Below are 288,358 nucleotides of genomic sequence, written 5' to 3'. Positions count from 1 at the left end.
AACACATGTCCTGTTCTTGATTCCAGCAGCTTCTCTATTAATTCCCCCTCCTGGGGATAGTTAATCTACTGTGTGGTGAGCGCCAGTGTGACTGATTGGTTTTTATTCATTGATAAAGATGTTGAACAATACAGGACCCAGGACAGCGCCCTGAGGTACCCCACTTGAGACATTCTTCAACTGGATGTGCAGCCATTTACAACCACTCTTTCACTCATCCTAGGTGTAGATTTTGGGCATAGGAAGCATTGTGGAGCCCATTGATATGACGTCTCACTTTGTGAACCTGTAGGATATCTCTCCCCAACAGCAGGATTATCTGAGCCTGATGGTCGAGTTCTGGTATAAGGTATGCTATGCGTTTTAAGTAAGTGTGATGGATTGCCACATCTGGCATAGGAATTTCAGATCTGTTGACTGGGATCTGGTTACATTCGGTGATTGTAGGTAGTGGTAGGCAGAATTGTCCATCTAAGGACTCGATTTGGTAGTCAGTAGCTTTTTTGCCTGCTATTGTCACAGTACCTGCACACGTCTTTAATGAGTAGGGAGTGCTTGGCCCTTTGATATTGAATAGGCCAAAGATCGATTACTTTGATCATCCAAGATAGCATACAGTCTTACAGCTTGATCTCTATGGCCTTTTGTGTACAATCTGACGGAGCATATTTTGAACAGGACCTACTGTCTATTGTCCCTCTGCAGACTTCAGTACAATGTGAAGTGACCTCTGGCATAGCTGTAGCAGTGTTTTTTTCCTCCCCACCATGCTCACTGTCAGCTGGCATGGTTTGTGTACTCCGTGGAGCTGGGCCAGGGTGTAGAGCAGTGTTATGATCTGTGGTGCCACATTCTGTGCATTTTACACTGACCTTGCAATCCTTGGCGAGATGAGTTGTGGACGAGCAGCACTTGTAGCGGATACCGTTTTCTTTCAGGAAGTTTCTGCGATCTGGCATAGATTTTCCTCTGAAGGTTCTGTATTTCAGGAGGATGAGGCTTCTGATGGAGTGGGTACTGCTTGTCAGGGTCCTGCATCTTTGTCTCTGATTGGGAGCAGCCAGCAGACCTGTAGAACCTGGAGAAGAATCATAAATCTTGTGTACTGCCACAGACGTTTTGCATGGATTTGCAGCTGGTGACGGTGTGGCATATGACATTGCAAAGTCAAAGCTGGGATTGTTTCTAATTCTTGCTTTTTGATGTATAAAGTCTACAAAAACAGAGAAGGGTGGGAATGGAACACTGTGTTTGTATTTGTATTTGGAACCATGTGTTAGCCACCTCTCCTGTAGATTGTAGGGCAACTTTTGGACATAGGGTAAACACCTCTGGCTGTGTCGAGGAATACAAGTCCCTGTAGGTCATCTTCATATTTGGCAACTTGGACTTCTGTTAGCAGGTCACTTACTTCTCTAAGTTTCTGGAGACATTTGTTAGATAGTTTAGGTGTCATCGATTCTTTTGAAAAAGGCTCTATTACCCCTGTTGAGCAGGAACACTCATCCAGCCTCTTCCAGATCTCTTTGAGGCCAGTCTCAGGGCAGTTTATATTAATGTCGCTGATCCTTACTGCGTGTTTGGCTGACTCTTCTCCCAGGTATTTGACTAAGAGGTCTATCTCTTCACTGTGCAGTAGTCTCTAGTGACATTTTGGAAGGAAACTTTCCAAGCTTTGTAACTATTCTGACTCATGGGTATGTAGAACGCAGTGGTGCCTGGATAGACCTATTCTTTTGGGCGCTTCCGTATTGACCTGTACTCACATTCATACCGATTTATCAGATAGCTTAACTCAGCCACGTTCTCATGTAAGAAGACTCCAGGAAAAGAGGATTGCTTTAACTGAAATTCTTGTATTATGATGAAAGTAGCAGGTAAAAAGGAATATTCAACAGAGGACATGTAGTAGGATGCATACAGATGGAGGAATGATGACAAAATGGAGAATAAGGGCGTGAACAAACATACATCACAGGACTACAGTGAGAGAGTTGGGACAAAATACAGGGAAAAGCAAACTTCTGCCTAGAAAGAAGGATAGAACACAAGCAATGCAAACAGTGAATGATTTCCCAAGTCGTGGGACATGACACTCCCCGTCTGAAATCCTTGGATTTCACGATGTCCGTAATTCTTCGAAGTCGTTCGAACCTGAAAAAACAAGAGGAAGAAAACATGCATGCAATAATAAACATAAAAGATTTTTAAGTCCAACTCGTTGTTGTTGACCCGTAGATCACACCGAAAGATAAGTTCAAGTATATAAAACCCATCTTCAGATTGGGGAAGCCGCAAACATGCAAACTCTTCCACCAACCCAGAATCCAATGGGAATGTTAAGGGTTCAATCCAATGGAAAATGTCAACATTCAATAAACTGGGGGATGAGGAGGAATGCTCCCCGCCGTGAACAACGTCCAGGAGCATGTTCAGTTCATGTGATGTCCTCCTTTCGTAGAAGCAACACGAGTTCAGTGACCGGGCGGAAGAAGGTTCGGGTAGAGCCCCCTTTTGTCACCTTAACTTCTACCTTACGAGTCTTTCCGTCCTCACTGGGTAGGACCTTGGTGATAAGTCCCATTGGCCAGTCATTACGATGAGCCTCTGTATCCTTTAAGAGAACAAGGTCTCCTTCTTGGAGATTGGGACTGGGCGTCTGCCATTTGTGACGGTTTTGAAGCAAGTGTAAATATTTGGTCTTCCATCGATGCCAAAACACGTTAGCCAGGTGTTGTACTTGCCTCCACTGACGTCTGTAAATGTCCTTATTATCGAAGTTCCCAGGCGGAACTGTAGCAGCTCCAATCTTCTGTGTGAGAAGTGTGGCTGGAGAAACATCAGAACCCAAGTTGAGGTCCTTTAGGTTTGTGACGTGGTCCTCAGATGGAAACGCGTTCATTACGTCTTGTACAGCTTCAGCAATTTCTACTGCCAATACCGCAGCGCAAAGCTCGAGTCTGGGTACAGAGTGTGCAGGCTTTGGAGTTAACTTGGCTTTACGCAGGATGAAACCACAGTGTACCTTGTTAGCTCCTAAGGTCATCAGATAAGCTACTGCGGCTATGGCTTCTGTAGATGCGTCAGAGAAAATATGAACTTCTCTTCTGATTGCAGTCAAAGGTGATCTTGGAGAATAACAACGTGGGACTTGGAGTTGCTCTAAGAACTTCAGAGACTTCTTCCACGCCTCCCACCTTTGCTGTTTCTGAGTTGGGAGCGGGGTGTCCCAATCCGTGTTCTCGGCCGTAAGCTGTCTTAACAGTATCTTGCCTTGAATAGTGATGGGTGCTACAAACCCGAGAGGATCATAGATGCTATTTATGACAGATAGGACTCCTCGTTTGGTAAAGGGTTTGTCATAGGGTGACACTTGGAAAGTGAAGGTGTCCCGTTTGATATCCCACAGTAGACCAAGGCTGCGCTGTGTTGGAGGAACATCGGAACCCAAGTTGAGGTCCTTTAGGTTTGAGGCATGGTCCTCAGATGGAAACGCGTTCATTACCTTTTGACTGTTAGAGATAATCTTGTGGAGTCTGAGGTTTGATGTGGATAGCATTTCCTGTGTTCTGGAGAGTAGGTCAATTGCATCTTCGCTTGTGGGCAAGGACTTGAGCCCATCGTCCAAGTAGAAGTTCTTCTCTACAAATTGCCGAGCATCGGAACCGTACTCTCTCTCACCTTCCTGGGCTGTCCGTCTCAGTCCATAGATCGCCACAGCAGGTGAGGGACTGTTGCCGAAGACATGGACCTTCATCCGGTAGTCTATGACCTGATTGTTGACATTGTTGTCTTTGTGCCATAGGAACCTAAGATAGTTTCTGTTGTCTTCTTTCACAATGAAGCAATGAAACATCTGCTGAATGTCGGCCATTATGGCAACAGGTTCTTGTCTGAAGCGGATCAATACTCCAAGGAGGCTGTTGTTCAGGTTGGGAACAGTTAGGAGCAGGTTATTGAGAGAGAGGCCTTCAAACTGAGCACTGGAGTCAAACACCACTCTGATCTGGTTAGGCTTGCGAGGGTGATAGACACCAAAGGATGGAAGATACCAACATTCTTCTCCCTCCCTCAGTGGTGGCGCAGGTTCAGCATGATTTCTGTCAAAGATGTTCTGCATAAAGTCAATGAAATGCTTCTCCATCTCTGGTTTCCTCTTTAGGGTACGCTTTAAGGATGAGAACCTTGCAGTTGCTTGCTGCAGGTTGTTCGGCAACCTCACTCTTGGGAAACGAAAGGGTAAAGGAGCTACCCAACTGTTGGAGTCGTCTTGAACAAATTCTTTATCCATAACCTTTATAAATTCTTTATCTTCTCTTGTGGGTGCCAACTTGTTGTCATTACTTGTGGAATCGAACACTGATGACCCGAGGTTTTCTTCCCAGGACTGGAGTGTGTTCATGTTGTTGAAGGATTCCTGTTGCCACTTGGTGTTGCTCACTTTCTCTTTCACCCAGTAGTGATGTGGGCATGGTTGGAAATGAGTGCTGCGACCATTTGACAAGATGTGTGTTTTGTAAGAGGAGATGTTGTTAGGTCTCTTCATCTTATGTATGCAAACATTGCCTATGATTACCCAGCCTAGATCTAAGCGTTGGGCAAATGGTGCATCGTGTGGTCCGTTAATTTGCTGACGCACCTTGTGCAGCCGGAGAATGTCTCTGCCAAGCAGAATCAGGATATCTGCACTGTTGTTGAGGGCTGGTATCTTGTTTGCTATCCCCTTGAGATGTTGGTGATGAAGAGCAGCCTCTGGCGTTGGGATCTCTTCTCGATTGGATGGAATCTGGTTGCACTTGACCAGTGTAGGTAACGGTATCTCGACGGTGTTCTCGAGAGATGTCGCTGTAAGACCACTGGCCCTTCTCCCATAAACCTCTGTAACACCACTGCAGGTACCTAAGGTGTAAGGGTAAGCATTTCCCTTTAAGTTAAACATATCAAAGAGTTCTGACCTTGCAAGTGATCGGTTGCTCTGATCGTCCAGAAGGACGTACACCTTCACGGCTTTCTCTGGGTGACCGTTGGGATATACGTTCACCAGGCAAATCTTCGCACAGGACTTGTCCCAGAGGTCTTCTCCGCAGACTTCTGTGCATGAAGAAGATATTGTGGTATGGCTTGCAGTTTGAGCTGCGTCCTCCCCGCCATGACTCGTGGTGGGGGAAGGAGTAAGTGTAGAGTCAGGATGGAATGGGTGGAGCGCTTGTACGTGGTCCTCACTGTCACACTCCATGCACTTAATTGTAGCTTTACAGTCTTTAGCAAGGTGTTCGGTAGAAGCACAACATCTGTAGCATACCCCGAACTTCTTTAGAAGCTCCTTGCGTTCTTGGAGCGGTTTCTTCCTGAAGCCGATGCACTTTTTTAAGGGATGTGGCTTCTTGTGGATGGGACACTCACGATTTGGGTTCTCTATCTTTTCACCTTTGTTACTCTTGTCTGGGGGTGATGTTGGTAAGGGAAGAATATCCGTCTTCTTCACTGACACTGGACCCCTGCGGTTTCTGTCGTTCGAGCGTGCGCTGACGTATTTAGAAGGAGGTGAAGCTGGGCCACTGGATTCTTGGTAAGAAAAGCTTGGGTCGTTCTTGCGCTCTGCCACATCTTTTATAAACTCACAGAAGTAGGAGAATGGAGGAAATGACACTTGATGGTCTTTCTTGTATTTTGACCCTAGTGTAGTCCACTTTTCTTGCACGTTGTACGGTAGCTTGGAGATAATGGGATTTACTCCACGAGCAGTGTCCAGATAGCTGAGGCCAGGTAGGTGGGTGTCTGCCTTGGCCAGATGGAGCTCTAACAGCAAGTCACTGAGCTCCAGGAACTTTGAACTGTCTTTGCTTGATATCTTTGGAAAACTCTGTAATCGCTTGAACAGTGCGTCCTCTATGGCTTCTGGACTGCCAAAGTTTTTCTCTAGTCTTTCCCATGCAGCCATGAGACCAGCCGTTGGATTACTGATATGTACAGACCTGAGTCTCTTGACACGCTCGGTGGATTGTGGTCCTAGCCATCTGATTAGCAGGTCCAGCTCTTCGGCAGCAGTGATGCCGAGGTCACTAGTTACGGTTCTAAAGGCATTTTTCCAACCTCTGTAATTTTCAGGTTGGTCGTCAAACCTTGTGAGACCGGTTTTAGTAAGTTCGCGGCGAATCATGTACCTTGCGAAGTCGGACATGTCTGTTCTTTCTGACTTAGGATGCACGAATGTAGGTTGAGCAGTGCTGTACATAGGGGTGGAGATGTCTTGGCCTTGAAACGTGGGTAAGTATGGAGTGGCATATGCATTTAGTCCAGCAACCGGTTTGGTGGGTATAGTCTCTGCTACATGCGGAGCTGGCACTATGCGGTTGTTGAAAGTATAATGACCTGCCGGTATATTAGATTGCGTGTAGATAATAGCCTGTGGAGTTTGATGAGATGCAGGGTCTTGGCACATACCGGAATACGAAGGAAATTCAAGTTTGGGAGCATTGTACTGACCTTGAGTGTAGGGTTCTGTAAGTGGATCGGCATCCTGGTGCCCTGGAGAAGCATGAACGCCATCAGGAGTGTTAGTGATGATCTGCGGTTCGCCATTTTGGCTTAGCACGTAGTCTCTTGTGCGTTCAATAGGGTCCTCTGCCTCCACTTCACACAAACTGATGCTGTCTCTTTGACTCCCACTGATAGCTCGCTCCAGGATCCTTAACTCCGCCATGGCTGTTGCGTGCTCACATTCCTTCTCCAGAGCTTCCTTGCGTGCTGCATGCGCAGCTGTGGCTGCATCCATTTCTGCTCTCTTTTGTGCTGTGGCTGCGTCCATATCTGCTCTCCTTTGCGCAAAGGCTGCTTGTATCTTAGACGTTTCTGCCTTAGCACTTGCCCTTATAAGCTGCTGGCTGAGAGTGGAATATTTTGATGAACTTGACCTAGATGAGCGTTTTGAGTGCTTAGACGATTTGGATGAGCGAGATGATGCATCTGGTGTCCGTGCAATTTTAGCCTCTATCTTTGTCTTAATGTCGCGTACGGTGTAGTCTCTTTCAGAATTAAGCTGCTGGAAACTTTGCAATTCGTTTAAAGTCTCTGGCAGATTCAGTTTTTTCAGGAGAATAATGTATTGGTCAGTCTTCTCCATATACATTTGGTATGCTGTGCATAATTGTTCTAGGGCTCCCTCAAGTGGTAACTCATGAGAAGCAGGCTTTGATACAGTGTCTATGTGACTCAGCACTTTCTCCCACAGTGAAGACACATCACGATATACGACACCTTTTGCAGTCTCTAAATTCTCCATGACTTTCCATGTAGGTTTGACTGTACGTTTTCCCCTTTCACTAGCTGGTGGATGGGGATCTAGGTCTCTTTCCTGTGTTTGTAAGTCTGGTAGGGACATTGTATACCTCGCTTCAGACATGATTTGTTTGCAGGCAGGAAGAGTGGATGATGAGGGTTATACTTCTGACTGTTTATCTGCAGTGTGTGCTTCTATGCACGCTGGGGTCTGGCTGGGAACTGGGTTACTGTGTATCTGGGAAATGTCCTTTTCCACTGAGGTTCAGCACAGACCTTGAGTTACTGTCTCTGAAGGCAGGATATTCCTTTTTACTATTCTGACTCATGGGTATGTAGAACGCAGTGGTGCCTGGATAGACCTATTCTTTTGGGCGCTTCCGTATTGACCTGTACTCACGTTCATACCGATTTATCAGATAGCTTAACTCAGCCACGTTCTCATGTAAGAAGACTCCAGGAAAAGAGGATTGCTTTAACCGAAATTCTTGTATTATGATGAAAGTAGCAGGTAAAAAGGAATATTCAACAGAGGACATGTAGTAGGATGCATACAGATGGAGGAATGATGACAAAATGGAGAATAAGGGCGTGAACAAACATACATCACAGGACTACAGTGAGAGAGTTGGGACAAAATACAGGGAAAAGCAAACTTCTGCCTAGAAAGAAGGATAGAACACAAGCAATTCAAACAGTGAATGATTTCCCAAGTCGTGGGACATGACAGTAACCTTCAGCTTGGTCAGTGAATTTCATGAGTCCCTTGGTAACTAGTTCACGTCATGTGAAGAACTTAGCAAATTCTGTTGTGAATCGGTTGTCAGCAGAGTATACTGGTGATGGGTCGTCCTGATAGTGATGTGAGGTGCATTCGTACCTGCTAGTATTCTCTGGGTGGCGCCAGCAGGTGTCGTACTGCTTTGGTCTGACGTATGCTGTGTCAGCAGGGTGATTTACATTTGTTACCTGGTGAGGGGCAAGGTAGTCATTAGCAGAGTTGTTTTGCTCCACATTTTCAAGTTTTCTATCTGTCCTGGAGCTGAGCCTCATGATGACTCTCACTCGCTTCACTGGAGATGTCGTGTTCTCGTTTCGGTACCGGCTCAGGGTCATAGTTTTGATCAGGAAGTTCATTAACGAACTGAGATGTGCGCTGTGGTGAATCTTGTAGTGGAAACTTCAGACTCGGCGTACTGCTTCGCCTATGCAGCTCAGGGTTTTGCTTGGCTTCTAACAATTCTGCTTCGGCGAGGGCTGTGGCAGCTTTTCTTTTTGCTGCTAGGTTTTCTAAGGCAGCATCCACGTGTGCCCTCTCTATCTGCATCCTTTTCTCTTGGTCGGCTCTAAGCGTGACTTTCTCTCTTGGTCATCTAGGCACGCTTTCTCTAATTTAAGTTGCCTCTCTTGGTCAGCAAAGCTCGCTCACATTTTGGCGGCTACAGCATTTGCACAGGCATTGGCGACCGCGCTGCTGATGGATGTTGTCTTTGAGGCGACGGAAGTAACAGATCTTGTCCTGTGTGATTTGTGAGACATGGTGTCTTGGGGTAATGTTTGGGAGTGCAGAGATTGCTATATTTGTATTAAATCTCTGTGTAGCCGGTGACTTGAATCCCACTAGTTGGATGACTGGATGGCTACCGCTTCACTCTTCTGTCCTCACTAAATGAGGCAGGCTCATGTAGCTATACAGGCTGTTAAACCACTATACTAAGGTCTAATAAGGAGACTGTGGTTGAGTCTGTGCTTTTATTGAACGTGATAGTTTATTGGCACGGTGAAACTGGGAAAAATCAGAATACATACAATCAGTGCATGATACAGCAGAAATACATATTACACATTATACATTGTGTATGAACATTTACAAAGCTAGTAACTGACCTAGGGGTACAACTGACTAAGCTAGGCTAACATTAGAGCAGAAATTAACTATTGAACGCATAAATACATGCCAGCAATGCAATCGCAAGGGGGACTAAAAATGGAGATGTCTCTTCTTGAATGCAGGGTGAAGTTTTTTTTGGAGGCTGAGCTACCACAATGCATTGCAAAGGAAAGGAGAATCAGACATAAGAGATAGAAAACAGAAAATAGGACCGCAAACATGACTCTAGCAGCTAGAGGGAGCCAAAACAGTACAGACAAATTAATGAATAACCTGCAGCATTATGCAAACAAATAATCAGATATAACAAATTAGATGTCGGAGACAGAACACATAGGCTGAAATAATCTTTGTTCTTTTGAAGGCAGTTTTGATGATTTTCATGTGCTAGGCAGTATTTGCTAGATGTTTTCACAATAATAGTACTTATACTGACGAGGACAGTTCTAGTAGGACAAGCAATGATGTTCCATAACAGCACATGCATATTACACCCCCAGCTCCACAGTACAACCCATCATACTGCTAATTGTATGGCCGTACGTGTGATTTGATGTACCTGTTAGAAATCAGTTTGGCTGTAATAGTTAAACCCACTTATTAAAGCCAGACACTTTTGGTCATATGTAGTCTGGATTTTACAAACTATTTGTACTGCGTACCTTTTTGCAATCAAAATTAAAAAAAAAGAAAAGATTTTATCTAATTAGCAAAATTTGTTTCTCTTTGTATTGAGGGTCTTTTACTAATCCTGGAGACCTTACACCATTTTAACCAGCTTTATCAAATGCCAAACTAGAGAAGTACTGTGTGTTTACGACAGCTCACCAGCACTTCCACACCCATGATTTTTTCAGTCGACGGTTGAAATAACTTTTATTTCTGATGTCATTTTTTTTTTTCTTTCAGACTATTTAGAAAAGCACAGTTGGAAGACTTGCAATAAACATTTTGTCTCACTGCTGGATTTCTTCTTTGATATTACATTCTGTAATTTAACATTATGTAAACTTTACATGTGGCATATTTCATACCTACATCAGTAAACATAAAAAAAATTGGAAATATCCAAAAGTACTGTAGTTACAACTACATTATTGTGCATCAATGTAATAAGATTATACAGAAAAATATGGAATTATGAAACACTTCAAAATACTACTGCAATATTTTCATAACAAGCAATCTTGACCTTAGTCAATATAATCCTATCTGTATCTACAGTTGTGCTCAAAAGTTTACATACCGCGGCAGAATTTTTGCTTTATTGGTAGTGTTGAGCGATACCGTCCGATACTTGAAAGTATCGGTATCGGAAAGTATCGGCCGATACCGGCAAAATATCGGATCCAATCCGATACCGATACCCGATACCAATACAAGTCAATGGGACTCATGTATCGGACGGTATTCCTGATGGTTCCCAGGGTCTGAAGGAGAGGAAACTCTCCTTCAGGCCCTGGGAACCATATAAATGTGTAAAAGAAAGAATTAAAATAAAAAATATCGCTATACTCACCTGTCCGACGCAGCCGGGACTTCAGCGAGGGAACCGGCAGCGTTGTTTGTTTAAAATTCGCGCTATTACTTGGTTACGTGAATTCCCGGCTTGTGATTGGTCAGGTCGGCCATGTTGCCGGGACGCGGACCAATCACAGCAAGCCGTGACGAAATTACGTCACGGCTTGCTGTGATTGGTCCGCGTCCCGGCAATATGGCCGCCCTGACCAATCACAAGCCGTGACGTCACGGGAGGCTGGACACGCGCTCATTTTAAAATGGGCGCGTGTCCAGCCTCCCGTGACGTCACGGCTTGTGATTGGTTGCGCCGCGGTCAACCAATCACAAGCCGGGAGGCTGGACGCGCTCATTTTAAAATGGGCGCGTGTCCAGCCTCCCGTGACGTCACGGCTTGTGATTGGTTGACCGCGGCGCAACCAATCACAAGCCGGGAGGCTGGACGCGCTCATTTTAAAATGGGCGCGTGTCCAGCCTCCCGTGACGTCACGGCTTGTGATTGGTTGCGCCGCGGTCAAACAATCACAAGCCGGGAGGCTGGACGCGCTTATTTTAAAATGGGCGCGTGTCCAGCCTCCCGTGACGTCACGGCTTGTGATTGGTTGCGCCGCGGTCAACCAATCACAAGCCGGGAGGCTGGACGCGCTCATTTTAAAATGGGCGCGTGTCCAGCCTCCCGTGACGTCACGGCTTGTGATTGGTCAGGGCGGCCATATTGCCGGGACGCGGACCAATCACAGCAAGCCGTGACGTAATTTCGTCACGGCTTGCTGTGATTGGTCCGCGTCCCGGCAACGTGGCCGACCTGACCAATCACAAGCCGGGAATTCACGTAACCAAGTAATAGCGCGAATTTTAAACAAACAACGCTGCCGGTTCCCTCGCTGAAGTCCCGGCTGCGTCGGACAGGTGAGTATAGCGATATTTTTTATTTTAATTCTCTCTTTTACACATTTTAACATTAATGTTGTTGCGATACCCGATACCCGATACCACAAGAGTATCGGAATCCCGGTATCGGAATTCCGATACAGCAAGTATCGGCCGATACCCGATACTTGCAGCATCGGAATGCTCAACACTATTTATTGGCCTTTTTTTAAAGAATATGAATGATTACATGAAATCTTTTTCTCCACTCATGGTTAGTGGTTGGGTGAAGCCAATTATTGCCAAACTACTGTTTTCTCTTTTTAAATCATAATGACAACCCAACATCCAAATGACCCTGATCAAAAATTCACATATCCCATTTCTTAATACTGTGTATTGCCCCCTTTAACATCAATGACAGCCTTGAAGTCTTTTGTGGTAGTTGTAGATGGAGTTCTCTTTGCACCACCACATTATGGGTATCAGGTCCGAGCATTCTTAGGGTACCGTCTCACAGTGGCACTTTTGTCGCTATGACGGTACGATCCGTGACGTTCCAGCGATATCCATGCGATATCGCTGTGTCTGACACGCAGCAGCGATCAGGGACCCTGCTGAGAATTGTACGTCGTAGCAGATCGTTTGGAACTTTATTTCGTCGCTGGATCTCCCGCTGTCATCGCTGGATCGTTGTGTGTGACAGCGATCCAGTGATGCGTTCGCTGGGCCGCGCTTAGTAACCCGATGTTTACCGTGGTTACCAGCGTAAAAGTAAAAAAAACCAAACAGTACATACTCACATTCCGGTGTCTGTCCCCCGGCGTTCTGCTTCTCTGCACTGTGAGCGCCGGCCGGCCGGAAAGCGAGCACAGCGGTGACGTCACCGCTGTGCTTTCCGGCTGGCGCAGACACAGTGCAGAGAAGCAGAAGGCCGGGGGACAGACACCGGAATGTGAGTATGTACTGTTTTTTTTTTTTTACTTTTACGCTGGTAACCACGGTAAACATCGGGTTACTAAGCGCGGCCCTGCGCTTAGTAACCCGATGTTTACCCTGGTTACCCGGGGCCTTCGGCATCGTTGGTCGCTGGAGAGCTGACTGTGTGACAGCTCCCCAGCGACCACACAACCACTTACCAACGATCACGGCCATGTCGTATCGCTGGTCGTGATCGTTGGTAAATCGTTTTGTGAGACGGTACCCTTACATGAACAGTTTCCTGAAAAGTGGATTGGTCGTTGTGGGCCAGTTGAATGGCCACCAAGGTCTCCCGATCTGACCCCCTTAGACTTTTATCTTTGGGGTCATCTGAAGGCAATTGTCTATGCTGTGAAGATACAAGATGTGCAGCATCTGAAACAACGGATACTGGAAGCCTGTGCTAGCATTTCTTCTGCGGTGTTGCTATCAGTGTATCAAGAGTGGGAGAAGAGGGTTGCATTGACAATCCAACACAATGGGCAGCACTTTGAACACAGTTTATAAGTGGTCATAAACTTGTAAATAACTCATGAAAGAATAAAGTTACGTTAAAACCAAGCACCCCATTGTTTTTCTTGTGAAATTATCACTAAGTTTGATGTGTCACATGACCCTCTTCCCATTGAAAAAAAAAAAGTTGGATCCAAAATGCCTGACTTCAAAATGGTCGCCATAGTCACCACACATCTTGAAAAGTTTCCCCCTCCCATATACTAATGTGCTGTAAGGAGTTAAAAGCACAAGAAGAGTCTGGGGGCGGTTACCTTCTTGGCTCTGTGCCCGGAACCATTGAGCTGTGCTGCGGGTTCCCTAGGGAGAGACTGATAGACTGGGACAGAAAGGAAGCAGCCAGAGGGCGGGAAAGGGACGCGCGCAGGAGACAGAGCAGCGTGCAGAGCAGGGTGCAGCTGCGCTTCAGAAGAGAGAGAGAGAGAGCTCCCGGTCTGAGGACAAATAGAGAGAGACTGCCCAGAAAGACTGTATCTCGTGAGTACATAAAGCGGACTCTGCTGTGACTGGAGAGGGGCACTTTGAGACCCGTTTTAGAGACTACGACACCCTGGTCCCCGCGGTATCAGTACAGAGACTTAACAGTACAGAGCCCCTGACTCCTGGTACAGAGACTTAACATTGCAGAGCCCTTGTTTTCCTGGTATAGAGACAACAGTGCGGAGCCCCGATTTCCAGGTTGTGCTGTAAAAGTTAAAGACTCAGAGCCTGTGCATACCACATTAACTCCCGAAACCCCAGGCAGCAGGCTCTCAGAGACTACTCTGCCCACGACAAGTGCCACTGTTTCTCGGTGCCTACGTTGGAGAAGACGACCGTCCAAGCAAGTCATCTTCAGACTGATAAGTGTTCTTTTCTCAAGGAATCCTGCTTAATTCTGTTATATTGTTTAACTCCCGTATTTTTGCATTGCTTCCTCCCTGCGAGGAGAACCATATCCCTGTTATTAAACCCCTCAACTGTTGGTCTGTCTGTTCCGTGGTGACATACTCAGTACCTGCACACTATTACATTTGGCGTAGTCGGCAGGATGTCACACGGTAGCGCGGACAGGGCAGACCAAGCAGCTGGGGAAGTTCCCAGGTCTAGCATTTCCCTGGGAGCCATGTTGAATAATTTGCCAAGGTTCACTGGGAACAATGTAATGTTGTGGAGTTGGACAGAGCGTATCCGGGGAATGATGCGTATGCACCCCATGACACCAGCCCTGGAGGCAGAAATTGCATTGATGGCCCTGGAGGGGGAGGCGCGGGATTCTGTCATGCATAGGTCCCCCCGGGAGAGACACTGGACAAAGTGCTGCGCACACTTGAGGAAACGCATGGGGACCCCACTGACGTAGGGGAACTTCGCATGCGACTGTTTCACCGGGTACAACGGGAGGGGGAGACCGTGACCCAATTCATGAACGCCCTACAAGAGCTTCACACTGCTATCAGACAAAAGGACGGTGTAGGAGTAGGGTCAGTTGATGTGGTGCTCAGAGATCAGCTAGTGACAGGACTGCGTGACGCAATGATGAAACAGGCACTGCGAGAGCGCATGCGAGTAAAGCCAGACATGACTTTCTCTGAGGTTGGCAGTGAGGCGCGTGTGCGAGAACAAGAACAGGGAGTGACGGGGCTGGTAGGAAGGGTGCAGAGCGGGGAGGTAACCACCACCGCAGGCAATATTCCCCAGTGGGTGGAGGACCTGAGAATGGAGATTAGACAGGTCCGTGAAGAAATGGCGGCCACCAGAAGAACTCTGGCAGAGGGGCCTGGCCCTCTGGTGCGAGACAGAGAAGCTGCCCCCCGAAGGGAGGGTGAAACTACCAGGAAGAGAAGCCCTCTTACATGCTACACTTGTGGAGAGTCCGGCCACATTGCTCGATGGTGTCCCCGGCGGAGCCGACCATCCCCACATCCTCCTTTAAACTAGGTGGCTCTGGGCTTGAGGGGCGCCGCTCAGAGCGTGAAGAACAGAGGAGGAGGAGTAAAAGTCCCCACAGCCTTGTTTCCATGTGCCCTCTGGTCTGGGCAGAAATCAATGGAAGAGCAGTGCGATGCTTGATGGACACCGGCTCACAAGTGACCACCATGCCTGAGAGATATTTCCGCCATCACTTCACAGAGGCGCTACGGCCCGAATGGGGCCCTGTGATCAAACTTATGGCGGCCAATCACTTGCCCATTCCGGTCGCAGGGGTGGTATGGATGAACATAGAAGTCTGCGGAAAAGACCTTGGGAGGAGAGGAGTGGTACTCGTGGATGGAGAGGTAGCTAAAGACCATACCGTGACCCTGGGCATGAATGTGTTAAAAGACCTCGGAAGCCTCGTTTTTAACGAGTCCCCGGAACAGTTCCTACAACAATGGAGCGACCAAACCCCCCAGAGAAGTGTCTTCCAACAACTGATACGGACCGCCCAGGTCCGGGAAGCATGCAGCGACGGAAAGGAACTCGGCAAAGTCGTCGTCCCCGCCTCTGTCAATCGAGTGTTGCCCCCTGGGCAGACAGTGCTTCCCCTGCCTGTACGAGCTGGCATCCCGCTGGAGGGGGTCGAAGTCCAAATTGAGCCCAGCAGAGCCGACCAGCTGCCGTCAGGAATATTGGTCGCACGGTCCCTGGCTACCGTGCGGGATGGAACTGTCCTTGTGCGCTGTATCAATTTGGGGGAGACAGATACAACTTTGCCCCCTAGAAGCGAAGTCGCTCAAGTCCTGGGCCTTCCAGACGAGTTGGTCCCCACTGAGGCGGTACAGCTGACAGCAAGGCCAGAAGACCCGTGGCTGGTGACCGTCAAGGCGAAGGCAGCTCTGGACCCCAGATTAATGCAAGAAGGGCGCCAGATACTGGAACGCATGAGGGCGGAGCTCTCGGAACTTACTCCGCAGCAGGTACCTCAGGTAGAAGCTGTATTGGGGAAATTTCAGGATGCGTTCGCCAAAGATGAAGATGACTTTGGACGTACCACGGCCATCACCCACGAGATACCCACCGGGGATGCGGCACCAATCCGGGAACGGTACCACCAAATACCCCCACAGATGTACCAGGAGGTGAAGGGAATGCTGTCACACATGCTGAAGAAGGGAGTTATACGTGAGAGTCAGAGCCCGTGGGCTGCCCCTATCGTCTTGGTGAGAAAGAAAGACGGGTCCCTGCGGTTCTGTGTGGACTATCGGCAGCTCAACGCTTGCACAGTGCGGGACTCGTACCCACTGCCCAGGATAGAGGAGTCCCTGACGGCACTAGGGAATGCCAGATATTTCTCCACGTTAGACTTGGCCAGCGGCTACTGGCAGGTGCCCATGTCTGAGCAAGACCGAGCCAAGACGGCTTTCATCCTTCCGATGGGACTGTATGAGTTTGACCGGATGCCCTTCGGCCTAGCAAACGCCCCAGGAACATTTCAGCAACTCATGGAGAGATGTCTGGGAGACCTGAACTTTGAAGCCACTTTGATCTACTTGGATGATATCATCGTCTTTGCCCCCACCTTTGAGGAGCATCTGCAGAGGCTAGAGCAAGTTCTGAGTCGGCTACAGAAGTATGGCTTGAAAGCAAAACCCCAGAAATGCCACCTCTTCCGTACCGAGATTGAATACTTGGGACATGTTGTCTCTGCTGAGGGAGTGAGGCCTTCCCAGGAGAAGATCGCTGCGGTACAAGAGTGGCCAAATCCAAAAACGGTGAAAGATGTGCGTGCGTTCCTGGGACTCACGGGATATTTCAGACGCTTTGTAAAAGACTTTTCCCGCCTTGCTAATCCACTCCAGGAGTTGTTGAGGGGAGTGCCCTCTTGCGCCAAAAACAGGAACATACAGTGGGGGAAGCATCAGGAGGAGGCATTCTTGGCTTTGAAGAAGGCTTTGACGGAGGCCCCCGTGCTGGCCTACGCTGACGTCACACAACCGTTCATCTTGCACACTGATGGGAGCCTGCAGGGCCTCGGGGCTGTACTTAATAATGCAAGAGAACCAAAAGAGAGAGACATAGTCCCAGATAAAAACCAAATAATTTATTTAATACATACAATTTTACTTGTGACATATATAAATATACACCATCACATGAATACAAAGTGGATAGATGTAACTTCACAGGTGTAACACCCAGGGCCAGTAATTGTACGTGGATGGGAAGGCCAGGCAAAAAAATATATCTCCTTTAACCCAAGCTGTTGTTCACATAGGTAGTAGTAATACCGCTAAATAGATTGATAACCAGTATCAATCTTTAAAGTGCTAAGTACAAAGGAATAAATCCACATATATAAAGTGCCTATTTTATCAGGAGCGGCTATGCCATACCATATATCCTTCAACAAGCCATTAATTTAGAGGGCACAAAAGGCCTCTCAGGGGTTAATGCCAGGCAGACTCACCCATAATTCTCCACTCTGGAACCTAGGTGATGTAGCCCCAACGCGCGTTAGGTTCCAGAGTGGAGAATTATGGGTGAGTCTGCCTGGCATTAACCCCTGAGAGGCCTTTTGTGCCCTCTAAATTAATGGCTTGTTGAAGGATATATGGTATGGCATAGCCGCTCCTGATAAAATAGGCACTTTATATATGTGGATTTATTCCTTTGTACTTAGCACTTTAAAGATTGATACTGGTTATCAATCTATTTAGCGGTATTACTACTACCTATGTGAACAACAGCTTGGGTTAAAGGAGATATATTTTTTTGCCTGGCCTTCCCATCCACGTACAATTACTGGCCCTGGGTGTTACACCTGTGAAGTTACATCTATCCACTTTGTATTCATGTGATGGTGTATATTTATATGTGTCACAAGTAAAATTGTATGTATTAAATAAATTATTTGGTTTTTATCTGGGACTATGTCTCTCTTTTGGTTCTCTTGTATTATTAAGTATTTTGAGAGTGTTCTGAGCCAAATTTGGTACCCCTATGATGATTATGGTGGGGGATTGATAACAAAAGTAATGCTGACTGTTCTGAAGCTAGTGTGGCCTCGGGGCTGTACTGTCGCAGATGCAGGACGGGAAAGAGCGCGTCATCGCATACTCCAGTCGGTCTCTGCATGACTCAGAAAGGAATCCAGAAAACTACAGTTCAAGTTGGAGTTGTTGGCGCTGGTGTGGGCAATGACTGAGAAGTTCGCGGAATATCTGGCTGGCTCAGAAGTTCCTGTACGCACCGATAACAATCCGTTGGCCCATCTCGAGAATGCCAAGTTAGGCTCCCTAGAACAACGTTGGGTAGCCCGAATGGCCAAGTTCCGATACAGAATTTCGTATAAAAGAGGAGCTGAGAATGTACATGCGGATGCCCTCTCCCGAGTAAACTATTGCAAACCAGCACCCAGCCAGGATGAAGAACTGGAGGATGTAGAGGTTCCAGGTTTTGGAGAGACTGCCAGGACGGTGGCAGCGGCGCGGGAAATTGAACAGGAAGAGGCCTGTGTGAACTTGCTGGAGCAGCCTCGCGATGAGTGGGTCCGAGTACAGCAGGAGGATCCGGAGCTAGCTCAGTTGAGAAGGTGGGTCGTGTCTGAACAAATGCCCAATCGACATGAGAGGAGGTCCATGTCACCTGAAGTACTGAAGATGCTACGCCAGTGGGAGAGGCTCGAGTTGCGGGATGGTATCCTGTACCGGAAGGTATTCCTGCAAACAGAACTCAGTCTTGTATGGCAGACAGTGATTCCCTCATCCATGATAGACCAGGTGGCTAAGGAAGCACATGAGAAAGGAGCACACTTTGGGCCAGAAAAGACTATCCAGTGGTTACAGCGCCTATTTTATCACCCCCACTTAAGGAACACTGTGGATAAAGTATGTCGGCAATGCAGAAGTTGTGAGCTGGTCAAACCACCAGAACAACGAGCTCCCACAGAGACGGTGAGGTCTTCTGGCCCCATGGACCTACTGGCAATAGATTACTTGACATTTGGACCAGCACACCAAGGTTATGAGCATTGTTTAGTGATGATAGACCACTTTACTAAATTTGCCGTAGTGACGCCCACGCGGGACCAGACTGCCGAGTCTGCGGCTCACGCAATCTGCAAACACTTCATCCAGGTGTACGGGTGTCCCAAGCACATTCATTCTGATCAAGGGGCCTGCTTCCTCGGAAGAGTGATGGAGGAGCTGCACCAGCTGTACAAAATCGATAAGTCCCGGACCACCCCTTATCATCCACAGGGGAATGGGGCTTGTGAAAGATTTAACCGCACTCTGATTCAAATGCTGAGGACCCTGGAGGAGGACCAGAAGGCGAAGTGGACTGAGTCCGTTCCTGAATTGGTGTGGGCGTATAACAATCGTAAACACAGCACCACCGGATTCACCCCCTACTCTCTGTTCTTTGGCCGACCCGGGAAGGGACTGGCAGAGCTGGCGCTGGAACCCGAGGAGGACTACCCACGGACGGGGGTGTACTCCTGGGTTCAAGAACATCGTCGTCGGCTGCGGACAATTCAACGTCTAGTGCAGGACCGGCTGCAAGAATTGGAGCATCCCCAGGTAGCTCCTCAAAAGAGGACAGCCCTGCGGCCTGGAGACCGAGTCTTAGTGAGGGAAAAGCTCCCACACAACAAACTAGAGAACCGGTGGGAGAAAAGGCCGTATCGAGTGAAGCGGCGGCTCGGCAACGGGGGCTGTTGTGAACTGTGTTTCTGGGCTCCCTCTGGTGGTCACTAACGGTATTGTGTTAGGTATGTCTTGTTGCAGGCCTGAGCTCCAGCTGTGTCGTTAAGCAGCGGGTGTTTCCTATTTGAGTCTCCTCTGGACTCAGTCTCTTGCCTGGCTTCGTTGTACCCAGACCTATTTGGTCTCCTCCGGATTCCTTTCAGTCTGCCTCATGCAAGAAAAGCTAAGTCTGTTTTGTACAATTTGGATCGTTTGCATTATTCAGTGTTTTTGTCCAGCTTGCATTACATTTGATTTTTGACTCGCTGGAAGCTCTAGGGGGCTGATATTCTCCCTCCACACCGTCAGTCGGTGTGGGGGTTCTTGAATGTTCAGCGTGGATGTTTTGTAGGGGTTTCTGCTAACCGCATAGTCCACTATTTATTTTCTGCTATCTAGACTATTGGGCCTCACTTTGCTGAATCTAGTTCATCTCTACGTTTGTGTTTTCCTCTTGCCTCACCGTTATTATTTGTTGGGGGCTTTCTATATCTTTGGGGTTCAATTTCTCTGGATGCAAGCGAGGTCTTATTTTTTCCCTCTAGGGGTAGTCAGTTCTCCGGCTGGCTCGAGACGTTTAGAACCAACGTAGGCACGTTCACCGGCTACTTTTAGTTGTTTGTGTCAGGATCAGGTATGCGGTTAGTCCAGTTTCCACCTCCCTAGAGCAGTATTTATATTTTTGCTATCTTGCCGGAATATCAGAGATCCTCTGCCATTGGGATCATAACAGAATGCCAGGCCAAAAGAAAATGTTTAATGCATCGCAGAAGCGGGATTAAAAAGAAGTTCTGAGTTTTTTTTTTTTGTTTTTTTTTGCTGCAGTTTGCCTAGCTTCTTCCATCCCCTTTTTCTCTGAGTGGCTGAAACTCTGCTGCAGATATGAATGTCCAGACTCTGACTTCTAGTGTGGATCAGCTTGCTGCTAGGGTGCAAAGCATTCAGGATTTTGTTATCCATAGCCCTATGTCTGAACCAAAAATACCTATTCCTGAGCCGTTTTTTGGAGATAGATCTAAATTCCTGAATTTTAGGAATAATTGTAAATTGTTTCTGTCTCTGAAACCTCGTTCCTCTGGTGATTCCGCTCATCAAGTTAAGATTGTTATTTCCTTCTTGCGCGGCGACCCTCAGGATTGGGCCTTCTCTCTGGCGCCAGGAGATCCTGCATTGGTGAATGTTGATGCGTTTTTTCTGGCACTTGGTTTGCTTTATGAGGAGCCTAATCTTGAAAATCAGGCTGAAAAAATGTTGCTGGTTATCTCTCAGGGTCAGGACGAAGCTGGGGTATATTGCCAAAAATTTCGGAAATGGTCCGTGCTTACTCAATGGAATGAGTGTGCACTGGCCGCAAATTTCAGAAATGGTCTTTCTGAAGCCATTAAAGATGTGATGGTGGGGTTTCCTATCCCTACAGGTCTAAATGATTCAATGGCTCTAGCCATTCAAATTGATCGACGTTTGCGGGAGCGCAAATCTGATAATCCTTTGGCGGTGCTGTCTGAACGGTCACCTGATTCTATGCAATGTGACAGAATTCTGACCAGAGCCGAGCGACAAAATCATAGACGTCAAAATGGGTTGTGTTTCTACTGTGGTGATTCAACACATGTTATCTCAGCATGCTCTAAACGTTTAAAGAAAAAAGTTAATCCTGTCGCCATTGGTACTTTTCAGCCTAAGTTTATTTTGTCTGTGACTTTAATTTGTTCATTATCTTCTTACTCAGTTATGGCTTTTGTGCATTCTGGTGCTGCTTTAAGTCTGATGGATTTGTCGTTTGCCAAGCGCTGCGGTTTTGTCCTGGAGCCTTTGGAAAATCCTATTCCTCTTAGAGGAATTGATTCTACGCCATTGGCAGAGAATAAACCTCAGTATTGGACGCAGGTGACCATGTGCATGACTCCTGTACATCAGGAGGTGATTCGTTTTTTGGTACTGCACAAAATGCATGATGTTGTCGTTTCGGGTCTGCCATGGTTACAGGCCCATAATCCAGTTTTAGATTGGAAAGCTATGACTGTGTCTAGTTGGAGATGTCAGGGGATTCATGGCGATTCTCCATTGGTGTCTATTGCTTCTTCTACTCCTTCTGAGATCCCTGAGTTTTTGTCAGACTTTCAGGATGTATTTAATGAGGCCAGGTCCAGTGCCCTTCCTCCTCATAGGGACTGTGATTGTGCTATAGATTTGATTCCTGGTAGTAAGTTTCCTAAGGGACGACTCTTTAATTTATCTACAAAAGAGGGTGAAACTAGGAATTAGGTCACCGCGCTACCTATCTCCTAGATAATAAATATAAGAAGCTGCAAGGTACCCACAAAGAGGTTAAAATAAAGCACTTACCAAATGTCTGAAGTGCCAAAAAAAACTTGGACTGCGGGCGTTTAGTGGAGCGCTGCAAAGGTGAAGGTGATTGCTCCTCTGTGAGTCCAAGATGAGGAAGTCCGGACAGCAGCGTGAGGTGGCAGACCCGGGGGGGAGCGTCCTCCCTATGGGCGCCAAGCTGCTGTGTGCACGCCGAGAGTGTGGACAAACGGCGTCCTGGCCAGGGATGCCGTTACACTGCAACGAGGAATAGGGGGGCGTGGTCTGGGTGACGTCACCCGGAGCTACAAAAAAATGGAGCAGAAGACGGATGCCGAACAGGGTCTCTATTGCCTATGCGTTTCGAAGGTCACCGGACCTTCTTCGTCAGGGCTAGAGGTCCCTGGCTGTCTTCTGCTCTATATAGGATAAAAGGCGCCGCCCACTATTCAAAAGAAAAAAGAAAAAACTGAATATATATATGTGCATAAGAATATTGCTAGGCTGCAGGGAGAGGCTGTAAGTTTGTAAGTCCATAGGTCCAATAGAATGTTTTAAAAATAGATATAGGTAGTCTGTATTACTATGTATTAATATTTAAAATAATTTTTATTTGATAAATACTTTAAAAAGTGCATTAAAAAATCTCTTTGAACAAAACAGAAAAAATGTAAAAATATATATATGAAAAATGGGAAGAAGGGGATTTCTATTTATAATTAATACATATAAAGGGGGAAGGGAAAAGACACAAATACTAATAAAAAATCATACATATATAACTATTTAAAAGCAAAAAGCTCCAATTCATGATTAAGACCCTTAGGGGCCAGGCTATCCAACATAAAAATCCACTTGGATTCTGTGCGTGACATTAATTTTATATAGTCGCCTCCCCTCCAGTTTTTTTGGACTATTTGAATGCTGCAGAATGTTAGTCCCTTGGTGGACCTACCATGGTATTCCCTAAAGTGCCTAGAAAGGGGGTGGCCAGTAAAACCTTTTTCTATATTATTAAAATGTTCTTTCAACCGGTCCTTGAGTTTGCGCTTAGTGCGACCCACATAGATTTTGTCGCAAGGGCATTTAATCAAATAGATCACTCCTGACGACCAACATGAGATTTGGTCTCTAATAGTAAATTCCTGGGTGGCGTTAGAATTGAAAAATTTAAGTTGTTTTATTTTTTTAAAATTTGTACGCACACAGCAGGTACAAGTGCCGCAGGGTATAAAACCTGGATCCTTTGAGGATATACTCTTGACAAGGCCCTTGTTAATGGTTGGAGCTATGATGTTACCTATTGTTTGTGATCTTCTAAAAACAAATTTGGGACGTTTTGGTAGCAGTTCCCCTATTGTTTTGTCCGACTGGAGGATTGACCAGTGTTTATGGATAATTTTGGTGAACTGTGTGTATCCATGGTGGTACTGTGTGATAATGGGTAACTGATAAATTTGGTTGCGGATATCAGTTGGGATAGAGTTGTCTCTAGTTGTTCTCTGTATTAGCGTATCCCTCGATATTTCATAGACCTCCTGTTTAGCCACATCCACTAGATCTTTGGGGTATCCTTTCTCCAAAAATTTTTTGGTAAGTTGTTCTGCTTCTATTATATAATCTTGTTTTTTAGTGCAGTTTCGTCTTACCCGGGTAAATTGACTTTTGGGGATGTTAGTCAACCAAATCGGTAGATGACAGCTATTAATGTCAATAAATCCATTAGAGTCTACTGGTTTATGATGGCATTTAGTTAATATCTGATTATTTTCAATAAAAATATTTAAATCTAGAAACTTTATTTCCGATTTGCTGGTAGTGGCCGTGAATTCCAGCCCAAAGTCATTAGAATTGAGATTGGCAATAAATGCATTCAGTTCTCTTTGGGGGCCGTTCCAGATGAATAGTATATCATCAATAAAACGCCTCCACATGATTAAACCAGTATTAGAGCTTTTGGTGAGTGAAATATGTAGCTCCTCCCACTTGGCTACGTAGATGTTTGCGTAGCTGGGAGCAAAACAAGTGCCCATAGCTGTACCTCGTGTTTGGAGATAGAATTGGCCATCATAAGTAAAATAATTATGTTCCAAAATAAATAAAATACTTTCCACAATGAACTGAATCTGTGGTTTTTTGTGGATGGCCAATTTATTAAGGTAATATTCTGCCGCTTCACATCCTTTTGAGTGGTCTATTACTGTATATAATGATTTTATGTCAAGTGTCCCCAATATAAAGCCACTTTCCCATTGGATTTTTTCCAATAATTGGAGCACTTGACTGGTATCTTTAAGATATGCAGGGATAATGGGCATACATCTCTGGAGATGTGTATCTATGTAGCGTGACAGATTGGCTGTCAGGCAATTAATGCCTGAAATAATAGGCCTCCCAGGTGGGCGCATTGCATCTTTGTGGACTTTAGGGAGATAGTAGAATACGGCCACACTGGGAGTTTTATTCAAAATAAATAAAAATTATTTTTTGTTTATAATGCCCAAGGATTTACCTCGTGATATTAAGATATTCAAATATTTGGTATAGCGTTCAGTAGGGTCGCTATTTAATTTCCTATAGGTAGTTACATCATTTAGGAGTCTATCAGATTCCTCCTGGTATGTGGTTTTGTTAAGAATAACAATCCCCCCCCCTTTATCCGCTGGACGTATAATAATGTCATGGTTCGCTTGGAGGTCCAGTAGTGCCTTTTCTTCAAGGTTATTTAAATTTTGGCGTATATATTTGGGATTCTTTCTCCTCATTCTCCTAATATCCTGTGTTACTGCGGTCTCGAAAGACCGAAAGGCATTTGAGTACTTCCTCATCTTGGACTCACGGAGGAGCAATCACCTTCACCTTTGCAGCGCTCCACTAAACGCCCGCAGTCCAAGTTTTTTTTGGCACTTCAGACATTTGGTAAGTGCTTTATTTTAACCTCTTTGTGGGTACCTTGCAGCTTCTTATATTTATTATCTAGGAGATAGGTAGCGCGGTGACCTAATTCCTAGTTTCACCCTCTTTTGTACATATATGACAGGCTTGACGCAGTAGCCGTCTAGGCACCAGCAGCTTCCCCCACTCCTATATCCAATAACTTTTGGAGCGCCGGTGTATCTACTATTTTATTCTTTAATTTATCTGTGCCAGAGCATGCCGCGATGCGGAGTTATATAAAGGAGTCTTTGGAGAAGGGACATATTCGCCCATCCTCGTCCCCTCTTGGTGCAGGATTCTTTTTTGTGGGCAAGAAAGACGGGTCTCTGAGACCTTGTATTGATTATCGTCTTCTGAATAAGATCACTGTTAAATTTCAGTATCCTTTGCCATTGTTGTCTGATTTGTTTGCTCGGATTAAGGGATCCAGTTGGTTCACCAAGATAGATCTTCGTGGTGCGTATAACCTTGTGCGCATAAAGCAGGGAGATGAATGGAAAACGGCATTTAATACCCCTGAGGGTCATTTTGAGTACCTGGTGATGCCTTTCGGATTATCTAATGCTCCTTCTGTGTTTCAGTCCTTCATGCATGACATCTTCCGGAAATATCTGGATAAATTTATGATTATTTATCTGGATGATATTTTGTTTTTTTCTGATGATTGGGAGTCCCATGTGAACCAGGTCAAGATGGTGTTTCAGGTTTTGCGGGAGAATGCTCTATTTGTGAAGGGTTCAAAATGTATCTTTGGGGTACAGAAGGTTTCTTTTTTGGGTTTTATTTTTTCCCCTTCTACGGTGGAGATGGACCCAGTTAAGGTCCGTGCCATTCATGACTGGACTCAGCCCACGTCTGTTAAGAGCCTGCAGAAGTTCTTGGGCTTTGCTAATTTTTACCGTCGTTTTATCGCTAATTTCTCGAGCGTGGTTAAACCTTTGACGGATATGACCAAGAAGGGTTCTGATGTTGCGAATTGGTCTCCTGCGGCCGTGGAGGCCTTTCGGGAGCTGAAGCGTCGGTTTACTTCAGCGCCAGTCTTGTGCCAGCCGGATGTCTCTCTTCCCTTCCAGGTTGAAGTTGATGCTTCTGAAATTGGTGCAGGGGCTGTTTTGTCGCAAAAAAGTTCTGATGGCTCCGTGATGAAGCCATGCGCCTTCTTTTCAAGGAAATTTTCGCCTGCTGAGCGGAACTACGATGTTGGTAATCGGGAGTTGTTGGCCATGAAGTGGGCATTTGAGGAGTGGCGACATTGGCTCGAGGGAGCTAGACATCGTGTGGTGGTCTTGACTGATCATAAAAATCTGATTTACCTCGAGTCTGCCAAGCGCCTGAATCCTAGACAGGCCCGTTGGTCGTTGTTTTTCTCCCGTTTTGACTTTGTGGTCTCGTACCTGCCTGGTTCGAAGAACGTGAAGGCTGATGCACTTTCTAGGAGTTTTGTGCCTGATTCTCCGGGAGTCTCTGAGCCGGCTGGTATTCTCAGAGAGGGAGTAATTTTGTCTGCCATTTCCCCAGATTTGCGACGAGGGCTGCAAAAATTTCAGGCTGATAGGCCTGATCGTTGTCCACCAGAGAGATTGTTTGTCCCTGATGGATGGACCAACAGAGTTATTTCTGAGGTTCATTCTTCGGTGTTGGCGGGACATCCTGGGATTTTTGGTACCAGAGATTTGGTGGCCAGGTCCTTTTGGTGGCCTTCCTTGTCGCGGGATGTGTGTTCTTTTGTGCAGTCCTGTTGGATTTGTGCTCGGGCTAAGCCTTGCTGTTCTCGTGCCAGCGGGTTGCTTTTGCCCTTGCCTATCCCAAAGAGGCCTTGGACGCACATTTCCATGGATTTCATTTCGGATCTTCCGGTGTCTCGGAAGATGTCTGTCATCTGGGTGGTGTGCGATCGTTTTTCTAAAATGGTCCATTTGGTGCCCTTGCCTAAGTTGCCTTCCTCCTCTGATTTGGTTCCTTTGTTCTTTCAGAATGTGGTTCGTTTGCATGGCATCCCTGAGAATATTGTATCTGACAGAGGATCCCAGTTTGTGTCCAGATTCTGGCGATCCTTTTGTGCTAAGATGGGTATTGATTTGTCTTTTTCGTCGGCTTTTCATCCTCAGACTAATGGCCAGACCGAGCGAACTAATCAGACGTTAGAGACTTATTTGAGATGTTTTGTTTCTGCTGATCAGGACGACTGGGTTACCTTTTTGCCACTGGCCGAGTTTGCCCTTAATAATCGGGCTAGTTCTGCCACCTTGGTTTCACCCTTTTTCTGCAACTCTGGTTTTTATCCTCGTTTCTCCTCGGGTCAGGTTGAATCTTCTGACTGTCCTGGGGTTGATTCTGTGGTGGATAGGTTGCAGCGGATTTGGAACCATGTGGTGGACAATTTGAAATTGTCACAAGACAAGGCCCAGCGGTTTGCCAACCGCCGCCGCGGTGTGGGTCCCCGACTTCGTGTTGGGGATTTGGTTTGGTTGTCTTCTCGGCATGTTCCTTTGAAAGTCTCCTCTCCTAAGTTCAAGCCTCGCTTTATCGGTCCTTATAAGATTTTGGAAATCCTTAACCCGGTGTCTTTTCGCTTGGACCTTCCAGCGTCTTTTGCTATTCATAATGTGTTCCATAGGTCCTTGTTGCGGCGGTACGTGGTGCCTATGGTTCCTGCTGTTGAGCCTCCTGCCCCGGTTTTGGTTGAGGGCGAGTTGGAGTACGTGGTGGAGAAGATTCTGGATTCTCGTATCTCTAGACAGAAACTCCAGTATTTAGTTAAGTGGAAAGGCTATGGTCAGGAGGATAATTCCTGGGTTGTCGCCTCTGATGTTCATGCGGCTGATTTGGTTCATGCCTTTCACGCTGCTCATCCTGATCGCCCTGGGGGTCTTGGTGAGGGTTCGGTGACCCCTCCTCAAGGGGGGGTACTGTTGTGAACTGTGTTTCTGGGCTCCCTCTGGTGGTCACTAACGGTATTGTGTTAGGTATGTCTTGTTGCAGGCCTGAGCTCCAGCTGTGTCGTTAAGCAGCGGGTGTTTCCTATTTGAGTCTCCTCTGGACTCAGTCTCTTGCCTGGCATCGTTGTATCCAGACCTATTTTGGTCTCCTCCGGATTCCTTTCAGTCTGCCTCATGCAAGAAAAGCTAAGTCTGTTTTGTACAATTTGGATCGTTTGCATTATTCAGTGTTTTTGTCCAGCTTGCTTTACATTTGATTTTTGACTCACTGGAAGCTCTAGGGGGCTGATATTCTCCCTCCACACCGTCAGTCGGTGTGGGGGTTCTTGAATGTTCAGCGTGGATGTTTTGTAGGGGTTTCTGCTAACCGCATAGTCCACTATCTATTTTCTGCTATCTAGACTATTGGGCCTCACTTTGCTGAATCTAGTTCATCTCTACGTTTGTGTTTTCCTCTTGCCTCACCGTTATTATTTGTTGGGGCTTTCTATATCTTTGGGGTTCAATTTCTCTGGAGGCAAGCGAGGTCTTATTTTTTCCCTCTAGGGGTAGTCAGTTCTCCGGCTGGCTCGAGACGTCTAGAACCAACGTAGGCACGTTCACCGGCTACTTTTAGTTGTTTGTGTCAGGATCAGGTATGCGGTTAGTCCAGTTTCCACCTCCCTAGAGCAGTATTTATATTTTTGCTATCTTGCCGGAATATCAGAGATCCTCTGCCATTGGGATCATAACAGGGGGCCCCATTTATGAGGTCCAGCCCGAAACGGAAGAAGGGACTCCCACCCGCACGCTGCACAGGAATATGTTGCGCCCATGTTTGTCTCGAGATCCTGAATCAGTCCAATTGACTCCAGCACCCCCACTGGCGGCGCCAGTGATCAATGTAGATGTGGAAGACGAGGAAGACTCCGAATCTCTTCCAGTGAACCCAGGGACAGGGCTGGTGCCAGATTCTACCAACGTATCGGAGGAAGCCTCGACTCCTCTCACAGCAGCTGACACCACCACCCCTGCTGGTTTGAGACGCTCTGAACGTTCAACGGCTGGTGTACCCCCTGTTCGCTACAATCAGGACAAGTTCATCTGGCAGCAGATTGTGCAAGGACTGGAAGATTGCCAACAGGAACTCCTGAAGATCTCGCCCGTGGAATGGCGAGCAGAAAGAGGGGGGGAATGTAAGGAGTTAAAAGCACAAGAAGAGTCTGGGGGCGGCTACCTTCTTGGTTCTGTGCCCGGAACCATTGAGCTGTGCTGCGGGTTCCCTAGGGAGAGACTGATAGACTGGGACAGAAAGGAAGCAGCCAGAGGGCGGGAAAGGGACGTGCGCAGGAGACAGAGCAGCGTTCAGAGCAGGGTGCAGCTGCGCTTCAGAAGAGAGAGAGAGCCACCGGTCTGAGGACAAATAGAGAAAGACTGCCCAGAAAGACTGTATCTCGTGAGTACATAAAGCGGACTCTGCTGTGACTGGAGAGGGGCACTTTGAGACCCGTTTTAGAGACTACAACACCCTGGTCCCCGTGGTATCAGTACAGAGACTTAACAGTACAGAGCCCCTGACTCCTGGTACAGAGACTTAACATTGCAGAGCCCTTGTTTTCCTGGTATAGAGACAACAGTGCGGAGCCCCGATTTCCAGGTTGTGCTGTAAAAGTTAAAGACTCAGAGCCTGTGCATACCATGTTAACTCCCGAAACCCCAGGCAGCAGGCTCTCAGAGACTACTCTGCACACGGACAACAGAGGGACGACAAGTGCCACTGTTTCTCGGCGCCTACGTTGGAGAAGACGACCCTCCAAGCAAGTCATCTTCAGACTGATAAGTGTTCTTTTCTCAAGGAATCCTGCTTAATTCTGTTATATTGTTTAACTCCCGTATTTTTGCATTGCTTCCTCCCTGCGAGGAGAACCATATCCCTGTTATTAAACCCCTCAACTGTTGGTCTGTCTGTTCCGTGGTGACATACTCAGTACCTGCACACTATTACAGTGCCACAAACAGGAAGCTGATATCACCAACCATTCCCATTTTATTAAGGTGTATCCATATAAATGGCCCATCCTGTAGTTATGGTTCTTGGTAGAAATAGGGGGGACTAAAATGAAAAATGGCTCTAGTGGGAATGAGTCAATCTAGTATCCAATGATCTTGAAAGTCTAATAGCCTGGAACTTGTTTGTAGCCTCATAAAGACAGTGCTTGTCCATATATCCTCTATAGGCTAGAATGGTAATGCAAGATAAAATAGGTTGAAATAGGATGGTGGTAAGTAGACAGGGTGAGTTGTAAGTTTGCTTACCTGGTGTGGTTGTGCAGTAGCCACAACCTTACAATGGTGGCTGCAGGCTCACAATCATCAAAAAGGGTGAGTTGCTGATCAGATGAATAGAACCCAATGTGAAAACTATTATAAGGGTGCCTTACTCCACAGTCACCACAGTTCTCCTTCACTTATAATAACAATAATTAGTGATGAGCGAATATACTCGTTACTGGAGATTTCCCGAGCATGATCGGGGGTTCTCCGAGTATTTTTTAGTGCTCGGAGATTTAGTTTTCTGCTCCGCAGCTGAATCATTTACATCTGTTAGCCAGCATAAGTACATGTGGGGGTTGCCTGGTTGCTAGGGAATCCCCACAAGTACTTATGCTGGCAGGGCCGGACTGGCCATCTGGCAATTCTGGCAAATGCCAGAAGGGCCTGTCTGGTTATGGGCTGCCTTGTCTGCTACGTTGTTAGCAGAATCAGTGTTCTCAAGACACCCATACTGTTAAAAGTTGTGATGGAGCACAAAATAGCTGACTCTGTTACTTACCTCAGCAGGTCACAAGTATCATTAGAAATATTGGTCTTGTAGTAAATCTTGCTTTCCTCCATCCAGGGTAATATTAGAAATATATTCCATCTGGATCATGGGGACGGGGACAACATGGGCCTGTGTGATTTCAAATGCCAGGGCTGAATTTTAGCCCCAGTCCGTACTTGTATGCTGGCTAACAGATGTAAATCATTCAGCTGCGGCAAGAAAAACTAAATCTCCGAGCACTAAAAAATACTTGGAGGACACCCGAGCATGCTCGAGAAATCTCGAGTAACGAGTATATTCGCTCATCACTAATAATAATCTTTATTTTTATATAGCGCTAACATATTCCGCAGCGCTTTACAGTTTGCTTCACTTCACTTCATTATACTCTATCCCTCAAGGCTAGAGCAAAGAGTTGCTCTCTGATGTCTGCCAGGGACGTCAGGAACTGAGCATGGGGCATCCATATAAAAGGCGTTGTCTATTATCGAAAAACCTTTTTATCAACTACGTGACGTTTATAATATGACCCATGGATACATTTCAGCAGCATTATAACATGGCACACTAACAAGTGTAAGTTCTTCTGCAGTGCAGTACCCCATTCTGCCTAGTAGAGGGCAGTCTTGTCTTTTATATCCATATCTCCTAATAATCATGAATAATGGTTATCTTAACCCCTTCCCGACATGTGACGGAATAGTACGTCACATGTCGGGACCCCCGCTTTGATGTGCGCTCCGGCGGTGAGCGCACATCAAAGTCGCGACATGTCAGCTGTTTTTTACAGCTGACATGTGCGCGCAATAGCGGCGGGTGAAATTGCGATCACCCGCCGCTATTAACTAGTTAAATGCCGCTGTCAAACGCAGACAGCGGCATTTAACTACCGCATCCGGCCGTGCGGCCGGATATGAGCGCATCGCCGACCCCCGTCACATGATCGGAGGTCGGCGATGCTCCTCCATTGTAACCATAGAGGTCCTTGAGACCTCTATGGTTACTGATTGCCGGTGGCTGTGAGCGCCCCCCTGTGGTCGGCGCTCACAGCACACCTGCAAATCTGCTGTGTAGCAGCGATCTTATGATCACTGCTGCATAGCAGAGCCGATCGGGCTGTGCCTGCTTCTAGCCTCCCATGGAGGCTATAGAAGCATGGCAAAAGTAAAAAAAAAAGTTTTTAAAAATGTGAAAAAAATAACAAAAATATAAAAGTTTAAATCAACCCCCTTTCGCCCCAATCAAAATAAATCAATAAAAAAAACCCCCAACCTACACATATTTGGTATCGCCGCGTTCAGAATCGCCCGATCTATCAATAAAAAAAAAGCATTAACCTGATCGCTAAATGGCGTAATGAGAAAAAAATTCGAAACGCCAGATTTACGTTTTTTTGGTCGCCACGACATTGCATTAAAATGCAATAACGGGCGATCAAAAGAACGTATCTACACCAAAATGCTATCATTAAAAACGCCAGCTCGGCACGCAAAAAATAAGCTCTCACCTGACCCCAGATCACGAAAAATGGAGACGCTACGAGTATCGGAAAATGGCGCAATCTTGTTTTGTTTTGTTTTTTGCAAAGTTTGGAATTTTTTTTCACCACTTAGGTGAAAAATAACCTAGTCATGTTAGGTGTCTATGAACTCGTAGTGACCTGGAGAATCATAATGGCAGCTCAGTTTTAGCATTTAGTGAACCTAGCAAAATAGGCAAGCAAAAAACAAGTGTGGGATTGCACTTTTTTTGCAATTTCACTGCACTTGGAATTTTTTTCCCGTTTTCTAGTACACGACATGCTAAAACCAATGATGTCGTTCAAAAGTACAACTCGTCCCGCAAAAAATAAGCCCTCACATGGCCAAATTGACGGAAAAATAAAAAAGTTATGGCTCTGGGAAGGAGGGTAGCGAAAAACGAAAACGGAAAAACGGAAAAAGCTCCGGGGGTGAAGGGGTTAATGGCACAACCTTTATGTATGACATATTGGCATTCACAAAAATAAATATATTCGTGCATGTATATATGTATATACTGTATATTGGCGAGTATACTTGTTGCTCGGGTGGTCTCCGAGTATTTGTGACTGCTCGGAGATTTAGTTTTTGTTGACACAGCTGCATGATTTACGGCTGCTACTGTAGCCAGGCTGAGTACATGTGGGGGTTGCCTGGTTGCTAGGGAATCCCCACATGTAATCAAGCTGTCTAGTAGCTGCAAATCATGCAGCTGCGGCAAGGAAAACTAAACCTCCGAGCAGTTGCAAATACTCAGAGACCACCCGAGCAACAAGTATTCTCGCTCATCACTAGTATATATATGATATTGGTGAAAAATGTAACAATCAGAGCTCCGCAAGTAATTTTGTAACATGCCGATGCACACATGATAAAATGTTAGGCAAGTGAATAATGACATATTTAATTATGAGGGGTCATTTCATTACAATGGGTAGGCTCCTGCCTGGATCGCTGCTGTGACTGCGTTACCCAAAAATTGCACTTTTGGTTATTATTACATGCTAGGTCAACAATAACTATTTTCCTGAAGAATTCAGAAACTAATACAGAATGCAACAAATAAAGGAAGATCAAATGGAAACTTTAACCAACAGCTCCCCCTGCAGGACAAGTTGTCAGATTTCTCTAGAAACTCACATAGATGCTTTAAAAAAATAAAATTACAGGAACCGAAAATTTGATTAAGATTACTTTACATTTTATATTCGGAGTATTTGTATAGATTATATAACGTTTTATATGATAATCCAGAGATGCAAATAATTTGATATTTCAGTTCAGTACATGGCAGGATTCAGTCTTACTACATATATATGAAAATGTACGAATGTCTGGGCTAGGGACACAGGCGAGCTACTGGATCATACTTTGGTGGGTATATTAAATAAGAACCTTCAGAAAACACAGTGCATAACAGCTTTCTACAGAGACCAGTCAGGGGGCTCAGTCGCAAGTCTACAATGTCAGACAGGCATCAGGGCTGAGAAATCCCACCTTGCCTTACATCATGTGTAGATGGCAGCAGGATGCATTGTGTGAAGAAGGTCAGACGGCGGAGGCAGTGCAATTTCTTTATCGCCTCTCATTGGGGGACACAGGAACCATGGTGTATGCTGCTGCCACTAGGAGGCTGACACTATGCAAATAAAAAAGTTAGCTCCTCCTCTGCAGTGTACACCCCACCGACTGGCATTGAACTCTTCAGTTTTAGCTTAGTGTCAGTAGGAGGTGGACACGGGTCTTTCATTAGACCCTTATCTACCTCAATGTGCGTCGTTTTCTTGCAGGTTTCCTCGGAGGGATACAGGGTGAATAGTCACACCTGTATTCCCACAAGCGGACTATGAGTACGGTGTGTACTGCCACCCCGTATCCTCATTGATCCCTCACCAGGACCAAGATCCTGGCACACCAGCGTGCTCAGAAGTCCGGTCCTGGCTCCGTCCCCCACCCACTCGCCCACCAGAGCCTGTCGGTTGGAGGAGACGAGGACGTCCATCAGCCCTGGACGTTTCACCCTTTTTTTAAGGTTAGTACGGCGTGGGATGTTTTTAGGTGAGTATGTCCCCTATCCCTTCTCAGATCCTTGTTAGGGGGGGATTCTTGTTAAGTGTATCCTATTCTGCAAGGGCCTTCTGCTCCAGCGCGGGGCCCCTTTCTGGCCGCAGCGTTCTCAGCACCTTCTTTCTTGACAGCTCCTGGCTGCCGTTCGCTCCTTTCCGCGGCGCACTATCAGTGCTGCGGTTTTTTCCCTGGGCACAGTCCTCAGCGCAGCAGCCCTGCAGTCTATCGCGCTGCTTATCGCTGCAGCGCATTGCTCCGGCGCCGCAGGAGGTGGACTGTGGCGCCCTTCAGTGGCGCAGCCTAGCAGGCTGCGGCGCCTGTGCCGCCAGCCTCCCGTCGCGGCGCATCGCTCTGGCGCTCTATACCGGCGCCGCGGCTCGTTTCCCGGCCGCCGGTTCCTAATTTAGGCCCCGGCTTCGGCCGGGGCCTACTTCCGGTCTTCGGATCTGTCACTTCCGCTTCTGCGGGCGGGCTTTTTCCCGCCCGACATACTAGGACCTGCCCACCGGCGCCTCTGCGTCTAGCTCCGCCCCCTTCCTCGTGGGACACTCGTCTGGTGTTAGCATCGCTTCACACCACAGCAGCAGCCCTTGCAGTGCCTCCCGCAGCGCGCCACGCTCCTTCGCCCGCATCTTCTGTGAGCTCAGCACAGGGGATTTCTCCACCAAGGACAAGTGGGACATCTTCCAGGACCGGGTCCGTGAGTAGCTGCACTGCAGTCTGACACCCCCCTCTGCACACTGTCCCCTAACCAACTGGCATCTTCAGGGTCCCTCAAAATGTCTTCCTCTAAAGGGGGCCGCTCTCGCCCCCCTACTTCTTCTTCATCTACTGCCTTAGTCACGTACTTTGCATGTTCGTCCTGTATCAGCAAACTTCCCTCAGGCCAGTCCTCCCCGTTGTGTCAGTCCTGCAGCAACCCGATTGTTCCCACCGCCCAGGATCCCCCGGCTGTTCCGCCCGAGAGTGATCCCCCCATCCCAGGCTGGGCCGCTTCTCTGTCACAATCGGTGGCCGATTTAACACGGGTGTCTCAAACCCTGGTGTCCGCGCTGGATCGGTTTCCCCTGCAGACCCCTGCAGTGGCCAGCGGGTCGCAGGAACCGCCGCCCGAGCCCTCCTTGATTAGCCACAAAAGGTCCAGACAGGAACGTCGGTCTGAGTCCTCTTCGCGTTCCATCTCGCCGCACGGCCCTCCCCCGCGGTTGGTGTCGCACCGTTCCTCCTCCCCTGAGTCAGGCGAGGCTTTATCTGATGCGCCCTCAGACGAATTTTCGGAGCTGGATCCTAGGCAAATCGCCACCATGAGTGAGTCGGTCCAGAACCTCATTCGGGCTATAAACCAAACCTGTGGCATCAAGGATCCCTCTACGGAACCCGCAGATCAGGCGGTTTCGTTTAGACGGGCCAAACCACCTTCAAAATTTTTTGCTCCTCATCCTGAATTCGAGGAAATCCTGGCCAGAGAGAGAGAGAATCCGACCAGACGTTTTCAGAGGGGAAAACGTCTGGGGGTGTTATATCCTTTTTCACCAGATCTTACCGCCAATTGGACGGTCTCTCCCTCGGTGGATCCCCCTGTTTCCAGGCTGTCCGCCAACACGGTGCTTCCACTGTCCGGCGGAGCGTCTCTGAAGGATTCTAACGACAGAGTTATAGAATCTTTTGCGAAATCTGCCTTTGAAGCGGCTTCAGCAGCGCTATGCCCAGCCTTTGCTTCCACTTGGGCTTCAAAATCCATCTCAATATGGGCCAAGGATCTACGGCGAGGTATCCTGGACGGGGCTCCTCCCGCGCAATTAGCGGAACTTGCCAACCAGATTTCCCACGCTGGTGAATACCTGGTTTCCGCCTCCCTGGATGTCGCCTCTTGTGCTGCTCAGGCTTCCAGCAATGCCGTTGCCATTCGCCGGACCGTTTGGCTCAAGGCCTGGCAGGCGGACTTGTCCTCCAAAAAGTCCCTCACTAGTCTGCCCTTCCAGGGCTCTCGTCTCTTTGGTTCCCAGCTGGACCAGATCATTAAGGATGCCACTGGGGGCACAAGTTCCCTTCTCCCCCAGGCTAAACCTCGTCGCCCTCCTCCTAGACGGCAGTTTCGCTCGTTTCGGCCTTTTCGTCGCTTCGCTGCATCAAACTCCTTTTCCCAGCAGCAACAGAGGCCACAGGCACGTCAAGAGAAGAAGGCGGTGTCCTTCAGGCCCACTCCGTCCTGGCGTCCTCGCTATTCCCAGGGTAGATCGTCCAGGCCCAGGACTGGAAGATCCACTTCCGCATGACTCTCGGCAAGACTCCAGCCCAACTCCCAGGTTGGGGGGCCGTCTTCTCCGTTTCAGGGACGTCTGGATTTCCGCAGTAGAGGATGCATGGGTCAGGGAAGTTGTATCCTCGGGATACAAGATAGAGTTCGCCTCCCGACCCAGGGATCGTTTCTTCCAATCTCGTCCTCCAAAAGATCCAGCTTTGGTTCCGGGCTTCTTCGCAGCCATCGCTTCTCTGCTAAAATCCGGGGTGATTGTTCCCGTTCCAGAAAGGGAACGGTACACGGGTTTCTACTCGAACCTCTTTGTGGTACCGAAAAAAGACGGCAAGGTTCGTCCCATTCTGGACCTCAGATTGCTGAACAGGAGGGTTCGCCTGAAACACTTCAGGATGGAATCCCTTCGTTCAGTAATTGCTTCCATGGAGGCTCAGGAATTTCTATGCTCTATAGATATCCAGGACGCCTACCTACATGTTCCAATATTTCCCGGTCATCACCGTTTCCTGCGCTTTGCAGTGCAACAAGATCATTTTCAGTTCGTCGCCCTGCCGTTCGGTCTCGCAACCGCGCCAAGGGTGTTCACGAAAATCATGGCGGCGCTGATGGCCGTTTTGAGAGTCAGAGGCTTGGTCCTGTTTCCATACCTCGACGACATCCTCATCAAGGCTCCGTCCTTTGCTCAGGCCCACGAAAGCTTGTCCATTGTTCTCGACACCTTATCCCGTTTCGGATGGCTGGTCAACCGGAAGAAGTCCTGCCTTATTCCTTCTCAGCGCATCATCTTTTTGGGCATGCTTTTCGACACTCGTCAGTCCAGAGTCTTCCTTCCCAAGGAGAAGAGATCCACCCTTTGTCGGGACATACTCTTGCTCCAGGGACCTCGGCCTCCCTCACTCCGATCGGCCATGAAGGTTCTGGGGAGGATGGTAGCTACCTTGGAAGCGATTCCCTTCGCCCAATTCCATTCTCGGCCCCTTCAGCAAGCCATTCTGTCTCAGTGGGACAGGTCGGTCTTCTCCCTGGATCGGCCGATCAGACTCTCCTTTCGGGTCAAGCGGTCTCTCAACTGGTGGCTGACGTCTCCTCTCATCTCCCAGGGCAGGTCCTTCCTTCCGGTTCACTGGCAGGTGGTGACAACGGATGCCAGCCTGATCGGCTGGGGTGCGGTTTTTCGCCACCTGACGGTTCAGGGCCGTTGGTCGCCGCAGGAGTCTGCGCTGCCGATCAACGTCCTCGAAATTCGGGCCATCTTTCTGTCCCTCCGCCATTGGGAAAGGATCCTCAGGGGCCTTCCAGTCCGGATCCAGACGGACAACGCCACGGCTGTGGCATATGTCAACCATCAGGGGGGGACTCGGAGCTCCTTGGCCCTTGCCGAGGTATCCAAGATCCTCCTTTGGGCAGAGGCAACGGTTCCGGTGATATCCGCGGTGCATATCCCCGGCGTAGAAAACTGGGCCGCCGACTTCCTCAGCCGCGAGGGTCTCGCGGCAGGGGAATGGTCCCTGCATCCGGAGGTCTTCCATCAGATTTGCCTTCGATGGGGAACTCCGGATGTGGATCTCACGGCGTCTCGAATCAACAGGAAGGTTCCGCAATTCGTCTCCAGGTCACGCGATCCTCTCGCAGTGGGCGTCGATGCCCTGGCCATTCCTTGGTCACAGTTCAAGCTGCCCTACCTGTTCCCACCCCTTCCATTACTTCCCAAACTGTTGAAGAAGATCAAAGCGGAAGGGGTGCCGGTCATCCTGATCGCCCCGGATTGGCCCAGGAGAGCTTGGTTCGCGGAGCTCGTCAACCTTCTCGCGGACGCTCCCTGGCACCTTCCAGACAGGCCCGATCTGCTGTCCCAGGGTCCGATCTGCCACCCGAATTCTCGGTCGCTCAGTTTAACGGCGTGGCTGTTGAGACCGCGGTTCTAAGAGCGTCCGGCCTTTCGGACCGTGTGATTCACACCATGATTCAGGCTCGGAAGCCTTCGTCTTCCAGGATCTACTACCGCACCTGGAAGGCCTACTTCCGTTGGTGCGAGTCCAACCGCGTGCCGCCTATGGTTTTTTCCCTGCCTTCTCTTTTGGCCTTCCTTCAGGCAGGACTGGATTCGGGCCTGGCTCTTAGTTCCCTGAAGGGTCAGGTCTCTGCGCTTTCCATCCTCTTTCAGAAGACCTTGGCCTCTCAGCCACAGGTTAAGACCTTCTTTCAGGGGGTAGCCCACGCGGTCCCGCCGTTCAGGGCCCCTGTGGAGGCTTGGGACTTAAACCTGGTACTGGACGTTTTGAAGGTTTCTCCCTTTGAACCTCTTAGGGAGATTCCTCTATCAGTTTTATCTTGGAAGGTGGCCTTTCTTGTGGCCATCACGTCCATTCGCCGCGTTTCCGAGCTGGCGGCACTGTCTTGCCGCCCTCCGTTTTTGGTCATTCACCAGGACAAGGTGGTCTTCCGTCCTCCACCTTCTTTTCTTCCTAAGGTGGTTTCCACCTTCCACCTCAACGAGGACATCGTTCTACCTTCCTTTTGTCCAGCTCCGACTCATCCTCTGGAGCGATCGTTGAACAAGCTAGACCTAGTCAGGGCAGTGAGGATTTATCTGGATAGAACATCCTCTTTCCGGAAGACGGATTCTTTTTTCGTCATTCCTAATGGCACGCGCAGAGGCCAGCCGGCTTCTAAAGCGACTATTGCTCGTTGGATCAGAACGGCAATTTTGGAGGCTTACCGGGTCAAGAACAGAGTGCCCCCTCCTGGGATTAAGGCTCACTCTACCCGGGCAGTCGGCGCCTCCTGGGCGGTGCACCACAGGGCTTCCGCCCTACAGCTTTGCAAAGCGGCAACTTGGTCTTCCATCCACACGTTCGCCAAATTTTACAAGGTCCATACCTACGCATCGGCGGACGCCAGCCTAGGCAGAAGGATCCTGCAGGCGGCAGTGGTGAGTCCTCTGACCTGATGGAAGTCTGTTCTCCCGCCCTTGGGACTGCTTTGGGACGTCCCATGGTTCCTGTGTCCCCCAATGAGAGGCGATAAAGAAAACAGGATTTTTGGTTGCTTACCGTAAAATCTGTTTCTTGAAGCCTCCATTGGGGGACACAGCACCCTCCCAATGTTTTCTGTTATCTGTTCTATGACTGTTCTCACGTTACAGTTCTCAAGTTTGTGGTTATGGTTTTTCAACCTTGTTTCATTATCTCCTACTGCTTTCTCACTAACTGAAGAGTTCAATGCCAGTCGGTGGGGTGTACACTGCAGAGGAGGAGCTAACTTTTTTATTTGCATAGTGTCAGCCTCCTAGTGGCAGCAGCATACACCATGGTTCCTGTGTCCCCCAATGGAGGCTTCAAGAAACAGATTTTACGGTAAGCAACCAAAAATCCTGTTGTTCTGCTCATTATGTCAAGGGAGCATGAAAATGAAGATATCCAAAATGGCGCTGACATTCTGAAAGCCGCACCTCAGTTCTGTGGGAAAACTTGGCTCCTGTACTTCACATGGATGTCACTCTGACACATACCACCTACAAAAATATTCCTGCAGACACTCCATCACTGCAGAAGTATTCCCTGAGGTGAAGTGCACACTACGATAATATGCTTAGCATTAAGGCCACGTTCACACATTCAGCATTTGGGGAGACTTTTACCTCAGTATTTGTAAGCAAAAACCAGGAGTGGGTGCTAAATACAGAAGTGGTGACGTGTTTCTATTATTTCCCTGATTGTTCCACTCCTGATTTTGGCTTACAAATACTGAGGTAAAATACTGACCAAATACTGAACGTGTGAACGTGGCCTAACTATACATTCGCAACATATATTTCACCATGCAAATGCCGCCATTTACTAGATGGAGGACAATTGTGTTCTTTAGCACGCACCTTTATTTAACTGAAAAGGAAAGAAGAAGATCCCTCAGTATACATTCTGTAGAGTTTAGAAGATGTAGCCATTGCTATGAGGGCAATAATCATGCAGCTTGTATTTCTATGCTGAAAGGTAAAAATGCTGCACTTTACAGTACCAAGAAAGTAAATGAGATTTCTGAAACCTTCTGCACAAGCTGCTTAATTTTTTCTTCTGGATATTAATCATAAAAGCATGTTCATTCAGTGTTTTTCACTTATGACCTGTTAAGAAAACGCAAGTAAAATCGCAGGTAAAAATGTGCCAAAACTAAGGTAATTAACGCATCGTTTTTCCTGGCAATACCTTGGTTTAGGTACAGAAAAATCTGCAGCAAATACTCAATGTGTGCACATAGTGCACATAGTCTAATTGGCATATATTCAGATGTCACAGAGTGGATGCAGATTTCACAACCATACATTAACATTAACATAACAATTGTCCTTAAAGGCACCACTATAAATTCCCATATACAGTATATATACGAGGGGCATTCATTAAAGATTTCCCCTGACCCACTTCCTTGTACACTGAGAGCAATGAAGCTTTACACATTTATTAGTCCTTCTCTACATAGTTGCCACCTAGGGAAACACACTTCTTCCATCTCTTTAAGCAACTGTAAACACCTCGCTTGTAGAAGTCGACAGGTTGCTCCAAAAGCCACATTGTGATTTTGGAAATCAGACTCTCATCATCTGGAAAATGCTTGCACTTCAAAAGTAACTTCATTATTGGAAAGAGGTGGAAGTCTGATGGTGCTAGGTCGGGTGAATAAGGGGGATGCAGTAGAATTTCAAAGCCACAGGAGCATGCTTACATTTGGGCAACATGTGAGTTGTGAACTGGTGTATTGTCTTGCAGAAGTTGGATAGCTTTGGGGAGCATGCAACGTCTCTTGGTTTTGATGGCCTCCCGCAATTTCCACAGCAGTTAAGCATTGCATGCCCCAGTGATCATGGTACCCTTTGTTAGGAAATCCATCAATACTGCTCCCTGCTGGTCCCAAAATACTGTGAGCATGACTTTGCCTGCCGAGGGTTGGGCACGTGCTTGCTTTGGAAGCAGTGAGTCATGATTCTTCCATTGCATCGACTGGACTTTAGCCTCAGGATCATAGTGATGGACCCAACTTTCATCCTGTGTGATCAGTCTCTTGAAAAAGTCCTCCTGGTTTCCATGGCACATCGTCAATAGAGCATTTGACTTGTTCCTGCTTCTGGACAGGTGTGAACAGCCGGGGAACCCAGCGAGCAGATACTTTATGCTTTTGAAGATGGTCTTGGATGATTTTTTTCCACAGACCCACACTAATCTTGACATTTTGGACTAGGTGGCGAATGGTTAAAATTTTCCAAAATAGCGACCTGCACTTGTTGGATGGTGTGTTCATCATTAGCAGAGTGAGGTCGCCCTGGAATTGGAGCTGTTTGCACCGAAGTCCGATCACATTTGAATTGACGATGCCAGTTTTTGATTACATCATATGCTGGGAAATCATCTCCACAAACCTCTTTTCATCTCATCGAACACCTCCTTTGGTGTGTGGTCTTTCAAGTAAAGGAACTTGATGACTGCTCTGTATTCCACTGGGTCCATTATGAAACCTCACACCACTTCAGCACTTGTAAAATCAAGACCGTTATCAGTTCTGACTTGCAAAATTGGCATGTAGCCCATAGAGACTTGTATCATTACACGTGCAGTTTCAGCATCCTGTGATAAATAGAAGTTAGGGGAAATCTTTAATGAACGCCCCTCGTACTTCATTCATCTATTGCATTTATCCCTTTAAACTTGAGCCTTCATTTCAATCTGTGCAGCATGTATTAAGGGTATTGTTCTGCCCTTCCTAATGAAGGACAGGGGTTCGTTTCAAGCATTAAAAGGTTAACTATTATTATAGTTCTGGTTTTGTTGTGTTATAGCACCACCCAGTGGTGGATAAATTTATAACCTGTGTTTTCCATGAATAATAGAGTGTTGCATTGTGGGTTTCAGCAAAGCATCATGGGATTGGGGAATTCCCCAGCCTTTTCTCTTGTATTTCCTGTTCACTCGTGTTATTCAGCTGTGTTGGAACTACTTCATTTACCTGCCACCCTGGTTAGTTTATCCGGTAAGATTGCGATCCTTGTTCTGGTAATATATTGTTCTATAGAATGTGATTACTGTATAGCAGCCAGTACACAGGAAATGTGGTTACCAGAAATCTGCTGTATGTAGTTATGTAGAGGTTGCACCATACTGTATGTTTCCCTGTTAGTTGCAGTTGTGTTATCGTTTAGCCCAATACTTATACATATCATTTGTATTCTTCTAGTTTTACCACGCTCATGTTTACCAATAAACAAGTTAGACTACAGAGAACAGTCCGCTTATTTGGGAGACAGAAGTGGTTTATGCCGTATGTCGGATCACACACCGTATCAACGTGTATGAAGACAGAACAGTAAAACGGAGGCTAAATACCAGCGGAGGCCAGTAAAACGGAGGCTAAATACCAGCGGAGGCCAGTAAAACGGGTGCTAAATACCAGCGGAGGCCAGTAAAACAGAGGCTAAATACCAGCGGAGGCCAGTAAAACGGAGGCTAAATACCAGCGGAGGCCAGTAAAACGGGTGCTAAATACCAGCGGAGGCCAGTAAAACGGAGGCTAAATACCAGCGGAGGCCAGTAAAACGGAGGCTAAATACCAGCGGAGGCCAGTAAAACGGGAGCTAGGCGCCGGGATTACAGTAAAGGGAGGCTAGACGCCAGCGATAGCAAATACCACCTACGCAGCCGCTTGTACCACACCGCACTGCCTGCAGATACCACAGCGGCCGCCATACAGTCACAAGTACCGAGAGTGCAACCCACCAAGCACCACACGTCTCAGTCCACGCTGAAGTCACCCCTACCCGCTCCGAGACGTCCTACAGCCTGCAAACGGACATAAAATGTCTCCAAGTCAAACATCTTCACTCAGGACGAGGTCCCAAACAAGCCGCTCTAGCTAGTCTTCCTCGAAAAGGTCTGCCACCCTCGCCCGAGCAGAAGCTGAGGCGGCGAAAGTGAGATCCTCCTTCGCTGCACAAGAGATGCAGTTAAAGTTAAGACAAGCAGACCAAGAAGCAGAAAGAGCCCGCCAAGAAGCAGAAAGAGCCCGCCTGCGAGCAGAACAAGAAGCAGAAAGAGCCCGCCTGCAAGCGACCTTAGAAAGGCTTTCCGCTGAAAAAGAAGCAGCAGCCGCAATAGCCAAAGCTGAGTTTTTAGAAGCCGTGGAGTTTCCTGAATCCGAGCGAGGCAGCGACATACGCGGACCAGACCTTGATCATCAGGACCCTGCTCAACGCGTCACAGAATATGTCCGCCAACATTCCAAAGTGGAAGACAACTCTGATCCGTTACACCAACCAGCCTATACAGATTACCAGAGATCCTTCCTCCAAACACCGTACTGGAAGCAGGAAAGTATACTGCGAAACGACATTGATCACCACTACCGTCCTACGGAACAGAAGGTACGGCCTCCACCCAGACTGACAGGGACACCCTTCGCCACTGAACGGGTTTATACAGACTTTCCTATGCCAGAAGCTCCTACCAGGTATGAGGATGCACCACAAACACCGCATAACAACAGCACACCAGCTCACATCGGCACAGACTCAGCCACTATGAACTTTGCAAGGTTCTTTACCCGCCGGGAGCTGGTGACCAAGGGACTTGTAAAGTTCACTGATCGAGCTGAAAGCTACAGAGCATGGCGAGCCTCTTTTCAGAATGCCATCAGAGACTTGCATCTTTCCAGTAGTGAAGAGTTAGATCTTCTGGTTAAGTGGCTTGGGAGCGAGTCAGCTGAACACGCCAAAAGAATCAGGAACATTAACATAAAGTACCCACACACAGGACTTCGTATGGTGTGGGAGAGACTCGAAGAATGTTATGGGTCAATAGAAGCTATAGAAAATGCTTTGTATAAAAGAATTGATGATTTCCCCAAGATAGCAAATAAGGGTTATCAAAAGCTCAGGGAACTGAGCGACTTGTTAATGGAGGTACATGCTGCTCAGGCAGAAGGTGATCTACCAGGGTTGGCATTTCTGGACACTGCCAGAGGTGTCAACCCGATTGTCCAAAAGCTCCCTTACAACTTACAAGAAAAGTGGGTCAGTCACGGGTCCCGTTACAAACAGGCTCATAAGGTACCATTTCCTCCTTTCAGGGTGTTTGTAGACTTTGTTGCTCAGCAGGCTAAAGTTAGAAATGACCCTAGTTTCGATTTCACTATGTCATGTACCGCTGCCTCTGGTGTAAAACCCAGTAAAACACCAGTGGCAGTCCACAAAACTAATGTTACCTCCACAGGTTTTCCTTACAGGGCAAGTAAGTCTTCTCCAGAAGAGGACAAACCGCAGGATCTCAGCAAACACTGCCCCCTACACAAGAAACCTCATCCTCTCCTAAAATGTAGAGCCTTCAGGGAGAAGTCTCTAGAAGACCGTAAGAGTTTCCTAAAGGAAAACAAGATATGCTTCAGATGCTGCGCGACAACCTCACACTTCGCCAAGAACTGTGATACCAGTGTGAAATGCACAGAATGTAGTAGTGTGGAGCACAACACGGCCTTACATCCTGGACCACCCTCAGGGGTATCGTCATGAGTAGAAGAGTCTGCCGAAAAACAGACGGACCCCGACGTGGACACCCCAGTGGTCACTTCTCGGTGCACAGAAATCTGAAAGGAACTTGTAGCAGGAAGATCCTGCTCAAAGATCTGTCTTGTCAGAGTATTCCCAGCGAGCCAACGGGATAAGGCGATCAAGGTATATGCAATCTTGGATGATCAGAGCAACAGGTCTCTAGCTAAATCCTTTCTCTTCGACACCTTCAACATTGCTGGTCCCGGCACTCCGTACTCCTTGAAGACATGTGCAGGTACTGTCGAGACGGCGGGGAGGAGAGCAACTGGATTCAAAGTAGAGTCTATGTTCGGTCAAACCTGCTTATCCTTGCCATCAATACTGGAGTGCAACCAGATTCCAGACAACAGGTCTGAGATACCTACACCAGAGGTAGCAGCTCATCACACCCACTTGAGATGTATAGCTCACCTGATACCAGAGCTCGACCAAGGAGCTCCTATTGTCTTACTTCTCGGAAGAGACATACTACGGGTCCACAAGGCTAGAGGACAGATCAACGGCCCACAAAACGCCCCATATGCTCAGAGACTTGACCTAGGATGGGTCATTGTGGGAGATGTCTGTTTGGGTGGAGCACACAGGCCGACATCAGTCAACAGCATGCTCACCAATACCCTCGAGAATGGACGCCCGTCTCTATTCCAGCCATGCGAGAGCAGTTTCCTGGTTAAAGAATTGCCACACCACACCCCTCCACCTTGTCCGTTAGCTGATCCTTCCTGTGAAGACCATGCATGCGACGGTGAGCAAGATCATATAGGGTGCACAGTTTTCCACAGGAAAAGAGAAGACAACCAGGTAGCAATGTCCATAGAGGACAGACTGTTCTTGGACATCATGGAGCGAGAGATAGTAAGAGATGAATCAAAGAGTTGGGTCGCACCTTTGCCATTCAAACCACAGAGGCAACGCTTACCCAACAACAGAGAACTTGTCTACAGTCGATTTGTCTCCCTTACACGCAAACTGCAGAAAGCACCAGAAACAAAACAACACTTCTTTACCTTCATGGAGAGAATATTCCAGAGTGGCCACGCGGAAATTGCACCTGTACTTCAAGATTCCGAGGAATGTTGGTACTTACCTATTTTCGGCGTGTATCATCCGAAGAAACCAGGTCAGATAAGAGTGGTATTTGACTCAAGTGCCAGATACGAAGGTGTTTCTTTAAACGACGTCTTCCTGTCTTGTCCAGACCTCAACAACAGACTTCTGGGAGTACTTCTTCGTTTCCGCAAAGACGCAGTAGCATTTATGGCCGACATACAACAGATGTTTCACTGCTTCCTTGTTAAAGAAGAACACAGAAACTACTTGAGGTTCTTCTGGTACCGCAATAATGACCCATACAAGGACATCGTGGAATATCGTATGAAGGTTCACATCTTCGGGAACAGCCCTTCCCCTGCTGTCGCTATCTATGGCCTTAGACATTCGGCCAGAGAGGGTGAAGCAAAGTATGGATCGGATGTAAGATCTTTTGTGGAAAAGGATTTCTACGTAGATGACTGCCTGAAATCCACACCCTCAGAGGAGTCGGCAGTCAGTCTCCTGAAAAGGGCACAAGAAATGCTCGCTTCATCCAATTTGAGGTTGCACAAAATTGCTTCCAACAGCCAGAAACTAATGGCAGCCTTTCCCTCTCAAGATTACTCAACCGATTTAAAAGACTTGGATTTAAGCACAGACTCCCTTCCCATGCAGCGGAGCCTGGGTCTACTCTGGGATTTGAAAAAGGATGCATTCACCTTCCAGATCAGCGAAGAAGAGAAACCCTTCACGCGTAGAGGCGTCCTGTCCGTTGTGAACAGCTTGTACGATCCTCTGGGATTTGTAACCCCTGTAACTATCCAAGGTAAAATGATGTTGAGAGACTTCACCCAAGAGACATCCGATTGGGATGATCCGCTTCCCAGCGATAAAAAAGAATTGTGGGAAAGATGGAAAAATTCTTTAGAAACCCTGTCAAGTCTCTACGTGGCACGACCATATGCTTCTGTGCCTTCATCAGAAATCAAGGTGCAAAGGCTTTGTATCTTCTGCGATGCTTCAACCAAGGCAATTGCAGCAGTGGCATATTCGAAAACAACTGACATCAATGAACAATGCCACGTAAGGCTTGTTATGAGCCGGACAAAATTGGCCCCACTCCGTGAACACACAGTACCCAGACTGGAACTCTGTGCAGCTGTGCTGGCAGTAGAGTTAGCTGAGCTTATCTCGACAGAAATGGACCTGGAAATCAAGGAAGTCGAGTTCTACACTGACAGCAAGGTAGTGCTGGGGTACATTTGCAATGAAACTCGTCGCTTCTATGTCTATGTCAGCAATCGGGTGCTAAGGATCAGGAGATCCACCGAACCTAAACAGTGGCACTATGTGTCCACGCACCACAATCCGGCGGACCACGCAACCAGATCCGTTGAAGCAAGACAACTTAAGGACACAACCTGGTTCACCGGCCCTACATTCTTATACCGTTCGACGCCATATGTGGACGAGTCAAACATCTTTGAATTGGTGGATCCAGAGGCAGATGAGGAAATCCGCCCTCAGGTATCCGTTCTACGTACTGTGACTAAAGACAATCACCTCAAATCCCACCGCTTCAACAGGTTCTCAACTTGGGACTCACTTGTTCGTGCCCTCGTTTGTTTAATTCATGTGGCTCGATCCTACAAGTCAACGTCACCCGCCATCCAGAAACCTTGCAAAGGTTGGCACCACTGCAAGCTTGCTTTTACCGTTCCAAGCATGGAAAATGCCAAGAACTTTATAATCCGTACCATACAACGTGAATGCTACGCCAAAGAAATAGATAACCTCGATAAAGGCCAACCTGTTTCTAGAGATAGTGTCTTGAAGAAGCTTGATCCAATCATTGACCAGGATGGGCTGTTAAGAATTGGAGGTCGTCTTCAAGAAGCTGAAGTGGAATTTGGGGAGAAACACCCTATAATAATTCCTGGACATCATCATGTCACGACCCTGCTTGTGCAACACCACCACGTCTTGGTGAAACATCAGGGACGACTGTTTACTGAAGGAAATCTACGAACTGCTGGACTATGGATAGTCGGAGCAAAGCGATGCGTGAGTAAACTCATTTACAATTGTGTGATTTGTCGCAAACTCCGTGGCGGGACTCAAAAGCCGAAGATGGCCAATCTCCCACCAGACAGACTTAGTACAGAACCTCCATTTACCAACGTCGGACTGGACGTATTCGGGCCATGGTCTGTGGTTGCACGGAACACTAGAAGAGTCCAGGCCAATGCCAAATGCTGGGCTGTTATGTTCACCTGTATGTCCATTAGAGCAGTCCACATTGAAGTAATTGAGTCCATGGACACTTCAGGGTTTATAAATGCACTCCGACGTTTCATCGCCATCAGAGGTCCCGTGAAGCACATACGCTCCGATAGAGGTACCAACTTTGTAGGAGCAGTGAAAGAACTTCAAATCCCTTCCAACCTAGACACCACCAGTGTGGAAAGATACCTGAGTGAGCAGGGATGTACCTGGACTTTCAATCTACCACACTCTTCTCACATGGGAGGTGCCTGGGAGAGGATGATAGGAATAGCACGCAGAATCCTCGACTCCATTTTCTTGCAAGCAGGTAGTGCAAGACTCACACATGAAAGTTTGACCACATTCCTAGCAGAAGTTTCAGCCATCATTAATGCCAGACCATTGACTTCACTTTCTAGTGACTCTGAGGATCCGACCATTCTTACTCCTGCCATGTTACTTACTCAGAAAGCCAGCGTTCTCAGCGCTCCACCTGGAGAATTTAGCAACAAGGACCTCTACAGACGACAGTGGAGACAAGTCCAAAGTCTCTCCAATACCTTCTGGGACAGATGGAGGAAGCAGTACCTCTCCACCTTACAACCAAGGAAGAAGTGGCAGACCGACAAACCAAACATCAAAACCGGTGATGTCGTTCTCATGAAAGACAGCCAGTCACACCGTAATGAGTGGCCACTAGGCCTCATCACTAAAGTATTCCCAAGCAAAGATGGGAAGATCCGTAAGGTCGAGGTCAAAGTAGGCAAGTCCGGGGAAAGCAAACTATTCCTCAGACCAGTGGCGGAACTCGTCTTACTGTTTTCGCCAAAAGAACCTGTAGGTGGCATCGGTTGATGCCAAGCGGGGAGTGTTCTGCCCTTCCTAATGAAGGACAGGGGTTCGTTTCAAGCATTAAAAGGTTAACTATTATTATAGTTCTGGTTCTGTTGTGTTATAGCACCACCCAGTGGTGGATAAATTTATAACCTGTGTTTTCCATGAATAATAGAGTGTTGCATTGTGGGTTTCAGCAAAGCATCATGGGATTGGGGAATTCCCCAGCCTTTTCTCTTGTATTTCCTGTTCACTCGTGTTATTCAGCTGTGTTGGAACTACTTCATTTACCTGCCACCCTGGTTAGTTTATCCGGTAAGATTGCGATCCTTGTTCTGGTAATATATTGTTCTATAGAATGTGATTACTGTATAGCAGCCAGTACACAGGAAATGTGGTTACCAGAAATCTGCTGTATGTAGTTATGTAGAGGTTGCACCATACTGTATGTTTCCCTGTTAGTTGCAGTTGTGTTATCGTTTAGCCCAATACTTATACATATCATTTGTATTCTTCTAGTTTTACCATGCTCATGTTTACCAATAAACAAGTTAGACTACAGAGAACAGTCCGCTTATTTGGGAGACAGAAGTGGTTTATGCCGTATGTCGGATCACACACCGTATCAACGTGTATGAAGACAGAACAGGTATACACTTCATTCATCTGTTGTGTTTTATCACTAAGGCTGTAAGGTTGTCTTACTTACTTTAAGAGTTTATGATCCATGTTGATTTGCAAGATTGTTTGTTTGTCTATGTAGTTTATTGTCTCCTGCTGTGCTAAGCTAGCTGATTGATTGTTACCGAGTTAAATTTGTGCTAGATCTAAGCACATACTTCCCTATATATCTGGCCATAGCCAAGGGAATGGCACTTGTGCAGGTTTTTTCGAAGTGCAATTTTTCTAAGTGCCAGGGTAGTTAAATATGGCAGTTGGACAGAAGAAAGGTAAGACACTCAAACAAGCTTCCTTTCAGGTCATCTGATTTGCAATTGGCAGCTGCAATCACTCACATCCACCATTTTTACAAACTCTGTACACGCCATCCATATCAACCCCTCTCACCTCCTATGTACAGCTCTCATCAGAATGTTAAACTGCACAGATCCATTTACTCCCACCACACAACACAAGAGATACTTTCACAAATCACTCAACCATCTGTTCACTTTCTCTATTATCCTTCTTCTAGTAGCAGGTGACATCTCTCCTTATCCTGGCTCTTCTTGTAATAAGACTAATTCATTCCTTGCTACACTCATAAACCATGCTAATCTATTAGTATTTTTTGCGTGCCTTGTCTCTTTTATTGTGACCTTTGGAATGCATGGTCACAATAAAACTCTCCTACATCCATGTCTTTTTCCATTCAAATTCCCTTAAACTTCTGGCTCTTACTGAAACCTGGATATCTCATATGGCGGCCTACATTTTTCTCATACCCAAGACCTGACAACAGATCAGGTGGAGGTCTTGGTCTGCTCCTTTCAACAAAATGTACTTTTCAGGTGATTTGCCCAGTACCCTTCCTTATCTTCCCTTCTTTTGAGGTCCACACTGTCATACTCTACCAGCCATTCTCCCTGGCTGTTCCTGGATCACTTTTCCACCTGGCTTCCAAACTTTCTATCCTGTAACACCCCCACTCTCATAGGTGATCTCCACTCCCCATTTGCCTCCCACCCTTTATCATTAACTTCCTCGTTCACCCTTTCACAGCTTACTAACACTCCTACGCATAAAGAAGGAAATATATGTTGGACTTGGTTTCTCACAGCTCTGCTGTGTATGACTTTACTAACTCCCCTCTTCCACTCTCTGGCCACAACCTTCTTTCACTCTCTATCAGTAACTGTCAACCTGCTCAGGACACCCCCCCTCTTTCCACACCTATAGAAATATACGTGTCATTAACATCCAGAAACTTATGAAGAATTATGAAGAATTTGCAGTCATCAATGGCCCCAATTTCCTCCCTCTCATGTTCTGATTTTGCACTGAAACATTATAATGAAACTGTGCCCTGGATCAAGCTCCACCGCATACATTTAGAATGCCTCAACAAAGATGGCGACAAGCCTGGCACACACTGCAAACACATTCTCTTCAGGTGCGCCAAACGTTTGTGCAGAAAATCCATTCTGGACAAAGATTTAATCCATTATACGTTTATGCTTAAAACATACAACTCTGCCCTTCACCTCTCCAAATAAGCCTACTTCAACACCCCCAATCACCTCACTATCCAATAATCCTAAACAACTATTTGACACTTTTCATTCTCTCCTCAATCCAAGAGTGCAGAACCCAATCACTAACCTCAGTGCTGTGGCCAATAGTGTTGAGCGATACTTTCCGATATCGGAAAGTATCGGTATCGGAAAGTATCGGCCGATACCGTCAAAATATCGGATCTAATCCGATACCGATACCCGATCCCAATGCAAGTCAATGGGACGAAAATATCGGAATTAAAATAAACCCTTTATAAACTTATAGGTTCATTCTACATGAAGGAAAACAACTAAGAATAATGTAGGATGTATTGGGGGACGTGGCGGAGACATTAAAGGCACAGAGGTTTAGCCCAATGTAATAGAATAGCAGGATTTTGTTTTTTTTTATGACGTTCGGCGGTAGAAAGATTTTGACTATGTTAATTTTTTTTTTATTTTGTCAGATATTGATGTTTCACTACTTCCACGCCCTTCACCTTCTTTTTTACTTCTCCCACACTTTCTTCTTCATTATCCTCATCATCAGCTTCTTTGACATCAACTTCTTCACCTTATTCATCTTCTTCTTCATCTTCTACCTATTATTTTTTTGGTTACATTGTTCATATTCTTTTTATTTTACTATTATCTTCATCATATTCTAATTCTTCATCATATTCTTATTTGTGACAGGCATTCCCGTAGTTGTTATCTATAAAAGTTTGAAGATTACACCTTCCGTTCTGCCTGTCACAAAAGAGTTACATTTGTCCGCGTTCAGTTTGGCCTGCAGCATCAGGCTTTATCCAGGGGCACCACGAGGAGGAACGGACTCACCCCCATACACTGCTTAGTCTTCTTCTGCTTATAATTTAGATAATATTTTTTGCTCTGATATTTAGTGTTATGCTTAATGTTCTTCTGCTCTTTGTTCTGCAGCCTCTTGTTCTTCTGCTTCTCGGTCTTCCAGGTCGTCGTCGTCTCCAGGGTCGTCGTCTCCGGGGTCGTCGTCATCGGGGTGGTCTTCAGGGTCATCGTCTCCAGGGTCGTCGTCATCACGGTGGTTGTCGTCTCTGGTGTCGTCGTCATCTTAGGGGTGGTCTTCCGGGTCATCGTGTTTAGTCTCTTGAACTTGGAAATGTAGCAGAAGGTACAAGAAGGCTGAGAAAATGCCGAGAACCAGCTGATGGAACTGGAACTCGGATGGCTACCCGAAGGTCCAAGAGCCAATGGAACTACCGAGGACCAGCTGACGTTACTGGAACCCGGTTACTAAGCAGGAGGTACCTGTGCCTGAAAGCACTACCAAGGACCACCTGACGTTGGTGGAACTCGGATACCAAGAGGGAGGCACCTAAGCCAAAGGCTCTGCCCGGAACCAGCTGACGGTACTGGAACCAGGATGGGGAGCAGAAGGTACAAGAGCAAAAGACACTGCCGAGAACCAGCTGACGGTGCTGGAACCCGGATGGGTAGCCGAAGGTCCAAGAGCCAATGGAACTACCGAGGACCAGCTGACGTTACTGGAACCCGGTTACTAAGCAGGAGGTACCCGTGCCTGAAAGCACTACCAAGGACCACCTGACGTTGGTGGAACTCGGATACCCAGAGGGAGGCACCTAAGCCAAAGGCTCTGCCCAGAACCAGCTGACGGTACTGGAACCAGGATGGGGAGCAGAAGGTACAAGAGCAAGTGTCTGCGTGGCTTTTGCAGGACACGATGCCGGCTGCACAGCAGGGGAACAGCTGGCGGTGCTGAACCCCACTGACACATTGGCTGGTGTTTTTCTCTGTGCAGCTAGCAGTACCGGGCCCCAACTGGCGGTGTTAGAGCCCGGGGTCAGCAGGAGGAGGAGATGGAGCAGAGTGTAGGCCGAAGCCTGCACTGGCGGCAGCTTTGGGTCTGTTGTGCCTGCGTGGCAGTTGCAGGACACGTTGCCGGCTGCACAGCAGGGGAACAGCTGGCGGTGCTGAACCCCACTGACACATTGGCTGGTGTTTGGCTCTGTGCAGCTAGCAGTACCGGGCCCCAACTGGCGGTGTTGGAGCCCGGGCTCTGCAGGGGGAGCAGAGTGTAGGCCGAAGCCTACTTGAACCAATTTCAAAGGTAACCTTTAACCCCCCCTCAGGGGTTACAAAGTAGAAGAGCCACAGCTTATGCAGCAGTACAGTAGTGCTGCACAAGTCAAAGGTTGCTCTTTTAATTTTGCTCCTTGCACACGCTGAATGAAACACGTATAACATTTAGCCCTTTATACAGTCAAACTGTGTTGGAGGCGCGAGTTCCCTTTGTAATGAGACGCAGCACAGATGTCAAGAATCCCACCTTGGTGCTGGGTGCAGCCTCCTGAGCGTTGTTATTTGCTGTACAGGAGTCTGCGCTGTCGTGTTATCCCCCGGCCTAGCGCTGTTAGCGCTGCCCATCTTCTGACCTCATTTAATGTCGGCCGGTGCGGTTCGCGATGACCATGAATCCCAGCCCCGCAGTGTCTTAACATTGTTAAAACACTGCGGGGCTGGGATTCATGGCCTGGCGCAGCACATATGTTCGCCTCTCGCACTCGGGTCCTTACACCCGCTTCAGACTGTGCGGCGTCAGCTGATCCCTTATCGCATGCCGCGGCCATGAAGCCGCACAGTCTGAAGAAGGCGGAAGGAGATGAGGGACAGGCGAAGTGATGCACCGCTCATGCCCATCAATCACACCCTCGCAGTCCCAAGAAATAAGACACCGAGGGGCGTTGTGTGGGTCAGGGCGGCCGCAGAGGCGCAGGCAGCCAAACAATGATGCCAGAAGACGGGCAGCGCTACCAAGGGGGTTGCAGCGTGTCATTACAAAGGAAAGTCACACCACCGGGACGGTTAAATGGTCACACAGAGGACACATTTTAGACGTGTTTTCAGTTCCACATGTGCGAGGAGAATACATTTATGAGCCACCTTGCACACATGCAGCATTACCGCTGTACAAGGTGGCCTTAAAAACGTACAAACGCCTGGGGGAGGGGGGACAGGTTCCCTTCAATTTCAGTTCTTGTGTCTGCGTGGCTTTTGCAGGACACGATGCCGGCTGCACAGCAGGGGAACAGCTGGCGGTGCTGAACCCCACTGACACATTGGCTGGTGTTTTTCTCTGTGCAGCTAGCAGGACCGGGCCCCAACTGGCAGTGTTAGAGCCCGGGGTCAGCAGGAGGAGGAGATGGAGCAGAGTGTAGGCCGAAGCCTGCACTGGCGGCAGCTTTGGGTCTGTTGTGCCTGCGTGGCAGTTGCAGGACACGTTGCCGGCTGCACAGCAGGGGAACAGCTGGCGGTGCTGAACCCCACTGACACATTGGCTGGTGTTTGGCTCTGTGCAGCTAGCAGTACCGGGCCCCAACTGGCGGTGTTGGAGCCCGGGCTCTGCAGGGGGAGCAGAGTGTAGGCCGAAGCCTACTTGAACCAATTTCAAAGGTAACCTTTAACCCCCCCTCAGGGGTTACAAAGTAGAAGAGCCACAGCTTATGCAGCAGTACAGTAGTGCTGCACAAGTCAAAGGTTGCTCTTTTAATTTTGCTCCTTGCACACGCTGAATGAAACACGTATAACATTTAGCCCTTTATACAGTCAAACTGTGTTGGAGGCGCGAGTTCCCTTTGTAATGAGACGCAGCACAGATGTCAAGAATCCCACCTTGGTGCTGGGTGCAGCCTCCTGAGCGTTGTTATTTGCTGTACAGGAGTCTGCGCTGTCGTGTTATCCCCCGGCCTAGCGCTGTTAGCGCTGCCCATCTTCTGACCTCATTTAATGTCGGCCGGTGCGGTTCGCGATGACCATGAATCCCAGCCCCGCAGTGTCTTAACATTGTTAAAACACTGCGGGGCTGGGATTCATGGCCTGGCGCAGCACATATGTTCGCCTCTCGCACTCGGGTCCTTACACCCGCTTCAGACTGTGCGGCGTCAGCTGATCCCTTATCGCATGCCGCGGCCATGAAGCCGCACAGTCTGAAGAAGGCGGAAGGAGATGAGGGACAGGCGAAGTGATGCACCGCTCATGCCCATCAATCACACCCTCGCAGTCCCAAGAAATAAGACACCGAGGGGCGTTGTGTGGGTCAGGGCGGCCGCAGAGGCGCAGGCAGCCAAACAATGATGCCAGAAGACGGGCAGCGCTACCAAGGGGGTTGCAGCGTGTCATTACAAAGGAAAGTCACACCACCGGGACGGTTAAATGGTCACACAGAGGACACATTTTAGACGTGTTTTCAGTTCCACATGTGCGAGGAGAATACGTTTATGAGCCACCTTGCACACATGCAGCATTACCGCTGTACAAGGTGGCCTTAAAAACGTACAAACGCCTGGGGGAGGGGGGACAGGTTCCCTTCAATTTCAGTTCTTGTGTCTGCGTGGCTTTTGCAGGACACGATGCCGGCTGCACAGCAGGGGAACAGCTGGCGGTGCTGAACCCCACTGACACATTGTCTGGTGTTTTTCTCTGTGCAGCTAGCAGGACCGGGCCCCAACTGGCGGTGTTAGAGCCCGGGGTCAGCAGGAGGAGGAGATGGAGCAGAGTGTAGGCCGAAGCCTGCACTGGCGGCAGCTTTGGGTCTGTTGTGCCTGCGTGCCAGTTGCAGGACACGTTGCCGGCTGCACAGCAGGGGAACAGCTGGCGGTGCTGAACCCCACTGACACATTGGCTGGTGTTTTTCTCTGTGCAGCTAGCAGTACCGGGCCCCAACTGGCGGTGTTAGAGCCCAGGGTCAGCAGGAGGAGGAGAGGGAGCAGAGTGTAGGCCGAAGCCTGCACTGGAGCAAGTTGAAAGGGAAACTTTAACCCCCCCCAGGCGTTTGTAGCTGAAAGAGCCATCGTGTACAGCACTAATGCTGGAAAAGGTAAACTTAGCTCTTTTAATTATGGTCCTTGCACATGCTGAACCTAACACTTATAAAAAGTGTCCCCTCCTACCGTGATACCGTCCGGTAGGTGGAACTTTCCTTTGTGATGTGACGCAGCACAGCCGTCATTCTTACCCCCTTGGCGCCGTGCGCCGCCTCCTCAGCGTTGTTTGAATCAGTCCCGGAGCCTGCGCTGTTAGGTTAGCCCTTGGCCATGCACACATTTTGCGCTGCCCGTCTTCTGACATCATTTGGTGTCAGGCTGGCTGCGCCTGTGCGGCCGCGCTGGCCGAGAGCCCGCCTCGTACTGTCTTCTGATTTAATCCCACTGGGGGCCTGAGATCCATGGACATGCGCAGTGCATATCTGAACCTCCACCTCTCACTCATCTCCCTACGGCTTCTTCTGACTGTGCGGTGTCACGGCCGTGGCATGCTATTAGGGACCAGCTGACACCGAACAGTCTGAAGAAGCCATAGGGAGATGAGTGAGAGGTGGAGGTTCAGATATGCACTGCGCATGTCCATGGATCTCAGGCCCCCAGTGGGATTAAATCAGAAGACAGTACGAGGCGGGCTCTCGGCCAGCGCGGCCGCACAGGCGCAGCCAGCCTGACACCAAATGATGCCAGAAGACGGGCAGCGCAAAATGTGTGCATGGCCAAGGGCTAACCTAACAGCGCAGGCTCCGGGACTGATTCAAACAACGCTGAGGAGACGGCGCACGGCGCCAAGGGGGTAAGAATGACGGCTGTGCTGCGTCACATCACAAAGGAAAGTTCCACCAACCGTACGGTATCACGGTAGGAGGGGACACTTTTCATAAGTGTTAGGATCAGCATGTGCAAGGAGCACCACGAAAAGAGGCACTTTTTCCCTTTGCATCATTACTGCTGCACAAGGTGGCTCCTTCAGTAACAAACGCCTGGGGGGGGGGCAGGGTCCCTTAAATTTAACTTGTTGTGCCTGCGTGGCGGTCGCAGTACACGTTGCCGGCTGCACAGCAGGGGAACAGCTGGCGGTGCTGAACCCCACTAACACATTGGCGAGGTGTTTGGCTCTGTGCCTGGACGGCAGCTAGCGGTGTTGGAGCCCAGGGACAGGTGGAGGAGGAGGAGGTGGATGAGGTAGGAGGGATTGCCACACACACAGCAGGGGAACAGCTGACGTTACTGAACCCCAATAACAGAGGAGGGACTGTCGGGACTGTGCGTACAGCACTACCAGGCAACAACTAGCGGTGTTGGAGCCCAGGGACAGGTGGAGGAGGAGGAGGTGGAGGAGGTAGGAGGGATTGCCACACACACAGCAGGGGAACAGCTGACGTTACTGAACCCCAATAACAGAAGAGGGACTGTTGGGACTGTGCGTACAGCACTACCAGGCAACAACTAGCGGTGTTGGAGCCCAGGGACAGGTGGAGGAGGAGGAGGTGGATGAGGTAGGAGGGATTGCCACACACACAGCAGGGGAACAGCTGACGTTACTGAACCCCAATAACAGAGGAGGGACTGTCGGGACTGTGCGTACAGCACTACCAGGCAACAACTAGCGGTGTTGGAGCCCAGGGACAGGTGGAGGAGGAGGAGGTGGAGGAGGTAGGAGGGATTGCCACACACACAGCAGGGGAACAGCTGACGTTACTGAACCCCAATAACAGAGGAGGGACTGTTGGGACTGTGCGTACAGCACCACCAGGCAACAACTAGCGGTGTTGGAGCCCAGGGACAGGTGGAGGAGGAGGAGGTGGATGAGGTAGGAGGGATTGCCACACACACAGCAGGGGAACAGCTGATGTTACTGAACCCCAATAACAGAGGAGGGACTGTCGGGACTGTGCGTACAGCACTACCAGGCAACAACTAGCGGTGTTGGAGCCCAGGGACAGGTGGAGGAGGAGGAGGTGGAGGAGGTAGGAGGGATTGCCACACACACAGCAGGGGAACAGCTGACATTACTGAACCCCAATAACAGAGGAGGGACAGTTGGGACTGTGCGTACAGCACTACCAGGCAACAACTAGCGGTGTTGGAGCCCAGGGACAGGTGGAGGAGGAGGAGGAGATAGGAGGGATTGCCACACACACAGCAGGGGAACAGCTGACGTTACTGAACCCCAATAACAGAGGAGCGACTGTTGGGACTGTGCGGACAGCACTTCTGGACGGCAACTAGCGGTGTTGAAGCCCAGGGACAGGTGGAAAAGCAGAGGAACACAATGTAGGCCGAAGCCTGAGAAAGTCGAAAGGGAACCTTTAACCCCCCCCCCAAGGCGTTTGTAGATGAAAGAGCCAGCTTGTGCAGCACAAAAGATGCAAAAGGAAAAGGTGGCTCTTTTCATCATGCTCCTTGCAAACACAGAACTAAACACTTATAAAATGTGTCCCCTGAAACCGTGAAACCGTCCCGGAGGTGGGACTTTCCTTCGTAATATGACGCAGCACAGCCGTCATTCCTCCCCCCCGGGCGCCGCGCCCCGGCTCCTCAGCGTAGTTTGATTCCGTCCCGGAGCCTGCGCTGTTATTTTATCCCTTGGCCAGGCACACTTAGCGCTGCCCATCTTCTGACATCATTTGGTGTCAGGCTGGCTGCGCCTGTGCGGCCGCGCTGGCCGAGAGCCCGCCTCGCAGTGTCTTCTGATTTTATCCCACTGGGGGCCTGGGATCCATGGCCATGCGCAGTGCATATCCTCGCCTCTCACTCCCCTCCCTACGGCTTCTTAAGACTGTGCGGTGTCACGGCCGTGGCATGCTATTAGGGACCAGCTGACACCGAACAGTCTGAAGAAGCCATAGGGAGATGAGTGAGAGGTGGAGGTTCAGATATGCACTGCGCATGTCCATGGATCCCAGGCCCCCAGTGGGATTAAATCAGAAGACACTGCGAGGCGGGCTCTCGGCACAGGCGCAGCCATCCTGACACCAAATGATGCCAGAAGACGGGCAGCGCTAAGTGTGCCTGGCCACGGGATAACATAACAGCGCAGGCTCCGGGACGGAATCAAACAACGCTGAGGAGCCGGGGCGCGGCGCCGGGGGGGGAGGAATGACGGCTGTGCTGCGTCATATTACGAAGGAAAGTCCCACCTCCGGGACGGTTTTACGGTATCAGTGGACACATTTTATAAGTGTTAAGTTCTGCGTGTGCAAGGAGCTAAACCAAAATAGCTACCTTTTCCTTGTGCAGCATTACTGCTGCACAAGGAGGCTCTTTCAGTAACAAACGCCTTGGGGGGGGACAGATTCCCTTACATTTTAGTTGTTGTGTCAGCGTGGCGGTCGCATGACACATTGCCGGCTACACAGCTGGGGATCAGCTGACGTTACTGAAACCCAATAACACTGGGTCGTATGTTTTGACTGTGCAGACTGCACTTCTGAGCCTCAACTGGTGGTGTTGGAGCCCAGGAATTTAAGTTCAGGTGGTAGAAAGATGAACACAACAGGAGACCTGGATAACGTATACAGTGACCTAATTATTTAATCAGGAGGAGGAGTGGCAAATTCCTGCGAGATCCAGGCCTTGTTCATTTTCAGGAAAGTAAGCCGGTCAACGTTATCGGAGGATAGTCGCATGCGACGGTCAGTTAGTACACCACCTGCAGCACTAAAGACACGTTCCGATAATACACTGGCCGCAGGGCAAGACAGCACCTCCAATGCATACTGGCTTAGCTCTGGCCATGTATCCAGCTTTGAGACCCAAAACTTGAAAGGGGAAGAGCCGTCTGGGAGTACAGCAAGAGGGCAAGACATGTAGTCTGTCACCATCTGACGGAACCGATGCCTCCTGCTGACTGGAGCCGTCTGTGATGGTGTAGACTTTTGTGGGGGGCACAAAAAACTGTGCCACAGTTGGGCCATACTGGTCTTGCCTTGGGCAGAGGCACTGCTTCTGCTCCCTCTTTGTGCAGAGCCTCCACCACTGCCTGGACGCACTGAGCTGCTTTGGAATGCACTAGCAGCACTTCTCTCACTTGGAATGGAGAAGATGATGGAATTGACCAGTGTGTCTTGGTACTCCCGCATTTTTCGCTCCCGGTTCAACGGTGTGATGAGGCTTTCTACGTTGTCCCGGTAGCGAGGATCGAGGAGGGTGAACACCCAATAATCAGACATGTTGAGAATGTGGGCGATGCGGCGGTCGTTTCTCAGGCACTGCAGCATGTAATCCACCATGTGCTGCAGACTGCCAACTGCCCAAGAAACGCTGTCCCCTGCTGGAGGCGTGATATCTGCCCGCTCGTCATCACCCCACCCTCGCTGTACACACTGAGTACTGGACAATTCGGTAACTCCCTCCTCTGGACGGATGTCTTTCTCCTCCATTGACTCCTCCTCATCCTCCACCACGTGGCGCTGACTGTCCAGAAGATGATGGAAATGCTGAATCCTCATCCTCCACCTCTTCCACAACATCATCCCTGAGCGCTTGCAGTGATTTTTCAAGCAGGCAGATAAGGGGGACAGTCATGCTGACTAGTGCATCATCTGCACTCGCCATCCGCGTGGAATAATCAAAGGGACGCAAAACCTGGCAGACGTCATTCATAGTGGCCCACTCTGTGGTTGTGAAGTCTGTACGGCGCTGACTGCGACTTCTTTGCGCCTGAAGCAGCTGGTACTCCATTACAGCTTGCTGCTGCTCACACAACCGCTCCAACATATGTAACGTGGAATTCCACCTGGTAGGTAGGTCACATATGATGCGATGTTCCGGCAGGCGGTGTCGGCGCTGCAGAGCCGCAATGCGCGCTTTTGCCGTGCTGGAACGCCGCAAGTGAGCACACTCTAGGCGGACCTTGTGCAGCAGTGCATCAAGATCCGGATAGTCCCTCAAAAAGCTCTGCACGACCAAATTGAGCACATGTGCCAGACATGGGATGTGAGTGAGGTTGCCGAGGCCCAGAGCTGCCACCAGATTTCGGCCATTATCACACACTACCATGCCTGGCTGGAGATTCGCTGGCACAAACCACACATCGCTCTCCTGCTTGATGGCATTCCAGAGCTCCTGCGCTGTGTGGCTACGATTCCCCCAAAAAATTAATTTCAAGACGGCCTGTTGACGTTTGGCCACGGCTGTGCTCATGTCGGTCGTAACAGGTACACGTTCATCACGGGTCCATGTGGAGGTGGACTGTGACGGCTCCTGCAGCGATGATTCTGAGGAACTGGTGTAGGAGGAGGAGTCAATGCGTACAGAATGGATTCCTGCAATCCTTGGAGTGGGCAGGACACGTCCTGCGCCACTCGCACGGTCTGTACCCGGCTCAACGACATTAACCCAATGGGCAGTGAGGGAAAGGTATCGCCCCTGTCCATGTTGACTGGTCCACGCATCGGTGGTGAGGTGGACCTTGCTACTGACGGCGTTCAGTAGCGCGTGTTTTATGTGTCCCTCCACATGCTTGTGCAGGGCAGGGACGGCTTGCCTGCTGAAGTAAAAGCGGCTGGGCACATTGTACTGTGGGACTGCCAATGACATCAAGTCACGGAAGCTGTCAGTCTCCACCAGCCTGAATGACAGCATTTCCAGTGACAGAAGTTTGGCAATGCCTGCAGTCAGAGCCTGTGCTCGTGGGTGGTTTGACGAGAAAGGCCGCCTTTTCTCCCATGCCTGTACTACCGATGGCTGTAGACTGGGCTGGGAGTGTGTGGATGACTGGGAAAGTGGTGCTGCGGGTGGAATTACAGCGGGTCTCTGGACAACAGGGCCAGAGGTTCTTCCACGGCGATCCTGGGAGGAAGCCGAACCAGCTGCGTGTGAGCTAGAGGAAGAGGCAACACGAGCTGAAGAGGTGGTAGCTGCCGCTGTTGGTTGGCCTAGCTCTTCAGTGTGTTTTTCTAACTCCGCCGGGTGCCTGTTGCGCACATGTTTCCACATGTTGGAGGTATTGAGGTTGCTGACATTTCGACCTCTTTTGACTTTTTGATGACACACCTTGCATCTGACATAGCAAATGTCATCTGCAACTGTGTCAAAAAAGGACCAGGCACTGCAAGTCTTGGGAGCGCCCTTTTTGGCTTTTGGAAGAGACATGCTCCTAACGGGTGCCAAAGCGGAGGCTGCAGGATCCGCAGTCTTCCCCCTCCCTCTCCCTCTTTGGGCCGTACGGGGAATCTCTTCCTCAGAGCTGCTCCCACCACCTTCCTGTCCCTCACGCCAAGATGGGTCAAGGACCTCATCATCTACACTACCCTCTGCCCCCAACTGCTCCTCCTGGGTAGTCTCAGCAGCAGAGCACGCACCAGTAAGTGGCACCTGAGTGTCATCATCAGCTGATGCGGTGTCATGATTCTCAATGGCGAGAGAACATAGCCCAGCATATATGAGAACTAGCTCTTGGAAGATGGAAACTATACTGACCATGAACTAAACCTGCCGCACAACTAGAAGTGGCCGGGTAGCATGCCTACGTTTTTTTATCCCTAGATGCCCAGCGCCAGCCGGAGAACTACCTAATCCTAGCAGAGGAAAAGACAGTCCTGGCTCACCTCTAGAGAAATTTTCCCAAAAGGCAGACAGAGGCCCCCACATATATTGGCGGTGATTTTAGATGAAATGACAAACGTAGTAGGAAAATAGGTTTAGCAAAAATCGAGGTCCGCTTACTAGATAGCAAGAAGACAGAAAGGGCACTTTCATGGTCAGCAGAAAACCCTATCAAAACACCATCCAGAAATTACTTTAAGACTCTAGCATTAACTCATAACACCAGAGTGGCAATTTCCGCTCACAAGAGCTTTCCAGACACAGTAACGAAACAGCAGCTGTGAACAGGAACAAAATGCAAAAACACACAAGGACAAAAGTCCAACTTAGCTGGGAGTTGTCTAGTAGCAGGAACATGCACAGAAAGGCTTCTGATTACATTGTTGACCGGCATGAAACTGACAGAGGAGCAAGGTTATATAGCGACTCCCACATCCTGATAGGAGCAGGTGAACAGAGGGGATGATGCACACAAGTACAATTCCACAAGTGGCCACCGGGGGAGCCCAGAATCCAATTTCACAACAGTACCCCCCCCTCAAGGAGGGGGCACCGAACCCTCACCAGAACCACCAGGGCGATCAGGATGAGCCCTATGAAAGGCACGGACAAGATCGGAGGCATGAACATCAGAGGCAGTGACCCAAGAATTATCCTCCTGACCGTATCCCTTCCATTTGACCAGATACTGGAGTTTCCGTCTGGAAACACGAGAGTCCAAGATCTTTTCCACAACGTACTCCAACTCACCCTCAACCAACACCGGAGCAGGAGGCTCAACGGAAGGCACAGCCGGTACCTCATACCTGCGCAACAATGACCGATGAAAAACATTACGAATCGAAAAGGATGCAGGGAGGTCCAAACGGAAGGACACAGGGTTAAGAATCTCCAATATCTTGTACGGGCCGATGAACCGAGGCTTAAACTTAGGAGAAGAAACCCTCATAGGGACAAAACGAGAAGACAACCACACCAAGTCCCCAACACAAAGCCGAGGACCAACACGACGACGGCGGTTGGCAAAAAGCTGAGTCTTCTCCTGGGACAACTTCAAATTGTCCACCACCTGCCCCCAAATCTGATGCAACCTCTCCACCACAGCATCCACTCCAGGACAATCCGAAGATTCCACTTGACCGGAGGAAAATCGAGGATGAAACCCCGAATTACAGAAAAACGGGGACACCAAGGTGGCAGAGCTGGCCCGATTATTGAGGGCGAACTCCGCCAAAGGCAAAAAAGCAACCCAATCATCCTGATCCGCAGACACAAAACACCTCAAATATGTCTCCAAGGTCTGATTAGTCCGCTCGGTCTGGCCATTAGTCTGAGGATGGAAAGCAGACGAAAAAGACAAATCTATGCCCATCCTAGCACAGAATGCCCGCCAAAATCTAGACACGAATTGGGTCCCTCTGTCAGAAACGATATTCTCCGGAATACCATGCAAACGAACAACATTTTGAAAAAACAGAGGAACCAACTCGGAAGAAGAAGGCAACTTAGGCAAGGGAACCAGATGGACCATCTTAGAGAAACGGTCACACACCACCCAGATGACAGACATCTTATGAGAAACAGGCAGATCCGAAATAAAATCCATCGAGATGTGCGTCCAAGGCCTCTTCGGGATAGGCAAGGGTAACAACAATCCACTAGCCCGAGAACAACAAGGCTTGGCCCGAGCACAAACGTCACAAGACTGCACAAAGCCTCGCACATCTCGTGACAGGGAAGGCCACCAGAAGGACCTTGCCACCAAATCCCTGGTACCAAAGATTCCAGGATGACCTGCCAACGCAGAAGAATGAACCTCAGAGATGACTCTACTGGTCCAATCATCAGGAACAAACAGTCTACCAGGTGGGCAACGATCAGGTCTATCCGCCTGAAACTCCTGCAAGGCCCGCCGCAGGTCTGGAGAAACGGCAGACAATATCACTCCATCTTTAAGGATACCTGTGGGCTCAGAATTACCAGGGGAGTCAGGCTCAAAACTCCTAGAAAGGGCATCCGCCTTAACATTCTTAGAACCCGGTTGGTAAGACACCACAAAATTAAACCGAGAGAAAAACAACGACCAGCGCGCTTGTCTAGGATTCAGGCGCCTGGCAGACTCAAGGTAAATTAAATTTTTGTGGTCAGTCAATACCACCACCTGATGTCTGGCCCCCTCAAGCCAGTGACGCCACTCCTCAAAAGCCCACTTCATGGCCAAAAGCTCCCGATTCCCAATATCATAATTCCGCTCGGCGGGCGAAAATTTACGGGAAAAAAAAGCACAAGGTCTCATCACGGAGCAGTCGGAACTTCTCTGCGACAACACCGCCCCAGCTCCGATTTCAGAAGCGTCGACCTCAACCTGAAAAGGAAGAGCAACATCAGGCTGACGCAACACTGGGGCGGAAGAAAAGCGGCGCTTGAGCTCCCGAAAGGCCTCCACAGCATCAGGGGACCAATCAGCAACATCAGCACCCTTCTTAGTCAAATCAGTCAATGGTTTTACAACATCAGAAAAACCAGCAATAAATCGACGATAAAAGTTAGCAAAGCCCAAAAATTTCTGAAGACTCTTAAGAGAAGAGGGTTGCGTCCAATCACCAATAGCCTGAACCTTGACAGGATCCATCTCGATGGAAGAGGGGGAAAAAATGTATCCCAAGAAGGAAATCTTTTGAACCCCAAAAACACACTTAGAACCCTTCACACACAAGGAATTAGACCGCAAAACCTGAAAAACCCTCCTGACCTGCTGGACATGAGAGTCCCAGTCATCCGAAAAAATCAGAATATCATCCAGATACACAATCATAAATTTGTCCAAATAATCGCGGAAAATGTCATGCATAAAGGACTGGAAGACTGAAGGGGCATTTGAAAGACCAAAAGGCATCACCAAATACTCAAAATGGCCCTCGGGCGTATTAAATGCGGTTTTCCACTCATCCCCCTGCTTGATTCGCACCAAATTATACGCCCCACGGAGATCAATCTTAGAGAACCACTTGGCCCCCTTTATACGAGCAAACAAATCAGTAAGCAGTGGTAACGGATATTGATATTTAACCGTGATTTTATTCAAAAGTCGATAATCAATACACGGCCTCAAAGAGCCGTCTTTCTTAGACACAAAGAAAAAACCGGCTCCTAAGGGAGATGACGAAGGACGAATATGTCCCTTTTCCAAGGACTCCTTTATATATTCTCGCATAGCCGCGTGTTCAGGCACAGACAGATTAAATAAACGACCCTTAGGGTATTTACTACCCGGGATCAAGTCTATGGAACAATCGCACTCCCGGTGCGGAGGTAGTGAACCAACCTTGGGTTCTTCAAAAACGTCACGAAAGTCAGACAAGAATTCAGGAATCTCAGAGGGAATAGATGATGAAATGGAAACCAAAGGTACGTCCCCATGAGTTCCTTTACATCCCCAGCTTAACACAGACATAGCTCTCCAGTCGAGGACTGGGTTATGAGATTGCAGCCATGGCAATCCCAGCACCAAAACATCATGTAGATTATACAGCACCAGAAAGCGAATAACCTCCTGGTGATCCGGATTAACACGCATAGTCACTTGTGTCCAGTATTGTGGTTTATTACTAGCCAATGGGGTGGAGTCAATCCCTTTCAGAGGTATCGGAGCCTCCAATGGCTCCAAATCATACCCACAGCGTTTGGCAAAGGACCAATCCATAAGACTCAAAGCAGCGCCAGAGTCGACATAGGCGTCCGCGGTAATAGATGACAAAGAACAAATCAGGGTCACAGATAGAATAAACTTAGACTGTAAAGTGCTAATTGAAACAGACTTGTCAGGCTTCTTAGTACGCTTAAAGCATGCTGATATAACATGAGTTGAATCACCACAATAGAAGCACAACCCATTTTTTCGTCTAAAATTCTGCCGCTCGCTTCTGGACAGAATTCTATCACATTGCATATTTTCTGGCGTTTTCTCAGTAGACACCGCCAAATGGTGCACAGGTTTGCGCTCCCGCAGACGCCTATCGATCTGAATAGCCATCGTCATGGACTCATTCAGACTCGCAGGCACAGGGAACCCCACCATAACATCCTTAATGGCATCAGAGAGACCTTCTCTGAAAATCGCCGCCAGGGCGCACTCATTCCACTGAGTAAGCACAGACCATTTGCGGAATTTTTGGCAGTATATTTCAGCTTCATCTTGCCCCTGAGACAAGGACATCAAGGCCTTTTCCGCCTGAAGCTCTAAATGAGGTTCCTCATAAAGCAACCCCAAGGCCAGAAAAAACGCATCCACATTGAGCAACGCAGGATCCCCTGGTGCCAATGCAAAAGCCCAGTCTTGAGGGTCGCCCCGGAGCAAGGAAATTACAATCCTGACCTGCTGTGCAGGGTCTCCGGCAGAGCGAGACTTCAGGGACAAAAACAATTTGCAATTATTTTTAAAATTTTGAAAGTGAGATCTATTCCCCGAGAAGAATTCAGGCAAAGGAATTCTAGGCTCAGACATAGGTGCATGAACAACAAAATCTTGCAAATTTTGTACCTTTGTGGCGAGATTATTCAAACCTGTAGCTACACTCTGAAGATCCATTTGAAACAGGTGAACACAGAGCCATTCAAGGACAAGAAGGAGAGAAAGAGAGGAAGGCCGCAGCACAGGCAGACCAGCAAGTGATTCAATCAAGAGCACACTCAGAACTAGAGGAAAAAAAAAAAAAAAAAAATTGTAGCAGACTTCTTTTTTCTCTCCTTTCTCAGCCAGTAATTTAACCCTTTTTTTTGGGCCGGTCAAACTGTCATGATTCTCAATGGCGAGAGAACATAGCCCAGCATATATGAGAACTAGCTCTTGGAAGATGGAAACTATACTGACCATGAACTAAACCTGCCGCACAACTAGAAGTGGCCGGGTAGCATGCCTACGTTTTTTTATCCCTAGATGCCCAGCGCCAGCCGGAGAACTACCTAATCCTAGCAGAGGAAAAGACAGTCCTGGCTCACCTCTAGAGAAATTTTCCCAAAAGGCAGACAGAGGCCCCCACATATATTGGCGGTGATTTTAGATGAAATGACAAACGTAGTAGGAAAATAGGTTTAGCAAAAATCGAGGTCCGCTTACTAGATAGCAAGAAGACAGAAAGGGCACTTTCATGGTCAGCAGAAAACCCTATCAAAACACCATCCAGAAATTACTTTAAGACTCTAGCATTAACTCATAACACCAGAGTGGCAATTTCCGCTCACAAGAGCTTTCCAGACACAGTAACGAAACAGCAGCTGTGAACAGGAACAAAATGCAAAAACACACAAGGACAAAAGTCCAACTTAGCTGGGAGTTGTCTAGTAGCAGGAACATGCACAGAAAGGCTTCTGATTACATTGTTGACCGGCATGAAACTGACAGAGGAGCAAGGTTATATAGCGACTCCCACATCCTGATAGGAGCAGGTGAACAGAGGGGATGATGCACACAAGTACAATTCCACAAGTGGCCACCGGGGGAGCCCAGAATCCAATTTCACAACAATGCGGCCTGCGATGTGGTGACCGGAGCCACTGGCCCACCCGCCTCTTCAGAGGAAGAGAGAAAAAGCTGTTGGGCATCACTGCACCCTGCCTCTTCTTCCATTTCTCCAATGCTGCTTGGCTGGCCCCCTGTTTCCAAGCCAAGAGATTCAGAGAACAGAAGTAGAGACGGCTCCTGTCCTGGGCTCTCTGTCTGCCTGGGCAATTTGGCAGGTGGTGAAGAGACAGATGGCTGCTCTCCAGTGCTCTGTGTCTGAGAGGATGTGGCACTAATTGAAGTTGATGCATTAGCTGCCATCCATCCGACAACGGCTTCAATTTGTTTTTCACGCAGCAGCGGTGTACGGCGCTCTGACACAAAGCTGCGCATGAATGACTGTTGCCTGGTGAAAGTGGGTGCTGATGAGTCACCGGTGCCCGCAGCAGGCACAGAATCCCCACGTCCCCTCCCTGCTCCGCGCCCACGCCCACGTGCCTTACTCACTGCCTTCTTCATCTTGGTTGACTGATAAAGATAAGCAGAAAAGTACTAACGGCTTTGTGTGCTTATTCCTGAGCAACTCCTCCTAACAGGTATAAGAAACACTAATTTTCTAAAGTGTGGACTAGACTTTAATATGAGCTAATGTGGCCTACACAAATGTAAAGTGGTGTAACTGGTGTGTTTGGTGAACTTTATTATTAATTTATTTTTGGGGGGCTGAACTGACAACGGATAGAGCTGCAGTCACACGGAGACCGTGCAGACAGACGTAAACGGCGCTGCAAGGCCCAAATACCCTCCTCTACGTTATCCTATGTAGTGTTTTTCCACAAGTTAGCTGGAGACGGGTGGAAAGACACTAATAGGATTTTTTTGAAAAAATGTGCAGCAGCCTGCACTACTTAAAACAAAATGAAAATTGATTTGGTGGTATGACGCAGTGAAGAACCCTGAGCTGGAGACAACCAGGCTATGGCTGCTCACAGACTACAGGGCGAGCTGCAGTCACACGGAGACCGTGCAGACAGCCGTAAACGGCGCTGCAAGGCCCAAAAACCCTCCTCTACGTTATCCTATGTAGTGTTTTTCCACAAATTAGCTGGAGACGGGTGGAAAGACACTAATAGGAATTTTTGGAAAAAATGTGCAGCAGCCTGCACTACTTAAAACAAAATGAAAATTGATTTGGCGGTATGACGCAGTGAACAACCCTGAGCTGGAGACAACCAGGCTATGGCTGCTCACAGACTACAGGGCGAGCTGCAGTCACACGGAGACCGTGCAGACAGCCGTAAACGGCGCTGCAAGGCCCAAAAACCCTCCTCTACGTTATCCTATGTAGTGTTTTTCCACAAATTAGCTGGAGACGGGTGGAAAGACACTAATAGGATTTTTTTGAATAAATTAGCAGCAGACTACACTACTTGAAAAAAAAAAAAAAAAAAAGAACAGTATGAGGCAATGAACCACCCTCCCTGAACTGAATACAACCAGCTATGGATGGCCTATGTGGCTGCACTCAGACTAGAGAGTGGGCTGCACTCACACACACACACACAGACCTTGCAGATCGCTGTGAAAACAGCGCTACAAGGCAAAAGCAAGGTGAATAGTAGGTGAACACAGCGGTTGCTAAATTAGCCTTTGGAAAGCACAAAGAAGCAAATCGCTATCTCTAAACTGTCCCTCAGTCAGCAAACAGCGTCCTGTCACTAACTGAATTCACAGCAGAGTGATCGCAAAATGGCGCCAGCGACTTTTAAACTGCATCATGACATCATTTCAGCAGCCAATCACAGCCTTGCCAGTAGTTTCATGCCCTCCATGCTAAACAGGATGTGCCCACACTTGAAATCATTCTCATTGGCTGAATTTCTGCATTTTGAATCTTGGAACTTCCGATTCCGGTATCCGATACGCGGCAAGTATCGGAATCCCGGTATCGGAATTCCGATACCGCAAGTATCGGCCGATACCCGATACTTGCGGTATCGGAATGCTCAACACTAGTGGCCAATTATTTAAAATAAAAAATTGATCATATCCGACAGGAAATTTTCTCCCAATCCCCTGTTACGCATTTTCATCCATACTGCACTGCATCTTGCTCACTTTCTGTCTTTTAACCAGTCACGCAAAAAGTGACAAGGCTCCTTGCATCTTCTCACGCTACTATCTATTACAGTGACCTTTTTCCCTCACATCACCTCCAGTAGTTAAATAAACATTACCAGGACGATACCTGTTGAATAGCACCAGCAGAGGCCTAGAGGGTCCACCTGTCTGCCCCTACACGTGTTTCGGATGGCACTTTCATCAGCATTTGACGCTGTGGATCACAAGCTCCTTTTCGCTGTGCTCCACTCTATCAGGCTGTCCTGGTTCTCCTAATACCTCTTTGCCCACTCTTTCACTGCATCTTTTGCTGGCTCTTCTTCCTCTTAACTTCACTTTACTGTCAGGATTCCTGAAGATTCTGTTCTAGGCCCCTTCCTTTTCTCCTTCTACATTGTTTGTCCAATAGAGGCAATCAGTAGATTCGGTTTCCAGTACCATCTCTATGCTTATGACACCCAAATTATACCTATCGTCTACTGATATCAACCCTGCATTACTACAAAATACCAGTGATTGTCTTTCTGTTGTCTCAAACATTATGTCTCCCCTATACCTAAAACTGAATCTGTCAAAAACTTAATTCATTGTGTTTCCTCCCTCCACTAACATACCTATGTCCAATTTTGCCATTTCTGTGTGTGGTCCCACCATTACTCTCCAGCAACATCTCCGCTGTCTTGGTGTCAAATTTGATTCAGATCTTTCCTTCACTCCCCACATCTGATCACCTGCTCATGTCAATTACACCTCACAAACATATCTAGAATTTGACCTTTTCTTACCTTTGACTCAGCAAAAACTCTTACAGTAGCTCTTATTCATTTTCATCTTAATAATTTCGACTCTCTACTAATCGGTCTACCCTCGCCAATCTGTCCTGAATGCAGCAGCCAGGATCATATTCCTTTCCAACAGCTACACAGATGCCTCTACCCTGTGCCAGTCGTCGCACTCATTGCCCATCCGATGCAAAATTTAACATAAAACATAAACTTGTCACTCTCACACACAAAGCGCTTCACGGTTCAGCACAAATCTACATCTCCTCTCTAGTCTCAGTCTACCAACCTACCCGTGCCCTCCGTTCGGCTAATCACTTAAATCTAAAATACTCAATAATCCAAACCTCCCATTCATATCTCTCAGACTTCTCGCGCACTGCACCAATTCTTTGGAATGAATTTTCAAGAAAATTCTATCACTTGCCCACAGTTAAGTATGGCCTAAAAACCCATTTCTTTAGATTGGCCTATTGCCCCACCTCACTTATCTATCTATCCCCATGTTGCCCATGCAAAATTTTCTTCAAAATCATGACCCTTGTAGCATCTGTTCACACATCCTCCATGCACTTAACACCAGAACTGCGGACGGGGTTATGACTCCTTGCCTTTATTTCTTTCTCAAAAATTTCAGTTTTTTACTATTTTCCTCCAAGTACTGTGACTTATTTTTGTTCTCTGTACAATACGTATTGCAAGCTACAAACTATATATATTTTCTCTTCATGAATGTTACTGTATGACGTTTCAGACAGCAGGGCATGTTGACATTTGTTGTGGCAGGTTTAACGTCATCTTAGTTAGCTCTCATTGTGTTTAGCTTATCATTTAGACTTCATAATCTGGCGTTGACATACAATGGGTGCGGAAAGTATTCAGACCCCTTTAAATTTTTCACTCCTTGTTTCATTGCAGCTATTTGGTAAATTCAAAAAAGTTCAATTTTTTCACATTAATGTACACTCTGCACACCATCTTGACTGAAAAAAAAACAGAAATGTAGACATTTTTGCAAATTTATTAGAAAAGAAAAACTGAAATATGACATGGTCATAAGTATTCAGACCCTTTGCTCATACACTCATATTTAAGTCACATGCTGTCCATTTCCTCATGATCCTCCTTGAGATGGTTCTACTCCTTCATTGGAGGCCAGCTGTGTTTAATTAAAGAGAACCTGTCACCTTCTTTTGCCGCTATAAGATGCGGCCGCTGCTTTGCGGGGCTTATCTACAGCATTCTGTAATGCTGTAGATAAGCCCCTGGTCCGACGTGAAAGACAAGACAAGCTTTATTATACTCACCCGGGGGTGGTCCGGTCCGATGGGCGTCGCTGGTCCCGGGTCCGACGCCTCCCATCTTCATGCGATGTCGTCACCCTGCTTGCTTTGTGCCGCGCTCCTGCGCAGGCATACTGATCTGCCCTGTTGAGGGGAGTGCAAAGTACTGCCGTGCACAGGCACTGGGCCTCTCTGACCTTTCCCGACACCTGCACATTGCAGCACTTTGCTCTGCCCTCAACAGGGCAGATCAGTACGCCTGTGCAGGAGTGCGGCACAAAGCAAGCAGGATGATGACATCGCATGAAGATGGGAGGCACCGGACCCAGGACCTGCGATGCCTATCGGACCGGACCGCCCCGCCCCGGGGTGAGTATAATAAAACATGTTTTTCTTTCAGGTCAGATCAGGGGCTTATCTACAGCATTATAGAATGCTGTAGATAAGTCCCGAAAGGCAGTGGCCACATCTTATAGTGGCAAAATGAGGTGACAGGTTCCCTTTAAACTGATAGGACTTGATTTGGAAAGGCACACACCTGTCTATATAAGACCTCACAGCTCACAGTGCATGTCAGACCAAATGAGAATCATGAGGTCAAAGGAACTGGCCAAGGAGCTCAGAGGCAGAATTGTGGCAAGGCACAGATCTGGCCAAGGTTACAAAAGAATTTCTGCATTACTCAACGTTCCTAAGAGCACAGTGACCTCCATAATCCTTAAATGGAAAAAGTTTGGGTCCACCAGAAGACTTCCTAGTCCTGGCCGTCCAGCCAAACAGAGCAATCGTGGGAGAAGAGCCTTGGTGAGAAAGGTAAAGAAGAACCCCAAGATCACTGTGGCTGAGCTCCACAGATGCAGTAGGGAGATGGGAGAAAGTTCCAGAAAGTCAACTATCACTGCAGCCCTCCACCAGTCCGGCCTTTATGGCAGAGGTGCCCAACAGAAGCCTCTCCTCAATGCAAGACATATAAAAGCCCACAGAGTTTGCTAAAAAAAAAAAAAAAAAACACATGAAGGACTCCCACAATATGAGAAATAAGATTCTCTGGTCTGATGAGACAAAGATAGACCTTTTTGGTGATAATTCTAAGCAGTATGTGTGGAGAAAACCAGGCACTGCTCATCACCTGCCCAGTACAATCCCAACAGTAAAACATGGTGGTGGCAGCATCATGCTATGGGGGTGTTTTTCAGCTGAAGGGACAGGACGACTGGTTGTCATTGAAGGTAACGTTAATACAGCCAAAAACAGAGATATCCTGGATGAAAACCTCTTCCAGAGTGCTCTGGACCTCAGACTTGGCTGAAGGTTCACCTTCCAACAAGACAATGGCCCTAAGCACACAACTAAAATAACAAAGGAGTGGCTTCAGAACAACTCTGTGACCATTCTTGACTGGCCCAGCCAGAGCCCTGACCTAAACCCAATTGAGCATCTCTGGAGAGACCTGAAAATAGATGTCTACAACGTTCACCATCCAACCTGACGGAACTGCAGAGGATCTGCATGGAAGAATGGCAGAGGATCTCCAAATCCTGGTGTGAAAAACTTGTTGCATCATTCCCAAGAAGACTCATGGCTGTACTAGCTCAAAAGGGTTCTTCTACTCAATACTGAGTAAAGGGTCTGAATACTTATGACCATGTGATATTTCAGTTTTTCTTTTTTAATAAATTTGCAAAGATTTACTACATTTCTGTTTTTTTCGGTCAAGATGGGGTGCAGAGTGTATATTAATGAGAAAAAAATGAACTTTTTTGAATTTACCAAATGGCTTCAAAGAAACAAAGAGTGTAAAATTTAAAGGGGTTTGAATACTTTCCGGACCCACTTTTGTATGTCTTCAATCATGTCTCATCAACTTCGTATCTCAAGTGAAAATGTTTTGTCTTTTCTAGAAAATTTTGACATTGTATCAGAAAGTGATGTACCCGATTCAGATAGTGATTTTGTGCCAGAAGCAAGTGAGGATTAAGGTGCAAGTGAGGAGTTGATTGCAGAAATTAATGCAAATCCTGATCTGCCAGTCTTTTCCTCAACCCTTTTCAGCAGGCTCAGTCAAATGCATCATCTGTGAAGAATATTCCAAAAGATGGAACTGAATGGGAGATCATACTGTAGATGCAAACTCATCATTGTCTGGAATGCGATCTCCTGTGAATGTTCTAAAGTATCAAGGTCCTACACAAAAACCTGACACCGAGTGGATGATTCCATCATTAGTGCATTACGTCTGCTTTTCGATAAATCGATGCTTCGTCTCATGAAAAGATACAGTGTCAAATGGTCACAAAGAACTAAACAAGAGATGAACAAATTTGCTCGGGTTTTCTCTTATTCGGCAAGCTATAGCGCTTGTTGAATAAGCTGCAGAGGGAACTCGGCTTCCTGGATTGCGCGGATGATCAGCTGTTCGGCGCCGCAGCTGCATGTGTGGCGGCTGTGTCACTCTCACGACACATGCATGGACAGCCCCTGCACCACCGAACATCTCCAAAACTGCCGCGCATCAGACTGGAATGGATGTATGGGGACACCAGGATTTCAGAAAAAGTCGGCGGAGCCTCCACACCACTGAGCATCTGCGAAACTAACGCGCATCAGCCTAGGATGAGATTCCTGGTAAGTACATCCGGACTGTAAGGCGCACCCCCATTTTCCTTCAAACTTTTTTGGGGAAAAAGTGAGTCTTATAGTCCGAAAAATACGGTAATTCATAATGGTATGTGAAGTCATGTCTTACATTCATGCCCAACGGAGCCCTAGTGTGTAGAACATATATCCACCAAGATTCCCTATTGAGGAGTTTTCTATGGTGATCTCCTCTTAGTGGTTTCAAAACTTTTTCTATACCTATAACCCTACAATTTGTAGGATCCCCATTGTGGAATGATGAAAAGTGCTTAGTAGCCGCTGAACATTTAAAACCCATTTTGTTTGTGGCATCTGATAAGTGGTATCTTATTCTCACTTTAAGTTGATTTGTTGTACAACCAACATATTGTAAATGACATGATGTACAAATTATTACATATATAATGTACTTAGTGTTACATTTATTAATTTTGCATGATTTACTTGTAACTGTAGAAAAAAAATTCCTTAGTATTTTCCATATTGCAGCATGCATATACTCTATGTCCACACTTATATGAGCCCACTGTGTGTAGCCAAGTTTTCTCCATATCTATCTGTTTGTTTAAATATAGACTAGGGGATAGATTTCCCAGAGTAGATGCCCTTCTGGTGGAGTATCTGACAGGATTATTAAGTATTTTCTTTAGCTTGTCATTTTGATATAAAATGGGGATGCAATTTTATTATGTAGTTTTATTTTTCCCTTTCAACATATTGTCTGGGTTGCTACGGGTTACTACAGTTCTTGTCCTGTCCATCATCCACTAGGGATATCCTCGTTCTCCAAGTCTATTGTTCACTCATTGAAGGTGACATCCTGAGAAGTCTGTCTCCTAGTGCGGATAAATTCGCCTAGTGGAATATTTTTTATTCTTTGTTTTGAGTAACAAGATATAGCATAAAGTGTGGAATTAGTGGTTGCACTTTTCCTACTGGGTGAGTTTCCTGCTGTATCTGTAGGTAATATTTTTAGTGGTTCTAGTGTTCATAGCCCTCTGTACTGTACACAAACTGGCTGATGACTGGTTCATGAATTATGTGTATACCCTATTTAGTATATTATGTCTGTATCGTACAATATAAGCACATTTTATCATCTACCTTGCGTGTCTCCCCTATTTCCTCATAGGTTGTAGCTTGCGAGCAGCAGGGCCCTCACTCCTTTTGGCATCCGAATTATGTTTACATTGTATTGTCTGTACAAGTCCCCTCAAATTGTAAAGTTCTGCGGAATATGTTGGTTGGTGCTATTAAAATAATTATTATATGCGCATACAGATCTGCTCCTGTTCCTGGCTACAAAAGACATCACCCTGAGCTCTGCTCTTCGTAGCCTTTTGTTACACCTGTTGCTAATGCACCAAGCTGGCAGACAGCCACGAGCCACACGTTGGGGACCCCCTGGTCTAGAGAATGTTATTAAATTCTTAACATCCAGAGGCTACAGTGTGCCCATGTGAGGGAGAGGTTGAAGATTCCCACCCCACACACATTTACCTGTGTAAACATAAAGATGTTATTGGTGTTTTACCACTAGATGGCAACGGTTTGCAGATTCATAGGACTGTCACCTGTATGTCAGTTGGCACACAGGGAGATAACCAGTTTGAGCCGCCCCCAGTGACAGTTGGAAAAACTGAAGGATGACAGAGAGTTGCAGGCGGCCATCTTAGAGTGCAGTTAGAGAGAGACAGATGTGACAGGAGCACAGGAGAGTTAAGAAGAACGGCTGTGTGAAGTGTGCTAGTGTCAAGGTGAAAATATATATCTTTATACCCTTTTTGTACTGCTATACTCTTATACTGTGAAACAATAAGTTTTTCCTATGCTTGCAGATGTAACTGTATTTAAAATGGCTGCCAGTATTCACCTTTGCCCTAGTTTTCGTCTGAGGAAAGAAGTATCATTTCTTCTGAAATTGAAACTTCAGGAATGTGAAGAAAGGAGGATTCGCCAGGAGACATCAGGACAAATCAGAAAGACTGAATACTAGACATATATTGCTTAAACCCCGCCTATTGCATTCCTTTTCCTAAAATGATATAGTATTGCGTATCCGGAAATAAAGTTAGTTGCTGTGATCGTTGCCGACACTTAAACAAGCACGAGCATGCACTGAGATTGAACCAGCTTTTTGTCTGACTCATTCTTACCCGGTACCGCATGCTTATAGTCTAATTTGGGATGACTGGTGAATGAGGGTTATTGTCGTGACGACCCCGACAATTTGGCGCTTCCAACGTGGGGCGTGGCCAGCGATCCGAGACCCCCTGGTAGTAGTGAAGTGGAGTGAAAGATTGTTATGACCCCAGTGGACAGGGTCTCAGAGGAACGTGTAAGTCTGCGAGATTCAAAAATCCAGCTCATAGGGCTGTGGTAACTGGGTTGACCAAATAGCTACTCCTAACGCCAACACTAGAAGTAGCCGGGGATCATGCCTACGGTGATCGCTAGATGACTCGCGCCAGCCGGAGAATCTAACTACCCCTAGGAGAAGAAAACAAAGACCTCTCTTGCCTCCAGAGAAAGGGACCCCAAAGCAAGATACAAGCCCCCCACAAATAATAACGGTGAGGTAAGAGGAAATGACAAACACAGAAATGAACCAGGTTCAGCAAAGAGAGGCCAGCTTACTAATAGCAGAATATAGCAAGATAACTTATCTGGTCAACAAAAACCTTATAAAAATCCACGCTGGAGATTCAAGAACCCCCGAACCGTCTAACGGTCCGGGGGGAGAACACCAGCCCCCTAGAGCTTCCAGCAAAGGTCAGGATACAGATTGGAACAAGCTGGACAAAAATACCAAACTAAACAAAAGCAAAAAGCAAGGAAGCAGACTTAGCTTGAAATACAGGAACCAGGATCATAGGACAAGAGCACAACAGATTAGCTCTGAATTCAACGATGCCAGGCATTGAACTGAAGGTCCAGGGAGCTTATATAGCAACGCCCCTGAACTAACGGCCCAGGTGAGGATATAGGAAAAGACAGAAGCTCCAGAGTCAAATCACTAATGACCACTAGAGGGAGCAAAAAGCAAAATCACAACAAAGATTGAGCAAGTTGTAGATTGCGGGGCGGCTTAGAGAAAGGATTAGGAGACGCAGCCTCTGTGATATTGTACCAACCAGGTAATTAAAGACGTCCCGAGAGGGGACCACCTGTATTTCTGTGGAGGGCTCTCACTAGGAGACCGCCTCCCAACAGTTTAGAATATCGTGACAGGATAGTCTGTTAATCACTGTTGTTCAGGTTAGGGACAGGAAATATTGAGCGCGAGGCTCTTTTCCTAGTACGTTAAACGAGAGGTTCCGTGCTATAGGACACAGTGTTGATATCGCTGTCAGTGGCCTACTGCAGAAGGGCATAGTATTCTGTGAGTCATGCTGCGTCTCTTAAAGCAGAAGAAGTCTGTGCCCCACAAGTTAAATGAGGATGCTGTGGAAGTCAAGACAATAGTAGAGTCACGGGAGGGAAAGAAGGCAGTCAAGAATGTTGAGAGGTTGTATAAGTATGTAGGACTGCCCTCATCAGGGAGATTGCAGCCGTCTACATGGCACAATCTCAGAGAACAAAAGGGGCATGTTGAAGGATAAAGGATTGTTAGAACAAGTGCAAGCTCATCTGCGAGTTGCGCGAGGCTTAAAGAACGAAGGATGGAAAGAGGTTGATGGAGAGGGAGGATCAAAGGAAGGTTTCGTAGAAATTAAGTCTGACAACTGCTGTATTTCGTTTCTGTGTTAAAGTTTTCTAAAATATCCGATGGGAGGGGTCACACAGCTGCGCTATTGCTTTCCTCCTTTCTCTAAGTAGAGGAATTCTGTGATTTTTCTTATCTCTGTGTCCCTGAAAAGGAGGGGGCAGCATGTGGCTGCTCTCTCTCTCTCCCTCTCTGTATTTTCTTGGTGTAGTATGCGCTGGTAGATCTTTGTTTTGTTTAAAGCGACAATATCGTTTTGAAGTACAAAGAAATATTGTGAATTGAAAGATTGGTAAAAGATTTACCTGCTTCAAGTTGAGTGGTTGATATATAGCAAATTGAAGATCAACAGAGGATGTGAATTCTGATTGTTTTTGGGATGTTGAAAAAGGAAAGTTGTCTATTACTATGACAAAAAAAAAAAAAATGGATGTTTTGTGGTACCAGAAGGAATTGAGAAAGTGATTGAGGGTAGTGTTTTATAAAGATAAATAATTAAAAATAATAATCTGAAACAGGGGGGCTCCCTGTTGGATAATATGGTCCCTCCTCAGGAAATTAAGCCTCTACTCCCGACTGTAAGCCCTATTTCCCTTAAAGCCAAGGCACCAATATATCCTGGACTGCCGAGAAGTTCTATGGGCATCTTATGGTAGTATTTAGAGATCTGGGATTCTCATTGTAACAAAAAGCCCATTCTGCATCAGCAGGGAAATTGAAGGTTAAATCAGCAGCTCGCTCTCTAGCCCCCACCGCAGTACAAGGACGAAGCTTCATTCCTTATCAGTGGCACATGTAACAGATTCCAGTTTCTGCCCTCCTCCCACCGTACACAAATTCAGTTCTCCAATACGCTTTTTAACCCTATGTATGGGAATCTCACTCACTTTTTTTATCCTCCATATTCGAGAAAATTGGATCACACTATGACCTGAAATATGATTAGTAGGGTTGAGCGAAACGGATCGGACAAATTCAAAAATCGCAGACTTTCGGCAAAGTCGGGATTCATGAAACCCGACCCTAGTGTGGGATCGGCCATGCGGTCGGCGATCTTCACGCCAAAGTCGCGTTTCGTATGACGCATTCAGCGCCATTTCTCAGCCAATGAAGGACGCAGAGTGTGGGCAGCGTGATGACATAGGTCTCGGTCCCCACCATCTTAGAGAAGGGCATGGCAGTGATTGGCTTGCTTTCTGCGGCATCACAGGGGCTATAAAGGGGCGTGCACGCCGACCGCCATCTTAATTCTGCCGATCTTAGCATAGGGAGAGGTTGCTGAACTTCGTCAGAAGCAGGGACATAGTTAGGGAGGGAAGATTAACCCCCAAACCGCTTGTGCTGTAGCGATTTCCACTGTCCAACACCACCTTTTTTTGCAGGGACAGTGGAGGCTATATCTTTGTGCATCAGCTCTGTAGCTTATTAGGCTGCCTTATAAGGCTCCCTGATAGCTGTATTGCTGTTTGCACCGCTGCTGTGCAAACCAACTGCTTTTTTAAAAGCAAAAATCCTGTTGCTCCTTTCTGCAGTTATCTTGTTTATTTGTCCACACTTTTGTGTGCAGCAGTCCTTTTTATTGCTGCCATACTTGTCCTGAGATCATTGTAGGGAGATTGAAATTGTACTACAGTCTTTGTATTTTTTCATATATCTTCCAGCCACTTGCTGCCACTCGCATTGCGTTGTTTTATACACTGTGCCTGAGTTTGGGTTCAGTCTTCCCCCCAAAAAAGTGAGATTCAAATTCTCGCAAAGTGGATATACCTCAGTCCTCTTAGTTTGTTGTATATCAGCCAGCCACTTGCTGCCACTCACATTGCGTTGTTTTAGACACTGGGCCTGAGTTGTGGTTCAGTCTCCCCAAAATAAAAAGGGAGATTTAAATTCTCAACAAGTTTATATACACCTTCTACCTTGTTTTACAGTACCACATAACGGTTTTTATTTTGGTTAAATTTTCCCAAAAATGAGTAAGTCTGGTGGAAGAGGCCATGGGCGGTCATTGTGAGCTGGTACTGATGGTGGTGGAGCATCTGGTGGTAGTGGGAAAAGCAAAATAGCACCTAAGGCTGGAGGTGCTGAGCCAGCCTCATTGTCTGGCTACATAATGCCTCGAAGGCTCCCTTATCTGGGAGTAGGAAAACAGCTTTTAAAGCCGGAGCAGCAGGAAAAAGTTTTGGCTTTCATTGCTGACTCAGCCTCTAGTTCTTTCGCCTCCTCTTCCGAAAGTTCCAAATATAAAAGCAGCGATTCGTCAGTGGATGCTCCAGGTCAGGAACAAGACGCTTCCTTGTGTCCTTCACTCAAACCAAAAGTGAAGGATGCGGCAGGCGACACTAGTTTACTCCATGGAGCTCTTAACAATTTCCCTTTCTAACCCAGGCACGGTATGTGTAAACAGCCCATTACAAGATGAATCGGACATGGAGTGCACAGATGCACAGCCACAGCTAGATTATTATGCTGTTCCATTGACTCAGATCACTACATTGCCCTCGCAGTGTACTGAGCCAGAATCTGACCCTGATGAGACTATGGTGCCCCGTCCCGAACGCTATAGCACCTTACACGGTGACACAGAGGAAGGTGCACATGACATTGAAGAGGTGATAGATGACCCAGTTGTTGACCCAGATTGGCAGCCATTGGGGGAAGAGGGTACCGCTGCCAGTTGCTCAGAAGTGTAGGATGATCCACAGCAGCCATCTACATCGCAACAGCTGTCATCTGGCAGGCCCATATCAGGCCAAACACGTTTGTCAAAAACAAAAACAGTCTTAGGACAGTGAAAGTAGCACAGCGTGCAATGCCTGAAAATGTTATTCATAGTAGGAAGAGTGCAGTGTGGCAATTTTTTAACCAAGATCCGAATGATCAGTCAAAAGTTATCTGTAAGAAATGCTCAAAGACCTTTAGAAGAGGGAAGAATCTCCAAAATTTAAATACAACGTGCATGCGTAGACATTTAACCAGCATGCACTTGCAAGCCTGGACTAACTACCAAACGTCCCGTACCATTGGTGCAGCCGCTCAGAATGAAGGTAGTCAGCAACGCTACATTGCTTCCCTCACTGTAAGCCCACCGGTTAGGACACCACCAGCAGCAAATGTGGAGGTATCGTCGCAAGGCCAAAGCAGTCAGGGAATCACAAGGTTCTTGGTAGGAAACTGTATGTAGGCCAACATCAAGAATACCATCACCAACCCTCTCTCAATCTGCCATGTCCACCACCCCCGCTAGTTCCACTATATGCAGCTCTCCAGTCCAGCTCACCCTACAAGAGACTCTCGTTAGGAAAAGGAAGTACTCATCCTCTCATCCGCGTACAGAGGGTTTGAACGCCCACATTGGTAGACTAATCTCGTTAGAGATGATGCCCTACCTGTTGGTTGAAAGCGAAGCTTTCAAAGCCCTGATTGCCTACGCAGTACCACGCTATGACCTACCCAGTCGACACTTCTTTGCGAGAAAAGCCATCCCAGCCCTCCACCAGCATGTGAAAGACCGCATTGTCCATGCACTGAGGTAATCAGTCAGTAGAAAGGTGCACCTCACAACAGATGCATGGACCAGTAGGCATGGCCAGGGACGTTACGTGTCCATCACGGCGCACTGGGTTAATGTGGTGGATGCAGGGTCCACAGGGAACAGCCAATAGTGGGACAGTTCTGCCTAGCCCACGGTCTACAAAACAGTTGGCTGTAGGCGTTCGCCACCCCTCCTCCTCCAGAAGCGAAAGCTTGTCCACAGAGCGCAGTCGCATGACCACTCCATCTGCCAGTGTTGCACACGAGGTGTCCCATTATGGAACAGCTAGTGGTAAGAGTCAGCAGGCTGTGTTGGAAATGAAGTGTTTGGGTGACAACAGACACACCGCGGAAGTACTGGCCGAGTACTTGCAGCAAGAAACTCAGTCACGGCTGGGCAGTGTACATCTTGTGGCAGGCAAGGTGGTCATTGACAACGGAAGGAATTTTATGGCTGCCATAGCCCCTTCAGAACTGAAACACATACCTTGAACCTGGTGGTGCAGTGCTTCCTGAAAAATTATCCGGGGTTACCAGCCCTGCTCCTGAAGGTGGGAAGACTTTGCTCACACATCCGCGGTCGCCCGTACACTCCAGCCGTATGCTGAACCATCAGCGATCGCTGAATCTTCCCCAGCACCGCCTAATAATCGACGTTGCAACAAGGTGGAACTCCACACTGCACATGCTTCAGAGGCTGTGCGAACAGAGGCGTGCTGTAATTTATTTGTGGGAGGATACACATACACGGGCAGGCACTTGGATGGCAGACATGGAGTTGTCTGGTGTGCAGTGGTCGAAGCTACAAGACCTCTGTCAAGTCCTTCAGTGTTTTGAGGAATGCACACGGCTGGTTTGTGCAGCCAACGCCATCATAAGCATCCCACTAATGCGTCTGCTGATGCAAAGTTTGACGCACATTAAGGAGCAGGCGTCTGCATCCGAGGAGGAGGGAAGCCTTGATGACAGTCAGCCATTGTCTGCTCAGGGAACTCTCCTGGATGAGGTGGCGGACGAAGAGGAGGATGATGGGGATGAATATTTATGGGAGGAGGATGCTTCTCAGGGGGCAATAGAAACTGGTGGCATTGCAAGGTCAGGTACAGGGTTTTTGCGGGACACAAGTGATGTTGATTTGCAAGAAAGTGCTCCTCAACCCAGCACAAGCAGTGAATTGACACCTGGAACATTGGCCCACATGGCTGAGTATGCCTTGCGTATCCTAAAAAGGGACCCCCGCATTATCAAAATGATGACCGATGACGATTACTGGTTGGCCTGCCTCCTGGATCCACGATATAAAGGAAAATTACAAAATATTGTGCCGCATGAGAACCTTGAGCAAATATTGGTTACCAAACAAGCAGCTCTTGTAGACAGTTTGGTTCAAGCATTCCCAGCACACAGCGGCGGCGATGGTTCTCACACGAGCCGTAGGGGGCAACATGGCAGAGGTGTTAGAGGTGCACAAATCCGAAGTGGCGTTGGCCAGAGGGGTTTTATGACCAGGTTGTGGAGTGATTTCGCAATGACCGCAGATACGACAGGTACTGCTGCATTGATTCAAAGTGACAGGAGACAGCATTTGTCCAGTATGGTTACGAACTATTTTTCCTCCCTTATCGATGTTCTCATGTTCTCCCTCACAGATCATTCCCCTGATTATTGGGCATCTACAATAGACACCTAGCCTGAATTGGCAGAATATGCATTACAGGAGCTCGCTTGCCCAGCTGCTAGTGTACTATCAGAAAGAGTCTTCAGTGCTGCTGGTTCAATACTGACCGAAAAAAGGACACGTCTGGCTACTCGAAATGTTGATGACCTAACCTTCATTAAAATGAACCAATCATGGATTTCAAATTATTTTGCCCCACCGTCCCCTGCTGACACGTAGCTTGCCTGAAAAATGTCTTGCTTTTGGCCTTCTCTTACTGACTGCTCCAATTCCTCCATTTGTAGCTGCTGAATGTCTATCATAGGCCATTTTTATACCTCCCCAAATGGGCTGACTCCCCCACAGGGCCGTGGTCACCACTTGGCGCAAGCACCCGTGCGAGTGCCGTTTGCCTGGACAGGTGGGTGTGCCCACTCTTGGGCGACGGCACTGGCACAGGGTCCCTCATAGTACAATGAAGTGTCTCTGGCGGTGGTGGTGCACAACCAACGTCAGACACACCGTCGTAACCTGTGCCAGTACCGCCGCCCACGAGAGTGTTCCCCCCCCCCCCAGCTCGAACAGTGCTCTACCACTTGCAAAACTTACCTCCCCCTGCTCCACCACTGTGTAGTCTGTGCAGTTAAATCCTTCAATGGCACTGCCAATACAAATTTGTTGAAATGATAGATGATAGTAAAAATATACAGGAGCCCTGGCCTCCATTTAGACCAGTTAATACTTTGCGCCTACTACCACTGTCTGCTACTCAGCAGAGGAGCCCACCCCTGTACCTAGCTATGCCACCTGTTTATTTATGAACATTTTTTTGGCAGACATTTAGCCTACTTACTTATTTGGGCCTAGTAACTGTCAGTCAGTCCTTACAGTTGTCCTCCACTGAACAAAGCTATGCAGCCTGTGTACTCCAGTTACCAATTTTGAACTGCATTTAGCCTACTTTTTTATTTTAGGCCTACTACCTGTGTGTCTGCGCCACTCCTTACAGTTGTCCTCCACTGAACAAAGCTATGCCGCCTGTGTACTCCTGTTACCAATTTTGAACTGCATTTAGCCTACTTACTTATTTGGGCCTAGTAACTGTGTCAGCCAGTCCTTACAGTTGTCCTCCACTGAACAAAGCTATGCCGCCTGTGTACTCCGGTTACCAATTTTTAACTGCTTTTAGCTTACTTTTTTTTATTTTGGGCCCATCTCTGTTTCCTCCTCATCCTGCCCATTGCCTAGCCACTGCTAGATGAGTCTGCTGGTACATTGACCCAGACCACTACATTCCCCTTGCACTCTACACAGCCAGAATCTGACCCTGAAAGTCAGGTTCCCCTTCCCGCATACTATACCACCTTACACGGGGTCAAAGAGGAAGGTGAAGATGAAAGTGCAGGTTCCTTCATCAGGTGGGGGGGGGCATACTCGTTGGCACTGGCACAGGGCCCCTCATAGTACGCAAAAGTGTCTCTGGCAGTGGGAGGCGCCACCCGCCGTCAAACACACCGCCGTACTGTGAGGGGCCCTGTGCCAGTGCCAACTAGTGGGCCCCCCCTGCTTGCTCAGGATCACAGCACTTGCAAAGTTGAAATACTTACCGTATTTTACGCTTTGTAAGACGCACTTTATTTCCCCCAAAATTGGGGGGGAAATGTGGGTGCGTCTAACAAAGCGGATATACCGCTTACCATTACAGGCTGGGATGAGGGGGTGTCCGCCGCTGCTACCGCCCGCCGCCGCTGTCACCCGCCGCCACTGCCGGGGTTGTCCGCTGCTGCCCCGGGTGATGCTGGAGGCTCCGGTGCTGCGGGGGGCTCTGGCGACATTTTGTGAAAGACCAGAGCCCCCCGGCAGTTCGTCCATGCGTTCTAGTATGACTAACTCCTGGAAAATGGCCGCCGGAATCTCGGGAGATGAGATTTCAGCACTGAGATCTCATCTCTCGAGATTCCGGCGGCCATTTTCCCGGAGTCAGTCATACAGGAACGCATGGACGAACTGCTGGGGGCTCTGGTCTTTCACAAAATGTTGCCAGAGCCCCCTGCAGCACCGGAGACAGCCCTGGAGACAGCCCTGCAGCACCACAGCCCCCTGTAGTACCAGAGCCCCCTGCAGCACCAGAGCCCCCTGCAGCACCAGAGCCCCCTGCAGCACCAGAGCCCCCTGCAGCACCCCTCATCCCAGCCTGCAGCACAGCAGCCCCCATGCAGCACCGAAGCCCCCCTGCAGACCCCATCATCCCAGCCTGCAGCAATGCTCCACTCCTGCCTCCAGCAACGACCCTGGGACCCTGATCCACCGCAGCCACAACCCCTGGTAAGCAATAAGACGCATGGATTATAAGAAGCCCCCTCAATTTATTAAAAAAAGTTTTTTCCTATTTTTCTCCTCAAAATTTGGGGTGCGTCTTATAATCCGGAGCGTCTTACAAAGCGAAAAATACGGTACCTCTCCCTGCTCCACCGCCGTGACGTATTCCGCGTTTCCTGGGCCCACGAAAATCTTGAGCCAGCCCTACCCCCCCACAACTTTAGCTAAATGACCCCCAGTTTTCAATGCCTAACTATTATTATAAAGTAAATTAAGATTGACAAGCTTAAGTAATAAGAATTGATGTTTTTGGCATTAAAATGGGCACTGTAGGTGTTTTCCTGTCCTCCACTCACTGCCGACTTTGATTCCCCATTGACTTGCATTGGGTTTCGTGTTTCAGTCGGCCCCCGACTTTACGCAATAATCGGCCGATTTCACCCGACCCGACTTTTGAATAAGTCGCTCAATAAGTTTACTAAAAAAGTAAAAGTCGCTCAACTCTAATGATTAGCATAATCAGGCCAGTTTTCTTAGATTGAAAAAAAGAAATGGGAAAATGTGGATACTTGATCTCCAGCAGACAAGGATGACCACTACACCTTATAAGGATTGGTGGTATTCCAAACCTGAACAATATGCACTTCTGGATCCTTGGAACATGTTATATCATTTGGGGTGCAGATGGTCAGACACAGGTCTGATATTGAGAAATTATGCTAAGGATGGGTCATGAAGATCACCGTTTTGGACAGGCCCTAAATATACAATTGCCAGGCCATTGTAGAAAATAATTCCCCTCTTGCGTTATCCCGATTTCCTTCCTCACTCTATTGAATAGTAAATTAGTTTGCTGCTCGCAATGCTGGATTTTAATTGCACCTGTAACCTCTGCATGCTAGGGTGCTGAGAAATATGTTGGCTTTATACAAGATTATTATATTCAAAAGCAAAAAATAAATCCTGGTTGTAATTGGTTAAACTCTCAGTCACTAATTAGCTAGAAACGCCGATTATGACAAAATGAACAATTTATGTTGAAACCAATATTATGTGTTCGTTTATTAAAATAAAACTGAATAAAACAATTTCTTTCAAAAGGAAGCTTTATAGTCCTCACCGAAGGAATTATCCAGTGAATTACGGTCAATCATTTGCCCAGTTGATATGTGGGCCTTTATTAGTTTACAAGAGTTAAGATATAAAGCAAAGCAGTTACATTCCAACAAATAGTAGCTTAAGGCAATAGCTCTATAGTAATAAAATACAGGGAATAAAGGTATTTACAGCCACACTCTTAAAACAGTCAAAAAAACAAAAAATAAATAAGGTGGCATACTAATTTAGTCTTTTACAGATTCTTTCCAGATGACTCTGAAAGAAATAAAAAAACCATTAGATTTAATTGTACTATATCCCTTTAATAAACAATAAAAAAAACAAAACAACAACAAAAAAACTTAAAATGTTATTCCCATAATAGTTCCTTAGTGGGGAGTCATAAGATAAGGGGGGTGACGTTCAATCATGTGAATAGCCCTTTGAGGAAGAAAAAAAATGCATACTTACTGATAAAAGTTTAATATTTTCAAACGCTTTCCGGTCTAGGTTGCGCAGGTTTATACCATCCATGTCATCAGCAGTCAGACGAATATTCTGTAAGCAAAGAAATCATGTTTCAAGTCCAAGTCTATTGGTGACACAGCTAGAGATGCATACACAGCTTAAGTTTACCGTTCCATTTTCTGTAGGCAAATTGATGAACAAGTCACTCATTCCTGCTAAAGGACTGCCATTGGCTGAGAAGGTATAGACAGGTTCTTGCATTGCAGGTGTTCGAAGTGCGGGAGTCTTAAATACCCTTAAAAACAAAAATCGTGTTATTCAAGAAGCCCTCCCTCCCATGAGATTTTATACTCTTAATATCTTGCCGTCATCACATTATATAGCACTGTGTACTTACAATTGCTCATTTTGCCTTTCTACCCAGTCAATTCTTCTCCTTTCTCTGCTCTATGTACAAACAGGAAATCTCTTGCCCCTGCCGAAACCATCCCCTGACCCAGCTGCTCTACTTCTCCTCTCTGCCAGGGACGTTTGCAGTGACTTATGAGCCATAAAGAGAAAAAAAAAAAAAAAAAAAAATATCGATCTCCTGTTTCTACATAGAGTTTTTTAATCTCATAATGTCATAGACCAAATGGAAAAGTATAATTATCTGGGTAGGAAGGCAAAATTAGCAAGTGTAAGTACACATTGTTATAAACATGATTGCAATACTAAAAAAATAAAAGCTTTTATGGGAGGAGTGCTTCCATAAGTTATTATGAACAGAAGAGAAAAAAAATATATATTTTATGTAATTCATGAGTTTATTGGTCCAAACCAAAAAGGTAGAATTTAAACACTAAAAATGTGAAGTACATTATTTAGTTCCCCTAAAGTGTGTGACTTTAAGAGGACCTTTCACCAGTTTCAGCCTGGTCACATCATAAAATAGTGGCTGAGGAGCTGAGTAAAACAGATTTTTACATTTTTCCTCTCTGTTGCAGAGATATTAGCTTGTAAAGTTGAGATTATAATGTTAATAGTTGGAATGGGCGTTACCAGAGATTTGTCTCTGGGGGCATTTACTCCTTTCCTTGAATCTGGTTAACCAATCATAAGCAGGATTCATGCAAAGCAAGAAAGAGCACGTCCTTTAGGCTACTTTCACACTTCCATCTTCCAAACCACGCATGCTCTCTTTGAAAAGGCGGGACCCGTCGCTGGATTCCTGCTTTTCACAGGCAGCGACGCATCCTGCGCCCATAGGCTTCCATTGTAGCCAGTGACGGGCAGCATTCCTCTGTACGTTTTCTCCACCCAAAGGACCGTTTTTTTTTATGCAGGATCCAGTGAAAGACGGATAAAACAGATGGCCATCCGTCGCTAATACAAGTCTATGGGAAAATGCAGGATCCTGCATTCTCAAAAATCGACGGATTGTGACGGGAGCTGAAAGACGGAAGTGTGAAAGAGGCCTATCTTCACTGATCTCTGCAGCTACTGTGTAGAGGTACAGAGAGCCGAGTTAGGCTACTTTCACACTAGCGTCGTGCACTGCATGTCGCTATGCGACGTTGCGGCGCACCGACGCTAGCTGTGAATGCGCCGCACAACAGGGGCAGCGGATGCAGTTTTCCAACGCATCCGCTGCCCCATTGTGAGGTGCGGGGGCGGAGTTCCGGCCACGCATGCGCGGTCGGAAATGCTGCAGACGACGCACCAAAAAACGTTACAAGCAACGGTTTTTTGGTGGCGACGTTCCGACGCAACACGATGCAACCGTCGCACGACGGTTGCGACGTGTGGCAATGCGTCGCACTGCGTCGCTAATAAAAGTCTATGGAGAAAAAACGCATCCTGCAAGCACGTGCAGTGCACGACGCTAGTGTGAAAGTAGCCTTATGCATCAGCTGTGCAGACTCCAGCTGTATTTTCTTGGTCATATTGAATAGATGTGACGGCTTTCACTCGTTCAAACTTATTCCGTTTGGAGGTGCGTGGCAGTTTTTTTCCCCCCCATTTCTATGTATCATTACCAACACTTCCCAGACTTCATCTCACAGTTGTGTCAGCTCTGACCTCTCCACCCGCACTGATTGCTGTAAAATGAGATCTGACAGGGTTGGTAATCACACAACTCAACTCTGCACAGTAGTAGAGATTAGTGCGGAGAAGAGGGCGTGTTCTTTTCTTCCCTGCATGACACCACCTGCTTCCGATTGGTCACCCTCATGCAGGGGGATGAAGCCCCAGAAACAAATCAGTGGTAACACCCATCTGAATTATAACAATTTAAAACCTAAACTTGATAATCTAATATCTCTACGTAAAACTACATTCTGTTGTGCTTAAACTGGTCAGGGGTCCTTTTCAAAGGGAATTTGTCACCAGATTTTTGCTATGTATAAAGAATAGATTAAAACGTAAGCCAGGTAAAGAAAAAAAACAAAAAAAAACCCCACAAAATTCATGAATAACGAGTGGCATTTTCAAGAATTTAGCACCAAAAAAGGTTAACAAACACCACAAAACAACAAAGTGAAAAAAAAATCAATTGATAGATCAGGCTTTAAGTCTTCATGGTTCATTAGCTTCTCTACATCTGTTAATGCACACCCAAAACCTAACTCTATGCATATCTTGCTCTATTAAAAAAAAAAAAAAAAAAATCTGTCAGCAGGTTTTTGCCACTTAATTTGAAAGCATCATGGACAGAGACCCTGAACCCAGCGATGTATTACTTACTGGGATGCTTAGTGTAATTTTTATAAAATCACTGTTTTACCTGCAGATTATAACAAGAGGAATATTTGAACTGCTGCGAGGTGGTCCAACTATGCACCCCCACCAATGATTATTTACAGTGAACACAGAAAGCTGCAAGTCAGGGTATGTGCACACGTCCGGATTTCTTGCAGAAATTTCCTGAAGAAAACCGTAAATTTTCTGCAAGAAATCCACATTTTTATTTTTTTTTTGCGTTTTTTTCGTGGCTTTTTTAGCATTCTGCAAGCGTAATTAGCTTGAAGAATGCTAAAGTTTTCCAAGCGATCTGTAGCATCGCTTGGAAAACTGACTGACAGGTTGGTCACACTTGTCAAACATAGTGTTTGACAAGTGTGACCAACTTTTTACTATAGATACAGCCTATGCAGCATCTATAGTAAAAGATAGAATGTTAAAAATAATAAAAAAAATTAAAAAAAGGTTATACTCACCTGCAGACAGCCGATCTCCTCGGCGGCGTCCGTTCCTATAGATGGTTTGTGTGTGAAGGACCTTCGATGACGTTGCGGCTTGTGATTGGTCGCGTGAGCGGTCACATGAGCAGTCACGCGACCAATCACAAGACCGCGACGTCATCGCAGGTCCTTCACACAGACCATCTAAAGGAACGGAAGCGGCAGCATGCACCGGAGAGGCGGGAACACTCCAGGGGCCATCAGAGGGTGAGTATAGGACTATTTTTTATTTTAATTCTTTTTTTTTGACCAATTATATGGTGCCCAGTCCGTGGAGGAGAGTCTCCTCTCCTCCACCCTGGGTACCAACCGCACATAATCTGCTTACTTCCCGCATGGTGTGCACAGCCCCGTGCGGGAAGTAAGCAGATCAATGCACTGCTAGGTGTGTGGAATCCCCACAATTCCGCAATTTTAATAAACATGTTGCTTTTTTTTCCACGATGCAATTTTTTCGCGGAAAAAAATGCAACATTTGCACAAAAAATGCAGAATACCCTGTAAATAATAGGAGGCATATGTAAGCGTTTTTATCACGTTTTTATAGCGAAAAAAACACGAAAAATCCTGAACGTGTGCACATGGCCTCAGTGTTGTGGATGGGGTTATACAGAACTCAGCATTCAGAGAACTGGTAGACTTGCAGCAGATAACGAAGCTGTATCAAAGCTGTAGCAAACAGTACAGTAAAGTGACAGTGCTGAAATCGTGGTCTCTCACCAACATCATGATGCCCTCAGATGTGGTAGCAAAAACCTGGTTACAGAATCCTTTTAACCCCTTTCTGACATCAGGCATAATAGTACACCGATGTTGGACTCCGGCGCTGAGCCCACATCTTTTCCAGCACATGTCAGCTGTTTTGAGCAGCTGATATGTGCCTCTAACATCTGCAGGTGGAATCGCGATCCACCAGCGGCAGTTAACTAGTTAAATGCCAGTGTCAATCTGTAACAGCGGCATTTAACGCACGCTTCAGGCAAGCATGCCGGAAATCCCACCCATCGATGACACCATCACATGATCGCGGGCCACCGATGAGTCAGCATGACAACCAGAGGTCTCCAGCAGAACTCTATGATTGTCATTGCCAGATTGCTATGAGCGCTGCCCGGTGGTTGGCGCTCAAAGCAAGTGAACAATTTGCTGCATATAGGCAATGATCAGATTTCTTGTATGTAGCAGGAGTCGATCAGAATATGGCAGCTTCTAGTCTCCTATGGAGACTATTGAAGCATGCCAAAAGAAAAAGAAAGTTTTAAAAAATAATTTACATTTTTTTTTTTTTTTTAAATATATAAAGTTCAAATCACCTCCTTTTTGCCACATTCAAAATGAAAAAAAAAACAAAAACAAAAAAAAACATATTTGGTATAGTCGCGTTAAGAATTACCCGATCTAACAATATAAAAAGAGAGTTTACCTGATCGCTAAACGGCATAACAAGAAAAAAAAATAAAAAAGGTCAGAATTTTTATTTTTTGATTGCCGCAACATTGCATTAAAATGCAATAATGAGCGATCAAAAGATCGTATCTGCACAAAAATGGCATAATTAAAAACGTCAGCTCGGCACGCAAAAAATAAGCCCTCACCCAACCCAACCCAACCCGAGATCACGAAAAATGGAGATGCTACCGTCTCGGAAAATGGCGCAACTTTTTTTTTTTTTTTTTTTTTTTAAACTTTGGAAAAATGTTTTCATCACTTAAAAAAAAAAAAAAAAAAAGCTAGACATGTTTGGTGTCTATGAACTCGTAATGACTAGTTATGAGCGAACATGTTCGGCTCCCTCCTTATTCAGCAAGCTATAGCGCTTACCGAAGAGGCTGCAGCGGAAACCGGGATACCCAGCGACGTAGCTGCATGTGTCTCGGCTGTGACAGTCACAATACATGCATGGAGAGCCTATGTGTTGTGGCTGTCACACTACCGCGACACATGCGGCTGCAGAAACCTGATTAGGGGGAAGGGAGCCGAACATATTCGCTCATGTCTAATGACCTGGAGAAACATAATGGCAGGTTAGAATTTATTGAACATGGGAAAGAAAAAAAAAAAAAAAAAAGTAGGATTGCACTTTTTTTGCAATTTTACCACACTTGAAATTTTTTTCCCCGTTTTCAGTACACGATATGTTAAAACCAATGGCGTAGTTCAAAAGTACAACCTGTCCCACAAAAAAAACAAAAATAAAAAAAATAAAAATAAATTAAAAAAAAGTTATGGCAGTTATGGCTCTGGGAAGAAGGGGAGCAAAAAATGAAAATGCAAAACCAAAAATATCTCTGGTCGTTAAGTGGTTAATATTGGACAGATGCACAACGCTTTATGGAATCTATACGGTTTTCTTGGACGCTGTTATGCCCAGCATGCTAATAGTTTCCCCATGCCTGATGTAAGATCAGATGGGAGACCACAATTATTATTTAGCAATAATCTAACCGTGCTCTTTGAGGGAATAAAGCTGCCCAAAATAAGGATTGAAACGTCATCACATTACAGGATAACGCAAGTTGCTAATGAGCTGGAAAAAGTGGTAGAATTGTAATTACCTGGTATCAATTTTAGGTGTGATCATTGGAGTGTACCCCACCACTGAAGAGTCTTGCAGTCTGCTGTTAGAGGATGTTGCACGGGTTCTTTTACTTGTTCTGCAAAAAATAAAAAAATCAGAAATACTATTCCAAATTATTAAACTATTAAACATTTTCATGCGGTCAAAAAAAAAAAAAATCAAGCTGCCATTTAGACGTCATTCTTGTTATCTACTGATATGTTCTGCTTCATCTTTATGAAGTCGCAGTAATGTGTTTATTACCAAATATGCACGTAACCTTCACCTAGGCTAGCCAGGCAGTTTGATGTAAAAAGGAACCTGAATAGATTTTCCTAACACTTTTTTTTTTTTTTTAATTCCCTGCAACAACTTTTTTTTTTTACATAGTTTACCGTATATACCTGTAACTTTTCAGAACAAGCAGTGGTGTATGTACACGAGGAACACTATATTTGGCCATTATACTTGATTGGTTACATAATAAAAATGTGGACAGGGGTGGGAAAAATAACCAGATAAGAAGCAGATGTAAATCCCAGGAACAGTTATATACACACATCTGAATAGGATTACAATTTAAATCAAAAGGCACAATACATACGATATGGTTAATTTTGTATTCCTTTGATCACATGGAATTATTGAATGTGTTGGGGCAAGCAACACAGTTGATAAAATAGTTAATTTTGTATTTCACTGAGTCTAAAGCAGTGATGTATTACACAGTATGCCCTTGCCCCAAAAATATATGTCGGTCTGACCACCCGTCAACTCAAGGTCAGTATACGGGAGAATGTTAATGGAATAACTGCTGCTCAGAATGAAGAGGACATCTCCATGCTTAAAACAATACCCAAACATTTTAAAATATATCATAACTGTGCTCATCAGCATTAAGGGTGAGGCAAAGATAGACTTGTCCCCTCTATGTGTGGGGGCATTGCCAGAACCTAGCACAAAAAGAAACTAAGTGGCTATGGGCTTTGAACTCTATCCATCCCCAAGGCTCAAATGAAAACATCTGGTTTTATTCCCTTTCTCTGACCACCCAGTCATCCAGCTGGGTTTTTTTTACTGCCAATTTTGTATTCTTTCATATGTCTTATCTAATGTGAGTGTTTTATATCATATTGTTTAAATATCCGTTATTAGGGGTCTATTCAATTCCATTCATTAATATAAATTTATTTTCATATTTCTTTAGTCACTAATCTATTACCGTAAGTTACCCTGTGGTGACTATCAGAACCAGTTTAGTCTTTATTACCCTCATTCCATCCTGAGACATCTTCCATTCAAGGTATCCCATTACAGTCTCTGGATGATCATCACTATATGGATGCTAATATGGCTCTATTAAGTATTTTGTAATTTTATTATATAACCAATAATTTTGAAAACCTTATTACTATTACATATTCTCTAATATTAATTTGCATTATTCACTATTAATTTTACTCATACTTATATATTTCTATTTATATAGTATACATTACAATTGATTCAATTCAATCATTTTTACACATTTTTCGTCACCTTGCATCACAGTTGCATATTTTTCATGCATCACTCATTACATTCTATACTATATTATACATTTACCGTGTATAATCGAGTATAAACCGACCCAAGTATAAGCTGAGACCCCTAATTTTGCCACAAAAAAAAACGTGAAAACGTATTAACTCAGATATAAGCCTAGGGTGGGAAATGCAGCACCAACTGGTAATTTCAAAAATAAAAATAGAAACTAATAAAAGTAAAATTGAGACATCAGTAGGTTAATTGTTTTTGAATATCCATATTGATATTGATCAGGAGCCCCATATAATGCTCCATACAGTTCATGATGGGCCCTATAAGATGCTCCATACAGTTCATAATGGGCCCCATAAGATGCTCCATAGAATAATATGCCCTATACGCTGCTCCATAAAGGTTGATGGCCCCATAAGATGCTCCATAGAATAATATGCCCCATATGCTGCTCCATAAAGGTTGATGGCCCCATAAAGATGCTCCATAGAATAATATGCCCCATATGCTGCTCCATACAGGTTGATTGCTCCATAAGATGCTCCATATGTTGATGCGATTAAAAAAAAAACAACCTCACCTTTCGTCGCTGGGAGCCAGTGTCCTGAGCAGGTAGGGACACCGACGACGCGCTATGGGGGCCAGGTGCCAGGGTCGGCGCTGGCTAAGGCCCCCGGCACTTGCGATATTCACCTGTCCCCGTTCACCCACCGCTGTGTCTTCCGGGTCTCTGCAGTGACTGTTCAGGCAGAGGGCACGCATTAACCACGTCATTGCACCCTCTGACCTGAACGTCACAAACAGAGGACGCGGAAGACCGCGCCCGGCAGTGGAACGGGGACAGGTGAATATCGCATGGCTCACCTACCCGCGTCATACTCACCCCCTCCTGGTGCGGTCTCTGCAAGTCCCTGCTTCTCTGATGGTATCTCCAGCGCCAGCAGCTTGCTCCTGTGTTCAGCGGTCATGTGATACAGCTCATTAAAGTAATGAATATGCACTCCACGCCTATGGGAGTGGAGGCGCGTCCATATTCATTACTTTAATGAGCGGTACCACATGACCGCTGAGCACAGGAAGAGCTGCAGGCGCCAGGGACCATCTGAGAACCAGGGACGTGCAGAGACCGCATCAGGAGGGGGTGAGTATGATGTGACAGCCGCCCCCACCGACCCCCTGGGACAATGACTTGAGTATAAGCCGAGAGGGGCACTTTCAGCCTAAAAAAAAAAAAACTGGGCAGAAAATCTCAGCTTATACTCGAGTATATACGGTGTATATTTTTTTTATATATAGAATTATATTTTTATATGTGTAACTATACATGTATTTTTTTTTATTATTTTTTGCATCACAACACATTTTAGTTCTCTATTGCTGTACCCATCATTAATTTTGCCATCCATCACATTTAATTCACATTCATTACAACATACGGTACATTCTTTATTTTTGATTTCTTTGTCTATTTCTTTATTTATCATTATATTTTTCATTATTACTCTTTACTCACTATCCCCTCACATATTCTTATTCTTTAGTAGAGCCACATCATTTATCATACTTTATTACACACACTAGATGGTGGCCAGATTCTAACGCATCGGGTATTCTAGAATATATATGTATGTATGTATGTAACACAGCCCACGCAGTATGTCACACAGCCCACGCAGTATGTCACACAGCCCACGCAGTATGTCACACAGCCCACGCAGTATGTCACACAGCCCACGCAGTATATAGCAGTGTGGGCACCATATCCCTGTTAAAAAAAAAAAAAAAAATAGTTATATACTCACCCGCCGGCGTCAAGCAAAGCTGTCCCGATGCGCTCGCTGCTGCCGCCAGCTTCCGTTCCCAGCGATGCATTGCGAAATTACCCAGATGACTTGGAGGTCTCGCGAGACCGCTAAGTCTTCTGGGTAGTTTCGCAATGCATCTCTGGGAACGGAAGCAGGCGGCAAACGCGCACGCATCGGCGGACGACGGAAGGTGAGAATAGCAGGTTTTTTGTTTTTTTTATTATTTTTAACATTAGATCTTTTTACTATTGATGCTGCATCAATCATTCAGCTGCTGCGATGAAAACTAATCTCCGAACACTAACAAATACTCAGAGGTCACCCAAGCAATGAGTGCACTCACTCATCACTACTATTCAGCAGTAGATTAACTGCATAAAGTGTGTGGGAACATGATGCGAGTTAGAGTTAATTAGCCCTCTGTGTCTGTACTGTTACATATTTAGGCTGTTAAGTGGTTCATGCAGCTTTACATGAACACCCGAGCCTTACACTATGGCTGGTCCGAACATTGAAAGCAACTGTTACCATCCACCTCTCATGTCTCCCCTATTTTCTCATAGATTATAAGCTTGCGAGCAGGGCCCTCATTCCTCTTGGTATCTGTTTTGATCTGTGATTATTGTTATGCTGTAATGTCTATTGTCTGTACAAGTCCCCTCTATAATGTAAAGAGCTGTGGAATATGTTGGCGCTATATAAAATAAATATTATTACTACTACTACTGCAGGTTAATAGAGTGTTTTTGTTTTGTTTTTTAACATGACAATCCCTTTAAAGTTTTGTTGTTTTTTTTTATATTTTCCTGCACTATTGACTTATGTAAAGTTTGTCCAAAGCACAGATTTAATTTAAAGGGAACCTGTCACCACGTTTTTGGAAGATGGGATAAAAATAGCGTTAAATAGGGGCAGAGGTGGGCGTTACATTAGTGTGTGTGTTATGCGTTTATTACCCACCTAAGTTGCCGAAATAACTTTGCAAAGTCTCCGTTTTCGCCTGTCAATCAGGCTGGTCAGGTCACATGGGCGTGGTGTCTTCACCCAGATTTGGCGTAGTTTTCCGTTGGTGGCGTAGTGGTGTGCGCATGCCCAAAGTCCGGAATCCTCTTCCAGGGGATTTAAAATAGCGCGGTGTTCGTTATTGCATTGGTGATCGGTGGGCGCGGCCATCTTCCTTTGGCCGCGCGTGCGCAGAAGCGGCGCTCTGCTGGCCGCGGCTTCAGGAAAATGGCCGCGGGATGCCGCGCGTGCGCAGATGGATATCGCGGCGGCCATTTTCCTGAAGCCGCGGCCAGCAGAGCGCCGCTTCTGCGCACGCGCGGCCAAAGGAAGATGGCCGCGCCCACCGATCACCAATGCAATAACGAACACCGCGCTATTTTAAATCCCCTGGAAGAGGATTCCGGACTTTGGGCATGCGCACACCACTACGCCACCAACGGAAAACTACGCCAAATCTGGGGGAAGACAACGCCCATGCGACCTGACCAGCCTGATTGACAGGCGAAAACGGAGACTTTGCAAAGTTATTTCGGCAACTTAGGTGGGTAATAAACGCATAACACACACACTAATGTAACGCCCACCTCTGCCCCTATTTAACGCTATTTTTATCCCATCTTCCAAAAACGTGGTGACAGGTTCCCTTTAAAGGGAATCTGTCACCCCCAAAATCATATATGAGCTGCAGCCACCGGCATCAGGGGCTTATCTACAGCATTCTGTAATGCTGTAGATAAGCCCCCGATGTAACCTGAAAGATGAGGAAAAAGGTTAGATTATACTCACCCAGGGGCGGTCCCGCTGCGGTCCGGGGCCTCCTATCTTCATCAGATGACGTCCTCTTCTTGTCTTCTTGCCGCGGCTCTGGCGCAGGCGTACTTTGCCTGCCCTGTTGAGGGCAGAGCAAAGTACTGCAGTGTGCAGGTGCTGGTAAAGGTCAGAGGCCCGGCGCACGGCAGTACTTTGCTCTGCCCTCAACAGGGCAGACAAAGTACGCCTGCGCCGAAGCGTGAAGAGAAGAAGAGAACGTCATCTTATGAAGATGGGAGGTGCCGGACCAGACCGTGACGCCCATCGGACTGGACCGCAGCGGGACCGCCCCTGGGTGAGTATAATCTAACCTCTTTTTCCCATCTTTCAGGTAACATCGGGGCTTATCTACAGCATTCCAGAATGCTGTAGATAATCCCCTGATGCCGGTGGCCTTACCTCATATACGATTTTGGGGGTGAGACTCCCTTTAAGTATAACTATTATACATCCCAGCAATAAAGAAGAGCAGCACTCCGATTTCCAAAAAGTGAAAAACTGTTTTTATTCTAAGTACATATACACCATGTATGTCTACACTACCATAGAATTGATAGGTTTTTTAACGGCAGTGCTGCCATTTCTTGTATTTTATAGTCCACAATGGTCTGGACTCTGGATTACACAGACCATTTGATGCCGCTTTATCCCTTTTTTGGATTATACATACCAAGATATTTTTGACTATACTCACCTCGTAGCGCTAGTACTTGCAGCAGAAACTCTAGCTTTCCTCGCAGTGCCAAGTCTTTTAGTGGAAGCTTTAGTCTGATAAAATAGAGCAAAGAATGAATTAGAAACTTGTATTTTAATTATTAAATCTTAATTAAAAAAACAAACACTATGCACCACTCTCAAGAAAGCTCGTTGCCTAGGTTAATGTGGCCAATCTAAGCAAGGAGCACAGCACTTAAAAGCGATGCTCTGAAGCTTGCTGTATCGGACCAGCCTCGGTGCCCCTGTACTCATCCAATGTGGCAGAGGCAATGCCATCACTGCTTGCAGCAAGGGAGCGCACATAATTCAGGCCAGAGGCTCAACCATCCCAATGGTCCAAACTATCTATCATCGGAAGCAGTGTCTCCCCCAGGGAAGCAGGGAGCGGAGTGTGGCGCTCCTGAAGATACAGTATGAGACTACCCCTACATAGTGAAACCATTAGTTGCTCTCGGCAACTTAGGGGTACGAAAGATGGCCAGCGGCAACTTAAAGACCACAGGCTATTGGCAGGGGATTTGAGAAGATAAACATGTCTGCTTGTAAAAGGGGTTTATGAAAAGGTCACAAAACTATTAGCACTGTACATACCCGGCAGACTCATGTACAAAGAAAACGTTAGTATGAGGATTCAGAGTGATGGCTTTGATGTGGAAGAATGGTTAAGCCGTTCTGATTACAATTATATGCTATTGTTATTACATGCTGAAAAATCATTTGTATATTTTAGCTATTACATGTAGCAAGAGAATAAACATTAGATTTATCACTAGTGTTGAGCATTACGACACTGCAAGTATCGGGTATCGGCCGATATTTGCTGTATCGGAATTCTGATACCGAGTTCCGATATTTTTGCGATATCGGAAATCGGAAGTGTGTGGTGCGTATGGTTCCCAGGGTCTGGAGGAGAGGAGACTCTCCTTCAGGCCCTGGGATCCATATTCATGTAAAAAATAAAGAATTAAAATAAAAAATATGGATATACTCACCCATCCGGCGGCCCCTGCTCTTAGCGGTGCCTCCGTTCCTAAGAATGCAGGGGGTGAAGGACCTTTGATGACGTCGCGGCTTGTGATTGGTCGCATGAGCGGTCACGCGACCAAGCACAAGCCGCGACATCATCGAAGGTCCTTAACTCTGCATTCTTAGGAACGGAGGCAGACGCTAAGAGCAGGGGCCGCCGGAGGGGTGAGTATATCAATATTTTTTATTTTATACATGAATATGGATCCCAGGGCCTGAAGGAGAGTTTCCTCTCCTTCAGACCCTGGGAACCATTCCGATATTTTGTGTCCCATTGATATGCATTGGTATCGGGTATCGGCAATATCCGATATTTTTTGGATATCGGCCGATCCAATCCGATATACCGATACCTTTGCATATCGGAAGGTATCGCTCAACACTATTTATCACTTTTCTAGCTGCTAAAGTCATTTCCTGCTGGTTTACTTTGGCCTTTTCCCCCCAAAAGACGAGCACCCCATGCTTTCTGAGGACACCTTTATTGTGCAGAACAAAGGATGCATTAGGACCTGAAAACTCACATTTGTTCTTTGTTTGAGTACAGTAGAGACAGGAATATTTTCCACCATTTCTTCAACAGACTTGACCTTTTCCTTCTTTGCTGTATGTAGCAATAAGAAAAGAGATAACTTATTAGCAGATCTGCACAATTTAAATCCAGCACTTCTGCACCCTCCACTTGTGTCTCTCCAGTGAATTTATACTTACTTCACCATGTCTATACTGTAGGTGATAATCATATTTTGTCGATGTTCTGTGATGCACTTTATTACATGGGACCTGTTTTTGCTATAATTGTGGGCATATTCCATGTGATTTCCGATATGCATTATTTGTCTGTACTTTTGAACTAGTGTTACTATCTTCATATGTTGTATTTTACCCTTCGCCATGACAGCACCCCACATGAGAGAGGGATCCGCCCATAGGAACAGGAAACCTACAGAATAAAAGGAGGCGGTCCCCTCTCCTCCTCAGTTTAGTTTAGGTTTCCTGTTTCTATGGGAACCCGAAGTACTTGCAGTTGAAGAGGATTCCTGGGCCATGCACCCGCCTGCGTCAGTCTCCATGCGAACGGCAGGGGCTACGGTGCCAGAAGCAGCGGCGGGGGAGCCACTGTTTGCAGCCTCCCCCCTCGTCTGGTCGATCACCATGGTCCGGGTTCGGTGCCGCTGGTCCGCCCGGATCCATGAGGACGCGCGCGCTCAGCGGCCGGCTTTTTATCCAGCAGCCGCCGCATGGTAAGGAGGAGCGGCGCATCTAACCCGGAAGTCGCTGGAGCACTTCCGGGTTAGGTCCGGGGAGGCAGGAGATTCGGCGCCAAATTTAAAAGTGCAGCGCTAGCGTCGGCCGGTGTGTGTAAGTATGGCTTCACCGGCCGATGTAGCGCACTTGCCTGCAACAGAGCGGTCTCCCAGCAAGGAGACAAGCGCCAGGAGCAGCACCAAAAGTGGGGATCGATCTCAGGAAAAGCGATCTGCCACCAAACAGAAGGATCTTTCATCAAAGAATCCGCCTCCAGAACCGGTACCTGTCAGCTTCACTGGGTGAGTTTTTAAAAGAGCCTCTTCCCATATGCTGATATATGTTCCTCCTGTATCCCCTTCCTCTAGACTAAGAAAAGGACACATAAAACCAAACACAGAGAATGTGCCTTATGTTTACAACCACTCCCGGACTCATATACAAAGAGGTTATGTGCAGAGTGCATCATACTAACTTTACGGCAGGAAAACGTAATGACTCCGTCCAGGGCCGGACTGGGACTAAAATTCAGCCCTGGCATTTGAAGTTACACAGGCCCACTTGTCACATGGTGACTGTATAATATCTTTGTACACTTGTAGGCAGGGCCGGTTTTAGGCAAAGTGGGGCCCTAGGCAAAGTTTAAAATGGGTCCCCAAATGCTAACATATTGCACATCACACAGAAGCCTTTCTGTTGTATTTACGTGCGCTGAGTTCAGGCCGCTAAACGAGTTTGATCGACAATACTGAAGTTGTTCAACGCTTGTTTCCCGGCCTCTTTCCACCAGCTGAGGAATAATGATGAGACAGAACGATCACTAATAGATCACCATACAGTATCATGTTTTCAGCAGCACATCTACAGTTTACACTGGCAATGTGCTGCTGACAACAAGGCTTTTTGTTCCAGCAAAAACAATCCGAATATGCAGCATTTTACTTGTTTAGTAAAATACACCCCATAGTCCTCCATATATTATAATGTGCTCCATAGTCCTCCATATAGTATAATACACTCCCTATAGTCCTCCATATATTAAAATACACTGCTCAGTCCTCCACATAGTATAATACACTCCTCATAGTCCTCCATATAGCATAATACAATCCTCATAGTCCTCCATATAGCATAATACAATCCTCATAGTGCTTCATATAGTATAATGCACCGCCACAGTCATCCATGTAGTACAATTCACTTCCCATAGTATAATGCACCCCATAGTTCTTCATATAGTATAACGTATTCCCCATAGTCCTCGATACAGTATAATGCAGCCCACATATAGTATAATGCAGCCACCCCAGAGTATAATGCAGCCACCCCAGAGTATAATGCAGCCACCCCAGAGTATAATGCAGCCACCCCACAGAGTATAATGCAGCCACCCCAGAGTATGTAACCCCCATAGAATATAATACAGCCCACCTCCCCATAATATATAATGTAGCCCCCCATAGAATATAATGCAGCCCCCCATAGTATATAACGCAGCCTCCCCCATAGAATAGAATATACCCCCACAATAGTATATAACACAGCCACATAGTACATAACATGGCCTCCCCCATAGAATATAATATACTCCCCATAGTATATAGCAAAGCCCGCATATTATATAGCACAAACCGCATAGTATACAGCACAGCCTGCATACTATAGCACAGCTCGCGTAGTAGATAACACAGCCCACACAGCAGTATTCAGCACAGACCACACAGTAGTATACAGCACAGCCCACGTAGAAGTATACAGCACAGTCCACACAGTAGTATACAGCACAGCCCACAGAGTAATATATACAGCACAGCCCACAAAGTAATATATACAGCACAGCCCACAAAGTAATATATACAGCACAGCCCACAGAGAACTATATACAGCCCACAGCAGTATACAGCACAGAGCACAGCCCACAGAGAACTATATATAGCACAGAGCACACAGTAGTATACAGCACAGAGCACAGCCCACAGAGAGCTATATACAGCCCACAGCAGTATACAGCACAGAGCACAGCCCACAGAGAACTATATACAGCCCACAGCAGTATACAGCACAGAGCACAGCCCACAGAGAACTATATACAGCACAGTAGTATACAGCACAGAGCACAGCCCACAGAGAGCTATATACAGCCCACAGCAGTATACAGCACAGAGCACAGCCCACAGAGAACTATATATAGCACAGAGCACACAGTAGTATACAGCACAGAGCACAGCCCAGAGAGCTATATATAGCACAGAGCACACAGTAGTATACTGCACAGAGCACAGCCCACAGAGAACTATATACAGCCCACAGCAGTATACAGCACAGCCCACAGAGAACTATATACAGCCCACAGTAGTATACAGCACAGAGCACAGCCCACAGAGAACTATATACAGCCCACAGCAGTATACAGCACAGAGCACAGCCCACAGAGAACTATATACAGCCCACAGTAGTATACAGCACAGAGCACAGCCCACAGAGAACTATATACAGCACACAGCAGTATACAGCACAGAGCACAGCCCACAGAGAACTATATACAGCCCACAGCAGTATACAGCACAGAGCACAGCCCACAGAGAACTATATACAGCCCACAGTAGTATACAGCACAGAGCACAGCCCACAGAGAACTATATACAGCCCACATCTCTTCTCTTCCTCCCCTCACCTCCTCCGAGAATGGCCCCACAGTCCAGAAAAAAAAAAAACTCTCCTCACCTCTCCTCGTGCCCAGCGTTGCTTCCTGGTTCCTGCCTCAGCAGCTGCAGTCTGCCCGGGACACAGCAGGTGCGCGATGATATGACATCATCGCGCACCCGCAGTGTCAGAGGCAGAGCGGGGAATGATGGGAGAGGAGCGTCTGTAGACGCTCTCTCCTCCATCATTGCATTCAACTGTACCGGCGTCTATACGCCGGTATAGTTGAATGCGACGGCGGGGGCGGCGGATTGAGCGGCCCACCACTGGCACCGGCCCTTCTGGCATTTGCCAGAAGTGCCCTATGGCCAGTCCGGCCCTGACTCCGTCTGACGTTAGAGCTATAATACGTGAAGAGATGCAGGGTCTGGCGCATACAAGTAGCACCAGTACCCGTCAACCTAGCCGGTCCCGATCTCCAGCAAGCTCGGAGTCAGAGGTAGTACAAAAATCCTCTGACGAAGAGGAATCTCAGCCAAGTTCGTCAGAATATGAAGGAGGGCTTTGTCTACCAAATAGCAGCGTAGACAATGTAGTTAAAGCCGTCAGAAGCACGATGGGGTGCCCAGATGAGAAGGGAAAGAACTCAGCTCAGGACATCATGTTTGCGGGGTTAGGACAGAAAAAACGGAGATCCTTCCCCGTCATACCCACAATTAAAGAGCTAGTTAAGAAGGAGTGGGAGAAACAGCATACAAGGGGATTCTTACCATCCTCTGCTAAGAGACGCTACCCCTTCAGTGATGAAGAACTTAATTCTTGGCAAAAAATACCAAAAGTTGATGCTGCAGTGGCCTCAACTTCCAAGCAATCGGTCTTGCCTGTTGAAGACTCGGGGACTCTGACTGATCCGTTAGACCGAAAGGCAGAAGCCTTACTTAAGAGGTCATGGGAGGCTAATACGGGGGCATTCAGGCCAGCCATTTCTAGCACCTGTACTGCAAGATCGCTGCTAGTATGGACAGAGCAGCTGGAGGAACAAATTAGAGGTGGAACTTCGAGAAAAACAATTCTATCGAAAATCCCTCTAATGAAAGAGGCAGTAGCGTTTCTAGCTGATGCCTCTGTAGATTCGCTACGCCTAACAGCCAGGTCAGCCGGCTTAGTGAACACAGCCCGGCGAGCACTCTGGTTGAAAAATTGGAAAGGGGACGCACAGGCCAAAGCAAAACTTTGTGCGATCCCCTGCCAGGGTGAGTTCCTATTTGGGAAAACTCTGGATGAGCTCTTAAATAAAGCAGGAGAGTGGAAGAAGGGCTTCCCTAACCAGTATCTTCCCTCTTACAGGAGAGCCTTCAGGAGACACCCCTTTACCAGGAACAAACCTGCTGAGCAAAGGGAGCGCTGGGAAACAAAGGATCCAAAACAAAGAGGTGCTCTGTTTTCCGGATCCTATAACCAAAAACGTAACAAGTACCGTTAATTATGAAGTAGGCGGTAGATTAAAATATTTCTTTTCTAAATGGAAGCTGATAACATCTAGTCATTGGATTCTGGACATTATTGAAAACGGATTAAAGTTAGAATTCGATAGAATCCCTTGGGATTCTTTTATAGTAACATCTCCAAAAGGACGACAACAGCAAGAGGCTCTAGAATCAGAGATCCTGTCGCTTCTATCTAAAAAAGTATTGATAGAGGTTCCCCGGGGTCAAGAAAGGAAGGGGTTCTATTCCCCTTTATTCTTGATCAATAAGCCGGATGGTTCATTTAGAACCATCATAAACCTTAAAAAACTAAATTCCTTTTTGCGTAACCATACTTTCAAAATGGAATCCATTAGTTCTACCATTAAACTTTTGTTCCCTAGGTGTGTCATGGCCGGGATAGACCTAAAAGATGCATACTATCATCTTCCCATACATGCCGAACACCAGCAGTATCTAAGAGTAGCAGTCATCATGGAGGGACAGGTTCGTCACTTTCAGTATGTAGCAATGCCATTTGGGCTTTCTATGGCCCCCCGCATCTTTACAAAAGTGATATTAGAGGTGATGGCTTATATGCGCCAACGGGACACTTTGATAATACCCTACCTGGATGACTTTCTAGTGGTAGGAGATTCTGTTGCTCAATGTAAAATGCGGTTGTCTGACACGATCTCATCCCTGCAGGAGTTGGGTTGGATCGTCAACTTCGAAAAGTCCAGACTGAATCCAGACACTACTCATATGTTTCTAGGGATCCAGCTAGACTCCGTAAGTCAAAAGAGCTTCCTCCCACATTCAAAGAAAATGACTATACAGTCAAAGGTGTCAGAAGCAATAAGAAATCCATACATGACACTAAGAAAGGCTATGTCCTTATTAGGATCATTGTCCTCATGTATTCCGGCTGTACCATGGGCTCAATTCCATACCCGCCAATTACAGTACGAAGTATTGTCAGTCCAGGGACGAAAAGGACACCTGGAGAGTAAACTAACTCTCTCTAGAGATGTCATAGAATCTCTGTCCTGGTGGCTAGATATGGGACACCTTTCAGAGGGTGTACCTTGGATAGTAGATCCATCCAAAATAATTACTACCGACGCCAGCCCTACGGGGTGGGGTGCACACATGGAAGATAATGTAGTCCAGGATACCTGGAATCGGGCAGAATCATCATGTTCTTCAAATTGGAAAGAATTAACAGCGGTAGAAAAAGCCTTAAATTATTTTCTTCCACAGATTCAAGGGGCACATGTAAGAGTCTTCTCAGACAACTCCACCACAGTGGCCTATGTAAACCGTCAGGGCGGTACACGGTCAGGAAGTCTGATGACCATCGCAGGAGAGATCTTCCAGTTCGCAGAGACTCATCTTGCGTCCCTAACAGCCCTACACATCAGAGGAGTAGAAAATATCAAAGCGGACTACCTCAGTCGAAACATGCTACGCCAGGGAGAATGGACCTTAAACAGAAATGTGTTCAGAGTAATAACAAAAGCATGGGGAATGCCTCAGATAGATCTATTTGCCACAAGAGGCAACAGACAGGTAGAAAGATTCGCTTCCCTGAACTCCATGGATCATCCAGACATGCTGGACTCTCTACACCATCCTTGGAACTTCAAACTGGCGTACGCCTTTCCTCCAATGTCTCTGATTCCGCTAGTGATCAGGAAGATCAGAAGGGAGCAAGCAAGGGTAATCCTCATTGCACCCTTCTGGCCAAAAAGACCGTGGTTCTCCTGCCTTCAGAGCATGTGTCTATGCGATCCATGGATCCTTCCATTGGACAAGGAACTACTGTTCCAGGGGCCGTTTTTCCACCCGCAAGTGAAAGGGCTTCACTTGACGGCGTGGAACTTGAGCGGCAGTTACTAAGTTCAAGGGGTTTTTCAGAACAACTAGTAAACACCCTGCTATTAAGTAGGAAAAGATCTACCACCCTGATATGTAGCAGGGTATGGAAAAAATTCTTAAACTTTCATACAACACCGTTCACTAAACAGGTCCCGGTAACACCTATTCTAGAGTTCCTTCAAAAAGGTAGAGAATTAGGTTTATCGGTAAACACCTTAAGAGTCCAGATCTCAGCATTAGGAGCCCTATATGGATGTAATATAGCAGCTGATAGATGGATCTCCAGATTCATTAGGTCTTGTGAACGAAGTAATCCGGTACATATTCCCCGTCTACCTCCGTGGGATTTAAATCTAGTGCTAGAAGCCCTAACCAGCTCCCCATTTGAGCCACTACATTCGATACCTTTAAATGTCTTAACATATAAAGTAGCCCTCTTGGTAGCCCTAACTTCAGCTAGACGTGTTAGTGACATCCAGGCCCTATCAGTAGACCCACCCTTCTTACTGATATTCCATGATCGGATAGTCCTAAAACCAGACCCCTCATACCTCCCAAAGGTAGCATCCACCTACCACAGGTCACAAGAGATATTTCTCCCTTCCTTCTTTGATTCACCTGTAACTCCAGAACAACATAAGTTCCACACCTTAGATGTCAGAAGAGCCATCCTGACTTATATAGAAAGGTGTCAGACATGGAGGGAGAGTAGGGCTCTGTTTATCTCCTTTCAGAGCCACAAGAAAGGACATGGGGTCACGAGAGCTACCATATCACGATGGATCAGAGAGGCTATCTGCTTGGCCTATACGTCAAAAGGCGAAATTCCTCCAGTGGGTATTAAAGCGCACTCAACATGAGCCATGGCTTCCTCCTGGGCGGAACAAGCAGATGTACCGATCCATTTAATATGTAAGGCCGCAACTTGGTCCACACCTTCTACCTTTTACAACCATTATAGACTTGATCTATCTACATCTTCTGATCTGACCTTTGGTAGAGCTGTTCTTAGGCTACGTTCACATTTGCGGCCAGCGCCGCAGCGTCGGGCGCCGCAGCGTCGCCGCATGCGTCATGCGCCCCTATATTTAACATGGGGGCGCATGGACATGCGGCGCACTTGCGTTTTGCGCCGCATGCGTCGCTGCGGCGCCCGCGTCGGGGCGCAGAGGACGCAGCAAGTTGCATTTTTGCTGCGTCCAAATTCAATGAAAAAAACGACGCATGCGGCGCAAAACGCAGCGTTGTGCATGCGTTTTTGTTTGCGTTGTGCGCTGCGGCGCACAACGCAAATGTGAACGTAGCCTTAGTACAGTAATCCCACCAAATAATGAATCTCTGAAAATCTCTCATGTGGGGTGCTGTCGTGGCGAAGGGTAAAAAGCCGGATTACTCACCGGTAATGCTCTTTTAATGAGTCCACGACAGCACCCATTTACAACCCTCCCTAAGTTATGCACAGCTCTTCCTTTTAAATTCACAAAATAATGGTTGTATAGAGTTTTTAAGATATTTTGCTGAAGAATTAATACTAAAGCTTTTGCGGTTCCCTTTTTATACTCTGTAAACTAAACTGAGGAGGAGAGGGGACCTCCTCCTTTTATTCTGTAGGTTTCCTGTTCCTATGGGCGGATCCCCCTCTCTCATGTGGAGTGCTGTCGTGGACTCATTAAAAGAGCATTACCGGTGAGTAATCCGGCTTATTTCACATGGTGCGTTCAGCGGGCACGTCAAAACGCCACACGGGGACGCATCTGCATACAACACATGTCCCTGTGTACACAATGTTACAGATAGGTACGCATGACAGATGCGGATTTGAAGGTAAGAAGTCCGCAGCACCACGTTGCGTACACAAACGCTAGTGTGAAACCGGCCCTATCAAGCCTTTTTATTGTTGACCATTTCATAAATTATTTTATTACTTTGGTTATCCCCTTGATGTCTTTCTTGATTTAGATTTCTTTTCATATTTATATTAATATTATTAGATAGACATTTATTTTTAGGTTATATTTTCTGTTTTGTTAGGGGAGTTGAGTAATTATTATACTTGGTGGAGAATTTTTGTAGGTTTGAAAAAGTCTCAAAATATAAAAAAATATATATATTAAGCCGGACATCAAATAATCCATTAAAGTAGTTCTGCGGACAGATATACATATATACTGACATATACCAATTATCCTCTCCTGGCTTCCTTTTGGCTCTGAATTATAGCTTATATATACACACACACACACACACGTTTTGTGTTTCTAGCTTTTATTTTTTAATAAGCAGGGCAATACAGCATTTTGTCCAGACAGAACATTTTTTGTCAATTAAATTGGCATTTGTGATGGAGCGCTCAGGTAGGAAAGCGTCCACATATTTATACATCTAAAAGAGGTCCTGATTGGTAAACTTCATAGGGACAAAATGCCAGTCTTGAATGTCTTTTCTGTGAAAATCAAAGTGTACCCCAATATGTGGCTCCATCTAAGCAGAGTACTGCCGGCCACTCGTGCTCAGTCACTTCTTACAGAAACTATGCTGAGCAGAAATCAGAACTGTGCCAAGAATGACCAGCACATGGCATCAAACTAAATAAAATTTATAACTTCACTGGACAATTCTTTTACCAGTCATTAAAAAAATCAAACATTCCTTATTTATAAACTAGAAGTGATATTTAATGGATCAACCCCTTTAAATTGATATTTTCCCATAATCAAACAATGGCTTTAACCCCTTCCCGACCTTTGACGCCACGTAGGCGTCATGAAAGTCGGTGCCAATCCGACCCATGACGCCTATGTGGCGTCATGGAATGATCGCGTCCCTGCAGATCGGGTGAAAGGGTTAACTCCTATTTTACCCGATCTGCAGGGACAGGGGGAGTGGTACTTCAGCCCAGGGGGGGGGGTGGCTTCACCCCCCCCCCGTGGCTACGATCGCTCTGATTGGCTGTTGAAAGTGAAACTGCCAATCAGAGCGATTTGTAATATTTCACCCAAAAAACTGGTGAAATATTACAATCCAGCCATGGCCGATGCTGCAATATCATCGGCCATGGCTGGAAATACTGAAGTGACCCCCCCCACCCCACCGATCGCCCCCCCAAGCCACCGATCTGTCCCGTAGTCCCCTCCGTCCTGTGCTCCGCTCCCCCGTCCTCCTGTCTGCTCCCCCCGTGCTCCTATGTCACCCTCCCGTGCTCTGATCTCCCCCCCCCCCGTGCACCTATGTCACCCTCCCGTGCTCTGATCTCCCCCCCCCCCCCGTGCACCTATGTCACCCTCCCGTGCTCTGATCTCCCCCCCCCCCCCGTGCACCTATGTCACCCTCCCGTGCTCTGATCTCCCCCCCCCCCCCCCCCCCGTGCACCGATCTCTCCCCCCTTATACTTACCGAGGCTCCCGGTGTCGGTCCATCTTCTTCATGGGCGCCGCCATCTTCCAAAATGGCGGGCGCATGCTCAGTGTGCCCGCCGAATCTGCCGGCCGGCAGATTCATTACAAGTACATTTTGATCGCTGTGGTAGGTTCTATCACAGCGATCAAAATAAAAAAAAAAAATAAATAACCCCCCCCCTTTATCACCCCCATAGGTAGGGACAATATTAAAATAAAGAAAATATTTTTTTTTCTTTTTCCACTAGGGTTAGAGTTAGAACTAGGGTTAGAACTAGGGGTAGGGGTAGGGTTAGGGGTAGGGTTATGGCATGTGCACACAGTGCGGATTTGGCTGCGGATCCGCAGCGGATTGGCCGCTGCGAATTCGTAGCAGTTTTCCATCAGGTTTACAGTACCATGTACACCTATGGAAAACCAAATCCGCTGTACCCATGGTGCGGAAAATTCCGTGCAGAAACGCTGCGTTGTATTTTCCGCAGCATGTCAATTCTTTGTGCGGATTCCGCAGCGTTTTACACCTGTTCCTCAATAGGAATCCGCAGGTGAAATCCGCACAAAAAAACACTGGAAATCTGCTGTAAATCCGCAGGTAAAACGCAGTGCCTTTTACCTGCAGATTTTTCAAAAATCGTGCGGAAAAATCTCACACGAATCCGCAACGTGGGCACATAGCCTTAGGGTTAGGGTTGGAATTAGAGTTAGGGTTGGAATTAGGGCTAGGGTTGGAAATAGGGTTAAGATTAGGCTTGTGGTTAGGGTTACAGATAGGGTTAGGGGTGTGTTGGGGTTACAGTTGTGGTTAGGGTTGGGATTAGGGTTAGGGTTGGGATTAGGGTTACGGGTGTGTTGGGGTTAGGGTTGTGGTTAGGGGTGTGTTGTGGTTAGGGTTGTGGTTAGGGTTATGGCTAGAGTTGGGATTAGGGTTAGGGGTGTGTTGGGGTTAGTGTTGGAGTTAGAATTGAGGGGTTTCCACTGTTTAGGCACATCAGGGGTCTCCAAACGCAACATGGCGCCACCATTGATTCCAGCCAATCTTGCGTTCAAAAAGTCAAATGGTGCTCCCTTCCCTTCCAAGCCCCGACGTGCGCCCAAACAGTGGTTTACCCCCACATTTGGGGTACCAGCGTACTCAGGACAAACTGGGCAACAACTTTTGGGGTCCAATTTCTCCTGTTACCCTTGCAAAAATAAAAAATTACTTGCTAAAACATAATTTTTGAGGAAAGTACAATTATTTTTTATTTTCACAGCTCTGCGTTATAAACTTCTGTGAAGCACTTGGGGATTGAAAGTGCTCACCACACATCTAGATAAGTTCCTTGGGGGGTCTAGTTTCCAAAATGGGGTCACTTGTGGGGTGTTTCTACTGTTTAGGCACATCAGGGGCTCTGCAAATGCAACGTGATGCCCGCAGACCATTCCATCAAAGTCTGCATTTCAAATGTCACTACTTCCCTTCCGAGCCCTGACGTGCGCCCAAACAGTGGTTTACCCCCACATATGGGGTACCAGCACACTCACAACAAACTGGGCAACAAATATTGGGACCCAATTTCTCCTGTTACCCTTGTGAAAATAAAGAATTGCTTGCTAAAACATCTTTTTTGAGGAAAGAAAAATGATTTTTTATTTTCACGGCTCTGCGTTGTAAACTTCTGTGAAGCACTTGGGGGTTGAACGTGCTCATCACACATCTAGATAAGTTCCTTGGGGGGTCTAGTTTCCAAAATGGAGTTACTTGTGGGGAGTTCCTACTGTTTAGGCACATCAGGGGCTCTGCAAACGCAACCTGACGCCCGCAGAACATTCCATCAAAGTCTGCATTTCAAAACGTCACTACTTCCCTTCCGAACCCCGACGTGTGCCAAAACAGTGGTTTACCCCCACATATGGGGTATCATCGTACTCAGGACAAACTGGACAACAACATTTGGGGTCCAATTTCTCCTATTACCCTTGGGAAAATAAAAAATTCTGGGCTAAAAATCATTTTTGAGGAAAGAAAAATTATTTTTTTATTTTCACGGCTCTGCGTTATAAACTTCTGTGAAGCACCTGGGGGTTATAAGTGCTCACTATGCATCTAGATAAGTTTCTTGGGGGGTCTAGTTTCCAAAATGGGGTCACTTGTGGGGGAGCTCCAATGTTTAGGCACACAGGGGCTCTCCAAACGTGACATGGTGTCCGCTAACGATGGAGATAATTTTCCATTCAAAAAGTCAAATGGCGCTCCTTCCCTTCCGAGCCTTACCATGTGCCCAAACAGTGGTTTACCCCCACATGTGAGGTATCGGTGTACTCAGGAGAAATTGTCCAACAAATTTTAGGATCCATTTTATCCTGTTGCCCATGTGAAAATGAAAAAATTGAGGCTAAAATAATTTTTGTGTGAAAAAAAAGTACTGTTTCATTTTTACGGATCAATTTGTGAAGCACCTGGGGGTTTAAAGTGCTCACTATGCTTCTAGATAAGTTCCTTGGGGGGTCTAGTTTCCAAAAGGGGGTCACTTGTGGGGGAACTCCAATGTTTAGGCACACGGGGGCTCTCCAAACGCGACATGGTGTCCGCTAAAGATTGGAGCCAATTTTTCATTGAAAAAGTCAAATGGCGCTCCTTCCCTTCCGAGCCCTGCCGTGCGCCCAAACAGTGGTTTACCCCCACATCTGAGGTATCAGCGTACTGAGGACAAATTGGACAACAACGTTCGTGGTCCAGTTTCTCCTTTTACCCTTGGGAAAATAAAAAAATTGTTGCTAAAAGATCATTTTTGTGACTAAAAAGTTAAATGTTCATTTTTTACTTCCATGTTGCATCTGCTGCTGTGAAACACCTGAAGGGTTAATAAACTTCTTGAATGTGGTTTTGAGCACCTTGAGGGGTGCAGTTTTTAGAATGGTGTCACTTTTGGGTATTTTCAGCCATATAGAACCCTCAAACTGACTTCAAATGTGAGGTGGTCCCTAAAAAAAATGGTTTTGTAAATTTTGTTGTAAAAATGAGAAATCACTGGTCAAATTTTAACCCTTATAACTTCCTGGCAAAAAAAAAATTTGTTTCCAAAATTGTGCTGATGTAAAGTATACATGTGGGAAATGTTATTTATTAACTATTTTGTGTCACATAACTCTCTGGTTTAACATAATAAAGATTTAAAATGTGAAAATTGCGAAATTTTCAAAATTTTTGCCAAATTTCCGTTTTTTTCACAAATAAACTCAGAAATTATCGACCTAAATTTACCACTAACATGAAGCCCAATATGTCACGAAAAAACAATCTCAGAGTCGCTAGGATCCGTTGAAGCGTTCCTGAGTTATTACCTCATAAAGGGACACTGGTCAGAATTGCAAAAAACGGCAAGGTCATTAAGGCCAAAATAGGCTGGGTCATGAAGGGGTTAATGTTCTGTAAATGTGAACAACATCTGCAAATATATACAGTTATCAAAAATGCATACGTGCTTTTTGTTAAACCCCCTCAGAGTATGTGCACACATTTCGGATTTGCCTGTGGAATTTTCTGCGCGGATTCTTCCTCTCTTGGCAGAAAACGCAGGTAAAAATCCGCAGATTAGATGCGTTTTTGATGCAGATTTTCATGTGTTTTTTCATGCAGATTTGTATGAATTTTTGTAAGCTAAATAAAGATATATCATTTATCAAAAAAAAAAAGAATTGTGATGTAATTTCCTTGTCCATCCTCTTTTACATACTCCATTGAAGAATAATGTTTACACACACAGATAGATATCTATCGCTCTATTGATAGATAAATACCTTTATCTTAAACTAGCTGTACTACCCGGCTTCGCCCGGGTTAATGACTGCTGTTAGCAAAATAGAATGTGTTAACAAAAATTTATTCTGCACACAAAAACCACAAAACAAATAGATAGAAATGTAATTATTAAAAGGCAAAAACTAAGCAAATAGAAGCATTTCACAACATATATTAGCTTTGTTATACTGAGAATGTCTTTGTTGCCTATATTAACCAATCAGAGCTCAGGTTAATTAACTGTAGCAAAATAGAAGCTGAGCTGTGATTGGTTGCTATTGGCAGCCTGATAAATCCCCAGCCAACAGGAAGCCCTCCCCCCTGGCAGTATATATTAGCTCACACATACACATAATAGACAGGTCATGTGACTGACAGCTGCCGTATTTCCTATATGGTACATTTGTTGCTCTTGTAGTTTGCTTATTAATCAGATTTTTATTTTTGAAGGACAATACCAGACTTGTGTGTGTTTTAGGGCGAGTTTTATGTGTCAAGTTGTGTGTGTTGAGTTGCGTGTGGCGACATGCATGTAGCGACTTTTGTGAGATGAGTTTTGTGTGGCGACATGCGTGTAGCAACATTTTGTGTGTTGAGTTGCATGTGACAGGTTAGTGTAGCAAGTTGTGTGCAGCAAGATTTGTGCATGGCGAGTTTTGCGCGTGGCGAGTTTTATGTGTGGTGCATTTTGAGTATGTGCAAGTTTTGTGTGAGGCAACTTTTGCATGTGGTGCAACTTTTGTACATGTGGCAATTTTTCTGTGTGTGCAAGTTTTGCATGAGGTGAGTTTTCCATGAGGTGAGTTTTGCACGTGTGGCGAGTTTTGCGTGAGCCTAGTTTTGCATATGGCGAGTTTTGCATGTAGCGAGTTTTGAGTGGTGACTTTTGTGTTTCGACTTTTATGTGGCGAGGTTGGTGTGTGTGTGTGGTGAAATGTGTGCTGAGGGTGGTATATGTGTTCAAGCACGTGGTAGTGTGTGGCGCATTTTGTGTTTGTGTTCATATCCCCGTGTGTGGTGAGTATCCCATGTCGGGGCCCCACCTTAGCAACTGTACGGTATATACTCTTTGTCGCCATCGCTCTCATTCTTTAAGTCCTCATTGTTCACATCTGGCAGCTGTCAATTTTCCTCCAACACTTTTCCCTTCACTTTTTCCCCATTATGTAGATAGGAGCAAAATTGTTTGGTGAATTGGAACGCGCGGGGTTAAAATTTCACCTCACAACATAGCCTATGACGCTCTCGGGGTCCAGACGTGTGACTGTGCAAAATTTTGTGGCTGTAGCTGCGACGGTACAGATGCCAATCCCGGACATACACACATACATACATACACACATTCAGCTTTATATATTAGATATACCTGTATGTAATCTCCTGTATATAGTATATACCTGTGTGTCATCTCACCTATATATAGTATATATCTGTGTGTCATCTCCTGTATATAGTATATACCTGTATGTCATCTCCTCCTATACATAGCATATACCTGTGTCATCTCCTCCTGTATATACTATATACCTGTAGGTAATCTGCTCCTGTATATAGTATATACCTGTGTGTCATCTCCTCCTGTATATAGTATATACCTGTATGTCATCTCCTCCTGTATGTAGTATGTACCTGTATGTCATCTCCTCCTCTATATAGTATATACCTGTGTGTCATCTCTCCTGTATATAGTATATATCTGTGTGTCATCTCCTCCTGTATATAGTATATACCTGTGTGTCATCTCCCCTGTAAATAGTATATACCTGTGTGTCATCTCCTGTATATAGTATATAGCTGTATGCCATCTCCTCCTGTATTAGCCCTCGTTCACACGTTATTTGGTCAGTATTTTTACCTCAGTATTTGTAAGCTAAAATGGCAGCCTGATAAATCCCCAGCCAACAGTAAGCCCACCCCCTGGCAGTATATATTAGCTCACACATACACATAATAGACTGGTCATGTGACTGACAGCTGCCGGATTCCTATATGGTACATTTGTTGCTCTTGTAGTTTGTCTGCTTATTAATCAGATTTTTATTTTTGAAGGATACCAGACTTGTGTGTGTTTTAGGGCGAGTTTCGTGTGTCAAGTTGTGTGTGTTGAGTTGCGTGTGGCGACATGCATGTAGGGACTTTTGTGAGATGAGTTTTGTGTGGCGACATGCGTGTAGCAACTTTTTGTGTGTCGAGTTGCATGTGACAGGTTAGTGTAGCAAGTTGTGTGCAGCAAGTTTTGCGCATGGCGAGTTTTGCGCGTGGCGAGTTTTATGTGTGGTGCCTTTTGAGTATGTGCAAGTTTTGTGTGAGGCAACTTTTGCATGTGTTGCAACTTTTGTGCATGTGGCAATTTTTCTGCGTGTGGCAATTTTTCTGCGTGTGCAAGTTTTGCGTGTGGCGAGTTTTGCACGTGTGGCGAGTTTTGCATGTGGAGAGTTTTGCGCGTGGCGAGTTTTGAGCGGCGACTTTTGTGTTTCTACTTTTATGTGGCGAGGTTGGTGTATGTGTGGTGAAATGTGCACTGAGGGTGGTATATGTGTTCGAGCACGTGGTAGTGTGTGGCGCATTTTGTGTGTGTGTTCATATCCCCGTGGTGGTGTGATTATCCCATGTTGGGGCCCCACCTTAGCAACTGTACAGTATATACTCTTTGGTGCCATCGCTGTCATTCTTTAAGTCCCCCTTGTTCACATCTGGCAGCTGTTAATTTGCCTCCAACACTTTTCCTTTCATTTTTTCCCCATTATGTAGATAGGGGCAAAATTGTTTGGTGACTTGGAAAGCGCGGGGTTAAAATTTCACCTCACAATATAGCTTTGACGCTCTCAGGGTCCAGACGTGTGACTGTGCAAAATTTTGTGCCTGTAGCTGCGACGCCTCCAACACTTTTCCTTTCACTTTTTCCCCATTATGTAGATAGGGGCAAAATTGTTTGGTGAATTGGAAAGCGCGGGGTTAAAATTTCACCTCACAACATAGCCTATGACGCTCTCGGGGTCCAGACGTGTGACTGTGCAAAATTTTGTGGCTGTAGCTGCTACGGTTCAGATGCCAATCCCGGACATACATACATACATACATACATACATACACACACACACACATTCAGCTTTATATATTAGACTAGCTGTACTACCCGGCTTCGCCCGGGTTAATGACTGCTGTTAGCAAAATAGAATGTGTTAACAAAAATTTATTCTGCACACAAAAACCACAAAACAAATAGATAGAAATGTAATTATTAAAAGGCAAAAACTAAGCTAATAGAAGAATTTCACAACATATATTAGCTTTGTTATACTGAGAATGTCTTTGTTGCCTATATTAACCAATCAGAGCTCAGGTTAATTAACTGTAGCAAAATAGAAGCTGAGCTGTGATTGGTTGCTATTGGCAGCCTGATAAATCCCCAGCCAACAGGAAGCCCTCCCCCCTGGCAGTATATATTAGCTCACACATACACATAATAGACAGGCCATGTGACTGACAGCTGCCGTATTTCCTATATGGTACATTTGTTGCTCTTGTAGTTTGTCTGCTTATTAATCAGATTTTTATTTTTGAAGGACAATACCAGACTTGTGTGTGTTTTAGGGTGAGTTTCATGTGTCAAGTTGTGTGTGTTGAGTTGCGTGTGGCGACATGCATGTAGCGACTTTTGTGAGATGAGTTTTGTGTGGTGACATGCGTGTAGCAACATTTTGTGTGTCGAGTTGCATGTGACAGGTTAGTGTAGCAAGTTGTGTGCAGCAAGATTTGTGCATGGCGAGTTTTGCGCGTGGCGAGTTTTATGTGTGGTGCGTTTTGAGTATGTGCAAGTTTTATGTGAGGCAACTTTTGCATGTGGTGCAACTTTTGTACATGTGGCAATTTTTCTGTGTGTGCAAGTTTTGCATGAGGTGAGTTTTCCATGAGGTGAGTTTTGCACGTGTGGCGAGTTTTGCGTGAGCCTAGTTTTGCATATGGCGAGTTTTGCATGTAGCGAGTTTTGCGCGTTGCGAGTTTTGAGTGGTGACTTTTGTGTTTCGACTTTTATGTGGCGAGGTTGGTGTGTGTGTGGTGAAATGTGTGCTGAGGGTGGTATATGTGTTCAAGCACGTGGTAGTGTGTGGCGCATTTTGTGTTTGTGTTCACATCCCAGTGTGTGGTGAGTATCCCATGTCGGGGCCCCACCTTAGCAACTGTACGGTATATACTCTTTGGCACCATCGCTCTCATTCTTTAAGTCCTCATTGTTCACATCTGGCAGCTGTCAATTTTCCTCCAACACTTTTCCCTTCACTTTTTCCCCATTATGTAGATAGGGGCAAAATTGTTTGGTGAATTGGAATGCGCGGGGTTAAAATTTCACCTCACAACATAGCCTATGACGCTCTCGGGGTCCAGACGTGTGACTGTGCAAAATTTTGTGGCTGTAGCTGCGACGGTGCAGATGCCAATCCCGGACATACACACATACATACATACACACATTCAGCTTTATATATTAGATATACCTGTATGTAATCTCCTGTATATAGTATATACCTGTGTGTCATCTCACCTATATATAGTATATATCTGTGTGTCATCTCCTTCTGTATATAGTATATACCTGTATGTCATCTCCTCCTATACATAGCATATACCTGTATGTCATCTCCTCCTGTATATACTATATACCTGTAGGTAATCTGCTCCTGTATATAGTATATACCTGTGTGTCATCTCCTCCTGTATATAGTATATACCTGTATGTCATCTCCTCCTGTATGTAGTATGTACCTGTATGTCATCTCCTCCTCTATATAGTATATACCTGTGTGTCATCTCTCCTGTATATAGTATATATCTGTGTGTCATCTCCTCCTGTATATAGCATATACCTGTGTGTCATCTCCCCTGTAAATAGTATATACCTGTGTGTCATCTCCTCCTGTATATAGTATATAACTGTATGTCATCTCCTCCTGTATTAGCCCTCGTTCACACGTTATTTGGTCAGTATTTTTACCTCATTATTTGTAAGCTAAAATGGCAGCCTGATAAATCCCCAGCCAACAGTAAGCCCTCCCCCTGGCAGTATATATTAGCTCACACATACACATAATAGACTGGTCATGTGACTGACAGCTGCCGGATTCCTATATGGTACATTTGTTGCTCTTGTAGTTTGTCTGCTTATTAATCAGATTTTTATTTTTGAAGGATAATACCAGACTTGTGTGTGTTTTAGGGCGAGTTTCGTGTGTCAAGTTGTGTGTGTTGAGTTGCGTGTGGCGACATGCATGTAGGGACTTTTGTGAGATGAGTTTTGTGTGGCGACATGTGTGTAGCAACTTTTTGTGTGTCGAGTTGCATGTGACAGGTTAGTGTAGCAAGTTGTGTGCAGCAAGTTTTGCGCATGGCGAGTTTTGCGCGTGGCGAGTTTTATGTGTGGTGCCTTTTGAGTATGTGCAAGTTTTGTGTGAGGCAACTTTTGCATGTGTTGCAACTTTTGTGTATGTGGCAATTTTTCTGCGTGTGGCAATTTTTCTGCGTGTGCAAGTTTTGCGTGTGGCGAGTTTTCCATGAGGTGAGTTTTGCACGTGTGGCGAATTTTGCATGTGGAGATTTTTGCGCGTGGCGAGTTTTGAGCGGCGACTTTTGTGTTTCTACTTTTATGTGGTGAGGTTGGTGTATGTGTGGTGAAATGTGCGCTGAGGGTGGTATATGTGTTCGAGCACGTGGTAGTGTGTGGCGCATTTTGTGTGTGTGTTCATATCCCCGTGGTGGTGTGGTGATTATCCCATGTCGGGGCCCCACCTTAGCAACTGTACAGTATATACTCTTTGGCGCCATCACTCTCATTCTTTAAGTCCCCCTTGTTCACATCTGGCAGCTGTTAATTTGCCTCCAACACTTTTCCTTTCATATTTTCCCCATTATGTAGATAGGGGCAAAAATGTTTGGTGAATTGGAAAGCGCGGGGTTAAAATTTCACCTCACAACATAGCCTATGACGCTCTCGGGGTCCAGACGTGTGACTGTGCAAATTTTTGTGCCTGTAGCTGCGACGCCTCCAACACTTTTCCTTTCACTTTTTCCCCATTATGTAGATAGGGGCAAAATTGTTTGGTGAATTGGAAAGCGCGGGGTTAAAATTTCACCTCACAACATAGCCTATGACGCTCTCGGGGTCCAGACGTGTGACTGTGCAAAATTTTGTGGCTGTAGCTGCGACGGTTCAGATGCCAATCCCGGACATACATACATACATACATACATACACACACACACACATTCAGCTTTATATATTAGATAAAGACACAGACAGACTAAAGTCTTTTAACCCCTTAGTGACAGAGCCAATTTGGTACTTAATGACGGAGCCAATTTTTACAATTCTGACCACTGTCACTTTATGAGGTTATAACTCTGGAATGCTTTAACAGATCCCGCTGATTCTGAGATTGTTTTTTCGTGACATATTGTACTTCATGTTAGTGGTAACATTTCTTCGATATTACTTGCGATTATTTATGAAAAAAACGGAAATATGGCGAAAATTTAAAATTTTTTACAACACCATTTTTTTTTTCTTTTTAAGGGACCACATCACATTTGAAGTCATTTTGAGGGGTCTATACGAGGTATGATAGAAAATAACCAAGTGTGACACCATTCTAAAAACTGCACCCCTCAAGGTGCTCAAAACCACATTCAAGAAGTGTATTAACCCTTTACGTGCTTCACAGGAACTGAAACAATGTGGAAGGAAAAAATGAACATTTAACTTTTTTTTGCAAACATTTTACTTCAGACCCATTTTTTTTTTCACAAAAGTAAAAACAGAAATGTAACCATAAATTTTGTTGTGCAATTTCTCCTGAATACGCCGGTACCCCATATGTGGGGGTAAACCACTGTTTGGGCGCACCGCAGAGCTTGGAAGAGAAGGAGTGCTGTTTTACTTTTTCAATGTAAAATTGGCTGGAATTCAGATCGGACACCATGCGTTTGGAGAGCCCCTGATGTGCCTAAACAGTAGAAACCGCCCAAGAGTGACCCCATTTTGGAAACTAGACCCCTTAAGGAACTTATCTAGATGTGTGGTGAGCACTTTAAATCCCCAAGTGCTTCACAGAAATTTATAAAGTGGAGCCGTGAAAATAAAAATCCTTTTTTTTCCACTCAGAAATGATTTTTTAGCCTGCAATGTTTTATTTTCTTAAGGGTAACAGGAGACCTAGGACAAACTGTTCAACAGATTTTGGGGTCCAGAGTACGCTGATACCCCATATGTGGGGGGGGGGGCACTGTTTGGGCACCCATCGGGGCTCGGAAGGGAAGGAGCGCCGCTTGGAATGCAGACTTTGATGGGATGGTCTGCGGGCATCATGTTGCATTTGCAGAGCTCCTGATGTACCCAAACAGTAGAAACCCCCGACAAGTGACCCCATTTTGGAAACTAGACCCCCCAAAGAGTTCATCTAGCTGTGTGGTGAGCACTATGAACCCCCAACTGCTTCACAGAAGTTTATAATGTAGAGCCATAAAAATAAAAAAATCATTTTTTCCACAAAAATGATCTTTTCGCCCCAAAATTTTTACTTTCCCAAGGGTAACAGGAGAAATTGGACCCCAAAATTTATTGTGCAATTTATGCTGAGTAGGCTGATACCCCATATGTGGGGGTAAACCACTGTTTGGGCGCATGGCAGAGCTCGGAAGGGAAGGAGCGCCGTTTTGGAATGCAGACTGATAGAATGGTCTGCGGGCGTTATGTTCCGTTTGCAGAGCCCCCAATGTACCTAAACAGTAGAAACCCCCCACAACTGACCCCATTTTGGAAACTAGACCACCCAAGGAACTTATCTAGATGTGTGGTGAGAACTTTGAATGCCCAAGTGCTTCACAGAAGTTTATAATGCAGAGTTGTGAAAATAATTTTTTTTTTTTCCCAAAAAAAAGATTTTTTAGCCCCCAAGTTTTTATTTTCACAAAGGTAACAGGAGAAATTGGACCCCAAAAGTTGTTGTCCAATTTATCCTGAGTACGCTGATGCCCCATATGTGGGGGTAAACCACTGTTTGGGCGCACGGCAGAGCTCAGAAGGGAGGGAGCACAATTTGACTTTTTGAGCGCAAAATTGGCTGTCGTGTTTGGAGACCCCCTGATGTACCTAAACAGTGGAAACCCCCCAATTCTATCTCCAACCCTAACCCCAACACACCCCTAACCCTAATCCCAACCCGATCCATAATCATAATCACAACCCTAACGATAATCACAACCCTAACCCCAAAACAACCCTAATCTCAACACTAACCATAACCCTAATCAAAACCCTAAATCCAACACACCCCTAATCCTAATCTCAACCCTAACCTCAAACCTAACCCTAATCCCAATACACCCCTAACCCTAATCCCAAACCTAACCCTAATCCCAAACGTAACCCTAATACCAACCCCAATCCCAACTCTAACCCTAACTTTAGCCGCAACCCTATTCCTAGCCCCAACCCTAAATTTAGCCCCAACCCTAACCCTAATTTTAGCCCCAACCCTAAATTTAGCCCCAACCCGAACCCTAAATTTAGCCCCAACTCCTCTAGCTGCCGGCAGATCATGGCGGGCACACTGCGCATGCGCCCGCCATTTTCTTACCGGATGAAAAAGCCGGCTGGCAGGAGGACCCAGGGACACCAGTAAGTATAAACGGGTCCCCGAATCCCCCTATTTCTCTGTCCTCTGATGTGCGATCACATCAGAGGACAGAGAATGACACACCGCAAAACAAAAAAATTGGTGCAAATGCAATAATGTATCAGGGATGCATGTTTCTCGAACCACTCTTTCCCTTTGTAGCAAGACAGTGCTTGTCTGGGTTCACCACTGTCTCACTGCATGAGGCAAGCATGCTAGGAGTAATTCCGCATTCAGACATCAGTGCGTCATTGAGTATAGTTAGCGATATGTGGACTGTCTGTGGATCTCTGACCCAAACTTGACAACTCGCAGGCTGGATATGAGGCTGTCGAGTTTAGGTCAGGAGACCCATGGCCAGCCTGTGCAACACAGCCCTTGCTTGAACCGTATACAACTTGGGAAAACAAGCACGGTCACAGGAGCGCTGAAATGAAGCCAGGACAAGAATATTGGTGTAAACCACAATATTCTTGTCCTAGCTTCATTTCAGCGCTCCTGTGACCGTGCTTGTATTTCCAAGTTTTATTCGCTCCTTCTAGAAGGTGCCCGGCTGGAGCTGCATTGAATCCCGCTTCCCTTTTTACTCCCTCGCTGCTCTCACAGCGCTCCCAATAGACCGCTATTTTCCTGACTTATACATGCTTGAACCGTGATACACAGTCATGTGAATACGGCATAAGTTACACTGCTTACTCAGAGGATCATTAGCTTCTGGGTAAAGTAGTAGTCACAGTGGCAATGAAGGACTACCCACTTCTATTACTGCTAGAAGGATGATCAGCTTAGGAACCGGAGGACCAACACACTAAAGTAAGGTCACTGACGTTGTAAGCTCATTGGAAAAAAAACACCTTGAAATTCTGGGATAAATCCTTTTTAAACGCCAGTAATATATATTACATGTATAACTTACACACACGATAGATATTAGAATGCAATTGTAACTCACTAGGACAGGTCAATATACTAAATATATATTCCTGAACAGACTGAAAGGATATACTGACCTTTCCTGGCCGGCTTAAAAGGAGTTTGAGAAACGCTTGATGTTGCTTGCTCCATGTCCGCATTCACCTAATGCAAAGAGACCATGATAAAATAATTGAGCGTTTTTAATCGCAGCCATTTATTTATTTACCCTGTTGAACGTATTGACCCCTAAACACTAACAGACTCGCTATACCCCTCATACACACCATACTGCTGTAAACACTGAAAATAACCTACACTTCAAGGGCTTTAATCACAATAACTCTCGCGCAAAACCTCAATCTAGAGTCCAGTGAAAAGACATTTAATTGGCTATGCCTGGCAAACACAACATTGTACAATGAAAGGATAACAGGTTTATCTAAAGAACGCTAATTACTTCAGACAAGTAATGTGTGATTGTAATAGCTTTTAGGACAGTTACATTATAACTTAAGATCTGGCCTGAGCGTGCCAGGGAACATTACATCCATTATAAGTAAAATTAGCTCCCCTGTCATAATAGCTGATAATTGGCCGGCATCAACCTTAAGTAACTGGAAATAAAGTTTGACAATAATTAGCACAGTACTTTGCAGGGAGGCAAGTACAAGCTGATACCCACTTCTATTCTAGAAGATACAAATGGAGAACTCGGGAGATACTAAGACTTAGCATGACATTTCCCTGTCACTGACTAGTAAGACAAGAGATCACTATAAGGGCATTCAGCGCTACCACTGTCCGGAGATACGACACAGGGCTAGGTATGTGCATATGGTGGAGCAATCCTGCTGGACAAGCTGGGAATTACAGTACCATACGAGGGGAGATAGCAAATCCAACATACCTAAGGTGACAAGTCTATCCACACAACTATACCAGTCCGCCTAACTTCAGTTAGTCCTTGACTTTGACTATTTTGTTTCACTAGGAGAGAACACGAGAGAGAGAGAGAACGAGAGAACGAGAGAGAGAGAGAGAGAGAGAGAGAGAGAGAGAGAGAGAGAGAGAGAGAGAGAGAGAGAGAGAGAGAGAGAGAGAGAGAGAGAGAGAGAGAGAGAGAGAGAGAGAGAGAGAGAGAGAGAGAGAGAGAGAGAGAGAGAGAGAGAGAGAGAGAGAGCAATGCGGCTTAGCCCAAACAGGTGCAGTTTTATTGCTTTCATAAAACTAAAAAACTAAGGGATTAAAAACCAGAAGCAGCTTCTTCCGGGCACAAAGGTATCACAGAAAATACACAGTACACGCTTCCTAGTGGTGACACGCAGACGCTATTATTGCGCCTGTGCACAACTGGACAGCGTGATGTCCCAATGAAAAAAAAAAGTGACTCATTAATTCAACAGGGACAACGGGTGTATTTTGTGCAATTTTATGATTGTTATGCCAGGATGAAAATATTTCAATAGGGCATTAAATCTTATCCGAGCACTTAGAAAACACCCCATACATTATAGATATGTACGGGGGATGTCAACACACAAACATATTAACAAGACAAATATTAACAGCTGTGTCTTGCCTATTCCATCTTAACAAGACAAACATTAGCACCTATGTCTTGCTCATTCCATATAACATGATTCAGGCTTTCTCCGATTTTGTATATATACCAAAAAAACTTGTGTACCGGGCTCTGAAGGAAAGGGATATGAGTTGTGGAACTCATGTCACAAAAATGAGTATTAATTTGAGTTTAAACCAAGAAAAAAAATGTAAAGATACGTTAATGTGCACATATGAAACTCCCACATGTGTTCTTATTAAAATCTGCGAGAGATACCACTGCCCTGGGGAAAAAACTGCGCTGTTCACTATTCATGCTCTATGCTCCTGTGATCCTACCTAACGCAGAGGTTGGCACCCTACAGAACCTGCGCAATGTGTATGGAGATTTATCACATTGTTTGTTAATTTTAAAGTTTAATAAAAGTTAAGTTTTAGGTCCAATGCTACTTATATATCCTTCAACACACAGACTGCTCAGCTTTCCTAGCTGACCCGTGCAGTCTCCATTCAGAGAGAAATTGGCTTGTCTCTATCCCAGCTACAGCTCACATTTTGTCTGCATCACATCTAATGTGGTGTACTTAATTATTTGTACTAAATGTCCAACTGGGGGTCTGTATGTTGGGGAGACAGGGCAAAAATAGTAGTTACTCACCGATAACGGTGTTTCTCTGAGCCCATGACGGCACCACGGAGAGAGGGGATCCGCCCACCAAGGACAGGAAACCTACAGATAAAAAGGCGGTACCTCTCTCCCGCATCAGTTTGTTTACAGAGCATGAAGGGAACATCAGGTTAATGATTACAAATGTTTCAACATTACTAAACCTTTAATAAAGATACCGCGTGTTTATTGATTATATACATAACTAAACATTATAAGAATGTGCACACCCACGCGTGAGGGAGGGAATGTACGGGTGCCGTCATGGGCTCAGAGAAACACCGTTATCGGTGAGTAACTACTATTTTCTCTGTCCCCCATGACGGCACCACGGAGAGAATTGCACAGGCTGTACATTAGGGAGGGACTACCGCTTCCAGAACCCTTCTACCAAAGGTAAGGTCTGAAGAAGAAGTTAAGTCCAACCGATAGTGCTTAAAGAAAGTTGAGGGTGAAGACCAAGTAGCAGCTCTACATATCTGGTCTATTGTTGCTCCGGCTCTCTCTGCCCAGGAGGCCGCCATCGCCCTAGTTGAATGAGCTTTAACTTCCCCTGGAGCTGGCATCCCGCTTGAGGTATACGCGAGGTTGATGGCATCTCTGATCCATCTTGCCAACGTACCCTTGGAGGCCTTCTTGCCTTTCCGAGGGCCCTGAAAACACACAAAAAGAGATCTATCCTCCCTACACTCCCTAGTAGCCTCCAGGTAATGGATGAGACACCTTCTAACATCCAATGTGTGTAGTGATTTTTCCCCCTCATTCTTAGGGTTTGGACAGAAGGAGGGAAGAGAGATCTCTTGGGACCTATGGAACCGGGAGGCCACTTTTGGTAAATATGCCAGATCAGTTTTTAATACCACCCTGTCCTCCAATATTTGCGTGAAGGGTGGCCCGGCTGATAAGGCTTGTATGTCGCTAATTCTTCGGGCTGAAGTGAGGGCTACCAAAAGGGAGGTTTTGAAGGATAGAATCTTTAAGGGAAGCTCTTTTAAGGGCTCAAAGGGGGTTTTGGTAAGGGCTGTGAGAACTAGATTTAAGTCCCACTGTGGGGCTCTACGTAAGGGTAGAGGTCTAGATCTTTCTGCCGCCTTAACGAATCTGGAAACCCAACGATTCTTTGCTAGATTGTAATTAAACAGTGCCCCAAGTGCGGCAATATGAACCTTCAGTGTTCAGGCCGGCTTCCTGATGCTGCTAAGGCGCGTGTCTCCGCGCCGCGTCCCACCCTTGGAGGGGCCCCTCACGGTGGTGAAGCGGGTTTCTGTGCCAGACAATGGCCACAGGCGGTGACCTTCTGGGATCGACAACGCTGCTGTTGCCGCTCCCCGCACACCCTAAAGACACGCTGGTCTCAGCGGTGGCGCTTCGGGTGGCCCAGCCCAGCCGAGGCAGGGAACCCCCACTGCCTGTACCGGTCTGACTGGCCCCGGAATCCATCGACGATCAAGGTAAGAATCTGCTGCAGGTTCCCCATCAAGGACAGGAAACCAAACTGATGCGGGAGAGAGGTACCGCCTTCTTATCTGTAGGTTTCCTGTCCTTGGTGGGCGGATCCCCTCTCTCCGTGGTGCCGTCATGGGGGACAGAGAAAACTGAGAACAAGGATAAATTCTCACACCATACAATAAAAGAAAAAAGAAAGGATCTACCTGTAGCCAAACATTTTTGTAAGCCTGATCATAGCACCATAGACCTGAAATTACTTGTATTGAAAGGTAGCTTCAAATCTAAGAGAGACAGGAGAATCTGGGAGTATAAACTTATGACGACCTTTGACACACTTAGTGCAGGAATGAATGTGTCGCATGGATTTATGTCTTTTTACATCAATTAAGGAATTTGCACTTCAGACCATGTAGGGTCATCATAACAGAACCAGACCCCAATCAGAGGACAAAACATTCACTCCTAATCTAGGAACTGTTCCAATATTTATGGACACAACTGTTTATCACTTATCACTCTCCCATAATGACAGTTCTGTGCTGTGTTGTGTATAAATATGTGATTCTTCAGAATTTGCTTTAGTCTATGCCTGATGAAGAAACCTGTGTAGTCTCGAAAGCTTGCAATTTGTTACCTTTTTAATGGCTAACTGAAAAGATGGTATCAACCACTGAGGACTCTCAATTCTAAATATTTTTTTTTATCTACTGGCTAACACGGTACCAAGATATTCATCTTTCCTGTATCAAAATGGAGGATACCAGAACGTACCGCATCTTTATGGAACTAAAACCACTTCTGAAGAAACGTGCAAATGGACAGCGACATTTTTTTCCTATCTAAATGCAAAAAGGAGAACCTAATTCCCAAGGGACTCTGGATTACAAACCCAATTCTTCATACCTACAATACCCATTATGCACAAAACCTTTGTCACAGGACTTCTGAGAGATTAAGGAATCACCTTTTGCATGTCTGCTACAGCATAAAGAGTAAAGTCCAAGGGCAATTTGAAACTCAGAGGAAAACACTTACAGAAGACACAGCAAAAATTACAACAATACTACAACAAACTACGGGCCCTTCTGATTAATAAGAAGGAAAAGAAACTGCACAGATTGCGCCTCAATTCAGGACCCTATAGAAACAGATACAAAACAAAGCCAAAACCTGACAACTTGGACAACCACTCCATTCCAGACACAAAAGCATCTGTCATTAATCTCTCAGATTATAAACCCAACAAAGTGGAGCTGGTCGTGATTTCCAGAGGACTCTCATTTTGTCCTACTAAGGCCCTGGATAAAACTGAACTCTGCAGTGATATTGAACATTTTTTCAGGAGACTGCGCCTGAGGGAATATTTCAATGATACAGAAGATTCAGAACCCACCTGGACTGAAGGAAAAAGGATCCTAACAACAAAGAAGAGGTCAGACTGGACACCTCCACCTGGATGCAACCCTCATTTGGATAAATATATAGACTCCTTCAGACTGTGACATTTGATAAATCCACCATCACAGATACTAACAGGAGACAAGCATCCAGCATCAGTGCCCAGGAGTGAAAGGCCAAACAGTCTCTGAAAACCAACAAAGAAATCATCATCAAACCTGCTGACAAGGGAGGTGCAATAGTCATGATGAACACATCAGACTATATGAAGGAAACATACAGACAACTTACGGACACACGCTAAAACAAAAAATATAGTTCTTACCGATAACGGTATTTCTCTGAGCCCATGACGGCACCACGGAGAGAGGGGATCCGCCCACCAAGGACAGGAAACCTACAGATAAAAAGGGTGGTACCACTCTCCCGCATCAGTTGTTTACTAGAGAACAATGGGAGACTATGGAACAGCTTATTAGTTTCAATATTACTTAACTTAATTGAGATACCGCGTGACCCATCATAAAATAAACTATGGCACTATATTAACGTGCACACCCATGAGTGAAGGGAGGGAATGTACGGGTGCCGTCATGGGCTCAGATAAATACCGTTATTGGTAAGAACTATATTTTTCTCTGTCGCCCATGACGGCACCACGGAGAGATTTCATAGATTTGTACATTCAGGGAGGGACCCCCGCTTCCAGAACCCTTTACCGAAAGTAAGGTCCGAAGAGGAGATAAGGTCCAATCTATAGTGCCTATAGAATGTGGAAGGTGATGACCAAGTAGCAGCTCTACATATCTGGTCAATCGAAGCTCCGGCCTTCTCGCCCAAGAAGCTGCCACTGCTCTCGTTGAGTGAGCCTTGACCTCCCCTGAAATAGACATTCCACTTGATGAGTATGATAGGCTGATAGCATCTGTGATCCATCTCGCCAGAGTAGCTTTGGAAGCTTTTTTCCCCTTCCAGGGATCCTGAAAGCACACAAAAAGAGGCATCCTCCCTACTCTCGCTCTGGTGGCTTCTAAGTACTACATGAAACATCTCCTGACATCTAGTGTATGCAATGATTCCTCCTCCCTATTTTTAGGGTTAAGACAAAAGGAGGGGAGAGATATCTCGAGTTCTGTGGAACCGGGATGCCACCTTCGGGAGGTATGCTGGATCTATTTTGAGAGTAACACTATCCTCTAAAAACCGTGTATGAGGAGGGTTAGCAGATAGTGCCTGTATGTCGCTTATTCTACGAGCAGATGAGAGGGCGACGAGCAGGGATGTTTTGAGGGATAGGAGTTTTAATGGGATATCCTCTAAGGGTTTGAAGGGCGGTTTAGACAGGGTTTTAAGGACCAAAAATAAATCCCATTGAAGGGAACTTTTACTGAAAGTGGCCTCGAACTACCCCTCTAAGGTATTTGCCACTTTAACCCTAGCAATGGTGAAGTTCGTAAGGGATGGATTGAATGTCGGTTAGAATTAGACAGTGTTCTTTCCCGCAGTCAATTTAGGTATTGTGTGTTAGGTGTCGAGTTCCCGCCTCTGCACAGGGGGAATCTCGAACCATCTCCGCTGCGGTCTCCCATCCTTCTCCAGCCGCAGTGGAGTCTGCTCAGTGAAGACGTCAGTCCCAGCGTCTAGCTCAGGCTGATACTGGATGACTGGTTTGATGAACTTGGGAACCCACCGATTCATAAAGTGATGTTTTAAGGGACAGATTCCCAGAGAAGCCTCTGACCGGGGTTCAAAAGGAGGTTTGGATAGGGATATAAGATCCAAGTTTAAATTCCAAGGAGGAGTAAACCGAGAGGGGATGGGTCTAGACCTGGCCAATGCTTTGATGAACCTGGATATCCCCGATACCCAGCCGGGTCGTAATTGTACAGGGCCCTTAAAGCCAAGACTTGAACTTTTAAAGTATTTGTGGCTAGCCCCTGTTCCAATTCCTTGCAGAAACTCTAAGACAGCTGTTATTGGAAACTCCCTCTTTTAACTTGGAACCTGAAAGGAAGTTCCTCCAGATTTAACCCCCCCCCCCCCCCCCCCCAGCAGTTTGGTGGTTCCTATATGGTCTTCTCCACTCCTGGAAACATTCACAATCAATATTATGGCTAATATTCTGAGGAGATGCACCAGAGAAGTCTGGGTGACCAGCCTTTTGACCATTGCCATATATTAGGGCTCAGAGTACCGGCCCCCGACCACCTGCTCTATATTTCCACAAGGAGGGGACTTGGAGAAGCAACATGTGCCTGTTCAGACTGGATTACCCAGTCATGCACAGCGGCGTCTGCTTGCATCATAGGGGCGCGCGCTCACCCCGCACTTGCGCACTAGCCTCCGGTCCTGGACTGCGGGAAGATCAAACCAATAACAGTTAGTACATGGATAATGGCAGAGCATTAGGAAGCACACACATTACTCATCCAGGAGATCACGTCTATTCCGAATCCTTAGGTGTCTAAACCCCAAACAAGGGTTGGATATTATTGCAACTAAGGAATACACAATCCGGCAGGTAATATTTCCTAACATTACCAGAGTTGGCCTCTCATTAGAAACGCTGAAAGGGAAACGAGGATCATCACTCCTATTTTACTGACATTACACACATATACATATCCTAAAAGGCAAGCTTGTCAGTGTAAATTTATACACCCAGACAGCCATGGAGGGAGTAGCCATACTCTATGGCTAGAGAAAAACAGGATTCTTCTCACCAGAGAGGTGCTGATTCGCCACAAGGTGCCAAAGGCAGACATGCCGTCCCTGGTAACCATAGTACAATAGGCTTATGGGACGAGAATCTATCTACTGGATGTTAATCAAGGAAACCAGCCTGATTGTCACATGTGGAATTGGTAAGGATTTTTTCCTTCCACCTCTTGGTATTTTCTGCTCCCAGGACAGTAGTATGTTCCTTCATAGGTTGAGAAAAACTGTTCCTTACGGAAGAACTGCTAATTTACTCAGCCAATTCAAGCAAAGCTGCTTGCTCAGCTAAGCCCTGTTGTAAAGAATGAATCAACAGAAGTTGGAACTGAACCACTAGGACTCTATAAGCCAGAGTTGGGGCCCAAGACAAAAATGTGAAATGGTAGACCCACGATATACCTTGTGCGTGGCTGCATAACCTAAATCAGAAGGTCTAACACAGAGCCAAAAAAGAAAACACCAAGCCCGAAGTACTAGGAAGCACAGAGGTACTATGATACTAATGATACCCCCTGAGGCACAGGGGCACTGAAGCAATAAGATGCCCGTAAGCACACATTTTGATGTATGGAGGGGCTATTAATGCAATGTGAAGCAAAAAAGCACAATGAAGCACCATGATGCAATATGATGCAATACAATGCATAAAGGCAACATGAAGCACTAAGATGCGACATGATGCAATACGATGCAACATGATGCACAGAGGCACTGTGAACCATGATGCACAGAGGCAATATGAAACACTATAATACAACATGAAGCACAGAGGCACTATGATGCAATATGATACACAGAGGCACTCGATATGATGCATAGAGGCACTAAGATGCAACATGATGCACAGAGGCACTCAATATGATGCATAAAAGCACAATGATGCAATATGAAGCAGAGGTACTCAATATGATGCATAAAGGCACTATAATGCAACATGCTGCACAGCGGCACTCAATATGATGCATAGAGGCACTGATGCAATATGAAGCACAGATGCACTATGATGCAACATGATGCACAGAGGCTCTCAATATGATACGTAGAGGCACAATAATGCAATATGAAGCACCGAGGCACTCAGTATGATGCATAGATGCACTATGATACAATATGACACCCAGAGGCACTAAGTACGATGTATAGAGGCACCATGATGCAATACAACACGCAGAGGCACTCAATGCGATGCCTAGAGGTACTATGATGCAACATGATACATAGAGGCATGCAATATAATGCATAAAAGCACTATGATGCAATATGATACACAGAGACATGCCATATAATGCATAGAGGCACCATGATGCAATGTAATGCACAGAGGCACTTAGTATGATGCATAGAGGCACCATGATGCCATATGACGCACAGAGGCACTCAGTAAGATGCATAGAGGCACCCTGCCGCAATATGATGCACAGAGGCATGCAATATAAGGCATAGAGGCACCATGATGTAATATGATACGTAGAGGCATGTAATATAATGCATAGAAGCACTATGATGCGACATGATACAGAGACGTGACATAAAGCATAGAAGCAATATGATACACAGACACGCAATATAATGCAAAGAGACACCATTACACGCAGGGGCACTCGGTAAGATGCATAGAGGCTCTAAGATGCAATATGACACACAGACACTCAATACGATGCATAGAAGAACCATGATGCAATGTGTTGCACTCAATATAATGCATAAAAGTATCATGATGCCATATGATGTTCAGCCACACACAATATAAAGCATAGAGCTACAGTCATGCTTGAAAACCGGCCCATAGTTACAAGCAAAAGAGCAATCTCTAAGGCTAGGTTCACATTGCGTTAGTGGGTGATCGCTAACGGACAGCGTTGCAAGGCGAAAATGTCGCAATTAACGCCGTGCAACGGGTCCGTTAGCGCACCCATTGACAGCAATGTAAATTTCGCCAGCAGCGCATCACTAGCGCGTGCCTTTTTCGGCTCGCGCTAGTGATGTGCCGTTCTTCTGTGACGCGCCTCGGACGCTGCTTGCAGCGTCCGCGGCGCGCCCGAGGTCCGTTCCCCGCTCTCGCAGATCTGCGAGAGCGGGGACGTCAACGCGACCCCTGAACGCGGCCCCTAAATAAACATTGCGTTAGCGCAATCCGCTAGCGCTAAACGGATTGCCCTAACGCAATGTGAACCTAGCCTAAGAGATACGGATAAGCCTCCACTTTGAATAGTATATCTCATTTGTCAGACTGACCCCACCCAAAGGAGCTAACTAATGAGTCGCAGCTCAAGGGCAGTCTTCATGGAGGCAAAGTGCTCCATTAACACTATATGTCCTCCCAAGGCATAGAGTAGTTAAGTTGCAAAGAAAAGTGAGACACCTGTTTTCCAGACACCCCAAAAAAGTGAAAACCATGCTTCCAAAGGTCACTTTGAAGTCTAATCATAAGGGCTCATTTTCACATGCGAGGCACACGTCCGTATCTCGCATGTGGAAACCAAGCTGTGGCGCCGGCACTCCAGAGCGGAGCGTGCGGCCGCATAGGAACACATGGAGCTGCACAGCTCCGCTCCAAAATGCCGGCGCCAGAGCTTGGTTTCCACATGCGAGATACGGACGTGTGCCTCGCATGTGGAAATGAGCCCTAAGGCTCTGCGCAGACAAGACATGCAACTAACTCCAAATCATGAGATGTAGCCTGGACATATGGCCTTATTATAGCCTAGAGGTCCAAGGTCTGGCTGTGTATATGTGAAAACATACCTCACATATGAAGCTCTAGCACAGCTTTGCACAAAGGCATGAGCTATCAACAGAACATTCCACCATGCACTTACCTGTGCTGGCTCCATACCTGCTAAAAAAACAGGGGGAGCTGGTGACGCCGAGAGCCCATCATGAGGGGAAGCGGCGTCCCATCAGGAGTGCTGCATTGCTGTCAATGATTTTCTCTCCCCCATGAGGTCCAGGCCTGGCAACTGAAGTAGGCTCAGCTCCGGTGTTTCCCTGGAGAAGATTCTGGGAGAGGCAGCATGCGGGGTTTTTTTTTTTTTCCCTTGCACACCGGGGGGCCCCGGCCTTTGCAGATTGCAGGCTTACGCTTCAGGGGGGAGCGCGCCACTCTCCCCGTAACCAGAGGGACCCCCCTGTATGTTTATCGCTGCTGCGGCATCTTTGTTTTTTGTGGCTAGTGGTGCGGTTTGCGCTGCGGCCTGTGCCGCGGCTCGTGCTGTGGTTCCTTAACCGACGGATTACTGAAGCAGCCTCTTTTTATGCGGCGGCGATTCCCGCCGCTTGATTCAATTATGCGCCTGTGCAGAAGCACCTCTTCCGGCGCCTGCGTAGGAACGCTGTCTGCCGGCGCCTGCGGAGTGTGCCATTATCGCTCTTTCCGACGTGCAGTTTCAAGATGGTGCCGCACATGACCCGCTGCCCACCGGAGCTCCCGGTCTCTTTGCAGCCTGCAGCCTGCCCTAACGCGCGGTCCCTGCACACCGGTCGGCTATGCAGTGTGCAGGCTGACGCTTCCAAAGGGAGAGCCGCGCCGCTCCTCCCGCAACCACAGAGGGACCCCCCTGGATGTTGCCGCTGCTGCATCTTACCTAGGGAGGTGACCGCGAGCTCCATGTCACCTCCCCCGCACACCCTAGAGGCCCACTAGCCCCAGCGGTGGCGCTTCGGGTGACCACACCAGCCGAGGCAGAGGGACCCAGCTGCCTGAGTCGGACTGATTGGCCCCGGAATCCCACCACGATCTTCCTTCTGGTAAGTCTGTAGGTCTCCCATCAAGGACAGGAAACCAACTGATGCGGGAGAGTGGTACCGCCCTTTTTATCTGTAGGTTTCCTGTCCTTGGTGGGCGGATCCCCTCTCTCCGTGGTGCCATCATGGGCGACAGAGAAAAATTGGAGTCGGATCCTACACAGGACTATTACAAGGAACTAAACAAGTTGGTATCTTGTCTGCCTGACAAATTCACAAGAGCCGATGACTTGATACCAGGAAGTCCAAGAACAGTGACATTCTACATGCTTCCCAAAATCCACAAATCTGGAAACCCAGAAAGACCAATTATTTCATGTGTGAGCACCCTTACTGAACAGGTATCTGGATGGGTAGAGGGTGTTCTTAAACACGCAGCTTCATTCAGGACACAACTGACCTATTGAATAAACTATCAGCAATAGGTCCTCCACCAGAAGGAACCATCCTGGCCACCATGGATATGGAATTTTTGTACTCCAATATCCCACACCAGGATGGATTAAATGCCTGCAAATTCTTCCTGGAAAACACAGGGACTGATGCGGATTCTGTGGTGAAACTTATGAAATTCATCCTCACCCACAATTACTTTGAATTTGACAACAAGATCTATCTACACAGCACAGCAATGGGAAGTAAAATGGCTCCACAGTATGCAAATCTTTTCATGGCCAAGCTTGAAAGCGACTTTTTGTCCTCATGTCCCATCAGGCCTCTGGCGTACTACCGCTACATTGATGACATTTTAATCATCTGGACGGAGTCTGAGCCACAGCTAAAGACGTTCCATGAACAGTTTAATCAATTTGATCCCACCATCAACTTGACACTACTCCTGTACTGAAATTAAACTTTTTGGACACCATCATTAAGGTGCAGAACAATAAAATAGAGACATCCCTGTATCAGAAGCCAATCGACCATCCAACATACCTTAAATGGGACAGTTTCCAACCAAAAAAAAAACAAAAAAAAACTATTTTCTACAGCCAAGTCATCAGATACAGTTGTATATGTTCCAACCCCATGGATAGGGATGAACACCTTGATCGCCTCAGAAAGACCTTTTTGAATCAGGGCTACCATCCAAGAACAATTTGACAACCAGATCACAAGAGCCACCAGAATATCAAGGAATCAACTGCTACATTACAAAGCTAAAGAAGAAAATAACAGGGGTACCTCTAGTAGTTACCTACAATCCAAATCTTGGGTCGCTAAGGGGAGCTACATGGAAATTACAACCTTTACTACAAAAAGATGCCCGCTTACAATCCATTTTTCCAGACACCCCCCCCCCTACTGTGTTTAAGGCAGCCCCCAAATCTAAGAAGCATCATTGTCAGAAGCTCCCTGTCCTCTCCAGCAGCTGCAGGAGCGAGCCTTTCCTTGCAACCAGAAAAAATGTAAAACCTGTCCATTTATAATGACCACGGACAAGATAAAGATCCCCAACTCACATCAGGACTACAAGATCCAAGGTACCTTCAGCTGCATCACATCTAGTGTGGTGTACTTAATTATTTGTACTAAATGTCCAACTGGGGGTCTGTATGTTGGGGAGACAGGGCAAAAACTGAGAACAAGGATAAATTCTCACCGCCATACAATAAAAGAAAAAAGAATGGATCTACCTGTGGCCAAACATTTTTATATGCCTGATCATAGCACCATGGACCTGAAATTACTTGTATAGAAACGCAACTTCAAATCTCAGAGAGACAGGAGAATCTGGGAGTATAAATTTATGACGACCTTTGACACACAGTGCAGGAATGAATGTGTTGCATGGATTTATGTCTTTTTACATCATTTAAGGAATTTGCACTTCAGACCATGTGGGGGTCATCATAACAGAATTAGACCCCAATCAGAGGACAACAACATTCACTCCTAATCTAGGAACTGTTCCAATATTTATGGACATAACTGTTTATCACTTATCACTCTCCCATAATGACAGTTCTGTGCTGTGTTGTGTATAAATATGTGATTCTTCAGATGTTGTATTAGTCTATGCCTGATGAAGAGACCTGAGTAGTCTCGAAAGCTTGCAATTTGTTACCATCTTTTCAGTTAGCCATTAAAGGGTATATGTCCACGTTCAGGATTGCATCAGGATGTGGTCAGGATTTTTCATCAGTATTTGTAAGCCAAAACCAGGAGTGGAACAATTAGAGGAAAAGTATAATAGAAACATATGCTCCACTTTTGCATTTATCACCCACTCCTGGTTTTAGCTTACAAATACTGATGAAAAATCCTGACCAAATCCTGATGCAATCCTGAACGTGGACACATACCCAAAAGGTATCAACCACTGAGGACTCAATTCTAAACATTTTGTCTGGACGCTCACCAGCTTCAGCACAATTGACTGCTTCATTCAGCAGACTGACACACCTCTAGTGACAACGGGCCCTGGTTCCTAGTTAAAGCTAGCCAGGTACATCTAATTAAGACCTGCAGTGCTAGCATTTAACTCAGTCCTAACTGGTATTGCTAGAGAGATTACGTATATATACATACAATGAAGATTTATCTTTTACTGTTAAATCAGCCATAATGGCCATCATCTGGCTTTAGTCAAAGCCTTTCTATATAGCCATTCTTATGCGATGCTATAAATAAATGTTCAATTATGCCCAAGTACTGGTAGTGACAATATACAGTATACAATAAAGAATGGAAGCATACCGAACTGTTGTATTGCATCCACCCACAAGCATACCGAACTGTTGTATTGCATCCACCCACTGGGTGAAGTAAGAAAGAAATCACAAGTCATGTCTCAGTTGCAGACTTTGAACTTCACTCACCATTGCAGCCGCATCTAAAGCTTTTATGCTGCCTCCTTTTGCTGGAAAAAAAAAAGTTAAGGCTACATTAGAAAAGCAGGATAAGACTATCTTACTAAACTTTATCACATGATGCCTAACATGTATATGACTATATGGTCAAGAGTGTGACTCTGGTGTATAATGGGGGTTGTCCTTTAAATATTAGTCATGTACCATAGGAGATAATGTATGCTCACTGGGAACAAGGCAATTGAAACACACACGGCTCCAGAGAACGGGACCCCATGTGTGAATGGAAACCCATTTGTGAATGGAACTGTAGTTAGCATGGGACATGCTAATGCCCATCCACACAGGGAAATTTAGGAAACTCATTCCTGTAATTAGAGGGGAAATTGGTGATGTAGGCTGTTTAAGAGACAATCCCTTAAAGTGATATCAAATGCGAATACGAAAGCATGTCATGAACATCAACACACCTAAAGGTGGGTTTATGCCATACGACCTGCAGTAATGAATTTAAGCTGATTGGTGATTGTTAAATAACCTGCTTACACAGGCAGACCGTGGTATGTGCACTGAGAGATCGGTAATAATCAAAGTGTATAGACTGTCAGCAGCACAGGTCCAATTTACATGGAACAATGTGCTTCCAAAAAACATGATCTGTTGTGCAGCAGCAAGGTTCATTTCTCCTGAACGAGTGTTTGGCTCGGTCATCAGGTGACCAGCATCCTGTTTACACTGCACAGATTAGTTAATGCTCATTCCATTTACATTGCAAGATTATAGTGATCTTAGGGTACTGTCACACAGTGCAATTACGATCGCTACGACGGTACGATTCGTGACGTTCTAGCGATATCGTTACGATATCGCAGTGTCTGACACGCAGCAGCGATCAGGGACCCTGCTGAGAATCGTACGTCGTAGCAGATCGTTTGAAACTTTCTTTCGTCGCTGGATCTCCCGCTGTCATCGCTGGATCGTTGTGTGTGACAGCGATCCAGCGATGCGTTCGCTGGTAACCAGGGTAAACATCGGGTTACTAAGCGCAAGGCCACGCTTAGTAACCCGATGTTTACCGTGGTTACCAGCGTAAAAGTAAAAAAAAAACAAACCGTACATACTCACCATCTGATGTCCGTCAGGTCCCTTGCAGTCTGCTTCCCGCTCTGACTGTGAGCGCCGGCCGGAAAGTGAGAGCAGATCACAGCGGTGACGTCACTGCTGCGCTCTGCTCTCACTGTACCAGCGAACCTCGGCATTGCTCCAGCGCCGTGATTGCAAAGTGTGACCGCAGTCTACGACGCTGGAGCGATACTCATACGACGCTGCGACGTCACGGATCGTGCCGTCGTAGCGACGAAAATTGCACGGTGTGACGGTACCCTTAAAGGGGGACTCAAGTTTAAATATGACACCCCATGAACAGGACAGAAGATAACTTTCCGATTGCTGGGAGTCTCACCGCCATGGCCCAACGATCCCAAAAAAAACCCAGGACTCTGAGGAGCCCAGGCTAATCGATGCCACACCATTTAGTCTTCGGCCGGGTGCCTATGATCCAGAACTGGCAGCGCTTGTTCACCAAGTCCAAAGCGCTGCCTTCTATTGAACGCAGGTAAATCCACATGTGTTTACAGAACCATGCGGATTTACTGCATTCAATACATTTCATTGATGTAATTATGGTTGTGGAGACTAGCGTCTCTGCAAGAAAAATTGACATGCTGCGGTCTTGAAAGACAAGTTGCATGTCAGTTTCGGCAGGTGATCTGCACTTGACTATGTAAGCATAGTGGACATGGAATTTCTAAAAATCCCATCCACTATGCTGTCCTAACTGTCTTTTTGTGGGATGGACACTGCATATGTATGCAGCGTCAAACCCGCAGCAAACTGATCGTAGGCACATACACTTACAAGAGAATATGTGTCAGCAGGATTTCACCCCCAAATCTATTTATATGTACATGTAGCTCTTTGAAATTCAAGTCCGGCAATATCTTTAAATGTCCAGTCCATTCCTATGTTACCGAGAAATCAATGTTTGAATTGATATAGAAATGAAGATGAAGTACTTTGGTAGATCGAAAGCTTCTGTCACTCCAGCTCTATTCCCTTCCGATCTTCCATAGTCCTTCAGCTTCATTTGTACATTCATTTCTCAGTAATGGACTGACCATAAAGATATTGATGGACTTGTCTTTCAAAGTGCTACACGCACATATAGTTTGGGATGTAGAATCGTGCTGACAGATTCCCTTTAACGCCGGAGACTGCCTACTGCTGCACTTGCCTGGTCTTAGGCACTCCTATTAGAATGAAGTGTAGACCAATGCTCCATTTATCTGTGGCTCTTCTGAGCAATTGTTCTCGGGATTGTTGGGTGCCATGAAGGTCACACTCCTAGGAATCGGGAAGTTATCAACTATCTAATACATGATTGCAGTTGAGGCCACTCATGGCAGCAATGATAGATTGGTATTCCAACAAGTAAATCTGAATCTTGACAAAACTGTAAAGGGAATGATAGTACTGATAATCTTTTATAAGGATAGGTAATCAGGTTTGTGGGGTTTAATGCTCAATATCTGTGCCAATCAGCTACGTGAAAGGGACATGGCAATTAGCCACGTGCTGAGACCTCTTCATCATTTACCTGTACAATTAGGAATGACTAAGGTGGGCTGCAATACCAAGTACACACAGCAGTATGCAAACCCACCCCACAGCAGATCTGCACAGCAGGCCTGACACACACATACCGTACTCACATCATTCACACGAACACATCCATGTGCACACGTTGCAGATTTTAATAGTATTATGAATCAGGGTTTAGAAAATATCAGTTCCATGCTTTGCGCAAAGAAGGAAGGAGAACCAGATACTGTGGCAAGCAATGCTGGGGATATAGCATGCTGTGTTGTCCCATATCATTGCCATGACCATTCAAAGGCTAAAATCCATAATCAGCAGAGTATAGAAGTGTTCCCCGGGACATACATCACCAGCTTTTCCAAGAAGTTCTGAGAAAATTACAATTTATAGTTAGACTTCTATGATTTAGATTCAGGAGACTCAATTGTTAATGTCTTCCCCTACAAGAATCACAGTAACACAAAGCCTGAACATCCAGTGAGATAAATCACAATAACTCGGTCTTACCGAAGAAATCAACCCAGCGCATTTCTCTGACAGCTACGGGGAGCTTGATGAGCTCAATATTGTACAAGCCATCAACTTCCTTCAGATTTCTCACAACGTCGGCTTTCAATTCTTCTACTATCGTCTTGACTGTAAGGAAAAAACAAAAAACAGAATTTGTTATACTGGTTTCCAGCACAGAATGTCACAAGACTGGGAGTGGAAATGACCAAATAGGAAATTTAAAGCAGCACACCTTCTTCCTGAAGCCTCTTTTCGATTGCAAGCCTTACAGGGAACCCGTCAGTCGATTAATGCCGCCCGAACCTCAGCAGCAGGAATTAGAGCCTGACTCCACGACTGCAGCCAGGTATGTTTTAGGGCTCATGTAGATGTCCATGCAAATTAGTCCGATCTCGGACTGGCTGCGGGTCTCCCAACCGGAAAATGACTGCTTACTCTACTTCTGACCTGAGCGTGCCATCCTCATAGGAGACCCATGGCCAGTCCATGACCTGTGGCCAATGATCTAAGGATGTTTATTGGAGACCTTACTCTGAAATGGTACAGAACATTAGAGAAAATGTCCTTTTAAGAGCTGGCCAGGGACTATAGAGACCGGACTAGTCTGATGTAGGCCTAGGTCCACTTCTAACTGCACTGCTCCAGTTGATTGACAAGTTTCTCCCTTGTGTACAAGAAGGGAGAGACCTGTCAATCAACCTGGAGTTTGTTTTTTTAACTATCTTTTCCCTAAATGTAAGAGCATTCAAAGTAATATATTCCTGGCTGTAATCGCTCCGATTCATGGTGCTGTGAATTAGGCAGCACACATCTAGCGTCAGGTCCCCTCTAAGTTGTATTGGTGCCATAGGTAGCTGCACACCGGGCAAAGAGCAATAAACCTCCAGAACACACAATTCATTCCTGAATGACTAAGTGGCCATAACAAAACTGTAAAAAACGCCAGTAAATCATGGGTAGAATATTATTTCTGTATCTGTACTCGTGGCTTGTGTCTGGTGCTTTTGCCAATCCCTATCTAGGTAAACAGGTGTGAGCTGCAATAGCGGGCATACCCCAATGGTAACTGCGGCTTCTGGGGAAGGGTAAGATTAAAACAAACAAACATAAAAACTGTATCCTTGCTCAGTTCCCAATGTGCCATGGCAGAATGTTATCAGGCTCCTAGCGCCTGACCTCTGGGGATACATACAGCTGTAAGTGACCTGGAACATCTCCCCACATCCTTACCTTGGCTGTCAAAATCTTTAATGAAGGAAGCCAGCTTTTCATTTTTCATAGCACGAGTCTTTTGTCCACGGGTGCCTCTTTTCCTTCCTGGTGCCATGTTGATTACGGAGATGCCTAAGAACGATTGTAAAAGGAATGGAGTCTCCTGAATTTTACAAATATGAACATTGATCTTCATCCTGACATTAGTGGAGAAGGAAGGACTCTCCTGAGAAAGTCTGCAGGCACACTTCCATGGGCACAGGAACATTGCCGTAGTGAGCTGTGATGTGCATTGGCACCTGCACCGATATCAGTGACGGAATTCCTTGTGTGACATGTTACTAAACACTGGCAGGGGACCAGAAAACAGCAATATAGGGAATTTAAAAGGGAATTACATCCCTGATAGTTATACCGCATTCAGCAGATTTCCTTCTATAAAGGCAACAAACTAACGAGTGTGGATCAGTGCCCAACATGTGCCACACAGGCCGAGAATGTACAGGCATCTTGGATGAAACCTTTCTGATCTTTAGTTTCCTGGAAGATAACGTATATGCTACCATGTAATATTGAATGGTGCTCCCCCGTCTCCCTGATTTCTGCATGACTGACAGTTGAGGCCAGCAGCACCGCCTTGCCGCTGGTCCGCCCTCAGATACAGCTTTCCTCTGCAGGATCAGAAGTGGCGGGGAACTGCAGCCTGGAAGGATTAGGAGCCAGCACCACACTCCAGGCCAGCTTCAGAGCAATGCTTCCAAACTTAAAGGGGTAGTCCGATCTAAGGGTGCTTTCACATTGCGCTCTTGGCCATGTTCAGTGGACCCATCAGGGCTTGCATCCGAACGCCTTGCAAAACTGGATTCAGGTGTATGTGTCGAATGGATCCATTGACTACAATGGTGCCGACAATCACCGGGTCATCTATCGGGAATCCTTTTTGTGCATATATGCCTACTGGAGACGAACATTCAGATGTAGCAGAACACAGACTCTCCATGGATGTGCTGTGACTGTCACACGGCGGCGACACATGCAGCTGATTATCGGGAGCGCTCCAGGTAGCCAGGCTCCCTCTGCACCTATTCACTCATCCCTCCTTGTGACCTGCCGGATGGCTCCTGTGCTGGCTGTAGTGAGCCATGCAACTGTAGGAGCGCCTGGTCCCCATAGACTCACACTGAGAGCGGGTGATCGTCACCTCTGGCTTATGCTCAGTCAGGAGCTTAGATTAGTAACACCACGCCAGCACTGAAGACCACCACAAACACGCTGGAGGGGCGCTACGGGCATCCATGCCTGTGAAAAGGCACAAACCACGTAACATAACACCTGATTGCATAACCCCTTCTGGTGGGTCCGTCGCAGGCTGCTCCCAAAGCGATGGAAGTCAGAGGACTGCTGCAGCCTGTGATTGTATGCAGCGGTCATGTTTACATATACAGAAAGGCGAGTATGCCAACTTTTGTTATCTTAAAGGGAGTGTCAGGCAACTCATGCTGCCCATGGTCAGAGCAGCGGTGGTCGGTCTCCTTGGCAATGAACAAGAAACAAAGCCAAAAGGAAAGCTACCTGGAGAATGGGGCAGATGGTAATAACCAGGACACTGCAGTCCCTCACCTCTATAAGCACCAAACCCCCTATGGGAAGAGCACGGGGGGGGGCTGCACACCGCACGGGGGGGGGCTGCACACCGCACGGGGGGGGGGGGCTGCACACCGCACGGGGGGGGGGCTGCACACCGCACGGGGGGGGGGGCTGCACACCGCACGGGGGGGGGGCTGCACACCGCACGGGGGGGGGGGGGGCTGCACACCGCACGGGGGGGGGGGGGCTGCACACCGCACGGGGGGGGGCTGCACACCGCACGGGGGGGGGCTGCACACCGCACGGGGGGGGGGGCTGCACACCGCACGGGGGGGGGGGGGGGGCTGCACACCGCACGGGGGGGGGGGGGGGGGGGGGCTGCACACCGCACGGGGGGGGGGGGGGCTGCACACCGCACGGGGGGGGGGGGGGGGGGCTGCACACCGCACGGGGGGGGGCTGCACACCGCACGGGGGGGGGCTGCACACCGCACGGGGGGGGGCTGCACACCGCACGGGGGGGGGCTGCACACCGCACGGGGGGGGGCTGCACACCGCACGGGGGGGGGCTGCACACCGCACGGGGGGGGGCTGCACACCGCACGGGGGGGGGCTGCACACCGCACGGGGGGGGGCTGCACACCGCACGGGGGGGGGCTGCACACCGCACGGGGGGGGGGCTGCACACCGCACGGGGGGGGCTGCACACCGCACGGGGGGGGGGCTGCACACCGCACGGGGGGGGGCTGCACACCGCACGGGGGGGGGCTGCACACCGCACGGGGGGGGGGGCTGCACATCGCACGGGGGGGGGGCTGCACACCGCACGGGGGGGGGCTGCACACCGCACGGGGGGGGGGGGCTGCACACCGCACGGGGGGGGGCTGCACACCGCACGGGGGGGGGGCTGCACACCGCACGGGGGGGGGGGGGGGGGGGCTGCACACCGCACGGGGGGGGGCTGCACACCGCACGGGGGGGGGGCTGCACACCGCACGGGGGGGGGCTGCACACCGCACGGGGGGGGGGCTGCACACAGCACGGGGGGGGCTGCACACAGCACGGGGGGGGGCTGCACACAGCACGGGGGGGGGGGCTGCACACAGCACGGGGGGGGCTGCACACAGCACGGGGGGGGGCTGCACACAGCACGGGGGGGGGCTGCACACAGCACGGGGGGGGGCTGCACACAGCACGGGGGGGGGCTGCACACAGCACGGGGGGGGGCTGCACACAGCACGGGGGGGGGGCTGCACACAGCACGGGGGGGGGGCTGCACACAGCACGGGGGGGGGGCTGCACACAGCACGGGGGGGGGGCTGCACACAGCACGGGGGGGGGCTGCACACAGCACGGGGGGGGGCTGCACACAGCACGGGGGGGGCTGCACACAGCACGGGGGGGGCTGCACACAGCACGGGGGGGGGGCTGCACACAGCACGGGGGGGGGCTGCACACAGCACGGGGGGGGGCTGCACACAGCACGGGGGGGGGCTGCACACAGCACGGGGGGGGGCTGCACACAGCACGGGGGGGGCTGCACACAGCACGGGGGGGGCTGCACACAGCACGGGGGGGCTGCATACAGCACGGGGGGGGGGCTGCACACAGCACGGGGGGGGGGGCTGCACACAGCACGGGGGGGGGCTGCACACAGCACGGGGGGGGGGGCTGCACACAGCACGGGGGGGGCTGCACACAGCACGGGGGGGGCTGCACACAGCACGGGGGGGGCTGCACACAGCACGGGGGGGGGCTGCACACAGCACGGGGGGGGGCTGCACACAGCACGGGGGGGGGCTGCACACAGCACGGGGGGGGGGGCTGCACACAGCACGGGGGGGGGCTGCACACAGCACGGGGGGGGGCTGCACACAGCACGGGGGGGGGCTGCACACAGCACGGGGGGGGCTGCACACAGCACGGGGGGGGGGCTGCACACAGCCGGGGGAGGCGCACAAGAGAGCTGAGCGTTACACGGCCCCGTGCCTCCTGCACCAGCATAGGCCAGCCCCGGGGCGAGTATGGGGCGCGACCATACTGGACGTCCAGTCAAGACCGAAATAACGGGCACAAGACGACGTTATGTGCTTCCGAGCCCCGTACTGTGTATATCACCCGCTAACCCCGGGATCTCACCTTACCGAGCCGTTCAGCAAAACCGGAAACCAACAGAACACATTCAAACTCAGGCGCCGCCAGCGCACAACCAATGGCTGCCTTCAAATACGTCACGTGGGCACCAGAGGCCGCACTGTGCTCTAAGCCAATAGGAGTAAGGATTCCGTCATGTTGTGAATGGCGCACGTCTATGGCTTGCCAACCACGGCTTATACGTTACACCCCCGCCTTCAGCCTAAACGTCGGTGGTAAGTTAGTTATATGGCCTGAATGAGAATAGCTGCAGGTCACTGTATTGTTCTAAAATATGGCTGTAACTTGGAAGGCACTATAACTGCCGCGTCTCCTAGGGACAAACGGGCGCATGCTCAGTGCGTGCCTGGTGGAAGGCGTCCTGTTGTCTTGGAGACGGCTGTACATAGAGACAGTGATCGCTCTGTGTGACCCCAGCTCTCCACTCTGGTCGCCATGATTCCCCCAGCAGATTCCCTCCTGAAGTATGACAACCCGGTGCTCATCAGCAGAAACACAGAGAGGAAGTCACCGAAAGTAAGTGACCCCGGCGCCCCTAACTGAGGGGAAAGATGGCCACTGAGGGAGCAGGGAGGCGACTATAGTGATCAATTACAGGAACATCAGGGTTGGGGGTGATGAGTGGGGTAACAGCTGCAATGCAAAATCTCCAACAGGACCCCGGCAATAACGCGTATTTATTAGTACCGATCTCATATAGGTCCCTGCCCCCAATGCAAAATCTCCAAAAGGACCCCGGTAATAGCCCATATTTATTAGTACTAATCGCATATGGGTCCCTGACCCCCAATGTAGAATGTCCAAAAGGACCCTCGATAATAACGCGTATTTATTAGCACTGATCTCATATGGACCCCAACAATAATGGGTGTTTATTAGTATTGATCTTCTCATATGGATGAAAGGGACCTTTTTTAATCCCCTCTAGGTTCCAAGGCCCTGATGCAACAGCAGCCTTTGCCCCCGCTATAGATACGCCCCTGGGTGAGTGGCCAGTGACATGTTACATGACAGCCCACTGGTAACTGCAGTCTCTTTGTAAAGCTCCATACAACAGTAGGCATGGCAAGGTGCGTGGTGCCACCCACTTGTGCAGGACACAGAAACATTAGCTACAGTTGGTTGCAGGGCAGCGAAGTGGTCACATCACCAAGGCTTTCTATAAAGGCGTTCTGGACATGTATGGCTCCTTTACAGGATATTGTAAGCCCTGTGCCGGTTTTCAGGTTTCTTTTGAAGGATCCAAATGTGGTGGATAACCGGAAGTGTAGGGGCACAGAATTACAGAGGATGGGGGATATTCGGGAGAAGTCTTGGAGGCGATTGGGTGAGGAGCGAATAAGCGTGGAGGAGAGAAGGAGGTCTTGGGAAGACCGGATATTACGTGAGGGAAGATAGTGAGAGATTAGTTCGGAAATATATGGAGGAGAAATGTTATGGATGGCTTTGTAGGTCAGTGTTAGTAGTTTAAACTGGATACGCTGTGAAATTGGGAGCCAGTGAAGGGATTTGCAATGAGGGGAAGCAGGAGTGTAGCGAGGAGAGATATTAATTAGTCGGGCAGCAGAGTTAAGGATGGACTGGAGGGGTGCGAGAGTGTTAGAAGGTCGGCCACAGAGGAGGATGTTGCAGTAGTCGAGGCGGGAGATGATTAGGGCATGCACAAGCATTTTGGTAGCGTGAGGGTTGAGGAAAGGACGGATTCTGGAAATATTTTTGAGCTGGAGGCAACAGGAGGTGGCGAGAGCTTGGATGTGCGGTTTAAAGGACAGGGCAGAGTCGAAGGTTACTCCGAGGCACCGAATTACAGGGACAGGGGAAAGTGTGAATTCATTTATTGTGATAGATAGATCAGGTAGGAAAGATGTGTGAGATGGAGGAAAAATAATTAGTTTGGTTTTGTCCACATTGAGTTTGAGGAGAAGGAGGATATGGCTGATAGACACTCTGGGATTCTGGAGAGCAGAGAGGTGACATCTGGGCCAGAGAGGTAGATCTGAGTGTCATCGGCATATAGATTGTACTGGAACCCATAGTCATAGATAAATACAGAAAGATAGATATAAATATGTGAGTGAGATATATAATGAGTGCTTTGTGTGTGTAGCTTACTGTACATGTACAGCTCTGGCAAAAATTTAAGAGATCACTGCACAGTTTTATAAAAATCAGCTTCTCTACATGTCTGACAGCCGTTCCATTCCAGTGTCAGTTGAATTCCAACCAGAGAATACCTCATTCTACTTAATGTGCTTCTGATTAGGTGATCACCTGAACCAAATCTTATTTGACGAAGGAAAGTATAAGGGTATGCGCACACGTCAGGATTTCTTCAGGAATTTTAGCGTTTTTTTTCCCCGATAAAAACGCTATAATTCTGCACAAAAAATGCTTACATTATGCATCCTATCATTTAGAATGCATTCCGCAATTTTTGTGCAGATGTTGCGTTTTTTTCCGCAAAAAAACGCAATCTGCAAAAAGAATGAACTTGTTCATTCTTTTTGCGGATTTCCATTGATTTTGGAGTTGTCAGGAGAAAAACGCAAAAAATCCGCAAGTTTTCCGCAAAAAAAAAAAAAACGCGTCAAAAACGTGCAAAAAAACACATGCGGATTTCTGGCAGAAATTTCCGGATTTTTGTCAGGAAAATTTCTGCAAGAAATCCTGACGTGTGCACATATCCTCAGGCTATGTGCACACGTTGCGGATTAGGCTTAGAACTTTCTGGTGCGGATTCTGTCTCTCCTGGCAGAAAACACACCTGCGTTTTTTTGTGTGGTTCCGCAGCGTTTTTTTGTGCGTTTTTGCTGCGGTTTTCTTGCGGATTTGCTGCGGTTTTTACTCCTGCAGTTTTCTATAATGGAATGGGTACAAAAACGCTGCAGATTCACAAAAAAGAAGTGACATGCTACTTCTTTTAAACCGCAGCGGATTTTCCGCAAAGTGTGCACAGCATTTTTTTTTCTCATTGATTTACATTGTACTGTAAATCAATTGCGGATCTGCAGCGTTTCTGCACCTCAAAAAACGCTGCGGATCCGCAGAGAATCCGCAACGTGTGCACATACCCTAAAAAACCCCTGCTGTGGTGTTCACAATCCTCTTGCAATAAGACAAGCTGAATGGCAAAACAAGTGCTAGTAATATCCGAAAGGTAATAGGAATGAAAAACTAACTTTTAACCATGCCAAAGGAGTTGAAGAGAAAAGTCTTGAGTGAGGAAAAGAAGGGCTCAATTCTGGCTTTACTAGCAGAGGGACACAGTGAGCGTCATGTTGCCTCCATCCCTAAAATTTCGAAGACGGCAGTCCATTACAACAAGCAGCAGACATTGGGGACAACAAAGCTACAGACCGGCAGAGGGCGAAAACGACTCTCCACTGACTGGGATGACCGTCATCTTATTCGAATGTCACTCAGCAACCGCCGAATGACATCAAGTGACCTACAAAAGGAACGGCAAATGGTAGCTGGGGTGAAGTGCACGGCAAGAACAGTTCATAACAGGCTCCTGGAGGCAGGACTCAAGTCATGTAAAGCTAGAAAATAGCCTTTCATCAATGAGAAGCAAAGGAGAGGCAGGTTGAAGTTTGCCAAAGACCATAAGGATTGGACCATAGAGGACTGGAGTAATGTAGCCATCTCCGATGAGTCTAATTTTCAGCTTTGCCCAACACCTGGTCGTCTAATGGTTAAACGGAGACCTGGAGAGGGGTACAAGACACAGTGTCTTGCACCAACTGTGAAATTTGGTGGAGGATCGGTGATGATCTGGGGATACTTCAGCAAGGCTGGAATTGGGCAGGTTAATCTTTGCGAAGGACGCATCAATCAAGCCACATACAAGGTTATCTTGGAAAAACAGTTGATTCGTTCTGCTCAGGTAATGTTCCCCAACTCTGAGGACTGGTTTTTCCAGCAGGACAATGTGTCATGCCACACAGCTAGGTCAATCAAGGTGTGGATGAAGGACCACCACTTCAAATCCCTGTCATGAGCAGCCCAATCTCCAGACCTGAACCCCATTGAAAACCTCTGGAATGTAATCAAGAGGAAGATGGATAGTCACAAGCCATCAAACAAAGAAGAACTGCTTACATTTTTGTACCAGGAGTGGTATGAGGTCACCCAAAAGCAGTGTGAAAGACTGGTGGAAAGCATGCCAAGATGCAAGAAAGCTGTGATTAAAAATCATGGTTATTCCACAAAATATTGATTTCTCAGATACAACTGTCCAGCCCCCAATTAAGAAAGATGTATATAAAGCCTGCTAATAGGGCTCATCCATTTACCAGCCAGCAAGCAATCAAGACAGACCTGCTGCCAGTGCTGAAACCTGCCACCAGAGCTGAAAACAGCCTGCCAGCAGCCAGGCCAGCCAGCCAGCCAGCCACAGCCTACCAGGTCCAATACTTTGGGTAACGAGGGTCAAGAGTAATTTTTCAAACTCTATCATCCTGCCAGTGTACTCTTCCTTGAGGTGAAATAAAGCATTCATCAAATTTGTCCCTCATTCTGGAAACTGACACAGAACTTCTAAAAGTAATGTTATGATAATCAAACCAAGGTGGTTTCTTCAAAGTGGTCATCAATAACAATCTGTTCTGTGCATATTACGAAATTGTGCAGGACCACACAAGCTTTCACCACCTCGTCAACAGTGTCAGCCTTCAGGTTTATAGCGGTCAACAGAACTCACCATTTGGCTGTTAGAATCCCGAAAAGTGCACTCCACCATTCTTCGTGCTCATGTTAGGCGGTAATTAAAAACTATTTTAGTTGGCGTCAATCCACTACTTGAGTATGGCTTAAGCAGGTGTTCCGGGAGTTGGAACGCTTCATCTCCAACACATACAAACGGCATTGATGGTCCAGAGGTTTCAGGCAGCGGTCTTGGGGGTGGAAATTGGAAGGGGTTTCCATAGAGATGATGCCCAATTGCAGACACTTTAAAAACTTGGGAATCATTGGAGCGGCCATAGGCCCCAATAACGACCGCTATAAAGTTGTATTCTGCGTATGCGATGGCCATAAGCCCAATGGAGAAATCCAGATGCAGCAGGTTTGACGATGCGGATATGTTTCCCATCCACTGCACCCAAGCAATTGGGAAACTAACAAATTTGTTGGAATTTTTCTGCTATTTCCAGCCAACTCTCCGTTGTGGGATGTGGTATAAATTCACAATGTAAAGAGTCCCACAATGCACGGCAGGTGTTCTTCACAATTCCCGATATGGTGGAAATTCCAAGTCTAAACTGAAAATGGAGTGACGAAAGGGATTCTCCAATTGCAAGGAATCTGTGAAAAAATAAAAAAATAAAAAAAATTAGTACAGAATACCATCAATAACATTCATGTTATAAGTCAGCTTTAACAGTAGGAGATGCAATAAAAATTTTTATTAAAAAATACCAGCAACAACATTACAGTTATAAGTGTGCTTTAACAGTAGGAGATACAATAAAAATGGCTTACCTAAGAGTCACTATCAGACGCTGAGAAGCGGCAATATGTATCACTTCTTGCGATGAGGCGTCCAATCCGTTCCACCAACAAGTCGAAGTTCTCTGCTTTCATATGCACGTAGCTGAAAAATTTCTCGGGGTTTCCTCGTAACTCCATGTATAAAGTAGAATACCACCCCACGCATCATTCTTTGTGCTGTGATTAGGTGGATCCAAAAACATCGGCGCGGACGCATGATGCGCTGTCTCTCTCGCTCCTTCTCCAGAACAATCACTTTCAAACGATTCGCCTCAAAAGTAAAATCCATAGCAATATTCAGAGTATTTCCATCACGCCTTCCATCTTCGCCACTTGCTCTTCAACCTGTCAAAGATGGGCTGTAGGAACACTGTATATATAGGTTTTCAGTAGCCAATCACGTTTGGGAGCCTCCCATGGGCATTTTTTAAAAACGAGATCCGTCGTAATCCATCGTAAAACGGATAAGAAAACGGGCAAAACTGATGAAAAACTGATGCAACGGATCAGTTTTTTGGCCGGATCCGGAGGAAAAATGGATCCGTCGCATCAGTTTTTCACAATTTACAACGGATTCGTCGATCTGTTGCACCGCCGGATTAAGCCTGACGGGAAAAAACCTGATGTGTGAAAGCAGCCAAAGAGGGGAGCTACTGTGCACCATAGTACACCAACCCGACAAACAAGGCAATACAAACAAGGGTTAACAGAAAACTCCAGGCATACAAATTATTCACTCACATATAGCAGAGGAATGCATTGGGGCATGGCGGTAGGGGAATAAACCAAAATAGAGAAGGATAGGGAATTACCACACGTACAAACCAAGCAACAGTCACTGATAACTCCTCCAACACTCCTTTTCATATGAACTCCTCTACCCTCCGTTAGCCATGCAGCAAATGCTTGTTCTGACAAAGAACAGATCCCAGATTATAAAGGGGAAAGGAGTGGCTTACCTATCTCTGCTGTGAGCACAGGGATTTCGAACATGGCTGACTAACCCCTGTTCTGCCAGAAGGAATAAACACATTTAAAATGAAGGAGAAGTCCTTCTCAGGGCCGGAGTAGGAGCAATCAGATGATGGGGTCTTCTGGCTCCACACTGTCGCGGTAACCCAGTGACACTGAAGCCAGGCATAAATGTTCTGATCCTGGGCACCACCTGCATGATGAGGCATCTGAATTCTAAGCACGAGGAACTGTGGAGTACACACCTTAAAAAGCATAACAAATTTAAGCCTCCTCCTGCTCTCTCTTCTACTGCAGTCTCGGCCTCTTCCTCCCGCTCATAATAAACAAGGCCACCTGCCTCCCCACAAAGAGAGGATGTGACAGCACCAACACCAGCAGTGTCACCGAGCATCTGCACACAGTCTAATGGAAAAAGAAAGAGAAAGAAAAAGAAATATCCCAATAAATACCTTAGCAGCATTTCAAAGAAATAATAAATGAAACCTTAGTATAAAAATATGATAAATCATTCTAATTGCCGCAAAGCAGGATGGACTAATAATGGGCCAAATCGCAAAAAACATAAATCAACAAAGAGAAGAAAACAACAATCAAATAGGCCGGGGGTATAGTAAAAATAGAAAAAACTTTATTATAAATACACTTAACAGGTATAACAGTGGGTACACCCACGTGGCATATGTGCAATCTAAAAGGAAACGTGGGACATGGAGAGGCCAACGGCTAACAATATTTTGATTATATCGTCAAATACAGATATCATAATAATAATTACCCATAGAAGTAATAAAGGTAAGGTACTCCTGCATAGTATACCAATACTTACAATAATATAGAATTAGCCTATGTGGTCTCAGAGGACCACCAATAATAACATAGGAGGCTGTATAGCATTATATCACAAAGAGAAAGTACTGGATTTAAGTATAGTATTAGAACCTCGCATACCTAAATAGATACATAGGAGACCACCTAGGGCGTAGACAAGGGAGCCGTCGACACAGACCACGTCACCCCAACGCGCGTTTCGTCAAGAGCCTTCGTCAGGGGGCATGTCTAATGGAAGTATTCAGCTCCATCCTCCAAAGCCTTAAGAGAAAGGGGAAATATCCCCATACTCACCCAAAATCCATGGTCCTGAATGACATCATTTCCAAATTCCTTTCTGTTGAAATGTTGCCATTCCAGTGACAGTTTTCAAAAACTTATGGCAGTGCCTGTCCCGCAGTACATTGTTCCCAGCCACCACTACTTTTCCAGGCAGTCCATCCCTGCCCTGCACATACATGTTGTGGACCATATTATTATTTATTTATATAGCACCATTGATTCCATGGTGCTGTGCATGAGAAGGGGTTACATACAAATTACAGTAAACAGACTAGCAATAGTAGACTGATACAGAGGGGAGATGACCCTGCCCTTGCAGGCTTACATTCTACAGGATGGTCGGGAAGGACACAGTAGGTTGGGGGGTTGCAGCAGCATATAAATTATGCACTGCACAATACCATTAGTGGCAAGGACCACACAACCACTGATACCTGAACCTGTAAGTACGGTCAGGGTTACATCTCCCTAACTGCTCACTGGGTAAATTTAGTGGCTGCTGGGACAGAGGCAGAAGACGTTATAGTGCATGTCCTATCACAACCGAGGATTGCTGGACAGTTTTCTGTCCAGGTTGTCTACTCCTCTTCCTCATCCCATCACAGTAAGACCTGGACTTACTCAGCACAGCCAAGAGGAAATGACAGCTGGCTCTTCTGAAACTCATCTGTTTGGGGGAAAAATCCCAAAACATGCAGCAGCTGTGGACTGGTATCAAGCAGCAGACAGATGAGTAGGGATGGGCGGACACCTTAATTTTCGGGTTCGACGGGTTCCAAAAGGTTTGGGTTCAAGTACCAGAACAGTACCCGGAACCGAACCCATACCCCATTCACTTGAGCATGACAGCGCGGCAAACACCGCTTCTGATCGCCAGTGAAATCATCACCACTGGTCAGAGAGCCGCGGTTCCCACACTCTGAAAAGACAGCGCGAGCACGCAGCTGTGATCGGAGGTATAAAGTTCACCTCCGGTAACTGGTGTCAGCCGATGGGACTACTGCTCCCATCTGCTGCCGCCTGCTGCTAATAACAGTGAGAGCAGGAGCAGCTGATGGGAGTATTTATCAGCCGCCTCCCGCTCTGTAAATAATAATAAAAAAAAAACTGCATGGGTTCCCCCATATGTTTGATAACCAGTTCCCATCTGACAGCAGGGGCTCAGTGTAAGAACAAGGCACAGGAGGATGACGTTGCTAAAGCAGCTGTGTCACCGCTAGACCTCAGAAGGCATGGTGAGCATGGCCGAAATGTTGCAAAACTTTATCAGCATGTCACAACATCTGGCACCAGCATCTGATATGGTCCATATTAGCAGGAGGCAGCGTTACAACAACATGGTGGAAGAGTACTTGTCCATATGTCTCCACGTACTATCTGATGGGTTTGTCCCATTTAACTTCTGGGTCTCCAAATTGGCCTGAGCTTGCCCCTAAAGGCCCCGTCTCACATAGCGAGATCGCTAGCGAGATCGCTGCTGAGTCACAAGTTTTGTGACGCAACAGCGACCTCAGTAGCGATCTCGCTATGTGTGACACGTACCAGCGATCAGGCCCCTGCTGTGAGATCGCTGGTCGTGTCGGAATGGCCTGGACCTTTTTTTGGTCGTTGAGGCCCCGCTGACATCGCTGAATCGGTGTGTGTGACAGCGATCCAGCGATGTCTTCACTGGTAACCAGGGTAAACATCGGGTTACTAAGCGCAGGGCCGCGCTTAGTAACCCGATGTTTACCCTGGTTACCAGCGTAAATGTAAAAAAAAACAAACAATACATACTCACCATCTGATGTCCGTCAGGTCCCTTGCCGTCTGCTTCCTGCTCTCACTGACTGCCGGCCGTACAGTGAGAGCACAGCAGTGACGTCACCGCTGCGCTCTGCTCTCACTGTACGGCCGGATCTCAGTCAGAGCAGGAAGTAGACGGCAAGGGACCTGGACACCGAAAGGCGAGTATGTACTGTTTGTTTTTTTTGGTAACCAGGGTAAACATCGGGTTACTAAGCGCGGCCCTGCGCTTAGTAACCCGATGTTTACCCTGGTTACCCGGGTGCTGCAGGGGGACTTCGGCATCGTTGAAGACAGTTTCAACGATGCCGAAGTCGTTCCCCTGATCGTTGGTCGCTGGAGAGAGCTGTCTGTGTGACAGCTCCCCAGCGACCACACAGCGACTTACCAACGATCACGGCCAGGTCGTATCGCTGGTCGTGATCGTTGGTAAATCGCTATGTGAGACGGGGCCTTTATGCTTTGGAGGTTCTGGCCTGCCCTTCGGCAAGTGTGCTGTCGGAATGTGTGTTTAACACAACAGGGGGTGTGATTACAGGCAGGTATATCCGCCTGTCCACAGCCAAATTGGGGAAGCTAACATTCATTAAAATGAACCAGGCGTGGGTTCCATAGGACTTATCCTTACCTTTGGCTGACTAGACAACTATACCAGCCGCACCCAGCCATTGGTATACACTCTTTGCCATTTGATTAATTTTGGGACCTCTCCAAGTCAAAAAACTAAAAAAACAAACAAATAAAACTAGAACAAAAAAAAGACAAAAAACAGTGTTGGCTACCTCCTCCTCTGCCTCTTCCACCACTTACACCACCACGTCTACCTCCACCTCCTCCACTTGGATCTCCACCTCTTGGTTCTACGTTATGTTTTGTTTTTATTCTATGTTCTTTTAAGTCAGTTTCCTAAAAAAAAACACAAAACAGTGTTGGATACCTCCTCCCCTGCCTCTTCCACCTACACCGCCACGTCCATCTCCGCCTCCTGGTTATTATTCTTTTTTTCTGTTATTTTAAGACATTTTCCTATCCAAATTTGTTTGCAGGTCAATTGTCCTGCTCTTACCCCCATCAAGCTTCCTTTTACAGCACAGGGGTTCAGATGCCGAACCGAACTTTGAACTACAGGTCAGCCAAACCCGACGAACCTGAACATCCACGGGTCCGCTCATCCTTACTGCCTATAAGAGAGGGGGCACACAACCTCAGTGTGCTTTCTGTGGGGAAAGCTTCAGCTGTTAAACTGTTTATGGGGAACTATAGGTGTCTACTGGGAGGTGCTGGATGTGGCTTACAACCATCTCTCAGAGCTTAATGAGGTAGGAAAGGTTGAGAAACACTGGCATAAGCTATGGATATGTCATAAATGTTCAAGATCAGAATTCATTAAAGAGGACCTGTCACTATGTGAAAGAGTGGACAGCTTTGACCCTATTTTATTGCCGCTGTTTCCCTTTTTTTTAATTTGTCATATGGTTGCAGAAGTAAAAAAAAAAAAAAGATCAGTATCTCTGGAACTGTATGATGGATTTAAAACAAAGAGCAAAGTACTCAAAGTAGCAAAATCTGGCCACTTTTGCCTTGGTGACAGGTCCTCCTTAATGTACTGTAATAGCCCAAGGGGTCATCCTTCTTGTACCCAGATGCTGGTCACAGTCATATAACCAGGGGTTTTACCCTGTACATGGCCAAGATTCTAGTCACTATTAGGCAGTCATCTGCAAACATTCGCTATATCGAGGGCCACTTCTCCTCCAGAGCTCTTACTGCGGGCCCAAATTAGAAAAAGTTCTAGGGTGTAGTTAGCAATCTGCAACCACTCAGATTTTAGGGTCTCCTTTTCTTAGTAGGCCCACATGAATCTAACTCTGGACAGGTGCAGATATCTATGCTTCAGTCACTAGCTTCACTGACCGATTCACACTGACCACGAGGCACTAAATAACAGAAGTTATTCTGTGCGTTAGAGAAAACATATCAGAAACTGTCATGTCGGACGCTGTTCACACTAGGGCGTCCCACAGACAGCGGTAATTCCACATATGTCCACTACACGCTCAGTGGCGTCGGCTAGACTTTATCCAGCTTGCTCGGGGTTAATCTAGCTGGTAATTTGGTTGGAGGCTGGGTCACGCCCACAGCCTTTAAATAGTCGTGCTGGACTTTGGGCGTCGCCGATTATAGCTTGTGCTTTGTGCCTAGCGATTCCGGTCTGGTGTGGTGGTCTTGTTGTAGGAATATCGTATCTGGTGGTGTATTATCCTTTGTCATATTCCTCCTTCCTATATTTGTATTTGTTTTGCCCTGTGCACATTATAGTGTATTCCTGTTTGTCTGCGGCGTGGTGCGTTTTTCAGTTTTCCCTGTCTGTGCTTTCTGTGGGGATTGGTGTGTGGTCTCTTCACTGGGTGGCGGGTGGTGGTTTCAGCTTAGGGCTGAAACAGGAGACAGGGTCAGGCCAGGCAGCCCAGACATGCACACCTTTAGTGTGACTTCTGGGAAAGGGTCAGACAGGGTTTCCCTAGCCTGAGGGATATCACAGGGGCCCGGGTAACCAGCCTTAGTCTACCCAGTACTCCCGTGACAGAAACTTAACATAGCAAAACATACTAGCTAGAGTTGATAACGTCAGTAGTCCATGCCAGCTGGAGCAAAGAACCTCCTCCCACCTCCTTTTTTGATTCATAAGCCGGGACAGCGTTATGCTTGCATCTCGGCATAATGTAGTGACGTCATGCCAGTCTATTAATCAGGAAAGAGTCTGGGATGTCTCAGGTAGTAGGAGGTTCTCACTGTTCTGGTTTGGCCTCCGCGGACTTTGGATCTGGCTGCTAAACTATGGTCCAGAGAATCCTTTTGCTCAACTCTGTTGGGCAGTCATGTAACATACATGCGGCCACATGACCGCCCACTAGTGCTGCGAATACAGGGGAATCTCGACAGTGTGCGCTTTGCACACTATCTCGATACAGCATTCTGAGGTCACAGAGTGAATACATACTTTTCATTTCAGCCCGTAAAAACCCTTTCCCTGAAAGAGGTGGGGTTTTTTATCGGCAATTATTGATAAAACTGTCTTGATTAATCCTACTGTGATAACAGTCATCATTAGACAAAACACTGCGGTACAGACGCATACGACAGCCTAGGACAAATTTACACAAGGCTAAAGGTGACTAGGGACCGTATAGCTCTTTGTATCTCTGTAGGGAAGTCTTATAAGTCATTTTTTTTTGTAGTCTCGTGCTCTGAAGGCCATTCCTCAGCAAACAATAACATCTGCTCCTGTGCCACCCCCTCCAAAGCCGAAATCTCCCCCTTTGGATGCAACTAAGCCAGCAGAAGAAATTTTAAATGCAATCCTACCACCAAGGTAAGTTCTGAACTACAGGTATATGTCGATAGAGATGATCTGCAGAAGTATATTGCAGAGAATAATATAAATGACAACCAGCACGGATTCAAGTCATGTCTAGCTAACATGTTGGATTTCTATGAGAAGGTAAGTGCAAACCTGGATGTTGCTAATGCGGCTGATGTGATTTATCTGGACTTTACGAAGGCATTTGATACTGTTCCACATAACATAGGGTATGTGCACACGTATTCTTGAGGTCTGCGGATTTTTCCACAGCAGATTTGTGAAAACCGCAGGTAAAAGGCACTGCGGGTTTCCTGCGGAATTACTGCGGATTTATTGTGGATTTTGTGCGGATTCCTCTGCGGTTTTACACCTGCGGATTCCTATTGTGGAGCAGGTGTAAACTGCTGCGGAATCCACACAAAGAATTGACATGCTGCGGAATGTAAACCGCTGCGTTTCCGCACATTTTTTTTCCTCAGCATGGGCACTGCGGATTGCGTTTCCCATGGGTTTACATTGTACTGTAAACGCATGGGAAACTGCTGCTGACCCGCAGCTGCGGAAACGCTGCGGATCCACAGCAAAATCCACAGCGTGTGAACATAGCCTTATACTAAAGCTACAGAGGCAAGGACTGGGGGAAACTATATGCCAATGGGTAAGGAATTGGCTAAATGACAAGAAACAGAGTCGTCATAAATGGTACGTTCTGTAAATGGGATATAATCAGCAGTGGGGACCCCAGGGATCTGTGCAAGGGCCGATTCTTTTTAACCTTTTTGTTAATGACCTTGTGGCTGGGATTAAGAGTAAAGTGTCAGTCTTTGCTGATGACACCAAACTGTGTAGAATATTAAAATCTGACCTTGATATTACAATATTGCAAAACGATCTGGATAAGATGTCTGAATGGGCAAACACTTGGCAAATGAGGTTTAATGTAGGTAAATGTAGAGTAATGCACCTAGGGTGGAGTAATCCTATTGCCGAATATACATTACCCTACCACAGTCGGGAAGGAATTTTTTTCCCCAGTGTGTAGTTTAGGGTTTGCCGCATGTTTTTTTTTGCCTTCCTCTGGATCAACATGTTAGGCTATGGGTTGAACTACATGGACTTAAAGTCTTCCTTCAACCTTAAGTACTATGTTACAAGAGGTAGTAATGGCAGACACTGTAACAGCTTTTAAAAAAAGGGCTGGAGGATTCCCTCAATACACATAACCTTGTGGGGTATAGATATTTTAGAGACAATATGTACAATTGGTGGAGGAAGGTGGAACTTATTGGACCTAGGTTTTTTTTTTAAACCTGTGTATCTATGTACTATGATAGCACGCATACCTTTCATCAGTGTATCGTTTTTCATAACTTTGACACGATAGACACATCTGTAATGGTCTGCAGAATTATTCATTATCGTGTCTGCGCACAGCACACGTATGGCCGCACTACTGCTCTGCTTTGTTTAGAGCACTTGGTCTCCTAGTGAGGCGTAGGCTAGGTTCAGATGTAGTCGAACTGCTGGGGATTTTCCTATTTTCAGATAGAAAATCTGCAGTGGAATACAATAGCAGCCATATTGATGAGATATCAACAAATCCCATTCACACACTGCAGACAAATATCTGCGCATGAATTGACGTGTAGTTTCTGCAGATTGGTCACATATTTATTGTGGATTTCCTCCATTAACCCCTTTCTGACATTAGACACACTATCCCGTCGAGGTGGTCTGGGCCCCTATGACCACTGACAGGATAGTACGTCATCACTGATCAGCCGCGCTCACGGGGGGAGCGCGGTCGATCGCGGCCGGGTGTCAGCTGATCCGGCAGCATAGGGAAGCATCGCGCAGGGAGGGGGCTCCCTGCGTGCTTCCCTGAGACCCTCGGAACAAAGCGATGTGATCGCGTTGTTTTGAGCAACTCCTCCGTCCTCCTCCCTGCAGGCCCCGGATCCAAGATAGCCACGGGGCGCCTTCCAGGTCGTGCAGGGAAGTGGCTTGCAAGCGATCTGACACTATACAATGATGTCCCACCTTGGGACAAAGTAAAAAAGTTAAAAAAAAATATTTACATGTGTAAGAAAAAAAAAACCCTAAATAAATAAAAAAAATATATATTGTTCCAATAAATACATTTCTTTATGTAAATAAAAAAAAACAATAAAAGTACACGCATTTAGTATCACCGTGTCCGTAACAGCCTGACCCATAAAACTGTCCCACTAGTTGACCCATTCAGTGAGCACCGTAAAAAAAAAAAAAAAAAAAAACGAGGCAAAAAACAATGCTTTATCATCATACCGCCGAACAAAAAGTGGAATAACACACGATCAAAAAGCCAGATATAAATAAACATCGTACCGCCGAAAACATCTTCTTGTCCCGCAAAAAAATAAACCACCATACGGCGTCATCAGCAAAAAATAAAACAGTTATAGCCCTCATAATAAAGCGATGTAAAAATAATTATTTTTTCTATAAAATCGTTTTTATTGTATAAAAGCGCCAAAATTACTGGTTTTTGTTCATTCTGCCTTACAAAAATCGGAATAAAAAGTGATCAAAAAATGTCATGTGCCCGATCATGGTACCAATAAAAACATCAACTCGTCCCACAAAAAACAAGACATCACATGACTCTGTGGACCAAAATATGGAAAAATTATAGCTCCCAGAATGTGGTAACGCAAAAAATATTTTTTGCTATTAAAAGCGTCTTTTAGTGTGACAGCTGCCAAACATAAAAACCTGCAATAAATAGTAAATCAAACCCCCCTTTATCACCACCTTAGGGAAAACTAATAAAATAAAAAAATTTATTTATTTCCATTTTCCCATTAGGGTTAGGGTTGGAGCTAAAGTTAGGGTTAGAGTTGGGGCTAAAGTTAGGGTTAGGGTTGGGGCTAAAGTTAGGGTTGGGGCTAAAGTTAAGGTTAGGGCTAGAGTTGGGGTTAGGGTTTGAATTACGTTTACGGTTGGGTTAGGAGTGTGTAAGGGTTAAGGGTATGGTTAGGGTGGGGATTAGGGTTAGGGGTGTGTTGGGGTTAGAGGTGGGTTGGGGTTGGGATTAGGGGTGTGTTCAGGTTATGGGTGTGGTTAGGGTTGAAATTAGAGTTAAGGGTGTGTTGGAGTTAAGGGTGTGTTGGGGTATGGTTAGGGTTGGGATTAAGGTTAGAGGTGTGTTGGGGTTAGGGTTGGAGTTAGAATTGGGAGGTTTCCACTGTTTAGGCATACCATGGGCTCTGCAAACGCAACATGACATCCGATCTCAATTCCATCCAATTCTGCGTTGAAAAAGTAAAACGGTGCTCCTTCCCTTCCGAGCTCTGCCGTGCGCCCAAACAGTGGTTTACCCCCACATATGGGGTATCAGCGTACTCATGACAAATTGGACAACAACTTTTGGGGTCCAATTTATCCTGTTACCCTTGTGAAAATTCAAAACTAGGGGCTAAAAAAATCATTTTTGTGGAAGAATTTTTTTTTTTTTTAATTTTCACGGCTCTGCGTTATAACTAGGGTTGAGCGACCTTTACTTTTATAGGATCGGGTCGGGTTTCACGAAACCCGACTTTTTCAAAAGTCGGGTCGAGTGAAATCGGCCGATCCTATAAAAAAGTCGGGGTCGGGGTCAGCCGAAACTCGAAACCCAATGCAGTGCATTGGGTTTCCAATGGTTCCCAGGGTCTGAAGGAGCGGAAACTCTCCTTCAGGCCCTGGGATCCATATTTAAGTGTAAAATAAAGAATTAAAATAAAAAATATCGCTATACTTACACTCTGACGGGCCCTGGTACTAACCGGGAACCTTCCTTCCTTAGAATCAGCCTTCCAAGACCTTGCGGTGACGTCGCGGCTTGTGATTGGTCGCGCGGCCCCCATGTGACCGCTCGCGTGACCAATCACAAGCCGCGACGTCACCGTGACGTCACCGAAGGCCCTGGAAGGGCTGATTCTTAGGAAGGAAGGCTGCCGGAACGAAGCCGAGGGTGAGTATATTCCTATTAGGTATAGACTCACCCTCGGACACGCCCTGCTTCTTTCCGACAGCCTTCCTTCCTAAGAATCAGCCCTTCCAGGGCCTTCGGTGACGTCACGGCTTGTGATTGGTCGCGCGAGCGGTCACATGGGGGCCGCGCGACCAATCACAAGCCGCGACGTTACCGCGACGTCACCGCAAGGTCCTGGAAGGCTGATTCTAAGGAAGGAAGGTTCCCGGTTAGTACCAGGGCCCGTCAGAGGGTAAGTATGGCGATATTTTTTATTTTAATTCTTTATTTTACACTTAAATCTGAATTCCGATACCAATTCCCGATATCTTAAACATATCGGGAATCGGTATCGGAATTCCGATTCCAGATTCAGAAGATCGCCGACCTCATGGCCGACCCCACACAGGGGTCGGGTCGGGTTTCATGAAACCCGACTTTGCCAAAAGTCGGCGACTTCTGAAAATTGCCGACCCGTTTCGCTCAACCCTAGTTATAATCTTTAGTGAAACACTTGGGGGCTCAAAGTGCTCACCACCATCTAGATAAGTTCCTTAGGGGGTCTAGTTTCCAATATGGGGTCACTTGTGGGGGGTTTCTTCTGTTTAGGTACATCAGGGGCTCCTCAAACGCAACGTGAAGCCAGCAGACCATTCCATCAAACTCTGCATTCCAAAACGCCACTTCTTCCCTTCCAAGCTCTGCCATGCGCCAAAACAGTAGTTTTCTCCAACATATGGGGTATCAGCGTACTCAAGACAAATTGGACAACAACTTTTGGGGTCCAGCTTCTCCTGTTACCCTTGGGAAAATACAAAACTGGGGGCTAAAAAATCATTTTTGTGGAAAAAAAAAAGATTTTTTATTTTCACGGCTGTGCGTTATAAACTTTAGTGAAACACTTGGGGGCTCAAAGTGCTCACCACACATCTAGATAAGTTCCTTAGTGGGGTCTACTTTCCAAAATGGGGTAACTTTTGGGGGGATTTCCACTATTTAGGCACATCAGGGGCTCTCCAAACGAGACATGACATCCTATCTCAATTCCAGCCAATTTTGCATTGAAAAGTTAAATGGCGCTCATTCCCTTCTGAGCTTTGCCATGCACCCAAACAGTGGTTTACCCCCCACATATGGGGTAAGAGCATACTCTGGACAAATTGCACAACAATGTTTGGGGTCCAATTTCTCCTGTTACTCTTGGTAAAATAAAGCAAATTGGATCTGAAATAAATTTTTTGTGAAAAAAAGTTAAATGTTCATTTTTTTTTTAAACATTCCAAAAATTCCTGTGAAACACCTGAAGGGTTAATAAACTTCTTGAATGTGGTTTTGAGCACCTTCAGGGGTGCAGTTTTTAGAATGGTGTCACTCTTGGGTATTTTCTATCATATAGACCCCTCAAAGTGACTTCAAATGTGATGTGGTCCCTTAAAAAAAATGGTGTAAAAATGAGAAATTGCTGGTCAACTTTTAACCCTTATAACTCCCTAACAAAAAAAAAATTTGGTTCCAAAATTGTGCTGATGCAAAGTAGACATGTGGGAAATGTTACTTATTAAGTATTTTGTGTGACATATCTCTGTGATTTAAGGGCATGAAAATTAAAAGTTGGAAAATTGCGAAATTTTCAAAATTTTCTCCAAATTTCCGTTTGTTTTTTTTCACAAATAAACTCAAGTAATGTCAAGGAAATTTTACCACTAACATGAAGTACAATATGTCACGAGAAAACAATGTCAGAATCACCGGGATCCGTTGAAGCGTTCCAGAGTTATAACCTCATAAATGGACAGTGGTCAGAATTGTAAAAATTGGCCCGGTCATTTTCCCAAATTCAATAGCAGAATTAAAATTCACAAAACACCGCCATTGTTACAGACACTATTCTTATTTACTTGCATTCTGAAATCAAAAGAAATTCTCCAAAGTATAAAGGGTTATCACCAACCTTAGGTGTCTCCATCAGAATGGAGCAGTGACCAGAGAAGCTCTGCACCTACATTGTCTATGGGACTGCTGGACGTAGCGGCGTGCAGCTCTTGGCTATCTATGGCACTGCTCCATATCCAGCTGACATTTCAGAGCCCCGTCCTCGGGATCGGTGGGGATCACCAAGTTAGCTTTAATTAGTTAGATTAACCCTTTAAATATGCTACACTCCGCTCTATGGCCTCCTTGCTTAGTGTTCTGTACTACCTGGCCTCCTGCAACATTGCTGCGTTCCTTGCATCTGCTAAAGCCTTTCACTAGGTTAAGTTCACACAAGTGTATAAAAAAATCATCCAAATTTCATCCAGAAAGATTTTTCATTTGTCATCCATATACAATAATTTTTATTCATCACTTTACAGGACCATTTACAGTTTCTATGTTAAAGAACTGTAACGTATCAGTAAAAAAAATGGATCCTATGCTGCGGATTCATATGGAATCCATATGGCACCCATAGACTTGAATGGGTGAGTCTCATCCAACATACTAGAACAAATAAACTAGAACATGATGCTATTTTTTACAAGCACAGATTCAGTCCATTAAATAAAACACTCATCTGCAGTGCCCTATTGAATAATATTGGTCTGAGTGCTGTCCGGTTTTAATGGACAAGACTAGAACCAAAAATACAGTTGTGTGATCTTGACCCCTTAGTGATTTATTTTTGTTTTGCGAGATCTGCTGTTTCCTGAAGAAGATTTAGCAGCACAATTTGGTTTGGTCTGGGATTTGCCGCTGGGTTTTCTCTGCTGGCCCCGCCGTATGGCTACATGTGGACTTTGGCTTCTGGAGACTGTTTTCTGATGGATTCCGGCACTGCCCAGAGGGTGTATGACTTCATACTAAAGAATATTGTGTGAGAGCTCCTCGAGGAATGAACAAGCTCACATTTCTTGGTTCTTTCTTTGCACATTCCGTCTTTCTGTATAATACCTCTTACTTTATGTCTTCATGTGTATCATCATAATGTAATTTGTCCTGTTACAGAGAATGGACGGAGAACAATCAGCTGTGGATCCAGCAGGTGTCGAGCACCCCCAGCACAAGGATGGATGTCGTTCACTTACAGGAGGAGCTGGATATAAAATTACAGCAAAGACAAGCTCGGGAAACTGGGATCTGTCCTGTGCGCAGAGAGCTCTACTCACAATGCTTCGGTACCCTGCAGTTCGGCATTGTTGGATATAATATAATAAGGCTTTGTTCACCTGAACTCCGAACAAAGACTGCAAGATCCCTAACATAGGGATTCTAGGAACACCAATGGGAGAATACCTGACCTGACGAAATTACTATCAGTGTTTCCCAACTCCAGTCCTCAAGCCCCAACAACAGATCTTATTTGTTTGTATGCTGTTTTCAGAATTTCCACAATATGGCTGCCAATTGGTAAACCTTTACTGATCGGCGATCGTTTAAATGCCTGTTTACAAATGCAGACCAAAGCAAACGATGTGCGTTGGGCAATCTGTAGTAGATCACTCAGCAAGCATAAAGCTGCCGTGTTTACACAGGACGATAGACCACCGAAAATGATGATCTTTTGAACTGCACAAAAGATCATTTCACCCGATGAACGAGTGTTTTGCTTGTTTATTGGGTGATTGACAGCCTGTTTACATTGAAAGATTATCAAGAAACGAGTGTTTGAAGAATACTTGTTCACGATTATTTTGCATTAAAAAATCTGCTTTAAAGAGAACATTTCACCAAATGTTTCATGCTGCAGACTCTGACTAGCAGGATCTGTGGACTCGTCACCCGGATGACATTATTACAGATCCTTCTGCACTTCTATGTTGCTGCCTGCTTATGATTGGTCAGCATTATACAGGAGGCATAAGTACATGCCCCCAATGAAAACTAATCTAATATCACCCACGTGAACTTGGATATTTCATCGTTAATATCTCTACAGTGGAGAGGCAAAAAAAAGTTTTATTCTACTTTGCAGCTACTATTACAATTTGTCTCTTTTTCAGCATAAAAAAATTGCTGAAAGGTCCGATTTAGTATTGAGCAAGTGCTGGATTTGGGGAACACTGGTGTAGAATAATGGGAATAACAATGTAAAAGTTTCATTCATTTGGAGTACTTCTTTAACTGCAATCACATGTGACATTTCAGGTTTCAAGTTAGGTCATCTAAATCAGTCAATTTCATCAAGAGCAAAAGACTATATGATGTGCATAGGGGTTTCCTGATTGTCCTCTGACAGCAAATGTCTGAGGAAGGAAGAATTATATATTTTGCATTTTAGCATGGTAAATCCCTTTATCCCTTGACAGATAAATAAGCCCCTATTCCCATCTCTATATAAAAAAAAAAATGCATGTACAGCCAGCAGCTATCTAATGTGTATGGGACTGCTTTATGATTTCAGCTGAAACCGCAGAATTCTTCTGTCAGATAATTAGCAACAATTCTGTATATTAATAGCATAAATAGTTATTAATACATTGCATGAAAAATATCTGAAAACTAATCCAACAGTACAGGATGAAAATGGTCACACAACCAGTACATGAGGCAGGAAACAAAACTGACAAGAGGACTTCTACATATAATAGATGTTAAAGCCTCATATATACGATTCTGTGCAGGTCAATAGCTATATAAATAAATAAAAATATTGCTATCGACATATACACCTACAAATGATCAAGTGCATCAGATTAGAACACAAGTGGATTTGTGTTAACAATCAGAATACAATATATGTATACAGTAGATGACAATTATTAAACACATCACCAATTTTCTAAGAAAATATATTTCTAAAGGTACTATTGATGTGAAATTCTCACCAGATATTGGTAACAATCCATCCAATCCCCACATGCAGAGAAATCAAACCATAAATTTCCCTAAACTAAGTTATGTATAATAATGAGAAATGACACAGGGAAAAAGTATTGAACACATGAAGAAAGTGAGGTACAAAAATCCATGGAATGTCATGACACCTGCTGAAATCTGTCAGCAATTAGAAAGCAATCCTGCTATGTAGTGAAATATAATATCAGCTGGTTTAACTGATGGCCTATAAAAAGGTGTCTCATTACCAAGGAGCCACACAAGAAACATCTCATGATGAGTAAAAACCAGTGAGCTGTCTCAAGACCTTCACAACCTTATTGTTGCAAAACATACTGATGACATTAATTACAGAAGAGTTTCTAAACTACTGAAGGTTCCAGTGAGCACTATTGAGGGTATATAGCATGTATCGAAGATAAACCTTAACTTTTGCTAAGTTTTTTTTTAAATAGGCTAGCAGCCCAGATAGAAGGAAATCAAAACTTACATGACTACAAAACATTATACTATAGTGCTCAAAAGTGCCTCCATCTCTGTTTGGGAAAGTCTCAAAAATGGCTAGACCAAGACTAGTCTGTATATATTCATAACACAGCACATGCCATTGATTATTAAATACTTCAATATCATGCATTGCTGAATATGTGTATAAAGAGATACAGGGAACAATCTCACCCAATTCCTGTGGACTGTCACCAAGGAGTGTGTTGTGCAGATAGTCCCTTCAGGCAAAGTTAAAGGAGTCCTGGCACAATGCCTGGTCAGTCCCTGATCAGACAGATTGACCCTTTCAGCCCAGATTGCTGCCCTTACAAAGGCAGTCCACCTGCGTGCCTCCCGACATGATTTTTCAAATGACTCATCAGGGGATATGGCACAATATCATCAGGAAAAACAGGGCAGAACATCCCTTGACAGAGATGTTATCATAGGTAGTGGCTATGATAACATCTCTGTCAATGGGTGTGTAAAGTTTGCTCAAGTACATTTAGGCAAGTCTGTGAAATACTTGGAGAATATAGTCTGGTCAGCTGAGACCAAAATTGAACTATTTGGATGCTATAATTAATACACACCATGTTTGAAGGCCAAAAGGCAATGTATATCACGCCAAAAACACCATACCAAAAGTGAAGTTTGCAGGTGGAAACATAATGGTGTGGGGCTGTTTTTCAGTATACAGCAGAGGAAGACTTCATGTAACTGAAGTAAGGATAAATGGACAAATGTACCGAGACCATGCTGATAAAAATTTGCTGCTATCTACCAGCATGATGAAGATAAAATGAGGGTGGACATTTCAGCAAGACAATGATCCCAAACACACAGCCAAGGAAACTCTCAATTGGTTTCAGAGAAAGAAGATAAAGCTGCAAGAATGGCTCAGCCAATCACCTGACCTGAAACCGATACAAAATGTATGGAAGGAACTAAAGCTCAGAGTTCATAGAAGGAGCCCACGGAACCTTCAGGGTTTGAAGAGAGTTTGTGTGGAAAAGTGGGCCAAAATCACTCCTGAGCAATTCCTGCAACTAGTTTCTCCATACAGGAGGCGTCTTAAATTTGTCATCACCAAAAAAATTGTTTGTACGAGATAGTAAATAAATTTCAGTAAGTGTGTTCAACACCATGTTTGAAGGCCAAAAGGCAAGGTATATCACCCCAAAAACACCATACCAAAAGTGAAGTTTACAGGTGGAAACATAATGATGTGGGGCTGTTTTTCAGTATACAGTAGAGGAAGACTTCATGTAACTGAAGTAAGGATAAATGGACAAATGTACCGAGACCATGCTGATAAAAATCTGCTGCTATCTACCAGCATGAAGATGATAAAATGAGGGTGGACATTTCAGCAAGACAATGATCCCAAACACACAGCCAAGGAAACTCTCAATTGGTTTCAGAGAAAGAAGATAAAGCTGCTAGAACCGCTTAGCCAATCACCTGACCTGAAACCGATACAAAATGTATGGAAGGAACTAAAGCTCAGAGTTCATAGAAGGAGCCCACGGAACCTTCAGGGTTTTAAGAGTGTTTGTGTGGAAAAGTGGGCCAAAATCATACCTGAGCAATGCCTGCAACTAGTTTCTCCATACAGGAGGCGTCTTAAATTTGTCATCACCAACAAAATTGTTTGTACGAGATAGTAAATACATTTCAGTAAGTGTGTTCAACACTTTTTCCCTGTGTCATTTCCCATTACTACACATAATTTATGAACATCTATGATTTGATTTCTTTGCCTGTATGGATTGGACAGGTTGCTACCGACACTTGGTGAGAATTTCATGTCAATATAGCACCTTTAGAAATATATTTACCTAGAAAATTGGTGACGTGTTCAATACTTTTCACCTGCTGTATTTTAGTACATTTAGTGGTTTGTTTTTTAGTGAAAGCATCAGCCAATACATATTTGTATTATTTTACATTTAGTGATAAATTAAGCCATTTGTAATATTATATATACAGTATATATATATATATATATATATATATATATATATATACACACTAGTTCTAACAATATACATTTCTGTTGTGCTTTTCAGATGAACTTATCCGACAGGTGACCATCAACTGTGCTGAGCGTGGTGTGTTACTGCTGAGGGTGCGTGATGAGATACACATGACCATTTCTGCGTACCAGACTCTGTATGAAAGCAGTGTGGCCTTTGGGATGAGAAAGGCCTTACAGGCAGAGCAAGGCAAATCGGACATGGAGAAGAGGGTAGGTTTCTTCCGATTATGCTTTGTTTTCCCACTTATTGTATAAACTTCTAATTAATCCTGCTGCATTCTGATACTTTTGTTTTTTAACTCGTTTTATTGAAAAGTTGATAGCACACACAACAACAACATTATGGCATTTTAAATCATATCAATTCTGAATATTTCAGTATGTGACCTGACATGTGGAAGATGAATCCGGCCTCATGCATTACATATTATGAGGGTTATACAATGACGCCGTCACTCAGAGTGGAATCCAGATAAATCATACAAGTGAACAACGTAAAGATGGCCAGCACTCGGTCTAGTTTCAGAATTTAATGTGTATTAAACCTTATTATTGTTATTACTTTTTCAATCAGATCTTGAACATTAGGCGTAAGGGATGGAAGGCATTCTAATACTTGCAATTCAATCTTCATTATTACTCGCCTTTAGCCGTGCTTCCGTTAGTCACCAGCTTATCATTCCTTTCATTGATAAATGTTAGAAGAGAATATTTAGACAATCAAAAACGTGAAAACAAGTCATCACCTATCCAAATAATAGGCGATAACTTGCTGATCAGTGGGGGTCTTACTGCTGGGACCCAGGGGGAATTTTTCTCTCATTAGAAACTACTGCAGCAGGTGAGGCACCCGACCACTGCTTCATTTATTCTCTATGGGGCTGCCAGTAAAAGGCAGCTTTCGGCAGCCCATTTAAAAAAAAATGTATTTTCCAAAACATTGTGTATAATATATTGGTATGCGGTGCTTGTCTTGTTTTCTAATATGTCATGTATTGCATTACTGTGACAGAGAAAGTTCTGTAATATTTGTGACAGTTCTAATGATGTCCACTAGATGGTGGTAAAGTTCTGGCTGCCCGTGGGATAAGGTATAGCGCAGAACCTCCATACTGGTGTATTCCGGGCAGTGCAGCCTTGGATTGACAAAACCACTTTGTAATTATGTCATGTGCCTAAAGTTCGCACTATGCCGATGCTACAGTGCGCCATAATGTGAGTACATGTGGTACTTTGTTTATGCAACCGCAACTGAAAAAAAAACCTTACATGTCGTCATAAATCTTTATAACTATCTGTTTCTTCTCTAAACTTTATTTAGCAGTTTTACTCTAGAATGGTTGTCATATAATGCAAAAATAGCCCCAAATGCCATATATAAGAAATGTGAGATGCATTTTTACTGTTTATAGAGGCTCATTCAGATGTCCGAGATCGGACCACAAGGCACAGACTGGCCGTGAGTCGTGTGACAGCCTCATAGAAATATATGAGGAGAGCCACAGCTAGTCCGTGCTTGGACCAGTTGGCACAGACGTCTGAATGAGCCCATAAAGTAATGCTTCATGCTTTATTCAGCGCTCCTCTCCCTTCTTCTTACTAAATGGATGTATGGTCGCTTGGCCAACAGCTGAGGGACAGGCCTGCCTTCTCCGTAACATATATGTTCATTTCAGCCAATTGTACAATCTATTACTAGAGGAGAACAGGAGAGAATTATAGCCATTCGGACATAGATTTTCAAAGCAAATATCTCAGCCTCATTGGGTCTAAGGTTTGCACTTTCCTATATCGAGGGCCACACCCTCAGTGCAGAAACTTAGCCTTTTTTGTCAAATATACCCATTGTCCCTGAAGGGCCAGAGTTTTTCTTTTACACAAAAGGTGAAACAGACAAGGTCCTAAGAAAGGGGATCACCACAACAAGGAAATGGCGAAAAATTATATATACACAGCTTTATTGAAATATATATACAAACAAGGGTAACAAACACATGGACATATAAAAACACTTAAAAAGCATACAAATGCTATACACAACAGCCCCTAATACGGCCGTACCCCACATAGGACTCGAGTCATGTACATATGATGTAATTACCTAGAACCAAATTGCTCATAGAATGAAAGAAATAGGCCAAGCTACCTGGGCACTCCCCTGGGTACTGCAAATGGGAACAGACCACTAATAGTGTGAATGCAAAATAGCAAGAGTATAAAGCCCACATAGACATACAAATCCCTGCACTGCAAGTGCTAGATAAGGGACACACATGCACAAACCTGCCTAGCAAGTAGAGACGACAGGTGTGTACATAACGGTACATAAATGTCAAGCAGCAAAAAATATATCAGCATAATGCCTCAATAGCATGTGACCAACAATCTAACATGCCACTATACAGAAAAATAGCACCAAGATAGTGTGAGCTGTAGAGATAGCATATTACCCAGGGCACATGATGCCCAAGCCTATAGCGCCTGGAAAAAGAGTCCTAATGTGGGCTACAAGGAGACCCAACGCGTATCGCCACCACACCGGGCAGCTTCGTCAGGGGTAATTTAAAGACCAAGTACTTGCCCCTTATATAACACATAAATGAATAGCATTACCATAATCAGCTGTGCTGCTGCTAGATCGGCCGCATGGAGTAGTATGAGTCACACCAACATGGAGAATCTCCCCCATCTGAGCATGCTCCGGCATCGAACGCTGATTGGTGTGAAAATACAGTTGCCGGGGAGACAAGAAATGCTTCCAGAGTTTAACCCTTCGGTATGAGGGAGCCACTACATGCACCACGCTGCAATGTAATCCATAACTGCAGCAAATGCAAGTGCCGGCTGGCACATACCGATCAGATGTCAGTGTCACACATGTGCAGCCTGGAGCAATGCTGGGATCGCTCTACACAGGCTCCTGTCGCATATTAATGAATGCCCAAACCGAATAATCCAGGCAATCAAAGCACACAAAATCGTTTGAAAAATAGAGGTGCCCACACAGTATAAAACATAATGTATCCACCATATTGGCTATGCAAAGGACCATAGGATACCAGTAGGATGAATGAGCGCAAATTACGCTACATAAATCCAACCAGTAAACCACTACTAACCCATATGTTCAGAAACTGCGTAACGATCGCACAGCGCATGCTCCTGCGCCGCATAGTGATAGAAACCTGCAAAAAATATCAGAGCTGTCAAGACGCATTAAGATGAGCCAAATACACTGTATGAGCTGTCATACTGCCAATAAAGTATGTGAGCGCTAATGCCATGAGAGGGAACCGCTCCATGCACCACGCTACGATACCACCCATAGATGCAGCAAGTACAAGCGCCAGCTAGCACATACCGATCAGATGCTGTTGCCACATAAGTATAGCCTGGAGCAATACTGAGATCGCTCTACACAGGCTCCTGCGTCGTATAATAAGAAATACCCAAAATTACCCAGGCAATCAGGATGCCATTCAGTGAGCACTTCAAAGTAGAAGTGTCCACACAGTGTAGAACGCATCCACTGCAGTAACTGTGCAGGAATGCAATAAAACACCAAACGAATGAATGCATGCAGCCAACGCTACATAACTAACCAGTTAACCCCCTCATGTCCTGTGTGTTCAGGAGCAGCGTAACAATCACACTGCGCATACTCCTACGCTGCATAGCGTTAGGAGCCTGTATAGAATAACCAGGACTATCAAAATGCTTTAGATGGACCCTATTTACTGTAGGGTTACACCCTAACCCCATAGAATGAAAAATACATTAACGCACATGAACTTGCAACGATATTATAATGGAAGGTACACAGTGGACAAGAAACTCACAGACTATCAAAGATATAGTAGAGGTGCCAAATATTAAAGGGCATTTACAGCAAACCCCACGACTATACCCGAAAGGCCTTATTAAGTGTAGTGGCACAGGGGAGCCAATCTGAATACCCGAATATCCTGGCCCTAAGATGAAAAACAGTGGTACACTTAGGGATTAGAGAACACAAAGACCCCCTATAGATATACAGTACCTCATGAAGGAGTAATCTTTATTGCGCCCACCAACATATACTCATGAATACAGGGACAAAAAATCGTAGATACCATAGTAGAGACTCATATTGCCCCCTGCAACCACGGACACCATAGGTGGTACAGAAAGACATATAGGTCGCTATAGTAGATAACCCAGGGGAGGCCAATTCAATCAGGTTTGTTTGTAAAACCCTGTAAATAGAAGGTCCTCATTGAGACCAAAAGGAGTTAGACAATTAAGATCGAAAATCCATCTAGATTCACGCCTCAAAAGTTCCAGGGTCACATTGCCCCCTCTAATGTTCGTTTGAACGCCCTCCAATCCAAGTATCTTGGTATCCACCAGTTGGGAGTTATGTTCGTCCAGGTAGTGTGTAGCCACTGACGTTAAAGTCTTTCCTTTAGCCTTATCCGCTTTAGCCATGGAAATATTTGAGAAGTGTTGCTGTATGCGTTTCCTCAACTCCTGTGTAGTCTGTCCGACATACACCTTACGGCACGGGCATATCAAAGCGTACACCAGGTTCCGAGATTTGCAATTGAAGTAAGCCTTAGTGGAGATCTGTAAAGGCAAAGTGGGCAAGGTAATAACTCTATCACCAACCATATAGGGACAAACATTACAATTCCCACAAGGGAATGTACCCGTGAGTCTGACCCCCCTATTCAACCTCTTGGTTGGCCGCTGAAAATGGCTATGGCTCAAACAGTCCCTCAAATTTTTAGCCCTCCTAGCTATTAGACTCGGTTGAGTAGCAATGTGTGGTTGCAATCTGACCTCACTACGCAAAATACCCCAATATTTGGAGAGGATATTTCTTACATCCGTCCACTGGTTATTATAGGCCGTAATAACCCCCAATGGTTTAACAGATGTCTTAGCACGAGGATGTAAGAGAACCGACCTGTCGCTATCTCTTGCTGCAACAAAAGCGCGAGAGATTACCTTGTGTGGGTATCCACGTTCACGAAAGCGTGTAGTGAGTTCCCGAGAGCATCTGTCGAAGTCATCTTGCTGGCTACAGTTCCTCTTGACTCTGAAAAACTGTCCTCTCGGAATGCCTGTCTTCAAATGTTGAGGATGGAAACTATTGAAGTGGAGGAGACTATTAGTAGCTGTAGGCTTCCGATACAAGGTGGTATTGATTTTTGTCTCCCTCACACTCAGTTTAAGGTCCAGGAATTCAATATCCACTTGGGAGTAATGAGATGTCAATCGGATGTTCCATGGATTTTCATTTAGTGTCTTGACAAATTCCTGACACTCATCCAGGGTGCCTGTCCAGAGGAATAGAACATCATCAATATATCGAAGCCACTTGATAACATATTTGGCATACCCCTCCAGACAGTACACCCTGGTAGCCTCCCACCACCCCAAAAAGAGGTTGGCATAAGCCGGGGCACAGCGAGCCCCCATAGCCGTGCCCCTCACTTGCCTATAGAAGACACGGTCAAAGGTGAAGAAGTTCCTATCCAGGATAAACAGCAGCAGATCCAACAGAAACGAATCGTGTCTCCTATCCCCCGATGAATTCAAGTCCAGAAAATACGCTACAGCTTGTGTCCCCAACTCATGGCTTATACACGTGTAAAGGGACTCCACATCCAGGGTTTTTCTTTTAGCTACTGTCTGAGCAGTTTACATTAGCATACTTTGTTAAATGATTATTTCCAAAATAGCAAGAGAATCGCTGGGGGTCTGACTGAACTCTGCAGGGCCCCCATGTAGAATACAGCTTGACCTCCGCTCCAATCGTTGCCTTTGGGACTGCTGGACATAGGCGAACACTGTACTCTGCTTTCTCCAGCAGTCTCGTAGAGAATGAATGGAATGGAGGCAGAGTATGTGCACCCCAGTTCCATCCTAGACTGGGCTCTGCAGAGTCCTGTTCAGTCGGACCCCCAATGATCAGCAAGTTATGAAAAACTTGCTATTTTGGGAATACCCCTTTAATTCTTTTAAAAAGTGCAGTCAACGACACAAAGGCGTCTCATAGAGACAGACGTGCAAATATGTGGTGTACAGTTAGATATTCCAGGGTAATTGCGGAGAGAGTCAGAATGATGGCACCCAATGTGCTGTGATGGGAGGAGGGGACATTTAGGTGTACCACTTGTACCGTCTAGCTCAGTGTTTTTTGGTCTTTGATGTGATGTCCTAATTTAGAAACTATGGGGCTATGGTGCTAAACCCGGTCTCTACAGAATGCAATATCCGGCTATGGCGCTAAACCCTGACTCTATAGAATGCAATATTCGGCTCTGGCGCTAAACCCTGACTCTACAGAATGCAATATTCTGCTATGGCGCTAAACCCTGACTCCAGAGAATGCAATATTCGGCTATGGCGCTAAACCCTGACTCTATAGAATGCAATATTCGGCTCTGGCGCTAAACCCTGACTCTACAGAATGCAATATTCGGCTCTGGCGCTAAACCCTGACTCTACAGAATGCAATATTCGGCTCTGGCGCTAAACCCTGACTCTACAGAATGCAATATTCTGCTATTGCGCTAATCCCTGACTCCAGAGAATGCAATATTCGGCTATGGCGCTAAATCCTGACTCCAGAGAATGCAATATTCTGCTATGGCGCTAAACCCTGACTCCAGAGAATGCAATATTCGGCTATGGCGCTAAATCCTGACTCCAGAGAATGCAATATTCGGCTATGGCTAATCCCTGACTCCAGAGAATGCAATATTCGGCTATGGCGCTAAACCCTTACACCAGAGAATGCAATATTCGGCTAGGCGCTAATCCCTGACTCCAGAAAATGTAATATTCGGCTATGGCGCCAAACCCTGACACCAGAGAATGCAATATTCGGGTATGGCGCTAATCCCTGACTCCAGAGAATGCAATATTCGGCTATGGCGCCAAACCCTGACACCAGAGAATGCAATATTTGGCTATGGCGCTAATCCCTGAATCCAGAGAACGCAATATTCGGCTATGGCGCTAATCCCTGACACCAGAGAACGCAATATTTGGCTATGCAACAAAACCCATACACTAGAGAATGCAATATTCAGCTATGGCGCTAATCCCTGACTCCAGAGAATGCAATATTCGGCGATGGCGCTAATCCCTGACACCAGAGAATGCAATATTCGGCTATGGCGCTAATCCCTGACTCCAGAGAATGCAATATTTGGCTATGGCACCAAACCCTTACACTAGAGAACGCAATATTCAGCTATGGCGCTAATCCCTGACTCCAGAGAATGCGATATTCAGCTATGGCGCCAAACCCTGACTCCAGAGAATGCAATATTCGGCTATGGCGCCAAACCCTGACACCAGAGAATGCAATATTCGGCTATGGCGCTAAACCCCGACACCAGAGAATGCAATATTTGGCTATGGCGCTAATCCCTGTCTCCAGAGAACGCAATATTCGGCTATGGCGCTAATCCCTGACACCAGAGAACGCAATATTCGGCTATGCAACAAAACCCATACACTAGAGAACGCAATATTCAGCTATGGCGCTAATCCCTGACTCCAGAGAATGCAATATTCGGTGATGGCGCTAATCCCTGACACAAGAGAATGCAATATTCGGCTATGGCGCTAATCCCTGACTCCAGAGAATGCAATATTTGGCTATGGCGCTAATCCCTGACTCCAGAGAATGCAATATTTGGCTATGGCACCAAACCCTTACACTAGAGAACGCAATATTCAGCTATGGCGCTAATCCCTGACTCCAGAGAATGCAATATTCGGCTATGGCGCTAAATCCTGACTCCAGAGAATGCAATATTCGGCTATGGCTAATCCCTGACTCCAGAGAATGCAATATTCGGCTATGGCGCTAATCCCTGACACCAGAGAATGCAATATTCGGCTATGGCGCTAATCCCTGACTCTAGAAAATGCGATATTCGGCTATGGCGCCAAATCCTTACACCAGAGAATGCAATATTCAGCTAGGCGCTAATCCCTGACTCCAGAAAATGTAATATTCGGCTATGGCGCCAAACCCTGACACCAGAGAATGCAATATTCGGGTATGGCGCTAATCCCTGACTCCAGAGAATACAATATTCGGCTATGGCGCCAAACCCTGACACCAGAGAATGCAATATTTGGCTATGACGCTAATCCCTGACTCCAGAGAACGCAATATTCGGCTATGGCGCTAATCCCTGACACCAGAGAACGCAATATTCGGCTATGCAACAAAACCCATACACTAGAGAATGCAATATTCAGCTATGGCGCCAAACCCTGACTCCAGAGAATGCAATATTCGGCTATGGCGCCAAACCCTGACACCAGAGAACGCAATATTCGGCTATGGCGCTAAACCCCGACACCAGAGAATGCAATATTTGGCTATGGCGCTAATCCCTGACTCCAGAGAACGCAATATTCGGCTATGGCGCTAATCCCTGACACCAGAGAACGCAATATTCGGCTATGCAACAAAACCCATACACTAGAGAACGTAATATTCAGCTATGGCGCTAATCCCTGACTCCAGAGAATGCAATATTCGGTGATGGCGCTAATCCCTGACACCAGAGAATGCAATATTCGGCTATGGCGCTAATCCCTGACTCCAGAGAATGCAATATTTGGCTATGGCGCTAATCCCTGACTCCAGAGAATGCAATATTTGGCTATGGCACCAAACCCTTACACTAGAGAATGCAATATTCAGCTATGGCGCTAATCCCTGACTCCAGAGAATGCGATATTCAGCTATGGCGCCAAACCCTTACACCAGAGAATGCAATATTCGGCTAGGCGCTAATCCCGGACTCCAGAGAATGCAATATTCGGCTATGGCGCTAATCCCTGACTCCAGAGAATGCAATATTCGGCTATGGCGCTAATCCCTGACTCCAGAAAATGCAATGTTCAGCTATGGCGCTAATCCCTGACACCAGAGAATGCAATATTCGGCTATGGCGCTAATCCCTGACACTAGAGAATGCAATATTCGGCTATGGCGCTAATCCCTGACACCAGAGAATGCAATATTCGGCTAGGCGCTAATCCCTGACACCAGAGAATGCAATATTCGGCTATGGCGCTAATCCCTGACTCCAGAGAATGCGATATTCGGCTCTGGCGCCAAACCCTTACACCAGAGAATGTAATATTCGGCTCTGGCGCCAAACCCTGACACCAGAGAATGTAATATTCGGCTATGGCGCTAATCCCTGACACCAGAGAATGCAATATTCGGCTATGGCGCTAATCTCTGACTCCAGAGAATGCAATATTTGGCTATGGCACCAAACCCTTACATTGGAGAACGCAATATTCGGCTATGGCTAATCCCTGACTCCAGAGAATGCAATATTTGGCTATGGCACTAATCCCGGACTCCAGAGAATGCAATATTCGGCTATGGCGCTAATCCCTGACACCAGAAAATGCAATATTCGGCTATGGCGCTAATCCCTGACACCAGAAAATGCAATATTCGGCTATGGCACCAAACCCTTACAATAGAGAACGCAATATTCAGCTATGGCGCTAATCCCTGACTCCAGATAATGCGATATTCAGCTATGGCGCCAAACCCTTACACCAGAGAATGCAATATTCGGCTATGGCGCTAATCCCTGACACCAGAAAACTTAATAATCGGCTATGGCGCCAAACCCTGACACCAGATAATGTAATATTCGGCTATGGCGCTAATCCCTGACACCAGAGAATGCAATATTCGGCTATGGCGCTAATCCCTGACTCCAGAGAATGCAATATTCGGCTATGGCGCTAATCCCTGACACCAGAGAATGCAATATTCGGCTATGGCGCTAATCCCTGACACCAGAGAATGCAATATTCGGCTAGGCGCTAATCCCTGACACCAGAGAATGCAATATTCGGCTATGGCACTAATCCCTGACACCAGAGAATGCAATATTCAGCTATGGCGCTAATCCCTGACACCAGAAAATGCAATATTCGGCTATGGCACCAAACCCTTACATTAGAGAACGCAATATTCGGCTATGGCGCTAATCCCTGAATCCAGAGAATGCAATATTTGGCTATGGCACTAATCCCGGACTCCAGAGAATGCAATATTCGGCTATGGCGCTAATCCCTGACACCAGAAAATGCAATATTCGGCTATGGCGCTAATCCCTGACTCCAGAGAATGCAATATTCGGCTATGGCACCAAACCCTTACAATAGAGAACGCAATATTCAGCTATGGCGCTAATCCCTGACTCCAGATAATGCGATATTCAGCTATGGCGCCAAACCCTTACACCAGAGAATGCAATATTCGGCTATGGCGCTAATCCCTGACACCAGAGAATGCAATATTCGGCTATGGCGCTAATCCCTGACTCCAGAAAACTTAATAATCGGCTATGGCGCCAAACCCTGACACCAGAGAATGTAATATTCGGCTATGGCGCTAATCCCTGACACCAGAGAATGCAATATTCGGCTATGGCGCTAATCCCTGACACCAGAGAATGCAATATTCGGCTATGGCGCTAATCCCTGACACCAGAGAATGCAATATTCGGCTAGGCGCTAATCCCTGACACCAGAGAATGCAATATTCGGCTATGGCGCTAATCCCTGACACCAGAGAATGCAATATTCGGCTATGGCGCTAATCCCTGACCGCAGAGAATGCAATATTCGGCTATGGCGCTAATCCCTGACACCAGAGAATGCAATATTCGGCTATGGCGCTAATCCCCGACTCCAGAGAAAGCAATATTTGGCTATGGCACTAATCCCTGACTGCAGAGAACGCAATATTCAGCTATGGCGCTAATCCCTGACTCCAGATAATGCGATATTCAGCTATGGCGCCAAAGCCTTACACCAGAGAATGCAATATTCGGCTAGGCGCTAATCCCTGACTCCAGAAAACTTAATAATCGGCTATGGCGCCAAACCCTGTCACCAGAGAATGTAATATTCGGCTATGGCGCTAATCCCTGACACCAGAGAGTGCAATATTCGGCTATGGCGCTAATCCCTGACTCCAGAGAATGCAATATTCGGCTATGGCGCTAATCCCTGACACCAGAGAATGCAATATTCGGCTAGGCGCTAATCCCTGACACCAGAGAATGCAATATTCGGCTATGGCGCTAATCCCTGACACCAGAGAATGCAATATTCGGTTATGGCGCTAATCCCTGACACCAGAAAATGCAATATTCGGCTATGGCACCAAACCCTTACATTAGAGAACGCAATATTCGGCTATGGCGCTAATCCCTGAATCCAGAGAATGCAATATTTGGCTATGGCACTAATCCCGGACTCCAGAGAATGCAATATTCGGCTATGGCGCTAATCCCTGACACCAGAAAATGCAATATTCGGCTATGGCGCTAATCCCTGACTCCAGAGAATGCAATATTCGGCTATGGCACCAAACCCTTACAATAGAGAACGCAATATTCAGCTATGGCGCTAATCCCTGACACCAGAAAATGCAATATTCGGCTATGGCACCAAACCCTTACATTAAAGAACGCAATATTCGGCTATGGCGATAATCCCTGACACCAGAGAATGCAATATTCGGCTATGGCACCAAACCCTTACAATAGAGAACGCAATATTCAGCTATGGCGCTAATCCCTGACACCAGAAAATGCAATATTCGGCTATGGCACCAAACCCTTACATTAAAGAACGCAATATTCGGCTATGGCGATAATCCCTGACACCAGAGAATGCAATATTCGGCTATGGCGCTAATCCCTGACACCAGAGAATGCAATATTCGGCTATGGCGCTAATCCCTGACACCAGAGAATGCAATATCCGGCTATGGCGCTAATCCCTGACCGCAGAGAATGCAATATTCGGCTATGGTACCAAACCCTTACAATAGAGAACGCAATATTCAGCTATGGCGCTAATCCCTGACTCCAGATAATGCGATATTCAGCTATGGCGCCAAACCCTTACACCAGAGAATGCAATATTCGGCTAGGCGCTAATCCCTGACTCCAGAAAACTTAATAATCGGCTATGGCGCCAAACCCTGACACCAGAGAATGTAATATTCGGCTATGGCGCTAATCCCTGACACCAAAGAATGCAATATTCGGCTATGGCGCTAATCCCTGACACCAGAGAATGCAATATTCGGCTATGGCGCTAATCCCTGACACCAGAGAATGCAATATTCGGCTAGGCGCTAATCCCTGACACCAGAGAATGCAATATTCGGCTATGGCGCTAATCCCTGACACCAGAGAATGCAATATTCGGCTATGGCGCTAATCCCTGACTGCAGAGAATGCAATATTCGGCTATGGCGCTAATCCCCGACTCCAGAGAAAGCAATATTTGGCTATGCCACTAATCCCTGACACCAGAGAATGCAATATTCGGCTAGGCGCTAATCCCTGACTCCAGAAAATGTAATATTCGGCTATGGCGCTAATCCCTGACTCCAGAGAACGCAATATTCGGCTATGGCGCTAATCCCTGACTCCAGAGAATGCGATATTCGGCTATGGCGCTAATCCCTAACTCCAGAGAATGCAATATTCGGCTATGGCGCTAATCCTTGGCTCCAGAGAACGCAATATTCGGCTAGGCGCTAATCTCTGACACCAGAGAATGCGATATTCGGCTATGGCGCTAATCCCTGACTCCAGAGAACCCAGTATTCAGCTATGGCGCTAATCCCTGACTCCAGAGAATGCAATATTCGGCTAGGCGCTAATCCCTGACACCAGAGAACGCAATATTCGGCTATGGCGCTAATCCCTGACACCAGAGAATGCGATATTCGGCTATGGCGCTAATCCCTGACTCCAGAGAACCCAATATTCGTTTATGGTGCGTAGAAGGAATGATCAGCTGTCACCGTGTAACAAACAAAGCAGTTTCTCACCCCCTTCGGCGTTGGGCCACTACTATGTCTAATCTTTCTGGTTAAGTGCTGTGAATCTCTGCAAGTAAAGCCCGGATCTGGACTATTAACTTCTTCAGCCATGGCTAATACACAATGAAATTGCTTTCTCTATGCTGTAAAACGGTTTCATTTCTCAGCGGTGACTTCATAGCTTTAGCATAGTTTGGTCATTGCATTAAAGATGATTTCACTTTTTTCCAACAGATTTTATACTTGAATCTCTAATTTCATGGTCGACAAACTTGGATTTTAATCACATTATCAAAGTTTTCTAAATATGAGACAGGACTGGAACAGCTTTTTCGAAAATTGCCCAGCAGTTCTAAACAAATTGCATCCCGGATAGACGGGTGTGGGAGTTTCTTGCTTCCCTGCCGCTAACACATCATTGACTAATATGATTTCAAAGAAAGAAATGACATTAACTGTCTGCTAGAGAGGAACAATGACAGCCTCCGTCTCCGTGAACGTTCATTTTCCTATTAGCCGCATAATACCATTAAAGTGTAATATCCAGAAATCAGGTCTGAGCAAATGTGGAGAGAAAGCATTCAGGCGTCTCGTCAGGCACACGTAGCGTGCGCCACCTGGCATTTTCTATTTTACATAACATCGTACATACGAATAATAGAAAAAATCCATCTGAAAATGCTGGTCAATGCTATGGAAAAGTAAAGGTGGATTATCATTTATCACAATGACCGCCGATTGTCCTGATTCTAGCGTACACTCAGTAACAACAGTGAGTTGTATAAGGTGTATTCACGCAGAACGTTCATATTGCATTTTTTGCACATTTTAAAAAAGCAATGCAAAAAACATCATGTGGTCAATGTGTGAATGAACCCTTAAGGGGTTAATTCCAACTTCTGTCTTCATGAGTCCACAGCTTCCCAGCCTCTTAGCAGACAGCTCAGGCTACCAGCATGGTTGCACGCCTGACCCACTTCTATATGAGGCAGCATAGACAGCGCAATGGCTCTGAAGCCAGACAGAATCTATACCTAGAGGCTTGCTCCATCGATCAGGTCAGCTGCAGAGCAGCGCTTACAAACTCACTCTATATGAGGCAGCTTGGCAGTATAGGTAGCACAGTGGCACTGAAGCTGGCCAGGATCTAGCGGCTTGCTCCATCGATCAGGTCAGCTTCAGAGCAGCGCTTACAAAGTCACTCTATGAGGCAGCTTGGCAGTATAGGTAGCACAGTGGCGCTGATGCCGGCCAGGATCAAGAGCTAACAGGGCACTCCAATGATCAGATCAGCTTCAGAGCAGCGCTTACAAACTCACTCTATATGAGGCCGCTTGGCAGTATAGGTAGCACAGTGGCACTGAAGCTGGCCAAGATCTAGACCTAACCTCAGAGCAGCATTAAAAAGCTCACTATGAACAAGCATGTTTGGACATCCTGTGGTGGCCGGTCGCCTTACCATTAATCAGTAAATGATAAAAATAAAAAAGGTATTGGGAGAATGGAGCATAATATTAGTAATCAGTAAACTAAAAAGTTGCTTGTCCATCCAACAACTGTCATGTGGAACTTTATTGACTGCAATTTCTAGAAATGTTACCGTGACTATCCTATGGTCCTTCCCTCTCCCCAACACCGCAGACTGTTTTTAGTGAGTAACTCCATTGAGGAAAGGAAGTAAGTGCTGCCATTGCCTTATATTATACATTACCTTCCATTTTGCCAGAAATAATTTTTGCACTTTTGATTTATGGTCTACAGATTGCAGAATTGGAGCAGGAGAAAAAAGATTTTGAAAGACTGGTTAATGAACAGAAAGCCAAGTGTGAAGCCATTGAAAAACGGGAAGCAGAGAGGCGGCAAGTGGAAGAGAAGAAGCATGCGGAGGAAATACAGTTCCTGAAGCGAACCAACCAGCAGCTGAAGGTAAGATTTTGTCTCGGCATTAGAAGAATACGGTTTGATACATAGAGTGATTTCTCCAGGAAACACGATTTAAGATTACTGTTTAAGACAGGGGACCCCAAAATGCAGCTCGAGAACCACATGTGGCTCGCAGATGTGTGCTAGCTCGGTGCATTAGCGCCAGATGTAGCATATCGCTGTTACGAGCAGGCCTCTAGATGGTGACTTGTGTGTGTAGCCCTGCACAGAGGAGCAGATCTGAACGGGGGTAAGATGGGAAACCCTGGAGCTTGGCATACTGCCTTAGCTTTCAGTTGAAAAGCTTTGGCTGACATTATACCGGTAATAGGGGGCTCTGGATGTCACTACTACGAGTGGGGCAGGATCCTCTTTCATAGTTGAATGTGGCCCTCGAGGTCAGAAAGGTTGGGGACCTGTGGTTTAAGACACATAGTGGCATGGGAGGCGATAAACCTATTCGAGACTTAGATTAGCCCAAGCAATGAAGCGCTCTCTTAGTAGTCATGGGTTCACATATGAACAAACTGTGGTGGTTATAGCTTAATTAATGGCGGCGACTGACTCCTCTACTGTGCAGGTGCTGATTTCTAGTCAAAGCGGAAATAGCAGAAGTTGCTTGATCCCAAAATTTCATTCAGCTGAAAATGGTCATTGTGGTCATCATCCGCTGCCCTCTATGCTACAGCAAGGGCCGGCCGGGCCAGGCCACTACAATGGAGCAGCACTGTTAAGTAATCATGTTGTCATTTCCTAAAAAGTGACTTCTGAGTGGACCAGCCAATAATTAATTTTTATATTTTGCCTAGTCATTAACAGCTTGGGAGAAGGAAACAACAGAACATGCAGAATTAAAGTTCTCAAAGTAATATACATATAGCATGTCATCAGAAAATTACCGTACCTATTGTTTAAATCAAGTTATTCTGTTTGGAAAAAATGATTCAGATTTTGTTTTGGTACTTTTCTATTTTACGGTCTATGCTAAAAAAAAAAATCTTGAAATTTTGTTCCCGATCTGGATTCCAGTCCATTTTATTAAATACACAGACATATCGCTACAGCTGTTTCACATGCAGTCACATGTAACTGTAACATCCTGCGATCATGAACAGTTAAAGAGGTTTTCCCCTACTAATTTCACCCCTTTCATGTGTCCTAACTCTTGTCTAATCACTGCGCAACAAATTTCAGGGAAGTTCTTGTTCCCTGAGAAAATGTTATTGTATCTTATAGATTTTGATATGCTGAACACAAATATGTGCTCCAAAAGTCTGTATCACGTAAGGTTTTTAAGAAACAACAGTTTATAGTCTACATTATGACGTCTGAGACACTACATATATGTGCATCGATGTCAGTAGCAAAAGCAATTGTTCGAAAGTGTTTTGCAGACGACTTTCATTTATAATCAGTGTCAGATGCTTCTCGAATAAGATTCCAGCAATAGTCAGCCAGCATTGACGGACTCTACTTTCCCGGGTACCTTTTCTCCATCAGCGCAATGTCTTTGTGAAATCTTTCAACGTGTTCATCGCTAACGGCACCAAGATTGGCTGGAAAAAAGTCCAATGGAGAATGTAGAAAATGCATTTTTAGTGACATATTGTATTTCATCAAATGATATGCTGTGAGCATGTTGTCCACGAGTTGTTCAAAGTTCGGTGCCCTGCTGTTGCCAAGGAAGTTGAAGGTCACATCTTTAAAGGCTCTCCATGCCACTTGTTCAGCACCTTGCAAAAGACCATCAAATCTACTGTCATTCATTATATCTCCAATCTGTGGGCCGATAAAAATACCTTCTTTAATCTCTGCGTCACTTATTCTGTCGCAAGTAAGAAAAGGCTTCCGATTCTTTGTTCATTGCTTTGACAAAATTCTTCATAAGCCCAAGTTTAATATGCAAAGGAGGGAGAAATAGCTTTGCTGGATCAACCAAAGGATTATGTTCAACATTCTTCTGTCTAGCAACCAGGTTTTCGCAGAGTGACCAATCCTTTATGAAATAGTGCATTTCTTGTGCACGACTGTCTCACTCACAAATAAAACAACAATACTTGGTATATCCAAGCTGCAGTCTAAGAAGAAGTGCAACAACTTTTAGATCACCACATATGTTCCAGTTATAATTTCTATAATTAATGTGGGTCAACCGTAACTCCATATTCTCATACGTTTCTTTCATGTTTACGGCATGTCCAATAGATATAGAAGGATAGATATTTCCGTTGTTAAGTAAAAAAGCCTTCAGACTTAAAACTGACTAGTAGTGATGAGCGAATATACGCGTTACTCGAGATTTCCCGAGCACGCTTGGGTGACCTCCGAGTATTTTTTTTAGTGCTCGGAGATTTAGTTTCCCTCACCTCAGCTGAATGATTTACAGCTATTAGCCAGCTTGATTACATGTGGGGATTCCCTAGCAACCAGGCAACCCCCACATGTACTTATGCTGGCTAACAGATGTAAATCATTCAGCTGCGGCGATGAAAACTAAATCTCCGAGCACTAAAAAATACTCGGAGGTCACCCAAGCATGCTCGGGAAATCTTAAGTAACGATTATATTCGCTCATCACTACTGACGAGTCAATGAACAGTCACCATTCTTTCAGGTCATGTTCGCATCCAAGAGCACCAAACAAATCCCAAGACATCGTTGAAAAAGGTTAAACTGTCGACATGGTTGAAAAATTGATTAAGGTCTTGTTCCTGGTAATAAGAGATTCCGTTCTTGTAGCCTTGATCTCAATAATTCTGCCTGCCTCTTTGACAATTTCAAATCTCTGACCAAGTCACTCAGATCAGCGTGACTGAACAGATGTGGATTAGATATAGAAGGCTCAAAGTCTGGGTCTGCAGCAGTTTCATTTTCCACTGACATTGTTAGTTCATCTTCGTCGTCCTCCGTTGTCCATACGTTGGGCGGCTTTGGAACACGAAGACTTTCATCGTGTGGCACTGGTCTTATGGCCAAAGGAAGATTAGGATATTCTATTGATGTCTTGTTCTTTGCTGAATATCCTATTACATTTGTAAGGTAGAAGTAGCAATCTGTTACATGATCTCTCTGCTCTCTCCATATCATTGGGACAGTGAATGGCTTTGAAGGTCGTGATCCATTCAGCCATGCTCTAAGGGTACTGTCACACTATACGATTTACCAACGATCACGACCTGCGATACGACCTGGCCGTGATCGTTGGTAAGTGGTTGTGTGGTCGCTGGGGAGCTGTCACACAGTCAGCTCTCCAGCGACCAACGATGCCGAGGTCCCCGGGTAACCAGGGTAAACATTGGGTTACTAAGCGCAGGGCCGTGCTTAGTAACCCGATGTTTACCAGCGTAAAAGTAAAAAAAAACAAACAGTACATACTCACATTCCGGTGTCTGTCCCCCGGCGTTCTGCTTCTCCGCACTGTGTCTACGCCAGCTGGAAAGCACAGCGGTGACGTCACCGAGTCACCGCTGTGCTCGCTTTCCGGCTGGCCGGTGCTCACAGTGCAGAGAAGCAGAACGCCGGGGGACAGACACCGGAATGTGAGTATGTACTGTTTGGTTTTTTTTACTTTTACGCTTGTAACCACGGTAAACATCGGGTTACTAAGCGCGGCCCTGTGCTTAGTTACCCGATGTTTACCCTGGTTACAAGCGAACGCATCGCTGGATCGGTGTCACACACAACGATCCAGCGATGACAGCGGGAGATCCAGCGACGAAAGAAAGTTCCAAACGATCTGCTACGACGTACGATTCTCAGCAGGGTCCCTGATCGCTGCTGCGTGTCAGACACTGCGATATCGTATGGATATCGCTGGAACGTCACGGATCGTACCGTCGTAGCGATCAAAGTGCCACTGTGTGACAGTACCCTAAGGGTATGTGCACACGTTGTGGATTTTGCTGTGGATTTGGAGCGGATTTGACGCTGACGATCTGCAGCAGTTTTCCATGAGGTGTGCAGTACCATGTAAACCTATGGAAAACAAAATCCGCAGTGCACATGCTGCGGAAAAAAACGCACGGAAACACAGCAGTTTATATTCCGCAGCATGTCAATTCTTTGTGCGGATTCCGCAGCGGTTTACACCTCAATAGGAATCCACAGGTGGAATCCGAGGTAAATCCGAAGTGCGGTTTACCTGCGGATTTACCAAAATCAGTACACGGAAAAATCTGCACACCTTTCTGCAGCGTGTGCACATAGCCTAAGGCTTCTAGAACAAGATGCACAGCATATATGAGGTGCCCACTGTTTGTCCTGATCTCCAATTGACCATTCAAAGTATAGTTCATATGCTTTCTTAACAAGTGGAGTCATTTTCTTCTTTTTTGCTTTCATTGTATGTTCTCCGCATATGTAGCAGAAATTGTCACTTCTGTTGAGACACTGACGTGACATTTTGAAATAAATCTTCAGTTTTTACAATGAAAAGTATTCAGGTGAATCGCATATATGATAGTAACTAGATGGAGGCCCGATGCTATCGCATCGGGAGGGCAGTTATATCACGATTGAGAATCTTTTTTGCTAGGTTTACTAAATGCTAATACTGACCTGCCATTATGATTCTCCAGGTCATTACAAGTTCATAGACACCAAACATGTCTAGGTTATTTTTTATCTAAGTGGTGAAAAAAAATTCAAAGCTTTGCTAAAAAAAAAAAAAGCGCCATTTTCTGATACCCGTAGCCTCTCCATTTTTCGTGTTCTGGGGTCGTGTGAGAACTTATTTTTTGCGTGCCGAGCTGATGTTTGTAATGATACCACATTTGTGCAGATACGTTCTTTTGATCGCCCGTTATTGCATTTTAATGCAATGTTGCAGCGACCAAAAAAACGTAATTCTGGCGTTTCGAATTTGTTTCTCGCTACGCTGTTTAGCGATCAGGTTAATGCTTTTTTTTTTTGTTGATGTATCGCTGCGTTCAGAATCGCCCGATTTCAAATTTGTGTAGATTAGATGATTTTTATTGTTTTATTTTGGATGGGGCGAAAGGGGGGTGATTTAAACTTTCATATTTTTTTAATTTTTTTCATATTTTTAAAACTTTTTTTTTTTACTTTTGCCATGCTTCAATAGCCTCCATGGGAGGCTAGAAGCTGGCACCACTCGATCGGCTCAGCTATATAGCAGCAATCAGATTGCTGCTATGTAGCTGAATTGCAGGTGTGCTGTGAGCGCCGACCACAGGGGGGCGCTCACAGCAGGCCGGCATTAGTAACCATAGAGGTCTCAAGGACCTCTATGGTTACCATCCTGATGCATCGCCGACCCCCGATCATGTGACGGGGGTCAGCGATGCGCTCATTTCCGGCCGGAAGCGCAGGTTAAATGCCGCTGTCTGCGTTTGACAGCGGCATTTAACAGGTTAATAGCGGCGGGTGAATCGTGATTTCACCTGCCGCTATTGCGCGCACATGTCAGCTGTACAAAACAGCTGACATGTCGCGACTTTGATGTGGGCTCACCGCCGGAGCCCACATCAAAGGGGGAGACACGACATGCGCTATAATAGTACGGCGCATGTCGTGAAGGGGTTAAAAGCAGTCAGTGAAATATTTTACCTCACAAAATGAATCCTCTGTGATCCCCTGCTGTAATGTCAGTATTGTCTTTTGATTCCTCCCCTGCCCAGGAGATGTGGTATGCTCCGTACACGGTCAGCTGAATGATTCACTGCGCCTGCGCGGAATTTGCATAGTAAGTGCTTGCATATGTGTAGATCAGCGATTTATGTTATTTCATTGGAAAATGCAGAATATACCGTTTCAGAAAGTTCATACGGGTTTTTAAAATTATAGCAGGATATTATAATGTTTCGTATCATTTCTCAAAAACCTTACGTGATAGGAAAAATCTGAAGTAATTTCTGAAATCAGCATGAAAAAAAAATCTATCAGGAACAGTCAAAATTGTCCGAGGGACAAAACCTGGGTAACTCCGTGTATCAATGTTCTAATGACCTGCCCTGCTCCTGTAAGCTCATCTCTGTGTGGGTGATAGTTTTCTGTGTGTTTTTGGCTGTTACTTCCGGTCGGGAAACCAGAATTGAAGGAACGGAGTAGCGCCCATCATTGGTGGGGGAAGCACTACCTCAGTGACAGAGGCCGGAGCACAGATGCTCAGCTCAGACTTCACTCTCTTCCTCTGCCTGTATCCTGCCGAGGCTTTGGAGCGCCATTCCTTTTAACTGACAAGCACTGCAATGTGCTTCTGTTCATTCGAATCAATAAAAAGCTGGAAGGAAAAGTGAAGGCGCAATAGGGTCTTATCTGGGTATTAAGAGATACCTCTAATCAGATTTTACTCACCAGATAGAGCCCAAACACAGGTGCATAGAAATATTAGCTGCTGCAGATCCACCGGTCTCCTCATGACCAGCCAGACTTTAAAGAAAAAAAAAGATAAAAAGGTGGATTAACTCCGCGCTGCTTGAAAGATAGAAGTCCAAATGGATATTCAGATGAAAAAGTGGCGTTATTCAGCGCGTTTCGGAGTACTATGACTCCATCAGGAAACCACAAAAGGTATACACTTTTGTGGTTTCCTGATGGAGTCATAGTACTTCGAAACGTGCTGAATAAAGCCACTTTTTCATATGAATATCCATTTGGACTTCTATCTTTCAAGCAGCGCGGAGTTAATCCACCTTTTTATCCCTTTTTTTTTTTACTCGGTTCATTAGAAAGCATATCACAGTGCTTGTCAGCTGAAGGGACTGCGCCCTATGGAGAATAAGAACAAGATTAAGGATGCCAGAGCGATGATTAAGGATATGGGCACATCAAATCCTCGTGCTTTCTACAGCGGGCAGGAGGCCGGGTAATGTGCATTGTTGGACTAAATATCATAGGAGCAATATTCACAAATACCTGAAACCAAGAATAAAGCCAACTTATTCCAGTAATCGGGAAACAGGCCAGTGCAACACCTTTCATCTTTAGCTTATAATTTGGCAATGGTGGGATTTTAAGTCAACTCAGGACATAGCCCAACATAATAAAGAAAGCTGTGCTGCATTTATACACAGATTTACTTGTGTTTTCTATAAGAATCAGACAAAAGAAAAAAAAAAAGCACAATCTGGTTATCATCACTTCAGATGTTTCTTACAGTCCTTCTGCCAGTGACAAGTACCGAGTGAAGATAACGGCAAGCCCATCGCCACTGGTTTACATGGATTCATACAATTGTTTGCGAGTTTCCATTGCAATGAGAGGCTGATGCCTTTTGTACAGCTGGATGTGCTGATGATAATTTTAATGTCAGCATAAAAGATGGGATCAGTTTTCAAATCAGCACGTCATTGCTCCATCACTGGACAGATTTACCCCGGGCAACAATTGTCAATGAACTGTGTATTTAGACAATTATCGCGCCGTGTAAGGGCCTTTTAGGAACTAAAGGTCAGAGTAGTATTGTCCGGTCCAAAACCATAAGTCTGCAGTCACACTGTATGACTGCTGACTTATGACTTCCCCCGGACAACCCCTTTAAGCCTTTCCTGGAATAGGACATATTACATCCTATCTTGAGTCCCAATGTAAAGAACATCCTCAGGAGCAGAGTCTGCACCATACCTGGCAGGCACCATTGCATCGCCGGGATCTGCCTGTAACAGCAGCGACCAGAGCTTGTCCCAAACAGTGTAAATGTTATTCTCAATTAATAGTGGCATTTGAATGACAATTGCTGGTGCCAAGGGGTGCCACGACTGCACCCACCTGCTGGGTTTCCTAGGGGAACGTCGTTTTCGCTATATTTAAAAATAATTTTGATTATTTGCCTCCTTCCACCCCTCCCCCCCAACATTAAAAACAAAATATTTAGTACCCATGAAAGTCAGATTTAGAAAAATAGAACATTAAGGTGTGCAGTGAAATGCGTAAAGAGAATCAATTGCGGCTTTTCAAAAAGTCAAAACGCAGTTTTATTCCAGTACCCTCGAGTGAGCGATTTTATGTAAACCAGCAAATTTGGCACATTTTTCGCACCACTTTGTGATGAACAACTCGGCTCTAAAGGTGCAAAACAGGTCAAAGAAAAATTAAGAGTATTTTTGACCCTGCGCAAAATTCATGAACCGCACGTGCATTTTGAAAAATAATTGACAAAATATGGCAAGTAGTACCATAAGACAAAAAAAATGCATATGCTGAATCTGGACCATAAAGGCTGATTCATAGTTTGCTTTATTTTTAAGCAACTTTTCTTGGTCTTGCTAGGTTCTTTTTTTTGCACCAAATTCTTCAATTAAAGACACGCTTTCTGTCTTTTCTTGTTTGTGCCTTTTTGTAGTCTTTAAATGCACAAAAATAAAATTACACACAATGAAGCCAAGTAAAAAAGGCCGCAAATTAAGTAATGAATAAAGAGCAAATCGAAAAGTTTATTTGCAAGTGTTTGCAGAAGAAATGTGCAACACTCACCGGATTGCTGTTAACCGGGGGGGTGAGCAGGTACACAGCGGAATGCGGGGAACACAGACGGACGACGGCCGTTTCACGTGCTTGACACTTCAACGAGTCCTGCCCACACCCCCGGTCTCCTTGCCCTCATTTTGGATGGCACAATAAAGGACTCTGGTTAACAGCAATCCGGTGAGTGCTGCACATTTTTTCTGGAAAAACTTGCGTATGTACCCGTTTTTTCATGTGAGCATCGCATACCGGCTGCATGGAACCAACTTGTTTCAGTTTCTAAGGATCGTTTGTATTTATATTCAGGGTTAGACATTGGTGCCGTTCACTTATGGACTCTCTGTCGCTAAAAGTTTCTATTTGCACCTTTTTTCTGAAAGACAATAGTTAATCGGGGGCTTAGGTTATTTCGCACATTACCGGGTCTGGGCTGTATTCATTTAGAAGTAGAAATGGCCCCTTAAATTGGGAAACATAACTGAAAAGAGTCTTCAAAATATTCACCGAATCTGCACTGTCTGGATAAGGTCTAGAAGGCATCTGGCGGCATTGCTACCTACCGAGGAAGACTACTCAACTTGTTGTTCATCCATGCACTCTGGCATTTTATTGAATGACTGAAATAATGCTTTATATTGCAGGCACAGCTCGAAGGAATTATTGCGCCCAAGAAGTAACATCTGTTGACGGGATGTCTGCAGTCTGGAGTCTATGCGAGTGCTAATGCCAAGAAACTAATATTTTTACCTCTGGGACACATTCCTAATTAAAATTGCCTTTTATATATTAAAACTCCCTCGGACATGAAGAATGTTACGATGTCGCTCATTCTATAATGAAACACCTCAATATATTTAATATCCAAGTTCTTTTGATGATAAAATTGTTCTAACCCCTTTCCAAGTCTTATTGTGTTTTGTGGGTTGTTAATAGGGATTCACGGATGACAGTTTGCGCTGGACAGAGTTTAATATGCATTTCTGGCCCTTCAAGTGATCCAGTCTAAAGTGATCTCCACACTACCATAGTTCACAGTCCATGATGGCTTGAATTAGCTGGAGAATGTGACTTATGGAGCCGACTTCCCACGCTGTGGATTTGTGGTGCACGTTACAGGAATTTTTCTGCTACATATTTACTATAGCTTCATTCTTCAAAGAGGTGAAATCCGCTGTAAAAAGAAAAATAAACTACTGTACATATACAAGATAAACATGCATGCTAGGTATATCGCGCAGGTTAGGTCAGAGACCCATTCATTGGGGAGGGGGTTTAACTATTGTTGTACACTCTCTGGGGGTCTAACTATTGGTCTAAATTGCCAGTATCCGATTCAGTTGCTGCAGTGGACGATGACCATCTGCTCTGCTCTGGCAGCTAAAGAGAAGCATTCCAAAATAATAGATTGCGCTCCGATATTTGTTAAAATGCAGGAGAAATTTTGGTCCTAGTGTTAGGATCTATCTCAAGATGGGATCTGTCACAAGCTGATCTTAATGGAGAAGTGGGTTATTTTCTTCATTCTTATGAGAGTTTAGTAAATTGCGGAGCCTTCTTTTACGAGTTTTCAGAGTTCTATAAAAGTGAATGGAGAGAGCCGTACATATGCAGCCAGCTCTCCATTCCTTCACGTGGTTGTGTCCCTATTCATTGGATACCCCATAATCGCACAAGAGACGAATACCCCTAAATCACTCATTTAGTAAAGTTGAAAAAGGATGAAAATGACACTTCGATGTTGTCTTAGTAGTTAGTCTACTTGTGCCCACTAATTAAAGTCACGGTGATGCCTTCATCTATAAAAGTGGTCATCCTAGTGAAAGGCTCTGTTACGTTAGTCAACGATCACACATCCGTGTGTTGGAGAACAAATGGCGATGCAGGCTGGCCGAGGATCTCCAAACTCAAACTTGGCGGATTCATATATGCCTATGAGGCTGCTGAGCTCAGGACAGGGGACCAGCTCCTGTCTGTAAATCACAGACCATGACACATGGATGTGTGACTACAGCCTTAAAGTACATTTAGAAGACATCTATGATAGCATAGTCAAAACTTAAAGAACATTGTTGGTGAAACGAATAGGAATACATTTGTATGGTGTGAAAATGATCCATTGTGCAACGTCCCTTGTAAACTAAGCAGACCTCATGCTGTTCGCTGCACTGTTGCTCTCAGTATTGTAAGGAGCTGCATACATCCACTGTGCTCTACATTTATGTAGGACCCTCCCATGAGACAGACAATACAATCGTTACGTGTTCCATTGGAAACATTTTGTGCCCTCCTAAACGCCCTGCATTGAAAATAACATTGCATCCCGGTTGCACATACGGAGCTGTATATGAAGGGGTGAACATGGCCTAATATTACTGCAAGGTTATAAGAAATGTAGAGACCTGATTGGCAGGTACAACAAATCCACCACTTCTAGTATACATCTGGTACATTTAAGCCGTATTCCAGAGAAAAGACGAATATCCAGAGGCTGGAAAAAAAAGTCAGACCTTTATTGATATTGACACAACAAATAATTAATGTTTCTGCTTTGATTGTTTTTGTCTGACATTTTTGTTTTGAGGGTTCACTTTCTTTTTGTTGCGGTTCTTGTTTTTGACGTTGTGAGTTTCGTAGTACCGCACGCCCACTTTCTTTGAATGTTGCTGTCTTTCCATCCGCCTTCTCTGCAAAAAAAAAAAAAGAATATAAAATTAGGAGGACCAGAACACAGACTGTTCTGCGCTACACCAACATGTGTGTTGATCTTCAGTACACTGTAGTGCCCTACTGCTTTATAAAAAGGCATAATGCCCAAGTGTGTATTGTATATGTTATTATATAGTGTGACATACAAATAAGGGCGCATTCAGCTGTTCGTGCAAATTGGACCACAATGCACAGACGGGCCCACGGCTCTCCTGACCAGAGCGTGACATCTTCTGAGAAATATAAGAACCTATCACACTCGGGAGCCTGTTGTCAGTCAGTGCATTGCAGTCCAACCTCTGATCAATCAGCACAGTCGTGTGAATGCGCCCTAAAAGTGAGAACGGTGACAATATACAACAGAGTAGTGAACCAAATGGCTAAGATTCCCATTTACTGTGTGCGTCAAGTGTTTAAAAAGGTCTTTTGAAAGGTGTTACAGAATCCCCCAGCACCCAGAATATGTTGGGCCGTTATATATATGTATAATAGGTTCCATGTGAGATGCATCAGTCCACAGGCTGCGCTCCTGGGCAGATGGGACAAGATATTCTCCTTCTGACCTCCCCCACCTTTGTAATTCCCACAGTAAATATCGGCAGGCTCCTGCCACCTGCGGCTATTGTAATGTATGTCTGGCCTGCTGCTATTCTATTGGCCTGCCCTCTGTATCTGTGTTATATATTCTGTGTCCTGTGAATAAAGTGTTGTTAGACTGGAAATACGTGGAGAAGCAGTGAGATTTTATATGCACCCATGTAACCCAGGAATTCCAGCCAGCGTCCTTCATTCAGAATCCAGCCAAAGCAGAGTGGACCTCCTGATACACGGGGGTGGTACTGAAAGAGGTACTACAGCACAGTAGACCCCGTTACAAAAGGGTTTTTGGCTACATTGTAAAGTGCTACGGAATATGTTGGTGCTACAGAAAATTATTTATTATATTAAACATTAGTGTGAAGCCATCATGGTGGGAGGAAAAAACCCCACAGATCAACAATCTGGGCTATACCAGAGGTCCCTAACACAGGTCACCTGATCCTGCAATCTGCGGCTTCAGTGGTCAGGCCACTGGTGGTCAAAGAGTCATTGCTTCTATCCAGCTAAACCTATAGGAGCGAACTACTTAAACATAGATAAGGAGCTGAAAGACCTTGCATAAGACAGCCCACAACACTTAATCGGTTCTCTAGTATTTCTGCTGAGGTTTGCTAAACTGCACCATTATGTAGTAGCCTCTACCATGTAAAAACCCACCCATCCATCTTTGAAAGGAGGTACATCAGAGACAGAATAGTAAAATACAGCAGTTTGTTAAGAAAACCCCCCCGAAAACATGGGTTTTTAAGATGCAAGGTGACCACTAGAACGCAGAGTAGTGGAGAACATACTTCTCTAGATGATAATTTCTTCTGAGGTTTTTCATTTTCACCATCATCATCGTCAAGACGCTTCCTTTTCTTTAATGATTTAGTCCTCACTGCAAGAATTTACAAGTTACAGATCAGTGTACACATTTTTTCCTACATGTATGTGTTAGCTGAGGCCATCCAGTTACATGGTGCATCCTCAGTATAACGTGTACAGAATACACTGGCACATGTCTACAAAGAGGTGAAGTTAACTGAACACTACAATTTTGGGTCGCCATATACTTTAGCTGTTGTCCAAACACTTTTTGGGGACGAAAGATATTCTTTCAGACCCCCCCAATATACCATGCTGGGCAAGCATATATTTTGAAAAAGTAAAGTGGAGCAAGCTGCTGCCAAAGAACGGTGGTGAATGATCACCAGAGACCAAAAGTACTGGACATGCTGAAAACCAAGCAGTGCACAACCCACATCAGGTAACACACAGAACAGTGTTCGCTTAACTTTAAGCAGCAGCCAGGGTTACACTATTTGTAAAAACGTGTGCAAAAATAGACTGGTAGAGGCTGCCCTAATCCGAGAACTTGCTGTAGAAATGCTTTAACTGGTCGCTGATGCAGTAATAAGCACAAGGGCGTCCCGGAGGATGAGTGGCAAGTAGTAATTGCATGGTAAAATAGGCCAGAAAATAATTAACCTCAGGCAGCGAAGCAGAAAGACCAGTTAATTAATAAGAATTAATGGACAGGCATGATGGTGATAAATGCGGATGATGACTGGAGGTTACATGTGGAGATGGCTATGGGATTACTACATTACCTTCACTCTGCTGCTCCTCTGCCTCTTCCTCCTCTTGAGTTTGGGACTTTGGTTTGGTAAAGAGTTGTTCACCTAGTTCTTTTGGGATCCTAAAAAAGTAAAATATTAAAATAGGTTAAATAAAAAAATACACAAAAAAGAAATAATTTCAAATGACATATGCCTAAAGGGTAACTATGCTTTAGACTAACTTTTCAAATAACACCTTTTCTGGTCATCATGTGTCCTACTGTATATCCAGCTTACTCTACGTTCACATTTGTGGTCGGGCGCCGCAGCGTCGCCGCATGCATCATGCGCCCTATATTTAACATGGGGGCGCATGGACATGCGTCGCACTTGCGTTTTGCACCGTATGCGTCCCTGCGGCGCCCGCGTCCGGGCGCAGAGGACGCAGCAAGTTGCATTTTTGCTGCGTCCAAAATCAATGAAAAAAAGGACGCATGCGGCGCAAAACGCAGCGTTGTGCATGCGTTTTGCTGCGTTTTTGTTTGCGTTGTGCGTTGCGGCGCCGACGCTGCGGCGCACAACGCAGATGTGAACGTAGCCATACTCACCAGTTTTCCTCTGCACGCTCTGTCTGTAACTTACAATTCACTGCTTGCTGGGGCGGGGAGTGACTCCTCCCACTGAAATCACAGCACAGCACGAGGAGTTAAAGCATCACGGAGGTTATTACACAGTAAAGCGGAGCTGCTTTGATCTAAATCAAGCTCTGCTATGAGGTAAAATACTTTTTACAGAGCTCTGCTACATGATTTACCATCTGTATCTTTCTGTTCCCTTCCTTGCACTTTATTCCTCCTCCCCCCTTAAATAGAAAATAGTGGGCTGTAACATAACACCTGTAGTCCATCTCCTTAGAGCAAGATGGACTTGAACTGCCTTTTCACAGTGGATGGAGAGTTCAGGTGGCAGGGGTGGTGAGGGTGGGGGAGGGAGAAGTGTCTGATAGGCGGACAATAAAGCAGATTTCTGTGATAAAATACATTACCAAGTTTCTTATAATCACCTGTACTATTGATTTATGCAAAGTTTGTTAAAAGTAGTTTCTTTTTAACCCCTTTCCAATGTTGGGCGTATAGTAGTACGCCCACGTCGGACTCCCCCTGTTTGGTGCGGGCTGAGGCACTGAGCCTGCACCTTTCCGGGCACATGACAGCTAATCTGTACAGCCAACATGTGCCCACAACAGCTGTGGGGGAAATCCCATCAGTGACCCCATCACATGATCGTGGTTCACCGATGGGTCAGCATGTCAACCAGAGGTCTGCAACAGACCTCTATGGTTGTCACTGCCACATTGCTATGAGCGCCCCGTGGTCAGCGCTCATAGCAAGTGAGCATTTCTGCTACACACAGGCGATCTGATCATCGCCCGCGTGTAGCAGAGGTGACCGAAGTACTGTAGCTTCTAAAAAAAAGTTTTTAAAAATATAAGAAGAAAAAAAAAAAAAAAATATATATATATATATATATATATATATATATATATATATATATATATATATATATATATATATATATATATATATATATATATATATATATATATATATATATATATATATATATATACACACACACACATATATACACACACGCACATATACACACACACAGTGTAGTCCAAAAGTTTGGACACACCTTCTCATTTAAAGATTTTTCTGTATTTTCATTCACACTGAAGGCATCAAAACTATGAATTAACACATGTAGAATTATATACTTAACAAAAGAGTGTGAAACAACTGAAATTATGTCTTATATTCTAGGTTCTGCAAAGTAGCCACCTTTTGCTTTGATGACTGCTTTGCACACTCTTGGCATTCTCTTGATGAGCTTCAAGATGTAGTCACCAGGAATGGTTTTCAATTCACGGGTGTGCCCCTGTCAGGTTTAATAAGTGGGATTTCTTGCCTTATAAATGGGGTTGGGACCATCAGTTGTGTTGTGCAGAAGTCTGGTGGATACACAGCTGATAGTCCTACTGAATACACTGTTCGAATATCAGCTGTGTATCCACCAGACTTCTGCACAACACAACTGATGGCCCCAAAACCAACACCGGTGTCCAGGCGTGTAGAATCCAAAAGGAGAAGAAAATGTCCAGCTTCACCGAATCCGTGAAAAAAAGTTTTCTTTATTCACAAACTTATAGCATGGAGGATACAAACTTCAGCACAAACCATATGGGTATGAATCTCAACGCGTTTCTGGAGACTAAGCTCCCTTGATCACGATCAAGGGAGCTTAGTCTCCAGAAACGAATTGAGATTCATACCCATATGGTTTGTGCTGAAGTTTGTATCCTCCATGCTATAAGTTTGTGAATAAAGAAAACTTTTTTTCACAGATTCGGTGAAGCTGGACATTTTCTTCTTCTACTGTGTGTGCGTGTAATATATATATATATATACATACACATACACACACATACATACATACATATATACACACACACTAGATGGTGGCCCGATTCTATCGCACCGGTTATTCTAGAATATGCATGTCCACGTAGTATTTTGCCCAGTCACGTAGTATAATGCTCCATGCAGTTATGGCCCCATAGACGCTCCATACAGCATTGTACCAGATGTAATGCTGCTGCTGCAATAATAAAAAAAAATGACATACTCACCACTCGTCGCTGCTCCTCAGGAGTCCCGTCTCTCCGCACTGGCTGTTCAGGCAGAGGGCAGCGTGCACACTAATACGTCATCGCGCCCTCTGACCTGCACAGTCAGTGCAAGAGGACTGGAAGACAGAGCGGCGCCCGGCGGATGGAACGTGGACAGGTGAATATGAAATACTCACCTGCTCCTGACGCTGTCCCATGGTACCGCAGCTTCTTCGCGCAGGGCCTGTGGTGACGTCGCGGTCACATGACCGTGACGTCATGGCAGGTCCTTGTCGCACACCAAACTTAGCACCAGAACCTGCCGCTTGCATGGACCGGTCACCGGAGCGTCGGAAAGGCGGCGGAAGGTGAGTATATAATGATTTGTTATTTTTTTTAAATTATTTTTCTCATTACGTGTTTTTACTATTGAGGCTGCATAGGCAGCCTCAATAGTAAAAACTTGGTCACACAGGGTTAATAGCGGCGGTAACGGAGTGAGTTACCCGCAGCATAACGCGGTCCGTTACCGCTAGCATTAACCCTGTGTGAGCCGTGACTGCGGGGAGTATGGAGCGGGCAGTGACTGCAGGGGAGTAGGGAGGGACCAATCGGACTGTGCCCGTCGCTGATTGGTCACGGCAGCCATGACAGGCAGCCGGCGAGACCAATCAGCGAATGAATAACCGTGACGGAAGTTGCCGACAGACAGAAAGACGGAGTGATAAGGTTAGAATTTTTTTTTGTCATTTAAACTCATTGATGGTGATGTGTGTCAGGGCTCTTTATATCACTGAAAGCAATTGCAGATACCTGTGCTAATTAGTTTGGCAGGTGTGTCCAAATAAAGGCAAGACTACTTAAGAAGGCTGTTCCACATTATTAAGCAGCCTACATTTTTTGTCAAAATGGGAAAGAAAAAGGATGTGTCGGCTGCTGAGAAGCAACAATTGTGGAGTATTTAGGTCAAGGCATGACTACAATCAACATTGCCAAGACACTTCATCGTGATCATCGCACAATCAAGAAGTATGTAGCTGATTCCCAGCACACGTGTGCGTGCTGATAAGGAAAAATTGAGGACTCTTTCCAACAGGCAATTGCGTAAGGTTAAAAGAGCAGCAGCAAAAATGCCTGGTCATAGCAGCAGATAAGTTTTTGAAGCTGCTGGTGCCTCCAACGTCCCCAGAACAACAAGATGCAGGGTCCTTCAGAGGTTTGCAGCTGTGCGTAAGCCATCCTGTTGACCACCTCTATCCACTGCAACAAGCAGAAACGGCTCCAGTGAGCCAAACGATACAAGAAGACTGACTTCCAAACTGTTTTGTTCACCGATGAGTGCCGTGCAACGCTCGATGGTCCAGATGGATGGAGTGGAGGATGGCTGGTTGATGGACACCCCATGAAAACACGGCTAAGGCGCCAACAAGGAGGAGGTGGAGTAATGTTTTGGGCTGGAATCATGGGGAGAGAGATTGTCGGCCCCTTTATGATCCCTGAAGGGGTAAAGATGAACTCCATAATCTATGTGGAGTTTCTAAAACAACACTTCCTGCCATGTTCAAGAGGAAGAACCGTGCTTTCCGAAGCAAGATCATTTTCATGCATGATAATGCACCGTCTCATGCTGCAAAAAACACATCTGCATCTCTGGCTGCTATGGGCATAAAAGAGGACAAACTTATGGTGTGGCCACCATCTTCCCCTGACCTCAACCCCATTGAGAACCTCTGGAGCATCATCAAAAGGAGTGTCTATGATGGCGGGAGGCAGTTCACATCTAAGCAACAGCTCTGGGAGGGTATTCTGTCCACATGCAAAACAATTGAAGCAGAAACCATCCAAAAGCTGACATTCAATGGACGAGAGTTCAGAAGCTTCTTTCGAACAAGGGGTCCTATGTGCAAATGTAACATCACCTAGAATAAAGTTTTCACTTGAAAACTGTTTGATTTCATTTTGTAATAAGCTGATAATGCTTATAACTTCACAATTGACCATTTTTTTGTTCAAAAAAAAAAAAAAAAAAAAAAAAAGGTTGAAAACTCTGCTGTGCATAATAATTTGGAACATGCATTTTGAGTGTTTATTTTTTTTTTAAAAAAGATACTGTTTTCATAGGCAGTTTCTTCCAAAACATTGTTATTTTCCAGTCATCTACTTTTCTAGTATAATTGCAATGACTGCAATTCAGATAGGTAATTTAGAGAAAATATGAGGAAATATTATTTGCATAATAATTTGGAACACCGTGTATATATGTATGTGTGTATATATATATATATATATATATATATATATATATATATATATATATATATATATATATATATATATATATATATATTTTTTTTTTTTTGTCAAACATACTTGGTATCGCCGTATTCAGAATTGCCCGAATCTATCAATATATATAAAAAAAAAAAAAAAAAAAAAAGAAGAACTCGATCGCTAAACAGCATAACAAGAAAAAAAGTCAAAATGCCAGAATTACGTTTTTTTGGTTGCCGCAACCTTGCATTAAAATGTAATAGGCGATCAAAAGATTGTATCTACAACAAAACATAAGCCCTCACCCAACCCAATATCGCAAAAAATGGAGATTGTTACAGGTATCGGAAAATGGTGCAAATTTTTTTTTTTTTTAACCCCTTTCTGACCTCGGACGGGATAGTACGTCCGAGGTCAGAAGCCCCGCTTTGATGCGGGCTCCGGCGGTGAGCCCACATCAAAGCCGGGACATGTCAGCTGTTCAAAACAGCTGACATGTGCCCGCAATAGCGGCGGGTGAAATCGCGATTCACCCGCCGCTATTAACTAGTTAAATGACGCTGTCAAACGCTGACCGCGGCATTTAACCGGCGCTTCCGGCTGGGCGGCCGGAAATGAGCGCATCGCTGACCCCCATCACAAGATCGGGGGTCAGCGATGCTTCTGCATAGTAACCATAGAGGTCCCTGATCCCGGCTAGCTGTGAGCGCCACCCTGTGGTCGGTGCTCATAGCACACCTGCATTTCTGCCGCATAGCAGCGATCTGATGATCGCTGCTAAGTAGCTGAGCCGATCGAGTTGTGCCAGCTTCTAGCCTCCTATGGAGGCTATTGAAGCATGCCAAAAGTGAAAAAATAAATAAATAAATAAAAAAAATTATATATATGAAAGTTTAAATCACCCCCCTTTCGCCCCATTCAAAATAAATCAATAATAAAAAATAAAAAAAATCAAACCTACACATATTTGGTATTGCCGAGTTCAGAATCGCCCGATCTATCAATAAAAAAAAAATAGGCATTAGACCTACCAGTAATTATGTTTCCATGAGTCCATCCTGACAGCACCATGGAGGACGTCCTCCTCCCCCCCCTTGCTGGGACAGGAAACACACGAGAGTTTAAAGTCATGTCCCACCCCCAAATCCTCTGTTTTAACAAGAACAGTTTCATGGAAATGCAAACAATACTTTAATGACAAACATATTACATCATAACATCAAAACAGGGAGGGAACAACCAGTGCTGTCAGGATGGACTCCTGGAAACATAATTACCGGTAGGTCTAATACCTATTTTCCAGGACGTCCCTCCTGACAGCACCATGGAGAGTACCAAAGCACCTCCTTAGGGTGGGATTACCGCTTGGAGAACTTTTCCCCCGAATGCAGTTTGTTGACCAGACAAGACATCAAGTTTATAATGTTTACAAAAGGTATTGGCACTTGCCCATGTTGCTGCCCTACAAATCTGCTCAAGAAAGGCGCCTGCCCTCTCAGCCCAGGAGGCAGATATCCTCCGTGTAGAGTGTGCACGTAGACCCGCTGAAGGGGAAACCCCTTCAGACTGGTAGGCTTCAGAAATCACAGACGTGATCCAACGAGCAATCGAGGCCTTAGAGGCCTTCTTTCCCTTACTTTTTTCCCCCAAAAAGGATAAACAGATTTGGATCTATCCGCCAGGAACTGGTGGCTGCTAGATAATCTAAAACCGCCTTCCTGACGTCAAGGGAATGAAGGGTTTTTTTCTTTGCATTGGTAGGATTGTTACAAAATGAAGGTAATACGATCTCCTGATTTCTGTTTTTTGTCGAGCCTACTTTTGGAATAAATGAGGGATCGAGTTTAAGGATTAAACTATCCTCTCTAAGCTGTAGATACTGATCTCTGGTACATAGGGCTTGGATTTCCCCCACCCTCTTGGCCGTGGTGACTGCCACTAAAAATGCTGTCTTCCGTGAGAGAATGGATATGGGCATATAATCGGCCGGGGCGTATGCGCCTCTACACAGGAATCTGAGAACCAGGTTAAGGTCCCAGGGAGGAGACAACTGCCTAATGGTGGAGCGCAATCTCTGAGTAGCTCGGATAAATCTAACTACCCATGGGTGAGATGCTATAGGATAGTCAAAGAAAGAGCTAAGTGCCGAGATCTGCACCTTCAAAGTGCTTGGTCTAAGACCCTTGTTGAACCCAGCCTGCAGAAAATTTAGGATTCTAGGTAGGTCAGGAGTGTCTGCCGCAACTTTGGACCTGCCACCTTCCAGACAGAATCGTTTCCAAATCTTTAAATAGATTGCCGATGTGACTGGCTTCCTGCTGGCCTTGATAGTGGCTTTCACCTGATCTGATAAGCCTCTAAGCCTTCAAGATGTCCCCTTCAGGATCCATGCTGAGAGATGGAGTTTCCCTGGATTCGGGTGGTAAATCGGACCTTGATGAATTATATCCTCCCGGAGAGGAAGCACTATTGGGTTCTCGATAGCCAAGGCCCCTAGCAGAGGGAACCAGCTCCTTCTTGGCCAGTATGGAACGATCAAAATGACCTGAGCTCGGTCTTCCTTGATCTTCCGGAGAACGGCTGGGATCAACGCCAGAGGTGGGAACGCATATGAGAGAGGTTCCACCCAATTTTGGCTCAGAGCGTCTACCCCGTCTGGGAGATTCAATGGGTTCAGAGAGAAGAATTTTGAGGCCTTCGAGTTTCTCCTGTTTGCAAACAGATCGATTCTGGGAGTTCCCCAATGAAGACATAACTCCTGGAAGATATCCTGGTTGAGTTCCCACTCTGTTGGGCACACACGCCTTCTGCTCAGGTAGTCTGCTATCACATTCTGAGAGCCTTCCAGGTGAATTGCAGATATGGATAGGACCGAATCTTCTGCCCAGCGGAATATTCTTCCCGCCAGGTCCTGGAGCGGACGGTGTCTTGGGCCTCCTTGGTGTTTCAGGAATGAAACTGTTGTCACGTTGTCGGATAATATCCTGACATGACGATTTGCAAGTGTGTGTCGGTTTCATCTCAAGGCCTCCCAGACGGCATACAGCTCCTTGAAATTGGAGGTGTGATTGACATGTGCTGGCCACCTGCCCTGTAGAATTTTGCCCTTTAGATGGGCTCCCCAGCCCCACGCGCTGGCGTCCGTAGTGATCACTACGTAAGGGGAAGTGGACCATAGTACTCCAACTCAGGTTCTCTGGCTGTGTCCACCAATGGAGAGACCTTCGTACCGGATTCGTTAGCTTCAAGGTACTGTCCAGTGAGGACTGGCGGCGATTCCAGTTGGAGAGAATCAGTCTCTGCAGAAGTCTTGAATGTGACTGTGCCCATCTGACACATGGTATACAAGCCGTCATTAGGCCTAACACTCATGGACATCTTATGGACACTCTGTGCTCTAGCAGGTGCCTCATCTGGATCTGGATTGCCTCCAGTTTGTCTTCTGGTAATAGGGATATTCTGCATCTGGAGTCTAGACACACTCCCAAGAAGATCTTCCTGTGTTCCGGAAACAGGTCGGACTTCTGCCGGTTTATGACCCAGCCTAATTGTTCCATTACTGATATTGTCTGGCTTCTGTGAGCTGATCGTGTCTCTGACGACTTTGCCACGGGAGAAAGTCGTCGAGATATGGAACTATTATGATACCCTGGTTTCTCAGGAAGGCAAGAATCTCCGAAACCAGCTTTGTGAATATACGGGGCGCTGAGGCAAGCCCAAAAGGAAGGCACTGAAACTGGTAGTGACAGGTCCGGGACGGCAGAGCTACAGCAAACCTCAGAAGCCTTTGAGATGAGGGATGGACAGGGACCTGATAATAGGCACTCTTCAGGTCGAGAGTGCACATTACAGCATCCCGATCTATGAGGTGAATTGCTGATCGTATGGATTCCATACGGAACACCTTTTGTACCTGACCCAGACGTTCAAAGGTTTTAGATTTATTATCATGCGAGTCGCCGGACGGTTTTGTGATGGAGAATAGGGAAGAGTAGTGTCCCTGGCCTACCTCTAATGGAGGGACCAGAATTATGACTGCTGAAGAGAGCATGTCTTGCAAGTCTATCAGCATGGCCGAGTCCTGCGTGACAATGGTAGGAGCAATGTATCTTTCTGGAGGAGGGGAGGGCACATCAATGCCAGCTGGGGCAAGAAGGGTAGCTGTGTCTGTCAGCGTAGTGTCCACTGCATGGAAGCGCTACCAGGAGACAGGCCAGTACACCAGGAGATGTGGAGGGGGCCGTAGGAGTGCAACAGCCCAGCAGGACAGCTCTCATCCTTTGTGCAAGGAGAAACAGGAGGAGGCCAGAGCCCTGTAAATTAACCTCCAGCAGGCCACTAACATCCATGTGTCTGCTCAAACTGTCAGAAACAGAGTCCTTGAGGGTGGCATGAGGGTCCAACGTCCACAAGTGGGTGTTGTGCTTACAGTTCAACACCGTGAAGGGCGACTTGCATTTACCAGAGAACACCAAGATTGGCAGTTTCGAAAATGGCGCCTTGTGCTCTTGACGGTTGAGAGCAGGTTCACATTGAGCACATGTGACAGTCTGAAAACAGCAGAGAACATTCTGCTGCTTGCAACATGCTCTGGCATGACTAGTTTGGCAGTGTATCAGTAATGGTGTGGGGAGGTTTTTCTATGGATGGCTGCAGAGTCCTCAATGTGCTAGCCAGAGGAAATCCGACTGATATTGGGTACCAGAATGAGACCCATTGTGAAATCATATGCAGGTGCAGTGGGCCCTGGGTTCCTTCTGATACATGACAGTGCTAGGCTGTGGCTGAGTGTGTAGGCAGTTCTTACATGAAGGCATTGCTATGGACTTGGCCCGCCCATTCCCCAGACCTGCATCCGATCAAGCACATCTGGTATGTCTCGTTCCATCCACCAATGCCACATTGCACCAGACTGTCCAGGAGTTGGCGGATGCTTTAATGCAGGCCTGGGAGATCACTCAGGACAACATCTGCCGCCTCATCAGGATCATGCCCAGGCATTGTAGGAAGATCATACAGGCACGTGGAGGCCACACACATTACTGAGCATCTTTTCCTTGTCTTGAGGCATTTCCACTGAAGTTGGATTAGCCTGTAATTTGATTTTCCACTTTGATTTTGAATATCATTGCAAATCCAGATCTTTAATGTAAATCAAAATGAATATCCCATGATCATATTTATATGTTTTAGTGTTCTCAACTTATTCCATTATGCAATGAATAAAGATTTACAGCTGGAATATTTCATTCATTTAGTTTGGACTGTGAAATCCTGCTGACAGATTCCCTTTAAGCTAGTGTGCAGGTTTTTGACACATACAAGGATATACCGTAATAGGATTAGAAAAAGTTGTAAGCTTTCTTCCAAAATACAGTGGGCCTCCTTGGGATGTGTTTGGTATTGGAGCAAAATACCTGAGCAAGAGACATCCTCCTCATCCTAGAACGATTAGACTTGACAAGATAATCTCTTATGATTGTATATGAAAACATTTAGCTAAACAATCTGAATGTGATTTGGGGTACTTTTTTGCTTGGAGAAATTGAGCTTTAAGAGTCTTGATGGACCAATGATGTTTTCGGATGTCAGCAGCTTTCTTCTCTGCACCTGCACATAGGCCCACTGCAGTAAGTGAGCAGTATAAAACTAAGCCCAGCATTTGCGTAACGTTCTGGGAATCTCTACAACCCATCCTTCAGGAAAGCGAGCAGTAGCTTCTGAGTTACGGCTAGGCGTAAACGGAGCTACAACAGATTCTCAAACATATGATGCCTTCCTATTCCGCGCTTTTATGCTTTATTAATGATTATTTTGGGATGACGTGTCTACACATTGTGATGTGGTGTACTTTCCACTTCTAAACTTACACTTGTCAGTGGAATATATAGTAACGCATTGCATGTGTGACCGAAATGTACAAATGTTCTGTCCCAGTGCATGAAAATTAAAAACTAATTAGACGCAGATATTAAAGGAAAGTTTTGGCACGCGACGTACATAAAGTAATAAATAAAGAGACAAAGTAAACTGGCCATATAGTAAGAAAAACCATAAATGTGAGCCCAAGTTTACTTGACAGGGTCCAACTTTGATGCAGTGCAAAACGAGATTGTGCTAAAGAGCTCTCAGTTTATGCCTTTTCAGCTTAGAAATGTTAAGGTGTTATCCTATGCCTCAAACGTCAAGGTCAGAAGGTGCTGGTGATGTGGTGTCCATTGGCCGCTTACAAGACATCACCCACACTCGGCAGGTATTGTGCTCCTGCTCTAGGATAGGACAGGTGGGTGATACTTGACAAGCGCCTCTCGTCACGAAGTGATACATGTTGGATAACCCATAAAAGCGGACAGAGTTTAGTGTGAGGGGCCAAACCTACTACTAAAGGTACCGTCACACTAAGCGACGCTGCAGCGATACAGACAACGATGCCGATCGCTGCAGCGTCGCTGTTTGGTCGCTGGAGAGCTGTCACACAGACCGCTCTCCAGCGACCAACGATGCCGAGGTCCCTGGGTAACCAGGGTAAACATCGGGTTGCTAAGCGCAGGGCCGCGCTTAGTAACCCGATGTTTACCCTGGTTACCAGTGTAAAATGTAAAAAAACAAACAGTACATACTCACCCTCTGATGGCTCTCACACGTCCCCCGCCGTCCGCTTCCTGCACTGACTGAGCGCCGGCCCTAACAGCAGAGCGGTGACGTCACGGCTGTGCTGTACTTTCATTTTGCGGCCGGCGCTGTCAGTGCAGGAAGCGGACGGCGGGGGACGTGTGAGAGCCATCAGAGGGTGAGTATGTACTGTTTGTTTTTTTACATTTTACACTGGTAACCAGGGTAAACATCGGGTTACTAAGCGCGGCCCCGCGCTTAGTAACCCGATATTTACCCTGGTTACCATTGTAAAACATCGCTGGTATCGTTGCTTTTGCTGTCAAACACGACGATACACGGCGATCTGACGACCAAATAAAGTTCTGAACTTTAATCAACGACCAGCGATATCACAGCAGGATCCTGATCGCTGCTGCGTGTCAAACACAACGATATCGCTAGCCAGGACGCTGCAACGTCACGGATCGCTAGCGATATCGTTTAGTGTGACGGTACCTTAACTGACAGATTCGGCTGAAGTCAATCTCTGAAGCAGAGACAGGCAAAGTTACACCATATTTATTTAGATGGTAATTTTTTTTCTCTGGCGTACAGTGGTTTGGAGACCGTGAAGGACAACTAGTCTTAGATTGTAAAATCTGTGTATGAAAGACTGCTCATTGATGGTCATCCACATTGTCACTAACCGAACCCTGCAGGCCCCAGCAGACTAGCTAATCTGGATAGTCTAAGCCCAGTCTTCTCCAACAGCCGACTGAGCCAACCAAATGACTCAAGAACATGGCCGCAGTCTGGAAGTATCAACTAGATCTGAAATACACAATCTGACTCTTTAGCATTCGGAAATGCATGCAGCCATATTAAAAGCTTGCTCAGGGATCAAGGCTAACAATAAAATTCTTCGCCGTTACTTTTATGTGTAGAACATACTTTTCTCAGTTTTAGCTTTAAACTAGAAACAGCCTTTTCACAGACTTCAATACAAGAGTTAATGTCTTAATTACACTTTTCATTTAAAAGTAAGCCTAAAAACGTACCATCACACCAATATTTCATTAGCCAATATCTCGGAGCAGATCCGATGGCTCAAGTCCCAGCGCTTAATAACATGTGGTGTAGATTTTATTCTCTTGCACAAGTGCTAACGAGAGAATGTTACTTATTCATTTGGACCCTGGAAAGACCTCAACCAAAACAGCGAGCGGTGAATCATTAGAATGAATGTACAAACAGCCGTTTGAGCCCTCCGCAATGTCTCATGCCTCAATAACCATCTTCAGGAGCCTAGGACACAGCCTTGCCCAGCCAGTATGTGTACAGCCTGGCACTTGCTGTACCCCAGAGGGCACTGAAGACATTAACTGCAATATCTGGGAAGGGTCACACGCTATTTTCACCCAAAAGCAATTGGGAGACACGCCAAGACTTTTCAGGCAGCCAAGATCAGTTTGGGCGTAAAAAGGTAGACAAAAGTATTTTTTTCCAAAGTGGGAAACCAATCCAGCAGTGAGTGCAGACGTTTAAAGGGCTATTCCAGTCATTGTTCAATGGAAATGTGATAAATGGGTGACATGCTGACCTCTTGGATCTACATCCATCGCCATACTAGAGGACACTTCCCCTCAGCCTGAAATCAACAGCTAGGGGGAGTTTTTACTGCGTGGAGCACTACGTGGGGCCATTATATACTGTGTGGAGCACTATGTGGGGCCATTATATACAGTGTGGAGCACTACGTGAGGCCATTATATACTGTGTGGCGCACTATGTGGGGCCATTATATACTGTGTGGAGCACTACATGGGGCCATTATATACTGTGTGGAGCACTACATGGGGCCATTATATACTGTGTGGAGCACTACATGGGGCCATTATATACTGTGTGGAGCACTACATGGGACCATTATATACTGTGTGGAGCACTACATGGGACCATTATATACTGTGTGGAGCACTACATGGGGCCATTATATACTGTGTGGAGCACTACATCGGGCCATTATATACTGTGTGGAGCACTACATGGGGCCATTATATAATGTGTGGAGCACTAAGTGGGGCCATCATACTGTGTGGAGCACTACATCGGGCCATTATATACTGTGCGGAGCACTACGTGGGGCCATTATATACTGTGTGGAGCACTACGTGGGGCCATTATATACTGCGTGGAGCACTACGTGGGGCCATTATATACTGCGTGGAGCACTACGTGGGGCCATTATATACTGTGTGGAGCACTACGTGGGGCCATTATACTGTGTGGTGCACTATGTGGGGCCATTATATACTGTGTGGAGCACTACATGGGGCCATTATATACTGTGTGGAGCACTACATGGGGCCATTATATACTCTGTGGAGCACTACATGGGGCCATTATATACTGTGTGGAGCACTACATGGGGCCATCATACTGTGTGGAGCACTACATCGGGCCATTATATACTGTGTGGAGCACTACGTGGGGCCATTATATACTGTGTGGAGCACTACGTGGGGCCATTATATACTGCGTGGAGCACTACGTGGGGCCATTATATACTGCGTGGAGCACTACGTGGGGCCATTATATACTGCGTGGAGCACTACGTGGGGCCATTATATACTGTGTGGAGCACTACGTGGGGCCATTATACTGTGTGGCGCACTATGTGGGGCCATTATATACTGTGTGGAGCACTACGTGGGGCCATTATAGCACTACGTGGGGCCATTATACTGTGTGGCGCACTATGTGGGGCCATTATATACAGTGTGGAGCACTACGTGAGGCCATTATACTGTGTGGAGCACTACGTGGGGCCATTATATACTGTGTGGAGCACTACGTGGGGCCATTATATACTGGTGTGGAGCACTACATGGGGCCATTATATACTGTGCGGAGCACTAGTGGGGCCATTATATACTGTGTGGAGCACTACGTGGGGCCATCATACTGTGTGTGGGGGGGGGGGGGGCGCGGGTCATCAAACTATACAGTCATGGACAAAAATTTTGAGAATGAGACAAATATAAATTTTTCCAAAGTCCACTGCTTCATTTTTTCTAATGGCAATTTGCATATACTCCTGAATGTCAGTGATCAGCTTAGCAGCAATTACTGTACTTGCAAAGTCAATATTTGCCCAGAAAATGAACTTTAACCCCCAAAACACATTTCAACATCATTGCAGTCCTGCCTTAAAAGGAGCAGCTAACATCGTTTTAGTGATTGATCCATTAACACAGGTGTGGGTGTTGATGAGGACAGGGCTGGCGATCAGTCATGATTAAGTAAGAATAACATCACTGGACACTAAAAGGAGGCTGGTGCTTGGTATCATTGTTTCTCTTCAGTTAACCATGGTTATCTCTAAAGAAACACGTGCAGCCATCATTGCACTGCACAAAAATGGCCTAACAGGGAAGAGTATCGCAGCTACAAAGATTGCACCTCAGTCAACAATCTATCGCATCATCAAGAACTTCAAGGAGAGGGCTTCCATTGTTGTCAAAAAGGCTCCAGGGCGCCTAAGAAAGACCAGCAAGCGCCAGGACCGTATCTTAAAACTGTTTCAGCTGCGGGATCGGACTCCCAGCAGTGCCGAGCTTGCTCAGGAATGGCAGCAGGCTGGTGTGAGTGCTTCTGCACGCACAGTGAGGCGGAGACTCTTTGAGCAAGGCCTGGTTTCAAGGAGGGCAGCAAAGAAGCCACTTCTCTCCAGAAAAAACATCAGGGACCGACTGATATTCTGCAAAAGGTACAGGGAGTGGACTGCTGACGACTGGGGCAAAGTCATTTTCTCTGATGAATCCCCTTTTCGATTGTTTGGGACATCTGGAAAACAGCTTATTCGGAGAAGAAGAGGTGAGCGCTACCACCAGTCTTGTCTCATGCCAACTGTAAAGCATCCTGAAACCATTCATGTGTGGGGTTGCTTCTCAGCCAAGGGAATCGGCTCGCTCAGTCTTGCCTAAAAACACAGCCATGAATAAAGAATGGTACCAGAATGTCCTCCAAGAGCAACTTCTCCCAACCATCCAGGAGCAGTTTGGCGCCCAACAATGCCTTTTCCAGCATGATGGAGCACCTTGCCATAAAGCAAAGGTGATAACTAAATGGCTCATGGAACAAAACAGAGATTTTGGATCCATGGCCTGGAAACTCCACAGATCTTAATCTCATTGAGAACTTGTGGTCAATCATCAAGAGACGGGTGGACAAACAAAAACCAACAAATTCTGGCAAAATGCAAGCATTGATTATGCAAGAATGGACTGCTATCAGTCAGGATTTGGTCCAGAAGTTGATTGAGAGCATGCCAGGGAGAATTGCAGAGGTCTTGAAGAAGAAGGGTCAACACTGCAATATTGACTTGCTGCATTAACTCATTCTAACTGTCAATATAACCTATTGGTACTCATAATATGATTGCAATTATATTTCTGTATGTGATATAAACATCAGACAAACACTAATAAAAACCAGAGGGCAGCAGATCATGTGAAAATATAATTTTGGTGTCATTCTCAAAACTTTTGGCCATGACTGTACATGTAGGGAAATTCACTGTGGGGGGTTGTCTTACTGGGTTTGGGCGGGGGGGGGGGGGGGTTGCGGCACTGTTTTGGCATCATACTTTATTATCTGCATACTCAAAGTTTTTTTATCTTTTGTTATTACTTAAATAAGGCCATAGGGCTACATGCTTCTTACATACGGTAACATATTATGATATTCCAATATGCTACGCTCTATCAATTAAAATTTACTTTGTTCGTGGGACAATCCCTTTAAGTTTGTTTCCATATGAAGAGGTTCATCATTCTATTTGATAAGGAAAAACTTCAATTGTAGACATTTTTTAATAAATATCAAGGTTGGCCCGCGACTTTGTCCAAGCTTTTAATTTTGGCCCTGTGTATTTGAGTTTGACATCCCTGCTCGAAAAGAAAAGAAAAACGGAACTGTATAGGCTATGTACACCATATTACATATCCATACAGCATAAATCTATAGTTATCTGCCTCGAACAGGAGCCCTTAGGTTTTGGACTTTTCTTTATTAAGGTACCTTCACACTGAACAACTTAACAACGAGAATGACAACGATCCGTGACGTTGCAGCGTCCTGGATAGCGATATCGTTGTGTTTGACACGCAGCAGCGATCTGCATCCTGCTGTGACATCGCTGGTCGGAACTAGAAGTCCAGAACTTTATTTGGTCGTCAGATCGGCGTGTATCGTTGTGTTTGAAAGCAAAAGCAACGATGCCAGCAATGTTTTACAATGGTAACCAGGGTAAATATCGGGTTACTAAGCGAAGGGCCGCGCTTAGTAACCCGATATTTACCCTGGTTACCATTGTAAAAGTAAAAAAAAAAAAAAAACAGTACATACTCACCCTCTGATGTCTGTCACGTCCCCCGCCGTCCGCGCTGCTGCTCAGAGCTTCCTGCACTGAATGTGTCAGTGCCGGCCGTAAAGCAGAGCACAGCGGTGACATCACCGCTCTGCTTTAGGGCCGGCGCTTACACAGTGCAGGGAAGCGGACGCCGGGGGACCCGACAGACACCGAAATGTGAGTATGTAGTGTTTGTTTTTTTTACATTTACACTGGTAACCAGGGTAAACATTGGGTTACTAAGCACGGCCATGCGCTTAGTAACCCGATGTTTACCCTGGTTACCCGGGGACTTTGGCATCGTTGGTCGCTGGAGAGCTGACTGTGTGACAGCTCTCCAGCGACCACACAGCGACGCTGCAGCGATCGGCATCGTTGTCTGTCTGCGTTGCTTAATGTGACGGTACCTTAAACCCCCAGCAAAATTGATTAAAAACTAGTGCAAACAAAATGAGGAGCAAACTAATTTAAAAAAACAAAAAACAAAATGAGGAGTTTGAAAACGAGAAAAGCAATTCGATAGGAACCAACAACCACTGTACTTTTCTCTGGCTTTACTTGGGAGACGTGTTTCTCTATATAACCCAAATCTTCGACCGATTTATCAAGACTGTCTTGATGAGGGTGCACTGTGGAGTCAGACCCTCCTGATTCATGAGGCGGTCCATGCCTCTTCATCAATCAGGAGCACCTAACTAGTGGAATGCGCCTTCTTGTGCTGACTGGAGTGAGATTTCTGGTGTACGGATCAAGACACCTCATCATGAATTAGAAGAGCTGTGGAGCCACACTCACGCTATGCCCATTTTGGTGGAACTCAGAGTTGCACCAAACGTTTGAAACTTTTCAAAGCTGTTACTACACTTTTTTGGCCTAGAAAGCAAAATGTTTACACCACAGGGTGCTTTCTAAAAAACAGCATTTCTTAACCCTTGTCAGGCTGCATAATTTTACAACCTTAACAGGCTGCATAGGTACAATTGTACCTTCACATATACCTCCACTGTGGGAAGACTTTACTTGGTTTCAGAAACTAAAGTTCATTCAGCTACAAATGTTATGCTGATATCTATTGTTCAGTGTTGTTACTGGTCACTTATGTTGCTGTCAATTAAGTTAATTCAAACTGGGAGTGGCTTCTACTTGTCTTCCTGCCTCCCTCCTCTCATTAGCCATTTTGCTGTTCATCTCATTGCTGTGAGCACACATTTCTAGGCTTGTGAAGTCTTCAATTTCTTGGAAACGAAGGTAGGAAAGTCTCACAGCATCTAACAGCCAGTTATACCTTTATTCTCATTATGTGGGGACAGAACAGTCAAATTGTCTTTCAGCCTGGACTTGGCTTACATATATTTTGTATGAAACTTATCACTATAGGTATAATTTTTATACGAAAAATGGATAATAATTAGTATCTACATATTGTTTTACGATGTTTTATTTATATTCAGCACAAAATACGAAGCCAAAATTCATCTAGCAAGTCATCATGAGTGATAGTAATGCTGGATCTAGTTTCCGCCATAATCCAAGAAAACGTGTTTGCAGGTTAGTATAATTTTGTGAAAAGCCAATAATGTAGTATTTCGGAAAATTATTTATTTTACATTTTTTCATATTTACAGATTTACGTCTGACGAAATAATGCGAATGCTAGAAGAATCTGATTCTGAGCATGAGGATGAACCATATGTTGCATCTGATGATGAAAACTATGTACCACAAGTGGATGTTACTGAAGAAGATTCAGACATTGAACAAGAAATGGTCATAGAGCATGAAAATGAATACGAATCAGACGAAAGTGTTGAGGATGATTCTGTGCCTCAAAGTGCAGGCGACATTTGGACTGCTAAGGATGAAACTCAATGGTGCAGTAATCCACTGCCAAATGCACAAACAAAATCTCGTAATGTCCTACGACAAAGAGGTGGCCCTGCAGCAATCAGCAACCTATATACAGCAAAAGAGCTATTCAAGTCCATCATGACTCCCGAGATGTGTGACATCATATTACGGGAAACGAATCGAAAGGCCAAGAGAGTTTGTGATGCTTACAACAACGAACTGGCACAACGTTTTCCTGATTCTTCCAAACGGCCACCACAAAAAACATTCAAGCAATTTACTGAAACTGAACTTCATGCATTTTTGGGCATACTGATTGCTGCTGGTGTGCACAGAGCCAACAAAGAGAATCTGGAGGAAATGTGGAATGTTGCTGCTCTGCCTCTTATACGTGCAGCCATGTCTCGTGACCGCTTCAAGATGATACTCAGATTTATCAGGTTTGACAACGAAAATACACGTGCAGAACGTGTGCAAACAGATAAAGCTGCACCAATACGGGACATCTGGACAATGCTGAACAGTAATCTGGAGAGAGCCTACAAGCCATATCATTGTATCACCGTCGACGAGCAATTATTTCCATTTAGAGGTCATACTAAATTTACCCAGTATATACCTTCAAAACCAGCTAAATATGGCATAAAGATTTTCTGGGCTTGTGACTCATCAAATGCCTACCCTTTACAAGGTCAGCTCTACACTGGGAAACCAACTGATGGTACTCGACAAGTAAACATTGGAGAACGAACAGTATTGGACCTAGTGAGCTCGTATAAAGGCTCTGGAAGAAATGTCACCACCGATAACTTCTTTACAACCATGGAACTAGCTAAGGTATTGAACTCCTGGAACATGACACTAGTTGGTACAGTGAGAAAAAACAAAAGGTTCCTACCTAACAACATGCAGCCTGCCAAAGAAAGGCCTGTAAACTCGACAAATTTTGCCTACAATCATGATGCAACAGTCTGTTCATATGTACCAAAGAAGAACAAATCAGTCGTGCTTCTATCATCTATGCACATGACGGGAGAAGTTGAAGAGACACTAGCAGCCAAGCCAGAGATAATAAAATACTACAACATAACAAAAGGTGGCGTTGATGTTATGGATAAAATGTTGGGAGAGTACACTGTGAAACGACGAACATCACGTTGGACTTTGGCATTTTTCTACAATATGATTGATGTCAGTGGGTTAGCATCCTACATCATCTACAGAGAACACAATCCAAGCTTCAGGGCAAAGGATCAACGAAGAAAGTTCCTGAAAGATCTCGCAAATCAGCTGTGTATGATTGCAATTGAAGATCGTAGTACAAACAAAATGATAATGAGAAACCATTTTCTTCGAGGTGCAGTAGAAATGGTGCTTGGACGATGCATTGTGGTAGCATCGCAGCCAGCAGCTGGCCCCAACATACCTCATGGTAGTCGTGGACCCTCCCCTGTTGTTGGTAGTTGCTATGTCTGCAGAGACCTGAGGCGAAAACAACGCAAGACTAGAAAGTCTTGTGTGGTTTGTGTGAAACCCATTTGCGATGAACACTCTGTAGCAAAGCCAACATGCATTACTTGCAAAGAAAATCAATAAAAAAAAGTTTCTTACATTTTCTTTTATAATGTAAATGAACAGTTTTTTACTTGTTTATAATAGTTAAATAGCATTATCATTAAAAAAAAATTTATGCTTTTTCCCTTGCATTATCTTCATTCAAAATATATGAGGTACATTTGTACCTATGCAGCTTGTTATGGATGCAAAAAGATCTCGACCCCTTATCTCGGAAGCGGGTGGAGATATTTTATTGAAATTTGGCCAATATATTCTGGACCAAAAATGTAGAGATGTCACGAAATTTCAGCCCTCTACGTCTTTTCAAAAAAAAGTTATTGCAATTTTAAAACGGAATAGTTACAATTGTACCTATTCAGCCGGATAAGGGTTAAACTCGGACAAAAAATGCGAATGCTGCAGCGGTCATGTGACATTATGTCAAGAGACTGGCGGGGCACCCAGGGCTGAGAGCAGAGCCAGCTGGGAACGTACACATGCATCTATTACTTTATGCAGCACCTTGGGACCATTAACTAGGGGTTGTCCACAAGTGAATAACTCCTTTAGCCCCTTTCTGACATTAGACGTACTATCCCGTCAAGGTGGTATGGGCCCGTATGACCACCGACGGGATAGTACATCATATGCGATCAGCCGCGCTGACAGGGGGAGACCTAATCAGCAGCTTTACGGCAACATAGGGAAGCATCACGCAAGGAGGGGGCTCCCTGCGTGCTTCCCTGCGACCCTCGGAGCAACGCAACGCGTCTCATCCGTCCTCTTCCCTTCAGGCCCCGGATCAAAGATGGCCGCGGGGCTCCTTCCAGGTCCTGCAGGGAGGTGGCTTGCAAGCACCTGCTCAGAGCAAGCGCCAGCAAGCCTCCTGCACTGCCTGTCAGATCAGCGATCTGACACTAACATGATGTCCCACACTGAGACAAAGTAAAAAAAAAGTAAAATATATATTTAAATGTGAAAAAAAATCCTAAATAATAAAAAAAAATATATATTGTTCCAATAAATACATTTCTTTATGCAAATAAAAAAAAACAATAAAAGTACACATATTTAGTATCGCCGCGTCCGTAACGACCCGACCTATAAAACTGTCCCACTAGTTAACCCTTTAGTGAACACCGTAAAAAAAAAAAAAAACTAGGCAAGAAACAATGCTTTATCCTCATACCGCAGAACAAAAAGTGGAATAACACGAGAGCAAAAAGACGGATATAAATAACCATGGTACCGCTGAAAAGATCATCTTGTCCCGCAAAAAACGAGCTGCAATACAGCATCATCAGCGTAAAAATAAAAAAAAAAGTTATAGCCCTCAGAATAAAGAGATGCACAAATTATTATTTTTTCAATAAAATAGTCTTGATTGTATAAAAGTGCCAAAACATAAAAAAAATGATATAAATGAGGCATCGCTATAATCATACTATCCCGAAGAATAAAACCGCTTTATCAATTTAACCAAACGCGGAACGGTATAAAGGACCCCCCCCCCCAAAAAAAAATAGAAATTCACGAATTGATGGTTTTTGTTCATTCTGCCTAACAAAAATCAGAATAAGGAGCGATCAAAAAATGTCACGTTCCCGAAAATGGTACCAATAAAAATGTTAACTCGCCCCGCAAAACACAAGACCTCATGACTGTGGACCAAAATATGGAAAAATTATAGCTCTCGGAATGTGGGAACGCAAAAAATATTTTTTGCAATAAAAAGCGTCTTTTAGTGTGTGACAGTTGCCAATCATAAAAACCGGACAAAAAAAAAACACTATAAAAGTAAATCAAACCCCCCTTCATCACCCCCTTAGTTAGGGAAAAATAATAAAAAAAAAAATATTTATTTTCATTTTCCCATTAGGGTTGGGGCTAAAGTTAGGGTTAGGGATGGGACAAAAGTTATGGTTGGGGATAAAGTTGGGGTTAGGGTTTGGATTACATTTAGGGTTGGGTTAGGGGTGTGTCAGGATTAAGCGTGTGGTTAGGGTTGGGATTAGGCTTAGAGGTGTGTTGGGGTTAGGGTTGGATTTAGAATTGGGAGGTTTCCACTGTTTAGGCATACCAGGGGCTCTGCAAAAGCAACATGACGTCCGATCTCAATTCCATCCAATTCTGCGTTGAAAAAGTAAAAAGGTGGTCCTTCCCTTCCGAGCTCTGCTGTGCGCCCAAACAGTGGTTTGCCCCCACATATGGGGCATCAGCGTACTCAGGACAAATTACTTTTGGGGTCCAATTTCGCCTGTTACCAATGGGAAAATACAAAACTGGGGGATAAAAAAATCATTTTTGTGGAAAAAAAAAAAAAGTTGTTTTATTTTCACGGCTCTGCGTTATAAACTTTACTGAAACACTTGGGGGTTCAAAGTGTTCACCACACATCTAGATAAGTTCCTTGGGGGGTCTAGTTTCCAAAATGGGGTCACTTGTGGGGGGTTTCTACTGTTTAGGTACATCAGGGTCTCTGCAAACGCAACGTGACGCCCGCAGACCATTCCATCAAAGTCTGCATTCCAAAACGCCACTTCTTCCCTTCCAAGCTCTGCCATGTGCCCAAACAGTAGTTTTCTCCCACATATGGGGTATCAGCGTACTCAGGACAAATTGCACAACAACTTTTGAAGTCCAACTTTTCCAGATACCCTTGGGAAAATACAAAATTGGTGGATAAAAGATCATTTTTGTGGGGAAAACAAAGGATTTTTTAATTTTCACGGCTGTACATTATAAACTTCTGTGAAGCATTTTGTGGTTCAAAGTGCTCACCACACATCTAGAGAAGTTCCTTAGGGGGTCTACTTTCCAAAATGGGGTCACTTTTGGGGGTTTCCACTGTTTAGGCACATCAGAAGCTCTCCAAACGAGACAAGGCATCCCATCAATTCCAGCCAATTTTGCATTGAAAAGTCAAATGGCGCTCCTTCCCTTCTGAGCTCTGCCATGCGCCCAAACAGTGGTTTACCCCCATATATGGGGTATCAGCGTATTCAGGACAAGTTGCACAACAACGTTTGGGGTCCAATTTCTCCTGTTATCCTTGGTAAAAGAGGGATTTTTGTGTACTCACCGTAAAATCCTTTTCTCCGAGCCAATCATTGGGGGACACAGACCGTGGGTGTTATGCTGCTTGCCACTAGGAGGACACTAAGTGATACAAAGAAAGTTAGCTCCTCCCCTGCAGTATACACCCTCCTGCTGGCTCCCAGGTAACCAGTTCGGTGCAAAAAGCAGTAGGAGATCAGTAACAACATATTAGCTTACAGCATGTCATATTATATATGAGAGTATAGCATATCAGATTATAAAAACAAGCATAAGCCAATACCAGGGTGGGAGCTGTGTCCCCCAATGATTGGCTCGGAGAAAAGGATTTTATGGTGAGTACACAAAAATCCCTCTTTCTCCTTCGCCTCATTGGGGGACACAGACCGTGGGACGTACCAAAGCAGTCCCTGGGTGGGGACAACATCAGATCAGGCCCTGTGTAACCGCTACTTACAAGTGCGCCACCGCGGCCTGCAGAGTTCGCCTGCCCAGACTCACATCTGTGGAAGTCTGGGAATTATAACGCTTGAAGAATGCATGCGGACTGGACGAATCCGCAAGCTTGCAGGCGTGTCTTGTCGACGCCTGGTGCCTAGAACCCACGATAGACAGGGAGATAGATGTCAGCCTAACACGGAAGGACTCCTGGATGGTGAAAGGAATACACCAGGCTAAATGGCCGATGAAGACGGCTAATCCCTTCCTGTAAACGTCAGGAAGCCTTCCCCTTACCGTCAGGAAGCCCAAGATACAGTGTCCAACCTTCGGAAGGACGCCGTCCTCGAGACATACCTACTCAGAGCATTCGCTTCGTCCGGAATATGGGGAACTCACTCCATTTTGTGGACTGGTGCTGAAAGAGATGAGGGAAGAACTATGCCCTCATAACAGTGGTAATACAATACCACCTTGGTAACAAGGGACGGGGAAGGCCTGAGGACGACCTTGCCTTGAAGGAAATAAGGGAACAAAAAGTCTGAAAGGACCCGTTAGCACCGAAGACTCGTCAGGATGAGGATATCGCCGAGAAAAAAGGGGCGACCTTCCCTAATAGAATAGATCCCAATGATCTAACGGTATGCGATAGGGAAGAACTACAAGTGAAAACTTCCTGCGAGGTGGTCCCTACTTGCAGTTTTGTTGCAGAAAGGCAGAAAAGCTACCAGCTCCGCAAGCAAACTGACGTGGTCAGTGCGGATTTTCGAGGATCACTGGGGCCCTTTCTGCTTCTGAAAAGCTTTCGGAAGTAGTGAACGGGGAGTTGTGGAAACTGGTACCGCGGAAGAACCAGAGCATGCAGTGCGATGGCTCTTGGATCTCGAGGCCGAACGACAAACTCGAGTACACAGGCGATCAGTCAGGACGCCATCCGAACTACAACTGGAGAGCTCCAGTGAAGGCAGGTCTGATGGAAGACTTCCGGGTGAAGTTCCCACTCACTTGAGGCGAAACCCTGACGGCTGAATATGTTCGCAGCCCAGAGTTATACTCCTGGGATATGTACTGCCGAGATCACCGAGTGATAGATCTCGGCCCATGTGAGAATGTGAGGTACCTCGGCCATGGTGCCTGAACGTGGGTACCTGCTAGATGATTGACGTATGGCACAGCCGTGGCATTGTCCAATTGAATTCAGATGGGTTGACCCGCCATAAGGCAGTGGACCTACTGTAGGACTACCTTTCGGATCTCCAGAGCAATGATCGGGAGAAAAGGACTGGTATTGGAAGCTACTAGTAACCATTGAACCGGGAGAAAAGCCCTGGATGAAGAAGGAGCTCAGAGACTATCGTCTGAAAGTCTGCTTGACTCGCTGAAAACTAACGGAGCGAAGGAAACTGCTTCCATTGTCGTCTCCATTTTTTCCTCAGAACCCTCCCAGCAAATCGAATGAAATGAGGGGATGAGTGAGCAAGTGCGCGAGCTCCCTGTTGAAGGACCATGACCTTGTCTGGAGGGAGATATACCACCCTTCTGGAAGAGTACCGGATCATCCTCAAAAAGGATATCTGCTGGGATGGAAATGAGAAGTTGTCTAAGTCTAGCCACCAGCCCAGGTGAGAGGGTATCGCAAGTGATATAGACGACTTAGCGTAGTCCTGCAAGGGCAGGTAAACAGTCAGCCAAACAGGGCAGGACGACCACGCCTCTAGGTGCAAGAGGAACATGACAGCCGCCATGACCCTTGTGAACACTCTGGGTGCAGTAGCAAGGCCGAAGGACAAGGTCGTGACTTAAATGCTGTTCACGAATGGAAAAGCGACGGAATTTTTGAAGAGGGTAAGCATCCCGAATGTCGATGGATGCCAGAAACTGCACCTTTTTCTGTTGAAGTAATGGCTGAGCGGAGGAACTCCATTCGAAGAAGAAGAACCTTGTGAAAGGTTGTTAGAAGTTTGAGGTCCGGGATCGGTCCTACTTCTCGTTCCCCTTTTAGGAACCAAGATCCCTTAGATCTAGACTGTCCCGGACAACCCTTTCACTGTTGGTCGGGGCTGTAGGAACGTACGATCCTTCGTTAGTCTCCCGCTCAAAAGATTTGATTGACCAGCTGTACTGTCTTCAGGAAAGGGTTACTGGTGTGAATCAAAGTAGTTAAGGTCTCCAGGCAAGAGACCGTTGCTCTAGCAATCCATGTGGCGGCTAGGGAGGGTAGAGGGCTGGACCCGTAGCCGCAAAACGGAACAAACCAGATTTGCTATTTGACAGATCGTGGCATTTTTAATTGATGACACATCGGGCAGGGATACTGGTAGGTAAACCACAGGAGATTGTACCCGGTTAATCTGCCAAGTGGCAGAATGCGCGGCTGCTTCCAGCAGGTCATTGCAGAGTTAAAAATTAGGAACCCTCGATCCACCATCCTCTTAACAGGGAAGTGGAGAGGGAACATCCGCCTTCTTGCATCTTCTGTTAAATAGTGGTGATGCAGAGCGGGGTGCTCAGACGCCCGAAAAGGGTGCCTCTGTACATCCATAGAGTTCAGGTCTCCGGGTGGACAGGACAGGTTGTCTGGCATTAGGCCTGGATGCAGAAGAGGATACCTGGAGGCGACACTCCGTGTGCCCGTCTGTTGATGGTGTGGGGAGATCGGCGTCCTTTAAAGGGCCTGTCGCCCTTAAAAATCAGACCAGGCATGGAGCCCCACGTAGAGGCTTCTGTCCAGTGAAACGCATATCCGGACTGGATGACAAATGCTCTACGAGGGAGTTTAGTCTCCGTATGAGGGACACTGTAGTCTAGAGCAGGACCGGAGTCCTCGTCAATGTACAGAGATTGGATGATGATATAAATAGGCGAGTCATCCTTTACTGAAACTCTGGCAAGTCCAGGTCCAAGGCAATATCCGATCCGTGTTCAGAGTCTTGTTGTCAGCAAATCCTTGGAGAGAGATCATGAAATGAGAACTTCCGTTTTGTAGATGCTTGTACGTTTCTGGAATACTCGCGGCCCCTGCTAGCCGACGGATCCCATGTAGGAGAGGGACCATGTATATCGGTCCTGCGAGCACTCCGAGCCACGGAGGGATCACGGAGGGATTCAATTTCTTGGTCAGAAACACCATGGGTTGCGGCAGTGACGAAGTCCACTGAGGGAACTAGTTACACTGGGATAAACTGGGATTAGCGGCAGAGGGCTCCTCATTTATGACCAGCTTCGGATTGGTCATGTGCCTTTAAGACCAGGGAATACTGGTCGTGTGCCTTTAAGACCAGGGAATACTGGTCGTGTGCCTTTAAGACCAGGGAATACTGGTCGTGTGCCTTTAAGACCAGGGAATACTGGTCATGTGCCTTTAAGACCAGGAATACTGGTCATGTGACTTTAAGACCAGGAATACTGGTCATGCGGGTTTAGGTCAAATCTCGCAGCGAGCGAGAAGCGCCAATTCAGGGGGCGGAGCCACAGGCATGACGTGGGCGGAGCCTCGAGACTTCCATGAATAGGCCCAAGCCGGGGCCTAAATTTCTGCAGCCGGCGCCAGCGTAGAAGTGAGGGGCGTTGCTCGAGAAAATTGAGCACTTCCGTGCCAGGCGAAAAGCGCCAGGAAAAAAGGCAGAGCTGCCTTAGGGCACCACAGCGCGCTTCCGGGGTGCGGCCTACACATCGGCCGAAGCCGGGGGCTAAATTTTGTAGCCGGCTGGAGCGTTACCTCAGGGAGGTGGGCCACAGGGAAGCCTGAGACTGCCTGTGAATGTCCCGCTGCAGAAGCCCATCGCTGGCAGGATCCACTCACCAACGGTGCGCGTCCCGGGATGGAGCCGCCGCGGATGTCGGGTATTGCAGCGTGGACGGTGCAGGGATAGAGGGATAAACCTCAATCCATCATCCCTTTTGTTAGGGAGGTGGAGAGGAACCGTCCGCCTCCTTGTGCCATCCGCTTTCACAGTGGTGGGACAGTGGGGGCTGCTCGGACGCCATAGAGAGGGGCCTCTGTACATCCACGGAGTTCAGCCCTCGGGTGGACAGGGCCAGTTGTCCGGCATCGGGACCGTGAAGGCACTGTCGCCCCTGAAGTGAGCTGGGCGGGGCTCCGGCAGTTGGCAGGGATTTCAACTGCGGCCTAGTCCGGCTGAAAAAGCCGGGGACTAAATTTATGGAGCCTGCCGGTGGAGCGCGTCGGCGGGCCGCGACGTAGCGCCGAATGATTGCCGCTGGCGTACCGGCCAGCGGCACCTCTCCCCAGGGACCAGGACCGCACCTTCCACGCAGGCAGCGTGAGGAAGGAAACTACTCACCACCACCGAGCAGAGATGCAGCCTCTATTGCGAGGGAATAACCTCAATCGATCCTCCCTTGGCCGGAGGATGGAGAGTCTCTGTCCATCTTCATATGTGCCTGCCGCAGGGGACTTATGGCTGTGCCTGCCGCAGGGGACTTACGGCTACTGTGGGGACTACATGACGCCAACAGGTGGGGGCTTAATTGCGGAGGAGCCCGGGAGATGCACATAAGAGGTATACTCTATGTGCTTGCCATCCTACAGGGGGGAGATCGGGACCGTATAGGAACCGTCGCCCTAGCGTAGATTAGGCGTGCCCCAGTCGTCGCAGGAAAGGTACGGGGAGGTATACTCGCTGTGCTTGCCTGTTGATGGTTCGGGGGAGAGCGGACCCTAGAAAGGAATCCGTCGCCCCCTTCACTCCGTTAATTAAAAAATAAAAATTTACAGAAAATAAAAATAAAAAATGTTGGGGTCTGAAAACAGACCCAAGTGCCTCCTACAGACACTAAGCAAGAACTGGTTAGCTGGGAGCCAGCAGGAGGGTGTATACTGCAGGGGAGGAGCTAACTTTCTTTGTATCACTTAGTGTCCTCCTAGTGGCAAGCAGCATAACACCCACGGTCTGTGTCCCCCAATGAGGCGAAGGAGAAATAGAACAAATTGGACCAGAATTAAATTTTGGGTGAAAAAAAGTTAAATGTTAATTTTGTTTTTTAAACATTCCAAAAATTCCTGTGAAACACCTGAAGGGTTAAAATAAACTTCTTGAATTTGGTTTTGAGCACCTTGAGGGGTGCAGTTTTTAGACTGGTGTCACACTTGGGTATTTTCATATAGACCCCTCAGTGACTTCAAATGTGATGTGGTCCCTAAAAAAAAAAAAAGAAATATGGTGTCGTAAAAATGAGAAATTGCTGGTCAACTTTTAACCCTTATAACTCCCTAACAAAAAAAAAATTTTATGTTCCACAATTGTGCTGATGTAAGACTGATGTAGACATGTGGGAAATGTTACTTATTAAGTATTTTGTGTGACATATTTCTGTGATTTAAGGGCATGAAAATTGAAAGTTGGAAAATTGCGAAATTTTCTAAATTTTCGCCAAATTTCTGTTTTTTTTTCACAAATAAAACTCAAGTAATGTCAAGGAAATTATACCACTAACATGAAGTACAATATGTCACGAGAAAACAATGTCAGAATCACCGGGATCCATTGAAGTGTTCCAGAGTTATAACCTCATAAAGGGACAGTGGTCAGAATTGTAAAAATTAGCCTGGTCATTAACGTGCAAACCACCCTTGGGAGTAAAGGGGTTAAAGCCAAACCTGATAGCAGGAAACCTACCAATGCCTAAAATGAGAAGAGTCAAATATGTTCTAAGTTTCTATGCACTAGTGAAATATTAGATAAAAAGCACTTTACAATACCTTAAAGCAGAAAATCGCTTGGCTTTTGCTTTATTCAGAAATTTCTTGTACTTGGCTATTTTATCGTCCAGATCTTGTAGCAATGCTTTTGACTTCTGCTTTACAGCATTCGTATGATTAGCCCTTGATGTCGCGTCATTTTCGGTTTCAGAAAGGTGTCCACTTTGGTCATCGTCCTCCTCTTCTGACAAGATGTCATCATCCTGCGAATCCAGTTCTGAAAGGTCTGACATTCCATCTATTTCTATAGGCACCAAGTCTTCCTGGGAGAATTCTGGAGCAACGTTCAGCTTCCCATAGTTTTGACGGACGTTTGACAGGATTTCCTTGATCTCCTCTTTTTCCAAATTAGCAGCTTCCTGGGCCTCGGTGATGGTCTTTTCCTCGGCCAGATTTTCCGCATTTTCACTGGTACCCTTAGACGCTGCAATTGAAGCTTGCTGATGCTAGTAAGAAAATGGACAAGTTGTAAACAGAAATTGACAAAATCTTACAGCTATTCATTTCATAACAAATCAATTGATTTATCTTTCAATCAAGGTTTTTACGTTACATATTTAATTTTTTTATTTTCCTACTTCTCTTGATTTTAAAACAAATCTTTCCATCTTATTGTCCGGGAAAACAGTAGAAAAGTCTGCAGCGTGTGTCCATATGGGGAGCAGGGCAACAGGTACCATCCAAATGCAAGCTAACAAAGTACAATAAAGGGGTATTCCCATCTCCAAGATCCTGTCCCAATATGTAGTAGGTGTAATAATAGTAGCAAATACCTCCAATTAATGTAGCATAGTTCTTCTGACTCGCTATGTTGCTTATTTCATGTGGGGCATTGCAGTAGCTTAGGTATCCATGGTTACGACCACTCATAGTGACAGACAGCCCTTAGTGGTCGTAACCATGGATATCTAAGCTACTATTATGCCTGCACATGGGGTAAGCGACATAGTGAATTAGAGGAACTAGACAACATTTCTAATTAGAGGTATTTGCTAATATTATTAATATTTCACCTACTACATATTGGGATAGGATCTTGGGGATGAAAATACCCTTTTAAATAGTAGACGAATTCATCCTTTATTAGTTTTTAAAAGCTACAGCCAAATTTTCACTGGTAGTTAATAGGAAAATAAGAGATCTCAATTAGGGTTTCTTAGTCTTTCTTAAAACACACGTATTGTTATTGTGACTTGCGTTTTTGATATGATTGATAAATCACTTGACTTTTAATTAAACGATGATAAAACCCACACACACAAAAAAAAAAAAAATCAAATGTGTTTTTCGGGCTCAAAGCATAGAAAAAAATCGTGTAAACGGCATCCTTTGGGTAAGTCCCATAGATCAGATACAAAGCAGATGGAGAACGCAGAGTTATCCATTCAATTTAATATGAATATAGCAGTTGTGTAAATTCTGTAGTGAACACCTTGTAAGTGAATCTAACCTTACACACCACAAAAAGGATAATACGAAGACAAAGAAGTTGCTTTTGTGCAAGGATCCATCAATAGAAGCAACATTATGAGACCAAAACCAAAAAGGAATCCATTGGTATGTGCACATGGCGGGAATTCCGCCTGAAATAGTGCTTTAAAAAAAAAAAAAAAAAAAGTGGTACACAGCAAGAGGATGAAGAAATGAAGCTAAAGGGGACGCTTTAGAAAAACACTGGTTGTGGTTTCCTTAAGTTCCTTTTCCTTCAAAAACCAAGCAGATAAGCCAGCGTCTAAAAGATGTCACGTGCACACTCCGTTATGGTTTCAACCCCAACTCCCAGGTTCTTAGTCATGATGACCAACTTATGGGACTGACCCACTGCTTTGCTCCTGTGCGCCAAAGAACTGGAAATATTGGAAACGCGATTTACCTTGGAGGGTGAGCTGAATATTTTTCCTTATAGTGACCATACAAGAAAAAAAAGATGTAGAGCAAATAGGGAAGTTAAAAATAATAATAATAAAAAAAAAAACGTACCTCCGGCAGTGGCTCTGCATTGGGTGGTTTTACAAAGAAAGGTATTCTCCCTCGTTGCCAATCATTGAGTACCATCTTTGAAACAGTCTGGCAATCTGGTTCTCCACCCTACAATAGCAATGAAAGAAAACATCATTTCTAAATATGGTAACATGAATAGACAGGCTATAAGAAGTACAGATTATTATAGTGTAGGAACCGAAAGCAACCTGTAAATCAAATACCTAAAAGAAATCTGCTGGGAACACAGTATTTATGACCCTTCTCTTGGTCCCACCAGCTCTTTCACATTGGTTCCAATGTGGGCAGACACGGTGTTCGCACGTAAGGAAGGAGAATTCGGTCAATAGAGGCTGCAATGGAGATGGGACTGACTTAAGGTACCTTCACACGAAGCGTCGCTGCAGTGATAGCGACAACGATGCCGATCGCTGCAGAGTCGCTGTTTGGTCGCTGGAGAGCTGTCACACAGACCGCTCTCCAGCGACCAACGATGCCGGTCCCCGGGTAACCAGGGTAAACATCGGGTTGCTAAGTGCAGGGCCGCGCTTAGTAACCCGATGTTTACCCTGGTTACCAGCGTAAAAGTAAAAATAACAAACAGAAGATAATACAAAAGAATACACCAGCGCTACCTCCCCAGAGTCACTGAGCCGCAGGAACCAAGACAGAAAAGGGGCTTAAACTGTCAGGGAATTCCAAAGGGATGGAATACCAGAAGAACTATACATAAACCAACATTCAGATGCAAGTTTGGGTGATACATTTAACAACGACGCACAAAAACCTGACGAACTTGTAGTAATAGATGAATACAATCTATCTACCGAGCAGGACATGGCAGACATCTCACTGGTATTCTCTACATAATATACACCAGTGTCAATTAGGAACAAGCTCCCCTCGGAGTCATTAGAGGCCATGATCCATACCCAGGACAATAGTTTGGAGGTTTCGGTATACCCCATTACACCCACTTATGGGAATCCCAGTACACATGAAGAGACTTATTCACGGCCTATTACTCCCTTACATATTTCCAACAGATTTTCCCCACTATCCTCAAATAGAGGAGGCGTAGCTTCTGGCAATATGCACAATAATACGCATAACGGTGAACATCAACGTACCTCCCAGCAGGCCACCCATCGAGTTACATCTACCCAAATTAGACCTGCAGAGAAACAATCTGGGGGTCCAACCACAATACCTAGTGGTAGTACGTCCGGCAATCCGTCCTCTGGACCCACTAGGAACACCACCTCTAAGAATGGACAGAAGCCTACGCTTCTCAATAGAAATAAGAGTGCTGGCACAACATTGAAACATCATGCAAAGTCTAAGATCCACCCACCGGTGAATCAGGATTTTTTCCGGGTAAGGTCTACAAAACTAAGAGGGGCAGGAGGGGGAGGAAACTCACCAAAACTGAAATAAATCCTATGGTCAAGTACCCACAAAAAATATTTAATCTAAGTTCTCACAATTAACAAAATGAGACATCCCTTCTACAAAAAGGTTTGAAATACGCCCCTACTTCTGTGGGGAAACCATTTTCTCTCTACATAAGCATGAAGAAATATCTGAGGAATTTAGCTATAAAAAAAATTTTTCTTAACCCCTTCATGACCCAGCCTATTTTGGCCTTAATGACCTTGCCGTTTTTTGAAATTCTGACCAGTGTCCCTTTATGAGGTAATAACTCAGGAACGCTTCAACGGATCCTAGCGATTCTGAGATTGTTTTTTCGTGACATATTGGGCTTCATGTTAGTGGTAAATTTAGGTCGATAATTTCTGAGTTTATTTGTGAAAAAAACGGAAATTTGGCAAAAATTTTGAAAATTTCTCAATTTTCACATTTTGAATTTTTATTCTGTTAAACCAGAGAGTTATGTGACACAAAATAGTTAATAAATAACGTTTCCCACATGTCTACTTTACATCAGCACAATTTTGGAAACAATTTTTTTTTTTGCTAGGAAGTTATAAGGGTTAAAATTTGACCAGTGATTTCTCATTTTTACAACAAAATTTACAAAACCATTTTTTTTAGGGACCACCTCACATTTGAAGTCATTTTGAGGGTTCTATATGGCTGAAAATACCCAAAAGTGACACCATTCTAAAAACTGCACCCCTCAAGGTGCTCAAAACCACATTCAAGAAGTTTATTAACCCTTCAGGTGTTTCACAGCAGCAGAAGCAACATGGAAGTAAAAAATGAACATTTAACTTTTTAGTCACAAAAATGATCTTTTAGCAACAATTTTTTTATTTTCCCAGCGGTAAAAGGAGAAACTGGACCACGGACGTTGTTGTCCAATTTGTCCTGAGTACACCAATACCTCACATGTGGGGGTAAACCACTGTTTGGGCACATGGTAAGGCTCGGAAGGGAAGGAGCGCCATTTGACTTTTTGAATGAAAAATTATCTCCATCGTTAGCGGACACCATGTCGCGTTTGGAAAGCCCCTGTGTGCCTAAACATTGGAGCTCCTCCACAAGTGACCCCATTTTGGAAACTAGACCCCCCAAGGAACTCATCTAGAGGCATAGTGAGCACTTTAAACCCCCAGGTGCTTCACAAATTGATCCGCAAAAATGAAAAAGTACTTTTTTTTCACACAAAATTTCTTTTAGCCTCAATTCTTTCATTTTCACATGGGCAACAGGATAAAATGGATCCTAAAATTTGTTGGGCAATTTCTCCTGAGTATGCCGATACCTCATATGTGGGGGTAAACCACTGTTTGGGTGCACGGCAAGGCTCGGAAGGGGAGGCGTGCCATTTGACTTTTTGAATGGAAAATTAGCTCCAATCGTTAGCGGACACCATGTCGCGTTTGGAGAGCCCCTGTGTGCCTAAACATTGGAGCTCCCGCACAAGTGACCCCATTTTGGAAACTAGACCCCCCAAGGAACTTATCTAGATGCATAGTGAGCACTTATAACCCCCAGGTGCTTCACAGAAGTTTATAACGCAGAGCCGTGAAAATAAAAAAATAATTTTTCTTTCCTCAAAAATGATTTTTAGCCCAGAATTTTTTATTTTCCCAAGGGTAATAGGAGAAATTGGACCCCAAATTTTGTTGTCCAGTTTGTCCTGAGTACGGTGATACCCCATATGTGGGGGTAAACCACTGTTTGGGCGCACGGCAGGGCTCGGAAGGGAAGGCACGCCATTTGGCTTTTTGAATGGAAAATTAGCTCCAATCATTAGCGGACACCATGTCGCGTTTGGAGAGCCCCTGTGTGCCTAAACATTGGAGCTCCCGCACAAGTGACCCCATTTTGGAAACTAGACCTCCCAAGGAACTAATCTAGATGTGTGGTGAGCACTTTGAACCCCCAAGTGCTTCACAGAAGTTTATAACGCAGAGCCGTGAAAATAAAAAAATGTTTCCTTTCCTCAAAAATATTTTTTAGCCCAGAATTTTTTTATTTTTGCAAGAGTAACAGGAGAAATTGGACCCAAAAAGTTGTTGTCCAGTTTCTCCTGAGTACGCTGATACCCCATATGTGGGGGTAAACCACTGTTTGGGCACATGCCGGGGCTCGGAAGGGAAGTAGTGACATTTGAAATGCAGACTTTGATGGAATGGTCTGCGGGCGTCACATTGCATTTGCAGAGCCCCTGATGTGCCTAAACAGTAGAAACACCCCACAAGTGACCCCATTTTGGAAACTAGACCCCCGAAGGAACTTATCTAGATGTGTGGTGAGCACTTTCAATCCCCAAGTGCTTCACAGAAGTTTATAACGCAGAGCCGTGAAAATAAAAAATAATTGTTCTTTCCTCAAAAATTATGTTTTAGCAAGTAATTTTTTATTTTTGCAAGGGTAACAGGAGAAATTGGACCCCAACAGTTGTTGCCCAGTTTGTCCTGAGTACGCTGGTACCCCAAATGTGGGGGTAAACCACTGTTTGGGCGCACGTCGGGGCTTGGAAGGGAGGGAGCACCATTTGACTTTTTGAATGCAAGATTGGCTGGAATCAATGGTGGCGCCATGTTGCGTTTGGAGACCCCTGATGTGCCTAAACAGTGGAAACCCCTCAATTCTAACTTCAACACTAACCCCAACACACCCCTAATCCTAATCCCAACTGTAGCCATAACCCTAATCACAACCCTAACCCCAACACACCCCTAACCACAACCCTAACCGCAACACACCCGTAACCTTAATTCCAACCCTAATCCTAACCCTAATCCCAACCTTAGCCCTAATCCCAACCCTAACCACAACTGTAACCCCAACACACCCCTAACCCTATCCGTAACCCTAACCACAAGCCTAATCTTAACCCTATTTCAAACCCTAGCCCTAATTCCAACCCTAACCCTAAGGCTATGTGCCCACGTTGCGGATTCGTGTGAGATTTTTCCGCACGATTTTTGAAAAATCTGCAGGTAAAAGGCACTGCGTTTTACCTGCGGATTTACAGCAGATTTCCAGTGTTTTTTTGTGCGGATTTCACCTGCGGATTCCTATTGAGGAACAGGTGTAAAATGCTGCGGAATCCACACAAAGAATTGACATGCTGCGGAAAATACAATGCAGCGTTTCTGCACGGAATTTTCCGCACCATGGGCACAGCGGATTTGGTTTTCCTTAGGTGTACATGGTACTGTAAACCTGATGGAAAACTGCTTCGAATTCGCAGCGGCCAATCCGCTGCGGATCCGCGGCCGATCCGCTGCGGATCCGCGGCCGATCCGCGGCCGATCCGCTGCGGATCCGCGGCCGATCCGCTGCGGATCCGCGGCCGATCCGCTGCGGATCCGCGGCCGATCCGCTGCGGATCCGCGGCCGATCCGCTGCGGATCCGCGGCCGATCCGCTGCGGATCCGCGGCCGATCCGCTGCGGATCCGCGGCCGATCCGCTGCGGATCCGCGGCCGATCCGCTGCGGATCCGCGGCCGATCCGCTGCGGATCCGCGGCCGATCCGCTGCGGATCCGCGGCCGATCCGCTGCGGATCCGCGGCCGATCCGCTGCGGATCCGCGGCCGATCCGCTCTGTGTGCACATGCCATAACCCTACCCGTAACCCTAACCCTACCCCTAACCCTACCCCTAGTTCTAACCCTAGTTCTAACCCTAACCCTAGTGGGGAAAAAAAAAAAAAAAAAAAACATTCTTTATTTTATTATTGTCCCTATGGGGGTGATAAAGGGGGGGGGGGTTATTTATTATTTTTTTTATTTTGATCGCTGTGATAGAACCTACCACAGCGATCAAAATGTACCTGTAAGGAATCTGCCGACTGGCAGATTCGGCGGGCGCACTGAGCATGCGCCCGCCATTTTCCAAGATGGCGGCGCCCAGCGAGGAGACGGCCGGACACCGGGAGGATCGGTAAGTATGAAGGGGTGGTGGGGGGGTGGTTCGGAGCACAGGGGGGGGGGGGGAACGGAGCACAGGGGGGGTGGGTCTGAGCAAGGAGGGAGCGGACAGGAGGACGGGGGAGCCGGCAGGCGGACGGAGGGGACCGGACCCCATAACGGAGGACGGGGGGGGGGGGGGCGATCGGTGGGCGTGGGGGGGGGCACTTCAGTATTTCCAGCCATGGCCGATGATATTGCAGCATCGGCCATGGCTGGATTGTAATATTTCACCAGTTTTTTAGGTGAAATATTACAAATCGCTCTGATTGGCAGTTTCACTTTCAACAGCCAATCAGAGCGATCGTAGCCACGGGGGGGGTGAAGCCACCCCCCCTGGGCTGAAGTACCACTCCCCCTCTCCCTGCAGATCGGGTAAAATAGGAGTTAACCCTTTCACCCGATCTGCAGGGACGCGATCATTCCATGACGCCACATAGGCGTCATGGGTCGGATTGGCACGGGTTTTCATGACGCCTACGTGGCGTCATGGGTCGGGAAGGGGTTAAAAAGGACAAATTATCCACAGGCAATACCAACCCCAATCCTGATACGTATATTCATACTACACTGGCTAATCCCTCTTCCTTTAATCCTATACATGAGCACTCTGAGGCATTTCTAACCTTTGACAAACTGGTCACAAATGACATCAGGAAATTACAAAGAATGAAGCCCAGATTTACTCCCTGTAACTTAACCAATGCTGAGAAAAAAGCAATTAAAGATATACAGAGTAATAACAACATTACTATTCGCCCTGCGGACAAGGGAGGAGGTATTGTGATTATGGATCAAGCAATGTATCACGAGGAATCAATTCGTCTACTCAGTGACACTACCACCTACAGGAAACTGAAAAGTGACCCTACACCGCAGCTTATTAATAAACTCAAATCTCTGTGTCTAAAAGGCCAATCCCTGGGTATACTGAGCAAAAAGGAATTTGGTTTCGTATTTAATAAAGATCCCAGCTTGGCCATCTTCTACCATATCCCCAAGATACACAAGAATGCTACATGCCCACCAGGTAGGCCTATTATCTCGGGGATCAACAGCCTAACAGCAAATCTTTCCCGGTATGTGGACATGCACTTACAGAAGTGCATGCAACTCATACCGGCCTACCTCAAGGATACGGGCCACATTCTCCGTATCCTTGAAAAAGTTAAATGGGAACCCCACTTCTTTCTAGGCACCCTGGACATAAAATCACTCTATACAGTGATCGACCAAAAAATGGGCTGTCAAATTGCAGGGCAGTACCTTCAAACCCTGGATACATATCCAAGCAACCAGGTCACCTTTATTGAAGAGTGCATCCAATTCATCTTACAGCACAATTTTTTTGGTATGAAGGTGACTTCTTCCTGCAAACCTGTGGTACTGCAATGGGCACACAGTTTGCTCCCGCGTATGCCAATCTTTGTAGCCAAGTGGGAGGAGTCCTGCATTTTTCCATCTGGTAACCTTCGTACAGGTCTGGTTCTTTGGCGTCGCTTCATCGACGACGTGCTCTTCATCTGGAATGGCCCCAAGGTCGAGCTGGATTTTTTCATATCTAATCTAAACAATAATACCTTTGGTTTGGAGTTCACACCCACTACTAGCACGACAAGTATAAATTTTCTGGACCTCAGCATTTTCATAGAGAGTAACCAGTTATTCACCAAGTGTTACCGCAAGGAGGTGGACTCCAACAGCTTTATTGGCATGACCAGCTGCCATCTTCCAGTATGGCTCACAAATGTGCCCAAGGGCCAGTACACAAGAATCAGACGGAACTGTACTACCTTGGAAGATTTTAAAAAGGACTCTGCCCTCCTTACCCAACAATTTCTGGACAAGGGTTACCCTAGTGGATTACTGGAACGGGCCAAGAAAGATATCATGGAGACACCCAGGGATGCCCTATTACACAGAGTGAAATTTTCCAATCAGCCAACGAACATTCAGGACCAGATCCATCAGCTACCTTTTATCACCCAATTCCATGCTGGGCACACCAAATTTAGGTCCATCATCCACAAACATTGGACTATACTTCAAGGGGACAAAATCATAGGGGAATTTCTGCCAGCCCTACCAAGATTTGTTTTTAAGAAGGCAAAATCCCTGGGCAGCATTATAGCCCCCACCACAAGACAAGCCTCTAAGTACAAACAAATATCGGAGGCTTCTACTAACAACAAGACAGGATTTACACCATGCGGATTTTGTCACGGGTGGCGGCATACATCCTTCCAGAAAACATGCCGCTCCACTTTTACAGATTCGGATGATAGGAATGAATATACCATCAGAGACAACATTACGTGTGCTTCTTCTAGGGTTATATACGCTATTGAGTGCCCGTGTAGAAAACTCTACGTTGGCCGCACCAAGAGGCCCATGATGGTCCGGATAAAGGAGCATTTCACCAATATCCATAAAGGCTTCTTGGGCCACCCACTTTACCGGCACTTTAGTGAGAGGCATGGTAAATCCACCAGGGGCATCATATTTTGGGGTATTCAAAAAGTGAAACAAAGTTTAAGGGGAGGCAACCTGATAAAAGCCATGTCCAGGGCCGAATCACCATGGATCTTCTCCCTGAACAGCCTTGCACCTAAAGGCCTCAATCACGGGCTTGAAATATTTGCTTTTTAGGCCAGTACTTTCTTTTCCTTCTTCCCTTGGGGCCTCGGCGTACTTAGGGGAGTGTATTATTACCCAGTCCACCTCCCTGGGTCCTTGATTGGTTTTATTTCATATCCTCCGTTTCTCCCTTCCTTATTTTACTCATTTTATTGGTTTTAATCAATGTTCATCTAGTATAATCATTTTTAACTTAGTATTTATTAAAGAATTGTTTTTATCTATTTTACCAAATTTCACTTAATTTATTGCAGCAGCATTGTCTTATCAACTTGACCACAAGTGTAACACATTTAGGTTGTTCCTTCACAAGCTGTAACTTCTATGAGGTCTATATTACTCCCTTTATTACATGGTCTTGCGGACCATGCTTCTCATATTCCTGATTACACCTTATATTACCAGCACTTCCATTGGACACCATCTTAGTAGCGGGTTCATTGGGCGGGCTGGGCAGTTTGAGTGACACCTTGGGGGGGTTAAATAACGGGGCATTCTCAGGGATCAGTAACCCTGATGAAGAAGGACGCCGCTCCTTCGAAACGCGTCGGTTTGATTCCTGTGGCACCCCGTACTTTCCCTAAGTTCAGTGACGTCACACGCTGAGCTTCACGCCAGCGAGCTCCTCCCTCGGTTGGTTCCCGCTCGTATCCAGGGACGCTACCGGCCGGAGTTGTCCCTGGCTCTACGCAGCTTTTCCGAACAGCACAGCACGCTGCTCGTTCGTCCATCTGCCCGCACATCAGCCCGACGGACACCACCTCCTACTGGACCTACATCCATCATCATTTACCGGGTACTGGATTATAACGGTTAGTGCGGTATTTTCTCACTGACTCTCCAGGCACCCCTCTGATCCTGGTTTTTGGTCGCAGCCCTGACCAGTGGGTCTTGGTACATGTACATACTTGGTGTCCTGTGTGGTGCTGGGCAGCACAGCATTCATCCTTCTGCTGCCTATTCTACTGTGCATTATCTAAGCGAAGAATTTAGTGCATATTCCTAGTTCTTTTTGCAGCACTGTAGCGCGGACCCAGTTTCTTTTCAAAAATAACAAACAGTACATGCTCACCTGCGCGTCCCCCGGCGTCCGCTTCCTGTACTGTGTGAGCGCCGGCCCTAATAGCAGAGCGGTGACGTCACCGCTGTGCTGTGCTTTCACTTTATGGCCGGCGCTCAGTCAGAGCAGGAAGCGGACGGCAGGGGACGCGCAGGTGAGTATGTACTGTTTGTTTTTTTTACTTTTACGCTGGTAACCAGGGTAAACATCGGGTAACTAAGCGCGGCCCTGCGCTTAGTAACCCGATATTTACCCTGGTTACCAGCGTAAAACATCGCTGGTATCGTTGCTTTTGGTGTCAAAGCTGACGATACACGCCGGTCTGACGACCAAATAAAGTTCTGAACTTTATTCAATGACCAGCGATATCACAGCAGGATCCAGATCGCTGCTGCGTGTCAAACACAACGATATCGCTAGCCAGGACGCTGCAACGTCACGGATCGTTGTCGTTCTCGTTGTAAAGTCGTTTCGTGTGAAGGTACCTTTAGCTGATGAGCTGAGCTAATAGACAGCCCCCTTTATTAAATCACCAAGACATGAGGCTGTGTGAGAACAAAGTGGATATATCAGAACTGGGGAAAAGGGTCAGAAATAGCAAATATGATAAAGTATCTCAGTAAAATAGGGGGCCGGTCAGTGACCTGTCAGCAGTCTGTATTATGAATATCTAATCAGAACATCACATGAAGACCCCCACAGCCCTTCCCGAAGCACGAGAATCTCATCAACACAAAGCTGAAAATACAGATCACACAACAACCACAAGACGGATTTCAGCAACAAAAGTATTATTTTATTCAGCATAACGGCGCCGACCTGACACTGTCAGTAGGTTACTGAGCACAATCCTGCCGACAGGTTCCCTTAAAGGCTATGTTTTCAGAAGTAGCATGCAAGCCAAAAACACACTTGTAATCCTTTCAGAAAAAAATTCAAGTTTTGTTTAACCAGGAGATAGTATTCCATGATAGGGAAAAGAAAAACCTGTCGTCAGGAAGTAGTTAAAAGCTGTACACCGATACCTTGAAGGCCACATTTACACATTAAACCATAATACAGTAGAGGAAATAAGTATTTGATCCCTTGCTGATTTTGTACGTTTGCCCACTGACAAAGACATGAGCAGTCTATAATTTTTATAGGTAGGTTAATTTTAACATTGAGAGACAGAATATCAAAAATAAAATTCAGATAATCACATATATATATATATATATATATATATGTATAAATTATATAAATGTATTTGCATTTTGCAATGAGAAATAAGTATTTAATCACTCTGGAAAACAAGACTATATACTTGGAGGCGTAACGACAACACAATTGGCTACCACAAGATAGCAATAAAATGAAATATGAGGCAATCAAAACATCGTATCTACCCCTTAAAAACATCAGCTCCGAGTTTAAAAAATAAACCATCACCCAGCCCCATATCCCAAAAGTGGAAAAGCTACGGGTCTCAGAAAATGACGACAAATGCAAAAAACTTTTTTTCTTCAAAATACACTATACATGTTTTTTCAAACAAAATTTCGAAAAAAAAATTTTTCCCACCACTTAAATACACTATACATGTTTGATTTCTGCATACACGTGCTGACCTGGGGAATTATACTAACAGGTCAGTTTTACTATATAGTGAACCTACTAAGTGAAAAACAATTGCACTTTTTTTGCAATTTCACTGCAACTGTAATTTTTTTTCCAGTACACCATATAGTAAAATCAATGATGACATTCAGAAGTACAAAAAGTACTGCAAAAACAAAACACTTTTAAAATGTAGCCTCTCCATGTCTGCCGACAGGTCTCTGCCTATAATAACAGGCAAAAACTTGTCAGTCACTGTCAGTGGGTGGAGAGAAGCCCCCGGGTACCCGCCTGTATGACTAGTGCACAGTGAGGCTCGGTCCCCGGCGGGAATTACAAATATGTTGTTCTCTGAGGCGCTGCTGCGTTTCAGAGACCAAACATACATGGCTGTGATTGTACAGCCAGCGGCTCTGGTTTGAGCAGCAAGAATCAGCTGACAGGTTCTCTAAGTTTTTGATTAATTACTATACTCCTCTATGGGGTAAGGTTTCTCCATGTGGAGAGTGACCTACCAGCTCTGACTTGTCAAGGTAAGGAGGCATATTCGCCGTGCAATGCTCCTCTGGGAAATTTAATATGCAAATTGCCTCTTCAGAGAAAAAGAGGACTTGAACTCTATAGCGCCACCTGTTGGAAGTAGCGATCCTACAAGTCACAATCAACCCTTTAACGAGTCATCCAATATGACTTAGGATAAAAGCCAAATTCATCATCTCAATTCGAGACACATGGTCTGCGAATTGAGATACTGATTTGGCTTTTATCCCAAGTCATATTGCACGACTCGTTAAAGGGTTGATTGTGACTTGTAGGATCGCTACATCCAACAGGTGGCGCTATAGAGTTCAAGTACTCTTTTTCTCTGAAGAGGCAAATTGCATATTATACTCCTCTATCTCAGTCTTCTCCGGGACCCAGCTCCATTCTTCTCCTCTTTTCAGATGCCCCCGCTCTGTAGACTGTCCGAAGCACGCTATGGAGCGACAGAGCGAGGTTCCATAGACTTACATTTTAATAGAGACTTCCGGCTCACGCATAGAGAACAGAGTGAACCGGATAGCCGCAATTGTGGTGGAGTCCCTGAGAAGAGGAAAAGAACTGTGCTGGACACTGGAGATGTTGAGGAGAGCCATAAGAATACTTAATTAACCTCAAGACATAAGAGATTGAGAGAAGCAACCCATAACATGTATTGTTTAACCTTACATAAGCTTTCTCAGATCAAAGTGAGACCCTAAAGATGGCTGCCATTTCCTGTTTCACCACACCATGTGCTGGTATCCAAGATGACGCCCACCCTGATGACCTCATGGATCCACCCATAGTGACGCCCACCTTGTTGACCTCATGGACCAACCCACCCTGATGACCTCATGGATCCGCCCACAGACTTGCTCATTGCCGAATCCACTAACCAATGGAATACATACGATCACTCCCATCTCAGAGCTAACCGAGCCCCCTTACAGGAGTTATATAAACCTGTGTTCTGATTAAATAAAGTCCTTGGAGCGGAGCCATAGATTGATCAAGGAGAGTTTACATCCGACTGTGTGTTGTCTGATGTTATTTCTTTAGTGCGCACCTGATCAATATCCATTAGGCCAGGAGTAGGCAACTGGAGTGAACATTTCTTATTGTTCAACCTAACAGAGAAGGCTGAGATATTTCCCGTAAGCATAATAATACACTTACACTACATTACCATATTTAATGAATAAAATAACTTAATGGGATTACTTCCTTATCTAGCTCCGAGTAGGGTTAATGTAAGCGATAGGTTCCTATTAATGTTCATGTTATGACAGTTGTGAGGATGCCAAATATGTATATATTTTTGTTGTGCCATGGAAATTTTAAATACTAAAATGTAAGTGTGGTAGCTTTGTTTTGTTTTTTTCAATTTTTTTTTTAAATCTTGATTTTATGGCGTATTCATACTTTAGTTTAAGCCAGCTCTGACCTTACAATGACATTTGTATCCCATAGGTTCACACAGTGTAAAAAACAGTCTTCACAGAGGAGCGCAGCAAATGCAGAAAATGCAGAGTTAATCTAAAGCGCATTAAAAAGTTGCTTTCCCTTTCATTATAACACCAAACATGATTTACATCCCAAGAGTTAATGATAAGCCTGACCCACTAGGTACACAAGAACGTCTTCAGACTAATTGTTTTGATTCACAGTGGTGAACCATACTGATAATAGTAGCTATACTTCACCCCATGAAACTGCTCCCAACTCCAGCACTGCTACTCTGCAGTCTCCGTAGGACCACATGAGGTCATGGCCACCAGTAACTAGACGGCAGTGGCCACTGATATGCTGTATGGTGTGGAGACTGGTGTTCCTGATCTCATCACTTCCAGTCCACTGTGAGATTGTTGGAGCAGTAGCGCTAGAGTGGGGGGAGCAGATTACCAGGGCGAGCATGACTTATTCTATCAGCATGGCGTCCCACCGTAAATTATAAAGGGTAATACCAAGTCCTGTACTGTCAGTACTTCCCAAAGAAATTCTATGCCAGCAGGTTCCTTTAATACAAAACCTAAAAAGAAAAAGTTAAAAGGCAATAAATCTTCTGCAGTGTGAAACGAATAGCAGCAAGCTTTAAGACTGCATTGAGAGAAACAAATTATGGGAGTTAAGAGACTTCAGTTCTAATAAAAACACACAAAGAAAGAGACCGGCTCACTGACCTTTAACAACTTCCCTGTTTTATAGGCTAGTTTTTCCAGGAAATCTTCAGCATTTTCCCAGGAATCTATCTTATAGGTCTTGCTTACGTACTCTGGCTTAGCCCGGTCAAGGACCGCGGCAATGTGATCTTCTGGGCTTTTAATCTTTTCTACTTGCACCTAACAAAGTATAAACAAAGGTAATCAATATCAAAGTTGTTTTTCAACCCATTAATTGAATAGGAGTTGAACCCCAGTTCACCAAGTCTTCCGTTAGCAAAAAACAACAACAGACCACTCTGGAATTATACCTTAGAGAACTTACCATTTCTCCCCTAAGATAAGCCAAAAGAGGATTTGTTCATATCACTTTTTGGAAGTACAATATGGGGAAAATAGCGAATGTATTCAGAAGGTCTCCTTTCACAAGGCTAGGGTGATGCAACAACCTCAAGCGAGACCCATACACGTGCGTGCCAACACCGCTGGCACGGCACCAACACGGGAGGAGACTTTAATCCTTTTTTATTTGAACGAGGCCAAACATTGAATGAGAAGGAGGAGTTGTCCAAGTTGTAGACAACCCTTTTAAGGGGTTGATGCAATCTAATATTGACAAACAGGAATTCTGAAAAGCCCAATATGTGAGATTTAGGTACAGTAGTAGTTAAAAACAGGTTAGTAAACTCAGAAGAACCTCACGGGCAGTATCTGCCATGTCCACGGGTTCATTGACAGGCCTTAGATAAAATCTATCCATGTCATATCGTTTTGGTCCATACTCACCACTCCCTTCAAAACAATGTCTGTTTCTGAATCTCCAGATGGATAAACTACTCCTGGGCAATCTATGAGAAATATGCGACGCATAAGCGTAATATACTGCCAAACCTAAAGAGGAGAAAAAAAAAAGAATGAAATGTAACGGTTTGCATTAATAGTGTCAAGACAGCATTTGCTAAACACTTGCATTGTGTGAATAATGTTCAGCTTTAGACTCTACCAATTAAACATCTTCATCCATACGCCTACTTTCACACTTCGTACCATTTGGGACAAATGATGTGAGGTGTAGGTCATCTTTTTTGCCTTATGCATTAGGGCAGCAGATAACGCCATTAAATATCAATACGACATTGAAATAGAGGATTCTCTTGTATCGCATACCGGATGAATCTTTGCAACCAAATCGCCAGCCCTCCTATATAGACTAATGTCGGGCAAAGCAGCTGAAATCGATGAGTTTGACTGATGGTCAAACGAGTATGAATATTGGACTGCCAATCCTTTCGTTCTCCCAGAGCCAAGCTGCCAGTAGACATGTCTCTTTCACAGACAGCACAGGAGCAGATAGCCAAGCGAGAGCTCGTGTGTGAGGGAGCCAGCCGAGTTGGCTGCCAGCTGATCGTTCAGCTGAACCAACCAACTTTTTGCCAACAGCCATTTAATGTGTATGGCGGACTTAAAGCAACGACCCAGCAGGTGTGGTTTTTTTTTCTTATTACACTGCAGGAGTGGCGCTTTAAATGCAAGTCCCCTGCCCCCTGTCTGATACTGAACTGTCGCCACCTTCTCCGTTTTCCAGCATCAGTCCCATCAGTCTCCGGTGAAAAGTGACCTGCCATGCCCTCCAGTGTTTTATAGAGTGGCGCAGAGGTCACTTTTCAATACAAATCTTAGGAAACTTTGTTCTGGCTCTCCTGGACTTGCATTGAGAGCTTGTGAAGTAGATTCTGACTTCCATCCAGTCAGAAGCTCTGTCACAAGATGGCGCTGCAGGACTGGAGCAGTGCCCAAAAAATGGTGAAAAAGCCGGAGGGTGAGTACAAGACCGGGGCAAGGAACTTGCATTTACAGCGCCACTCCAGTGGTGAAAAAGCAAATGGAGTGGTGCTCTAAGACCGAGAAGGACACTGTTTAGCAATGTAGTAGCTACTCAGTAAAGGGAATACTACTAGTGATGAGCGAACGTGCTCAGATAAGGTGTTCGACAGCTGCAACACATTAATGGATCACCTAACAAACAGGCAATCCCCTGCATGTGTTGCAGCTGTCGAAGAGCAGCGAGACATGCAGCCGCGGGAACTTGAACATATTTTTCAAGCACGCCGAAGACACTTGGTTAGCACAAGAGCATGCTCCAATAACACTTTATCCGAGCTCGTTCGCTCATCACTACCTGCTACACTTTATTCAATCTTGGGCTTTATTCACATGTTGGTGTTAGTCAAGTATTTTTTCTCTCCATTGATGCATCAAATAAATTGGAGGCTACATGTCAGTTTGCCAATATGGAAGCAATGAGACTTGTTTTGGTATACATACAAAATGAGTAATTAGAAAGAACAAACTAACAATGACAGCCTGGTACAGAGGGGAGAGTACTCCATCGTGGGCTTACAGTCTACACGAAAATGGGGATGGAGACAGATTTATCCAGGGGTTCTACAGCTTGTGTCAACAGTAGAGTAGTGATCTGAAATTAACTGTTAAGCGCACCATTAGCTAGACTGTTTGCATGCAAGTCTTGCTAGCCCAGGCTTTACATATAGGCCATCATTACTCCATGCAAATGATTAAATCCCTTCTTTGTATCCACAGAAAAAAAAAACAGGAAAAGCATTTAGAAAGAGTCTGCGTCTGCCAGTAAGTTTCTGATCCGCCAAGTTCCATCAGGGGCCGGGCTCCGCATGATGTTCCATTTTGTATGTTTTGGCAATGTTAACAAATAATGTGTTGGGCTGGAATCAGACATGCAGTTTTGAGGCTGTTCTTTAAGCCTCAAGTGGATCCAAAAGAAGGCCAAATCATTCTCTTTTTTGTATTCAATCCTGTGTTGGGTCTCCAAACATTGGATCAAGAACTGCATGTGTTTCCAGCCTAAAGGAGGCAGGTCTTGACAACCTCCTTGTGTGAAAGAACCACTTAAAAGACAAAATTGTGGAGGTCTCCATCGGAGAAGAACCCGGTAAGCAAAAAGCAAGGGCCGCTCCAGCATGGAATCACTTTGTAATGCTGGAAAAGGGTTTAGAATGGAGAATTCTGTACATTTCTAAAAGGACCTACTAACCACAATTTATTATACCGCACAGGATTTTAATATAAAAGCAAAACAGTGGAAAACAAAGTCACATTCACGCTTACCTTTGTTTCACCAGCTAACGGGGCAACATTACAGACTTTCTTGGAACGCAGAGTATTAATCACAGAGCTCTTGCCTACGTTTGGATAACCGATGAATCCCACACTAATTTGCTTCTTGTCAGTGTGAAGCTGTTAGAGAGAAGTCAAGTATACTTATGTCTAAGGTTTCTTGAGAAGAGGAGATACCATATTTATAGCTGAGAAACCCCAATGTGAAACATGAATCCTTACACTATGGCAAGCCTTCGGTATAGAAATACACTAGTACCCAATACGGTACCACTGGGCAGAATATATGCGCTTTACCAGGCTCTGGTGTGAGTCACAAATCCTCAAAATGAGAAAAATGAATCCTACAAAAGGTGTTTGCCTGTCGCTAGTCACACATGGTGCAGAATTTGTATTTGTATTTTTTGGACTGAAATTACAGAATAAATTCATCAATGCTTAGCGAATGGGCAACTTTTAGTGATGAGCGAGTGTACTCGTTGCTTGGGTTTTCCCGAGCACGCTTGGGTGACCTCCGATTATTTATGACTGCTCGGAGATTTAGTTTTCATCGCAGCAGCTGAATGATTTACAGCTATTAGACAGGCTGAGTACATGTGGGGGTTGCCTTGTTGCTAGGGAATCCCCACATGTAATCAAGCTGGCTAGTAGCTGTAAATCATTCAGCTGCCGCGATGAAAACTAAATCTCCGAGCAGTCATAAATACTCGGAGGTCACCCGGGTGTGCTCGGGAAAACACAAGCAACGAGTACACTCGCTCATCACTAGTAACTTTTAGTGCAGGTTCCGTAGTCTAGTAGCCACATCAGTAATCAGTGGCCACTATCCAGAGCTCTGGGGTCCTCCTCCTACCTGCCGGTATCTTCAGTAATCCCAGAGACCTGGGAATCTTTTTGCTCGTCTCTGATTCCATTAAGTAGCAGCAAGGTACGGTACTAGAGTGTTGAATATAATGTGCACATAAGAAGCAGACTAGTGATGAGAGAACGTGCTGGGATAAGGTGTTATCTGAGCATACTCGGCCGCTAACCGACTATGGCGTGCTGGAAAAACATGGCAATCCCTGCATGTGTCGCAGCTGTCTAACAGCCGCGGGGCTCGAACACATTATTCGAGCACACCAGAGTCACTCGGTTAGCACATGGGCGTGCTCGGAGAACACCTTATGCGAGCACATTCTCATTACTACAACAGACATTTTCAAATTCACATGTGGTGCACATTTAACATCCACCATATCTTTTTATGTTGTGGGGGTTGTTTCCATTCAGTTAAAAGGGACTTTGCTGCACATTACATAGATCCGTAGCAAAATTCACTTAAACGTTTAATGGGAAAGTCCATTACCTAAAGAACAGCTTTTTAAACAAAGTTGCCTCCTTTAAAAATAAACATTTGACTACTGTATCCTATAAAATGTCCACTTCTGATCTCAGTATCTCTCCAGCATGAAATGATTATATATAGATATACTGAGATGAGAAGTGGACTGAAGTGTTGCCATGGGAGCAACAAGAAAATCATGTAGCGGGTCTTATTTCACATAATCAGGCACTCATCTTAATCTACAGAGCTGGTCATAATTCATTTTTTTTTTTGTAGACCAAGATATATATATATATGACAGATCAAAATGACCCATACTAGCCTAAGGATATGTGAAAATCGCGGACAGCGTACATTGCAATATTAAGAAAAAGACTGCACAGGGATGGCAATGAAGAAGAAACTTTGCAATTTTTGTCTCACTACAGCCCTACAAGAGAAAAATCACTGATAAAACACTAATGAAAACTTCATTTTTTCCATGTTGAATCACGGCCTACATTACCTTGCCAAACTGACGGAGAAGTTGGATAAAAGCTCCTTTACCAAATGGATTGGTGAGGCTGGAGTGGAAGGCCAAGGTTGGATACTCTTCAGATAGGCGAGCAACCCAGCGTTTCTGAAAGAAACAGTTATGCTTAGCTTTCTTTAGCTGCGAGATATGGTCTAGCTCATATCTAGACATCTGGTCTATATTTTCATAATGTATTCATGAATCAGAATAAAAAGAAACTAGATAAATCGATATGATTCATGCATGTCTGGAATACAAGTGCATACAGCCCTAGTTCAGGAACGGTCAATATTTAATTAATTTTCCATTTTCTGTCTTACAGGATCTAATAGCCAATTAAGAAATATCTGTAACTGGAGCGCTTTAATAAATGTTTAATCTGCGGTTTCTTAAGTCTGAGTCCTCGCAAAAGCGCAATATCCCCCATAATGAATTCAAGAGTCTCGCAGAGCACCGCTCTGATCTTGGAGTAATCCAATTAGTTTAGAAGAATACAAACCAGACATCTGTCGACAGCCCTTCTGCTATAAAAGCCTGAACATAAGAGTCACAAACATGTACAAAGCAAACCATGCAAATACAGTCTGGTAAAATGGAGCTAGAGGAAAGGTTTCCCGTGCATTCGTTGGCCACAAGGAACGGAGAAGAACGGCTGGTAATAGATTTGGAGAACATTTTCCTTCTGAGGCAATTCGGGTTATCAGACAGTGAAAAACAAGAGTCTTACCAGGCACATTAGAGGCAGCCAGGCAACTAGCACAATGTTAGGTTTTACAGGAGGTCAAGGCCCGAGCTATTATTACAGCTCATGAAATAACATGAGACATCTCTGTATGAATAAAAAAACTCCATTATAGACAGCACGGCTCTGGACCAATACTAACATCATTTAATTGAGGTTGGCACACACATCGCCTCGAATTTGGAAGGTGGTGCGCAAGCTTTGCCACCAGTTCCAAGAAACCATATAGTATAACAAAGCAGTGCAAGTGAAATAACAAACAAACATCTTACCGTTGCCCAAGTCGGAACTAGATCACACTTATTAAGAACAAACAAAAGGTGCTTCCATGGTTTTTCCTTTTTTAGGTATGCCTCAATGTGTGGCGATCGAGTTCCCATGGGATCTCTGGCATCCAGAACTTGTATTACGACATCTGAGGAATCAATTACCTACAGGGAACACAGAAAACATATCACCGGAAGAACCTTCTTTAAAGTATAAGAGAGCGGAGTTCTACAATTTGTCAAAGTGGAAGGTTGGAAGACAAATAAAAAAAAAAATCAGTGTTTTGGTTTTTTTTAAAGAACAAGTGTGTTAAAACCCCCCAAAAAGATCTGATTCTCTTCCAGAGTTCCCTGCCTGTCCAGTGGTGCCTGCCACAGCGATTATGTGCTTCACATGCAAACTACCAGGCATTACATGAACGATGCATGTGGCATCGTTGCTGCAGGATAGTTGGGGACCACCGTTATTAGTAATGGATTAGTAATCGTTATCTTAATATACATTTGCAGCTCCTAAATCTGTGGAAGGGATTATGAAAAAAATTAAAACAGTCAGCAGGGAGCCAACAAACCTAGAGAAGTTGTGCACTACTTGGGCAACTCCTCCTCATACTCCATGCTTGGCCCTGATAAAAATAAAAGCTCATACTTCCCCTCCCGTGCCGACACCTTTCCAGCGGTATCGGCAATGGCATTCCTTGGGCTCTCGTGCGGTTATGACACGTGAATCTGGTGCCCAATCAGAGCTGGAGCCACTGGCCCCGTCTTCGGACAAGTAGAACATCAAGAGGAAGTCAGGGTTGCAGCTTCTCTGTCACTTCGGAGAGAGTGACACGGGCGCTGATTGGGATCCAGCCCCAGGAACGTTAGTATTGACATGGCTGGAACGGCTCCGGCAGGGTAGAGGAGTATACTCTGTTATTTTATTGGCGCCAAACATTTAGATCAAGAATGGGTTGTCTTAGTAGTGGACAACCCCTTTAACAATTGTACTAAAAGATATAGAGTGAATAAAAATAAAAAAAGTTCTCTATGACTGCTAGGCACAGTGTGTAACTAGTAATACAAGTGTCATCTAGCCCACCATTCTAGGTGCCTGCTCCCTTGACTTGCACATCTACCCTGCCTTTAATCAGTCTAATAGCACTGGTGGAACAGTTTTCACATCACTTAGCAATTACTCCCAAACTCCCTATATTTGCTTTGGAAACAGTTTATCAAAATTATTTCCATTTGTGTTTCATTCATTTTCTCAGAAGAAATTAATTTGATTTTAAAATTACTACTATATAGGAATGCATTCAAACAACTGATGGGGCTCTTTTGTAAAGGTAAATTGATGTTAGACGGTCGCCAATACATCCAGTTATAGTTCCACTAAACAGGCCAACAGGGAAATGTGGCCAGACATGGCTTCTCTTGATAATAGTTATCTGCATTAAAGCCCCCATACGCACTAGAAGCTGTAGGCCAAATGACTGTTCAGTCAATAGCCATCTCTCCTGAATCCTTCATGCATAGAACACATTTCAGTCAATCTTGTGTTCCCTATGAAAGAGCCGTGGCTATACTGTTTTGGAAGCAACTTCTCTCCTATCCCAAACAGAGGGATTAGTTGCTGAAATTCAAAAGGCTGGACATGTCTGTACCCAAATATTATCTCAGGGGAGGGCCAGAAGGCTCCTGGACACATTAAACTGTCGGCTGATCCAGCCAACGTCAGTCTAACATGTATGGGGTCCTTTAGAGAAGCTAGACCCACTGATCAGCTCATTGCAGGTCCTGCTTCTAATTTAAGGACAGTATACTGCTTTAAAAAGGGACCTAATTAATGCTGCCTAACTGAGGGCAGCATGAATCAGAGCCTGTTGCATGATTCCAGCCCAGTCTATTTCTCTCTAAAACATTCCAGCGTTTCAGAGGTAGCATAGTATAGAGGGGTACTCCGGGAAGGGGGGGGGGGGAATACTCTAATGGTCATGCCTACATAAATTATAAATATAGCATGAATAGTGCTTTTGTAACCCGCACAGTACTTGCAATTTAGTGTGACACTGAAGCTGCTTCTTAGGCTACTTTCACACTAGCGTCGGGCTCAGCCCGTCGCTGTGCGTCGGGCCGACGTTCCCGACGCTAGCGTTGTCTCAGCCGCACAACGGGGGCAGCGGATGCATTTTTCCGGTGCATCCGCTGCCCCATTGTGAGGTGCGGGGAGGTGGGGGCGGAGTTCCGGCCGCGCATGCGCGGTCAGAAAAGACGTTTACGACGGAGCAAAAAACGTTGCAAGCAACGTTTTTTGCTCCCGACGGTCCGCCACTGCACGACGCATCCGTCGCACGACAGGTGCGACGTGTGGCAATCCGTCACAATGCGTCGTCTAATGTTAGTCTATGGGGAAAAAACACATCCTGCAAACACTTTTGCAGGGTGCGTTTTTTCGGCAAAACGACGCATTGTGACGGAATGCAGTTAACGCTATTGTGAAAGTAGCCTTAATTGGACATCAGAGATCAGGAGGCCCCAATAACATCTCCTGCCCTTCAGTCTGAGATCAGGGTCGTGGCCAGCTCTTGCCAAGCAGCAGTCAATTCATCCTCTGCTTCCCTTCCCTCTCCCCTCCGGGGCTGTGCTTGTACATCTTATCTATGACTGTCCAGTCCATGCTCCTGGACACGTTATAAAGAAGCTGCAAGTACATGCTGTGATCCACTGCTGTACAAGCCATGGCCCCTGATCTGGACATGGCTTGTACAACCATGGATGGCCGCATGTGATTGCAGTTTCTTTATGACATGTCCAGGAGCATGGACAGTCAGAGAAGATGTACAAGCACATTTCCAGTGTGGAGGGGGAGAGCATAGAGTGACTGCTGCTTGGCAGGAGAAGCCCACTCCCCATGATCTCAGACTGCAGGGAACATGTTATCAGGGGGCTGAATTATAAGAGGAGTAGAAAAGTCCCCTTGATCTGTGACATAACATCCCAGAAGGGAGAGGGAGCAACGAGGAGCAGCTCCAGAGTCACACTGAATTGCTAGTACTGTGAGGGTTAGAAACCGCACTATTCGAGCTATCTTTATAGTTTATGAAGATATGGCCTTTGGAATATTTATTTTTAATCTCCCTGTAATACCCCTTTAAGATCCAACTGGTGACCATAGGCAGACTTGAGACTAGTTCAGCTTTGCCTTGGCTGGCTCTTCCCTGTGCAGTTAGTGGTGACTGACAGGTCTCTTGATAGTTCATGACAGCGAAAAATGTTTTGATCTCTATGCATGCAAATCCACAGCTTCTCTGGGGCAAGTCATCGTTCTCTCCTTGCACCAATTCCCCACACCTTGATAAGTCCGATACAAAACCATGACGAACCGGTCAGGAATGAAAGTAGAGTGTGAGGACGCAAAACAAAAAAAGTTATTGAAGAAGCAGACACAAATAGTAGTTGTAGTGCTATGAATATAAGCCTTTCTAGTGTTGGCTTGCTGATGTACTCATAATGTACACATGTATTCTTTACAACAGTATACTACCAAATTAACCGGGTGAACAGCAGTCACAATCTGAACTGCGAATGTTCCACTTTAGGCTAGTTATGTGCAAAAAACTCACCTTGTATAATTCACCCCAAATTCTCTTAGACTGGCCTTTTTTAAAGATTTCTTCCCGGGCCTCTTCTCTGAGTATGAAACAAAAGCACACTATTATACAAAGTCACTGAGTTTCCCAAGCTCACATTTATTTCACTGAAAACACCTGGAATTACAAGAGGTCGGGTACGTTCCCACGATCAGGAAGAGCAGCGTTTTGGAGCAGCTCCCCTGCGCTACTCCAAAACGCTGCGTTCCAGGATCTACGCACAGTTTATAGAAATCCCCAGCCCACTGTCCTATTTAACGCTGCGTAAACTCACCCACGGTGCGGGTTTACAAGCCGCTGCATGTTCATTATCTCCGCTACGTAGTCTCCCGCTAGATGTGGTAAATCCGCATGGTTCAATGAACACATGACTCGTGTGGCACTGGTTTGGAGCTAGTCAGAACACATTGCTCATACATTTTCAGATAATGTGCTCTCACTGCTGGTCTGTCACCTTTGCCTGCTCTTTTCATATAGTTCATGGGATACACCATTTTTGGTTTTCTGCAGATTTTTTGTTTTTTCAAAAGAGTAGTCTCATAACAGACTTGCCTGTAATTGTTGTACATTTTCTTACATTAAATAGGTCATTAGAACAAGACCTACTGGCCAAACGCTGTAATGTTCCAGCCATGTATGTTTGTTTGAGGCTGGTGGTAGCCAAATATACATTGCTCTATATACCTGACTCCAGTGTCTTCTGTAACCAGATCCCGATCCTTGTCTTGGTCATAGCTGCCTGCCAATGCCTCAGCGTTTTGGAGCAGTTCGTGTACATCACCAGCGGTAAGGTTTGGCCTTTTCCTTTGAGACTTTGGGCCAAAGGTGGTTTCAAATGTTTCCGTGTCCAGAATGTGCACTTTTGCATTCTGTAGAAATAGAATATATTACTGTAGATACAGGGTGAGGAGGAATGTTTTGCTGTTTTAGGCTATGTGGACACATTCATGTTTTTTCGCTATAAAAACACGAAAAAAAACGCTCACATTAAGCATCCTATTAGAATGCATTCCGCATTTTTTGTGCACATGTTGCGTTTAATTCCGGAGCGGAATCGCATTCCGGAAAAAAAATGCAGCATGTTCATTCTTTGTGTGGAATCGCGGGGAATCCGCACACATAGGAATGCATTGATCCGCTTACTTTCCACATGGGGCTATGCCCACCATGCGGGAAGTAAGCGGATCATGTGCGGTTGGTACCGAGGGTGGAGGAGAGGAGATTCTCCTCCAGGCCCTTGGAACCATATAATTGTTAAAAAAAAGAATAAAAAAAAAAAATCATGATATTCTCACCTTCCGGCGTCCCCGGCAGCCTTCCCGCTCCACATGATGCTCCCGTTCCCAATAATGCATTGCAAAAATGACCTGTGATGACGTGCGGTCTCACGAGACTGTACATCATCTGGGGTCATGCCGCAAAGCATTACTGGGACCGGAGCATCGCGAGGAGCGGGAAGACTGCCGGGGACGCCGGAAGGTGAGAATATCATGATTTTTTATTTTTTTTTTATTATTTTTAGCACTATCTTTTACTATTGATGCTGCCTAGGCAGCATCAATAGTAAGAAGTTGGTCACACTTGTCAAACACCCTGTTTGACAAGTGTGACCAACCTGTCAATCAGTTTTCCAAGCGATGCTACAGATTGCTTGGAAAACGCTAGCATTCTGCAAGCTAATTATGCTTGCAAAACGCTAGTGTTTAGCAGGAAAACGCATGCCAATTCCTCATGCGACATACCCGCGGAAGGAGTTGCGGAATTGCTGTGGAAATTTCCGCGGTAATTCTGCAACGTGCGCACTTAGCCTAAAGGTAACCCAATTAAGTCCCCAAACTACCTAGCTAATGTGTCAGAGCCCAACTACTTTGTCCTAATTAGTCATTGATGTAACAAAGCAATATTTAAGCGTGCACCAAAATTAACTATTCGCCTGTGTGGTTTAGGCAAAACTAGCCCAAGGGTCATCAATTCCCCCAAAACTAGTCCACTCGGGCATTTGTGACATCTATCTTCACAGTCCCCATCATGTCTACATTGAAGATCTGAAGTGGCTAGTGAAAAAGAGCATCAATCATGCCAAGGGGGCGTTATTACAGGACATGAGGCCAGACTAGTTCGGGGAGGGGGGGTGGGGGCAGTGCCCGCCTGATTTGCATTTAATAATGGTTTTGGGACATTAACCCCTTCATGACCCAGCCTATTTTGGCCTTAATGACCTGGCCGTTTTTTGCAATTCTGACCAGTGTCCCTTTATGAGGTAATAACTCAGGAACGCTTCAACGGATCCTAGCGATTCTGAGATTGTTTTTTCGTGACATATTGGACTTCATGTTAGTGGTAAATTTAGGTCGATAATTTCTGAGTTTATTTGTGAAAAAAAACGGAAATTTGGCAAAAATTTTGAAAATTTCACAATTTTCACATTTTGAATTTTTATTCTGTTAAACCAGAGAGTTATGTGACACCAAATAGTTAAATAACATTTCCCACATGTCTACTTTACATCAGCACAATTTTGGAAACACATTTTTTTTTTGCTAGGAAGTTATAAAAGGGTTAAAATTTGACCAGTGATTTCTCATTTTTACAACAAAATTTACAAAACCATTTTTTTTTAGGGACCACCTCACATTTGAAGTCATTTTGAGGGTTCTATATGGCTGAAAATACCCAAAAGTGACACCATTCTAAAAACTGCACCCCTCAAGGTGCTCAAATCCACATTTAATAAGTTTATTAACCCTTCAGGTGTTTCACAGCAACATGGAAGTAAAAAATGAACATTTAACTTTTTAGTCACAAAAATGATCTTTTAGCAACAATTTTTTTATTTTCCCAAGGGTAAAAGGAGAAACTGGACCACGAACGTTGTTGTCCAATTTGTCCCGAGTACGCTGATACCTCATATGTGGGGGTAAACCACTGTTTGGGCGCACGGCAGGGCTCGGAAGGGAAGGAGCGCCATTTGACTTTTTGAATGAAAAATTGGCTCCAATCTTTAGCGGACACCATGTCACGTTTGGAGAGCCCCTGTGTGCCTAAACATTGGAGTACCCCCACAAGTGACCACATTTTGGAAACTAGACCCCCCAAGGAACTTATCTAGAAGCATAGGGAGCACTTTAAACCCTCAGGTGCTTCACAAATTGATCCGTAAAAATGAAAAAGTACTTTTTTTTCACACAAAATTTCTTTTAGCCTCAATTTTTTCATTTTCACATGGGCAACAGGATAAAATAGATCTTAAAATTTGTTGGGCAATTTCTCCTGAGTACGCCGATACCTCATATGTGGGGGTAAACCACTGTTTGGGTGCACGGCAAGGCTTGGAAGGGAAGGCGCGCCATTTGACTTTTTGAATGGAAAATTAGCTCCAATCGTTAGGGACACCATGTCGTGTTTGGAGAGCCCCTGTGTGCCTAAACATTGGAGCTCCCCTACAAGTGACCCCATTTTGGAAACTAGACCCCCCAAGGAACTTATCTAGATGTGTGGTGCCCAGTTTGTTGTGAGTACGCTGATACCCCATATGTGGGGGTAAACCACTGTTTGGGCGCACGTCAGGGCTCGGAAGGGAAGTAGTGACATTTGAAATGCAGACTTTGATGGAATGGTCTGCGGGCTTTACGTTGCATTTGCAGAGCCCCTGATGTGCCTAAACAGTAGAAACACCCCACAAGTGACCCCATTTTGGAAACTAGACCCCCCAAGGAACTTATCTAGATGTGTGGTGAGCACTTTCAACCCCCAAGTGCTTCACAGGAGTTTATAACGCAGAGCCGTGAAAATAAAAAATAATTGTTCTTTCCTCAAAAATTATGTTTTAGCAAGTAATTTTTTATTTTCACAAGGGTAACAGGAGAAATTGGACCCCAAGAGTTGTTGCCCAATTTGTCCTGAGTACGCCGGTACACCATATGTGGGGGTAAACCACTGTTTGGGCGCACGTCGGGGCTTGGAAGGGAGGGAGCACCATTTGACTTTTTGAACGCAAGATTGGCTGGAATCAATGGTGGCGCCATGTTGTGTTTGGAGACCCCTGATGTGCCTAAACAGTGGAAACCCCTCAATTCTAACTCCATCACTAACCCCAACACACCCCTAACCCTAATCCCAACTGTAGCCATAACCCTAATCACAACCCTAACCCCAACACACCCCTAACCACAACCCTAACCCCAACACACCCGTAACCCTAATCCCAACCCTAACCCTAACCCCAACCCTAATCCCAACCCTAACCACAACTGTAACCCCAACAAACCCCTAACCCTATCCGTAACCCTAACCACAAGCCTAATCTTAACCCTATTTCCAACCCTAGCCCTAATTCCAACCCTAACCCTAAGGCTATGTGCCCACGTTGCGGATTCGTGTGAGATTTTTCCGCACGATTTTTGAAAAATCCGCAGGTAAAAGGCACTGCGTTTTACCTGCGGATTTCCAGTGTTTTTTTTGTGCGGATTTCACCTGCGGATTCCTATTGAGGAACAGGTGTAAAACGCTGCGGAATCCGCACAAAATTGACATGCTGCGGAAAATACAACGCAGCGTTTCCACACGGTATTTTCCGCACCATGGGCACAGCGGATTTGGTTTTCCATAGGTTTACATGGTACTGTAAACCTGATGGAAAATTGCTACGAATTCGCAGCGGCCAATCCGCTGCGGATCCGCAGCCAAATCCGCACTGTGTGCACATGCCCTAACCCTAACCCTAGTTCTAACCCTAACCCTAGTGGAAAAAGAAAAATATATATATATATTTTTTTTATTATTATTGTCCCTACCTATGGGGGTGATAAAGGGGGGGGGGGGTCATTTACTATTTTTTTATTTTGACCACTGTGAGGTTATATCACAGTGATCAAAATACACCTGGAACGAATCTGCCGGCCGATTCGGCGGGCGCACTGCGCATGCGCCCACCATTTTGGAAGATGGCGGCGCCCATGGAGAAGACGGACGGACACCGGGAGGCCCGGTAAGTATGGGGGGGGGGGGTCTGAGCATGGGGGGGTGGCATCGGTGCACGGGGGGAGCGGGCAGGAGGACGGGGGAGCAGACAGGACGACGGAGGGGAGCGGAGCACCGGACGGAGGACCGGGGAGGAGATCGGTGGTGGTGGTGGGGGGGTACATAAGTGTTTCCATCCATGGCCGATGATATTGCAGCATCGGCCATGGCTGGATTGTAATATTTCACCAGTTTTTTAGGTGAAATATTACAAATCGCTCTGATTGGCAGTTTCACTTTCAACAGCCAATCAGAGCGATCGTAGCCACGGGGCGGGGGGGGGGGGGGGGGTGAAGCCCCCCCTGTGCTGAAGTACCGCTCCCCCTGTCCCTGCAGATCGGGTGAAATTGGAGTTAACCCTTTCACCCGATCTGCAGGGACGCGATCATTCCATGACGCCACATAGGCGTCATGGGTCAGATTGGCACCGACTTTCATGACTCCTACGTGGCGTCATGGGTCAGGAAGGGGTTAAGAAGAACCTGTCAGCACACTTTTGTAATGTAAAGTAAAAACATGGCTGTAATGGTTCTGTAATACAGATTACACTCATACATTTGGTGAAGAAATCCGCTTTGTTGTTGTTCTTTAATCACATTTGAAGTTTTCTGTTAGATTTCGGTGCACAGGGGCCAGACCATACACTAGGTCTTTTCCTACCTGTCAGATTCCGGACCCCCCCTACCTCCAGTCTGTGAATGACAGATTACTGCTGAGGTTTGAAATAAAGGAGGGAGGTCATTCACAGGCCGGAGATAAGCAGAGTGGCCGGGAAATCACAGACCGGAAGGAGAAGACCCAGAGTGCAGTCCGGCCCCTGTGCACCAAATTCTAATTAGCAGAAAACTTCAGGTGGTGATTCAATAAGAACAAAGCACCAAAGTATTACAGCACCATTACAGCCAGGTCTTCACTGTACATTATAAAAGCATGTTGACAGGCTCTCATTAGCCCCTCCACCCCAAGCCTGCATTTACAGTCAAGACCAGGCCAAATTTCACCATTCTGACCAGTATCACTTTATGTGCTAATAACTCTGGAACGCTTCAAAAGATTCCAGTGATTCAGAGAATGTTTTTTCATGACATATTGTACCTCATAATAGTGGTAAAATGTGTTCGATATGGCTTGCACTTATTTGTGAAGTTTGAAATTGTGCAATTTTCAAACATTTAATTCTTATGCCCTTAAAGGGAACCTGTCACCCCCCAAAATCGAAGGTGAGCTAAGCCCACCGGCATCAGGGGCTTATCTACAGCATTCTGGACTGCTGTAGATAAGCCCCCGATGTATCCTGAAAGATGAGAAAAAGAGGTTAGATTATACTCACCCAGGGGCGGTCCGATCCGATAGGCGTCGCAGTCCGGTCCGGGGCCTCCCATCTTCTTACATTGACGTCCTCTTCTTGCCTTCAGGCTGTGGCTCTGGCGCAGGCGTACTTTGTCTGCCCTATTGAGGGCAGAACAAAGTACTGCAGTGCGCAGGCGCCGGACCTCTCTGACCTTTCCCGGCGCCTGCGCACTGCAGTACTTTGTCGGACCGCGACGCCCATCGGATCGGACCGCAGCGGGACCACCCCTGGGTGAGTATAATCTAACCTCTTTTTCTCATCTTTCAGGATACATTGGGGGTTTATCTACAGCATTCCAGAAAGCTGTAGATAAGCCCCTGATGCCGGTGGGCTTAGCTCACCTTCGATTTTGGGGTTGACAGGTTCCCTTTAAACGAGAGCCTTAAGTCACACAAAATAGCTAACATCTCCCACGTCTATTTTATATCTGCATAATTTTTTAAACATTTTTTTTTTCTAATTTCTAATTTTTCGAACAAAATTTATAAAACCATTTTTTTTTTTTTTTTTTTTTTTTTTTAGAGAATCGAAAAGGACACCATGTCGCATTTGAAGAGCCCCTGATGTCCCAAATCAGTAGAAACCTCCCACAAGTGACCCCATTTTGGAAACTAGACCCGTAAAAAAAAAAAAAAAAAAAAAACAAGGGTATCTAGATGTGTGATGAGCACCTTGAAATTTCCCAGGTGTCTCACAAAAGCTTATAACGCAGAGCCATGAAAATAAAGAAATTACGTTTCCCCACAAAAATGTTTTTTAGCCACTAATTTTTCATTTTTACAAGGGTAACAGGAGAAAATGGACCCCAAAATTTGTTGTTCAATTTCTCCTGAGTACGCAGATACCTCAAAAATGGTCGAAAACTACATTTCAGGCACACTGCAACGCTCAGAAGGGAAGAAGCGCAATATTAGAGTTTAGATTTTGCTGGAATGGTTTGAGGGTGCCATATCACATTGGCAGAGCTCCTGAGGTGCCAGAACAGTAGAAACCCCCCATAAGTGACCCCATTTTACAAACTACATCTCCCAATGAATTCATCTAGGAGTGCAGTCATCATATTGACACCAGTGAAGAAAGAATAATTCAATTTTTAAAGCAAAATGTTATTTTAGCAGCAAGTTTTTAATTTTTCTAAGGGCTAATAGGAAAAAAATGGACCTCTCACAGCTTGCTGTGCACTTTCTCCTGAGTGCGCAAATACCTTGCATGTAATCAGGAACTACTTTTGAGGCACAGTGCAAGGCTCAGAAGGGAAGGATTGCCATAACAGTGCAGATTTTATGATTCTGGTTTGCATGTGCCATGACCCACTGGGAGAGCGGCTGTACTGGTCCCTCAGAGGAACATCCCCAAAAGTGACCACATTTTACAAACCACTCCTCATCTAGGGGTGCAGTGATCATACTGCCACCACAGATGTGTCAAGGAATTTTATACCATTGAAGAAAAAAATACATTTACATTTTTACCAGAAGTATTTTGTTTTAGCCTCAGATTTTAAATTTTTATAAGGGGAAATGGGTAAAAATGGCACCAAAATGTGCCACAATTTCTGCTGAAAGTAGAAATACCCCACATGTGGCTGTACAGTACTGCTTAGAAACACGACGAGACTCGGGAGGGACAGAGTGCTATTTGCCTCCAGGAGCGCAGATTTTCCTAGACTAGTTTGTGGACTCCATATACAGAGACACTAAGTGCTAGAAGTGCAGAATATCCTCTCAAGTGACCCCATTTTGGAAATTATGCCCCTTTGGGAATTTATCCACAGGTGTAGAGATGTTTTGACTCTGAGCGTTTTCCAAAAACATACAGAAGTGGACGTTGCAGAGTGAAAATGACAAATCTGCTATTATAGTAAACAGTACATTATGCCCAGCTCGTGCTTCTGGAGTCATGCATCTGTAAATTAGGCGGGCTCTCATCACTAAAGAAATGCCAAACATGTGGGTGCTAAATGTGGTTTATGCACACTGTGGGGCTCGGGGGGGGGGGGAATATTTGGATTTGGGAGTGCAGAGCCTTTGTACTACCAGTAATGTGGAAGCCCCTTATAATTCCACAAACAGGTGATGGACCTTAGTGGGGACTTGATTTTTGTAGACTCAGTTGAATCTTTTATTGGGAACATTTTACATACAGTACCGTTTGGGATCACATTTATCTGGCTCTCTACGCTGAGCACTTCGGGCTTTCCATCTAAATCTGTGAACGACGTAAATTCAGAGGACACACCTGACAGATCCATTCACTATAATGAGGAGTTACTCTGGACTCAGAGGTGTCCTCCTTTTCAGAAAAACACAAAAACTGTGGCAGACGGTGCTTTTATGCATGCCTAAAAAAGACAGACAACTCTGGTTCGTATGCAAGACACCATCCAAAATGACTGCATCTTCCTTAGTAAAGGGAATCTTTCGCTAGAGGTTATGTCCGTATCACCTATTTCAGAGATTTACACAAAAGGAAAAGGATAAATGTGAGTCGAGCCTTACTGTGATCTTTGGGAGGCAGAACGAACAATTCAACAGCAAAAGAAGAATTGGTTTTATTTTTTTTATGCCGTTCCTTTATTTTTATGTTTGGTTGATGTTACACACTAAGATGCTTTTTTTCTTTGCAGATATTAATTTTTGCATCGTCATATTTAGATAGCTATATTTTCCACATTTCTCCCATCAAGTCAGGGCTTGTTTTTTTGCAGGGAGAGTTGACTTTTTATTGGTACTACTTTCGTACTTTGACTTTTTTTGATCGCTTTCTAATCCGATTTTTAAGAAGCAGAATGAATTAAAAAAATAATAAATTCAGGAATAATTTATTTATTTTGGGTGGGACGGTTATGTGCAGTTGCACATTTATATAATTATTTACATTTTGGCACTTTTACACAAAACTATTTTATGTAAGAAAATAATTATTTTTGCATTGCTATATTCTGAGAGCTATACATTTTTTTATTTCTCCAGTGACAGAGCTGTATGATGGTTTGTTTTTTGAGGAGTAAGATGACATTTTCAGCTATACCATTTTTATTAGTATTCACCTTTTTTATTGCATTTTATCTCGCTTGTGTGTTCGGTGTTATGATGAAAAAGCATTATTTTTCACATAGTTTTTTACGGTGTTCACTGAAGAGATTAACTACTTTTGTGACAATTTTATAACTTGGGTAGTTCTGGATGCGGTGATACCAAATACGTGGGCGTTTTGGTTTTTTACATTAAAATATTTACCGTGTATACTCGTGCATAAGCCAACTCGAGTAAAAGCTGATGGAACCTAATTTTGCCACAAAAAAACTGGGAAAAACTTATTGACCTAGTATAAGCCGGGTATGCATTGTCGCCTCACTCCCATCCTTGTCTGCATGGCCCTCATGGAAAAAAAAACCCCACAAAACATTCTACTTACCGTATATACTCAAGTATAAGCCGAGATTTTCAGCCCAAAAGAATGGGCTGAAAGTGCCCCTCTCGGCTTATACTCGAGTCATGGTCGGTGGGTGAGAAGGAGTGAAGACTGTCAAAAACTTACCTGCTCCCGGTGCTCCCGACACGGTCCCTGCATATCCCACGGTCTTCGGGCGCGGCAGCTTTTTCCCCTGTTCAGCGGTCACTGGTACCTCTCATTAAAGTAATGAATATGGACTCCACTCCCATAGGGGTGGAGCCGCATATTCATTACTGTAATGAGTGGTACCATGTGACTTCACTACAGGAAGAAGCTGCCGCGCCCGGAGACCGTGGGACATGCAGGGACCGCATCAGGAGCAGGTGAGTATTTCATATTCACCTTTCCGCGTTCCACAGACGCTCCGTCTTCCGCGTCCTCTGCACTGACTGTTCAGGTCAGAGGGCGCGATGATGTATTAGTGTGGGTGCCGCCCTCTACCTGAACAGTTACTGTTTCTGCATTTTCCACCCTAGGCTTATACTCGAGTCATTAAGTTTTCCCAGTTTTTTGTTGCAAAATTAGGGGTCTCGGCTTATACTCGGGTCGGCTTATACTCGTGTATATACGGTACATTCCCTGCGTGACCTCGGAGCTCGTTCCGGTGCCAGTAGCTCCGGCGGCCAAGCGATCACATGTCCCCGCTCCTTAAGGGAATGAATATTCACCTCTACACGCCTATGGAAGTGGAGAGAGGTGAATATTCATTACCTTAATGAGCAGGCACCTGTGATAGCCCGGCAACTGCGGCTATAACTGTGCGCGCTATAAGAGAAATTAATATTAATTGCCAGTGCAGTGAATATTCATTTTTTTTAGCAGCGGGCACAGGCTTCAGCCGCAGCGTCGGCTCCTGCTTCCTGTGACCCACTGCTCCGCTGCAGTGAGCGCTGCCCGTCTGTCCTCATATGTAGTCTAGCTGACTGCGCCTGTGCGGCCGCCCTGCCTGTGAATCCCAGCGCTGCAGTGTCTTCTGATTTATTCTCACTGCTGAGTGGGGATTCACAGGCAGGGCGGCCGCACAGGCGCAGTCACCGAGACTGCATATGAGGACAGACGGGCAGTGCTCACTGCACCTGCCCAAGGCAGGAGAAAAGAGCGCAGGCACCGGCTCATTTCAAAACAGCGGTGAGGAGGCGGCGCCCGGCGCCAAGAAGATTTGAGTGACGGCTGTGTGGCGTCTGCAGCAGGGGGGAAAGGCCTGCCTCCTTGACTGAAGAAAAGGTATTTAGGACAAATTACAAAACTGATAATTTCGGCAGTTACAGATACCAGAAATAAAAGAGCCACCTTGTCAGAATGCAGCATTACTGCTGCACAAGGTGGCTCTTTTAGTTAAAAACGCCTGGGGGGGTGACAGGTTCCCCTTAAAGATCAGAAGGTGACTCGATATCGTTCTAGCTTGCTGTCAAAATGTGATCAGCACGGTATGCCACTGACAAGCCCAGACAATTGCCAGGATGTTGTGGATTGGATGATGGATAAAGGCTCCAATGTGTTGATAAGCAGAACTGCGAACTCTTCCACACGGTCCAGTCTCAGTAGCCAAGAGGCTGCGCATCTGAATCCTCAACCTTGTCCTCCCCCCCCCCCCCCCCCAATCAAGAGTCCTAGGAGAGATATGAGCCCAACGCTGGCCACTCTGAGGAACGGTTTACATTACCTTGCAATTTGTCTGGCCTCTCAGCGTGCACCATTAAATAGGGTCATAAGGAGGTGGAGTGCAGTGATACCCAAGCATTTGAGCATCCACAACCAGGAGAAAGCCACATTGGGGAAGGTCAATTCATGACTGAAGAGGTGGAGGATAATCATGATGCACAGTTGACATCAGGTCAGCCTAAAATCGCAACTCAGAACCAGGATCAGATTGAGGAATTGGAAGATGACAAGCACAGCAGTGCAGACAGGAATTGGCTTGTAGCAAAAAAAAAAAAAAAAAAAAAAAAAAAAAAAAAAAGACAGGCAAGAAGAGTAGTGGTTTGACCACAAGGAGAACTGTCAACTGTTCCACACAGCCCCCTGCACTCTGCTAGATAAACTAAGGGTGGCAGTTTTTTTCTGAAATTCCTTCAGATAAAACAACTGTAATTTGCATCATCTGCCAAACCAAACTAAGAGGCGGCAAGAACAATGCCAATCTGAGCAAAATCAGCAGGCAAAAGCACATGGCAGCCAAGCACCCCAGTAGGTGGGCAGAACACCTCGGTACAAAATCTGTGTCTGATGGTGAAACCACTGCCCCTTCCCCTGTGTTACGGATTTCCCAATCTGCTGTCCATGAAGCAGGCGCTGATGCCTCCTGCCCACAACCTGCAGTTGCACAGACAACAGTCAGCAGCCACGTCCAGTTTGTTGTCCCAGCGCAGTGTTCACTGCCCCAGACGTTTAACAGAAAGAAATATCGACCCACCCACAGGTCAAAACGCTAAACACCAACATAGCCAGATTGGTAGTCCTAGAAATGTTGCTGTTTTGACTTGTGGGAACTGAGTCTTTCCGCGATCTCTTGGTGGTGGCAGCCCCACGGTACTCGATTACGATCCAATACTATTTTCCCGGTGTGCGGTCAACACGTTACATAAGCACTTGTTACACAATATCAGCTGTGCTCTGGCCAACGCAGTAACAGGGAAGGTCTACTTTACCAGATACGTGGACAAGTTCTTGTGGACAGGGATGCTACATTTCCATTATGGCACCCTGGCTGAACCTGGTGGTGTCTGGGACAGACTCAGAGGCTGGGACATCACACATCTTACCCACACCAAGTCCAGCAGCCCCAATTTCCATCAGGGTTTCAGTGTCCTCGTATTACAGTTCCTCTGTCTTCTTCTCCTCACCAAAAGTAGCCTCCCCATCACTCTCCAGCTGGGAAGTCTGCAGCACTGCTTTGGCAAAGCCGCAGCACGCTCTGCTGAAGTTCATCTGCTTAGGCGATAAAGCTCACAACACAGACGAGCTGTTGAAGGTGATAAAAGAACAGAGCAATCAGTGGCTCTCCCCGCTCAACCTCCAACCAGGTCTGGTTCTGTGCGATAATAGGTGAAACTTGGTGGCTGCTTTAAAGCTCGGCAAGCTGGTCAACATGGTCCATGCATGGCCAATGTTCTGAACTTTGTTGTACAGCGTTTTTTAAAAACATACCGACTTGTCGGACCTACTCGCCAAGGTACGGTGTGTCAACGCACATTTCTGAAAGTCATCTCAAGCTTTTGGTGGAGTAGCTTTGCTGCAGCAGCACTTTAATTTGCCTTGTCACCGACTGATTTGTGACCTGCCCACAAGCTATAATTCGACATTTAATAATAAATAATTTTATTTCTATAGCGCCGACAGTCCGCAGAAGTTTACATTTTAGAGGGGACTTAAGACAATAAACGACATTACAGAATAACAATAATCACATAAACAACAGATACCAAGAGGAATGAGGGCCCTGCTCGCAAGCTTACAATCTATGAGAAGATAGGGGAGACACAAAAGGTGGATAGTAACAATTGCTTTCATTGTTCTGACCAGCCATAATGTAAGAAATTGGGTGTCCATGTAATGCTGCATGAAGCGGTTACCATTGAGTAAAAGCTCACAGACGCACAAAGAGGACTTAAAAATCCTCCAGAAAATTGACAAAAAAAAAAAATCACAAAGAAACAAAATGCATGCTGTGTGAATAGAGGCCTACAGTTTACAGAGCCTTCTTGGTCCGACTGCACCCTGCAAGATAAAGTGCAAAAAAACCCACATATCAATGTATGTAAGGTATTGGTTTATATTGGAGCCTCAATACGTAAGCCGGCAACCCACGTCAAGGGTCCTTACATTTTTGCCGGTCCTAACGCTAAACATTGAGTAGAAGCTCACAGACGCACAAGGAGGACTTAAAAATCCTCCAGAAAATTGACCAAAAAAAATCACAGAGAAAAAAGCAGAGATGGACCGGCAAAAATGTAAGGACCCTTGACGTGGGTTGCCGGCTTACGTATTGAGGCTCCAATATAAACGAATACCTTACATACATTGATATGTGGTTTTTTTGCACTTTATCTTGCAAGTGTGTTGTCTGAGTGGGTTTTTAGTTTGGCTGGTGCAATCATAACGGTTAAGTGCACACACCTGTCAATGGAAAATGCAGACAGACTGAATCTAAAATTGAAGGGCTGGATTTCCAGCGACTTTGTAAGCCCTACAGATGGTAGCAACGTAAAGTAAAACCAGCCCAAATGTTTTGTTTGGGAAGTTGTCTTAAACTTCCGTTACCATCCAAACCCATTTTGTTCATGAAATCACCTCCTCCTCCTGTAAGAATTACTTAGTGGTCATGTATGTATACCCCACGTGGCAAATGTTTTGTACTTTGCGAAAACTTGCACATTGTGCAATGGTGAAACTTGTACTCCCTATCTATTCCCTTGCTGACACACTCCAACAGCAGAGTAATGAAGATTATTGCCCCTGCTAAATTGTCACGCACAATTATCTCTACCCAGATTGCGCTAGTCACACAACTGCTAGACAAATATTAGGTATTTTAAGTTGAAAATAGCAGAGAGCTGCAGCATTTACTTTCAATGATCTGAACATCCAGGTGCCTGCCTTTCTCCCACCCTTCCTCTCTCCTTTTAAATATCTCCTTACTAAATCTCCACCTAACAAACAAAAACAAATAATCTTGACCGTCTTCAGCTCTTAAAATAGCTTTTTGGAATAAATAACGCTCACTATTTCTGACATATGACATACTATCCCATCGAGGTGGTATGGGCCCGTATGACCACCAACGGGATACCAAGTCATCACCGATCAGCCGCGCTCAAGGGGATAGCGCGGCCGATCAGGGCCAGCTGACTATCACAGCTGACATCCGGCACTATGTGCCAGGAGCGGTCATGGACAGCTCCTGGCACATTAACCCCGGGAACACTGCGATCAAATATGATCGCAGCGTTCCGGCAGCATAGGGAAGCATCGCGCAGGGAGGGGGCTCCCTGCGTGCTTTCCCGAGACCCTCGGAGCAACGCGATGTGATCGTGTTCCGGGTCCTGCAGGGAGGTGGCTTGCAAGCGCCTGCTCAGAGCAGTCGCCAGCAAGCCTCCTGCAGTGCCTGTCAGATCGCTGATCTGAAACAGTACATTGCAAAGTGTCAGATCAGCGATGTGACACTTTACCATGATGTCCCACACTGGGACAAAAGTAAAAAAAATATATATTTACATGTGTTAAAAAAAAAAAAACCTAAATAAATAAAAAAAATATTGTTCCAATAAATACATTTCTTTATATAAATAAAAATAAATAAATAAGAGTACACATATTTAGTATCGCCGCGTCCGTAGCGACCTGACCTATAAAACTGTACCACTAGTTAACCCCTTCAGTGAACACCGTAAAAAAAAAAAAATGAAGCAAAACACAATGCTTTATTATCATACCGCCAAACAAAATGTGGAATAACACGCGATCAAAAAGAGGGATATAAAAAAAAAAACATGGCACCGCTGAAAACGTCATCTTGTCCCGCAAAAATGAGCCGCCATACAGGATCATCAGCGAAAAAATAAAAAAGTTGTAGTCCTCAGAATAAAGCGATGCAAAAATTATTATTTTTTCTATAAAATAGTTTTCATAGTATAAAAGTGCCAAAACATAAAAAAATTATATAAATGAGGTATCGCTGTAATCGACTGACCCGAAGAATAAAACTGCTTTATCCATTTTACCAAACGCGGAACGGTATAAACGCCTCCCCCAAAAGAAATTCATGAATAGCTGGTTATTGGTCATTCTGCCTCACAAAAATCGGAATAAAAAGCGTTCAAAGAAATGTCACGTGCCCAAAAATGGTTCCAATAAAAATGTCAACTGCCGCAGAAAACAAGACCTCCATGATTCTGTGGACCAAAATATTGAAAAATTATAGCTCTCAAAATGTGGAGACGCAAAAACATTTTTTTGCAATAAAAAGCGTCTTTTAATGTGTGACAGCTGCCAATCATAAAAATCCGCTAAAAAACCCTGCTATAAATAGTAAATCAAACCCCCCTTCATCACCCCCTTAGGGAAAAATAATAATAATAAAGAAAAAAAGGTATTTATTACCATTTTCCCATTAGGGTTAGGGTTGGGGCTAAAGTTAGGGTTTGGATTACAGTTGGGATTAGGGTTAGGAGTGTGTCAGGATTAGAAGTGTGGTTAGGGTTATGGTTGGGATTAGAGTTAGGGGTGTGTTGGGGTTAGGGGTATGGATGGGATTAGGGTTAGGGGAGTGTTTGGGTTAGGGGTGTGGTTAGGATTTCAGTTCTAATTGGGGGGTTTCCACTGTTCAGGCACATCAGGGGCTCTCCAAATGAGACATGGCGTCCGATCTCAATTCCAGCCAATTTTGCATTGAAAAAAGTCAAACTGCGCTCCTTCCCTTCCGAGCTCTGCCATGCGCCCAAACAGTGGTTTACCCCCACATATCGGGTATCAGCGTACTCAGGACAAATTGCACAACTTTTGGGGTCCAATTTCTCCTGTTACCCTTGGAAAAACAAAACAAATTGGAGCTGAAGTAAATTTTTTGTGAAGAAAAGTTCATTTTTTTTTTTTTTTTTTTTTTTAAACATTCAAAAAATTCCTGTGAAACACCTGAAGGGTTAATAAACTTCTTGATTGTGATTTTAAGCACCTTGAGGGGGTGCCATTTTTAGAATGGTGTCACACTTGGGTATTTTCTATCATATAGACCCCTCAAAGTGACTTCAAATGTGATGTGGTCCCTAAATAAAAAAAAAAAAATATATATGGTGTTGTAAAAATGAGAAATTGCTGGTCAACTTTTTAACTCCCTAACAAACAAAAAAATTTGGTTCAAAAATTGTGCTGATGTAAAGTAGACATGTGGGAAATGTTACTTATTAAGTATTTTGTGTGACATATCACTGTGATTTCAGGGCATAAAAATTAAAAGTTGGAAAAATGGCAACATTTTCAAAATTTTCACCAAATTTCCGCTTTTTTTTCCACAAATAAACGCAGGTAATATCAAAGAAATTTTATCACTATCATGAAGTACAATATGTCACGAGAAAACAATGTCAGAATCATGAGGATCGATTGAAGCGTTCCAGAGTTATAACCTCATAAAGCGACAGTGGTCAGAATTGTAAAAATTGGCCCGGTCATTAACGTGCAAACCACCCTTGGGGGTAAAGGAGTTAAATAGTCCCTATGACGCTGGAAGGCCAGCCAATCACAGTAATGTCACACCAGACATGGCACCGGTATTATTGTTCATTGGCTGCAAAAAAAGTGGCAAACACGCGGGTCACCCGAATATACCGAGGCGAATACCTAATTACTCGCCGAGTAACGAATAGCCTGAATACCGTACTATTCGTGCGAGTAGCAAATAGTGCCGAATGTATTCGCTCATCATCACCATTAAAACTTTGTCCACAAAAACGTATATCAATCTGATCAGCTCCTCTTGCTCTGTAACATGCTGCCTGCAGTTCCCTTGACCCAAGAATCTGCCTAAATTTGATGGAAGTTTACAACTCTTCTGAACTCCTCTTTGGTGAATTAATAGCACATGAAAATTGGGCTCAACTTTGTGATCATAACATTAGATGAAGAGTTTAGAAGAAGAAATGTAGGAGTTATAGACTCTCCAATCAGAACTCACTGACAGACTTTCAGTTAACTCATTCTGCATCAATCAATAGATGCTATAGAAGATAAACAGAAGATTTATTAGATCCAGTGGTCAACACTTTGTTTATACAAAGTCTATACTCCCATCTATTATTCTGCTCCTCTTTAATAAGATGTTGATCTATAAATTGGACCGATATTTAAAATTAAACAAAAACAAATGTGAAAAAAATTGTTGCAATGAGACAACTCTCAATAGTAAAAGTGAAAATGTTACACAAGCGTAAAAACAACATTGGGAGTAAATGGTTACATGGTGATAGGAGCCTGTAGCAAGTTTTCTTATGGTCTGTTTGCCATGTATTTTGGAAGCAGCAGACATTTGTAATTCACTGCCATAAGGCTTTGTCCTAAATTCTTTGAAGACACGTTCCAAGGAATATGATGAAACAAAGGCACATGCGCAGACCAAGGCTAATTTCACACACTTTCTTCGCCAGCATGGTGAGATCCCAAGTGCCAGGCGTTTCCCATCAAAATAAATGTCGACTTGGGACAATCGCCTAATAACTAGAATAATCGGCCATATTCTTTAGTGGAAAACAATAGCAGTATCATAGGGCGATTAGTGCAGATTCACCTCCAGCGCGGTGCCTGCCAGCCCTTTCTCAAGATTCGGATAAGATGCCCCATTTTGTATTTAATAAAACACACGTGGAAAGAAACAAACACGTGCATGTAGGATGGGACTGTGTGTTCTGAACGGGAGTGATGAATGCTTGAAACATGATGAAAGATGGATGTGTCATTATTAGACCGTACAATATTCTACGATTGTCTAATAAATCTGGAGAGAACATGTGTTGTGGGGTCTTCTGCAGGCCCAACTAATAAAGCATTTCAGAAGAGGAAATAAATAGCTTTTTATTAGACTTTAATTTGCGTGATTTCTGCTACGACAACTCATTCTTATTAGAAAGGGCTCGGATCACAATTTCTATTAGAAAAAGGAGGAACAGTCTCGAGATCATACATTTTGTGGCCACTTATAAGGGGGTTTACTGGGAAAGCTAAAAAAAAATAAATAATAATAATCCTATATATACACTGACAAAATACCTTCTGAAGCAGTTACGCTATAGACCACATCAAGATGACTGTTATTGTGTTAAAGGGAACCTGCCAGCAGGATTGTGCGCAGTAAACTACAGACACTGTCAGGTCGGCGCCGTTATTACTAATTTTATGAGAAATGAGTAACGGCAAAAACATTTGTTTTTTTTCTTTGAAGTGGATGACAAAACTAAAACATCCCCAAATAAAATAGTATGATTTGATCAGGTTTCTTCAATAGATCAAAGCCACTCAAATATATTCAGCAAAAATATAACGGATGAAGAATTATCATGCAGAGCTAGGTTTCATATATAGTGAAACTAAAGAAAATACCCTCATCAATAGTGACGTCTCATCACTGGGACCCTTACAATCAGAAACTGGGCTATGGAATCCTCCATGTTACTGCAGCGTGCGCCAACATTGCTCCATTCATAGTCTATGGGACAGATGCAGATGGTCCAGTGCCACCCTCCGCCAGTACCATACTGGCTCCATTCATATGGAGACTTCATTTCTCAGGATCAGTGGGGGTCCAGCGATTAGACACTTATTTGTAATCTTGTAGATAAGTTGTCACAGTGGGTTAACCCCTTAGTAACCAAGCTAATTTTCACCTTCATGACCAGGCCAAATTTTAGAAATCTGACCAGTATCACTGTATGACTCTGGAACACTTCAATGTATCTCAGTGATTCGGAGACTGGTTTTACGTAACATATTGTACTGCACGACAGCGGTCAAATTTTAGCAAATAAAAAAAAAAATTGTAATTTTCTACCTTCAATCTTTATATCCTTAGAGCAGTTAGTCATGCTGTACAATTAATAAACAACATGTCCTATATGTCTACTTTAAATCTGCAGCATTTTTCAAGAGTCATTTTATTTTGTGTTAATATGTTAGAGGGGATAAAAGCTCAGCAGCAATTTCTCATTTTTTCAACAAATTTTCAAAACCTGTTTCATTAGGGACCTATTCAGGTTTTTATGGACTTTGAGGGGCCTATATATTGGAAACCCAAAAAGGGATTCCATTTTACAAAAGGCACCCTCAAATACTTCAATCTGTTGTCAGGATGTTTTTAACCCCTCATACACTATATAGGCAATAATGCAAAGTGAAATGAAAAAAAAAAAATTATTAAAAGTTTAACCTCTAAAATTTGTTTTAGCCCTGATTTTTTCACTTTTGCAAGAGGCAACACCAAAAGTGCACCCTACAGTTTGTTACCCACATTACTTTGAGCACAGTGATACCCAAGTAGTCAAAAAGTTCTGTTTGAGCAAATGGCAGGGCTCGGAACGGAAAGAGCACGTTTGAATTTTGGACCCCAAATTTGGTTGAAATAATTTAGGGTCACCATGTCATATTTGCAGGGCACCTAAGGTGCCCATACAGCAGAAACCCCACGCAAAATGACCCCATTTTGGAAACTACACCCCCTTAAGGATTATATCCAGAGGTATATAGTGAGCATTTTGAACCCACAGGTACAACACAGAGTTTGATAACATTAGGTTGTCATACTGCAAACATTGTCATTAGCATAGAGCCCAAGTGCTTGCTACCCTATTTGGCATCGGGGCTCGGGTATGCACTGAGTATCGCAGGTGCCCGAGTGACATGTTTGAGTCCCTGGCCAACATGTTTTGCGGCTGTTAGCCAAAAAATATGCAGGGATTTCCGTATATGGCAGGCAATCCCCGCATGTTTTTGGGTTGTTTAATAGCCACAAAACATGTGGGGCAAAGACTCGAGCACCCGCATACCAGAGAACCTGATGCCATCCCAAATAGCGAGCACTTGTGCAACACTAGCTGTTATAGTCATTTTTTTTTATATATTACCTTTGAAAAAACACTAACTCCAACAGCAAAGAATTAAATAAAAATTCTAAAATTTAACCCCTTCATGACCCAGCCTATTTTGGCCTTAATGACCTGGCCGTTTTTTGCAATTCTGACCAGTGTCCCTTTATGAGGTAATAACTCAGGAACGCTTCAACGGATCCTAGCGATTCTGAGATTGTTTTTTCGTGACATATTGGGCTTCATGTTAGTGCTAAATTTAGGTCGATAATTTCTGAGTGTATTTGTGAAAAAAAACGGAAATTTGGCAAAAATTTTGAAAATTTCGCAATTTTCACATTTTGAATTTTTATTCTGTTAAACCAGAGAGTTATGCAACACAAAATAGTTAATAAATAACATTTCCCACATGTCTACTTTACATCAGCACAATTTTGGAAACAATTTTTTTTTTTGCTAGGAAGTTATAAGGGTTAAAATCTGACCAGTGATTTCTCATTTTTACAACAACATTTACAAAACCATTTTTTTTTAGGGACCACCTCACATTTGAAGTCAGTTTGAGGGTTCTATATGGCTGAAAATACCCAAAAGTGACACTATTCTAAAAACTGCACCCCTCAAGGTACTCAAAACCACATTCAAGTAGTTTATTAACCCTTCAGGTGTTTCACAGCAGCAGAAGCAACATGGAAGTAAAAAATGAACATTTAACTTTTTAGTCACAAAAATGATCTTTTAGCAACAATTTTTTATTTTCCCAAGGGTAAAAGGAGAAACTGGACCACGGACGTTGTTGTCCAATTTGTCCTGAGTACGCTGATACCTCATATGTGGGGGTAAACCACTGTTTGGGTGCACGGCAGGGCTCGGAAGGGAAGGAGCGCCATTTGACTTTTTCAATGAAAAATTGGCTCCACTCTTTAGCGGACACCATGTCGCGTTTGGAAAGCCCCTGTGTGCCTAAACATTGGAGCGCCTCCACAAGTGACCCCATTTTGGAAACTAGACCCCCCAAGGAACTTATCTAGAGGCATAGTGAGCACTTTAAACCCTCAGGTGCTTCACAAATTGATCCGCAAAAATGAAAAAGTACTTTTTTTTTTCACACAAAATTTCTTTTAGCCTCAATTCTTTCATTTTCACATGGGCAACAGGATAAAATGGATCCTAAAATTTGTTGGGCAATTTCTCCTGAGTACGCCGATACCTCATATGTGGGGGTAAACCACTGTTTGGGTGCACGGCAAGGCTCGGAAGGGGAAACGTGCCATTTGACTTTTTGAATGGAAAAATTAGCTCCAATCGTTAGCGGACACCATGTCGCGTTTGGAGAGCTCCTGTGTGCCTAAACATTGGAGCTCCCCTACAAGTGACCCCATTTTGGAAACTAGACCCCCCAAGGAACTTATCTAGATGCATAGTGAGCACTTATAACCCCCAGGTGCTTCACAGAAGTTTATAACGCAGAGCCGTCAAAATAAAAAATAATTTTTCTTTCCTCAAAAATGATTTTTAGCCCAGAATTTTTTATTTTCCCAAGGGTAATAGGAGAAATTGGACCCCAAATGTTGTTGTCCAGTTTGTCCTGAGTACGATGATACCCCATATGTGGGGGTAAACCACTGTTTGGGCGCACCGCAGGGCTCGGAAGGGAAGGCACGCCATTTGGCTTTTTGAATGGAAAATTAGCTCCAATCATTAGCGGACACCATGTCGCGTTTGGAGAGCCCCTGTGTGCCTAAACATTGGAGCTCCCGCACAAGTGACCCCATTTTGGAAACTAGACCTCCCAAGGAACTAATCTAGATGTGTGGTGAGCACTTTGAACCCCCAAGTGCTTCACAGAAGTTTATAACGCAGAGCCATGAAAATAAAAAATAATTTTTCTTTTCTCAAAAAAGATGTTTTAGCCCACAATTTTTTATTTTCCCAAGGGTAACAGGAGAAATTGGACCCCAAAAGTTGATGTCCAGTTTCTCCTGAGTACGCTGATACCCCATATGTGGGGGTAAACCACTGTTTTGGCACACGTCGGGGTTTGGAAGGGAAGTAGTGACGTTTTGAAATGCAGACTTTGATGGAATGGTCTGCGGGCATCATGCTACGTTTGCAGAGCCCCTGATATGCCTAAACAGTAGAAACCCCCCAAAAGTGACCCCATTTTGGAAACTAGACCACCCCAAGGAACTTATCTAGATGTGTGGTGAGCACGTTCAACCCCCAAGAGCTTCACAGAAGTTTACAACGCAGAGCCGTGAAAATAAAAAATCATTTTTCTTTCCTCAAAAAAGATGTTTTAGCAAGCAATTTTTTATTTTCACAAGGGTAACAGGAGAAATTGGGCCCCAATATTTGTTGCCCAGTTTGTTGTGAGTGTGCTGGTACCCCATATGTGGGGGTAAACCACTGTTTGGGCGCACGTCAGGGCTCGGAAGGGAAGTAGTGACATTTGAAATGCAGACTTTGATGGAATGATCTGCGGGCATCACGTTGCATTTGCAGAGCCCCTGATGTGCCTAAATAGTAGAAACACCCCACAAGTGACCCCATTTTGGAAACTAGACCCCCCAAGGAACTTATCTAGATGTGTGGTGAGCACTTTCAACCCCCAAGTGCTTCACAGAAGTTAATAACGCAGAGCCGTGAAAATAAAAAATAATTGTTCTTTCCTCAAAAATTATGTTTTAGCAAGTAATTTTTTATTTTTGCAAGGGTAACAGGAGAAATTGGACCCCAACAGTTGTTGCCCAGTTTGTCCTGAGTACGCTGGTACCTCAAATGTGGGGGTACACCACTGTTTGGGCGCACGTCGGGGCTTAGAAGGGAGGGAGCACCATTTGACTTTTTGAACGCAAGATTGGCTGGAATCAATGGTGGCGCCATGTTGCGTTTGGAGACCCCTGATGTGCCTAAACAGTGGAAACCCCTCAATTCTAACTTCAACACTAACCCCAACACACCCCTAATCCTAATCCCAACTGTAGCCATAATCCTAATCACAACCCTAACCCCAACACACCCGTAACCCTAATTCCAACCCTAACCCTAACCCTAATCCCAACCCTAACCCTAATCCCAACCCTAACCACAACTGTAACCCCAACACACCCCTAACCCTAACCACAAGCCTAATCTTAACCCTATTTCCAACCCTAGCCCTAATTCCAACCCTAACTCTAATTCCAACCCTAACCCTAAGGCTATGTGCCCACGTTGCGGATTCGTGTGAGATTTTTCCGCACGATTTTTGAAAAATCTGCAGGTAAAAGGCACTGCGTTTTACCTGCGGATTTACAGCAGATTTCCAGTGTTTTTTTGTGCGGATTTCACCTGCGGATACCTATTGAGGAACAGGTGTAAAACGCTGCGGAATCCGCACAAAGAATTGACATGCTGCGGAAAATACAACGCAGCGTTTCTGCACGGAATTTTCCGCACCATGGGCACAGCGGATTTGGTTTTCCATAGGTGTACATGGTACTGTAAACCTGATGGAAAACTGCTACGAATTCGCAGCGGCCAATCCGCTGCGGATCCGCGGCCAATCCGCTGCGGATCCGCGGCCAAACCCGCACTGTGTGCACATGCCATAACCCTAACCCTACCCCTAACCCTACCCCTAGTTCTAGTTCTAGTCCTAGTTCTAACCCTAACCCTAGTGGAAAAAAAATATATATATATTTTCTTTATTTTATTATTGTCCCTACCTATGGGGGTGATAAAGGGGGGGGGTTTATTTATTATTTTTTTATTTTGATCGCTGTGATACAACCTACCACAGCGATCAAAATGTACTTTGCCGGCAGATTCGGCGGGCGCACTGCGCATGCGCCCGCCATTTTGGAAGATGGCGGCGCCCAGGGAGAAGACGGACCGACTTCGGGAGGCTCGGTAAGTATGAGGGGGTGGTGGATCGGAGCACAGGGGGGGGGGGGATCGGAGGACCGGGGGAGCGGACAGGAGCACGGGGGAGCGGACAGAACGGAGGACATCGGGGGCGGTGGGGGGGGGGGGGGGGCAGAACATGATTTCCAGCCATGGCAGATGCTATTGCAGCATCGGCCATGGCTGGATTGCAATATTTTACCATTTTCATAGGTGAAATATTGCAAATTGCTCTGATTGGCTGTTGCACTTTCAACAGCCAATCAGAGCGATCGTAGCCACGTGGGGGCAAAGCCACCCCCCCCTGGGCTGAAGTACAACTCCCCCTCTCCCTGCAGATCGGGTAAAATAGGAGTTAACCCTTTCACCCGATCTGCAGGGACGCGATCATTCCATGACGCCACATAGGCGTCATGGGTCGGATTGGCACCGACTTTCATGACGCCTACGTGGCGTCAAAGGTCGGGAAGGGGTTAAAAAAAAAAAAATGTAATCTGACTAAGGGGATAATTTACTGATCAAGACTTTCTTTTTGCGTGATCACTGTTAATTCATGGAATAACGACGATTACATGATTGGGGAACAGAAAATCCGGCCTGGATCATGTTTTTTGGAGTCGGGGGGGGGGGGCGCTATACTCTTATTCCTGATCACCTGAGGGAATAAGGCCCCTCAGCGTTCGCCGTATTAATGCATAGCGGTGGTCGTTAAAGGGGTTAAAGTGAAAATGTCCCAGATTTCAGAACTGCATTCTATACAGATCTCAGAACATATTCGGATGTTACAGTGGGTGAAATAAGCATTGAACATGTGACAACCCATCCAATCCACACAGGCAAAGAAATCAAACCACAGATGTCCATAAATTATGTGATATAATGAAAATAATATGAGGCTACAGCATTGAACACATGAAGAAAGAGTTGCAGAAAGCTTTGGAGAGTGATGAAATCTATCAGTAATAAGAAAGCAATCCTGCGACTGAGCGAAAAATAATATCAGCTGGTTCACCTGATGGCCTATAAAAAGGTGTCTCATTACCAAGGAGCCACACAAGAAACATCTCTGCAGTATGGGTATTCCAACACTGTGCATTAACAGTGCGCTCTGGTGCCGGCTTGTTACTACTGATCTGAGCTGGCAACAGAGTGTGCACTGTCATTGTGCACATAGCGCAGATACTAGCCCAGCCCCTTAAAGGTGCGTCACTGATGGTGCTTCATTTCAGGGAGCGGGCAGGGGGGCTGTGACAGTGACAGCACCCTGTGCCTCCTGATGACACTTCGTTTGCGTATCCCAGCAAGCACTGAGATTCTCAAATGAAGACTCAAAAAAGGAAGTAGTAAAAAATAAATAAAAGCATATAGTGTAGTTAGGGAAGGATAGGAAATTTTTCATTCAAGTATTAAATTAGTTTAGATAATAGCATTAAATAGATATTTAGGATAAAAATTACTTGGTATGTTGGACCACCCCTTTAATTACAAATCCTCTATGAAGCAGCTTATCCAATGTTACATACGTGAGGTGTCTTGCGATCATACAGGAGAGACATCGGAAGTTTGCTCTGCTTCATCACAACTTTATACGGGTCTTTCATGACCGCATCCATTTCTTCTTGAAACTTCTGGAGGGAGGATTGCTTAATGACACGGGTATTGCCTGGTTAAATAAGAAATGGACAACCGCTTCAGTGCCTTCTCTCGGATTTTAGAGCAGAAAGTGTCTAATATAGCTTCTAAGTAAGCTGCAGATGGCAGAACACTCACCAAACCACTTGATATTGGGCTCTACTCTAGCCACTGTGCCGGACGGGACAGATGACTGGTACTGCAAGGTCCTAATCACTTTTCCATGTTTGCTCCTGAATAGGAAAAAAAGGTTCATTTATTCACATGGTCAATAACCATGACAAAAAACAATTGTACGACTTTTGTTTTTTAGAGCCACATGATGGTAGATGTGGATTATACGGTGGTGACAGAAACAAACACGACACTTCCCTAAAGAAATATATTCCGGATTTATGGAAATTAAATGACTGCAGACTTTAAGGTTTTTGACCCGAAAACCCCTTTAATGAATTTGCTGCAACTTAGTCCAGCATACTGCATCAAGACTGAAGTGCAAAATGACCCAAGACCCTGATATTCACATATTTGTGTATCACAGTCCATGGTTCACAGACCAGCCATGGCTCCCCAGACTCAAAATCAGCAGCATCGCAGGGACATATGACTTGTGTGTCAGGAGACCAGTAGGTAAAATGCAGGCAGGACACATGGATCAGTGAATCCAGCCTAAGTCCTAGACTAAAAGAAAATCATACAAAAAAAAACTAAAACACTTGGCATACATAGCACCTCCAATAAGTGCAAGAAAAAACAGAGTAGAATACTTTTTTTCCTCCTTTTCTCTAGTAAAAAAACAAACCTCTAAATGTGTTTCAGAGGTTGTTGACTACTCCTTAGGATAGGGCATCAATGTCTAAGCATCCAGGGTCCGATTTATATACAAGTTTATAAATTTACATTTTACGCAAAAATATACTTATAAAGAGAAAAATCAGACAAACTGAACATTTTGCAGTGGTCTCTTAATCTTTGCCAGAGCTGTATATATAATTTATTTTTTTAAATCACGACTTACCGTCGTTCTTTCTGGCGGTACATATTGAGGCGCTTGATAGTTGCCCGGTCCCTCATATTCTGGCCTCCAGCACCCTTGACACGATCTAAAGAAAATTCATCAATACCATCAGATAGATGCATTTACACTTTAAAAAAGTAAAATAGTTTTAGGAGAGCGTCACAAAGTCTTTAAAGGCTTGTCCAAGATCAGACAAGAGAAGCACACACACAGACAGTAACATGTAAAATAAAGAAACCATGTATACTTATCCTTGAACTTCCAATCATTACAGCACCACATCCCTGACGCAGAAGTGGCTCAGCAGTGCATCCATCACCACATAGGACTCGTGTACTGGTTGCCAAGATAACAAAATCAACACTACTCACCTATTCTATTGCCCAGCGGCAGCCAAACAGTGGCCTCAACAGTGACATGACATCCCCATTGCCAGCATCGTTCCCATCACAACGTGGTTATGCCAATAGAAGAGCACGTGACTGCTACAGCCATAGACAAAGACCAGGAGGGTCAGTGCGGGATCACTGGGCGAAATGGGCAAGTAGTAACACTAGCAATACTTAAGAACAATAGCAGCTGGTTTTAAGTCTTTGTAATAAACTGGATAATCCTTCATACAAATTAGACTAAAGTCAGCTGAGCCCTCCAATGTTGGGCGACAGTGTGATGTGTATGGGGGCCTCCTGACTCACAACACATCTTGCGTTTTAGTGGCTGGTCCTTTTGTTTTCCTACGTGTTAAACCTCTGCCAGGGCTGGGTCAATAATGTGCGGGATGTCTGGAGAGAGCGGTCAGCCAAATTGTTGTTTGGCTGACAGCTATCTAATACATAAAAGATATATATCTTTGTATCTTGTTAATTTACTTCATTATATCTACCAAATGTCCAACTAGGGGTCTGTATGTAGGGGAGACAGGGGAAAAACTGAGGACAAGAATGAATTATCATCGCCACAGAAAAAAAGATCTACCTGTGGCCAAACATTTTTGTCTCCCTGATCACAGTACCATGGACATGAAATTAATTGTATTAAAAGGTAACTTCAAGTCTCAGAGACAGAAGAGTCTGGGAATATAAGCTGATGATGACCTTTGACACTCTCAGTGCAGGAATGAATGTATCGCATGGATTTAGGTCTTTCTTCATCAACTAAGGAATGTGTTCTTCGGACCTTGTGGGGGCATTACAACATAGACCAGACCCCAATCAGAGGACAAGAAAACGTTCACACTCCTTATCTATGAACTGTTCCAACATTTACAGCCACAACTGTTTCTCTCTTTCCCATAATAGTTCTGCTTCACATCACTTGTCTTATCTAACCACAACTTATGCAGTTTTAGGCGCTCCGTAAAAACATCTGTTTAGAGCGGCCTATCACGTTCCATCAAACACCACTGCACCCAAAAGCACCACACATGCTGGCTGGTGCCAACTCATGCATCCTTTATCTATACCTCACTTCCTCAAGATGGCGGGACCTTCATTGTAAATAAGCCCCTATGCTTTGTGTCCCCCCACCCCATTGTAGATTATAAGCTCTTACGACCTGGGTCATCATTAACTTTGATTTAATTATTGTATTATCTTTAACGTTGTTACTTATGACTTGTATATGAACTGTTGAATTGTAAAGTGCTGCAGAATATGTTCGCGCTATATAAAAATTTATGTGACTTCTGATTCTGTGTTAGGCTACTTTCACACTAGCGTTAACTGCAATACGTCGCAATGCGTCGTTTTGCCGAAAAAACGCATCCTGCAAAAGTGCTTGCAGGATGCGTTTTTTCTGCATTGACTAACATTAGCGACGCATTTGCGACGCATTGACACGTCGCAACCGTCGTACGACGGTTGCGCCGTGTTGTGGCGGACCATCGGGAGCAAAAAACGTTACATGTAACTTTTTTGCTCACGACGGTCCGCTTTTTCCGACCGCGCATGCACGGCCGGAACTCCGCCCCCACCTCCCCGCACCTCACAATGGGGCAGCGGATGCGCTGGAAAAATGCATCCGCTGCCCCCGTTGTGCGGCGGAGACAACGCTAGCGTCGGTGACCTCGGCCCGACGCACTGCGACGGACCGAGCCCGACGCTAGTGTGAAAGTAGCCTTAGTCTACACCTGAAGAAGAGACCTGTGTAGTCTCGAAAGCTTGCAATTTGTTACCATCTTTTCAGTTAGCCGTTAACAAGGTATCAACCACCGAGGACTCGCAAAGCTATCTAAGGGTAAGTGCGCACTATCAGTAAAGGCTGTGGGGGTTGGACGCTGTGCACTTTTGCAGCGGCCAGATGTTACAGCATAGTGCAGTGTTCCCCAACAGGTTATGTTTTCAAGATTTCCTTAGCATGACCCAGGTGATAATTGCATCACCTTCACAGACAATAATTCCATCACCTGTGCAATACTAAGGAAATCCTGAAAACCTGACCTGTTTATGGCTCTTGAAGACTGGAGTTGGGGAACACTGGCATAGTGGATGGGATTTCAAGAAAACCCATGCCCAATATGCGTGCACTGACGCCCGCAGCTCACCCGCGGAGATGGACATGCGGTGCGTCTTTCCAGACTGCAGCATGTCTATCTTGTGGAGACGCGAGCCTCTGCAAGAGAAATTTCACCCGTACAATGTATTGGACGCGATGAATATGCACGGTTCAATGAAGGCATGCGGAATCACCTGTGTTCAATAGACAGCAGCGCTTTGGATGCAACAAATATGTGCTGGGTCCAAAGCGCTGCCAGTTCCGGATCGTGGGCACATACCCGAATATGTATGGGCCTTTAATCTGCAGCATTTTCTGTAAGAATCTTAACATGAACCTGTCACCAGGATTGTGCACAGTAACCTACAGACAGTGTCAGGTCAGCGCCGTTATACTGATTAAAATGATACCTTGGTTAATAAAATCCATATTGTGGTTGTTGTTTAATCTTTATTTGAAGTTTTCAGTTAAAGATATGCTCGTGCTCCGGGACGCACTGTGGGGGAAGGTGGGGGGTCTTACTGTGGTGCTCTGATTACATTTTTTTAATGTATTTAGCTATTTACACCACAATATGAACTGCACAAGCAGAGTATTTACAATAGGGGGCATGTCTGAGGGACCAGTAGTAGGTCATAAGCCATCAGTATGAATATCTAAGCAGAGCACCATATAAAGACCCCCCCAAGACGCCCCGCAGCACTGTAATTTCAGTAACTGAAAACTAATAATACAGATTAAACAGCAACCACAAGACGGATTTCATCAACCAAGGTTTCATTTTAACCAGGATAACGGCGCCGACCTGACACTGTCTGTAGGTTACTGTGCACAATCCTGCTGACAGGGTTCATTTTAAAAGGTTTTTCCAGGGCTTTTTTTCTTCCTATGGGGCTAACGGCCCACATGCATGTGGTTGCCAACTGTCTGTTCTGCAGGTGATGGTTCAGAGCGATCATGGACCACTCCTGCCAGTGTTACTTCTGGGCTGTTACTATATATGACATGCTGATTGACAAGGGAATCTGACCGCTGATTTCAGTCTGAAAACCTGCGGCATCTCAGAGAAAAAATATAAGAGCCATAAGGGACGGAGCGGCACGGGATACTAGTTGGCCAGACAGCTACTTACTTACTTTTTTTTACATTTACACTGGTAACCAGGGTAAACATCGGGTTACTAAGCGCGGCCCTGCGCTTAGTAACCCGATGTTTACCCTGGTTACCAGTGAAGACATCGTTGGATCGGTGTCACACACGCCGATTCAGCGATGTCAGCGGGAGATCCAGCGACGAAATAAAGTTCTGGACTTTCTGCTCCGACCAACGATGTCACAGCAGGATCCTGATCGCTGCTGGGTGTCAAACTCAACGATATCGCTATCCAGGACGCTGCAACGTCACGGATCGTTAGCGATATCGTTCAGTGTGAAGGTACCTTAAGTGATGGGACCAGACCAGTGGCCATGATGCCCCTGCATACAAGGATTGTCACTACTAGACCTTCCCCTCTCCAGGGCGTAGGAAGGTCAGGACTGAGCCCGACATCTCCTCACCATTCACAGAAAACAAGCGGGAGCTCAGCTTTCCAGGAGATCTGCGGATCGTCTTCCAGGACCTCTCCTTTGGCACTGGCAGGCATAATGGCACAGCGGATATGACGCCCCATCATGTCCTAATCATTAGAAGGCCGCAGACTGACCCACGTTATGGCAGCGCCCATGAGACGTCACTGTGCCATTACAGCCCCACTGCTGCCATCACCCAGCTTTCCAGGAGATCTGCGGATCGTCGTCTTCCAGGACCTCTCCTTTGGCACTGGCAGGCATAATGGCGCAGCGCATATGACGCCCCATCATGTCCTAATCATTAGAAGGCCGCAGACTGACCCACGTTATGGCAGCGCCCATGAGACGTCACTGTGCCATTACAGCCCCACTGCTGCCTTTACCCAGCTTTCCAGGAGATCTGCGGATCGTCGTCTTCCAGGACCTCTCCTTTGGCACTGGCAGGCATAATGGCACAGCGGATATGACGCCCCATCATGTCCTAATCATTAGAAGGCCGCAGACTGACCCACATGTTATGGCAGCGCCCATGAGACGTCACTGTGCCATTACAGCCCCACTGCTGCCATTACAGCCCCACTGCTGCCATCACCCAGCTTTCCAGGGCTGTGAATGACGCATCTGCAGACCACTCTCCCCTCCCCAGCTGTGACAAGACTCCCGTCATTGAGCCAGGGCATGCTGGGACCTGTAGTTTCTCACAGCTGCTCCGGGCCCTATGAATACTTATATGAAGGAGGGCACACACAGGAGTAAGCCCTAGCTCCCACACGAGCAGCCCCGACTTCCGCTACCCAATACAGTACACACCTGGGTTAGTGCTGGAGGAGGACGGGTTAATGGTGTTCCGTCCCTTGAACCGTGGCTTCACCATGCTGGCGGCTTGTCCCGGGCCCGAGCCTACGTTACAGAGGACGGTAGAAGCAGCCTTTGCTGGAAACAGGCCGCTGTAAAGAGACCGAGGAGCCGCAAAGCATGAAGGGTAATGCTTACTACGAACACACGTGTTTGACATGAGTTTTCGGACGCCATCTTTGGTATGGGCAGTTTTGCCCTTACATGTAACATTCAAATCAGCATTAATATCCTTTTGTTTATTTGTCTATCAGGTGTATTTATTCCAGATGAAAAGGGAGGCGCTAATAGAATTCAGTAAGGCTTCATGCACCGTAATCTCCAGTCACGTGATTAGACCGCACTAGGCACTGGGGGAGCTCCGGTAAAAGGCATGGAGAAGTGTAGCTGGAGATAGCAACCAAGCAAGTGCGACCTCTCACTTTTCACTGACAGCTGATTGGATACTATTTGCACTGGGTTTGATAACTCTCCTGCAGTGGTCTCTTGTAAGGTTACTTTCACACTAGCGTCGTTTGGAATGCGTCGCTGTAGCAAAAAAACGCATCCTGCAAACGTGCCCGCAGGATGCGTTTTTTTGCCCATATACTTACATTAGTGGCGCACACTGGAAGCATTGGCCCGTCGGCACAAAAAAAGTTACATGTAACGTTTTTTCGTGCGTCGGGACCGCCGGAACTCCGCCCCCTCCTCCCCAGACTTCACAATGGGCAGCGGAAGCGTGGTAAAACTGCTTCCGCTGCCCACGTCGGGCATTATTTTCACAACGGGCGTTGGCACGTTGGGCCGACGCTAGTGTGAAAGTAGCCTAAAATGGCTTCCTGGCATCTAAATTTTGACCACACCCCAATCCACGCTCATTTACCATTTCTTTCTCTGCTGGCAGGAGGCGATGTCAGAGGGGCGCTGGAAGTGAGGGAAATTCAGAGAGCAGGGCATAGACCCACCTGCAGTTGGGAGAAGAGCGGATTGATTTGCCGGTCTCAGGTTCGGCGCCTAGATAAGTGCTACCTGGCGGCTGGACAGGCGGCCACGAATCTATAACCTTCCGGTGTTAACGCCGCAGCTTTTCATCACCCAGGGCAGGAGCGACCTTCTCTCTCTTTTTGGCACCTGTGGATTGTTGTTTTTTTTTTATTCATTCAGTCGGAGCCTCCAGAAGTTTCCCATCTTTATGTAGTTTCACTATAGACACATAGATTCAGAAAGATAAATAGATACACATATGTGAGTGAGATGTATATAATCAATGCTCTGCGTGTGTAGCTTACTGTACATGTATTTTATTACTAAAGAAATTAATTTACAAAAAAAATTACGTGGAGTCCCCCAAAATTTTGTTAACCAGCAGAGGGAAAGTGGATAGCTGGGAGGAAGATGTTTATAACATGGGAAGGGGGTAATACCCATGGAGCTTCCCAGGCTATTAATATCAGCTCACAGCTGTATACTAAGCCTTTCTTAGTTATTAAAATGGGGGACCCACCCACAAAAAAATGATGTAGGGCCCCCTATAATTAATAACCAGCAAAGGCTAGGCAGACAGCTGCACACTGATATTAATAGCCTAGAAAGTGACCATGGATATTGGCCCCCACCCAGACTAAAAACATCAGCTCTCAGCCGACCCCATAAAAGGCGCATCCATTAGATGCACCGATTCTGGTACTTACCCTCGTTCTTCCGACTTGCCCTGGTCACCTTTGTCAGGTGGCATCCAGCCCAGATGTTAGTAATGGAGAGTCATCTATAAGATGCCTCATATGTCCCCCATAGCCAGCCCCTCATATGTCTGCCATAGCTATCCCCATATATGTCCCTCATAGCCAGCTTCACATATGTTCCCCATATCCAGCCTAACAGATGACCCCCATAGCCACCACCACATATGTCCCTCACAGCCAGACCCACATATGTCCACATTCATTGGATAAATATATAAAAAAAGGCTTATGTTAACTTAATCACTGCTTCTTGTACACAGCGGCCACTGTCTCCTCTTGCTTCCTGTACGCTAGTGGATTGTGCCCTAACGTCACCATATCACGCCATCCGACATCCCCTGCGTGCGCCTTCTCTAACAGGGTGCAAGCCAGAAGTGGTCTGTGTTCTGCTGGAGATCCCGGCTTCTGCTCCTGTCCTGGATGGCGCGGCTCTGACATCAATTGTATTATTGTCTGATAGACGCAAATGCAATTGAGTATAAGGAGGGATGGGAGTGACGTCCGGGATGCAGGACAGAGAGGGTTGAGCGGTGTCAGTGACTACGGTGATACCGCTCACCTCCGTGCCTGTGCGCTGGCTGTCACTGTGCTAAATGTCTGCGGCCGAAAGAAGATGCTGTCGCAGACATTTATACTTGCCACTTTTTTTTTCCCCAAGTGCGCCCCCCTCAGAGATGCAGGAGGCAGCGCCCTAGGCAGGTGCCTACCCTGCCTATCCCTTATCTCAGTCCTAGCCCTGTGAGACCGGCACATGTCCAGCCATATGACTTTGTGATATGTAATGGACCCCGACTCCCAAACAAAATGAATCAGACACAGAATCACTATGTGTCCATGTAAAAACCCGCAGACATGCCCAGTATTTTGCGCAGCATGGACAAAATGCATGCTGCACATGTGCACACTGATGACACACGGATGACCTCCATATGTCATCAGTGTGACGTACTGTATACCGGCCCCTGGGAAGAAGCGGTACAGTTTGCATGCTG

The 288,358-nt window shown here is 45.6% G+C and overlaps 3 protein-coding genes and 1 long non-coding RNA gene across 5 annotated transcripts; 1 reads left to right on the top strand and 3 right to left on the bottom strand.

The window, feature by feature from the left end:
- Nucleotides 1-87,461: 87,461 nt before the first annotated feature.
- CDCA8 (cell division cycle associated 8) lies at nucleotides 87,462-147,429 on the bottom strand. 2 transcript variants are annotated; one of them, XM_077295893.1, is made up of 11 exons: nucleotides 147,078-147,429; nucleotides 143,371-143,484; nucleotides 142,138-142,266; nucleotides 138,982-139,022; nucleotides 124,716-124,782; nucleotides 101,147-101,226; nucleotides 99,574-99,647; nucleotides 93,719-93,817; nucleotides 88,108-88,234; nucleotides 87,943-88,029; nucleotides 87,462-87,747 (listed from the first exon to the last, which is right to left on the bottom strand). In XM_077295893.1, the coding sequence occupies exons 2-11, from the start codon at nucleotides 143,465-143,467 to the stop codon at nucleotides 87,712-87,714; spliced, it is 837 nt and encodes a 278-aa protein (XP_077152008.1). In that variant the 5' UTR covers nucleotides 143,468-143,484; nucleotides 147,078-147,429; the 3' UTR covers nucleotides 87,462-87,711. The 2 variants fall into 2 exon arrangements, with proteins under 2 accessions (XP_077152008.1, XP_077152009.1); XM_077295894.1 differs by having other exon boundaries at nucleotides 147,083-147,123.
- Nucleotides 147,179-195,295, top strand: DNALI1 (dynein axonemal light intermediate chain 1). Its single transcript, XM_077295895.1, has 7 exons — nucleotides 147,179-147,307; nucleotides 147,410-147,608; nucleotides 159,692-159,825; nucleotides 166,796-166,965; nucleotides 171,184-171,362; nucleotides 185,812-185,976; nucleotides 195,039-195,295. The coding sequence occupies exons 2-7, from the start codon at nucleotides 147,528-147,530 to the stop codon at nucleotides 195,072-195,074; spliced, it is 765 nt and encodes a 254-aa protein (XP_077152010.1). The 5' UTR covers nucleotides 147,179-147,307; nucleotides 147,410-147,527; the 3' UTR covers nucleotides 195,075-195,295.
- On the bottom strand, nucleotides 175,518-176,803 carry LOC143818232 (uncharacterized). Its single transcript, XR_013224402.1, has 3 exons — nucleotides 176,635-176,803; nucleotides 176,142-176,473; nucleotides 175,518-175,757 (listed from the first exon to the last, which is right to left on the bottom strand). It is a non-coding gene; the product is annotated as an uncharacterized LOC143818232 (long non-coding RNA).
- A 1,591-nt stretch (nucleotides 195,296-196,886) lies between the features above and the next one.
- GNL2 (G protein nucleolar 2) lies at nucleotides 196,887-285,759 on the bottom strand. The gene is made up of 16 exons (XM_077295892.1): nucleotides 285,598-285,759; nucleotides 280,727-280,811; nucleotides 279,847-279,941; nucleotides 279,600-279,739; nucleotides 254,482-254,666; nucleotides 253,771-253,837; nucleotides 250,169-250,327; nucleotides 249,146-249,259; nucleotides 247,305-247,433; nucleotides 244,947-245,051; nucleotides 244,182-244,340; nucleotides 230,796-230,903; nucleotides 228,816-229,261; nucleotides 199,296-199,384; nucleotides 198,495-198,583; nucleotides 196,887-197,081 (listed from the first exon to the last, which is right to left on the bottom strand). Exons 1-16 carry the CDS (start codon nucleotides 285,659-285,661, stop codon nucleotides 196,932-196,934), a joined length of 2,184 nt encoding a protein of 727 aa, XP_077152007.1. The 5' UTR covers nucleotides 285,662-285,759; the 3' UTR covers nucleotides 196,887-196,931.
- Nucleotides 285,760-288,358: the final 2,599 nt, after the last annotated feature.

The sequence above is a fragment of the Ranitomeya variabilis genome, chromosome 3, assembly GCF_051348905.1.
Source record: "Ranitomeya variabilis isolate aRanVar5 chromosome 3, aRanVar5.hap1, whole genome shotgun sequence".
NCBI lineage: Eukaryota > Metazoa > Chordata > Amphibia > Anura > Dendrobatidae > Ranitomeya > Ranitomeya variabilis.
This window is presented reverse-complemented; position numbering and strand designations above follow the sequence as displayed.

Coding starts and splice junctions, on each gene's coding strand:
- CDCA8 (XM_077295893.1), bottom strand. CDS start 143,467: ATGGCACCAGGAAGGAAAAGAGGCACCCGTGGACAAAAGACTCGTGCT. Junction 139,023..142,137: donor GCGCTGGGTTGATTTCTTCG/GTAAGACCGAGT, acceptor TTTTTTTTCCAG/CAAAAGGAGGCAGCATAAAA. Junction 87,748..87,942: donor AAAATATTAAACTTTTATCA/GTAAGTATGCAT, acceptor TATTTCTTTCAG/AGTCATCTGGAAAGAATCTG.
- GNL2 (XM_077295892.1), bottom strand. CDS start 285,661: ATGGTGAAGCCACGGTTCAAGGGACGGAACACCATTAACCCGTCCTCC. Junction 280,812..285,597: donor CTCCTCCAGCACTAACCCAG/GTGTGTACTGTA, acceptor AATTTTCTTTAG/ATCGTGTCAAGGGTGCTGGA. Junction 199,385..228,815: donor AAGCGATTTTCTGCTTTAAG/GTATTGTAAAGT, acceptor TTACTTTTTTAG/GATCCCAAAAGAACTAGGTG.
- DNALI1 (XM_077295895.1), top strand. CDS start 147,528: ATGATTCCCCCAGCAGATTCCCTCCTGAAGTATGACAACCCGGTGCTC. Junction 147,609..159,691: donor CAGAGAGGAAGTCACCGAAA/GTAAGTGACCCC, acceptor TTTTTTTTGTAG/TCTCGTGCTCTGAAGGCCAT. Junction 166,966..171,183: donor GCTCTACTCACAATGCTTCG/GTACCCTGCAGT, acceptor TGTGCTTTTCAG/ATGAACTTATCCGACAGGTG.